The 288,358-nt window shown below is 47.2% G+C and overlaps 1 protein-coding gene across 1 annotated transcript; it reads right to left on the minus strand.

Annotated features, from left to right (window-relative positions):
* Nucleotides 1-17,851: 17,851 nt before the first annotated feature.
* Nucleotides 17,852-237,051, minus strand: LOC146201264 (uncharacterized). The gene is made up of 4 exons (XM_084595736.1): nt 236,866-237,051; nt 150,359-151,641; nt 39,743-39,890; nt 17,852-25,500 (listed from the first exon to the last, which is right to left on the minus strand). Exons 2-4 carry the CDS (start codon nt 150,519-150,521, stop codon nt 25,041-25,043), a joined length of 771 nt encoding a protein of 256 aa, XP_084451862.1. The 5' UTR covers nt 150,522-151,641; nt 236,866-237,051; the 3' UTR covers nt 17,852-25,040.
* Between the last annotated feature and the right edge of the window lie 51,307 nt (nt 237,052-288,358).

A 288,358-nucleotide genomic window follows, 5' to 3' on the forward strand; every position in this document is an offset into this window, starting at 1 on the left:
GGTTCACAAAGACTTGATGGGCAGATGAGCGAGGCGGCACTGGGCGCATATGCTGAAGACAGTCTTGTAGGCGATAAAGGTATTATAGGGGCTGGGTTGAGGGCGCCGAAGGGCGTGGCGTGGTCTTTGTCAAAAACAGCTGTCACACTACACCGGACCGTTTGTTGTGTTAGAACGCATCAATGGCCTGAATTACGTCATAGCACGCATAACGGCGAATGGTCGACGGTTACGTCAGTCGCAGGTGGTGCAAGTAGCCCGCCTCAAGCAATTTCATTCCAGAGGATATCTGCAACTCGCCCGACGGGCTTCGTCTGCGAGGAGAGAAATGTCACGCGCCTTCGTAGAACGTCGACGGAAGATGAAAAAGAGCGGTCGGGTAGATCGGTGAAGAAGAAAGAAGAGCAAGGGCAGAGGAACGTTTGTACGCTTCGCCGCAGTCCTGTTTGTACCGATCCCTGTAAATAAACCCCCGTGCGTACAAAACACGTAACATAATATATATATATTGTAACAGTACAGAAGAAGATGAAGTTTAGAAGACAAGTGAAGGAGAAAGACGTTGGAAAAAGACTCGTGCCGGACGCGCTGCCGTTGACCAGCTGAGCTCCCTACCCTATCGTCTTGTTGTTCAGCGCTCCGACGTCTTACCCCCTTCGTAACAATATATATATATATACCGGGTGTCCCAGCTAACTTGAACCAAGGGTTACAAAATAATATATTTGAGGTAGGTCAGTGAAACCAGTTGAATACAACTACCACCCTGCTTGCGCACTACAGGCAATTTTTTGTTTTGCAATTAGTTAATTGGCTAATTATGTTAATTTTTCTAATTTAATAAATATTCACCTTAGACCAAAAATGTGAATTGGAAAGTTGTAGAGCACCTTCAGAAACCCCCATTCCATTTATTGCGATGAAGAAAGTCTCACGTGCATCTTTTTTTCCGGGCTCAAACGAAAGCCCGCGAAATACAAATAATATCACGTGACTAGCGCATTTGAGCGCAGCGATCGTGGTGCTCTCAGTCGTGGTTTGAGTGAACGAAATCAGCTGCGGCCCTGACCCCATGGTCCCGTTGCAGTGGCAGGCAGAAATGTTGGCGATGGTTGGAGCGAGCTCGAGCTCGCCCGTCGTCACCGCGATCTTGGCCAGGCCTGTGCACCGCAGCATCCTATCACGACAGGCGGATGACGATAAAGAACCGGCAAATGAAGGTGCAGCGCTAATTTTAGTAGAGTCACATGTCATCTCGCTCCTTTACCTAAGCCTGTATGCGCAGATTCAGTGGCTGATACCTTATCGCTCATCCGTTGGCCGTAAAATTCGCTGATGGGAGAGAAGGAGGGTTTGTTAGAATCCCGGTGGTGTCGGATCGCTGCTCTCGGTGCTACTTGCACCATCACGTGAGCCGGCTGTCGGACGCGGGCGAAGAAACCATCGCAGGCATATCGGCCTGCCGCTTTAACGGGGCAAAGGAGACGGCCGCAGCTAGTTTTGTTCGCTCAAACCACGACTGAGAGCACCACAATCGCGGCGCACAAATGCACTAGTCACGTGGTATTATTTGTATTTCGCGGGCTTTCTTTTGAGCCCTGAAAAAAAGATACACGTGAGATTTTCTTTATCGCAATTAATGGAATGGGCTTTTCTGAAGATGCTCTACAAGTTTCCAAATCACATGTTTGGTCTAAAGTCGATATTTATTCAATTAGAAAAATTAACATAATTAGCTAATGAAGTAATTGCAAAACAAAAAATCGCCTGTAGTGCGCAAGGAGGCTGGCAGTTGAATGCAATTGGTTTCACTGACCTACCTCAAAGGTATTATTTTGTATCCATTGGTTCAAGTTAGTTGGGACACCCGGTATATATATATATATATATATATATATATATATATATATATATATATATATATATATATATATATATATATATTGTAATTCCGTAGTGAAAAGCGACTCGCACGTGGAGTCGAGCTGGCGGTCGACCCCCCCACGCGCCGAGGCCAAGGAGCGAGCGCTGTTGTTGTTTTTTTCTCCTTTTCTCCTCTTTTCTTGGGCGCGCGGGAGGCTTGGTTTGTTTTGCCCCTTCGCCCCGAGGCGTCGCCAAGAAGCGAACGGCAGACGCATCCTTATCAGCCGGGAACAATAGCGGCACGCTTCTGCGAACCACTTTACGGCCAGCTCGTCCAGCGATGTCCCGCCGTGGCGCCAAGCATGGGTGCAGGGAGACGCCGTTAATGAAGGTTTTTGCACTGCCACAAGCGCTCACTAAATGTCCTGCAGAAGCCGACAATAGGCGCGACCCTTGGCCCTCCCAAGTAGGCAATCAGCCCAGCGGCCTCCCGCTGTGTCGCGAGACATTGGGTCCGAGAAACGGCGACTGTACACTGCTCTGGGACAGTGCCCCCCCCCCCCCCTTTTCCTCGAACGGGACGGCTGGGTGGCCTAGTCTCCAGATCCCCCGCGGCGTTTCTTTCACAAAGGCGCCAGCTGCAAGGTCGCGTCGCAAACACGCTGAGGAGGGGATGCAAAGACAGGCGCCGTGTGAGAGGGTTTGGGGACCAGCGAGTGGAGAGGGTGTGTGTTTTGAATGTTGTATTTTTATTTGGCGTAATTAAGGACCTGGGTCCAAGAATATTCCCAACCCACGGGGGTTGTAGCATGTTTTTAAATAATTTGATTGGCTGCTTCATTTTCGGGGGCGGATCACCTAAGGTGACCGCCCTTGGGTCTTTGTTGATGTCTGGTATCAAAAAGCGGTCCTCAGACCATGTTCGACAGTCAAGATTGAGGCTCCGTGCTTAACAAGTATTTACACCCCCTAGGTTTTAACCGAAACGCTCGGTAGGAAAGTAAGGGCCTGTAAAGTGACTTCTTCGTGTGAGAGTTTTCATTTTCTTTTAAGTTACAGTTGTCTGTCTGACTTGTTGCTGTAACTTTGCCTATGTATACTATTTTGCTTCTGTAAATATATATCTCCTCCTGACCATCATCAGATCATCGTCTTCTGCTTCTTCACTGCCGAATGACCACGTTTGGAGAGGCTTCAGCCCCTCCGAAGATTGGCAAAGAACGAGCTAAACATCACTGGCGCAGCACGACAGGGTTCGGCAACCAGCGACCACTATCATCACCCAGAGCACCCAGGCCCTGGGAACCCACTAGGCAACAAGCGTCCGCACGTCCAGCCAGAAGCAGCAAGGTGATCCAGGCCCCGAACCAGAGGCAGCGTTCTGGGGAAGGACTCCGACGAGGCTGCGGCACCAAGGGACGGAGGCCCCAACTGGCGACACCAGCATGGGTAAGCGGGATTTCTTGCGCTTTGTTGAAGTGGCTATGGCTCAAGTGTAAAGTGGCGTATGGTTTTAACACGTAGCATGATGGCGAGCGTAGGCGAGAGAGAGACAGGGGGAGATATAACAGATGACAGCGAGCAGTTGCAGCAAGCGACAGCTCAGCCTGTAGCAGGAGCGCTACGTGAAGTAGCGGAGATGTCGGTATCCGATGCGGTTGCAATTCGCCGTATGGAACTAGATTTTGAGCTGGAAAAATTGAAAATTCTTTCACAGGAACGCCTAGAGTTACAGAAACTTGGGCTAGATCCAGCGGTTGCAATGGCGATAGCGGGAAGCGGGCAGACGTCTGTAAGGTCAGACATTGACGATCAGCGTCGAATGGGGCCCGATCCAGTCTCCCAATGCGCTAAAGTCCTTAAGGGACTGAAGCTGCCGTGTGACGCGGACGTGCCGTTATGGTTCGAGGAAGTCGAGAGAATTTTCACGACGTACAAGGTGCCAAACGAAAGCCGCGTTCACTTAATCATGCCAGCACTAGCTGAGCGTATCAGGTACCTTCTCCGTAACCTCGGGGACGATGAGTGTGGAAGCTACGAGTCGGTAAAAACAGCCGTTTTAAAGGAGCTGAAGCTTAACCCCTCAGAATGCCTCGAACGCTTTGAGCGCGTGACGAAACGCCGCGGTGAAACTTGGGCGCAGTTCACCTCGCGCACTAAGACGTACTTTCAGTACTACCTTCGGTCACGGGACGTAGAAACCAAAGACGACCTGGTATCGTTGATCATCGCAGATCGCATAAAGGGTAGCTTGAGCCCTGAGGGCTTAGAGTATGTGCGTCTTCGTGAGGATGAGAGGTGGCTAAAACCGGATGAAATATCCGACGTTCTCCAAACGTTCGAACAGGCTAAGGGCAAGGGGCGCGCAGCGAAACAAATTGTTGTGTATGCGGAAAAACCGAAGGGACCCCCGCAAGCGGCGAACAATGATAGCAAACGGCCAATTCAGTGTTATGAGTGCCGCGCATCTGGCCACCGAGCCAAGGAATGCCCTCGCGCTTCACAAAACGTGCAGAAGGAGAAACGCGCTCGAGCCCAAAAAGTAGCTGTAGCCAACGTAGAGGCATGCGAAACACCGGCGTCAGTAACCTCCCAGACAACCCTAGTAGCAGAGATGAAAACGCCCCAGTCATTCGACGAGGCACGCAAATCGAAGCTACAGCAGGTGGATATTGAGTGCGCAGGGATACCGGCGACAGCTATAATTGATACCGGTAGCGAGATAACCGTGGTTAGGGAAGGCCTCGTGCCAAGTATATGTCGGGAGCCATCCGGCTCGATAAAGCTAGTTTCGGCTTTTGGGGAGACGGTTAACGCAAAACTGGTCACTCTTGCGGTAAGCATCAGGCGGCCCACCGCACACATAGCAGGGCCCGAGGCAGCAGACATTGTATGCGCGCTTTCTGATAAACTGGCGGAGGGAGTGGATTGTTTGCTCTCCGGGGAGGATTGGGAACTGCTTTCGGAGATAGACAGTCTTTACGAGGCACTTGTTATGAATAAGGCCTGCCCTCTGTCTGAAGCAGTTAACGCGTCTGTCACCATGGCGGAGCAGAGCGCAAAGCTGAGCTCTACATCACACGAGTGGCAAGCGGCGGGGCCTGAGGCATACAAACTAATGAGTGGTGAGCAGGGTGTGGCGACGGAACAGCCCTGTGAAGTAGATCTGGAAGAAAGCGAGAAGGAAGATGTAATCTCGATCCAGGATGACGCGGACGCAGCCCTAAAACAGCGCCAGGTATTCAGATCCGACCAAGTATCAGACGAAACCCTAAAAAAAGCGTGGGCTGACGCAAAGGCAGGGAAGGCAGGCATGTTTGTTTCAGACTGCTTGTTGTATCACTGGGACTCGATCTCCGGTAGCAAAGTGAAGCAGCTTGTGCTCCCCCTTAGCAGGCTTGAAGAGGTACTCTGCCTTGCGCATGAGTCCCTTTGGGGAGGCCATTTGGGGCCACGGAAGACAAAGACCAGAATTAAGTACAGCTTTTTCTGGCCAGGCTTAGAAGGGGACGTAACGCGACACTGCAGGACATGTCACGGCTGTCAAGTCCGCTCAGACAGGCGAATTAAAGATAGGGTTCCCATCACACCTCTCACCAGACCCGACCATCCGTTTCAGTTCGTAAATATCGATATAATCGGGCCGCTCGATGTTCCGTCGAGCAGGGGTCATAGGTACGCTCTCTGCGTCGTTGACTTGTGCAGGCGGTGGCCGGAGGTAGTCTGTTTGCGATCCCTAACCGCTAGGGCAACATGTGACGCCTTGCTTGCGATTTTCAGCCGCACAGGCATACCTGAGGTAGTCTGTTCAGATCAGGGAACGAACTTCACGGCGCAGCTGACGCGTGAGATGTTAGCAAGACTGGGATGCGCACCGCGTTTTTCGACTCCTGAGCATCCGGAGAGCAACGGGACAGTGGAAAGGTGGAACCGCGTTTTGAAGAACATGTTGTTCCATGTTATTGAGAAAGGTCCCAAGAACTGGGATAGACTGGTCCCGTTCGTTCTCTGGGCGTACAGGGAAGTCCCCCATGACACTACAGGCGTGGCGCCGTTCCGGCTCTTATTCGGTAGAAACCCTATCGGACCGCTGGCAATTCTGCAGCGAACATGGACAGGCCAGCAACCCCTCCCGAACACACTCAGGGAAGAACCCGCGAAGTATTTGCGACAGCTACGCGAGCAGCTAGAAGTAGCAGCAGAAGTAGCGGGTTTGACGTCGAGCGCACGTCAGGGAAGTTACGCGCAGGCGTATAACAGGCGCGCACGGAGCAAGACGTTTGTCGTCGGAGACCAGGTATTGCTCTTTGACACAGACCCTGGCAGTAAAATGGCCCCCAAATGGCTCGGTCCATTCGTCGTAACCGCGCAAGAGAGGCAGAACTCGTACAGAATCGACAAGGGAAAAAAGGCTACAGCGATAGTGTATGCGAACAGGCTGCGACCCTACTACGCACGTGTCAGCCATGTCGGAGAAGTTTTCGAGGAAGACGAGGAGTTTGGGGAAATCGAGTACACCCCTCGGTCTGTGCCTGAGAGATGTGGTGGTTGTCTGATAGATGCGGAGGACCTCGCACACCTACCTACTCAGGACCGCCTCGAGACCTCGGAGGTGTTGGCCGCTTACGCTGATTTGTTCAGCGAAACGCCGGGAGTCGCACGAGTTTGGGCACATAAGATAGAGCTGCACGAAGGCCACCAGCTCAAACGCACTTTCCCATATTGCGTGCCGGAGTTATTAAGGAGTGAGGTGAGCCGCCAGGTAAACAAGTTGCTAGACCTCGGGCTGGTGTATCCGGTGGAAAGCGAGTGCGCCCAACCCGTTGTATGCGTGGGTAAGAAGGATGGATCGGTGCGCATGTGTGCTGACTATCGCGCTTTAAACGCAGCGACGCGCACGGATGCCTTTCCAATGTCACCTTCTAAAGAGCTCATCATGAGGGTGGGCCGCGCTAGGTATATCACTCTTATCGACTTGCGACGCGGATACTGGCAGGTGCCGGTAGCTCCGGAGAGCCAACATCTGACCGCTTTCGTAACTCACGAGGGACAATATGCTTGGCGTGTCATGCCGTTCGGGCTAAAGAACGCCGCGGCCACCTTTAGGCGGATAATGAACACCCTCCTCTCGGAACATCAGGCTTATGCGGCCGCATACCTCGATGACATCGCCATTTTCTCTTCCTCGTGGACTGAACACTTGCGGCCCTTAGAAATAATTTTTGATTTGTTGCGCGACGCCAAGCTTAAAGTGAGCCGGGAAAAGTGTCAGGTCGCACAGGCCCACATTAAGTACCTAGGACACATAGTGGGAGGTGGAACCCATGGGCCCGACCCAGAAAAGATATCGGCCATTCGTGTTAACACGGGTTAACGCCGACGCGTTAACCCGTGTCCCCAATGTGACTTGGGGCGTGGAGCAAGCACACGCGTGAGCCATGGCCTTTCGGCGACGCGTGAATGTTCCCGCGTACCCGGTGCAATGTGTGATGTGAACGGTGGAGTGCGCGTGAACTTGGCGTGAGGACATCCACTTACTCGCGCGCGGGACTTTCACGAACACTGTCCGGTCCGCCGATGCGAATGTGTGATTTGTTTTGTGTTATACCCATCTTGTGTCGAGGGATCATTTGGTGTTCCATTCAGGTGCGAAGTGTCTTACATCTTTTGTTTTCTTCGGCTGAAATGACCGTATTCCAAGCTCATTTACCCTCTTAGGAGGGACGTGTAAGGCCGCATTGAAAAGCGACTCGCACGTGGAGTCGAGCTGGCGGTCGAACCCCCCACGCGCCGAGGCCAAGGAGCTAGCGCTGATGTTTTTTTTTCTCCTTTTCTCCCCTCTTCTTGGGCGCGGGCGCGCGGTAGGCTTGGTTTGTTTCACCCCTTCGCCCCGAGGCGTCGCCAAGAAGCGAACGGCAACGCATCCTTATCAGCCGGGAACAACAGCAGCACGCTTCTGCGAACCACTTTACGGCCGGCTCGTCCAGCGATCTCCCGCCGTGGCGCCAAGCATGGGTGCAGGGAGACGCCGTTAATGAAGCTTTTTGCACTGCCACAAGCGCTCACTAAATGGCCTGCAGAAGGCGACAATAGGCGCGACCCTTGGTCCTCCCAAGTAGGCAATCAGCCCAGCGTACTCCCGCTGTGTCGCGAGACATTGGGTCCGAGAAACGGCGACTGTACACTTATCTGGGACAGTGCCCTCCCCCCCCCCTTTTCCTCGAACGGGATGGCGGGGTGGCCTAGTCTCCAGATCCCCCGCGGCGTTTCCTTCACAAAGGCGCCAGCGGCAAGGTCGCGTCGCAAACACGCTGAGGAGAGGAGGCAAGGACAGGCGCCGTGTGAGAGGGTTTGGGGACCGGCGAGTGGAAAGAGTGTGTGTTTTGAATGTTGTATTTTTATTAGACGTAATTAAGGACCTGGGTACGAGATTATTCCCAACCCACTGGGGTTGTGGCATGTTTTTAAATAATTTGATTGGCTGCTTCATTTTCGGGGCGGATCATCTAAGGTGACCGCCCTTGGGTCTTTGTTGATGTCTGGTATCAAAAAGCTGTCCTCGGACCATGTTCGACAGTCAAGATTGAGGCTCCGTGCTTAGCACGTATTTACACCCCCTAGGCTTTAACCGAAACGCCCGGTAGGAAAGTAAGGGCCTGTAAAGTGACTTCTCTGTGTGAGAGTCTTCATTTTCTTTTAAGTTACAGTTGTCTGTGTGACTTGTTGCTGTAACTTTGCCTATGTATACTATTTTGCTTCTGTAAATATATATCTCCTCCTGACCATCATCAGATCATCGTCTTCTGCTTCTTACCTGCCGAAGATAGCTAAACATCACTGGGACGAAACGCTAATTTTTAGGGAGTAAGTGGACAGTTATTGTATCGGGTTGGCTATGCAGCGTTGAAATTTCTTTGGGGGACACAGTATTTTCGGCGGAGTTTGCAGTACTGCCCCGATCTACACGTGACCTAGTCTTGGGAACTGACTTCCTGCGTATGTGCGGCGCATACAGTTGATTGTCGAACGGGAGTACTCAGTGTTAGGGGTACTCTTCCCTGTGAGCTTTTGGAAGAGACGTCAAATTATGAAAGCGTTTGTGTGTGTACGATGAAGTCGTCGTACCGCCATATTCTGCAGTTTGCGTCCAGGTGTCCTGCTCCCGTGCTATTAGCGAGTCTTTTGAGGCTTTATATTGTGGCGCCTCTCATTTACAGTGCGTAAAAAAAATGTTAGTGCCGCACTATTTGGTTTGCGAGAAAGAGGGCCATACCGGACTGTAGACTAATATTGCTCACCGGAGCCGATTGTTTTTTCAGCGGGCTCTAAACTAGTTTTATGTATAGCGCAGCTTTCCCAAATGATGTGACTCTCGTTACTCTTTCCCTTGATAACCCCGATACTAACTCATCTGCTGACCCGAAGCTTCTTGCGATGTTCAGCGCATCTTTGAACACCTCACAACGACTGATATTGAAGAACCTCTTGTCCCAGCACATGCCCGTCTTTGATTTCGCGCAGTCCTAAGGCTCGCAAGGTTTTCCGCTGTCGCGCGCACGCCACAGGATTGACACGTGATCTGCCCATCCGATCCGCCAAGAGCCGGACTGCGTGCCGCTGTCAGAGTGCAAGGTGATCACCGAGCAAGTAAAAGACATGTTGAACGGGGGCGTAATTCAGGAGTCATCCGGTCCCTGGGCTGCTCCCATGCATGACATTGGTAAAAAAAAGGACGGAAAATGTAGGTTCTGTACCGACTACCGTCGCCTGAACTCCATCAATAAAAAAGGATGTGCATCCTCTCCCGCGCATCGACGATACCTTAGATTGCCTTTTCTCTGCGTTTTATTTCTCTTCGGGTGATGTTCGATCGGGGCATTCGCAGATTCCGAAAGACACTGCTGACAAGGAAAAACTGCATTTGTTACGCCGGATGGCATATTTGAATTTAATGTGATGCCCTTCGGCCTATGTAATGCGCTCACCACATTTGAAAGATTTATGGACACAATACTGCGTGGCGTGACCTCAAGTCAGAAATCTGCATGCGCTATTTAGATCCTTGAAGACATAGCGCAAAAAAGAGACGGGGACAACACAGATGTAGACAGGACAGGCGCTAACTGACAACTTTATTTTCGAGGAAAACCGCAGCACAATTTATGTCAAAACTCACGTGACAATCAAGGGGCCTTATACTATGACCAAATACAGTTTGACAAAGGGCGGCCGACAGTCTTGACCCCCTTGATTGTCACGTGAGTTTTGACATAAATTGTGCTGCGGTTTTCCTCGAAAATAAAGTTGTCAGTTAGCGCCTGTCCTGTCTACATCTGTGTTGTCCCCGTCTCTTTTTTGCGCTATGTCTTCAAGAAACTGCTACCAACTAGCCCAAACCAAACATCTGTTGCATGCTATTTAGATGATGTTATTTTTGGCCGGACTTTTACTGAACAAAACACGCATTCGCTATTGTTTGAGATTGTCTGCAGAAGGCTGGTCTCGTCCTGAATTCAAGAAGTGCCGTTTTGGAGAGCGTCAAGCGCTGGTACTCGGACATCTCGTCGACCGCGATTGAGCTCGTCCAGATCCACAAAAGACTGCAGCAGTTGCAGCATTGCAACAACACCAGACTCAAAAGGAGCTCCGCAGTTTTCTGGAGCTGTGGTCTTAATTTCGACGATTCATCCCAATATTTGCCGACGTCGCTTACCCTCTAACGTCCCTTCTACAAATGGACGTCCCTTTCGACTGGACCTCAGATTGTGACGCATTTTTCTACCAACTAAAGTTTCTGCCTACATCACATCCAATACTATGGCACTTCAACCCCTCTTCACCGACGGAAGTCCACACAGATTCAAGTGGTATTGGTGTTGGCGCTGTGCTTGTGCAACGTTCACCAACCGCCTAGCATTGCTTTGCATATGCAAGCCGGTCCCTCAACAATTATGAGCGTAACTACACTGTCACGGAGCTGGAGTGCCTCGCTGTATTTTTCGCTGTTCAGCGGTTTCGGTACTACTTATATGGATGGCATTTCACGGTTTTGAAGGACCATCATTCCCTTTTGCTGGTATCGTCAACCTTCGTGATCCGTCTGGTCGTCTGGCAATCTGGGCCCTTCGTCTGCAGGAGTAGGAGTTGATTGTTTCGTACAATAGCGGCCGCAAGCACGCCGATGCAGACAGTCTTTCACGTCTTAGCCTTCCTACGACCGAATGTGACTCTGCTGACTTCGATCACTACGTCACCTCCGTCGTGCCTGAGTTTCCCGATGCCTCGGGTCTGCGGTCTGCACAAAAGACCGACATAAGCCTCGAGACACTGCTTGCGGTGGCGCGGGAGTTCACAGCTCCCAGCCCACTTTGTCTACGCGATGGCCTTCTGTACAAAGGGCTTACTGAAGCACCGGCACGAATTTTCTAATTGGGGTTCCCGACAGCTACCGCTCGTGCATCCTGCGCGCCATGCACAGCACCCCACATCCGATCACCTGGGCTCTGCACGAACCCTCCACCGTGCCCGCGACCGGTTTTATTGGCCGAAGATGCGCCAGGCGACTGAGCGATATGTGGTGAGCTGCGCTGAGTGCGCTGAGTGAGTTCTACTTAAGTTGAGGACAACCCAGAGGGCTATGGAACGAAAAATGGTAGGGGTAACATTAAGAGATAGAAAGCGTGCAGAGTGGGTCAGAGAAATAACTCAAGTTAACGACATTCTAGTGGAAATTAAGAAGAAGAAATGGACATGGCAGGACATGTAGTGCGAAGAGAGGATAACCGATGGTCGCTGAGGGTAACAAACTGGATTCCAAGGGAAGGAAAGCGTAGCAGGGGGCGGCAGAAAGTTAGGTGGGCGGATGAGATTAAGAAGTTCGCAGGGGTCAAGTGGATGCAGCTAGCACAGAACCGGGTTAAGTGGAGAGATATGGGAGAGGCCTTCGCCCTGCAGTGGGTATAATCAGGCTGATGATGATGATGATGATGATGATGCGCTGAGTGCCAAAAGCACAAACGTCCTACGCCCACTCCACAGGGCCTGCTGCATCCTGTGACTACTCCACCACGTGGTGCATTCGAGAAAGTCGGCATGGACCTTAGAGTCCCTTCCAGAAGTCTTCCGAAGGAAATCGCTCGATCGTGGTTTGTGCCGACTACCAGACCGTTGTGTTACTGCCAGACCGCCGCTTCTTCCTTTAGCCATCGCTCATCACGTGTCCGTGTTCTGGCTTCGTTCCGTCATCATGCGTCATGGACCTGCGCGATCATCAGTGACCGTGGTCGACAATTTACGGCAGATGTTGTGTAAGAGCTTCTCTGTTTGTGCTCGTCACATTTTCGACACTCCACACCATACCACCCTCAAACCAACGGTTTGACGGAGCGCACCAGCTGCACATTCGTCAACATGCTCTCTACGTACATTGCTTCAGACCACAAGAACAGGGATATCGTATTGCCGTTTATAAGGTTTTCCTTCAACACTGCTACACATGAGACGACAGGCCACAGCCAGGTTTTTCTTCTTTATGCCCGTGATCCTCGGTATTTACTCGACACCGTTCTTCCCTATTCTGTCCATGACGAACCTTTGCATCGCCGAAACTCATTGTCTGGCCGAAGGAGCTCGCCGTCTACCCGTTTGTAGATTCTGGCTTGACAAGAGCATTCCAAAGCTTGGTACGACAGACAGCATCGCCATGTGTCTTATACACCAGAAGACAGTGTAGCTTTGGCGACCTCTCTGGAAATGTGGTTTGGCCAGGAAACTTGGCGCATTACGCTGTCTCCTGTCCTAGACCACGTTAGTGGCCTGAACTACAAACTCGCGCGCATGGCCGCAACTGGTCGTCGCTCAGCTACTACGAAAGTCACTCATGTCGCTCGGATAAAGCCGTACCACTCCCGTGCAAACGACTACCCCCTAGCCCAGGGGGGCTTCGGCTGTCCCGGGGGAAATGTAGCAATCCTGAAGAAAAGGCACAATATAGATGACAGGTTAAACGACGTTGAGAAAGACGTGGAGACTCTCGTGCCCGTGCTGGGCTCGCAGCCACACTCCTGCTGAATTCTCTGCCTCCTGGACCAGTGCAGCGCTCCGACGCCAAACCCCCGTCGGGACAAATTCTATATACTGACTTCAGTACAAGTATTGTTTATTTCTTCAAATGTTTCATCGTGCGCAGAGACGAACGTTTGGAAAAGTGGCGCCTATAGACAATGATATTGTTGCAAAGAAGATTGGAAATGGCGCGAGTGGAGCCCTCGCACTAGGCCAGCCATTAAATCATCCTTCACCATGCCAATATGCTGTGCCGTCCTCTTGCTTGTCTCCACGTAACATTTTGGTTGGAGGTGGGGCGTACATCATCTTCGTCCTCGCCTTGGAACATCAACGTCATCCTTACGCCGGGACCATCGACCGAGAGCCCTGGGATAACGCCGCGCAGTTTTTCTCCAGCCCTTCCTGCCCAGACCCGACCAACCACCGCCGCTCAGTGCCCAACCCCCCGCCCGGATTTGATGAAAAGGCGCACACATGAACAGACCAGAGACCAGATCAGAGCAATGACCTGACGGACCTGAGGATACGAAAGACAAGAACACACAACCCTCGCCCCGCGACCTCGAGCCATCGGTCCCATGGATGCTTCGGTGGCGTATGGTTGAAGAGCTCCCAAGCATTCACGTAGTCACCGTCATCTTGGTGGCAAGCGCATCATTTCCTTCTATCTTTTCATGAATATCTAGGCCGTCATGTCACCATCGAGTTCAACGAACCGTTTGGGACGATCGCTCGGTGGCCTCGGGAAATGTCGAGAAGAAGATCGGCAGTGGTGCGAGGGAAGCCCTATCGCTAGGTCAGACATTAAATCCTCCTTCACCATATCATCATGTTGTGCCATCCTCTTGCTTGTCGCCAAGTAACAATATCATCATCGAAGTCGCAAAAAAATGACGCTTTATTTGTACACCTAAACATACTGTCACGTAGTGGTGTCAAGGCCCTTGACACCAAAAGAAGACACAGGCTTGATGGTACTGAATAGAACTCTTTATTGGGCTGACTTGCGCCCGTAAGAACTAAGGAACTCTGCGGCGGCGATAGCAACAAACGTGCTCGTCGATCGTCGAACAAAGAGTGCCCGTCACACTCGTCAACACTCAATTTAAAGGCTGCCCAGAACAATCTAGATAACGCCGCAAACTGCTACTAGCACAACCTGGAACATTGTAGAAACATACGAAAGGGATCGGAATCTTCGAGACAGATCTCGGCGCATCGTTCGCGACAAAGAAAATGATAACGCGTCGTATCGCGACAACGAGCAAGAGCAAACACGGGATACAGGATTGATACGCGTGCCAGAATCACAGTGATTAGGCCGCATGCCAGCGACTGTCAAACAGGATAAAATAAATATTTAAACAGTTCACGGCAATATATTAATACTAACTTACAGCTTATACTGATTTCCCTCCTTATAATATGAGCAACAGATTGCAGGGGGCCGACGATAACGAAGATGAGCGATAGCGCGAGCCGAATACGGACCAGGACGATGTCGAAGATCTGTGTTTTAGAAGTTGTTCGTAGCTTATGGGATCTCCTCTTCTGTAATATATATTATTTCCCGCAGCGTTTCATTTTCTTAATTTGAAGTACACCTAGAGGTCAGAGGTCCTCTTGGGAGGGTATTACATAGGGGAGCGGGTGCACACGAACACATGCAAACGAAATGCAAACGATCAACTGAAATTCACGCATCACAATTCGTAACCAAAATATAAAAAACTACAAAACATTACAACAGGTAATATAAAATCAGCTATCACACTGCGTTCTATTGTAAAATATTGTGAAAATGATCTCAAGTTATCTTCAGTAGCGATGTGTGATGGCATGTTATTCTAGTCTATTATTGTGCACAACAGCGCACACTGACGAGCGAGTTGGATACGACATTCTAGGAAAAGACAGCACACCAGCACAAACACGGGGTGTGACTTGTCTCTTCCTCTCGTATTTGTGCTGATGCTCTGCCTTTTCCTAGAATGTAATGTTATTATGCGTGGAATAAAGTATTTTGCGTAAATATACGAGCAGACATTTATGCGTTTCACTTTGTTGTTGTGATCACAGCGTGGGAATAGTGCAGGGGGCTCCAAAAAGAAGCCATTTTGGAGCATGGAATGATGACAGGCTTTGTGAAATGGGCTTAAGTGAGCAAATTGGCGCAGATTTGATAGTCTTTCCGACTCATAACGCAGTGAGACTACTGAATTGTGAGTAATTGGAAATAGGTGAAGCAAACAGTATTTTTCTGCAGGTATTCGATGTTGTTCATGAGGTATGTTTGCTCAGGATCCCATTTGGCTGAAGCGTATTCAATTTTGAGGTAAATAAGTGTAATATAAGAAAGTGTTTTCTTTTTTAAAAGTGAGGCCACATGCTTGAAGGTACGTGTAAGAAGACCAAGGGTGCTGTTAGCTGATGCTAAGATAGTGATTATTGGGTAATTGCATGTCAAATCAGATTGAAAATGAACTCCAGGGTGCTTGTAGGTTGTCGTCAGTTCTACGCTAGCGTTATTAAGCAAGAAGGCTGTAGTAATTCGTGTGAAACTGTTGGTAAACGACATTAGTTATGTTTTAGATGCGTTTAGCGACTTTATCCAGGAGGAATACCAACAGTGACCTCAATAAATAAGTTGGTAGCGTATGTCGGTCAGTGTCATTTGTAACATTAAAATATGTTAAAACACAGTAATCTGCGAATAGCCCAATCTGATGCTTGTCATACTTGGGCAAATAATTAGCAAAAATTAAAATGTGTTTGGTGAAGGTGCGGATATGCCCTACGCGTAACGACGGCGAAGCTCCGCAGTGGACGCCAGCTATTCTCCCTATGTCTCAAGATGGCCACAGGCGCACCGGCCAGGCCTTCGATCGTACTTTCCCATCTTGTCACCCTGGGGCGGAGGTTTTCCGGCATCGACACGTCGAAGCAGAACATTGGCTCTAAACGAGGTTGGCGACTTGACGAGTTGGTATTGGTTCATCTTAAAACCAGCCAAAAGACACATCACAAAGAAGATGATTTTAAAAAGATTGGCTCTATGTACGACCGAGTGAGCCCGTACAGCAGATGGGATCAGACCTTCATGTTCGCAAATGTCATCTTATACCTGAAAGGCCCAGCTCACGTTTGGTAAGAGAATCTTGAAGACTATTTGACCAGGTGGGATGCCTGTAAAGGAAATCTTCTCGAACTCTTTGGAAAACAGCTCGGTCGGCAACTTGCCGCCAAGAAAGATCATCAAAGAACAGAATACTGTATATCACACATAGACGTGCTGCCCCTGCGCCAGACTTGATGAACACATGCCTGAATCTGCAAAAATTGGCTGCGTGCTGAAAGGAATCGTAGACGACGCCTTAAACGTATTTGTTTACAAACCCAGCACCACTATGCGTGCATCATTGAGGAATGTTGACGATTGTAGGAAGCCAAAAGGAGGAGTATTAGTCAGCCGTACACCCACCTCCCCAAAAAGGCTTCGACCTCCTCATGTCAAGATCCGCTGTCCCGGAAAACCTCAGCCACATCTGAAAATGTTACCCACATCATACGACGCCAAATCGAAGTTAGCGTCCCGGCCTTCTGTACCAACGTGATGGCGACAATCAGTTGCAACAATTTCTCTCATGTAAGGCGTTGTGCGTTCTTACAAATCTCGGGCACAAGACTGTCAGTACCATGCGTCCTCCATCAGATCCCGAAATTTCTGCGAACATTCATGGACTCCGTACGTATTTCACCCCGCGTCGACGTAACCTTAACGACTGGCGAACAATCGACGACAGGCCCAAGTGTTTCCGTTGCCGCCGCATTAGCAACGCCACCCGCCACTATCGCAGCTGTTGGTCCCGTCCTAACATGCACCGTGGTCCAAGCTATCACCTCACTAATGAACGACCCGTTCATTTTCCGCCTTATGCAGACCAGCGCAGCACTACCGCGGCGTCCTCTTTGCATTTGTTAATTAGTTAGACATTGTGCCAAAATTGGCTTTCAGGTTTGGCGCATTGTAGTACGCATTATTCTATAGCTACTGATGAGCACCTGATATTTACATCCTTGCCTAATGATTGGTAAATCATGCCACGACCCCGCCGGGGTGGCGCAGTGGTTACGGCACTCGACTACTGTTCCCAAGGATGTGGGATTGAATCCCAGCCTCGGCGGCTGCTGTTCGTTGGAGGAGACAATCAAGGCGCACATGTGCGGTGCGATGTCAGTACACGCTAAAGAATCGCAGGTGGTCGAAATTTCCGGAGCCGTTCATTACGGCGTCTCTCATAGCCTGAGTCGCTTTGAGACGTTAAACCCCAGAAACAAACAAATAAATAATGCAACGTTTATGCAGCCATTGAACTATTTCGAACTAGTTTATCGAACTAGTTTATCGAGTTTATTGAGCTCGATAAGCTAGGCTTAACGTTGTTGAACCCCATCCTGTTTCATGTTTTTTTTTTCCTGGTCGGGACACCATAGATTCCCAGTTTAGCTAAAGCCATCTCCAAAAAAACATTCTTAAATTATATGCCTTAATGAGTTTCTCTCCCTCCCCCGTTTTTCGTCTTCGGAAGAAAAAAACCTGTATATAAGGTATACAAACCCGGTCAGCGGTGACCATGCTGTCCAGATGAAGAGAAGACCCGGTGTAGAATCCTTGGCTGGAGGTCTGAGACACCCCCCACTGAACTGTTGTTTTGTTTTCTTTGAATGTTTTAGACAACTTCTCCTCGTTCTACACTGTTTACGATGGAACGCTTCTAAGCGTATGTTTATTAGAGTAGCAGACTGCAAACTTATTACATCCTCATCATATTCTGCATATCGCGTAGAAAAAGCCAAAGCGAGCGATTTCAGTTCCAAAATTAAGTGCGCAGTCCGGAAGCTTCATACACTGCAAGGTTCATGCGCAGGAGAAGAAATAGCGCACCACACAACCGCTGCGCAAATAACGCTTTTATTTCAATACCATCAGTGTTATAAAGCGGGTGACTATGTAAGGCAACATCTCATAAACAGTACAAACGTATATCCAAGTGAGGCCCACGTGTATAAAAAAAGCGTGGGTGGAAACACTGCGCAGGATCAGTCACGCCCTACAAGGACCACTCGGGAAGGCAGGCGTTGTCAAAGGCCCGGGCTAGGAGTTCACGAATTGTTATGCACAGGTAATGCCTCTCGCAGAACAGGAAAACACGCAAAGAGGAGGGATCTCGTACAATAGTAAGTCGTAGTTGCCGGCACTAGTGGAAGGTAATTTCTATAGCCACTGTTTCCCACCTTGTGAAAGCGATGATTTAGTGCCATGAATCTCTCTTTAGTTTGCTAGATAACAAAAGCTGCGCTTACCAAGAAGCACGTATAGCGTTTTCCAAGTGTCAAGATAAGGTCATTAACGAGAAGGAAATTGTTTAATGTCAAGGCTTCCTCTTGAAAGATTGCGGTCATAACACACATATAATGAGAAAACAATGCTCTCGGGTTCTTCTGAAATATATTTCAGGTTTATTCCTGTAATAATATGGAATATCATAGACCATATGGCGAACTGTTGCCATCTGTATGGGCATGAAAGGACGTCATTTTGCAGGTTCGCGCTTGCAGTGATTAGTGTGCAATACACTCAAAAATACAGTGCGTATTACAGCTGCTCAAACTGCAACTCAGTCAATGACCCAGAATCCAACATGGCTAAACCTGGTAGCATTAGGCTTTTTGCAGAACGTGCCCGGTTTTTGCTTCATTGTACTCAGCTTGAAATTCTTGACCACTACTGCAGTTCAATACATTCTGGCTCAAATGTACGATTTTGCATCACTTCATTGGATTAAACTTCCATCCATTTCGTCATGGACACGTGCCTAGGAGAGCGAGTAATATACCCGGATAACTCGCATTAAGGCATTAGCACTGCAAAAAAAAAGCCATGTCTTCCAACATAAATGGGTTTAAAATGCAGGTGATTGTGTGTCCGGACTCACGCGCCTGTCCCGTCCGTCTTTCTGTGTGGTTCGTCTAAAACTTGGCGCTGTATTTCCTTTGGTTTAACGCAAAGTCACGCGCACGAGCTTGTGTATAAGCCTAATCGGCGGGATTGCAGCACAATAAATACCAATTAAAGCGAACGGTCCTAATGTCGCGAAAAACTCCCTGCCGGTGAAAAACGAGCCCTCGCTCGGATGGCGGAGGCCGATAGAGGGGGGTGGCCTCCCACTTGCTTGGTTTCTGCATCTAGCAACGCCAACTCTCTGTTCGAACAAAGGCGCGTGTGAGTTGTGAGGAATTACAACAGGAGGCAAAAATTCTTCTGTATCTGAAAACGATATAGACCTGGCATCTACAAGGGCATCACTGGCACCAACGGCAGATTACACCTACGATAAACTGCGCCCCCGCGCTGTGTTTTCCTGAGGAATTTCTGTCTTTCTTGAAGGCATTACGCTCCTACACCACATGTCCGTAGCTTCCCTCAATGTGCCTTTCTTTATTAACCTCTATGAAAAAAGGCAGAAATGCGCAGACTGAAAGTATTAGTAGCACTAAATGTATTTCACAAAAATGAATATGGTATCGAATAGTTACATTCTTAACACCATTCGTTCAAACGGCATACAGTGCTTGATGGCAAACAAAAAAGCCTGCAGAAATGCAAAACTACTTTCAAATACGTTTTATTATTACAGAGCACTAATGTAAACTAATGAACACGATATGTCCATGTAGCTATTCCTACGCTCCCCTGACGCGCTAACAGAGCGTCATCTCGAGTGGTAACCTAGGTACAGGGGCATAATTGCTGGTGTCAAATGAAACGTTACGCTTACTCGATAACACAAAATTACGGGCCGCTCAAGCTTCTTCTTTAGGTGACAGCCATAATGACTCCCGTCTTCCACCTCCTGTTACCGTGCACATCTCGCCTCCATTACCTAGAACATATACTCATCCGTCGTGAGCTACGATATCATGTGCATGATGGCCCCGCCAGGAGGGGGGGGGGGCGCCGTGGTTACGGCGCTCGACTACTGTGTCCAAGGAAGCGGAATCGAATCCCGGCCTCGGCGGCTGCTTTTCAATGGAGGCGAAACGGAGTGGCGTCCGTGTGCTGCGCGATGTCAGTGCACGTTACAGAACACCAGGTGGTTGAAATTTCCGGAGTCCTCCCCTACGGCGTCCCTCATAGCCTGAGTCGCTTTGGGACGTTAAATACCAGAAACCAAACCAAATTATGAGCATGAAGCACATCGTGGGCGTAGATGGGGGGAGACGGGAGAAGGGCGTGTTTCGATGTCAAAACACCCCCGAAAATGTCTGCGCTCTGCATCTTCCCTCCCCTGCATTCCCCCTTTTTAATTTATAGTTTGTTACCACCAGTGTATAACAATCTGCGCAAATTATCTCCGGCTACGCCACTGACACACATATACCTAGCCGCACGAACGTGCCAGTGTGAATTTGGTAGCAGACGTCTGATCTAACACTGCCATCTCAAAAACGAAACCCGAGCTGCCAGCGCCTGCAAAATAAACCATGATACGCTGCCTCGTGACGTCATACAACCAGACGACCAGTCAATGCACGGCCATGAAAACTGCCACCCGCAGGGTGAATGTCTTTCTCTCACAATGCCGCCAGCGCCGATGACGAGTTTTCTGGAGAATGGTGGCTTTAACGCCATCTCGTTAAAGAGACGTGGCTGTGTACTAATTCATTAGCAGTAGAGACCCCAACGAAGACAAAGCAGATGTCGGAGTTATGCCACGCTGTGACTCGCCACCTTTCACGGTTAGTACACAGAAGAGCCACTTGCCAGCTCCATACTCATCAAGGTGGGGCAAGGAAGATATGAAGTATGAGTAATGAAAGGCATGGATGAGACATAATTTTAAATAACTTTCGTCGCAAACGATAACTGGAGATGATAATTACGGAGCCCCGCCACCGACTCAAATGTTTTTTTTTTTTTTTAATCTTGATTGCTGATAGTGAAGTATGCACCGTGCACTGTAGCTTCCTACAAACTTCAGAAATGTTCTTAACCAATGACGGATATATGCTTTGCTACTCCTTTTGAAGTTATTTGCTGCCATTAATTGGATCACTTTTATCGACAATAATTTTTTTCATTGCGCAAATGGAATAGCAGCACAAGATTCCAGTCTCTGCTTCTAGCATGCCCAAGAAACAGTGATGGTGACCACTGCATTCGGTCTTCCTTCCGCAAGGTATATTAACTACATTTAACTAAATAGGAAAGGTTGTACTCGAGGTAAGGCCCTTTGGACAAAATACTTTATCAGCATAATGAGGGTAGCTTTATTTGTATCACAAAACTCGCTCAGATTGTTTGCAACTAGTGACTGGTAATTTCAGCAAAAATGTGTACACGCTTGGCTTGAGCTCTCTAAAGCGCAATGTGCACAACCAAATCTTTCTATGCGTCCATCATATGCAGTGACCAATCGCAATTGGCTGGAGAATGCGTTCAGGTGTCTGCGAGCGTTAAACCTACATGAGTGTGCGTGTTGTGCTGCACATGTCCCGGCTTCTCTCGTAGTTATTTGCTTGAGGAGTTTCACACGCACATTTTGGTGAGCCATTTCTTGTTCCGATAATTGGTCCTGCAGCGCGGAAAACAGCATTGCGCTTTTCGTCGAAGGCTCCGCTTGGCTCTGCTAACCCCATATTAGCATGCACTTAAGTTTTGTTGTCGTGTTTCGGAGAGGGCAACCGGGAACTTGAAAGGGAAGGCACAATCACTGCGTACACGTCAGCTCCTGGCACCGACTGACATTCGGATTACAATGTGATGGTCGCAGGAAAACGTTATTCGACATAATCAACTCGGCATTGGTCTGCCGTTTCACACGGATGACAATATGAGAGTTTCCAATAAGGACTCAGAACAGGTATGTACACTGCGCACAAGACATTGTTAGAAATTGATGGTTGTTCTTTTTTGCAGCGCACATTTCACCTTCTTGTGACACAGTTCAGACCTGAAACAAAGCCTGAAAACAACTATCTAAAATTGTACTTGCGCATCAATAGATATGTAACAGCAATAGTGAAAATTCATGATAAACGAGTGAACAAACAGTTTGGAGTTAAATATTGATTCATTTGTACAGTGACGCTCTCGGAAAGTGCCGAGACATCTGTTTTCATTTCTTCTGCTAATGGCGTTATTTTTGCGCTTTCGTTCCACGTTTAGATTGTCGTAATCATCTTTAATTTAAAACTGATAGCACAAAGCCGCAAGCATCGCAAAACACCTCTTCATTTTTGCTTACAGCTAATTCATGAAAATGTCGATACTGTTCTCGTATCTTTAGCACTGATATATAATGTTCGAAGCGTATCAAAAGCACACCACTAAAATTGAATTATTCACTCAACTTTGCATATGTAGTAGCGCGGCAGTCGACAAGTGATACTGACAAGATGTGCAACATGACACTTGAGACGAACAACATTGGTGAACACACCTCGAGGGATGACGCTAAGGAAAGGAGAAGCGCCGCTCTCTTTGCAAACAAATGTGTGGAGGCGCACTCAGTTCGTTCGGCAAGGAGATATGCCAGTCCAGTTGTCATGAAAGCATGAACAATGGCTCGGCATTTAACAAAAGGGGGCTTTAATTCGCCCTAGTGTCGACTTAATTAGAAACCAAATAGCGGCTACACAAAAAAAAAAAAGAAATAAAACATACACCGCAATGCCGACGAACTGGAAAATTGGAAATTTGTGCTTTAGACAGTTGTTTGAGCTAACGGTACAAAATCGCTGATCCAAGTTTTATTTTGCATAAAAATCGGCTCAATGAATCTCTGCGGTTATGCTGACGTTTTGCTGGCAGCAAACATTGGACTTGTTGAAAAAAAAAAAAAGATTGAAGTTCGAGATATTTTTTTTTCTACTGATTGTTAACTACGAGTGAAACCGTGGCTTACATTTCGAATTCAATGCATCGGATATCTGCCCCTGCTGACGAAAAATAAATCTTGTGTAATAGATATGCATTCGCTGTTTGGTCCTTTTTACTCAGAGAGGTGATTAGAATGTGGAAATATAGCATAAAGGCATTTGCTCGGTGTATCTTGAACACGTTACGCTTTTTTGCTGCAATGTTCGACACCGGAAATATCCAGCGACCGCTTATAGGGCCGACGGTAAAAAATGGGTTTATTATGCACCTCCAACCAGCCAATTTTCAGGCATTGCAAAATTCTTACCTAACGTAGAGAACAATTCTCCTGCAGCTTAATAGTGCTTTGAAATTACATTCCAAATGTTTCCTAACCCCACTTTGCTATCAGTAAAGCTGACGTCGAAACAGCCATAGCCACCTATCGCTTTGAAATTACATTCCAAATGTTTCCTAACCCCACTTTGCTATCAGTAAAGCTGACGTCGAAACAGCCGTTGGCCTCTTTCAGCCTAGCCTTAAAGTGTCAATCAAGGACATGTGTCAGTTTTGTATCGCGTTCATTTCGCTCATCATGCATTCTATTACGTTCTTAGCATCTCTAAGGTGTTTGCCGAATTGTCAAAGGTGCGGCACTCCCTTTTCTTTTACACACGAAGAACCGAGTGATGAGTGTTTCAGCAGGGAAGACTAGGAGCGTCAAGTCCAAGTTTTGGAGGCCGCAGTGATCAAAGTTGCCCCAGTTTCTCACGCGATGATGATCAAGGGCTTTTTTTAGCACGCAACTCATGTCGGAGAAATGAGTTAGGTGCGGCTATTGAGAACCTAATTTCTATGCAAGGCTGAAAACTACGAGGCCAGCAACCGCAGGTGTTAGTTGTCTAAAGTGACGCTAAATACCTCATCGTTCACCCATTGGTACGACGTCTGCTCAACGCAAAACACGGTGTTGCGTTTGGTCAAAGCGAAGATCGCTGCGTCTAAGAACGCGTCGGTGTTCGTAAGAATATATAAACGAGCACACACGTTGGCCGTGGCCGCACAGTAGAGGATGCGGTGTGTATGAAAGCAGCAGTGCTTCTACAGCGGAGATTCTAACGAGGTGATTGGTGTAGCACGCGTAGGGCGCCGTCTCTATCATCGTACCCACTGCTGTAAAAGGGAAAGGACTAGGCGGAAAAACGCACCGAACCGAAAAATGGCGGCATCGACAATTAAAGAAACTCACCAAGCGCCCAAGCTTTTCCGTGGAGTGGTAGCCTTCTGCCCCGCTTAATTTAGGCTGTCAAAATACGCGAGGCCAATCGTTCGAGCGCCCGCAAAGGGTATTTTTCACAAAAAGCAAGCTTACTGATTAAACACGGAGCGAACAATGTCCCCACTCGGGGTGGCCTACTTATGTTGTGCCTCTTTTATTACCACACTGATGGTCACGCTTAAAGCTGCTGTCAAACTGCTTAGGCGTAAATGACTCGCGGAAAGCGGTATCGATGTTTTGAGGGATAGTCAGAGTCAATGGCAAATTTGACCGCCTTGCTAGTTTGTTCTTGGCGCTGCTTTTACTCCGTGCTTGCACCACTTTGCTCAGCAGAACCAGGTAGTGACTCGCGATTATTGCAGGGCCCGCACCTGGATCTATGTGCTCGAAGTATTTGAACGTGTGAACCTTACAGCTCAGCTCAACCACCATGGATTTTAAGGGTGCAGGTTTTACTACGTAATGAAATGGGATAGGTGCGCATGGTTTACTTTTATGTCTGGTGTTATATTGCTTGGAAATATTTTTCCTTGTCTATTTGCTGCGAGGCCGGTATTTTAGGAAGGCTTGGGGAAATGGGGTTTGGATAGTGCCCTTGAAAAATGCAAAACCATAAAATCAATTAGCAAACCCAAATAAAAAAGAGGCTTTGTTAGTACATATAGCAGGTATGTCATTCACACGAGGTTCGCTTCGTGTACTGCACCATGCCACTGAATTGTTTAGCTTCTGTTACTTCCTTTCGCAGAGTAGTCGATCATATACTCCGTCAGTGCGAGACGGCGCCCAGTGCTTTTAGAGCAGTGTCTCCAGCATGCCGGCGCCAGAGGTGAGGGTAGCGCCGAGCCGGGACCCTGAGCGTGGCAGCACCACGAAGCAGGCGGCGGCCGAGTCGCCGCCTTGCCGCGGCTACCTGGGGTCCAGGCCACAGTCGGCGGCCTCAAGGTCGTCCTCGTCGTCCGCGTCGTCATCGTAGTCATTCACCACGTCCTGGATGAAGCTGGGCTCGGCGAAGAAGCTCACCGAGCCCGAGCGCGGATACGGGGAGCGTGGAGACGACGACCGGGGCGAGCCCGAGCGCGGGCTGGGCACACCGGGCACCTGAAGAATGGCAGCTGCCGTGCCAAACGTCACGCGGCTACTACGGCGCGATCCCGCCAGGGACTTCCTCTTGCCCCTGGTGAACTCCTCCTCGTCGTCCGCGGACGAGGAAGACGAAGATGAGGCGGCAGGGCCCGTCGTGCGCGGGTCTTCCTCGATGTTGTTGGGCGGCCGCGAGCTCGTGTCGCCGGACGACGAGTCCCGAGAGAAGAAGGAAGGCCGCTCGCCACCACTGCGGCCCGGGATCTCGAGACGAGCAGCGCGCATCCTGCAAACACAGGTTTTAGAATCTGCTGAGAGCGCGCACACTGCCACCATCATTGCGGCGGGTATCAGATACTCGGGCGCGCCTGCGCATATTCATTCAAGACCACAAAGTATTCAAGCGGCTCATCAAAACCACTTTATTGTGATTTTTGTTATACTTGTTTGCCCTGTAACGCCAGCTCCCTTATCTAATGTCTCACAGGAGACCTTTGAGGAATGAAGAAATAAAAATTAATGAACAAAAAAGCGATAGCTCACTAGTGCGATGTGCTGCCGGAATGAACCACACTTCCTCCTGCAGCCACCACGTGAACGACAGCGCGATGTCCTTCGCCCAATTTTTGTTTCTTTGACGGCACCGTCTACACTCATCCTGTTTATCTGACGGCATCCACTAGTGAAGGCATACGGTTGGAGGTACTCAGTGGTCCGTTCGAATTCCCGTCACAAACTAGCCTGTAAATTGAGTGCAAAATACTTGCTAAACGGTAAATGGGACGCCACACCCGGAGCTCTGTCTGAACAATGGTTGCATCAGAAGTTTAATACGAAAGATGAGAAACATGGAACCACATCTAGTGATGCCGTACGAGAGCAATTGGCGTGACAGAGGCATGGGCCATGGGGGCACCTACTATGAGTGCATGCCCACTCGCCGCTTCGACAACAGCTGTTGTTGCGCCGTGGATATCGCCGAAAGTTTATATCAATGCCAGAATAATGCTTGCTCCGTAGCATCCGTATAAGTAGCATCATATATTTAAGATGAAACTTCTGTGGAAATAACCGGGAATGTAAGTACAACGAAAAAAGCAAGGATACCGGAATATGTTAACAAAATGCGATCAGTAAAACATCAAACCACGAGAACTGCACTGAAAAGTGCGAAGAGAGGATATAAAGGACAACTACGTTATGTTCCGTCAGTGTAAGCGCTTATTAAGGCTTTGCTATGTAGGCTTTCATAGCAGTCGTCCATGATATGATATTCAGTTCTCTTATTGGGCCGCTATGAAAGAAAGTGCGTAGTGGGATGAGTGACAGCTACGGCATTTGATAGAAATAGATTGTGAGACACGATAAAATGATCAAAACGTGGTTAATGAAAACATTTGACCATTGAGGCAGAAATAGTGATATGTGCTATGCAAAGGCAATAGACGGGACCGGAGCTGTCCGCCCAACCTCGGTACACTCTATGACATATCCGCAAATTCTAGCAGTACTGCTAGGCTGGCATTGGGAGGCAAGGATCCAGATCTAAACATTGCGAGGTTCGCATTTAAGCGACGACCTCTCTGGAGCCGTAACACATTTCACTGAATCACAGCTCTGACTGTCTTCGTCAATTTGCACTGAAGCCTCTAGGGGCTGAGGGCAAGGTTCATCGTTATGGCCAGAACAGCGCTTATGAGGTAGTACACTGTCATCTGTAGTCAGTGAGAAACGACCGCTACGAGGTCTGGTTATGCAATTTGGTCGACACGCTGGTCGTTGTTCGTATCCAGTGGGAAATGACGCGGAACCAGGATTCGAGTCACGGGTGTCATGCATGGGGTTGATCTACATCTACGACACTGATGCGTAGTGCAAACAAGACGGCCTGAAACAACAAGGGAAGAGAAGCTTTCGTGTAATAGAAAATTATTAGCGATGAAACAGGGGCTTTGTTGCACAGCTCCTTGGGTTTCGCCGCCGGCCAACAATGTCTGCCGGCCTGCGTCAGAGGCGGGGCCCCTGCCATCCATCCCAAGCGACGGAGGACCCGAGCGCCTTCATCCGCTGCTGTAAATAAAATGTTCTACTCTCTCTCTCTTTAGACAGTCATGATAGGAATTTTTCAAGACAGCATCAAGGTTCAAGTTACCGGTTCACAGTATCGGCCATTTCGATTTTGTCCTTTCGTGCCAATGTGCCTCATCTCCTTTGTCCGCAGAGCTGGCACCGTGCAATTGTGTAACCTTGTTTGTGCGCATGCCACAGGCCAGAGTGAAATGAAATGACTTACCGAAGAATATTAGCCGGACGCGGGTTTTGCTAGACTGTATGTTTTAGGTCTAGAGCGGAAGTTATCTATTAGCGAACACGAAACCAGAGCATATAGAGAAGCTCATTGGGTAAAAGAAATATTGCACTTGAAAAGTGTTTTCCACGAGACCGAAAAATGTTTCTTAGCAGCCTAGATTCTGTACAAGACTTTATTGCTCACACTTCATTCTGTAGTGTTGCTTTTGAGAGATCGGCTCCAGTAGATCGTTCACGGAGGCCTGTTGCTTCATTTTCAAAAAAAAAAAAAAAAGAACAAAGAAATGAAAAATGACGGACAGTTCAGCGTGGTTAGACCAATTGCGATTTATGTCCGTAAGCAAGCATGTCGGGTTTCACCTCTGTTTTGCTTAGAGGGTCGGCCTCAATGTCAAGTGGGCTTCACAGATATGCTGGCGAAACCGGTTAGCGAGGACCTTAGCGGTAGTTAACCGCAACATTTTAGGGACAGCTAGCCCACCTGTGTGGGCTGGGTACTATTTGCACTCATGAAAATTGATCATGACGACGACATATGCATTGGGCTTTGACACGCGGAGTGATCGTGCAGGGGCCAGCTAAGCTGACTATTCGCGCCGCCGCGGGATCGAAACCCTCTTGAGGCCACGAAGCGTTTCCTTGAAGCGAATGCCTCACTACCTCACCCCGAGCCAAGGACACCGACGGCTCACGTTTGACCTTCAATGAGTCAGAGGACTAATGATGGCTATAAGTAGACCCATATGGTGTCCCACCACACCCACCGGAAAATGGGTACGAGCGTTCCCCGGCCAGGCGCCCGGCTCCCTCAGAGGTGTGCGTTTGGAAGAGGCTCTGCTAAGCCTGCTGTGCTCCTTCGAGGACCTAAAGTTTCGAAAAAACTAATGACCTGCAAAGGTCAGTGGCTCTAATAAATACCATACTGACACGTAAAGAAAAAAAATTAGAAGGGTTCAACCACGCTGAACCGAATATTGAGCGAAAGCATTAGCAGCAGGTGGCCGAGAGTTCTTCTTCCCCAGCCCACATATAAAGCCCCGTTTTAACCAAGCCGCATGAACGTGCCTTAGTGGCCTATAGGGGTAACGTGATTACCAGGGTCCTAGCAGGCTGATTCTGACATACCCGTGCCATGTAAAACGAGAGACCAAAGTTGGCAGCTCCTGCCAGGAGACCACGGACACGTACACGGACATGACACACAGTGACGAGCGGTTAGGCCTGGCGTACCGCCTCCGTTCAAGATGAAGAGGATTTGCTCGGTTATTCAAAGGGAAAGAGAATCGAAGAAGCAAGAATGTGGGGTGAAACATAGATACGCATTTGTTAGAGGCAAGGCTGGTGTTGTGTACAGGTTTCCACTCTCTTGTGGAGCCTGGTATATAGGACAAACAGGACGTTGCAATAACAAGAGACTACTGGAACACCGGAACAACTTGGAAAGTGGCAAGGACAAAACATTCTTGTCTCACATTGCCATTCCTGTGAAACAATGAAGAAGGAAAAGAAGTGCACTCCCATGTTTGACCAGGTTAGGATATTGTATCGCCACAAAGAAAATTTGACGAGAGAGATAGTTGAAGCATATTTTATTTCAAGGGGCAATACGTGTGTCAGCAAGAATTCTCTTGCTCTTTCAAGCAGAGATATTTCTTTTTTGAGCGCCTTTTGTGTAGCAGGTGAACCCAGGGGTTGTTTCAGGTGATTGCTTCGTTTTCGTCATATTTGTTTTTATCTGGGCCTTGGAGTAAAGACTTAGGCTGAGTTGTGAGTCAGCGCTTGTTCTGTGGCTTCCTTTTATTTTGTCCTGTGTCTTCCTGTTCGCGCTGTTTAAATTAACAACGAAGATAAACGCACGTTCATTTCTCGATGCATCCCAGAGGGCTACAGTATACGCTATTGAGACATATGCTTAAGCTGAAGTACCCCTCAAATTTTTGCTTTCCATTGCACCTTCGCACGATGCCGACTATAGCCGGCACCACGATATATTTATTCAATTGTTTTATTTTACTAGGGCGTTCATAAAGTTTGTATGTCATGAAAACGCACAGATGCACAAACGAGACTAGAATAGGGGTTTCATCTTTGTCTACGTGTCTTCTGCCGAGAACTATGCACTTCTGCTATTGATGGTGGAGCTGGCGCGGACCCTCGCTCCGCACAACCACATTATGAAAGTTCATGAGAAGCGTTCACCTCAGCAATCACTTCATACTCGTCCTGGAATGTTCTTCGCGGAGGGACGAGAAAGAGACAGCCTTCCGTCCCAGGAAAGCAGCATGAAGAAGCCTTTCTTATAACAAGAGCCCAGTAATTTGGATAAACTACAAATGTTATTCGCCTTCATTTCAGAGTCATAGCTCAGTCAAAGGCCGAGTACAGCGAAAATTTAAATACTTGTTTGTCAAACCCAAAACACAGGAAGGTTTTGTATTGTTTTATGGAAGAAAATAGGAACTCACACGTTTCTCAGTTATTACGTTCGGTAGTGTTGTCTCCACAGGACGCAAAAGATGAGTTGGACCACATTGCACAAGGGCGAGCATTACGTTTCCAAGAGCAGTGCAGAGTTCCTTTGCCCGCCCCCATTCCTTTCTCCGACTGTGTTGAGGTTGAAAGGTCACAACTCCTAACTGTGACTTCTTCCATGCAATCCTGGGCTCCAGGTTTGGAGGGGTACGGTTGGTATGGTCAAAGGCTTAGCACACCAGTTCACTCAGAATCTCCTGGGTCTGGTTAAAGTGGCTAGAATAGGGGAAGTGTGCGGATCGCGCTGCTGACTCTGAAGCCCTTCCGCGATGCTCCGGAGCGGGAGATCCAGGGGGCGCTGACCCCCGCTTACACTAAAGCCCCTTGATACTTTGACTTTACTTACACGTCCGCTCACTGCGTGTCGTTGCTCGCCGCGCGGTTAATCAGCCGCGTTTGAGACATCCTCTCAAGATCCGGTGCATACTTTTTGCTCTTACTGCGACCTCCAATTTTACACGGCATCTTTATTTACTTGTTAACTATCTAAGTTATGCCGATGTAATTTTATTATTCTATGCAGCGGCCATTTTTAAGCGGAAGAATTACAACCAGCATCCTAAGCGGGATTTCACAGGGGTGGCTTTGAAACCTCCTTTGAGCAATCACTTCAAGAAAAACTTGCCGCCAGTAAGTGCCACCAGACACGGGCCGAGGTAAAAAGATTAACTTTGCTTGTCACAGTGCTAGATAGACCACTCCGCAATTTCGGTACCGTTTTTTTTTTTTTTCACGTATTAAGCTGCCAGTCTTTCAAACTGCGCTTTGATCGAAGGCCATTGGCTTCATCCTATATGACACAGTGGTACTAAAGACGTTAATTAGGCCTCCTTAAGCCTAATGAAAACCCAAAGAACTATTTAAGTACTTAGCTAAACGTGGCAAGGTATGATATAACAGAGCTACAGGAAGCAATACTTTTCTAAACATGAGCTGTAAACATTGCATGTATATCCGTGCTAGTAAACCACCGCTGAATTTTTTTTTTCACCGTGAATTTTGTTGTTTTCAGAATAGATAGGTGAGCAGCTGAAGAATCACTTAGGGATAGTGGTAAGTTTGTTTTCACAGTTACTGTCTTGCGTCGCTACTGATTTTGCCTGGGGTGTTTAATTTGGCTGTTTTTCTTCTGTGAGACAAGAAGAAACACCTCTGCTGCACAACGAAATTTTATTCTATAATTGATAAGCATGCACTGAAGCATTGGGAAAATTTCTAAATTACTGCCATTTGTTTGTTTTTTTATTTTGTTTCAGTTCTTCAGCGGCATTATTTAATTAACTGGCAGTTATCATTTTCGTATCAACAGCTCTGAACTTCGCGACCGTATTGGGTAGAAGACTTTAGCAACCTGAAGAAATATCCGCAGGCTGAAGTTCTTGTACAGCATTTACCATGATTGTATCGGTATTAATAAAAACACTTATCTAAAGCAGCCATATTGCATTTCGGAGAGACTAGACAACACGAAAAAGATTAAGAGTTATCAATGCGCATTAATGTATTGAAGTACTGGTTTTTCGCTAAAACAATTCTGGATTGGAATAAGTTTCCGAATGATGTAGTTTGTGCACCTGACTTCCAAAGTGCTGTTGAAATAATGTTGTGATACATTTCTTCCAGACCTCGTGCGTTTACCAGCGCTGTGTTTGATGTGTTATGCTATCACTTATACTACTTGTGAATTCATTTAGTGTTCTATTAGTGTGTTGTGTTACCTTGCTAACAAGTTTCCCGAACTCTTCTTTGCATGTGCTATTGTATGTAGTTGTATCCCCCCTACAATAATGCCTCATGGGCGCTGTAGGTACTTACAATAAATAAATAAGGAAAACACCGGGAGCCGAGATGTTTGCAGGCTATGCTTAAATGAAATTCTATAGCAGTGCTCATTTTGTTTTCACGTTCGATGCTGTCAAGCTAGATATCATCAGATATATCAAGCTAGATTTCAACAAAACATCTGCCCCTGAACGCAGGTATATATATATATATATATATTACCTACTTCAGAATTATTACCCACTTCAATTGTTTAAATTCGACCTGCCGAAAGCAGTGTCGAGCTGTTACATAGCGAACAACACGTACGTTCCTCGATCGGCGCCCAGGGGTTCCAGATCAGCGGTTAGGCGCACACTGCACGCTACATCCAGTGACACGCCACTGATCTCACGAACCTTTATGAAGTGACAGAAAAGTCCATGCGTGCATTATGTTCAGAACTGGCCGTCAGGTCATCAGGCTCCTCACATGGCAGTGGCCGCTGCCCCTTAATCGTTGTATGTCGTCGCCTTTATGGCAGTGCTGGAACGATGGGCACATCCTCACCTTATGATTATTTTCCTTGAAACGGTTTTTGACACATGTAATCACGGCACAATCAGAAAATGGTCCGGAACACGCCGTACAAAGGGACTACCCACTATCGTTCTATCAATTAACATTAGCAGTTGTGTCATAAATAACGTGCCAAAGCTGACGTAACAGTAATTATTTTCCAAAGCAGCTCGCAAACAGCAGCGTTGCGCCTTCCAATAATTTCGCACCATTTGTACCCGCTTTTGTAACGAGGTACAACAAAACAATGACTTTGTTGCCGGCTCATCATACACCGTCAGGCAGAATTTGCACCAGAAAACAACGCAAAGCGCCCACATCCCATGCACATTCCAGGGTTCAAGCATGCGTTTCATGCGCCGACCTGACGTGTAAGCGAGAAGGCGCGCCATCTAGCGGAAGCGTCACCAGATGGCTTCAACGCTCCCCATAGGCGCCGCTTGGCGGTAATCACACTTCAGTATTCTAGCCACTGTAGTCTGGTCAACGAATCATCAGATTCGACAAGGCTACCGCACGTCTGGAAAGTGGCGAAAATATATTACTGTTGAAAGACCCTAGGAAAGGATTTCATGGTGAAAACATTGGGCCGATAGCTTTGATTTCAAATCTGCTAAATGATTAGAAAGAATTGTGCATGGCCGCCTCTCAAAGCATATTTCTGAGGTTAATGCTTTGAGTTCTACTCAAATTGGTTTCCACCATGGATACTCAATGAGGTATACACATGTAGATTTATAAAGCAGAATTCGCCTTGCTATGTGCAACAGTGAGGTATCAGTGTTAGTGACGCTCGATATTGCCAAGGCCTACGACAGCACTGAGCATTCCATTCTACTAAACAAGTTATCGCCATTACGTGCCCGGCTCTACATTTTTGTGTAGATCAGTGAACTTTTGAAAGGACGAGAATTTTTTTGCACTAATGGCTCATTTATTCCAGATACCTGGTCAAATATTTAGGGGAATCCCCCAAGGTGGAGTAGATTTGTAATAAGGGAGTAATTACTCATTGCATCCACCCAAGCGCAGCCCTTATTACAAATCTACTCCACCTTGGGGGATTCCCCTAAATATTTGACCAACACCATTCCCACTTCGAGTTATAGATCAATTCGCTCTCGCCCTACCATCTGATCTGCTGACCGTCCTGGTTAGCTCAGTCGGTAGAGCGACTGCCCCGGAAAGGCGGCGGTGCCGGGTTCGATTCCTGGATCAGGACGAATTTTTCTTTAACTACGAAGTTTCTGAGAAAGCTGTGTAGCTTTCCTTTGCAGCCGTTTGGCTGCGCTTGGGCGGATGAAATGAGTAATTACTCCATTATTCCAGATACATATGCACATACAAGAGGGGTGCCTCAGGGCTCTGCGCTCTCGCCACTTCTTTTTAATATATTAATGAGCGATGTTCCAGTACTTCCTTATGTCACTGTATATGTATATGCAGATGACATAGCATTCTTCGCATCTGCAAAAGATATTCATGCGCTCTATCGCTCACTACAGGCTTACCTAAATGCACTGAGGTCTGGTTGGACAAAATTAAGTTTGTTTTCAATGTGTGCAAAAGTAGTGTGCTAGTATTTAAAACCAAAACCCCCTTATATGTTTCGTTAAACTACCGCTCAGACGTCATACCACAAGTGGAAGCTGTGCGGTATTAAGGCATTACTTATTATATCGGAGGCCTACATCAAGTGTAATGTGAACGTGCACTTGGTGAGCTCATACGGATAAGTAACAGGAAATTTAGCCAACAGTCGGCGAGGCCAAGGTTAGCATTGGGAATTTTATTTTCTATTTTTTTTTAATTTTTACTTCGTTAATCACATAAATTAGTAATGTAATCTTTAAGGGAAAGATAATTAAACTCAAAGTATAAGGAAAAACGCGTGCCGATTGTGGGGACCAATTCCATGACCTCCGAATATCGCGTCCGGTGCTCTTACAACTGAGCTACGTCGGCCGCTGTCCCACCTGCTACTTTCTTGGGTATTAATGTTGTCTGTATACACACCTTGAGAGTGTTCACCAGAGCCACCCTCAACCATAGCGGTGGACGTGGAACGTCCTGTGTTTCCGACAGCGCCAAGTAGAACGCGATCAAGAGCGAGGGCGAAAGCTGTGCTAGAATCCTCTTACGCTACCTATGGCTACAAAACTGCCAGAACCGAGACCCACGTAAGCTACAATCAGATAAATGAAGGGGAAATGAGGGTGCTCGTTATAATACATGAAGAAAAGTAGCCAGCAGTCGACGAGGCCAAAGTTACCATTGGGGATTTTACTTTGTCTTTTTTTAAATTTTTATTTCGTTAATCACATAAATTAGTAATGTAGTCTGTTTAGAGGAAAGGTAAGTAAACTCAAAGTAGAAGGAAAAACAACGTGCTGGTGGTGGGGACCGAACCCACGACCTGCGAATATCGCGTCCGGTGCTCTTCCAACTGGGCTATATCGGCCGCCGTCCAACCTGCTACTTTCTTGGGTATTAATGTTGTCTGTATACGAACCTTGAGAGAGTTCACCAGCGCCACCTTCAACCATAGCGGTGGACGTGGAACGTCCTGTGTTTCCGCCAGCGTCACGTAGAACGTGATCAGGAGCGAGGGCGAAAGCTGTGCTAGAACCCTTTTGCGCTACTCATGGCTTCAAGACTGCCAGAACCTTAACTGCCAGGACCTTAACTCCCGTTTCCGCCTTCTAACTGACACATCATTCTTGTGGACATTTGGGCCTGCTCCCGTGTGACTATACCTATTTATGTGTCAAACCCGAGCACCGGATGCGATATTCGGAGGTCGTGGGTTCGGTCTCCACCATCGGCACGTTGTTTTTCCTTCTACTTTGAGTTTATCTTTCCCCTAAACAGATTACATTACTAATTTATGTGATTAATGAAGTAAACAAAAAAGGCAAACTAAAATCCCAATGCTAACCTTAGCCTCGCCGACTGTTGGCTACTTTTCTTCATGTATTATAACGAGCACCCTCATTTCCCCTTAATTTATCTGCTTGTAACAGGAAATTTGGAATGCGTCGAGATACCCTTCTAATTCTGTGCAAAGTCTATGTGAGACCGATTCTGGAATTTGGCTACATGCTTTTGTTCTGGTTGTCCAAAATATAAGCTGCATCCTTTGCTGCTTTTGGAGCGACGTGCGCTGCGCCTCTGCCTAGGTCTTCCACAGTCAGTGTCCACCACTGTTCTGTAGTAGGAGGCCCGCATTCCGGACCTCAACTCCCGTTTCCGCCTTATAACTGACACATCAATCTTGTGAACATTTGAGCCTGCTCCCGGTGTGACTATACCTATTTTTGTGTCAAACCCGGCCCTCTTTCTTACTCACCAGTGGCCACGGTTCTGCATGCCCCAGGTTGTTTTCACGCATATCATTTTAGAAAACATTGGTGTGGATCTGGGTTCTATAAGTCCTATTGATTACACAACGTCCATAGTGGATATCATTTTTGATTCTACATTCTAGTGTGAAGCTTACCTTCAAGTCTAATGTCCAGTCTCGTAACTGATCACCTTGAAAAGTTCCCTGATCACACTGTAATCACCACTGATGCGTCTGTGACTGGCAGAAAGCAGCGATTGGAATTTTTTCTGTCTCTTTCCTGGAGTTGTTCGGGCCGAGTCCCGGACTACACACCGATCTTTTTAGCAGAATTTTGGCAATTTGGCTTGCACTTATAAAAGTTCAATGCAATCAGTCAAAAATGTTATTTATATCAGACTCTCTTTCTGTTTTATTGTCACAGGAGTCCGCACGGGATACTCTTTTGAGCCGCTCAATAAAGTGTTTCATACCAGGATGGCTGAATGAAATACGCTTCACCTGGGTCCCCGGTCACTGCGTATTTTCCAGAACGAAGCGGAAGACTTCTTGGCTAAATCAACGCTTGATGCACCTTTTCCATCTACCATCCCTAATATCATTTTTGGAATGTCCCGTTTTCAGCGTTATCAATACATAGCAGCCTCATGCTATAAGCCCTTGCTAGCCACAGCAAAATAGCAACGTCTCATATACTAACGGAAAGTTCGTTCATGTCAATCAGGGCAGTTTGAGGCAACGCTGACTCTCATATGATCCAGGATCTCCTGCCTAAATCTTTACTTTTGTAGATGCGGGTTCAGCCGCACAAACCTTGCGGTGAGATTGAAAATATTGGACATTTTCTTCTCGCTTGCCGAAGGTTTTCACATCAGAGCAGGGTACATTTAGAAATTCCAGTAGAACAATTGGGATTTACCTTCCCCAGTGCAGAGTACCAGGCCAGATTTTAATCATTCCGGCCAACCTCTCTGCCTTTCCTTCCAATAAATCCATCTATCTATCTACGTTGTCGGTTCTGCTTCTACTCTCTTCGCCTGCCGACGGGCACAGCGTCACATACGACGGTACCTGAATAAGCTTAGTCGGCAGAGATGGCGTGACTTTTGTTCTACGCTGAATGTGGGCCAACCAGTAGCCAAAATTTGGCGGATAGTTCGCGGTATGCGCTCGCCCCTCCAACAGTTTCATCCTTTCACAGCACTATCTCTGCATGACCAAAAATCCATAAAAGAAGTCTCAGAAACATAGTCCAGACTACTATTAACGGGGTCAGGGCCTTCCGCATAATCCACAGATGGTCTGTCAGACATCCCCCAGACGGCAGTACCAGCGATGAACCTACCTGTCACATTTGAAAAGCTATCCTCAGCTATCGCGGATTTCAACAGACGGACGTCTCCGGGTCATGACGAAGTGACGCATGACGCAATCGCAAAGCTGCCTCGCTATTCCCGCCTTCTACTTCTGGAATATTACTATTCTTCCTGGATGTCTGGTGAGGTCCCCACGGAATTGAATTTGGCGAAAATTGTGCCTGTTTTGAAATCTTCTAAATAACCAACCAGTTACGCATCCTTCCAACCCATCGCCCTACTGAGCTTATGGAGCGAATGATCTGCGAACGCGTCACCTGGTTCCTCGAGAGCTAAAAAGATTATCCTCAAGGAACGAACGAGTTTCGCCAAAATAGATCTGTTACTGATAATGTCATCACACTTCTCTCATCATTGAAGAATACCTTCACGCTGGGTATAACCCAACAGCCGTTTTCCTTGACATCAAAGCCGCTTCTGACTCTGTGTTTCATCATGATATTCTCTCAGCCTTGGCCAGCCTCGGCCTCGGTGGAAAGCTTTACCCGTGGATTCGACGCTATTTACAAGAGCGACAAAGTTTTATGACCACTCCACATGGTCTAACTCTCTTTCACGTAGTGAAGAGGGGCGTACCTCAGGGAGCTGTGCTCAGCCCACTCCTGTTCAATATTGCCCTTATGCATATAACAAGAACCCTTATACGAGAAGTACGCATAACAATTTTCGCAGATGATATTTGCAACTGGAGTGCATCACGTTCGTGCTACACTACGCAGCAACGAACTAAGAGAGCGTTACTGCACATCTCAATGTACTTGGCTTCCCGTGGTCTTCGTCTCTTTTCAGAAAATTGTGGCTATGGCTTTCACGAGAAAAAGAATGACTCGATACCCAATCTTTTTAGGTGGACGGTCACTATCGTATGAACGATCACACCGATTCCTAGGTGTCATGATTGAGAGTAACCTCTCTTGGGCACCTCAGATTAAAAACCTCCGTGAGAGAATTACTGTAGCGACACAGGCTTTCAGTTTCATGGCGGGAACACGATGAGGCAGCAACTGCCGGTCGATGGCACTGCTTGAAAATGCCTACCTTGAAGGAGCGTTGCGCTATTATTTACCGATGCTTCAGAGATTACGTCCAACAAGCCAGAAGATTCTTGAAGCCGTGCGGAAGAACTGTTTGCGAATATGCCTTGGCCTCCCAAAGGGATCCTCTAAATCAGGAACACTTGCAAAATCAGGATGTCTCCTGATTGATTTGATTGCCGCCCAAGACACTATGCGCACCCGTCTCCAAAATGTCCTTCAAGGGAACAAGCACTTCTTAAGCCCTGTCCCCATATATCAATGTAACTCTGGCTTCGGTCAAGCTGTACAGCTTCTGCCCCTCCCTACTATTACTCAGCCACAAAATCTACTACCACTCACCTTTTCCCCATGGACATTATCGTCTCTAAAAGGTGAATATGTATGTTCCTGGCGTGGATGCGAAGAGCCGCATGCCACAGGCAGCACTTCTGCAAGCCTCTCTCGCCTGCTTAGCCAATGAGTATACACAGTACACCCACATATTCACCGACGGTTCAACTATTCAAGACACTTTTTCCTGTGGCCTTTATGTGCCCACAAAAAATCATGCGCTCTCTTACCGGCTGCAGCGGAAGACATCATCTACGACAGCTGAGCTGAGTATATGCCATTTATCAAGGTAGAAGAAGAAGAAGAGAAAGAAGTCGCTCGGAGTGCGTTGGAGTCAATATGAAGGATGGTGCAATATTTCGCCGCGTAAGAAAGCCGCATGTGTCACTGTCACCTTTGCCGAGTGAACTCGGATGTTGTGATGAAGTAGAAAGATTTCCGCCTGCGCGGGGCAGCCTTGGTCATGCGCAGGTTACTGTGAAGAACATGTGCAGTGAGCGTGCATTCATGTTAGCCTGTTTCACTATTTCGCCGATATTTATTCATTGGTCAGCGAGCACCAGAACTTTCCATCTTGCCGCAACCATCGAGCGACTGCCGGCCACTCCGGCCTGTTTGACCGAGATAAAATCACCTGCGTCATTCGACCACATTCTTAGAGACTGCGGTATCATCGCTATGCACCACCAATAGCTCGGCATCAACTTTGAATGGCGCCCATGGAAATGCGGATCACACGCTGCGCTTCAATGTTTTCGATGGCAGCCGTCATTGTTGGTTTAGTGCTCTGGGCGATATTTTATGGTGCTGTATACATCCTAGTTTACATATTCCGCTAAGAGAAGAGGGATGTGAGTTGATTTTGACGCCTCTCTCATGCCTTTATTTGTAAATTTACTGTACTGATAATACGAAGTTTATGAACGCCCCACGTAATTCAAGGTGAAGGAGGAGCAGTTCTGTCCTCGTTTCGCCCCGCCGTGGTGGCTCAGGTGTGAAGACGCACTACTGCTGCATACGCATGACGAATTCTTAAGGCGAAAACCAAGGCGCACGTGTACTAGGCAATGACAGTGCAAGTTAAAGAACCCCAGGGGGCGAGAACTTCCGGAGCCCTCCATAACCTGAGTAACTTTGGGATGTTAAACCCAATAAAAGTCATACTACAAAATATTTTTGTTTCTGTCTCCTGTCCTTGTCAGATTGGCACCTTCACACCCACTATAGGTTCTCCCTACTGGGCGCAACGTGCTTACGTACCCTCCTCCACGTAGCCTGCGCAGGTGCTCCTTTCGGCGCAGCCTCAGCGCGCGGTAGCGAAGCGCGCAGATGACGGCCAGCGCCACGATGGGGAAGCAGATGACCGACGACAGAATGGGGATGAGCACGGGCCGAGGGTCGAGAGACACTGCGGAAGGAACAAGAAGACAGTGTCAGTGACACATTGAAGCGAGCAAAAGAAAGGAAACATGTAGAGTGTTCCAGTTGGGGCTACCCCACGAGCTAATGGTCTTGTAGACTCCATTTGGACTGAAATTTACCCTGGATTTTAAATGCGCAGTGTACGTACCTCGCTCCTTGAAAATGCTGTGGACTTCTTTTTTGTACTCTGAACTAAGCCTAATTATAACATTGAATATGGGGCTCATTTACGAAACAATTATGGTAAACTCCATTTAGAATTCACTTAAAATCGGTTTTTAATTCACCCCCCCCCCCCCCCCGCTCGTTAACAGCGTTGTGGATATCGTTTTCTTGCGCATACTGTGGTTATGAGAAGCGCACAAAGCGATGCGGGGCGAGCTGCCCCACAAGATAATAATCACATAAAAACGAGCTTGTAGTTCGTCATGGTTTTTATTGCGCTCTTCTGCTTCTCTCTGATTAGCGGAGCTGTGGGAAACTTAGTGCGAAAGCGATTCTCGCCTAGCAGATTTCGCCGATTTGCGGATTCTGTTCGCCTGATCGTCACTGTGGAAACAACCAAGCCAAGTTTTGATGTACATGGTTATACAATGACTGTGAATGATTATTACTAAATACCGTCAATAACATGACTATCACCAAGAGCAAGGTTAGCGCTAATTAGGCCTAATTAACACTAAATATTTGTTAGGCAGAGGCTAGAAAATGAATTCTGAAAGTGTCTGAAGACAGCTTGGCGTAATTACATCTTCATGAGCCAAATTAATGCGCTAGATGTAGTTAAGCCTAATAGGCCTAAGTAACAAATTCTTGTGCTCACGTTATAGTAGCACTTTCCTGTGTGAGCCTATCTTAGGCAAGAAAAACATCTTCCTATGTTTAGGTAAGCTTTATCAGTCTCAGATACACCAAATAGGCCCTAATATCTATTTATTACAATGTACTTCTAGCTTGTGCGCGTTAAACGAGCCCTTGGCTTCGGCTAAACCATTGATCTTTTTTCTTTTAAATACAAGGAGCGCACAAAGTGATCTTGCGGGAGGCAGCTCCTCCATGCAAATAATATCGCAAACCGGTTCTATGAGCTACGCAACAATCTGCACTTTATCGACCTTTCCTCAATTACTGCTGAGCAAAAAGAAGATAGGCTACACCTCGTGAGACCAATAGTCAATAGCTTTCAAAGTGCTTGCCGATCACTGCCACGCAGAAAAGAATATTCAATAGATGAGAAGATGATACCGTTCTCGTGAAGGTGCCCATTTAGAGAATATCTGCCTTCAAAGCCAAATCCACTTGGCATGAAGAATATTGTTCTAGCCTCCTCCGATGGCCTGGTGCTCGACTTTTTGATATACACTGGGAAAGATACAGTGCCTTGCGGTGATATGAAGTCCTATAGCCTGGGTGGTGGTGTAGAGTCTTGCCACGACCATAACCGAGAAGAAGGCGCATCTGTTCACGGACAGGTACTTCACAGGCCTGTCAATTATGGACTACCTTATAGAAAAGGAAATGTCCCTGACAGGCACAGTGAATGCGAACCGCACTCAAGGGGCAGTCGCAAACCTGCCAAACGACAAATCGATGAACCGGGGTGACGCTACTTGCCTCGTACGTGACGACGGAGATGTCTGCCTCGTGAAATAGAAGGACAATAAGGGGGTTCTTTTACTGTCGAGTGCCGTTGGGTGCGATCCAATGCGTACATTCAAGCTTTGGTCAAAGGAGGATAAAATGGATGATGCAGACTTGGCTGACAGGTACGTGTCCTACTACAGGATCAAAATAAGAACGAGGAAATGGACGGTACGGTTCTTTACCCATTTTCTCGACCTCGCTGTGTGCAATGCTTGGATTGAGTATCGGCGCGACTGCCAAGCCATGGATGTTCCTAAAAAAGAACAGCTTCCCCTCCTCGAGTTCAAGCAAGACATCGCAGAAACGTTGATTAAGGGGAACCCAGCAAAGCACTCTAGGACTCTGAGAGAAAGCAACGGCCCCGCAACCAACGAATCAAGGCCTGTACAACTCCCAAACAAAGACACCCGTAGTGACCGCTTCCCAGAATACTGCCAGCTGAACAATGCGAAACGTTGCAGAAACAACTGCAAGGCAAAAAGAAGAGTGAGATGCACGAAATGCAATGTTTTCCTGTGTCTTCAAAAACAGAACTGCTTCGCAGAATTTAACGCTGACAACTAATGTCCACGTTTGGGGACAACCTGTTCACGATGTTGACAACTAAGGTCCACATTTGTGGACACACCTGTTTCAGCTAAACTAACATTTCCTGATAGATCTTTTCATATGCACTATTAAAAAGATGGGTAATAAACACATTTAAAAAGATTAACTTTTTCGACTCCTCCTTATGCTGGTAGTGAAGAGGTTAAGGATCAATCCTGTGGTTTTCAATTATTTGCGCTGCACTCGTTAGCACTGCTGTGGACACCTTGTTAATGCGTAAGCATTATATGGCTATATTTGCGGATTCGTGTCATTACGAGCTTGTCCGCACGCTTACGTTCGAACGAATGAGTTTATAACAAAAAGAGTGGCTGCATCAGATGAAGCATCAAAAATCTCGTATGATAAATTGGGAGGTGCCTGTGGGTTAATTAGAGAATTAATTAGAGCCAATTAAATCAATCAGATGTCAAAATATCCGGGAGGGATAATGTCGATCCAAAAGGGTGACCTGGTACTCGACTTCCGGTGACGTATGCACTTTTATTTACTTTTATTAAGGAGTCTTCTTGAGTAATGGAAAGAATTGAGTTCCTTATCGGCCCTAAAGCTGTTATTCTTCGACACCTCTCGTGTATTGTGGCCATGTTTGTTTATTGATCCTTTTTTCCCTCGAGTACATGTACTTCTCATTATCATGTACTTCATTGCTTCCTAGACATACTGGGCAGGCTACAGTTTTTTCTTTACATAGGGACTTCACAAGTGAAGTGTTTTAGGTGGACATGTCTTCCTGCATATTTGTGGTAGTTGTTTGCTAGTGTGTGACTATGTGGTAGATTTTGTGACTGTCCTGCTTGGAAGATGGTTGTGTTACACTGGGACGATTGTGGTATTAGCTGCTGGGCAAAGAAGAGGTGTGTGGAGATGTACTTCAGGGTAGAATTGGTGACTGTCATACTTGAACGATGTTTATGTTCTGCGGGGAATAAAGTGCTACTATTTCCTTGGCAAAGAAGAGGTGTGTGAAGAAGATGTACTAGGGTGTAGAAGAGGATGAGTGGTGAAGAGGAAGTGTGTGTTCAGATCCATATTACAGTTGGTAGTGTGCGCCTGTGTTGTGTTTCTTTTCATGTGATTGTGTTTGTTGCGCCACATTTCTGGATACTCTGCAGCACCAACTTGCCCCTCAAGCTGTTATTTTGAGCCAGAATTTTGTTGAACGCATCAAAGTTCACCGGAGGTCTATATTTGGCTTACAAGAAAAGAAAGGCGCTGTGTCTGTCACTCACTGAATCCCTCTGACACATCTCGCGGACAGAACAACAAGGGGAAGAACGGTGGCAGTTCCTGGCCCTACACGGCTGGGATTAGTAGGTAAACGCCGCTTGCGGCGGGGGCTACCCCGCCACCGAATTTTCAACTGTTGTAGGCCGTCATTGCACTCGCCCCCGCTTGGTGGTGGACGACGGTTATTGCGACGCGCATCTTTCTCTCCCTCTTTTTCTTTCTTGTCTATTTTCTCTTCTCTCTGCACGAGGCAGAGGAGGTGTCTCAGCTACAGAGCCAGTAAGCAGGCCTGTGCATTTTCTTTTCCTTCTTTCTACAGTCGCAACAACAGCAGCACAACAACGCTCAGGCGTGCGCATTTCTTCAGTGTAGAGTCTGCAGTGATCTCGGAAAATCTTGTCATTTTTTCCTTGTGAACACTAGGCGTGCATCTGCGATAGGCGGAGTTTATCTGAGAAGGTGTGTTATGCAATAATTTCGTTTCCTATCTCTAAATTGCACGAAGGGATAATTATTTCAAGAAAAATTGAATATTTAAAAATTCTATTTTTAATTTGAATCGAGGGAAGCGGATGCCATTCGAAGTCCAAAGGAATAACTCGATCGTAGGCAGTAAATTGCAGGCAATACTGTTTTCTGCCTGAAAACAAAGAAAGGATTGCTTGTGTGCATCGCACTTTGTGAACGTTGATCAATCGCGTTGGTATTTATTACTTTCAAGCTTAAAAAGGTGCCCTCAAGAAAAATTTTTAGCTCGTCTGTTATTGGCGGGAAAATGTACGCTCTCCGAGAATTCTCATACTCATCGAGCTTTTTTCAATGTCAATTTGTTTATTTCCAATGTATGCATGGAGTGGATCGAAGGAAAAAAAGCCAGATATTGTGGCTTGACATGCCCCTCGGCCCCTACATTGCAGGGCAGCAGGCAACATTCAAATGTCTTTAACAAGCAGCGTCGAGGAATGCAAACACGTTTATATATATATATATATATATATATATATATATATATATATATATATATATATATATATATATATATATATATTGATACAAACTATAGTCGACGACGAAGCGGAGACAATCAGTGGTTAGTTGGCGTAGACGATGAAGTGGTTGCTGGTTGGCGTAGACGACAAAGTTGGTTGCCTGGCACCGCGCTCAAACCGCTGCTCGGACCGCCCTTGGACTTCGACAGTCTTCTAGGCTCAGGACATTGCCTGGACGTTGGCGCAATACCTGTTACAGTCTGGTGGAGTGCGCTGGGTACGCTTTCCCACGTTTACACGCTTCACGACGGATCTGACTCCGGTCCACCAGCGACTCAGTCGCCGCCTCCGAGGACAGTCGCCTGAGGTTGGCCCCTTTCCACCCCTATGAGGATCACGCAGCCGCAACTCTCGAGCCACCTCGACACGGCCACTGATTCCAGGCTCTCGGCTCCGATTCTCTGCCACCCGCCGCGAACACCACCATCTTTTCACGGCGACGTCTTCGAAGACGCTGAGGATTGGCTGGCGACCTTCGAGCGAGTGGCTCGGTACAACGGCTGGAGTGACGAGCGAAAGCTCAATAATGTTTGCTTCGGCCTATAAGTGTCTGCGCGTACGTGGTTCGAAAACCACGAGAGCGCCCTTATCACCTGGAAAACATTTTGCCGTGAACTTCTAACCACCTTCCTCAACGCCGACCGCCGCGAGAAAGCTGAAGCTGCACTTCAGTCCAGAAACCAGCGGCCAAATGAAAGTGTGCGCATGTTCTGTGAAGACATGCCCCGTCTTTTCCAGCGCGCAGACCCCAATATGAAAGAGAAGAAGCTTCGCCACCTCATGCGTGGAGTTAAGCAAGAGCTGTTTGCGGGCCTCGTTCGCAGTCCACCGCGTACCGTTTCTGAATTCCTCGCGGAGGCAACGACCATGGAGACGACGCTCCAACAACGGGCCCGGCAGTACAACCGAGATTTCAACAGCCTGGCCCCAGATGTTTTTTCGTCGTGCCATGGAGGCGGTGCGGACGCCTTACGTGACCTCATTCGGTCGGTTATTCGAGAGGAACTCCAACGTTTCCGTCTGCCTCAGAGTGCGCCAGTGGCATCACTGACCGAAGTCGTCAGAGATGAAGTACGCCAGGCTGCTCGTGAATTCCCTATCACCAACGTACTGCAGCGCGTTGATGAAATTCCCACGCACACATCCGTTGCTCGTCAGGCAGCTGCCTACGATCCTGTCGCTACCATGCCTCCACGGGTCGACGACAAACGAACGTACGCGTTCGTTGCACGTCAAGCAGCTGCCTGTGGTCCTATTGACCCGACACCGGTGGTGAGCCACATCAGTCCGTATGACGCATCAGCTCAAGCTGTGGTGCCTGTTCCACGCCCTCGCAAGTCGGACGTGTGGCGTACGCGGGACCGCAGGCCAGGCCAATCTGCTACCACTGCGGGGAGGCCGGTCACCTTTACCGTGCATGCCCGTATCGCCGAGTGGGACTTCGCGGCTTCGAATCCGATGCGCCCTGCCCACGGAACGGTGAACGGCCGCTCGAAATTGAAGCTCATCTGTCGGCCCGTCAGAGGCCTGGGAGATACAGGCGCTATGATTCAGGATCGTCATCTCCGCTGGGGTACCGTTCCCCAAGCCCTCGCAGAGACGCCAACAATACTGAGCGGCGTTCTCCCAGTTCACACCGGGAAAACTAATTCCAGCGGTCTCCGGAGGCAGGGCCGCTGCTGTCGGAAAAATTGAAGATCCTCCGCCGCCGATACACCGATACGCTGATTTCTCACAGGGGCAGGGTAGCGACAGCATCCGACGCGCTACTTCTGATTTGGGCTTGACACTTGACGGAACTGACACGATCGCTTTACTTGACACCGGTGCAGACTATTCAGTGATAAGCCACGCCTTCGCCCAGGAATTGAGCAAAGTTGTGACGCCATGGTTGGGCCATAGTATTCGCACGGCTGGAGGTCACCTCATTAGCCCGGCCGGAAGGTGCACAGCCCGAATTGGCATCCGCGGTTTCGTCTACGTCGGGGAATTCGTTGTCTTGCGCGAATGTTCGACAGATTTGATTCTGGGGCTTGACTTTCTGCAGGCAAGCGGTGCTGTGATCGACCTACACGAGGCACGAGTCACATTCTCGACTAAACGGGCAGTGGCACGCTTCGACACCCGCGATCCCTGTAGCCATGCTCTGGGTATTGTGGAGGATGATGTCACGGTGCCACCACGGTGCAGTGTCGTAATGCGCGTGCACAATGACCTATTTCATGACTTTGAGGGCATGGCGGAGGGTCATATCCCGCTGCTGCTTGAGAGGGGTCTCATTGTTGCCCGAGGTCTCGTCCACCTACGGGATGGCTGCACTACTGTTCTGCTCACCAACTTTTCGAACGAATTTCAGCACCTCGTCAAAGGCACGGTGATCTCCTTCCTCCAAGACGTCGCGGAGTGTACACATTTGTGCACCGTGGAAGAAGTCCTTCAAGATGACAGTGGACCTCGCCACGTTTTGCCACCTGTCGAAATAAACACCGCGTTATCGGCGGCTCAGAAGGATCTGCTTTCGGCTGTCTTGGCAGATTTTGCAGACTGCTTCGCAACGTCTTCCAAAGCGGGCCGAACTCCGGTCGCCAAGCACTGTATAGTAACAGACGAGACCACGCGCCCCGTATGCCAACGCCCATACCGCGTTTCTCCAATGGAACGAGCAGCGATTCAGAGACAGGTCACCGAAATTCTTTCCGACGATCTCATTCAGCCGTATACAAGCCCGTGGGCTTCGCCGGTCGTTCTCGTCAGAAAGAAGGACAATACTCTGCGGTTCTATGTCGATTACAGAAAGCTTAATCTCGTCACTAAAAATGACGTTTACCCACTTCCCCGCATAAACGACGCACTCGATCGACTGCGAGATGCCCGATACTTCTCGTCGCTAGACCTAACAAGTGGATACTGGCAAATAGAAGTGGATGAGAGAGACCGGGAGAAGACGGCTTTCGTGACACCCGATGGCTAGCGGTGGCTTGTATGAGTTTAAGGTGCTACCGTTCGGCCTATTTTCGGCACCGGCCACGTTCCAACGCATGATGGACACCGTTCTGTCCGGTTTGAAGTGGCAGTCGTGCTTGGTTTACCTGGACGATGTCGTCATATTTTCGGACGGGTATTGCGCCAACTTCTAGTCAATGTCCTGAGCCTAGAAGACAGTCGAAGTCCGAGGGCGGTCCGAGCAGCGGTCTGAGCGCGGTTCCAGGCAACCAACTTCGTCGTCTACGCCAACCAGCAACCACTTCATCGTCTACGCCAACTAGCCACTGATTGTCTCCGCTTCGTCGTCGACTATAGCTTGTATCAATATATATATATCTTCATTAAAATGCCGAATGTGGCTTGAATAAAATTGGATTAAGCGTTCTCACCCTTTACTTTTTTTCTCAGTCACCTCAGATGGTAGGAGAGGCGAGCGAGAAAGTCATGTTTTGAGGTGGTGGTGGTGAACTCTTTTATTGCGCCCAAAAACAGGGGACCAGTCCAAGGGCCGGTTGCGCTGACTTAGAGGAGGTCGGCGGGGATCCTTTGGGATGCCGCGGCCTCCACCGCGCGCTGGATAAGCCAGCGTTGGTCTGCTGGCTCGGAAGTACACAGGAGAGACTCCCACGTCTCTGGGGTGTTTGTGTTATCTGTGTTGTAATGTGTACAAGTCCACACCATGTGTATGAGTGTGGCCGGAGTTGAGCAGTGTTTACACATGGGGGCTATCTGATCAGGAAAGATCCTGCTGTATAAGAGGGGGTGTGGGAAGCTGCCAGTTTGTAATTTGCGCCATTGGACGGCCTCGCGTCTTGTTAGATCGCGGTGTGCGGGAGGATATGTGCACCTTTGGAGTCGGTAGTGCTGGAGTATGTCCGCGTAAATGGTGAGTAGAGAAGCGCGTGATATATTAGCGTCAGCGGAGGCAACCCCTGCTTTGCCATCGGGAGAGTAATGAGTGAAGGGATCTTATGAATATACTCCGCTCGCTTTGGACTCGTTGGTTCCATGGCACATTATTTTGACTGCAAATATGTAGTGGCTGAACAAATATTACTTGCGTCATGACCGAAACCTTAATAAACAAGTAGATTCAGTGTATTCACGGATAATAACCCAGAGTGGTCAGTCTTAGCCTCACGAAAACAATGGTTGCAAGCGTGTTTTCACGGCCATAGGCTCAAATTACAACTACGTTGCCTGCTACTAAAGCTATGTATCCACTGAAACTCGGGAAATAAAATAAAAGCCGAAACTAAATTTTCCAGAACATTTTAGCACACCTTAAATTGTAACGTATTTGGTATGTTAGAAGATAAACATTGGGGAGGGTGATTGAGGCAGATCACCTGTATTGTTAGTGCAAATTTAGTTTCTTGCTTGTTAAGAAATGAGAGAAGCTCCCGCGGCCCTAGATAGTCTTGACGGGCAGTGAACAGAGAACAGCGCTACAGCTGCATGGCTCAAAGCTTCCAGCCACAGTCCACCTAAGGCAGTTCAGTGTCCAACGCAGTTGTGTTGGAACAGGCAATTCTGGGTAACTCTCGGCTTCTACCAGAACCATTGGGCGCCAATAAAGCGACATGAATGGACTGTAGCATCTCGCAGTCAGTGAAGCGCCAACTTGAGGTGAGCAAAATCGCCCTCTAGTGGCGGCTCCGCAGGGCGCTATGGCGGCACCGTTTCGTACAAAGTGAGAGTGTTGTGCTGTGACCGATGCCTGCGCTACAGCAGCAGGTTTCAGAACTACGTCCTGAAAGAGAGAGAAACAAAACCACATGTATAAGCATCGTTAGTAATCATCATTTCATGTGACTGTCTTGTAGTTTTCTGCAGATATTTCTTTTTTCGCGCATTGCTCTGAAGGTGCAACGCGAAGCTGCATACTTCCTGGAATTTTCTGGAATATACAGTGGTTCCTTCCCAGACGGTGAGAGGATGCAGAGCAAAGGGAACGAGTGATATTAAAGCGTTGCCAAAGCGGCCGGGGTCACAGAGAAAATTGTAATGTATTCCTAGCATTCGTAGCAGAGCCTATCACTTGTTTTGCGCAACTGGATAAAGGCGTTGCGGAGTTCGGCCTCGTACCAGCTGATAGCAGAAATGGCCCTGCGTGCATCTGAAAGGGAATGTGGCACAGCGGATGCAAATGAAGCAGGACACCAAATACGTTCACTATCAAATCATGAGCAACGTTAAATTTGACAGCGAGTTTGTTACGGAATGGTTCAGCAATAACTTAATAAGTGTTAACAATAAAAAGACATAATTAGTGTTTTTTTCACAATTATTCAAAGGAAATTCCTAATGGCGTGTCATTTCGTTTGCACAAACAAACCTAAATGTGTTCATTGCAAGTGTCCGTCAATTATGTCTGCGTCCCCAGTCAAATACTTAGGAGTATTCTTTGATTCCGATATGTCTTGGAATACTCATTTGTCTTTTGTATGTTCTCAGCTCCGGAAAGTTGCGTGTTTGCTGTACTCTGTCAAGTTCCTTTGTCCTATGACTGTACGCAAGCAAATAGTATACGCCTTAGCCTACAGTGTGTTACGCTATAGTAATTGCTGTCTTCATTTCTGTTCTGCCTTTTGGCGAAAGAAAGTGAACGGGTTACTGAAATGTGCCCTTAAATCAGTATTACATGGTAGGTCACGTGATGAACACAGTAACGCTTTCGAACTTTTACGTATGCCTAACGTTTTTCATCGATTTTCTGAAACAATAGTTTTTAAACACATTAGGACAAATGATTCGTGAAATATCTGCGAAGTCGCGATCGTTTTCTCGTGCCTGAGCGTCTTCGAAAACATTATGTTCCCTCTGTTCTTAACCGGTTACCCAAAGAAATATTTTGTGCTAAGTGTAAAAGGATAGTGAAGGATTGTGTTGTGAAATTAAGATGCTAGTTCCAGTACACAGCTTTGTTACTTATGTTTTTACATGTTTTCTTAACTGACGTGTGTACATTTTTGCGTCGTTCTTTTGAATCCATTTACTGCTATCATTGTTTTTACATGTCTGCTCGGTACATGGCTTACATGCTGTCTACTGCGGGGCACTGCCATTCAAGCCCCCGGAGGCTTTGGCAGGCCTGCATTTGTACTGGAAGAAGGAAATAATAAATGTTATTATTATTTATTTAAGGGCTGAACGCACTTAAAATGTTCAAGTGAGCAAAAACCCAAGGCAATGAACAAGGGAAGAAACAGACACCATCCCCCAAGCGCTATTCTTCCCTCCTCTGTTGTCTTTATTTTGCTCTTTGTTTTCCATCAGGGATCTCTACTGACTTACCCAAATTGCTACACGTGAAATACATACGCGAGCGTGAAAGTATGAGATGCCGCTGAGCAACACTGCCAATTCATTTTTGAGCCCTATTTTTCAGTGAGAAATAACGTAAGAGATCGTGTATGACGAAATGAATCCCAGGTGCGAATACGATCTAGTAAATCCAGTCCAGGATTAGGGCAAATATGACAACTTTCATAAGCTGGGGCGTGTGATGCCTTAATCGTTGACTCTGTCATGGTACGTATTCGAAAACTGCGACGCCCATGGGCACATAGCTGAGTTTAGTGCGTAACTCTGAAGCGGCCTCTATACGTCAACGTTTGAGAGCGGCAGACTTCAGGCTCGCAGTATGATCAGGAGATGCTGATGCTCGCAATCACAGTGCAGAATAGTCATTATACATGCTGTAATTATTGGAGTTGGACCTGTTAGAAAACATCGAATTCGTGTTAATATCAGAGGATCGCGGCACAAGCATGCAAGGCTAGCTACTTCAATAAAGCTTGACATGGGTTAGTTGGCGACTAATTCTTGTAATGAAGGCAGCGCAAAAAAAGACGATCACAGAGTAGAGGACAAGGACACAAATAAAACTACTGACAACTGGTTTATGTTGCCTCGAAGCTACAATAGTAAAAGCAGTCACATCACTCGCGCACACTAAGGCAGCACCAGCTGTCTTTCAAAGACAAATAAATTCTCGTCGTTCTTCGCCTCCACCTCAGGGACAATACGAGGCGCGGCCGATGGAGGTGAGGTTCGTCGATGACGTCCATACCTCTACCTGTGTTTACGCTAAATAACAAATTGGAAGTGCTTATTGATAGTGTGAGAACAATGGCTCTTGTGGACACTAGAGCTACAGTATCTGCTATGAATTAGAGTTTTAAGAACCGTTTAGGTAGGAAAGTAATGTTTAATGGTGACCGTGCAGTGTTATTCAGTGGTGTCGGTAGTGAACCGTTCGTTCCACTTGGTGTGTGTGTGCTTCAGATGTTGATATTCGTGGTCTAAAGTTAAGAACAGAGTTCGCAGTGCTGCCTCGGTCAACACATGATCTGATTCTGGGGATTGATTGTCTACAAGAGCGTGGTGCAAGTTTAGACTGTCGTAAATCATCATCATCATCATCAGCCTGACTATACCCACTGTAGGGCGAAGGCCTCTCCCATATTTCTCCATTAGCCCGGTTCTGTGCTAGCTGCATCCACTTGACCCCTGCCAACTTAACCTCACCCGCAGACCGAAATTTCTGCCGTCCCCTGCTACGCTTTCCTTCCCTTGGAATCCAGTTTGTTACCCTCAGCGACCATCGGTTATCCTCTCTTCGCACTACATGTCCCATGCCCATTTCTTCTTGATTTCAACTAGAATGTCGGTAACTTGAGTTATTTCTCTGACCCACTCTGCACGCTTTCTATCTCTTAATGTTACCCCTACCATTTTTCGTTCCATAGCCCTCTGGGTTGTCCTCAACTTAAGTAGAACTCTCTTGGTTAGCCTCCACGTTTCAGCCCCATAGGTGAGTACAGGCAAGATGCAACTGTTGTATACTTTCCTCTTTAGCGATACCGGTAAGCTGCAAGTCGTAATCTGCGAGTGCTTGCCAAATGCGCTCCATCCCAATCTTATTCCTCTTGTTATTTCCGTTTCATGGTCCGGATCTGCGGTTACTACCTGTCCTAAGTAGACATATTCCCCTACTATTTCCAGTAGTTCGCTACCTAACGTAAACGGCTGTTCCTTCTCGAAGCTGTTGAACATTACCTTAGTCTTCTGCATACTGATTTTCAAGCCTACCTTTCTACCTTTCCTGTCTAGGCCACCAATCATTCTTTGCAGTTCATCTCCTGAACTACTTAGCAAGGCACTTCCATCAGCAAATCGCAGATTACTGAGGTATTCTCCATCTACGTTTATCCCTAATTTCTTCCATTCAAAGTCTCTGAATACTTCCTCGAAGCAAGCTGTGAATAGTACAGGGGAGATCATGTGTCCTTGCCTAACACCTTTCTTTATGGGAATTTTGTTACTTTCTCTATGCTGAACTACGGTTCCTGTGCAGCCACTATATATACCTTCCAGCTCTTTCACGTACGGCTCATCTACCCCCTGATTTCGCAATGCATGTATCACCGCCGAGGTTTCTACTGAGTCAAATGGTTTTTCGTAATCAATAAATGCTATGTATAACGGCTGGTTATATTCCGAGCATTTTTCTATCATCTAGTTGATGGTGTGGATATGATTGATAGTAGGGTACTTTTTCCGAAAACCTGCTTGATCCTTTGCTTGACTGCAGTCTAAGATTGTCCTGATTCTATTAGCGATAACCTTGGTAAATACCTTATACGTAACAGACAGTTAGCCTATTAGTCTGTAATTTTTTAGGTCCTTAGCTTCCCCTTTCCTATGAATGAGGATAATGTTTGCGCTCTTCCACGGTACCGGTATTTTCGATGACACCAGGTACTGCGTATACAGGGTGGTCAGTTTTTCTAGTGCGATATCCCCCCCATCCTTCAACAAATCTATAGTTATCTGATCCTCTCCAGCTGCTTTCCCCCTTTTCATAGTTTCTATTGATTTCTTAATCTCGTCCTTCGTCACTGTTGGAACCTCTGACTGTTTTTCGCTACCGCCAATCTCATTACGGTTCTTACTACTTTCGCTACTGTAGGGATCAGTATAGAACTCCTCGGCTACTTTGATTATCTTGTCCATATTCGTAGTGACGTTGCCCATCTTGTCCCTTAGCGCATACATCTGATTTTTGCCTATGCCCAATCTCTTCACCGCTTTAAGGCTCCCCCCGTTCTTTACAGCATGCTCAATTTTCTCCATATTATACTTCCTTACATCGGTCACTTTGCGCTTATTGATGAGTTTTTGATATATCTGCCAATTCTATCTGGTCTGCTGGATTAGAAGCTTTTATACTCTGGCGTTTCCTAATCAAATCTTTCGTCTCCTTAGATAGCTTACCGATATCTTCTCTAACTATCCTGCCGCCTACTTCTATAGCGCACTCAGTAATGATATCTCTGAAATTCTGAAATTATTGTTTATTGTTTCTAGGGTAATGTCGCCGACTGTCATACGGGACAGACTAATTTGAATTCTTCACTACTTTCGGCTCTTGTGGATAATATTCGACACCTGGTTTTGGAGCATTTGCGGTGGAAGAAGGCACAATTGTACCAGCTTTATCAGCAGAATTCGTGCGGGTTTTCTCTATTCTCAATAAGCGCGAAACTTTTGAAGCTGTAGTAGAACGAACGCTCAGTTGGCAATGTAATTGCGCGAAGGCTATAACATTTTCGTGACTGCCTTCGCGCTTTTTCAGTCGGCATCAAAGACGCATACTTTTCACTGCCTCATGATCAGCTACTTAAATGTGTTGAAGAATGCATTGACCAGTTTGGATACGTGGCTTTTCAAAACTCATCAGGTATTAACGCTAGCAGTTTTTTAGAACTTTTATCATTTTATCTGAGCTCCACCTTTATCTTGTGAAATTATAAGCCTCATCTTCAAAAAGAAGGAATTTGTATCGGCTCCAGCATTGCGACCATCTTAAGTGACCTCTTTTTAGCCAAACTTTAAAAGTCCGTTATGGACAGACTAGACAACATGCAGGTGGCCAACGTTTTTAGATGTTTTAACAATTTTTTTATTTTATTTGACAGTAATCACGATTCATTTGAATCCCAGGTATTTAACACACTAACTATGCTCATACAAAGTTTTAAACCACTTGTTTTAACTTTTGAACTGCCTTCTAATGACAAGCTGAGATTTCTTGGCAGTAGCATCACCTTTAACCCAGGTGCATACCTGCTGGGCATACGAACCTATCAATAACAAGCTTCTCCAGCCCTTCAATTCTGCCCACTCTAAACTGGTCAAAAAGCGAAAGCAATCCTTCGCCTTCAAAATTCTTTTTGTAACTCTTATCCGCATTTGATGTATCGAAGTCGGGAACAACCGTGCAGAAGGCTATCGCATGCAAGCTATTCTGATCACCTTCTGATTTCAGAAGCCGAAAGTTTGCTCAAAATGCTGAACACTGAGCCGCATTCCCGTGCGCGAGTGCTTTTGAGACGAAAAAAAAAAAAAACATCTGTCAGTAATTTCTTATGTGCATACCATTTCTCACAATGTAAAGCGCATTGCAAAACGAATAGATGTGTCAGTGGTTTTTTCCGCCCCTGAAATGTTAAACAGCCTATGCAAGATAAATAAAGGTGTTCATCCTATCTCCAATCAATGTACTAAAAACCATCAAACTCCGTTTGTTGAATTCAAGGTAAGTGTGTACCAGATTCCGCTTTCATGAGGACGTCAGTATGGAGGACAAACAGGTCCCTGCCTTAATGACAGCCTCCGGGAGCATAATTGCAATGTCATTAATAAAAACGACCAAGACGGTGAACCTGTGAAACATTGCAACGCATGTACGAATTGCAGGCCATTACTCGACAAGTGTGTTTTAGTGGCAAAAGTAAGGACCCGCGCACCCGTGAAAAAGATAGCCAGATTAGGAAATGGTTGTGTAAGCACTCCTTCTGTCAGACTCTCGAAAAAAAAGAGATTGCCTCCTACAATCCTGGTGATTATCGCTTTTGGTTGACACGACAATGATGCCTGTCTAAATTGTTGTGCATTTGTTTCCAATAAAGTTGTTGGAAGTTAGCGCTGCGTGTGTTTACTTGATCTTTGTCCCTTGTCTTTTTCGCTTTTGCTCTAAAGTACGAACCAACAAGCCCAAATTTCAACTTTGCTCGAATCTCGGTCTTCTGATTGAATCACGCGAGTATTCCAAACAAACTTGATATTATAAAATACTCATAGCTGTAAAAACTTGGAGCTCTAAGAACTCAATGGTTTAGTTGGGAGAAGCATAATGCGGGCGGCATATTATTGCGCAAGGCGCTGTGCACAAAAGTCTGATGTCACTGTAGAAATGTACATAGCCACGATAAAAAAAGCAGCCAGAATATTTGTTGTTCCAACAGAAAAGGTTTGGTAGCGCAAAAGTCTCCCACCACCTCGGAATGAGCGGCTCACAAAGTGACAGTATTTTTGGGCTACTTTATTCGCATGTCACCATACGACATTCGTCGAGCCGAAACCTTCTCACACCGAGGATTTTACGGCGAGGTCATAAAACTTGCAGGCGCTGATACCGTGCTTACCGCCAAATGAAGGTAGTGCACCTGCGCCTGAGGCGTGGGTCAGGCAGTAAAACCCGACCGGGAGAGACTGATGCTTGTTTCGTTGCTTCCGCGAAGGCGTTAATTTTAATGCGGGCAAACACTGCGCACAGGAAACAAAATTGCACATACTGTGTTTCTTGTTCTTCGGAGAGGCGGAGATCTCTACGTGTTTAATAATACCATGGCAGAGTGGATCAGACTTTCGCATGCAGGACAGCAGATACGAAACGGAGGAGTGCACGCACACAACGTTTGCCAGTAGCATCGTCGTCTGCTCAAACCACACCATGCGAGCCGTAAATCCCATCCGGAAAGATGGATAGCTGTACTTCTTCATACACTGCGAGATTCAAACACATTTTGTTTTAGGGTGGGCGAAGCAATTATTGTTTGATAGAAAACGGCTCGAAAGGACGAGGAACATGAAAATCATGAGGACGAGCGAGCGCATCTAGTATTCTGAAGGACGGCTATTTCTTTGCTGCCCACCAATAACGATGGCGGACGAAGACATTCATCATGTCTTTTTTGAATATGACGAGCTTCCATTAACTCTTTTGTCTTATTTTCATGACGAAATAAAATTCGCGTGGGCGCGATAATATTCTGTAAACGTTTTCGTTTTCGTTAATTTAATCTTGGCAGGATTATTCTTTATGGACATAGTCTGGGAAATTTTGAAGTAAAACCGGATGGAAAGCACTGTTCCGACAGTACTTCGCCATTCCTGGTCGATTTATTTGCGAAGTCAATAAAGAAAAATACCCAGTGCAAGAAAAATGGCGTATGTAACTCTTGCTTCAAGGATGCTTCTCGTAGTCGTGGTAAGCAATTATAGACCGGCGCTTTTAATCTGTTTGTTCCCAAAACTAAAACAAAAAAGCCATGTTATCAGTTCTGGTCTTATTAAGCATTTGCAAGGGCGGTGTTTACAATCTTACAAGCATGGATGTCGTTCCGGATAATCCTGTGCCACTCAACTTGCCAAATTCTTCAATGACGATGCACATGCTTTTGATGCAGTCTCACAGCAGTTCACTTTGATACAAACTCTCATTTTTCGGTTTGCCTGATTCACTTTAGACCTATCTTAAATATTGTCTGCACGAACGACGGCAAAAAAATAATGCTGAGTGATTTCCAACTGGAGGTGTCTTGCCAGGGGTGTAGCATGAATCCGTCCATAGGCCACTGCTGTTCTTTGATTTGGCCAACAATTTAACGCAATGGCTCATTTCTACCTGCAACTTGTATGCACACGATAGCAGTGTGTGGGGCCACGCATCATTTCCTGGAGGCGAGGAATGTGAAAAGGAAGATATATTTGAATGTAGCAAAAGCTATCGTGCACGATTTACGACAAAAATGCAACAGTTATCTACTTCCCACCCATTATAATATTACTGTAGCCTAATGCGCTGAAGAATTGAAATACCAGGGTATAACATACTAGCAACTTTAGATTGGGCATTCCACACTGAGATAACATGCGCTAAAGCGTGTCGCCTTGCACACTTCTTTCGGATTTTCACCCAGGGCTTTCAAGGCTACTTTGCATATCCCTAGTCATAGGCCGGTGTTGAATTACGCATGCGTAGCGTGGGACACATTATCAAGTGTTCGTGGTGAAACATTACAGCGCATCAAAAAAATAAATAAAAAGGGAGTTGGAAGATTCGTCACGGGAACCTTCGCAAGTCAGGGAAGCTCTATGGTGGAAGTTTTTATCCGCGCGCACCAAAATACTCAAAGGTAACGTTTTTGCAGAACATTCACACAAATTAGTTTGGACAGCTAAAAAGGAAAGCAAACTAAACATTATACAACCTAAAACCAAGATACTTTGTTGGGCGAGTTGGTACTTATTCATTATTAATTTAAACAGCGCGAACACAAAGACAAAGGACAAGATAAAAGAAAGCCACAGTACAAGCGCTGACTCACAACTATGCCTAAGCCCTTTACTCTAAGGCCCAGAAAAAACAAATATGAAGAAAACGAAACAATCACGTGAAACAATCCCTGGGTTCACCTGCTGCACAAAAAGTCACTTAAAAAAGACACCTCTTTGCTTGAAGGAGCAAGAGACACACATATTGTCCGTTAAAATAAAATATGATTCCACTATCTCTGTCGTCATCTTCTCACAGCAGTTCACTTTGATACAAACTCTACAACGCCAAAGATCCAAGGTTCGCAGCGTAAATATAAGAATAGAAAAAAAAAGCATTAAAACAACCTCATTATTAGCGCAGGAGATGAGAGAATTCGAAAAAAGCCACGCCATACCAAACTCGCATAACAGTATATAAGTTTTCTATTTTCTCGCAAAGGACACAGGAACGAAATTTACTTCCTGGTAAAATAGGGCCTGAGTCCAGTTTTGCATCTACCATGGGCAGTTTCAGACGGTATTTTTAATTATACTCCCGTTGTATTGTTTTATGAATTGCGAAAGAAATTTTGCAGTTGGATTCCGCGTGGAATCGTTGTGTTGCCCTTTAGTCATGATGACAGTTCTGAAATGATGCGTTCGCTTGAATTCCGGTCTCGTCTTTGTGTTCTTAAAAAATCCCTCGACTTACTTTAGAGGAGCATAGCCCTACGACTGCTGTCAGTATTTGCAATAAGGAGATAATAAAACAAATGAACACATAAATAACAGAGTACTCACCACTTACGAGCTGCATAAAAATCCTTAATAAGCAACTCAATATCCTCCAGCAAAGCCAGCGACTGTCTTAGAGATGCACCCTCCGTGGTCTGTAGACGTTCAAAACTACTTGATCCCTCCAGCGCTCACCACATCCATTAGCCTGCTTGTCGCCCGAGCGTAAGGGTCGTTGCAAGGTTGGTCAACGAATGGAGGCCACATGTTTTGCAAATAGGTAAGGCATCGCAATTCCTGCATTCAGTCAATGGTAACATCGATCAAACATTGCTTACAGTTTTGAATGCAGTATGTGCTAGCAGCAATACATAGGAAAGACAAGACGCTCAATTCTGCGATTGGTTCAACAGTCACTACCCTCATACCAATTCAATTTCATGTCTTCCGTTATCCAAATATCCTAGAGAAAAATTTATATGACTCACTAAAGTAAGCATGCTCCAAGGAGGCTTCATACGCGAATGTGAGCAAAGCGAATGCTATTTCATTCATTAATGTAATGCCATTTAACATGGTCTTAACTAGGAACCAGCAACTATTTTCTTTATCCTCACTCCCCACACCTAATAATATCAAGAATACATACCCCTTTTCAACATGAACCATCGCGTATGCGATTCACATAAATATGCTTGCCAATCATGTGTTATTCGCCCATAATGACATGTGTTTCATGACAATCAATTCAGTTGATGTCCAGCGTTAGTTTAGTGGAGTATTTTTTTCTCATTATTCGTCTAAGCCGTTCACGTTAAAAACCACGTATTCTAAATTTAAACACCAAGCCCAGCTTTCTGCTTTAATTACTTATAACATCTAACCTCTCTTGAAAACGTTTCTACTTTGTAGAACATTTATTGAATTTAACTGCCAGCCTCGTGAAATTCAGACTCGTGATATATAGATTAACAATGTTTTGATTAAAAATTAACAAGATTAGTTTAAATGCCTTTGTGGCTGGTTCACGCTGCTGTCTTTATTTTCTTTTCTCCATAGAAAATAAAGGAGAGGAGGCGGGGGGGGGGGGGGCTTGAAAGCCTTGCACACAATTCCTTCAGGCGCCGCCACCAGCAATGTTTTCTCCCTGCTCAAGGCAAGCCATGAAGTTGCACGAGCGCACGATTCTGTGAGACATATTCACTTGAACGCACTGCGGTCGGCTTTTTCAACCAAGCTTTTTCCCACTGGAAGATAGTACAACCACCGCCGCCTCAGACAGCGGATGACAGTGCAAACAGCGTGATTTTGTTAACCTTTCGGTGTGCCCATACAGAGAGCGAGCGGCGGCTTTTTCTTTTGCAGGTCTGACGCTGTCTATGCCGTTTGCTCAATGGCCTCACACTGACCGCGAAATTCGTTTTTCGATTTAAAGTTTTGCCTCCTTTTGCCTGTTTTTATGTCTCCCACAGTCTTTCGCCACACCTTCCTCCCGATCACTCCCCCTTTTTTGCCTTCTTTGTTTCCTCTGTAGTTTCGACCGCTTGCTCTTGAAGGTACGCCTGCTTTCTTCATCTATAGTATACTGCACAAACAGGGATTTGGTTGCAAATTCGCGAAAGTCGGGACTAGACGCCAGTCTTACATAGAGGTGACGGTTGCTATGCGCGGACACTTCCTACACTTTCTGGCTCTAACCTTGCGCAAGATGGCATTCAATTGGGTAAGTTGGTAGAGGTGGGTGCCAGGGCAGGTCACTGGGTCCTGAGGGTCACTCGAAGGTGCTCCCTTCCACGTGCCACTCAACAAAGGTGTCCAAGGTGAACTTCATCGTACAATGGCTCTTGCCGCAAGAAAATGATGATATTTCCCTATACCGACTTTGGGCCTAAGAGGATAAAGTAATTGAACGACAAACATGCTAAAAAGCATGTTTGTCTTCTCTTCACGGGACATAGGAAGAGACTACTTGAATGAAACTTCAAGGGTTAGCGGGCAAATTTTAGTCGCCAGTCAACTGCTGAAGCTGCTAGGCCAGTGTGTTTTCGAGGTGCTTCTTAGCCGCCCCTTGTCAACAGCAGTTACTTCGCGTTTAATCTGAGGAGGTTTATTATTGCGATGATATTTAAGTTGTCATCGAGAAAGAAGTCTCGCGTTTAGTGTCACGAAATTTCGTGATATTTCTCGGAGCGTCCAGAGTATGCTGGCTAGAAGGAGGAGGTGGCGTAACCGCATTCCGTCGCTTGAAAAAAAAAAATAAAAAAAATAAACAGCGTACCTTCAGTTTATGTCACTACCATCGGTGGCTGCCGTGGCGCTGCTGAGCGCTTTTTAATGCATTCCCCCCCGGTACACGCAGGCGTGTTCTGTCCTGCTTGCTTGTAAATGATGCTTGAGCTGTTCAGTTAATTTTCGCTCCGCTTTGCCCTGGCTATGTTGCTCATTTTTCTCGCTGATGTGCACGAGCAAATATATATGTGTGTGTATATTTCTGTTTCCCTCGTGTTTAGCTTTTTTTTTTTTTTTGCAAATGAACTGCAGTGTGAAAGTAAGAAGGCCATACCAACTCATTTCTTCGCCCCTGGCTGCTTGTCTGTGTATGTGTCGTCAAGGAAGCATGAGCGGCGTGTGTTAATGTTTGCTGTTACTAGACACCCAAAGCGCTTCAAAGCTTGAGTCGTGTACTAACTCGTTCTGACGAAACTCTATGCTCACTATATTTTTGTATGCTAACGAGTGCTAGGCTAACTATATTTTCACCAGTAGCACGTAAGACGTGATTTTACGTATGCGATTAGTGTACAAACAGTGAACAACCACATTATCAGGCTCTGTTGACGGCAAATACGGCCCCTACCTAATATCCTAATGCCCGGTCTATCTCTCAAGAAAGAGCCACAGAAAAGAAAATCAAAGGCTAACACCTCCCGCACTGAGAGCCGTCTCTGTCTGAACGAAGAAGGAATTGAGGCCTAAGCGGGTCAAAACGATGACAACAATATTGTGTATCTGCCTAACCTTATGAAATGTTAGTTGCCGAACTGTTACACGGCAGGGCAATAAATCCCCGGTGCTGAAAATAGTGCAGGATTTAGCGTGCCTTCCGCCATTAGAAAGTGTTTTTTTTTTTTGAAAAGGTGGTTTTGTGCACACCAGATGATAATAATATAATAATACTCTTTAATCTCCTCCTACGTTACCCAGGTGACATAGATGGAAAGAAGAGAAGCAAGGACGCACTATCCACACTGCAGTGTTTGTACAAGCCATTGGAGTAAACAATGGAGTGCGATGATTGAAGATGTACCTCATGAAGTTAATTCTCTGAGTTTTGGTGAAAATTGTGAGTTCAAAACAAGTATTAAACACCGGAGGAATACTTCTCTTTGGAAGAGTTTTGGTGCTTCTCGCCCAGGAGAAGGGATACAATGACTACTATGTCAGTAATTGAGCAAACGGCTTCTCGATAAAGCTTCACACAAGGGGGGAACTGAAAAAGGTCTGGCAAAAACAGCTTCATGCAAGGTGAAGCTGAGGGCGAAAGAAATAAAAGATCAAACGGCCTGCATCCTGAAAACAATCCGCGAAATGCAAACTCTGCTAAGGAAAAATTCGTATATTGATTCTGCAGCGTTTTAAGGAAAGGATTGCTCATCAAGCAGCTGCAAGATCTTGACATGCTCACAGCTTCGAAGAGATCAAGCACATGTGGCCTAAACGTGGCGCTTGTTGTTGTTTGGAGCTGTGAGGACAATGGGCCAGGCGACGAGCTTCCTAAGCACCACATGATAGACAGAAGGGTCGTCGCGAGGAGGGAACATGGTGTCTAAAAACGTGCGAAGCATTGTGACGTAGAGCAGATATAAAACGGGGAATATTCGGTGATTTCATGCTTCGCGTGTTATATGCGTATGTCACGAATGGCAACACGGTGTCCAGTTCCGGTAGTCCGATGCGATATACATGGACAACATGTTGATGAGGGTGCGGTGTGTACGCTCAGTCACACTATTGGTTTGTGGATGGTAAGGGGTGTAGTGGCGGTAGTTGTAGCTGCAACACCGAAGTCAATCTACGATGTGAGCAGTTAACTGTCGTCCGCGGTCGCTGATGATGAATGAGGTATTAGAGCCTGTGGCTGTGCGTGTGTGCTATAATAGACATCATAAGCCCACGTCCTTTAAGCACATCAGAAAAATCATCATCATCATCATCATCACCATCATCATCATCATCATCAGCCTGATTATACCCACTGTAGGGCGAAGGCCTCTCCCATATTTTTCCACTTAACCCGGTTCTGTGCTAGCTGCATCCACTTGACCCCTGCGAACTTCTTAATCTCATCCGCCCACCTAACTTTCTGCCGCCCCCTGCTAAGCTTTCCTTCCCTTGGAATCCAGTTTGTTACCCTCAGCGACCATCGGTTAACCTCTCTTCGCACTACATGTCCTGCCCATGTCCATTTCTTCTTCTTAATTTCTACTAGAATGTCGGTAACTTGAGTTATTTCTCTGACCCACTCTGCACGCTTTCTATCTCTTAATGTTACACCTACCATTTTTCGTTCCATAGCCCTCTAGGTTGTCCTCAACTTAAGTAGAACTCTATTGGTTAGCCTCCACATTTCAGCCCCATAGGTGAGTACAGGCAAGATGCAACTGTTGTATACTTTCCTCTTGAGCGATACCGGTAAGCTGCTAGTCATAATTTGCGAGTGCTTGCCAAATGCGCTCCATCCCAATCGTATTCTTCTTGTTATTTCCTTTTCGTGGTCCGGATCTGCGGTTACTACCTGTCCTAAGTAGACATATTCGCCTACTACTTCCAGTATTTCGCTACCTAATGTAAACTGCTGTTCCTTCCCGAGGCTGTTGAACATTACCGCAGTCTTCTGCATATTGATTTTCAAGCCTACCTTTCTACCTTTTCTGTCTAGGTCATCAATCATTATTTGCAGTTCATCCCCCGAGTTGCTTAGCAAGGCAATGTCATCAGCAAATCGCAGATTACTGAGGTAATCTCCATCTACCCTTATCCATAACTGCTCCCATTCCAAGTCTCTGAATACTTCCTCTAAACAAGTTGTGAATAGTACTGGGGAGATTGTGTCTCCTTGCCTAAAACCTTTCTTTATGGGAATTCTGTTACTTTCTTTCAGAAAAAACAAGAATAGGACTATGTAATCTCGACCTTGGTTGCTTAGGTGCCTGGAGTGCTACAAGAAAGGATTTGGTTTGAGTGAGAAAGTATTTGCAGCTGTTACATGAAACTCAAAAGAAATCATCAGGATGGTGGTCTTTTCATTGATGAGCTGAAGCTGCTGGAGCATTTAAAGCTTGCACCTCACAGCAACATAAAGGGTGCGTCAACCTTGGCAAGCTGACACCATTCAATCAGAAAACGCTCGCATGCGATCGTGGCTTGTGTGTCATGTTCAAACCTTTTCAGGACACTGGCACGAAATCCTCGGATTATTTGCTTATTTGCTTCCCATAGTAATGTCAAGCTTGTTATAAAAATAATAATAATAATCAATCAATCAATCGTTATTTAATGTGCGCAGGAACAACCATGTGGTCGTCGTGCTGCAGCACAAATAAAAAAATAAAGAAGCAAAAATGAAATTCACAAACAAGTTTACACACACAGAGAGAACGCAAAAGAAGAAACAAATTAACACATGAAATGAGACTGACACGAAAGGTATCAGGGAAAGAAAACAATCTATGAGTAGCATCACTTATATACATAGCGAGAGAATCAGTGAGCACATCACGAAAGGAACAAAAAGAAAGAACGGTAGATGGAGAGAAAAAAACAACAGCAACAAATAACCGACATTGATTACAGTAATATAGAAATATACTTAAAATAAGCAACCATTCCAGGCGCAAAACGTGCGTGGTACTTAAAACGCAGGATAGAAATACAGAATAATACAATAAAGAAATAGAATTGAACACGGAACAGTAAGGTTTGGTTTGGTTTGTGGTGTTTAACGTCCCAAAGCGACTCAGGCTATGAGAGTCGCCGTAGTGGAGGACTCCGGAAATTTCGACCACCTGGGGTTCTTTAACGTGCACTGATATCGCACAGCACACGGGCGCCTTGCTTTTCGCCTCCATCGAAAAGCGGCCGCCGAGGCCGGGATTCGATCCCGCGTCCTTGGGAACAGTAGCCGAGCGCCGTAACCACTGCGCCACCCCGGCGGGGCACGGAACAGTAAGAGTCGAATATAAAGTTTAAAGTTGAAATATAAGTAAGAAACGGATCAAAAGCAGTTCAACAATAGACAGAATTGAACACGAGAAAAAGCAAACAGTGAAGTAAATACAATATCTTAGGCTAGAAAGTGGGAGTTATATCTGATAAAGTACTATTTAGAATACAACGCTACGAACATCCAATATAAATGAACAGAGCGAGCTTTGGAAGATGTCAAGGTGAGGACAAAAAGAGTTAAATAACTACTGCATCCTGTCCAGAGGGGAGTGGGAGTGAAGAGGAGAAACTTGAAATAGTCTGAATTCCCTCATGCTCTTTCGCGGAACGCGCAGTAGGATGTACTCTAAGAGCTGAGGGCATATAATGTGGCCATGAAGGAGTTTGTCCAAAAAGAAGGGATATGCATAGGTTCATCTGTGGCACCGGTGCTTTGTGACATCTACTTGTCTGCCGTGGACCGACGAATGTGTGACTTCCTGACAGGCATGGGTGTTCTGAAAGTTCTGAGGTATGTGGATGACTACCTTATCATACTTCAAGCGACGCCTGGATGCGACTTGGATACCCTTGTCGCCAGAATTGTAGGGCTGTTCCCTGCCGAAGCAAAAGGCCTCAAGTTCACTTGGGAATTACCACATCGTCAGGAGATTCAGTTCCTTGATTTGCTTATTACCTTCAGCGATTCCGGATGCGGCCCTTGTTTCAAATACAATCCACGCAGCAAGAAAAGCTTATTGGCCTATGAAAGCGCCCACTCGAAGCTCATCAAACGTGGGATTATAGCTGGTCTTCTTCAAGCCGCACTTGCCAGAAGCTATTTACACAACCTGAAAAGCAGCGTCACCATCCAGATCAATCGTCTTGAAAAAGCAGGGTATCCCGCCAACGTTATCCACAGTGTAACAGCAAGTCTACTGCATAAAGCACAAAGGAATGACAGTAAGAAAGCCTCGACTGTGCCTCGGCCAAGACATCAGGTTCAAGTCATCCCTTATCTGCACAAAATTTCCCATAACCTGAAGAAGATTGGCAACAGGAATGATGTGACTTCTCTTTTCCGCGCCTACTAAGCTGTCAAGCGTCTGTACCGTTCTGGCCAAGAAACGTGAGCGATGTGAAAAGAAGCATGGCACCAGGTTCATTGAATGTTCCACCAATGTTGTGTACAGCCTGCCTCTCACTTGTGGGTGCCTATACATTGGACAAACGGGTAGATGTGTGAATGACCGAATCATTGAACATAAGAGGAATGTGGAAAGCTATAAAACTGGCAACCTGTATGACCATATTGTCTGCCATAAATGCAAACCTGTGTATGAGGGCACTGTAATTCTCGCACGTAGCAAAACCAAAGTGCAGAGAGAGATCATTGAGGCCTTTTTAATAACGAAAAACGGTGAAAAATGTATTAGTGCAACCTCTTTAACACTCCTAGATAAGGAGCTAGCCTTTTTAGGACATGTGTGATTTGCTGTGTTACTTGCTGTTACACTGCTTCTTGTTTGTTGTTGATTTTTATGACTAACGCGGCTTTTGCCTAGAAATCAACAATTCTTCTTGTTTGTTGTTGATTTTTATGACTGACGCGGCTTTTGCCTAGAAAATTAATTTTATTCACTTAGGTTTTCAGCCATTTGGCTGTTTTATCGGTTTTAGTTTGCGACTGCCTGTTTTACTTTGTTTTTAGGTCTGACTTGGCTTAGCCATAGATATGTGTTGTTACGATTTTACGTGTGCTTGTCTGTTTGTGTGTTTGTGTGTGTATCTCTGTGTGTGCGTGTGTGTGTGTGTTGTTTGCGCGCGCGCAGTCTTGCATGTGTGTGTATCTGTCTGCGTTTGCTAGTATACCTTGCATACATCATTCAGCCTTCTTACACAGCAAACATTTTTTTGGCCTCAGTGATAATCTGATGAGATTTAAGTCATTTTTGCCCTGCTTGGTAGATGATCTTCGCTGGTTGTGTGCTCACGTGTTTACTCTTGATCGATATGATATGATTTCACTTGTCTATATAAGTAGGTACCGTTTCCTAAATAAAACCAGTTGGAAGTTTGCGCTCTGTCTTGTTGTCACGTCTCTTTCTTCATCTACTTTTTGCGCAAGTCTTTTACCTTTTGCTCATATGAACCAACTCGCCCAGAAGAAAGTACTTATTGAAGTGTTTTACGAGTAATGGACACAACCATAGTTATGGAAGAATTGAGGGTAAGTCGATTCTTGGCACAGCAATCAGAAAAAGCAGATATGTCTGATTTCATCAACAAGCAATCTTGAAAAGAATGTATCACTTTGAATATTTTTGTATCATCACCATAAACAAGAAACGAGGAGTTCTTGATCGCCGAGGAAACATCGTTATTAAAACGGAGAAGAGAAGCGCGCCTAGTACAGAACCCTGAGGAACTCCACTGGTTGCAGGGTAAACGAAAGAGGTCTGTCCATTGACACTGACAAAGCAGAAGCGATCAAGGAGATAGTTGTGTAGGAGGGCTACGAGTGAGACTTCGACGCCAGAGAGTAGAAGCTTTTCAAGAAGTAGTGAGTGAGTAACAAAGTCGAAAGCTTTGCTCATATCACAGTACACAGTGTCGACCTGACCCCTCTGAAGGACTGCTGCAGAGGCATACGTCATAAACGTGACTAGGTTGGTAGAAGTAGAGCGATCCGACATGAAGCCATGTTGATTCGGTACTATTATGTGTTTGAGATGGAAGGAAAGTACGTTGTGCAAAGCTAATTCGAAAAGCTTAGAGGTTGCACATAGAAGAGAAATCGGACGATAATTGTAAACATCAGATTTGTTTCCAGACTTGAAGACAGGAAACACGCGTGCTAATTTCCACACGCGAGGAAAGGCAGCATTTTTAAACAGTTATTAAATATGGCAGTCAGTACTGGTACAAAGATATAACTGAAGGCTTTGATTATGGCGGCTGGAATGCCATCAGGTCCAGGAGACAAAGATGGTCTCAGACGCTTAAGACTCTCAGTTATCAACTCCTCTTCAAAGAGAACGGAATTAGATAGTGCACCAGATGGGAGGCAAACGGAGTCACAATGTGGATGTTTGTAAACGGAGGAAAAATGGGCAAAACTGTCGGCAACATCCCGAATTTCCGACCCCTGAGAGTCAACTAAGCTGATACTCAAATCTGATTTAATGGAACGCTTGCGAACGTAACGCCAGAATTGACTATAGGACGATTTCAGGCACTCCTCTCTAAAGACTCAAGATAGGAGTAGTAGTCCCACTTGTATAAGCGTTTGCTAAGAGAACGCAAGCGGCGAAACTCATCTGCCCAATTGTGAAACCCAGGGCGTTTCGCTTTACGATGGGCCCGTTCCTTGAGTTTAACGCCGTTATTAGCTCCCCTGAAAACCAGGAAGGGAACTTCCTATGCACAGGAATATGCAAAGGTATGTACCGACGCATACCATCAAGAGCTATTAATAATAATAATAATAATAATAATAATAATAATAATAATAATAATAATAATAATAATAATAATAATAATAATAATAATAATAATAATAATAATAATAATAATAATAATAATAATAATGTAAGGAAGAAGATGATGCAGCGCCGACACTAACGACGATGAAGACGCCGATCAGCTGGCGCGTGCACTGTGAGCCAACTTGGGCCAACTTCAAGGCAAAGCTCACGGACGTTTCCGGTCGTCCCACACTTCGGAAACTACGTGCTGAAGAAGCCCTGCGCGTACACGTTCAGCATGAAGGGGAAAGCTTCACAAGCTACATTGAAGACGTCGTTAATTTATGCAAGCGTGTCGACCCGTCTATGGATGAGGCCGCCAGATAAATTACATAATGAAGGGCATTGATGCCGATGCATTTCACATGCTGCGGGCAAAAAGCCCAACCACGGTGGCATCAGTATACAACCTTTGCCAAAGTTCCGACGAAATGCTCAAGCAACGCCTCGGCACTCGTCGCTCTCCCGCACCTGCTGCGTCCGTATCTGACCTGGCTGTGAGCAGCGACCCTTTGGCTGACATCAAAGACTTCGCTCGGGATCAGGTCTCCCGACTGCTTGGGCTTTTGTCTGGCCCACGCCCGTCATCTACAGCCCAGCTACTTAACCCTTCTATTCGACACACCATCACGCAGGAAGTTGCTGATGCCATTCCCAGTTTTGACCAGCCAGCGCCTGTCACACCTCATGCCGACCCTGTTCCACTGCAGCCCACACCTCTTGCTGCACCAATAAGTTACAGCCCCCCTGTTGTCGTGCCGCCTCCAACAGTGCAAGTACAGATGCCTCCCACGTATGCACAAGTTACCGCCCGCCCACCGCCGCCACAGTCCTTTGCGTACGTGCCGAGTATGGCGCCATCTGTCGCCCCACGGTTCCAATCTACGACGCCTTTCCACAATCCTTGGCGCACGAATGACGACCGGCCTATTTGCTATGCCTGCGGTATTCCCGGCCCCGTCGCCCGCCTGTGCCGTCGCACTCTGCGCTCTGCCCCTGCACGCACTATGGATGACTGCAATTATCAATGCGACACCTTGCGCCCACCTTCGGTTACATCTCCACGGCAGCCGCACAACTCGTCGGGCCGCCAGCACATTCCATTGTACCACTCGGCGTCCCCTCGCCGTCGGTTCGTGTCTGCAATGCGGCGTCGCAGTGTGGCACAAGACTCGGAAAACTAGTGGCAGCAGTTCCTGGGGCACGAACTGCGCACATTTCGCCTACCACAAGTCCTCGTCTGTCTCCGCCGAACGTTCTAGAAGTTTTTGTTGATGGTGTTCGTACCCTTGCACTCGTCGATACAGGGGCCACTCCCTCCGTCATTAGCGAAAGTTTTTGTCGCTCGCTTCATAAAGCCACCTTCTGGACTCTCTCTTCGCACCGCCAGAGCCGATTCCGTTCGTCCGTCTGCTGCTTGCACAGCGCGTGTCGTTATCGCGGACGTCTTATACATCGTCGAGTTTTTAGGGTTTGCGTCATGCTCGCATGACTTAATTCTTGGCTGGGATTTCCTGTCCCGCCACAATGCTGTTATTGACTGCGCCCGCGCCCACGTCGCCTTCTCTGCGCTCTGTGATGCGGTTCTTGACGATGCGCCGTCTATTTCTTGCGTCAAATTTGTTGTCGCCGACGACACCGACATTCCGCCCAATTGTGCTGTGATTGTTCTCGTGTGTGTGTACCCTTTTCCTTAAATGCGACTGTTCTTTTTGCGCCTTCTCCCATGTTCGCTTCTCGCCATAAACTCCTCCTTCCCTTTGCTATCTTCGATATTAACCGCGGCGCTGCTGACATTGTTGTTGCGAATGCCTCAACCGCTGTGGTCCCGCTACTTCGTGACGAATGCCTTGGCCATATTGAAGTTGCTGACCTCATCTCGCTGTTTGATGTTGACGGGTATTTAGCACAGAGTGCCCACGTAGCCTCCCTACGACGATTACTGCGTCTTTCGATATACCGAGTTGGGACCTTTTTCAATCATCTGTGGCCAGTGACCTCGACCCGACTCACCGTGAGCAACTGTTTGTTCTCCTCAACCAGTTCCGGTCTTCGTTTGATGTGCAGACGACTTCCTTGGGCCGTGCGACCGAGGTTGTTCACCACATCGACACCGGCAGTCATGCCCCTCTTCGCCAGCGTCCTTACAGCGTTTCGCCCACGGAGCGTCGTGTTATTGCTGAGCAGGTCGACGACGTGCTACAACGTGGTGTAATTCAGCCTTCATCTAGTCCGTGGTCGTCTCCAGTGGTACTGGTGAAAAAGAAAGATGGCTCCATAAGATTTTGCGTTGACTACCGCCGTCTTAACAAAATTACACGTAAAGACGTATACCCATTACCCCGCTTTGACGACGCCATCGATTGTTTACAAGGAGCCCAGTTCTTTTCGTCCCTGGACCTGCGCTCTGGTTATTGGCAAGTCCCTATGGCTGAGTCTGACCTCCCCAAGACAGCCTTTGTTACCCCTGATAGACTATATGAGTTCACTGTGATGCCGTTTGGTCTTTGCAACGCTCCTGCTACGTTTGAGCGAATGATGGAAAACATCTTACGCAGCCTCAAGTGGAACATTTGCCTTTGTTATTTGGATGATATCGTCGTTTTCTCTCCCGATTTTCCGACGCACCTCGTGCGCTTGCACCAAATCCTGAGCTGTCTCACTGGCGCATGTCTTCAACTTAACCTGAAAAAGTGTCGTTTCGGCGCCCGCAAGCTGACAATACTGGGTCATGTTGTGTCCAAAGATGGTGTCCTGCCCGATCCGGACAAACTACGTGCGGTCACTGAATTTCCGAAACCGACTTCTGTTAAAGAGCTGCGCAGCTTCGTCGGCCTATGCTCATATTTTCGCCGTTTTGTCCGCAATCTCGCTACCATCATTGCACCGCTTACAAAGTTGCTAAATGGTCCCGCCGACTTGTCTACATGGACCCCACTCTACGATGATTCTTTCACTACGCTCCGACGTCTACTAACTTCGCCGCCCATTCTCCGCCATTACGACCCATCCGCTCCTACAGAGGTGCACTCTGACGCCAGCGGCATCGGCCTCGGTGCTGTCCTCGCTCAACGCAAACCCGGCTTTGCTGAATATGTACTTGCTTACGCTAGCCGAGCGCTAACGAAAGCTGAATCTAACTACACCGTCACGGAAAAGGAGTGTCTTGCAATCGTGTGGGCCTTAACAAAGTTTCGCCCCTACTTATATGGCCGCCGCTTCAACGTTATTCACCGACCACCATGCCCTCTGCTGGTTGGCTTCCCCGAAAGACCCTTCAAGACTCCTCGGCCGCTCGGCTCTTCGCCTTCAAGATTTTGACTTTGGTGTGGTATATCGATCGGGACGCAAACACTCCGACGCTGACGCCTTGTCGCGCTCGCCGCTGCCTTCTCCTGCATCCTCGAACTCGATATCCGAACCCTCCGTTGCAGCCCTTACTTCCGATGATCTTCCTTTTGAATAACGCCGGGATCCCTTGATATCTTCACTCCTAGACGTCCTCACCGCGTCCTCAACATCTTCATTCCCGCGAGCCCTTCGTCGCCAAGCTTCCCGTTTTATGGTCCGGGGTGGTCTGCTGTATCGCAAAAGCTATCGCCCGGATGGTGGCAAATGGCTCTTGATCATACCTCGCCATCTTCGCACATAAATTTGTGCCCATCACCATGCCTACCCGCAAAGCGCACATGCTGGCCTGTTGAAGACATACGATCGTCTTCGCCAGCGGTACTACTGGCGGGGGATGTACAACTTTGTCCGCCGCATAGTCGCTTCTGCACTGCTTGTCAGCAGCGGAAGTTACTCAGCGCCCCTCCGCTGGCCCATTACAGACATTGCCTTGTCCAGCGCGACCCTTCGATCGTGTCGGAATCGACCTATATAGCCCTCTTCCAGCTTCGACATCAGGCAACCACTGGATAATAGTCGCCGTGGATCATCTCACTCGCTACGCGGAGACTGCAGCCCTGCCTACGGCTAGTGCTCGTAACGTCGCCTCCTTTATCATACGTCACTTCGGTCTACGTCACGGGGCTCCTCGTGAACTTCTCAGTGACCGCGGCCGCGTCTTCCTATCACAAGTGGTCCACGAGCTGTTGGAAGCTTGCATAATAATACATCGAACCACCACAGCTTACCATCCTCAAACCAATGGCCTCACAGAAAGGTTTCACCGAACTCTTGGTGACATGCTGGCCATGTACGTTTCTTCTGACGCGTCTAATTGTGATCAGGTGCTTCCTTACGTCACCTATGCCTATAACACAGCGTCTCAGGCAACGACTGGATTTTCCCCATTCTTTCTCCTCTACGGTCGTGAGCCTTCATGTCTACTGGACACCATACTTCCTTATCACCCCGACAGCTCAGAGTACACTTCTCTTTCTGCTGTGGCCCGTAATGCTGAGCAGTGCCGTCAGCTGGCTCGTTCATTCACGCCGGACAATCAAGATCTTCGCCGACATGAGAGCGATCACGGCAAGCCCGCTGCTGACTTTCATATCAACACCCTCGTTTGGCTCTGCGTTCCGGCTGATTCCAAATTCGTTTCGAAGTATAATGGCCCTTATCGTGTATTAGAGCGTACATCACCAGTTAACTACGTCGTGGAGCCGGCAACGCCTTCTTCGGACCACCGTCGCCGCGGCCGAGAAGTTGTTCACGTCAGTCGACTTAAGCCATACTACGATCGCATTTTAGGAAAGGTAGCGCAAAGAAGACAAGGACAAAAAAGAAGGAAACACACACGAGCGCTCGTGTGTGTTTCCTTCTTTTTTGTCCTTGTCTTCTCTGCGCTACGTTTCCTAAAATGCGAATGCACCAACTCGCCCAATTTAGCATTCTTGTGCATACTACGATCCCCTTGTCATACCCTCGGCTTAAGTCGCCAGGATGGCTCCCTCTTTCCGCCAGTAAGGAAGAAGATGATACAGCGCCGACACTAACGACGACGAAGACGCCGATCAGCTGGCGCGCGCACTGTGAGCTCGGACTGTCTTTTTTTTTTAAATCGATATTTATTATTGCCTCAGGGCATCAGTAGGGTATGAGATGAAGGATGAATAAATGATTAAATGAATGGAAAAAGGCTGGATGATTTTATGAAGTCCAGAAGTGAGCGATGATGACGTCCCTGCGTTCAAGTGACGTAGGAAGCAGGATTGTTCGGACGAGATTGTGCTTCGCTCTACGATCGTCTTGTGTCATCGGTCGCCGTCTCCAGTCCTTCAATAACCCCCAATAAACCCCTCTTCAATAATAATAATAATAATAATAATAATATTAATAATAATAATAATAATAATAATAATAATAATAATAATAATAATAATAATAATAATAATAATAATAATAATATTATTATTATTATTATTATTATTATTATTATTATTATTATTATTATTATTATTATTATTATTATTATTATTATTATTATTATTATTATTATTATTATTATTATTATTCAGCACGAAGACCACATGGTTGTTCCTGCGCACATTAAATAAAGATTGATTGATTGATTGATTGATTATTATTAATATTATGGCGCCCAGTAAGGACGCATGTGCGCTGTGCTCTCGCCCGTTTTTTGGCAAGCATCAGATTTTACGTTGTGCCGACTATGCGAAACGTGTTCACACGAGTACGTCACTTGGACGGATGATGCGCTGCAACTTTTGAAGTCCGGCTCTCGGCCATTCGTGTGCAATTTGTGTGCGTCGTCGTCATGTGACGGTGTTAGGCATAGCGACGGTGGTGCGCCGGCGGCTAAGTTCCTTTCTCCCGTCGCCCCGCTCCTGCCCAGCCACCCGACCGGTTTTCCCCTTTCAACCGCGACCGGCGAACATGGCGGTGAGTTTGCCTCGCTACGGGCTCTCCTCCTCGACGCGCTTGAGAGAATCTCTTTTCTGAGCAATCAGGTTGCTCAGCCACGGGAGGAGAACGACCGCCTTCGTGGAGAGAACTCGCGAGCTTTCGTACAAGCCGAGGTCATTGCCTCTCTACGTGCCGATGTTCGTGGCCTACGCCAGGAGCTTGTGCGGTGCGCTGCTTCACAGTGTGAGCGTCCTCTCGTCGTTTCCGTGGGCAATCCTACCCGTGAGGAGCAGCCGTCTGGGGACTACGGCGCTCTTCATCAAGGGATGACTCCCGGCTATATTACCTGTTCATCTTCTGTCTCTGCTCCTCCCCGTGCGGTTAACCCACCTAGTGCGATGAAGAAGCACTGAAGTCGAGCCATCACTGGCGCATCTAGCTCATCTTTCCTGAACGTTGCTATTTAACAAAAGAAGCGTCCGAAGACTATTTTCGTCTCTAAGCTCAGTCCCGAAACAACATCGGTAGACCTTACTAACCATCTAAAATCATTGAATATTACCCCCATTTCCTGCCGGCAGCTGAAAACAAGGTACGACTCCTACTCGTCCTTCCATATTGAAGTTGATGAAGAAGCCTACAGTAAGCTTGTTGAGCCTTCGATGTGGCCGATGGGTTGCATATACAAGGACTTTCGTGGGAAGTTTTACGACGATATGCTGCATTCCTCAGAACTGACGCAAAATTGCAGTGGCCCCTAATTTGGACATCTATTATCAAAACGCCCGAGGTCTTCGGACTAAGGGATCTGATTTTTTTTTTCTAGCGTTTTGTCCTGTTGCTATACCCCAAAACCTGGCTTTCAAGTGATATTCCTTCCAATGATTTCTTTAAAAATAATTACTCTGTTTTTCGTAGCGACCGCCCTGAAACTGGACCCAAACAAAGAGGAGGTGGAGTGCTCATTGCTATTGACAGTTCTGTGAAGTGTGTTCGACGTTCCAATCTGGAAACTGTTGAAGAATGTGTGTGGCTTGAGCTCACTTTAAACCGACATGAAAAACTTTTACTTGCAGCTTTCTACATTCCTCCGAATCTTCCTCCTCCAGCCTATGATGATGTTCTGCTCTCAATCGAATATGTTATAACCCGTCATAGCAAACACAAACTTATTATTTTAGGCGATTTTAATACTCCAGGTGTCAACTGAAACTCATTTATTTATTCTCACAACAATCATTACATATTAAGTAAGTGTAACACTCTACTTGATTTTATAGCCTTTAACTCTTTGCAGCAACAAAATTTCATTGAAAACTGCTATGGTAATATTTTTTTTTACCCCACACCTCCACCAGATGTCACGTAGTGGTGACAAGGTCGACGACACAAATGAAGAGTCGATGATTGCACTAAAGAAACTGTTTATTTGGGCTGACATGCGCCCGCAAAAGAACTAAGCAACTCGGCGGCGGCGATAGAAACAAACGTGCTCGTCGATCGTCGAACAAAGAATGCTCGTCACACTCGTCAACGCTCAATTTAAAGGCTGCATAGAACAATCTAGATAACGTCGAAAACAGCTACCAGCATGGACTGGAATATTGTGGAAAGACACCCGAGTGGCCGGAAAGACACCCGAGTGGCCGGAACCTTCGAGACAGATCTCGGTGCATCTTGCGCTACAATAAAACTGATAAAGGTGTGACTCGCGACATCGAGCATTAACAAACAAAGATTACGGAACTGATACGCGGTCCAGAATCAGAGTGATAAGCCGGTATGCCGGCGGCTGTTAAAAAACAACAAATACTGTTTTGAAGGTTTCGCGGCAATATTCTTGACATCTGTCTATCGAATTTTGAAAGTGTTCGAGTCTCGAGTTCAGACATACCGCTGACTCGCTGTGACAAATTTCACCCTCCACTTCTAGTTACTACTGCTGTCTCTGCCTCACCTTCCCACTAATTCAGGTCGGGTGAGGAATTCGCCCCGTTTCGCGTATGCACGTGGGGATTATGCCGGTCTTTTCAATTTTTTCTCTTCCGCCGACTGGTCCCTTTTAAATGACATTAATGATTCAGACGGACAAGTCAGTCGCTTCACTACAATAGTTCTTGATGGTATGCGTCGGTACATACCTTTACATACTCCTACGCGTAGGAAGTTCCCTTCCTGGTTTTCAAGGGAACTAATAACGGCGTTAAAACTCAAGGAACGGGCCCATCGTAAAGCGAAACGCCCTGGGTTTCACAATTGGGCAGATGAGTTTCGCCGTGTGCGTTTTCTTTGCAAACGCTTATACAAGCGAGACTACGACTCCTATCTTGAGTCTTTAGAGAGGAGTGCCTCAAATCGTCCTAGTCAGTTCTAGCGTTACGTTCGCAAGCGTTTCAAGATTTGAGTATCAGCTTAGTTGACTCTCAGGGTTCGGAAATTCGGGATGTTGCCGACAGTTTTGCCCAACATTTTTCCTCCGTTTACAAACATCCACATTGTGATTCCGTTTGCCTCCCATCTGCTGCACTATCTAATTCCGTTTTCTTTGACGAGGAGTTGATAACTCAGAGTCTTAAGTGTCTGAAACCATCTTTGTCTCCTGGACCTGATGGCATTCCAGCCGACATAATAAAAGGCTATAGTGATATCTTTGTACCAGTACTGACTGCCATATTTAACAACTGTTTAAAAAATGCTGCCTTTCCTCGCGTGTGGAAAATGGCACGCATGTTTCCTGTCCTCAAGTCTGGAAACAAATCTGATGCTTCCAATTATCGTCCGATTTCTCTTCTATGTGTAACCTCTAAGCTTTTCGAATTAGCTTTGCACAACGTACTTTCCTTCCATCTCAAACACATAATAGTACCGAATCAACATGGCTTCATGTCGGATCGCTCTACTTCTACCAACCTAGTCACGTTTATGACGTATGCCTCTGCAGCAGTCCTTCAGAGGGGTCAGGTCGACACTGTGTACTGTGATATGAGCAAAGCTTTCGACATTGTTACTCACTCACTACTTCTTGAAAACCTTGTACTATCTGGCGTTGAAGTCTCACTCGTAGCCCTCCTACGCAACTATCTCCTTGATCACTTCTGCTTTGTCAGTGTCAATTGACAGATGTCTTTCTTTTACCCTGCAACGAGTGGAGTTCCTCAAAGTTCAGTACTAGGCCCGCTTCTCTTCTCCGTTTTTATTAATGATGTTTCCTCGGCGATAAAGAACTCCTCGTTTCTTCTTTATGCTGATGATATAAAAATATTCAAGGTAATACATTGTTTTCAAGATTGCTTGTTGTTGCAATCGGACATATCTGCTTTTTCTGATTGTTGTGCGAACAATCGACTTACCCTCAATTCTTCCAAAACTAGGGTTGTATCCTTTACTCGTAAAACACATAGATTTCTCTACCATTATTCTGTGAATTCTGTGCTGTTGGACAGGGTGGATGAAATTAATGACCTTGGTGTACTTTTTGACCGCACCCTCAGCTTCTCCTCTCACACTAAACGCATTGATCAGCGGGCTATGCGCACACTCGGATTCGTTTGCAGACTTTCGAGAGAGTTCCATACTCCACTTCCGTTCCTAAAACTGCACCTGTCCATATTCTTGCCGCTCTTGGAGTACGCGTCGGTTGTTTGGAATGGCACTTGCAAATCGAACTTGGACAAGGTTGACAGAGTACAAAAAAAAAAAATTACGGATAGTTCATTATCGCTTTCCTTGCGCAACCTCCCCCTCTAGCTCCACCAGGAGCGCCCAACTGAATCTTCCTTCTCTTCACTGCTGTCGTATCAGACTTGATATCATTTTTCTGTACAAACTCCTTCATGGCCATATTATGTGCCCTCAGCTCTTAGAGTACATCCTACTGCGCGTTCCGCGAAAGAGCATGAGGGCATTCAGACCATTTCAAGTTTCTCCTCTTCATTCCCACTCCCCTCTGGACAGGATGCAGTGGTTATTTAACTCTTTTTGTCCTCACCTTGACATCTTCCAAAACTCTCTCTGTTCATTTACATTGGATGTTCGTATCGTTGTATTCTAAATAGTACATTATCAGATATAACTCCCACTTTCTAGCCTTAATATTGTATTTACTTCACTTTTTGCTTTTTCTCCTGTTCAATGCTGTCTGTACCTTGAAGTGCTTTTTATCCGTTTCTTACTTATATTTCAACTTTAAACTTTATATTTGAATCTTACTGTCCCATGTTCAATTCTATTTCTTTATTATATTATTCGGGATTTCTAGCCTGTGTTTTAAGTACCATGCACTTGTTGCGCCTGGAATGGTTGTTTATTTTATGTATATTTCTATATTTCTATATTACTATAATCAATGTCAGTTATTTGTTTGTTTTTTTCTCTTATATCTACCGCTCTTTTTTTTTTCTTTACTGGCGTGCTCAAAAATTCTCTCACTGTGTATATAAGTGATGCTACTCATTGTTTGCTTACTTTCCGTGATACTTTTCGTCTCAGTTTCATTTCATGTATTATTTATTTATTTTTTTTGTGTTCTCTCTGTGTGTGTAAACATGTTTGCGCTTTTTCATTTTTGTTTCTTTTTTTTATTTGTTCTGCAGCCCAAAGACTACATGGTTGTTCCTGCGCACATTAATTAAAGATTTATTTATTATTATTATTATTATTATTATTAATATAATAATAATAATAATAATAATAATAATAATAATAATAATAATAATAATAATAATAATAATAATAATAATAATAATAATAATAATAATAATAATATTATAATTAATAATAATAATAATAATAATAATAATAATATTATAATAATATTAATATTATAATTAATAATAATAATAATAATATTATTATTATTATTATTATTATTATTATTATTATTATTATTATTATTATTATTATTATTATTATTATTATTATTATTATTATTTACATTTCACAGGACCTGAATGGACTCAGCCTGCTACATCGACCTCAACGGACAGTGCAAGATGCCCAGGAATACAAGCTACTAGCTGCCGCCAATTCTGGATTCAGCCCATACCACCTCAAGAAACACTGAATCAGCGTTTCAATATAAAAGGAACCGCCTTCCCGGACCCTTCTGCAGTCGGCGGCGATGCGCTGGGCACATCACTGATACCTTGTACATTTCACAGGTAGTTCGTCTGTTCACTTTTGTCATTTCTTTTTTTTTCCTTCATTTTGCCGCTGACTGCTCACTTGTGTTTTTTTTTTTTTTTTGCCATACAGTGTTATACATGATGAATAATTGCATAGCCTGTCAAAAATACCTACCAACAGATGGGCGTATAATGACGTGTTCTGATTGCTACCGCTCATATCACCAGGGCAGGGCTGCTCGGGAATAGCACCCAATACTTTTACCACAATGGGCCAGGCCAAACGCGATGCATGGATATGTAAAACTTGCAGGACTGGAAAACAGCGTGGTGGTAATTCATCGCAGCTTGATACGGAAGGCGCAAACGAAAGCGCGGAAGCATTATCATTCTTGGCAGATGAGATTAAGGAAATAAAAAGAAATGTTGAAGCGCTGCCAGCACTAGTGGTTAAGGTAGACTCTTTGCTACTCCTGAAGCAGAAATCCTTAACTTAGTGAAAACTGTAGGAGACCTGAAAGAATCGGCTGCTTTCTTGTCGAAAGAATACGAAACATTGAAAGAGCAGTTAAAAACTAGCCAGGAATCAGAATGCGCTCGGGACAAAGAAATGCAGGCCTTGCGGGAGATTGTAGACGAACGGAGTGCACAGTATGCTCAAGGAACAAAATGATGCAGCCGAAAAGCTAATTTTGAGATATATGGAATGCCAGTCACTCCAAATGAAAATCTGCTTGACAAGCTACAAAACGTGGCGGAAAAACTGGAGCTGGAAAACTGCTCAACTGACGACATTGTCGCAGTGCACTGCCTTTCTGCCAAGAAAGACTGCATTCCAAACATCTTGGTACGCTTCCCTAGCTTAGCAACTAGAGAGAGGTGGTTTAGCGCTCGAAGCAAGCTCCGAGAACTGCATGAAGCGGATTTGCTGCCAAAGATTTATTTTAATGACAACTTAACAAAAATGAACCGTGACTTGTTCTGGAAGGCCAGGAAGGCAGGAAAAGAAAAAACAATTTAAATTTGTTTGGGTGAGAGGAGGCAAATTCTTTGCCAGGAAAGAGGAAAAGGCTCCTCTTATCCGTGTGACGTGTGAATCAGACTTATCACAGATAAAATGAATAGCGCTCCATCAGCTAAACTAAGTTTTCCGGATTTCGAATCGTTCAAAAAGAGCTTTGGGACAGACTCGGACATGGAATTTACTCTGATTAATGTCAATATCCGTAGTTTGCGTAAATACTGGGACGAGTTCAGAACAATTTCAGAAGGTGCCATTGGTGTTGTAGATATATTTGTGTTAACAGAAATCAATGTTCCAGATTCTTGCCTAGATTTGTTTACGCTGAACGATTATCGACCAACGTTGGTAACTCGCTCTTCACGCAGAGGAGGTGGAATTGCTGTTTTTGCTCGAGACACGTTTGATGTATCTAGGATAGATATATCATTTGCACATGCAGAATGCTTAGCGTTGGAACTTTGCTCCAAGCTAACGTCATTAACGTTGTTGGTAATTTACCGACCACCATCAAACAGTATCAGCCGTTTCCTACCTGAATTGGAAAATATCTTACTGGACAATAGTACAATAGATCAATTTTGCATAGCAGGTGACTTGAACATTGATACATTATGTCCCACAAAAACGGTAGTGGTAGATTACCTAGCCATTCTTTCAGCTTGCGGCATCGAAAATGTTATCATCGAACCGTCTCGCGAGGAAGTGCTTGGCGGTAGATTAGTTCAGTCTTGTCTAGATCACATAGACATACGTGCTCCAAACTGCAATCTTTCTTCAGCGGTCATTACTCAACGTCTAGCCGATCATTACTTTACCATTTCCCGATTCCTTGACCGTACTAATTGCAAGACTCTAGGGCCGTCACCTTCTAACACCGCTCTAAATGACTTGAGCGTGAATGAGTTGATCAACGCCATGAACCAACTAGCCCAAAGCAAAGTACTTCTTAGACAATCTAATTGGGAACTCTGACTGGTCAGCATTATGTAGGTCTAATCCCCCTGATTTAGTTTATTCTTTATTATGCCAACAATTAAAAATGTTTGAACAAGCCTCGAAGCGGGACATCCGCAAAACCCAAAGACTTAATCATAGCTGGTTTAACGCAGCAATTATGAAGGCAATTTTGTACAGGGATTGATTATGGAAGCGGTGTAAACGCGCCCCTAAAAATCGTGAACAGCGCATCGACTACAGAGTCGCAAGAAATAGAGCTGTTGCACTTATTCGTTCCGCTAAACGGCAGTATTACCGTGAGCAATTTAAACTAGCCGCCAAAAACCCCGCCAAAACCTAGTCACTGATTAACAATTTAAGGGGCGTTAACAGAAATCAGTCATCTGTTAGAGAAATGTTTTCAGGTAGTCCCCAAAAAACAGCTGAATTGTTCAACAAGCGCTTCGCGTGTGTACCTCAGCCCAATTCATCCTTGCCACAAGGTAGGTGTTCATTGACACGTTTTATATCTGCGTCCGCTACCGAAACTGTCGGCAGTGGACCTGGCGCGCATAATCTTTAGCTTCAAACGTAACAAACCACCTGATCTTGTTGGCACTGCAGCGTCTATAATTCAGAGAAATTATGGAAATCTTGAGAATATCCTTTTTTTTATCCTTAACGGATTCTTAGAGACTGCCGCAATACCCAACATGTTAAAAACAGCAATTGTGAGACCAATACACAATATGGCAAGAGAGAGAACCTTGAGCATTATAGACCAATATCCGTTTTGCCTATACTGTCCCAGATTTTAGAAAAATTTATTCTAGAGTGCGTGACATCATTTGTGAAAAAGTTTTTTGTTCTATCTGACCGACAGTTCGGTTTCATCGAAGGTCGTGGAATGCTTTCACTTCTCGAAGAATTTGCAGATGAACTCTGTACAACTTTCGATAACAATCTATTTGCATGTGGCTTGTTACTAGATATTGCCAAGGCATTTGACAGAGTAAATCATAAAATTTTGTTGCAAAAGTTATACCTGCTTGGATTTAGGCGACCATTTCATGACCTATTGAGAAGTTATTTAGAAGATCGCTCTCAAGTCGTAGCCCTTGATTCCACCACAGCCGTTAGCAGTCGTCAGATGTTGGGGGCTGGGGTTCCTCAAAGGTCTATCCTATCACCATTGCTTTTCAATTTATTTATCAATGACTTCGCGTCAGCAGTAACAAATGCCTTGGTCTTTCAGTACGCCGACGATACAGTTTTGCTTACGAAGCATATTTCCTACAAAAGTGCTGTTGCTTTACTACAAGAAAATATCTGTATCGCAATGAACTGGTTTTCCATGAATGTTCTTTTGGTAAACCAACAAAAAACAAAATTGTTCTGTTTTAGAAACCCATTGATGACAACTGTACTGAGTGAATGTTTTTTTGCACTCGCATAATGACAAAGCTTGTCATTGTACTCCAGTTGAAAATGTTGATTGTATAAAATATCTAGGGATTTACTTTGATAGCGATATCTCATGGCATAGCCACATGGCTTACGTTTGCGGCAGATTACGTAGAATGGCATGGTTACTGTTTACAGTTAAATCTTTCCTTCCTTTATCGGTAAAAAAGACAACCATGCAAGCACTTGCATACAGCGTTATAAGATATGGCAGCACAGTGTTTGCGCACTCTTCGCAAAGATGGCATGATCGGGTAGACGCTCTTCTAAAATATATGTTGAAAAGTACCGCCTGTGAACATTCCTTTCCGTCTCAAGTAAACTTGTTTCATTTTCTTGGTCTTCCGTCCTTTGAGAGTTTATATATAAACAAAGTGTTATTCTTCGGCACTTTTGGAATCCTGCTTTCAAGACGAGAACAGTTTCTGCCAGAACACTACCGAATTGTCAACGCTACACTGTCGCCAGATACGCGACCAGATACGGCAAATCAAGACGATGTGTGTATGTCCCTACAATATTCAGTATGCTTCTTGGTCAGGTGTTGTCCGCTACTTCTAAAACCACTGTAAAACAAATGCTCAAATCTGTGAAGTTTTAAATCTGTACGACCCAGGAAACTTGCAAGTTTCAATTTTTTTACTTTTATTTTTTCTTCTCTTTTATATAATGTATCTTTCTTAGTATTTGTATTTCAGTGTGTGCGTGTGTACTTACCCTGATATTTTATTGCCTTTACTTTTCGCCGCCGATTTTGCCGGGCCTATTCCTGCAAGCCTCCTCTTGGCTTTGACAGGCCCGAGTCTTTATGTATCCCAATGTGTTGTGGCAATGAATTATTATTATTATTATTATTATTGGCTCACAGGAAAGGAAAGGCGCAGTATCGTCACACTTCTTGCTATGGACACCTGACCTCACCATAATGGAAGGGGTGAGTTTGGAGTGACTGCAAGAGGGGTTATGGTGGTTGTCGAAAACTTTATTTCGCGGAGCCGCGAAATATTTGTTACAAGGGCTGGGCCGGTTCCTGATCACCGGTGGTGGCCGGCAGGCCGTGCCTGACGGCGGCCGCTTCAGTCCAGTGACAGCTGTCGCACCTGCGGAGATGTGGAGGTTTCCGAACGTCTCAAGCTAGCGCTCTTCCACGTTTCTGTATTTTTAATCTCTATACGATTTTTGTGATCTCTTCATCCTTGAGGATGGCGGGCGCATGAGCACTGCGCCCACCCGCGGACGTAGAGCTTCCAGATTCGGCGGATGAATCTACAGCGACTGAGATGGACTCCGACAGCAGCTACACGCCTGTTCTGTAGCGCTGTCTGAAAAGGAAGCTGCGTAGAACATCACGTATGCGTGAGTCATCAAAGAAGAATGCTGACACGCAAGGGATCTTTTCCGTGGCCTGCGTACCCACAACGGTGACGGCTAATTTTAATGCTATAAACAAACAGAACCTTACGTTGTTTTTCGATCCGCTGGTTCACGATGAAATTGACGCGGTCAGAATTAATCCCTTGAAGAATGTCCGCGCCGTGCATGTCAAATGCCAGGCTGCAGTGGACAAGCTGAAAGGAATTAGTGTTCTAGGCAACATGCCAGTCCGTTCCTTTCAGATAAGTGAAAACAATCTCTGCGCGCTGATTAAATCTACGGCACGCATTGTGGATGTTCATAGTTTCGGCCGCTCGAAGTGTGTTAAATCAGTCCTTCATACTGAATTCCTCCCATCCCATGTTAAAGTGGGCTATTTTAGACATGCCGTTCGGATGTATATTCTAAGGCCTGTTCAGTGCCACAAAAGCAATAAATATGCCGTTTGTTTAAATGAGGTATCCTGCTGTCGATGCAGAGGTACGCACCCTCATGACACATGCCAGACGGAGAATGTAAAGTTTATTAACTGCTCGGGTGCGCATGAATCGACGGCTAAGGACTGCCTGAAAATCCGGAACGAAAGACGTATACTAAAGAAGATAGTGGGAGACAACTCAACTCATCAAGAAGCGGCTGCGTCTATTCGTCGCCGCAAGCACCGTTCGCGCAACGACACAAGGAATCAGGAAGTAAGCCTAGCCTGGATAATTCAACCCTACAGTTAACGCCAGCTCAGGTGTCAGAGCAGCTTGAGCCTCATCCCGCTTAGAATACTCTATTGCACTGTCACAGGCTAACGCAAAGGATCAGTCAGAAGCTGTTGTATTACCTGCCTCCACTGATGTTGAGTGGCCTCTCTACCATTGCCATGCCTCATCCCAGTTTGGTTGCCACATGTGCTGACAATACCGAAATTCCCGATAGCCAGCAGGTGAAAGAAATGCTCAAACAACTTTTTTGTTCAATGCGGGTGCTGCTCTCTAGCTTGTCAATATAAACTACGGCTCATCGACGTTTCTACATGGAACAATCTACAGCAGCTGATTGGATGTGGCATTTGTTTCCAGAAGCCTCCATCCCTCTGTTTCTTGGTGCAGTCATGTGGAAACACATTGGAGCGGTCACATACCAAAATACATATGCATCAAGGGGTTCGCACCTCCCACTTCGTCTCGTGTGCAGTACACAGATAGGCCCGCTTTTAGAGCATTTGTGGAGGCAACCTGCATGCACCTCCAGTCAGCATCTCAAATAGATGACCTGTTACGTCCCCTCTCAGTGAGCACTCTCGCTATGTTTGTGTGCTTGCGTCAGTGCGTCTGAACATTTCAGAGCGGAATACCGGTTTTACACTAGCATCCACATGGAATTCGAGAGGCTTCGCGCTGTCGTCCTTCTGACGACTTGGGAAATGGGCCGAGCAAGTCGAAGCTTTTTCAAAAAGCGCGGATGGTGTCCACACCGGTTGGAGAAGACCTGCAGGCGGAGTGGTGCGAGACTTGAGGCGCTGACATTGGTAACAGCTGGAGACGTATTGTTTAGTGGTCTTGTACACTTTCAGCGAGTAAAAGCACAGGCGAAGTCTATGCAATGTACGGGAAACCAAACGTGACCCGATGCGATGTCCTCATGCATTGAGTGTAGCACATAATTGCGCTTATTTTCCGGAACAACCAAAAGCACGGTTGCACCATCAGCTGAGTAATTCTTTTTGTATAGGAATCCATCTTGCAAGATGAACAGCGTGGAACGTGCTCCTGTTTTGGCCGCAGCAGCATAAGGTTGCAACGTGAGGTCATTTTGCTGCGCTTGACGGAAGGTCTCTGTGCTTGGAAATGGCATGGAGAGTGAGGCCGAACATCCCTCGAAGTCTGTCTCTTCGGTCGTTGTTGGCTACGGATGGCACGACGAGCAGTGAGCATCACTGTGGCGACGACAACTTAGTAAGTGACAGAAAAGTCACATCCCTGCAAGCGTAATGCCCAACGCGCCAGAAGATCGCATAGACATATGGGTCAGCATAAGGAAGGATGATCGGTCACGGTCGTAAACGAACGTCCATATAGGTTGTGGGGCCCTGCGCCACATATCTTTAGGGCCCATGGCGCGCCGCGCATTCAAAGGCCGCGCCACTTCCCAATACTCCCTGCGCGCTGCCGGTTTCCCTCTCCCTGCTCGTTCAGGGATAACCGGTCCCGCGCGAGGGGGCTATAAAAGAAGGCACGCGCCGCCGTCTCGCTCTCTTCGTTCCTGCTCTTCGCTCCTGGCTCTGCGCGAGGCATATCGCGACGCTCAAGGGCAAGAGGATCCAGTGAGCCTTGAGCGTCGGAATATGCCTCGCGCTTATCCCGACGCTCAAGGCTCACTGGATCCTCTTGCCCTTTGCCTTCCTTCCTTGCCACCATCCCAGTCATCCTCCCTCCCCTTTACCCCCTCCCCCTTAACTCGGCGCAACGGCGGTGATCTCTCATACCTGAGGAGACAGTTGAACGCGCCGATCCCCCTTTTCATCCTCCACATAAGAACCACTTCTCTTCATTACCGAGACGATCCGCGGTTCGCTGCCTGCCCTCCCGGTCGACAACCCCGCACGACCCCTGCCGACGTGAGATAAAAGATGTCTGTTACACGGCCCGCTGTGTATTTGTCTTGCGCATCCCTCGGGCAGAGGAAGCGCCCACAACTGGCACCCAACTGGGGCTGAATTAGCACCCATGTGGACGATTTCTCTGCCGACGTGGCAGCGCACGGCAACACGACGGGCTGGTTCTTTGTATGATAGGCGCGACGCCATTTTGAGTTTAGGGTTAGCGTGTGTGCAGCGTTTTAATTTTGTTTTGGGTTATGTGTGTGTGTGCTTTTTAGTGTCGGGCGGTTTGTGTTTAAATTTTTTTTGTGCATATGTTAGTTTTATGAAGTGTTTAGCCTTTGTGAATAGCCTAATGACGCGTGCTAGGTGATAGTTGTGCGCGTGCAGCAGTTCTGCGGCTCCCGGCCGGCCTTAGTTATTGAGTGCAATGCCTCCGAGGAAAGACGTGCCAGATAGGGCCGCCGCTTCGGACGCCAGTGCGTGCAGAAGTGAGGTGAGGGACGCGGTAGAGTCTGCGCAGGTTACCGATGCGGCCGCCCTTATGAGGCAGATGAACGAAATGTTGTCTGTGTTCATCCGTCAGCTGGGTTCGGTGGCTAGCGTCAACCAAGCCACAGCTGCGGCGACAGTCTCGCGTCCGCGGATAAATGTAGAGGTTCCCTCCTTTTCCGGCTACACGGACGTGAAGTCAGTCCACGACGTCTTGCAAGAACTCGAGGATTATCAGACGGCACTAGGTTCCCCAGACGACGTGGTGCTAGCGCAGGTAATTCCCGTGGCACTTGTCGAGAGCGCGGCGCGATGGAGACGCTACCAGCCGGCCTTCCAGTCGATGGCAGACTTCGCAGATCGCTTCCGTGCCGACGTCTTGCCGCCCGCTTACGAGCGCCGGATTCTTGAGAAGCTAGCGTTGCGCACACAGCACCCAGAGGAGAGCCTCCTTGAGTATGTACGCGCAATACAGGAGCTCTACAAGAGGGCAGATCCCACGGCAACCGATCTTGAACAGGTCGCGCGCGTGGTCAGGCAATGCCATCCGCGCTTCAAGCCGTATTTGCGGGGACGTGGTTTTGCAAACCTCGAGGCCCTAGCACAGGAAGCGAAGGTAGTGCAGTCGGATTTACTCGCTGAATTGCGCTACCAGCCACCCCCCAGGCCAGCCGAATCGCTAGAGCCGCGATGCGCCTGGGCCGGAGGCCAAGACTCCGTGCCGCGCGCCAGAGGCGCAGACGTAATGACGGTAGGGCAGGAAAGGCCAGCGGAAGGCTCCGCGATTCCTCGCGCTCTTGACCCGTACGCGTTCAAGCAGCGGCGTAGAGCTGGGCTCGCCAGCGACGTCCGCATAGTCGCGGAGAGAGGTGAAAGACGTCCTCAACCACTTCGTGGAACGCGGCATCCCTTGACCGCGCGGCAGGGGAACGATGGGCTTTGCTGGAATTGCAACCAGCCGGGCCACGTGGCACGAGAGTGTCAAGCAAGGCATATGCAGGGAAACGCGGACCGCCGGCGGCGATAATTGGTACCAGCCTCTCGCCGTCGGCGGGAGAATTTCGTGGTAGCCACAGCGGAAAATGGGAAATGTACTCCCACGCCGCGTCACCGGGCGACCGCACCGGCGGCGCAGAGGCTTTTGTCCCCCCCCCCCCCCCCCCCCGCCTGTAAAGCGCAAGGAATGTTGTCGCGCTCGAGCCCTTTTATGCTAGTGCGGTTAGCTGGTCAAAGCTTCTTGGCACTCGTTGACAGCGGTGCGTCTGGTCCTGCGTTTTGACGGCAGAAAGCGGAGGCATCGCTTCGTCTATCTGCCCGGCTTAGCCATACCAGTTATTCTGGTAAGAGATTTTCTTTCGAGCGAAGGCATTGTGCTCGACATGGGGGAGAACTGCTATCGCTACAGCCCCTTCACCCCCCTCACTCCCTTTCTAAGCGCACCTAAACAGGACTGCGTCGCCCAACAGGCGAGTGTCCACGCTTGTGTGGCAGACGGCTCCCCCACGACGCTGAATGGTAGCCCATTAGAAGCAATTATCGCGTCCTTCTCAGGAATCGGTAGTCAGCGCCGAAGGCTTGTGGAAACTTTACTCCCGTTTTCGGATTGCTTCACAGAGAAACCGGGTAGAACCGACTTGCTTCAGCACGAGATCGAAACGGGCGATGCGCGCCCCTTCAGATGTAACCCGCGGCCGTTAAGCGCGCATAAGAGACAGCTTCTCGACAGCGCCCTTGACGAGATGATTGATACTGGAGCGGTGAGACCCTCACAATGTCCCTGGGCATCCCCAGTGGTTCTAGCGCCAAAGAAAGATGGTTCGGTCAGGCTGTGTGTTTAATATCGAAAGCTCAACTCACTGACGCCTACGGATGCGTACCCTTTCCAGTCGATCGAGGCTGTGATGTACGCGTTAGGGAACGCAAAGTTCTTCACAGTCCTGGATGCAAGCAGAGGGTGCCTGCAGGTTGAGGTGGCGGAAGGTGGCATTCAGAAAACCGCATTCACCTGTCACCGCGGGCTCTTCGAATTTACTCGACTCCCGTTTGGTTTGTCTAATGCACCGAGCACGTTCATGCGATTGATGGACATCGTGCTGGGGGATGCAAGGTTCAACTACGCGATGGCGTACCTCGATGACGTCGTCATATTCTCACAGTCGTTCGAAGAGCACCTCATTCACCTGAATTCCGTTCTTGAAAGATTGAGACGTGCGGGTATAACGATCAACCCAAAGAAAGTGCAGTTGGCATCAAAGAGAGTGAACCTCTTGGGATTTGTCGTTGATGATGGCACTTTGAGACCAAACGATGACAAACTGCCGGCAATTCTGAACTACCCCTGCCCGACGGACGTGAAAAGCTGGCAGAGGTTTTTGGGAATGGTTGCTTTCTACAGACAATTCGGCCCTTGTTGTTCAGAGCTCGCTAGGCCGTTGAACTAGCTTTTGCGTAAAGGCTCGAAGTGGGTCTGGGGCAAGGAACAGAACGACGCTTTTGTTGCCTTGGCTCGCGCGATAGCGAATACCGCTAGTTTGCGTCTCCCCGACCTGAACAAGCAGTTTGTCTGGCAGACAGATGCTAGTGATGCCGGTGTAGGAGCTGTTTTGTTGCAGGAACACGAGGGCAAGCTGCGCCCTGTCGCGTTCGCTAGCTGCACGCTCACATCGGCGGAGCGGAATTACTGCGTGACCGAAAAGGAATGCCTGGCGATAATGTTCGCATTGTCAAAGTTCGACATGTACATACATACCTAGACGGAGCGGTTTTCACCGTGCAGACAGATCACCAGGCACTTTCGTGGTTAAAGAGGCTGAAAAACCCCGCAGGCAGACTCGCGAGATGGGCGCTGACGTTGCAACGTTACGCGTACGCCATTGAGTACCGCCGGGGCACCTGAATAAGGTGGCCGATGCTTTATCGCGCGCACCGTTGAAGGCTGCCAGAAGCGCAGAAGAGGCGCAGACCAGCATTGCTGAAAGCGGCGTCGCCGCTAGTGGAGAGGAGGAGAGGACTGCGTAGTTAAAGAGATAAAGGTGGCGGACAGAGTTGCCGCGCTGTGCTGCGAGAGAGAGAAGACGCAGCAGCTGGTGGCGGCGACTACTCGCCTGCCAAGAAGCGAGGCAGAGAGAAATCTATCTTGGGGAGTAGCGGTCAGTAGGGAAGATTTAATTGAGGCCCAGAAAGCAGACAGTCTATGCCAGCGGGTGCTGACAGAGCTTGCGAATAGTGCAGCTTGCACCGGGAACGCTGAGGGCAAGTACGACGCGTATCTGCTGGGCGATGATGGCTTACAGCTCCGCTACATCCCCCAGCTTGACGTGGAAGAGGCGATTGCATCCCCTTTCCGAGTCGTGGTCCCGAGGAAGTTGCGGAAACGATTTCTCCGGTACTTTCATGACTCAGCGCTGGCAGGCCATGGCAGCGGCAGTACGACTTACGACAAGTTATGCCGTGTCGCGACCTGGCCAGGTATGAGAAAGGATGTGCTGGGTTACGCCCGTACATGTCCTATTTGCCAGGTAGCCAAGCCTCGGGCGGGGAAACCCGCTTGCATTGAAGCCGGTAGTTAGCAACTATCTGTGGCAAGTGGTCGCGTGCGATATCATGGGACCCCTCCCGCGCTCCGCGTGCGGACACCAATATATCCTGGTAATAGCGGACCACTATTCCAAGTGGGTTGAGGTTTTCCCCCTTAGGAAGCTTGTGTCAGAACGGATTTGTGAGAAACTGTTGGAGACATTCACTCGTTTCGGTTTCCCTTCCTACCTGATTACAGACAATGCTTCGTATTTCACAAGCAAAGTCTTTGTTGATTCCTGTCGGGCGCTTCAAATCCGCCACATGAAAACAAGTCCCTGCCGCACTCAGAGCAACATAACCGAGAGAGTGAATCGAAATGTTAAGAGTATGCTGGTCGCGACGATCGAGCAGCACAGAGATTGGGACGCACGGCTGTCCGAACTGGCGTTCGCCACTAGAACAACTGTGAACAGGTCGGTGGGTATGACACCTGCTTACTTGAATTTTGGGAAAGAGATCGCTTTTCCGCTATAGAACGCCCTACTTGACGCGGCGGGGCCCGCGCCCCCTCCGCTTACGCAGTACGCGGCAAAGCTCCGCGAGCGCCTTGAGGCAGCGTAGCGCGCGGCTCGTGAAAACCTCGATGTCGCGCGCATGGAGCAAGCGGATCAGTACAACAACGGTCGTCGTCAAGTCGTTTTCAACACGGGCGACTTGGTACTGAAAAGAACGCACCCGCTTAGTAACGCAGCGCGTGGTTTCGCCGCGTTGCTAGCGCATAAGTGGGTTGGACCATTCGAAGTTACGGCACGGACTACGCCACTCACCTACCAGCTGCGGTTGTTGACGAGTGGTGCAACCGCCGGTCCGGTGCATGTCGCAGAATTGAAAGCTTATCACCTTCGCAAGGACGATAACTGCGAAGCGATGGAAGCTCAAGGCGATTAAGTGATCTCTCCCCCGGGAAGGCGATCACTTAGTGGCACGGTTTGCAACCGACGCTACAACCTGAGGACCAGGTAAAGCCCGTGCCTCTCGTCTAACCCCCCCTCTGCCCCTCACAGCATGTCAACCAGGCGGTATCCCAGCGCCCCGGTCGTGGGCGCCCGCCAGGTGCACGAGCAACAGAGGCTGCGCCAGCGGCCTGGAACGAGCGGGCGCGGTGCCCATCACTACCGGCCTACCAGCCCGGAGAAGCACTGGAGGAGCCCCCCAGTGATGTGGGACACAGAAAGCGTTCGGGGGGCCCACCCCTGGCCCTGGAGCTACAGTTCAAGCGGCAGAGGACTGTGCGGCACACCGCCACCTGGACCACGGTCACCGACAGGGCGGCGGTCTCCTACTGCGCGGGGTTCAGGTGGCGAGCCCTGGCCAGGCCTCTCCGCGGAGAGGCCCCGCAGTCGGTGCCCCTGCCGTTCCGGGGCATTACCTTAGAGGACCGAGACGACGAGCCCCCGGCCCACTATACAGAAGAGGAGCGCGCAGGCCTGTGCGGTCTCTGTGGCACCCGCTTGCGTGCCGTGCCATCCACGAGGCCGGGGCGCTGCATAGGAGCCGTGCAGAGGCGGCGCAGCGGCGGCACCGGGCAGTGGTCGCGGCGACCGCGTTGGCAGCCGGACGGCCCGTCCAGAGGGGCAGCCCGGAGGAGGCAGCCCTAAACGTCCTTCAATCGAGCCTGCCCGAGCTGCTGATTCCGGCGGCGGAGGCCGTCATCGCCCAGGCGCGGGCAGGGCCCCCAGCGCCCACTTCGGTATCCACGGACGCCAGCCCGGATCTGGACGAGTTGGATCGCCTGCTGGCGGACTCCGGGTCGGACGCTGAGGGGGGGGGGATGATGTGGGGCCCTGTGAGGCATATCTTTTAGGGCCCGTGGCGCGCCGCGCATTCAAAGGCCGCGCCAATTCCCAATACTCCCGGCGCGCTGCCGGTTTCCCTCTCCCCGCTCGTTCGGGGACAACCGGTACCACGCGAGGGGGCTATAAAGGAAGGCACGCGCCGCCGTCTCGCTCTATTCGTTCCTGCTCTTCGCTCCTGGCTCTTCACTACCGAGGGATCCGCGGTTCGCTGCCCGCCCTCCCGGAAGACGACCCCGCACGACCCCCCGCACCGCCTTGGACGACCCCCTGCTGACGTGAGATTAAAGATGTTTATTACACGGCCCGCTGTGTATTTGTCTTGCGCATCCCTCGGACAGAGGAAGCGCCCACAAGGTATGGGCGGAATATTTGGACGGCAAAGACAACAGCTAGGCATTCTAGCTCCGTTAAAGTGTAATTGCCCTCTCCTTTCTTTAAGGTGGGACTGGCATACGCAAAAACATGCTCGGCACCGCCATGAATATGTACGAGAATCGCCCCTAGACCGACGCCACTAGCATTAGTTTGAATCTCTGTAGCTAAGCAGGATCAAAGTGACGCAAAAGGTGTTGAGGTGAGAGCGCATTTCAGCTGATTGAATGGCGAATCACAATGGGGTGTCCAAACCGGGAGTCTGTGCAGAAAAGCTGTTAGCGGATGTGCAAGATGCTCGAAGCCAGAGATAAAGCGGCGGAGATACCACGACATCCAAGAAAACTCCGAAAACTTTTGACCGTACGTGGCTTCTCAGTCTCTAACTGCAGCCAGCTCCTGCGGAAGAGGTCGAATGCCGTCTTTATTCGCGAGGAAGCCTAAGACAAGAGTTTGTTGTTCTCCGAAGGGGCACGTTTTAGAATTTAAGATGAGCCCAGTTTTGCTGATACAGTCAAGGACGATTCAAAATGCATTCATTGTGCTCGTCAAATGTCTTGCCAAAGATTAAAACATCCTCCAATAGCACATACAAATATACCATTTGAGGCCACGAAGAACCATATCCATGAAACGCTCGAACATCGCAGGCGCATTACATAAGACGAATGGCATTACATCAAATTGAAACATGCCGTCATGAGTCACGAAAGCAGTACTGTCTCTGTCGCACGAGCGCATCGGCATTAGCCAATACCCTGAGTGGACATAAACGGACGAGAGGTACGACGACAAGCGCAGACAGTCCACAGCGTCATCAATCCGCGGCAGTGGGTACTCGTCCTGTTTCGTGGCAAAATGCAAGCGACGGTAATGAACGCAAAATCGCCATGAGACCGCCTTTTGCGCGACTTTTATGTGCATGCGCGGAGTCCCAGCGGCGACTGATGGAAACACATTGGACGGCGTCGACGGCATTTCTCGTCGCCGCCTGTGCACAGGGGCTGGCGGCACGGTGACCGTCGCAGGCTTGGCAAAGCGATGCCAACCACATCTGCCACGTACGGTTGCCACTTTCGAGGCGGCCGGGGTGCAAGACGCTGTTTTTCAGGTTCCCTTCGGCGAGCAGCGACCAACAACGACGTAAAGCTTGAATTAGGCTAACAAGCGTCAAGATATGAATGAGCGACCTCAGCAACCGACTGCGTACTCTCGACTGTGCGAAAAACACTTCGTTAAATGTACGTATGCATCGAAAGGAAATGGGCATGATGAAAAGTGCCTACTGGAGTTAGCACCAAGCCTGCAACCCAACAGTGATAGCCGCAATGAAGATTTGCTGGATGCGTATTTGGTTTATGAGCGATGGGGCCTGATCGTGATGTATTTTGTCGTTTGTTTTCTTTATGTGCGAAGGGACCGGGCAGCGCAAGGCGACTATGTGCACTATAATATTTAGCATGTTTTATCGCGACTGCCGCCTGACCAACAAGAAAAAAATACGGCGTTTTTCATGATGCACCGGCGTTCGCGAGCCAAGTGGTTGAGCTGGTCATGAGGCTCGCGAACGCCGCTGCATCAAACAAACCCTGTATGTTTTTCTTGTTATTCAGGCGGCAGTCACGATAAAACATGCTAAATATTACGGTCTAGCGCACACAGCCGCCTGTGATATCTGCACTATCTGGCCCTTTCGCAGGAACCAACGATGTAGAACAGCGTTGGTTCCTGACCGACATGCGCATCAGATGTGTAGGAGATGCACACGTGTCACCATGCAGTCGATGATTCCACAATCGCTGCAGAGGCAGAAAGGTTGTGGATCCTTTCACAACAGAATGACCATTCTCTGTGCATCGAGGACCTTTTCACCACTGCGACCACATCCGTTCTACAGCGCTGAATCATCCAATGCCAGAAATTTGCCGCGCGTTTCCTGCAGGTGTGCATTCCGGCCGGGACAATACCCTGTTCAGGGGGTGTGGATAAGTGCCTCTCTGTCGAGCTTCGTAGATGAAATCCTATAGCTGCACACTTGTAGATGACGCGAGGAGGAAGTGACGCCCATTGCACCATGCCGGCGCCGCGGTGACCGCATTGTGCTCGGTAACTCAAGACGCTCCGCGCATATGCGCCGCCCGTAAGTCACAGGAGACAATTCCACCTAGCTCTGCAGCATCAACAAACCTTTGGCTGCTTTGAACTTTGAAATGCAACCCTCTCTCTCTGTCTCCGGGCTCTCCTTTCGACTTTTTTTAGTCGTGAACTTGCACGCTGAGAGAGTCTCGTTCTGTCACGTCAAACACAGCCCGCGCCATGGCCATCGCTACTCGCTCTTACAATACGAAAGTAGTACATGCATGCGTTATGAGTGGCTTGTGAAAACGCTGAAACGTTGCCACCATACTACGTAGAACATGAAACTGCAATCGCTGTACTTTCCGCCCCGAAGGCAAAAAAACAATAATGGGGAGTTTTCGCCGCTTTCTATCTGTGTTGGCGTGGCCATTTCGCATGTTGCTCTTTCATTTAGTCTGCTACACTGCCGCCAAATATGTTTCCCACCGCTTCCCGCATGATGGCGCCACATTCTACCGCAAAAGGCGGATTGTCCTCCTTTCTCACAAGCATTACGGGCGCAGCCCAGGAACTGGAAGGCTCCCGAATCACTCCTTTCTGCAGCATCTCTTGGACTTCATCGTGAATAATTTTACGCTTAGCGGGAGAGATTCGATACGATTTCTGCTTGATGGGATTGGCATTCCCCGTGTCAATTGGATGTTGCATTCGAGAGTCCAGCACAGAGGAGAGATGATCCTGTGCTGTCAAAGTGAAACACAGGTCGAGACACGAGAACATCCTGCAGTGTATGTCGATATGTAGAGGATAACGACGCAACTAGTCAGAATAGTCCGGCGTCTTGGGTGAAGTTGAGGGGCAATCAGAAATGTCCGGAGTACCTTCGGCCACATAGTGTTCAAATCTTGCGAGTTTAGAATCAGCTGGAAAACGCAGAGGCTGTGCGGTAGGTTCAGGCCCTACACGTGCGTGTAACCGTCCACTGCGTCGACAACAGTAAAAGGGACCAGCACATTTTTCTTCAACAAATTTCAGGTGCCCGGCTCAATTACAAGTTGACAGTGCCCCTGACAAATTCCGGGATACTACACGGGGACAAAAGCGGCTGTCTGAGCTGGGAAGACAACATCTTAAGTGAGAAAAAGCAAATAGTCGCGACTCGAGAACGAATCTGCAACTAAGGCGGATAGCATGTGTCGCCGCACAGAATTTCGTCGGCTCAAATGTCAAGTGCTGCACTACACTCGCGCAAAAATGTCGATGCTCAGAATGACGTCATGCATAGCACGAGATAACACAACAAATTCGGCCCTGAAACTTGCGCCACCCAATTCAATGGAAGCCGAGGAAATGCAAACAGCAGTTAAAGTTTCGTCCCCAACACCGCAGAATGTACTCAGTCTGTGCCACGCAAACATACCTTTCTGGCAAAGATGATTTCTAAATGAAAGTGTCATCACAGACCTAGCGGCACCAGTGTCCACAACAGCAATTGTACTAACATTGTTCATACGCACACACACCTTGTTCCTAAGCATAACATTAGGAAGTGGTATAGGCGAAGTTGACCAGCCGGCGTCCTTACTTCCATCGGTCCACCAGCTAGTTTCCCATGGGTGGCGGACTGGAGCGGCGACGCGGCGACCGTGAACATTGCGGGCGGATAGGAGGCTGAGTCATGCTGCGCTCGGAGGCAGGAGAATAAGCGCGGTTGGTACGGGAGAAAGGGGGTTGGCGAAGATAAGCAGGCAGCTGCCATGGCACGTCATCTTGAAATCCAGATGGACGTTGTGCGGAAGTTCCCGTAGATGGACGATGCTCATGAAACCACTGCGGCCGCACCTGTAAGTCCGGCGCCTCTCGGTTACAGTAGACGTAGGAGGGACGACTCCGCGTCGAACGAGAGTATCCGGTGGGCGTGTGTTGAAGTGGTTCAGGCCGAAACTCTTCGTAATACTGATCCGGTTCATGTCGGTGTTCGTAAAATTCGGGATTCGGAATCGTGTCTATCCTGGCCTGTGCGTCGCTCGGTCTGGTACATTCAGTCCAGGGTGTAGGCTAGGCTATACGGGGCCCAAGCTACGAACATGATTGGGCGTTTTATCGTGGACGGCGACTTGTAGCCGTGAGACTAAGTCATCACGCACGATCCGCCGAACCACTTAGGCGATGTCTTCAGAAGCAGGAAGGTTAATGCTGGCGACACTTTTGATGTTAGATAGCCGACCTAATTTGGGGGAGATTCGTTGTGACTTGAGTACCTCTTTAGTGATGAGAAAGTTGTACACGACTTTGGCGATTCCTTTCAACAGGTGACCCACGTTGTTCTCTTCAGACTTCTTTCTGTTGACAAGCAGGCAAAGTCTGATCACTTCCTTAATGTATATAGTGCCCCTCTCACCTGGAAACTGAGCTCTTTAGGAAAGGGTCTGTTTGGCTCTCTTTTTCTTGGCCAAACTGTCGCCGAAGCACTTGGTGATGTCGTCCACAAACCTGGTCCAAGTGATAGGTGTGTCCTCCTTATTTTCAAACCACAGAAAAGTGGTCCGGGCGAGAAAGAAGACATTATCGAGCTCAGCAGTCGGATCCCGATGGTTGGACTTGCTGACTCGTTGATAACGGGTCAGCTAGTCTTCAACGGCGTCATCAGATTCCCGTGTAAACATGCGAGGTTTCCGATGGGGTAGCTAAGACCTGGGTTGCTCGGAAAATTTTGTCTGAGCCTCCTGAGTTGCCATAATGATGTTTCCAGCTGAAGCGGTGGCAGAGCAGCTAAGCGGCGGCTGCGACGAATGGCAAGCGGATCTAGGGTTACGTACCCAGCCGATCTGCACTAAATAATGTTACGCGTGGGATGGATTTATTCACTGATGATGGGGATGAACTCGAGGCAGAGCAGGTAGCCAGGCCAAAGTTCTTCGCACTTCGTCAGCCTCCTCTTCTAACTACAGTCACTTTCGCTTCATTCAAACCAGTCGCTGCGCAGCGCCTGACAACATAGCTAGGAGTGCGCGGCGGGAATCGACCAACTATGGAGAAGGAGGGCCCGGCCACCGCTCAACGCTTAGCCTAAGCTATCTGAAGCGTAGCCATGCAGCTGTTGCTTTCGCAACTCAATCCCCGGACAGGAAATGTGTCCGAAGTCCTGCTAAAAGTGCCGCGTATAAAATCAGTCCCGTCACGGTTCTCTGGCTCCACCTCAGGCCTCTCGAAACATGTTGCGCTGCCAGAGATGCACTACTTAGGTGAGAAATAAATATGCCGGAAGGCATGTCTTGCTCGTGCTATATAAGCTTCTGCAGTCAGCGACCAAGAGGAACAAATGCATTGTAAATGTTCATAAACTGCATGATATGATGGAGCGGCTAAAAGTGAAGCGTTCACCCAGACTGAATCATGCTCCTGAACATTGTAGATTAAAGCTCGCGACCTCTGTAATTATTTTGTAGACCTTCATATTACTGCGTCTGTTTCTCGGCAACTCAGTGAAACGTTTAGGATATTGGTAAAATGGCGAGAATTGGGCCTAGTTGGTTATTCATATTGGTTTCACAGCGCTAACACATTGAACGACAGAAAAGACAAACATCACGGAGCGCGAACTAACAACTGGTTTTAATGGATGAAACGGAAGTCATTTTATACACAAACCGTGGTCGTCATCAAACAAACATAAGCAACGAGGAAACATGAGGAAACAATCATCGCAGGTAAGAAAGGCATACAGCTAGACACACTCATCGCGATAATCTAAGCAAATCAACTTCTTTCGCAGACAACGACAGTGATACGTTGCTGATGCACATATCGGCCCCGACGGATTTTATTTCAAACGCTTCTGTGATCTCTCTTTCGGTTTTATTATCAGAATGCGAAATAACAGCGTTTTTTTCAACGTTGCACCACCAACCATGAGAGGAAACACGTCGAATGCGATACAGGCGTGGTTTATTCCATCCCCCTCTCATGCGGATTGAAGTATGTCGGCCAAACGGGTCGGTGCATAAACAAAAGGCTAAATGAGCATGCTAACAATTGCAAATCAATCGCGCATCCAGGGAAGCTGGCTACGCATTGCCAGTACTGCAAATGTAAGCCTCAATTTGAAAAAACCGCTGTTATTTCGCATTCTGATAATAAAACCGAAAGAGAGATCACAGAAGCGTTTGAAATAAAATCCGTCGGGGCCGATATGTGTATCAGCAACGTATCACTGTCGTTGTCTGCGAAAGAATTGATTTGCTTAGATTATCGCGATGAGTGTGTCTAGCTGTATGCCTTTGTTCCCTGCGATGATTGCTTCCTCATGTTTCCTCGTTGCTTATGTTTGTTTGATGACGACCACGTTTTGTGTATAAAATGACTTCCGTTTCATCCATTAAAACCAGTTGTTAGTTCGCGCTCCGTGGTGTTTGTCTTTTCTGTCGTTCAATGTGTTAGCGCGGTGAAACCAATAGGAGATTGGATTGTGCCTGACGAGGTGAGTGATATCAATATTCTTCCTGATATATTAGATAGGTTGCGGCAGATTCCAGATAACAAAGGTCCACCTAATGGTTGTACTGACCTGATATTTGAGTCAACGGGAGGGAATGCAACAACGCGGCTGATGTTGCAAATACCGAAGCGAATGAGCACAAATTTAAGTCATTGACTTCAAAGCGAAGTTATTACTGTAACTGTTATTTATGTTGTGTCTCTATGTGAATAAATTCACGCATACAAATGTATGCCGCATCACATTACCGGGATCAAAGAGTGTTTCCTCACTAAGCAGCGCTTACAGCAAGCAGTGGTCTATAAAAATAATTATTCTTTAGATAATTCCGTCAACCGACGCACACGCTTTCGACAGAGCAAGCAGCAGATTTTCTGAGTAGAAGCGTTCGAAGCAGCTCGGCGGCGTCGGCCGGCCGGCGATGACGTGGCTGACGTCATGCCACGTGACGCCTTGATGTCTAGGGGGAGTTGATAGTATACGGACGCTAGAGTCACTGGAAAATTTTTCCAGTGACTCTAAAGACGCCTCCGTTTCGCCTTCATCGAAACGCAGCCGTCCTAGTCGGGTTGAAACCCACCCCAGTTTTCGCGGTTTAGAAGTGGCAGGTTCCCAAAATTTGGAGATTAATACGCATCTGTGGATGGGCTAATGGGTGTGATTATAATAATACTTCCTACTAACAAGGAATATTTAGTTTAAGAGAATAATCGGGTGTAATTAGGTAGTTTAGAGGCTCCGATTAATCCGTCGCAATCGATATGGAAGTCGCTCGTTCGAGAAACAAGTGACTAATGCACGCCCATATGCTATAGTACCACTTCCTTCAATGACCGCCTTCTTTCCTAACCCTGTATTCCATCTTTATTTCCTAATCCCCCTACATAATGCAAAGTAGCATGTCAGCAAACATTAACGCCGGCTGAAATCTCAGTTTTCATTAAAGAGCCTGCTCTCTTTCTCTATCCTTTAAGAAAATGCTCAAGAATGGACCGAATATTCCTTCTCTTTTTTAGACCAACATTGACTGGTCAGGGAAGATCTACGCTGTAAGCATGAACATACACATGAAAATGAACAACTTATCGTACAATTCTGAACTTCAGTAAGCAGTGAAATGTGAGCAATACCTTTCATTCCAAGTATGGTTGTGCCAGAACCGGCTGTAACTGCCGCAGCGTGTGCGATGAGCTGGCTCAACCAGCGAAACAAGACTGAATAAGGTGCTCGAAAACAGAGTGCGTGTTACGACCACGCCGTATAAATACTGCATCAGTCGCGATGCGCCCGAGCTCTCACTGCCTGGCGCGCACCGTCTTGCCGGTGCCTCGCCGCAATTCGCCAAGTGCCAAGTTCTCTTCAAGTGCCGGCTCTTCCACTCGCAGTGCGTGACTTCGCAGAAAACTGGGAGCCAACAAAACTGCACAAAAGCAGAAAAAGAGAGAGTGGAAGAGAGAGTCGATCCGCGCTCAGCAAAGATTACGAAATCGAGGCGCAGCGGTAGAGACGCAGCCAGCAAGTAGACTGCCGTCTTATTCTGAGTTGTGCTAGGTACGTGCTCGGAATTCAACCGCTACTTGACGTTTAGCGCAATTCGCAAAAAAAAAAAAACTTACATCACTGCTTTCGTACCGCCTGAAAAAAGCTACGCCAAGACTTCCACGGGCCGGCAAGTATCAAATATTCAAGGCATGCCGTGAACTGGCTGAATTTGGGCTGAAATGTGAACGGTATTTAAGAAACAAACGGAGGAGGTGGAGAAGAACAGGAGGGCGGAAGGCAGGAATGTTAACCTTAAAGAATGAATTCCGGTTGGCTACCCTGCATTGGGGTAGCCAACCGGGTAACAAACTTACTTATACTCCGTTTCATACATCAGGTGCAACGCAGCGAAAGCTACGCAAGTAGACGCAAGAAAAAAAACAGGAGCCGTATCACTACGCGCTCGTTCTGTAGGCGAGTGGTTCCTGCCGAAACGGGCTCTATTCCGAGCATACACGTTTGCAATAACATGCTTCGCATGCTTAGACATCTTCACAGAGCGGATCTTATAGAAAAAAATGCGCACCAAAGAACCATTTTCTCAAAAAGGGATGCGCAGCGCGGAGGGCACAGCCAGCACCATCTGGTGGCACAACTGGCAAGGTTGCGGGGCAGCAAAACGCGGCACGAACAAAAACGACATAAAAAAAAACATACAAATTAGCCGAATCCGACCTTTTCTCCCTAAAAAAGGTGTTTTTTATGAAGTTGACGGCAAATGTAAAATGTATTAAGCTTGCAGACAAAGCAACTAATATTTTCTCTCGTCAAGAGCAGGCACTATTTTTTATCGCGGATGCGGAGAGCGCTAACAAGAGCTGTAGTTTTGGTAGTGTTGCACATGATGTATGAAACGGAGTATAGGGTAACAAACTGGATTCCAAGAGAAGGAAAGCGTAGCAGGGGGCGGCATAAAGTTAGGTGGGCGGATGAGGTTAAGAAGTTCGGGGGGTCAAGTGGGTGCAGCTAGCACAGAACCGGGTTAAGTGGAGAAATATGGGAGAGGCCTTCGCCTTGCAGTGGGTATAGTCAGGCTGATGATGATGATGACCCTGCACTGGGGAGGGGGAATGGGGGATTAAAGGAGAAAGGTAGAAGAGGAGAGGAGGTGCGAAAGTCACAGTCTGTTAATCAGGTCAGTCTCTCTTAAAAAGCGAAGAAATGGCTTGTAGGCTTTGAGCGCAGATGACGTTTGTGGCCGTGGTCCCGAGATCTTCCTTTCCGTTAAGGGGTGAGCGTCCAGACGATCCAATGCAGCACGCAGCGTAAGTCGTTCGGTTACAAAAACCGGGCAATCACAAAGCAGGTGCTCAATCGTTTCATCAACGCCACATCGTTCACAAGCAGGGCTATCAGCCATCCTGATCAGGAAGGCGTATTTGTTTGCGAAGAGCCCATTATTGTTAATAGGCCTAAATAGATGTCATGAGTCATACACGCGTGTATGTGACGTGACCGGACGGGCCCTTGTTAATACCAAGTACCTTCGATGCAGGAACGCATGACGACGACACAATGTGTTGCCAATGCCAGTTCACACATGAACCTCTTTCCAGCTCCGCTATGGCAAGTCACTGTCAAGGTCACAAATGAACTGCCAGCACAGCTGCAGAAATTGGCATTGACGACCAACCAATTGTTCTGTGCTATGTGTAAGGACAACAATAGGTGTATTGCACACCAGTTGTTTCCATTCGAGTCCCTCTGAATCAGCCGAACTCTGTCGGCATCGGCATATTATGGGTTCATCATTATACATTACTAGACCATACCCAGGCAGCACAGAATGTGGGGCCTCAGTAGGTCCGATGTAGGCAAGTGGGGCTGGGGAAACCATCATAAAACCTGCATCGGTCCCCGATTGGTCAAATGTGGGCAAGCCCCATTTGGGCTTGCCCCTGTTCCTTCTGCATGGGTCCCATAGCGGCGTTGCTCGGGCTAATGCAGAGCACATTCCTGCATCCAGACCGCAAGGGTGCTTTGTCGGATATTTAAGGGCAATCCAACCTAAATGTGGGCTTTTTTGGGAAAGCCCTCATAGATCCGAAATGAGGCCGCCCCATAAAATCTTTCTGGGACCTACATCGGCCGTAGTGAGGCAAAAAAAAAAAAAATGAACATGCCCACATGCTGCCCCAATCGGCCCCTTGTAGGTTACTTGAGGGCAGATGAAATATGAATAACCGCTCAATTTGGGCAAGCCCTCGTGAAGCCCAAATGAGGCAGCCTTAGCTAAACCGCTTTAGGCCCCACATAGGCTGTAATGGGGCTGGAAGGTGAGCGTGCCCGCATGGTACCAAAATGGGTGCTTTGTGGGAACTTTGAAGGCCCGTTCAACCGCAGGTGGGCTCTAGGTTCAAAAACAACACCCAGCCCAATTGGGGCTGCCCGCACAAAACTGCTTTATATCCCACATGGGCCGTAATGGGGCTGGAAGGCGGGCCGGCCTGCATGATACCAATATCGATGCCTTTTGGGGAATTGGAAGGCACGTGCAACAGCAAGTGGGCTTTAGGTTTAAAAACAACACCCAGCCCAACTGGGGCTGCCCGCACAAAACCGCTGTAGGTTCCACATCGGCCGCAATGGGGGCTAGAAGGTGTGCGTGCAATTGTGTAATGATTCTTTCCAACCTTCATTTGTATTAGGTGCTACCCTATATTACTATTATAGATGATTTGAATAACAGTTGTTGCCATGTTTAGTCGGTTAGAAATATTACGTGGCTTTAGTTCTCGCGCTCATGCAGATTGCGCTAAAAATACTAAAACATACTGATTGGTAACCGTTGCTCCTAATGTGGTTGCTGTGGATAGCCTGCAACACTCAGCACAAACTTACTGTTCAGAACACACATCTCCATAGCCTGAATAACATGTACACAATGTCATTTAGGCTAGATTAATGTTAAGAATTACAGTAAAATTTATTATTGTGGCTGTTTAGAAAGGGCAGACATGCACAAAATAATCACTTAGTTATGCGCATAAATAATGATTGGAAAAACTCGGACAAGGGCTTCCCATCAATTTTCTACGTCGGACCCTTATGAGAATAATGTGGGCAAGCCCAAGTGCGGCTTGCGCTATAGAGCGCGCATCGGTCATTATCTGAGGGGCTAACCGAAATAAAAAAAAATAAATGTTCATCCAGAGCGGCTGCCCGGATCTGTCTGGCCATCGTGGACCAGTAGGACCATCGTGGGAAAATGGCGGGATGTGCGCTTTTGGCAATGCGCGAAAAATGTGGGCAGCCCCGTAAGAGCTGCCTGCATCGGTCCCTAGCGGGGCCCATCGGGGCTTTGTCGACAGCCCCCTTCAGGCCTACGTCGGCCCCTCTTGCAGCACCCACGTTGAGCCCACCGGGGCTGTCCTGCATTGCCTACATCGGACCCACCAGGGACCCCCCTTCATAGCCCACTTTGTGCTACCTGGGTAGTTCAAAATTCTGGGCAAAGAAGGCACAACGGAACCGCCAGACACCAAAGACGATACGAGACAAACACATTGAAGCACTAGCAACTGACAGTTTATCTTGCTGCAAGGAGTAAATACCAATACGGCCAAGCGATATGCATCAAAGAAATCCTTATCATCACTCACAAGAACAAAAGTTCAAGATTAAGCCCATTTTTTGGAATATGCACATACGCAAAGGTACGTCCGCCCTTTCGCCCCCCAATTGAACATCTGACGCTCTGAAGTCTTGAATAGAACTTCCTTCTACGTGGTGGTGGTAAACAGTTAATTCGTTTTTTTTTTTGTCAGTGTGGCGTTTCGGCCAGGCCGTATTAGCCTGCAGGTCTTCACAAATCTAGGTGGAGCTCCTATCCCGTAGCCCCAATGGCGTCGAACGCCGTTCGCACCCCTGGCGACCAAAGTACGTTGGGACTGTAGGCCATAGCAGCTGAGCAGCGCCGCTTCCCAGGTCTCCTAGAAGGGTCGAGTTGGTATATTCTGAATCTATAAAATATAACAGCGCGAACACATGTAACACGTGAAGCCGCGTAGCTAGACACAAATGTTGACTGTGCCTATTTATTGTCGGAAGACTCGGTACTGTCGGAGATAACCACCAGCTTCAAATAACCCACCCGCGTGCCACAGTAAGACGATCAAAACATACCAAAACACAGCAAAAAGACTTTATTCTTGCCTCTTCTAAAAACCCGAGTTCAGCGGCAAAGAGCGATAAAGACGGCATGCTAATTCACCTACTGCCATGTTTCTTTAATAGCATGCTTCCAAGCTAAGCTGTCGTTACTCTTGGAAATCCTTTGCATTGACTAAAGTGCGACGCCAAATTTGCATACCTGTCCTTTAAATCTCTTAAATTGCAGGCATGACGGCATCAACGTTGATGCGACTGCATTTTGGACGGGCATAAAGCTTTCCACACACAGTCTATAAGCTCAGCCAAAAAAAAAAAAAAACAATAGAGGCCGAACGTCAGAATGTGCCTTGAGGTGTGTGAAAATACATTCCCCCAAATGGTTATTAGACCTCCAAACGGCTTCAGTGTCACAGGGCACCGCTCCTGCTATCTCTGCATACCAGAGTTGAAGAAGGGCGTCCTGCTTCTTCCAGTTGTGGACTCTACACGGCCTCCATTGCTTATGGTCTCCGGCAACATCCTCCGAGTGCTCGGGCCTTCTATATACGCGCGTCCAAGCGTCATCGACTTTGTCGCATAAGCTAAAGGCATAGAACGTTCAAACATTTCAAATTTCTTGCCACCGCAAGTTAGGCCTTCGTCATCGAAAGTCGAGTACCATGTGACCCCCGTTGGACGTGAATATTACTCCTCCCGGATATTTCGATCTCTAATTAGCTTAATTGGCTGTAATTATTTAAATAATTAACCCACGTCAACCATATTGCCACTTGAACACCGTTTCTGGACGCTCTGTTTGATGGCACCAATACTGTTTTGATATTTTGAAGCTGACATTATTAAGTAGCCCTGGTCCCGATAGCCCTTCTGCCAAGGTACTTAAAGCCACGAAAGTCCCGACCAGCGTATATTGCAGATAATATTTGCCCAGTCCCTCGCTCAAAGCGCTCTTCCGTAAGACTGGAAAATTAGAAAAGTTGGTCCGGTATTTAAAAGTGGTAACAGGTCCGATCCATCAAATTATCGGCCGATATCCTTAACATGCATCGCCTGCAAACTGATGGAGCACATCATTTATTCTCAAGTTGCCCGACACCCTGATAACAACGCATTCTTCTTCGCTAAACAACACGGTTTCCGCCCTGGATTTTCTTGTGAATCGCAGCTGTTTGAATTCACCACTGATCTTCATATAACCCTCGATTCATTTTTTTCAAACTGATGTTATATTCTTAGATTTCTCAAAGGCTTTTGATCGTTTTCCTCATTTGCGACTCACCTGTAAACTTTATTCTCTCAGCCTGGATCCATTAATCTTATCTTGGATTAAACGCTTCGTCACCGACCACTTTATGTTCACCGTCATAGGAGGACATCCTTCAGCCTCAACCAAGGTTCTTTCTGGCGTTCCACAAGGCCCAGTTCTTGGCTCACTTCTTTTTCTCACCTGTATTAACGACCTCCCCTGTGTCATTTCATCATCAATATGCCTCTTCACAGTTGAATGTGTCCTATATCACCGAGTATCATCTAATACTGACCAGACCATCTTTCAGGATGACTTAACTTAGAGGACTGCATGGTGTAATAAGTGGCTGATGCAGCTTAATATTTCAAAATGCAAGTTTATGCAAGTTTCGTGCGAACGCTCTAACATCACACACGTCTTCACTTTAATCTCAGTCAATATTTCACAAGTACTAACGTATCGTTACCTCGGTGTTTAACGCAAGCAATTTAAATTGGTCCGAGCATATAATCAAAATAGTCGCTGAGAGCTCTCAAAACACTGGGAATTATTAGAAAATCATTATCATTGCCCCCCCCCCCCCCCCGTCCGTCCGCAAACTGGCATATGAAACCTTCGTACGACCCAAACTCGAATACGCATGCGCAATCAGGTGTCCACATCAGATTTACCTCACCAATTCTTTGGAATCAGTGCAGAACCGCGCCGCTCGTTTTATATCTTCAAAGTACAACTACAAAATCAGTATCACCAGTATAAAATCGTCACTGCATCTTCCCCTATTGGTCTTCCGCCGTAAGATATCACGCCTATGCCTCTTCCACAAGATATTCTATCACTTCACGCATCTACGCCAATCTCTTCTTCACCCACGTTCATCTCGACGATTATTCAATTGCTGAAGTGTACAGTGCCTGCATGGATCAACATCTGCTTTTAATAAATCATTTTCGCCAACAGCAATACAGGAATGGAATGAATTGCCAGATCATACTGTCATGGAAAGTGACCCGGTCAAATTCAAACAATGCTTACTGTCTGGCTTTGAACATTAAATTTGTCTAAAATCTATTTTCCCACCAGTAGTTTGATTAATTCACTTGGTCTCCTTGATTGCAATTTTTGATTTTACTGATTGTATTCGTTGTACTCCTTACTCTCATTGTATGCTTATATATATATATCTGTTTTACAAAATTTTTTTGTTGTTGTTTTAACATCTTTGACTTTCCTCATGCACTGTTTTAAAATGTACGTCGCTTCCCCCCCCCTCCCCTTTTGTAATACCCTGTAAAGGGTCCTCAAGGGTTCAATAAATAATGATGATGAATGATATTCTAACAACAACCTTTTTTACAGCGCCGACAAGGTCATATCCACGCGAAACCCGCCTATATAGCCCTACAATGCTTACGTATTAATACGCTTACTTAGAGTAGCTGTCAATCTAGTATGGTCATTTGCACAGGATGGTTGAATACAGCATCTACTATAATATGACAGCAGTACGTGTCATACACTGGCCATACTTTAGAAGAAAATGAATGGTTCATCTGTTTAATGGTTTTAACGACCAGATTTTGTTGTAACTGCATCACATGTGCAATACACTGGTGACATACAGCTAAAACAACTATGTTCTGTCTTCTTTCATTTCGGTGCTGCACGCACTACAAAACCAGCGGATGACCACGCGAAACCAAGCGAAGGTCAGCCGTCGCCGCAGTCGCGAATCGAATTGTGAGCAGATCGAGCCCATTGTGAGGGCGCAGAGAGTAACTCAAGGAGAGAGAATCAATGAAGGCGATACTTAAGTTTTTAAAGGACTCGGGGTTACGTTCAAGGCTTTAACTGTACCCCCTTTCACTATAGCTCTCTGGACATGTTACAGACTCCTTTCCTTGGCGCTCCTTCTTTCCTTTTCCGCCTTTTCCCCTCCCCACGTATAGGGTAGCTTACTGGGCATGGCCTGGTTAATCTACCTGTCTTTGCATTCTATGCTCGCTCTCTCTCCTCACATTGCTCCTGCGGCGATTGAGAAGGCGATAAGGAAGAGCGCGTGCCTTCTCTCGAGACCGGCCGTGCTATCAGTTTATGGAATGGTTTCTCCTTTGAATGAGAAACTGCAGTTTTTAGTTACAACGGTGGCAGTTAAAATTTGTGATCCAATCAATTGAAGTCACCATAGACAGTGCTTGCTGGCAGAAAATTACCGGCTATCGTATTTCTTGTGAGTGGCTTGATTCGAGCAGCGTGATAGTGGTCGACTTACAACGCGCAGATCGGCAACATGGCAAGCAACGAGAAACAGCTTGATTAATCGTGAAGATGAAGCTACACTCCCACCCTCCTAACTCCCTAATTACTCAAACAGCGGCCAATAGTCATCCCTTCATTCAAATAAAGGATTCATTCATAAATAATTATATATTTCATTCATTCATGTCGAATGATGCGTTGCAGAATTATGATGCTGGGGAATGATGATTGCTTCTCAGAGCACTGCTCTCATTAATGGCGATTTTTAGCTGATACAGTTCAACGGAGCGAAATGAATACAATTCCTTACTTGGTTTGTCATAGCTAGCTGGCTCAATGTTGTACTGCCCTTGTTAGTTTAAATATTAGGAGGACGGTAAAGCGTCGCCATAAGAGTAGATTTGATAGCGCCTTTAATACGGCCTTTTATTTTCAAGAATTTCGCCATTGTGAGACCGCCGCATAGAGTTTGACATGGTGTGAAACGTCTTTAGTTGGTTTGGCTGGTTTTGTAGAAAGGAAATGGCAGCACCTGTCTCAGTTGTCGGTGGACACTTGCGCTTACAGCGAATGGCGTATAATTGAAGTACATAAGTCGTCATTTTGGAATCATTGCCACAAATCAGCCTCGCTTTTGAAAAGCTGATGGATGCTACAGATTAAACGCCAATTGGCACGACGCCATCGTGAACGCTTCGCAAAGGACGGCTGCGGTTTGATACGAAGCAACGAGCGCATTCCTTGTGACCAGTTTTTTTTTTTTTTTTTTTTTTTCATTCTTGGTCCTCCGAACGAGCTACCGCGTAAAATGTGTAGTCTATGGTTCAGAATATACGCAGCATGATAATTAATGCCGCCAAGTACCAAATTGCTTCTTCCTCGTTTAAACGGGCTTCAACGTCCCAAAGCGACTCGGGCTAAGAGAGACTCCGTAGTGGAAGATTCTGGAAATTTAGTCCTCCTGGGGTTCTTTAAATTGCACTGGAATGGCACAGAACACGGGCAGTCTGGTTTACGTCGCCATCGAAAAGCGGCCGCCACGTCTGGGATTCGATTCCGCATCCTTGGGTACAGCAGTCGAGCGCCGTGACCACTACTGCACCACCACAGCGGAACACTGAGTTTACATGCGCTTTTTAATTCAAGCAACTGCCTGTAAATTCTCCAGATGCTTGAATGACTTAACCTCTTCCGCAGCCAGGACGAAGACAAGCCTTATTTTCGAAATGTTGGCTAACGAATCGATGCTTCCCGTTCACTCTTGTTGGCTTTGAATTTTATACCTTTAAAGACAGCTTTTTTTTTTCTTTCAATCTTGGTTAGATTGGGCGTCTTGCGGCGGGAATGAAGGTGCTTTAGAACTTTTGTATAGACAAATTTTCACGCTGCAATCCGACGCGTTGGAGAGTTCTGCAGTAGGAAAGACGGTCTCAGTTTCTTTAGTGTGGTCTCTTGCGTCGTCAGCGTACATGTATATTAGAATGTGGCGCATCTGTGTAATAATAATTCATATGTTCCGTGCTCCGTTTTGCTGGGCTCTTCCTTGTCTTAGTCTTTTTGCGTGTTTGTAATATGCATTCTAACACTAATCACCAACAAACCCGCCTTTCTCTGTTATATTCGCTACACGTATGTGTCGGTGGAATGCGTGGTTAGCGGCAAATCATTTACGTATAATAAAAATATCGAAAATATCGTCAATGTCAATTTTTTCTTCAGTTTTGTAGAATGATCAATGGTATCTGATTAAGGTCAATTAAAATAAAAGCAATGAGTTTGTTTTTGCTTAGCGCGAAAGTGATGAATTATATAAGTGTGTGGGCAGCCATTGAAGCATAAAATGCTTGCCGGAATGCATGTTTCTGCGCACATATTACAAATATGTTTTCCCCATAAAATGTGGATGCGTGTCGAATCTCTTTCGTAATGCTTTTTTTATAATACAAATGCAAGGGTACCTTCAATCTCAGGTCGGTGTTCCGATCGAACGTTCAACTAGCACGTCAGTCTCTTGCGTCTTCTTCGTAGCATGCGTCTTTGTCAACGAGCGTTGGTGTGACACTACAATTATTCCCGGGAGAAAAAGGAGGCATTTTGCCGACTCATGGCGTAGACACAACAGGCGGGTCATGACAGGGCTTGAGGCGGTCAACGTGCGCTGTTTCACGCCCACGGCGACACATATTCGGTGTCGGTGCAAGCTGTTCTATAACGTAGTTCACCGGAAAGGTCTGGCAAATAACCCAATATGGACCATGGTATTTCGAAGCAAGTTTTATTGAGAGGCCGGAGGGGGTGGCAGGAACCCAGAGCCACACGAGGGAGTCTGTGCTGCATGAAGGAGCTGGGGAAGTGTTGGTGACCTTGGTTCTGGGTTGTAAATGATCGGGCCAACTGGCGACATTCTTCTGCATATGCTGCCGCTTGTGAGACTGGTCGATTCGGAGGTGTCAGGGCGCTAAGGGAGTACGGTGTTCATAGTTGAGATGGGTTCACAGCCGGTCGTGTTTTGTATGGCAGTATTATAAGTGTACATTACGAATGGGCGAATCCGGTCCCAGTTTGAGTGGTCGGACGCGACATACATGGCCAGCATGTCAGTCAAGGTGCGGTTAAAACGTTCGGTCATGCCATTTGTCTGCGGATGGTAGGCCGAGGTAGAACGGCGGACAATGCTGCACTGCTGAAGAGGGCTTCAATGGTGTCGAAAATAAAAACCCGGCCATGGTCACTGAGCAATTCTTTAGGTGAACCGTGGCGCAGAACGAGATGGTGCAGGACGAAAGACGCAACGTCTGGCGCCTATGCAGAAGGTAAAGAGGATGTTTCTGCGTAGCGGGTAAGGTGGTCAACAGCCACCATGACCCATCAGTTACCAGCTGGAGTGAGTGGTAGTGGCCCGTAAAGATCAATACCCACACGATCGAACGGCCGGCTGAGGCCGGGCAAGGGCTGCATCGAACGGTGGAGTGGTGTGGAGGGTTTTTGCGGCGTTGGCATTCCTGGCATGTGCGGACGTAATGATGCACGAAGCGGTACATACCCTGCCAGTAATAGCGGAGGCGAACACTCCGGCTTCGGCACACTGACGATCAGCGTGAAAATCGGCGCATATTTCCGAACGGAGGGGCCGAGGAATGACAAGGAGCCACTTGCGTCCGTCGGAAAGGTATTCTCGGAGGTAAAGCATGCAGTCGCGGATGGCAAAATGACGAGCTTGGTGGCGAAGCATTCGAGAAGCTGGGCGCAGAGAAGTTGTAGATAGAAATGCGAGAAGAGAAGCGATCCAAGGGTCTTGCCTTTGTTAATTGGGCATATCGGCAATTTCTAGTGAAGATGAGTCACCTAGGTTATAGCTCTCGAGTCAGTGCCGCTTTGAAGAGGTGACCTAGACAGGGCGTCGGCATCAGAATGCTTACGGCCAGGCCGGTAGGTGACCTGAATGTCGTACTCTTGTAAGCGGAGGGCCCAACGAGCAAGACGGCCGGATGGGCTTTAAGGGTGGACAACAAGCAGAGTGCGTGATGGTCCGTAACAACAGAAAAGGGACGACCGTAGAGTAATGGGCGGAACTTCCCAATGGCCCAAATGATGGCCAAGAACTCCTTTTCGGTTACAGAATAAATTTTTTCGGCCTTTTTTAAGGTGTGGCTGTCATTAGCAACAAAGTACTCTGGGTAGCCGGGCTTCCGTTGTGCAAAGACAGCGCCGAGACCTACACCGCTGGCATCAGTGTGAAGTTCGGTAGGCGCCGCAGGGTCAAAATGGCGGAGAATCGGAGGCGACACTAGAAGGCGCCGAAGCGTCGAAAAGGCTTCATCACAGTCGGACGTTCAAGACGAAAGAAGGGCGTCACCGGCAAGGAGCTCAGTCAGCGGTGAGATGATCGAAGCGAAATTGCGGACGAAGCGACGAAAATACGAGCACAGCCAATAAAACCACGCAGCTCCTTTAGGTAAGTTGGACGTGGAAACTCAGCCACTGCACTGAGTTTCGCGTGTCCCAATAAAGGAAGCTGGCGAGCCCCGAAGCAGCGCTTTTTCAAATTTAGTTGCAGGCCGGCATCAGTCAAACACTTAGCACACGCTCGAGACGATACAAATGTGACGCAAAATCTTATAAAAACACGACAACATCGTCCAGGTAACAAAGACAATGCCACTTGAGTCCGCACAGAATTGTGTCCATCATGCGTTCGAAGGTTGCCGCCGCGTTGCACAATCCAAACGGCATGGCGTTAAATTCATAGAGGCCGTCAGGTGTCACAAAAGCGGTCTTTGGTCGATCGTCAGCTGCCATGGATACCTGCCAGGTATCCCGAGCGCAGGTCCAGAGATGAAAAGAATTCGGCACCTTGAAGGCAATCGAGAGCGTCCTCAATACATGGAAGGGGGTGCAAGTCTTTTCGCGTTATCTTGATCAATCGCCTGTAATCAACGCAGAGCCGGATAGAGCCATCCTTTTTCCTAACGAGTACAACTGGAGAAGCCCAAAGGCTGTGCAAAGGCTGGATGACGCCACGCTGAAGCATGTCATTAACGTGCTCGGTGATAACTTGACGTTCTGCAGCCGATACGCGATAAGGGCGCTGGCGTACCGGGCCTTCGTACCGGTGTCGATGCAGTGAGTGAAAATGGATGTGCGCCCCAAAGATGTCTGAGGAAAGTCGAATGAGGAACGGAAGCGCTGAAGTAAGCTGACTAGCTGGTCGCGTTGATCTGTTGAAAGGCTGGCATCAAGACAGCCAGAAAAAGCTGCAGTGGAGTTGGCGTTCTGTACAGAAGCAGGCAAGTCAATAGTATTGAGCTGAAGTGGGGCTGAGTCTTCTGAGACGGCATATGTCATAACATCATCAAAGGAATCGACATGACCAAGACGTTCTCCACGAAGGAGCGTTGACGGACAAGGCAGCGGGTAAGAGACGTACATGGCGCTGTAGCCACCACAGAAGGTCAGACGGGCGAAAAGCAGGACTAAGCAATGGCGACGATTAGTGACATGAGCCGTAGTGAAAAGAACAGTCGAATCAAAAAAGCAGGCGTATGAAACGGGCACGAGGACGGTATAGCAGGCGGGGATGTCAGTATCATCGGCCTCGGTTATCTTATCGACGTGGAGTGGTGTGTCGGACGAGGTGACAGGTGAAAGCGGAGACAATTCGATGCTGGCTCGGGCACAATCAATAATTGCATGATGACTGGTGAGAAAGTCGCAACCCAGAATCAGTTCGTGAGAGCAGTGAGACAGCCCAAGACATTCGGCGACGTACAAAACACCTTGAATGACAATTCGAGCTGTGCACGCCGCAAGCGGTTGAATGCGATGTGAGCTGGCAGTTCGGAGGCGTCGCCACTTTACGAAGTCAGCGGCAAAGGTTGGCACTTATAACAGACATAGCAGCGCCAGTGTCCACAAGCGCGAGAACTGCGACGCCATCAACAAACACTTCTATAACGTTAGCCGGGCAAAATGGAGGACTTGCACAAGTAGAAGAAAACGCAGTTCTTGTCTCCGGAACTGCGGCTATTACTTTTCCTCCCGGCTAGCAGGAGAGCGACGGCGCGGCGGCGAGAGGGAACGACGGCGGGGAGACGGCGATCGGCGGGAGGAGTAGGAGGAGCGGTCAGGATAAAATGAGTCCGTAGAGATGCCAGCAGCAACAGGGATTGGGTTGGTTCATAGTTTGAACTGTAGTTGGAACTGTACAGGCAGTGGCCATTGCGGTGCGACTGCGCGCGCTGGAGACAAAGCCGGGCGACGTGGCCAGCATACCCGTCAGGGCAAGGTGGTGGTTTGGCCAGGTTTGGCGGCGATAGCGGCGTACGTTAGCGGGGCTGTCACGGGCGTAAGTTGAGAGCTTGGAGGTAAAACTTCTGCAACTTGCTTCTGGATGGTGCGTCAAACAGCTGGATCTTGCGATGGGGTGGTTGCGGTAGAAGCAGGGAGGAGCGACAGTTGGCGAGCCACTTCCTCCCATATAAAGGCCTTGATCTCGGGAAGGAGGGTAGATGGTTGAGAAGCGAGACCGCATGCTGTCGGAGGCGCGAATAACCGATCGTTCATGACAGAACGCCGAGTAGAAGCTCGTTGCCTCTTGAGGATGTCGCAGCTCCGACACGGCTGAACCACTTCGACGACGGTTTTCGGGTTCCTGGCCGTCAACATTTGAAAGGCATCGTCGGAGATTTTCTTCAGGATTTTGATGATCTTGTCAGCTTCAGTAATAGAAGGATCAGCACGTTTACAAAGATCCACAATCTCCTTTATGTAGCTGGTGAATATTTCCTCAGGATGATGAACGCGGGCTTCGAGGCGTTGTTCGGCGTGCAGTTTGCGCACAGCGGGCCGGCCGAACACCCCGGAACAGCTCGTTTTGAAGGCCGACCAGGTGGGCAGGACGAGTTCGTGGTTGCGGAACCATAGATTGGCTACATCGGTCAGGTAAAAGAGGACGTTGGCTAACTTGGTGGTATCGTCCCATTTGTTGTAGGCACTTACGCGTTCGTAGGAGGATAGCCAATCATCCACATCCGGGTCATCTGCGCCACTGAAGAAGCTGGGGCCCGCTGGCGAAGCCCACCAGAGCACAGGATGGTAGGCGGTCTGTCGAGCATGGGCAGTCGAGCATGGAATGGTGGTCTTGCTTGTGGCCTCAGGCATAGCGGATGGTGGAGCGAGTGTGCGGCTGCGAAGCTCTAGCGTGAGAGGAGGGAACGAAGAGCAGCCTCTACCAAATGTAAGGGTACGTTATTGTCAGGTCGGTGTTCCGCTCGAACATTCAACTAGCACGTCAGTCTCTTACGTCTCCTTCTTTGTCTGCCGTCTTCTTTGTAGCACGCGCCTTTCGACATACGGTCGACGTCTTTGTCACCGAGCGTTGGTGTGACACTACACAAAGGACTGATATCTCACGGTAACCTGAGGGGCCCGAGGAGGCACCCCATTTATTTATTGATGCAATCAGCTCTTGCCGTTTCAGGGAAAAATTGGATAGACAATTTATATTTGGATATTCTCCACAAGATTGAGCCTGTATGCGGTCTGAAACATATGCTCGGTTATCCTACTTAGACCAGGAGCTTTGTCATTAGATGATTTCTACTGTTTGCGTCCTTAATCGTCCAGCTGAATTTTGTAAATATATATCCAGGTCTGCAGTAGTCGGCATTAGGGCAGCGATGGCTTGCGTTAAGCAATGGTTATTCCGGTAAAAACTGAATCGAACTCTTCCGCCGTATCCTAAAACTGCTACCTGCAATGCCCTTTTTCTTTGGCAAGCTGCACCAGTCGGCCTGCTACACTCTTTTTTGTACCCCGCAGCATAACCATCAATACGTTTCGAAATACCTTACACTGCCTCAGACATGTTGGTCGTGCTCCGGTTGCTTTCATTTGCGGTACCATAGCTCCTTTCCTCTTACCGTTACAAGAAAATAATTGGCATTCAAGAATAGACTGGCATCTTGTATGAATGCGGCGATACACTAATACCGCTTTCATAAAGCGCAAGCAATCAACAATAATATACAGTTTTATGTTTACATGAATTTGCTGCATTGGTAAAAAAAATCAAGGAAAGCCTCCTCGCCGGGTTGTAGCAAACTGTTTCCGCTGCTGCTTTCACCCCGTTAGCTAAATGTGCACACAACAGCTCAACCAACAGGATGGCGGTTGCAAGCAAGCTCTCGTTCTAAATGTCTATAAGCTGCTTATGTGGATAGGTAATATCCTGTTTCATATTAAACTAAAATTTATCGTTGTTCAGCCCATCAGATTGTCTTGCTGTTCTGAAACGTCATTGAAGGAATAAAAAAGAAGCTAGGCGGTCTGAAATGGGTTCTTTGGCTATACTTATTATGGAGGCTATACTTATTGACCCTGTATCAAATATTGTTGCTAATGTGCTTCTTAAGTGAACGGGAGTAGTAATCAAGTTTCGATTGTTTAATGAGGAAGATCGACAAACATATTCTGAAAAAGTAGTGTGGTGAATATCGACAATGCGGACACCAACCATGGTGTTTGAGTCGCGCTGGTTTTCAGTAATCATAAAGAGAATTGTTTCATAGTCACCAAGGAGTAACGCGTAGGTAACATTGGGAGGATGGTAAACAATAGCTACAACAAATGAACAGCCTAGTTTAATTTTTGATGAAGAATGATGCAATACCGAGATTTCTGGACGTGACTAGTTGAAGTTTTGCAAACGCACATTCGTTTTCTACAATGTGAGCCACCCTACCAACAGGCGCGCATGAATTTTGATCCTGCGTTACGGCTACGTACTAAGGGATGACGACTTTTTCGCTCATTTCTATCTGTGGTTCCGTGACCACAGTAAATTTGAAAGGATATGCGTACGTAGTAAAGAGTGCTTAAACAAGTTGAGAGTTTTTTTTATTTGGGTATGTACTGTAAGACACTGCGTATATTGCTCCTCCCTACGTATGCTTACGCTATTCCGTCAGGGCTTCTGCAGAATAGTTGGATAAGAGTAAAACAATAAAATATAATCTAAACGTGCCCCGGAGAGAGGCACAGACCAAAATCCGCGTCAAGGCATCAAGCGGAACTGCCTGCACTAACAAATGTTGCGATCCCTGTGAGGCGAATGTGCGAACGTTTGCACGGCAAGGCGGCACCTGAAGGCAGATGGTTCTCATCCAATACAAATTTTACCCAATGATCAAATTTGAATACAAGGTCACGACAAGACAAGTTTTTTTTCTCCAACATAGTATACGTTGATGAATGTGTTAAAAACGATCTGAGTGAGGTTTTCGTTGGGACATGCTGTCTGTGACGTCATGCATGAGCAGCCATCCAAAATCTGAGAGACCTCCTTCGGTCCTCTAAGGTTAGGAGCGCTACACTTCGCTGGAAGTTGAGGTTTTGAAAATTTGAAACAAGTGTTATCAAATACAGTGAGAAATATACTCGTACTGTTTGCTCAAAGAAAGCAGCAAGAAATACGACTCGATCGTGCCATGAACAGCGGCGGAAAGCGTGCCGAGGAAGAGAGCTTGCTTAAATAGTGCTGATTGAAGCACTGAAACGAACCGGTGGTATATTGCAGAAAACAGCACTCGCCGAGTAATAGGGAAATAAAAACAAAGAAAACGTGAAAATAATTTTTTTTATAATTTTTGATGTTTTATATGTTTGTGTCTAAGCATAATTATATTTATGTTTCACATGTTTTTCTTTTTCTCTGTCATCCCGCGAGTGCTGTTGTTTTTTCAATATGACGAATGTCGTCGTCGGACGGATTTCCGGCGAATCTTCAAGTAAGCCGGCCAGTACACTCCTACATCTACGGCCTTCTCAGCACAGATAAAAAGCAATCCGTCGAGTCCGATTAACAGCTCGTCTTTGTTCGAGCAGCCACTGACAGCAGATGTAGGACTACCCAAGTGCGGCGCCGCTCGATCCAGTACGCGGAGGAAAGGGCTGGGTGACGGCGCTAATTAGGATGAGTGCTGGCGGCCGTAATTAGTGGCTAGCCTGCCCGCCTACACCGGTTGTCTGCGGCCGCCCCGAGCGACAAAGCCAGTTTCCGGAAGCGTTCCGCTTACGATCTGCCCGAAGGCGTGTATCGTGTAAGCAACCATGTAGAAAGTGAGGGCGCATTTCGAGCGTTTTCCGAGTCTTTCCTACGCCCTCATTTTGCAGTTTGGTGCAAAAGATGGCCCGTTTGTTGTTGAAGACAGTGATTGCAGCGTTGCACGAGCAAGATAATGTGCACGAAAAGGAAGGCAATGCTAATGCCACCCGTAGAGCTTGATTGCGGCACGCAAGCTTGAGTGTGTTTTGTGAGGAATATTAAGTGTGTCCAAGAGCAAGTCATGCAGTATAAAGCTGCATCATGCACAGTCAACAAGAATTGCTCATCCAACCATCCTGAACAACACCGACATGACCTCGCCTCTCGCTGCAGACGAATCTAAAACGAACTTGTGTTTCGTGGCTGCTTGACATGTAATAATAGAATTACAATTTTAGATGTCTAAGAGAAAGCAGTCCACATCTCAGCCCCCATTGCTCAGATGTTACGCGCCCAGGATAGCATTCGTGTTACGTAACGAGGGTTACCATGCCCTGAAAAATAAAAAAAATGCTAAACGTTTGCCAGCTGGCATTGAAGTACGCAGAGCGTCGCCGAAACTACCGTTTAAAATCGAATTTAATAATAATGAGCTAAACAATCTTTCAAACGCGAAGCGCTTCGGATTAGCAATATCAAAGACAGGGATAAAATACTATAAAGAATCAGAATAAGAATGGTTATTTAACATCATAAAAATGCTAGGTGTGCCGAAAAAAAAGTCAGTAGGAACGCTTGACGATACTGATGCACCCTTCAAAGCTTTGTCATTGGTACACATGAGAATTTGTAGAAAAACATAATAGCGCATTCAGAAAAAAACTTGCAAGAATCGCAATTAAGGAACATGATAAAAGTGACACTGCTAGCTATACATTGATTGGGGCTAATTATTTAACAAATTCGGTAGAGCGTAACATTTGACAGCCGTAAGTTGTGCGCGTCTTTGGTACAAACCATATAGGCCTAACTCTCCCTCGTGTAGTGCGTTTAGTCTCTTTGCATTTCAGTCCTGATAACTGCAGCCTGAGATGATTATTTTCAATAATACTTGCTTCATTACGTAAGGGAAGGGAGGAAGGTGGGAGTGAAAGTGGAAAGAGAGAAAGAGAAGCCGTAGTGGAGGGCTACGGAGTAATTTCGACCACCTGGAGATCTTTAACGTGCGCTGACATCGCACAGTACACGGACGCCTCTTCGTTTCGCCTCCATCGAAACGCAGCCGCCGAGGTCGGGTTAGAGCCCGGGTACTCCGGCACAGCAGTCGAGCGTTTTACCACTGCACCACCCCGGCGTTGCCCACCTTAGTTTTGATTGATTTATAGGAAGGGAAGAGAGAGAGAGAAATAAAGGCGCGGTAACTGTCTCACCTGTTGTGTGTGGACACCTCAACCGCGCCGTAAAGGAAGGGAGGAAGGTGGGAGAGAAAGTGGAAAGAGAGAAAGAGGAGCCGTAGTGAAGGGCTACGGAGTAATTTCGATCACCAGGGGATCTTTAACGTGCGCTGACATCGCACAGCACACGGACGCCTCTTCGTTTCGCCTCCATCGAAACGCAGCCGCCGAGGTCGGGTTCGAACCCAGGTACTCCGGCACAGCTAGTAGTCGGGCGTCTTACCACTGCACCACCTCGGCGGGGCCTCGTGCGGACAGAAGAAAGTAGAGAAGAAAGAAAAAGAAGAGGGAGAGAAAGACGCGCGCCGCAACAGCCATCGTCCAATACCTAAGCGGTGGCGGGTGCAATGACGGCCTACAACAGAAAAACATTCGGTGGCTGGTTAGCCTCCGCCGCAAGCGGCGTTGACCTGGCCAGCTCAGACCCGGTCGTCCAGACCAGGGCCGTGGAGTGGGCCACCCAGGTCGCCGTCAGCCATGGGTTGATGGCCATCTAACACGGAACCATCCATACATGCTCTCTGACGAAAATAAAGTTTTTCCATCCATCCATACCGTCCCAGCACCGTAGGGCCAGGAACAGCCACCTTTCCCAGGGTTGTTGTTGTTGTGGCTGTAGGAAGAAGGAAAAGAAAATGCACGGGCCTGCTACTGGCTCTGTACCTGAGCCACCTCCACTGCCTCGTGCGGATTGAAGAGAAAATAGAGAAGAAAGAAAGAGGGAGAGAAAGACGCGCGCCGCAACAACAGCCGTCGTCCGCCACCTAAGCGGTGGCAGATGCATCGACGGCCTAAAACAGGTACAAATTTGGAGGACGCTTAAGCTTCGCCTTCAAGAGTGGAACGCGATAGCGTTATTGCACCTCGTTCGCACCGCCCACTCGTTCGCTCGGTATGCTCTTGAGTCACACAGTGTTCGGCGCGGCAACGAAACGTGCGCCTGAGCAAGCGGAACGAACCAAAGAACTCGGTGTCTCGGAGGGAGAAAGCCGGGCAACGACGCGCCATGAAGGAGGACGCGATCATGGGGCTGGCGCCTTGATGGGATCGTCCTCTATCTTGCTTGGGAGCACCACGCAGAAGCATGGTTCCTCGGAAGCAGCTCGGCACACATCGCAGGGGACGCTTTCACAGCAGAAGCGCTACGGCGCAGCGATCACGTCAGAGGCGTCCGGCATCAGACGCTGCACCTAGCAATCGCGCTGTGAGCGGAAAGAGGAGCCGCGTCGCCTAAACACCACTGCTCGATTGACGCACGCTGGATGTTGGAAGGGGAGAGAGCGAGAAAACTTATTAATTGCCAGGGTATTGGGGCATCCTCGCGCCGTTACCCGCGCGGCCCGAAGGGGAGAAGCGGTAGAGTGAAGATAGTGATCTAAAGAAAGAAAAGACGCTTGATTTTACAACCCGTGAGGGTGCACGGCGAAACGTCAGGGGCGAGTGGCGCGCCACGTGTCGGGGCAGCGCCGCACATTGCGAGGAGGGGTTCTTCTGCGTTTGCCGTTTATGAAGTGCATGCCGGGATTTATCGCTCACGGCCAACGCCGCCGACGACACCGGCTTTTCTGCGACACGAGCTCCTTAACGCTACCGCGTTAAAATTCGGTGGCAGGCTAGCCCCCGCCGCAAGCGGCGTTAACCTAGCGTCCCAGCCCCGTAGGGCCCCTTCCCAGGGTGGCTGTTCCTGTCCCTACGAGGCTGGGACGGTAGGTCAACGCCGCCTGCGGCGGAGGCTAGCCAGCCATCGAATGTTTATCTGTTGTAGGCAGTCATTGCGCCCGCCATCGCTGATGTGGTGGTGACGGCTGTTGTGGCGCGCGTCGTTCTCTCACTCTTCTTTTTCTTTCTTCTGTATTTCCCTCCTGTCCGTACGAGGCAGCGGAGGTGGCTCAACTACAGAGCCAGTAGCAGGCCCGTGCATTTTTTTTCCTTCTTCCTATAGCCACAACCCCCTTCATGGATCACTGCCTCGTCGTGGCGGAGGGGCTTGCGAAATTCGATGAAGTCGTGAGCTCTGCTGTGGAATGCCGCCCAAGATAGACAGGTCACGGCAGAAAGTTCTGAAAAAATGTGATTCACTGGAGAAGGTAATGGCAACCCACTCCAGTATTTCCTGCCCAAGAAAACCCTATGACCAGTCACAATAGCATGAATGATATTGCGCAGGAAGATGAGCCCCCCAGATTAGAAGGCGTCCAACATGTTACTGGGGATGAACAAAGGGCAATTACTAGTAGCTCCAGGACGAATGAAGCGGCTGGACTAAAGCCAAAAGGACGCTCAGTTGTGGATGTGTCGGGAAGCGACCGGAAAGTCCGATGTTCCAAGGAAATATATCACATAGCAACATGGACTGTAAGATATATGACGCAAGGTAAACTGGATGTCGTCAAGCGAGAAATATGGTAGATTGAACATTGATATGTTGGGTATCAGCGAGCTCAAGTGGAGCGGAATGGGGGAATTTAAATCCGGCGACCATTATGTCTTTTATTGTGGGCACGAATCCAGGAGAAGGAATGCAGTCGCTCTCATAGTAAACAGAAGAATGGGCGAAGCAGTGCTAGGGTACGACCCCAAAAGCGACCGAATGATTTCACTTCGGATCCAAGGTCACCCTTTCAACATAACAGTTATCCAAGTCTAAGCACCGACCACTACTGCTGAAGAATCTGACGAGACATTTTATGCTGACTTGCAATGCCTTTTAGACCGCACTCCATCATCAGACGTCCTTTTTCTCATAGGAGACTGGAATGCTAAGGTGGGGAGTGAGGAAATATCCGGAATTACCGGCAAGTTCGGTCTTGGTGAGCCAAATGAAGCTGGGCAAGTAGAGTTTTGTCAAGAAAAGAACCTGGCCATAGCGAATAGAAATTAAGAAAAAGAAATGGACATGGGCTGCACATGTAGTGCGAAGAGAGGATAACCGATGGTCGCTGAGGGTAACAAACTGGATTCCAAGGGAAGGAAAGCGTAGCAGGGGGCGGCAGAAAGTTAGGTGGGCGGATAAGATTAAGAAGTTCGCAGGGGTCAAGTGGATGCAGCTAGCACAGAACCGGGTTAAGCGGAGAAATATGGGAGAGGCCTTCGCCCTGCAGTGGGAATAATCAGGCTGATGATGATGATGATAGCGAATACTCATTTTCAACCGCACAGGAGGCGTCTGTACACATGGACTTCACCGGACGGTCTGTAGAGGAATCAGAATGCTTATATTCTTTGCCGGCAGAGATGGAGAAGCGCTATACAAGCAGTAAAAACAATGCCTAGGGCCGATTGTCGCACCGATCATCAGCTTCTTGTGGCCAAGTTTAAGCTTCGATTGCGGAAAACGCAGAAAACTAGAAGGCCTTTCACCACCTGCGCCACGGCGGAGACCGGCACAGAACGGCAGCTGCCTAGCGCGTGTGCCCAGGCAGCAGTGGACCCCACCAACCTGGTGCCTTGGACAATCAAGACAACCAAGGCCCAGCGGCGCCGTCAGGCGGCCCTCCGTAGGGCTGCGTCGGCTGTGGTGGCCCCCACCGCGCTGCCACACAAGACGGTGCTTTTCCGCCCTGCAGTCCGAGGTACTGGGTTCACCAGAGAACAAGGCTGGGACCTGGCGGAGGAGCTTCATCCACGTTCTGGCGTGCTAGCAGTGCGCGTGAACACGCGTCGCAACGTAGTGGCCGTGGACGTGGCCGACGAGGGCAATTTCAATGCCCTCTTGGCCACAACGGTCATCCGCGGCCTGCCCGTGCGGGCCAAGGAACCAGCCCCGCTCAACGAGTGCAGCGGGCTGGTATTTGGTGTCGACACCCGCCGCACGGCCGAACAGCTCCTTGCAGCGGTGGACTCTGCTGTGACAGTGAAAGCGGCCTCATTGGACGGCAGCACCCTGAGGCTCAGGTTCGCCGCTACTGCCCCGCCGCCACATATATCCATCCACGGCCGGGTCTTGCCGGTCCGACCATGTCGTCCTCGCCCACTACAGTGTGCTCGGTGTTTTAGCCTGGCCCACGCAACCGAAGCCTGTCTCGCCATGGAGCGTTGTGCCCGTTGCGGCAGGCCACATCCAAGTGCGGAATGTGCCAGAGCCAAGCCACGGTGCTCAAACTGTGGAGGCCGCCATGCTGCCACGAATCCAGTCTGCCCTGCGTGGCAGAGAGAGAGGCACGTGGCCACTATCCTCGCGACGTCAGAAGTGCCCCTCTCCCGGCGGGCCGTTCGCGCGGTTGTCTGTGAGGGAACTACTCCTTCGGGTGGCCAGAAGCACCAGCGTGCTCCCAGCTATGCGCAAATGGCCTCCCGTGGCGTGCACCAGCGCCCGCCCCAGCAGCCCCGACAGGACCAGGGACCGCGCCAGCAGCAGGGGCGTCAGCAGCGGCCATGCCAGCAGCAACGCCAGCAGCACCCCGGGGGCTCCCAGACCACAGCTCGCACCGCACAACCCATTTTCGGTGCGGGCAACATCCACACCACCTCTCCGGACGAGCGAGATAAAAAGATCGAGCAGCTGATGGCTGCAATTCGCGTCCTCGCCCGGTACATCCCGGAGGACTCTCCCGACAGGCGCGTCTGCTTAGAAGCAGCAGGCGCCTCCTTACAGGATGTCCAACATCATGGCTAGTCGCCGGACACCTCCCCGAATTCCTTCCATCCTGCAGTGGAACGTACGTTCTCTTGCCGCGCGCTATTCAGAGCTGCGCTTACGAGTGTCTAACGAGTCTCCTGAGGTTGTAGCGCTGCAGGAGACGTACGTTCGTGCACAAGAGGGGGACCCTCAAATGCGGCTGCCCGGCTACGTCGGATACCACTCCCCGACAACCTGTGAGGAGGTTACGTGTGCTGCAGTGCCGTGCAGTGATCCCCAGCACAAACCAGGGAAATCTCGGTGCGCGGTTTATGTGCGGCGCGATGTCCAACATGTCCTCGTTGACTCGGCGGCGGCGACGAGTGATGTGCAGGAGTGTGTTGTTGTTACAGTCCGCATACGTGGTGTGGACACGTCTGTGGCTAGTGTTTACGTGCGTCCAGCTGTGCAGTGGAATGCCCAGTGGTTCAGTGCAGTCTCTTCGTGTTGTGCCACCCGACAAATCATCCTCGGAGATTTCAATGCCCATCATTGTGCGTGGGGAAGTGCCCGAAACACCGCGCGAGGAGACGACCTACACGCCATGGTAACACAGCTGGGACTCACACCGCTGAACACCGGCGAGCCCACCTTCCGGCGACGCGGCACACCCGGCTCCTGCATAGACGTCGCGTTCGCGTCCAGCGGCATCGAGGCGACCTGGAATCGCGCACCATCACTTTGGGGCTCTGATCACTTCTCTATCCTCATTGAGCCCACTGCCAAGGAAGCTCGCGCCACGCGCACTTACTCCATTGTCAACTGGAACCGCTTCCGCAGCGAAGTAGAAGCCGCAGCTACGTCCGGCGCGGATTTCTTCTCCAGTCTCGTCCGTAGCGCGTTCGCAGCCACTCGCCGCGTAGAGGTTCGGGCAGGGCAACCAACGCCCGACAACAAGCTGCTCGACCTGAGACAAAAACGCGACAAAGCTGAGCGACGAGCACGGCGGACGGACCGACCAACTGACTGGACAGTATACAATCGGCTGGACGCAGCATCGAGGCGGCATTCCAACAAACTCTACCGCCGGCAGTGGGCATCGCTCTGCAGGAAGATGGAGGAGGACTGTAGCTCGCGGCGGCTCTTTACCACCCTGCGACGCATCACAACGCCACAAGCGAGCCCGCAGCCGCTGGCCGCTCTCGCCATCTCTAGCGGCCTTAGCTACGAGGAGCTAGCTGAGCGGTTCGCGGACCGCTTTGCGCCGCAAAGCCCCGTGAACGCAGGCAGCCAAACTTCACCTCTGAGTCCCGGAGACAGAGCCAGCGCTCCTACCCCTGGTGACCCTTGTGATGCCCTCTTCACAGTGACAGAGCTCAACAATGCGCTACAGCGCTGCCACCGTCGCTCGGCGCCAGGGCCGGATGGGGTGACCTACCAGATGCTGCGCAACCTGGACGCAGATCAACGGCTGGTTCTCCTGCAGCAGATCAACCTAGTGTGGGAACGCGGGACCCTCCCGGAGGACTGGCGCACGGCAGTCGTCTGCCCCATCCTCAAGCCAGGACGCCCACCAACCCAGCTCGCGGGATACCGTCCAGTGGCGCTAACATCTGCGGCTGGTAAGCTCATGGAACACATGGCTTTACATCGCCTTAACGAGCAGGCTGCGGCGGCGGATTTGTTTGATGAGCGGCAGACGGGCTTTCGCGGAATGCGGTGCACTGCGGATTCCATCTCCGATGTTGTCAGCGCGCTCGAGCACGCGAAGGCAGTGAGGCAGGTTGCGTTGCTTCTACTGCTGGACGTGTCGGGCGCGTTTGATAACGTCTGCCGCGCTCCCATTCTCGCGACGCTTGAGAGGGCTGGCGTGGGCGGACGCTTGCTACAATACATTCGGAGCTTTTTCCAGGCGCGCTCCATGCGCGTTCGCGTGGGGGGTGCTCTCTCGGCGCCTCGCCCGGTCGGGCTAGGCGTGCCGCAGGGCTCTGTCCTGTCACCTTTTCTGTTCAATGTGGCGATGTCGGTGGTGCCGGGCTGCCTGCCTGCAGGCTGCCGGCATCATGTGTACATCTCCATATACGCAGATGACATTGCTCTGTGGTGCCTGGGACCGCCGGGCGAGACAGCACGGGTGCGCGCGTGCCTGCAGGCAGCTCTGACGGCGGTGAGCGACTGTTTGCGCGGCCTAGGTCTCTCGCTCAGCGCGGACAAATCCGTCGCAATGGCCTGTGTTCCGAGCTCGCGCAAACGACCACCGCCGCTCACACTGGACGGGACCCTCTTGCCGTGGCGACGTTCGGTGCGGTACCTGGGGTTGGACATAGACCAGCGCCTTTCCTTCCGACCCGCGGCGATCAAGGCCTGCCTGCAGATGAAGAGAACCACCGCCGCCGTACACAGGCTCACTGCTCGAGGCCAGGGCATCTCCCAGCAAGCAGCGTTACGGCTGTACAACTCCGCGGCTCTGGGGGCAATACTCTACGCGCTACCGCTCGTCACACTTCGCAAACCATGCTGGAAGAAGCTAGAGGTCGAGCATCGCAAGGCGCTCCGCATTTGCCTCGGCCTTCCTCAGAACTCTCAATGCGCAGCTACTTTGGCCGAGGCAGGTGCGTGGCCTTTACAACTTCAGGCCACGCGGCGGGCGCTCCGACACATCGATCGCCTACAGCGCGCAAAGGACGGCGGCCCGCTATTACATCGGTTGCGACATCATCGCCACTCACGCATGGGAGCGGCGCTGCTCGAGTACGAGCAGCTCACCAATGCAACGCCCCCCTACGACCTCTTCTCGCCCTGGCCCGCTGCTACGGAGGTTCAGCGAGAGATTGTGGGAATCGCGGGGAAACGCACCACACCGCCCTGTGCAGTGCAGCAGCTGACCAGAGCCGTCATCTACGAGGAACTCCAACACCACCTCCTCGTTTACACCGACGGCTCCGTGGCCAGAGACAGTTGCTCGCTAGCAGCGGCGGCTACCATCCCCGCCCTGCAACTGCACAGACAGCTGCACCTGTCATACCTGGGTTCTTCCACCACGGCGGAGCTGCTGGGCCTACGCCTAGGCCTGGATCTACTGCTTGAACTGACTCCGCCGCCACCCAGGTGTGCCGTGCTATGTGACTCCCGCGCTGCCCTCAGCCGCCTTCGAACCACCGGCCGGGGAACTCCGCTGCTGTGCCAGATTCGCGCACGTCTCAAGCACTTGGCGGAGCGTGGCTGCGCTATACGGGCACAGTGTATCCCCGGGCACTGCGGCATAGAGGGAAACGAACGTGCCGACGAGCTCGCGACAGCAGCACATGAACTCCCTCCTAGCGACGAGCAACTCGCTTTGGAGGATGTGCGTGCGGTAATCGACGATCACCTCCGGACGCAGCACCCCGACCCACGCATCGCAAGAGGTGAGCGCATTCACAGTGTCAGCGGCCGCTCGCTGACTCGGCTGCAACGCGCGATGATCCTCCGTGCACGCATTGGATGTGTGTGGCCTGGGGAACGACGGATGCGCCACGGACTTGCCAATAGTGACGTGTGTGACGGCTGTGGCGAGGTAGAAACTCTCGAACATCTTCTACTGCGCTGCACCGCGCTAGCCGAACCACGACGTGAGTTGCTGGCGGCTTACAGAGCGCAGGGGGTAATCCCGGACAGCGTAGCTGTGCTCCTGTGGCCGCCGGGCTGTGCGCGCGCCCGCGAGCGAGCTCACGTGAGCTTGTGTGAGTACATCGAACAGGCGGGCTTGATGACCCGCCTATTTCACCTCGCCAGATAGTGCGCGCTGGAACTGAACGCTCCACGTGTGCTATTTCCCACAATAACGGCTGATCGCCCACGACAGCCGTCAGTGTTTTGTACAGTGTGCAAGTGCGTGCGTAGTGAACAGTTGCCTGGACGTGGAGCTATTGCGGAGGCCCGCCCGACGTGCCGAGTACTCAGTGACCTAAGACATTTGCGGGTGGGCCTCATGCAAACTACTGTATACTGTACCATAGTGTATATATTTCTTTTATTTTCACCTACTCTTTTCTTTCTCCCTATCACTCACCTCTTTGATTTCCTCTACCTTCTCCTCGCTATCCCTTTATTTCCGCCGCCCCAGTTCAGGTGCTTCAGATATAAGATAGCAGATACCGGGGCTGGCAAACATCTTTTCTTTCCTTTTGTACATACAATAAATAACCACTACAACAGAAGGCCTTTCAGGTATGATCTGGATCAAATTCCATCAGAATATGCTGTGGAAGTGAGGAATTGATTTCAAGAATTAGATCTAGAAGACAGAGAGCCTGAAGAGATGTGGACTGATGTTCGTGATATAATACAAGAAGTTGCTACTAAATTAGTTCCAATGCAAAATAAATGCAAGAAAGCAACCTGGTTATCTGAAGAGGCTTTGCGAATAGCTGAGGAAAGGGGGATGGCAAATGTTATGAGGGAAAGAGAAAGATACAAGGTTCTCAATGCGGATTTTCAGAAAATAGCACGAAGAGATAAGAATGCCTTCCTGAACATACAGTGCCAAGCAAATGAGGACAACAGCCAATTGAGGAACGCAAGAGCTGTGCATAAGACAATCAAAGATATCAAAGGAAGCTTCTGTGCTAAGATGGGCGTGATAAAGGACAAAAAAGGCAGGGGACTCACTCTAGCCTCAGAGATAAAGAAGAGGTGGCAGGATACACAGAACTGTACAAGAAGGACCCGGATGTCCAAACCCAACAAAAGACGGTTGTGATTACTGATCTCGAGCCGGGCATCCTGAAGAGTGAAGTTGAATGGGCCTTAGCCAACCTTGCAAAAAAGCAAAGCTAGCGGAATTCATGGCATGCCAGCTGAGTAGCTTCAAAATCTCAACCATGACGACTCTGTTAACGTTCTGTATACATTATGTCAGAAAATTTGAACAACCCTGCAGTGGCCACAGGATTGGAGGAGGTCAGTTTACATCCCCATCCCAAAGAAAGGCAGTGCCAAAGATTGTTCCAACTACCGCACGATTGCGCTTATTTCGCATGCTGGCAAGGTGATGTTGAAAATCCTCCAATGTAGGCTGCAGCAGTATGTGGATCGGGAGCTTCCGGACGTGCAAGCTGGGTTTCGCAAGGGCAGATGAACTAGAGACCAGATTGCCAACCTTCGCTTGATCATAGAAAAAGCAAGACAGTTCCAGAAACCCATCTACTTCTGCTTTATTGATTAGGCGAAAGCGTTTGACTGCGTAGATGACACCAGATTGTGGCAGGCTCTCCAAGAGATGGGAGTTACAATTCCCCTCATCTGTCTCCTCAGGAACCTGTATGAAGGGCAAGAGGCCACAGTCAGAACTGGGCATGGTCTTACTGATTGGTTTCCGATAGAGAAAGGAGGGAGACAAGGCTGCATAATGTCGCCCAGCCTATTTAACCTATATGCTGAGTGCATCATGAGGAAGGCCGGTCTGGACGAGTCTTCAGCTGGAGTGAAGACTGCTGGAAAACGTATCAACAACCTTAGATATGCGGATGATACCACTTTATTGGCAGAATGTGAAGTGGAACTCAAGAGACTTCTGATGCGCGTACAATAAGAGCGTGATAATTTCGGGCTTAAACTGAAAATTAATAAGACAGAGATGTGTCTTGCTCTATCAAGTCCGGGAGCATCAAGGGACAAGAATGGAAGCTGTGGACAGGTTTTCTCTTCTTGGGCTCCAAGATTACCCCGGGAGGTACTGGGCATGAGAGATGCTTGCAGAGAAATAAACAGCACGGGCAGCATACCGAAAGAAACAAGAGAGATCATTAAGGTCAACCCGATTCCGAAAAACATGCATCCGAAAATACACAAGGCCAGAAGAGAGGCAAGATCCGAGGCACACGAAAGAAGCCTCGCAGGGAAAAAAAACATATTGTACGTCGACGCGACCACATACAAAGAACAACGCGGAGCGGTAGCCAGTGTGGTTGATCACCAGCTTGAAGAAGTCAACGGCGCCTCGATCAAGAGCAACAACATTCTCGAGGCTGAGGAAGCGGCAATCGCTCTCGCTATCACCCACCAGGGTGAGGAGGCTGCCACAAAATAATTACGGACTCGCAAGAAGCATGCAGAAGGTATAGCAGCGGACGCATATCCACTGTGGCCATCCGCATACTGAAGGCAAGAAAAATCAGCTTTTCGAGATGCTTCATAACGTGGACACCAGGCCATGAGACTGTCAAAGGTAACCAACGTGCCGACGCCAATGCCCGAGCATACGCCAACCGGGGGCGTACAACGACGGGGAACCGGACGCAGTCACTAGACGCTATGGAGCCATCCTTGAACATCAAAGAGCCTTAAGGAGCATCTATCCACCTCCCCACGAAGACCTCAATGGAGAGCAGTCGGTTGCCTGGAGACAGCTACAGACTAACACATACCGCAATCTGAGTCTACTCAGTGAAATCCACCCCACTACATATGAAAATAAATGCCCACTATGCGGAAAACCCCCTACACTCTACCATGTTACATGGGCCTGTCAAGAAACACAGGTAGCACCAATAAACACCACACCAACACTGGAGCAGTGGGAGGCTGCGCTGTCCTGCTCGACGCCTGACGACCAGCTCAAGCTGATTGACAGAGCGCGCAAGACGGCAAAGGCCACTGGGGCCCTGGACTGAGGGCCCCACCAACGCCGGGAGAATTCCCTTTGTGTAAATAAAGTTTTTCATTCATTCATTCAAGTGCAATGAGGCGAAAGATCGTATCCCTCCACTACGACACCTCTATATCCCTCCCTTCTTTCACTCCCATCTTTCACGGCATGGTACATATGTCCGCGGAGAGTTGTGACAGATACTGCGCCTTTTATATCCCGTAAACCAATTTCAAACGCCGCTGATGCCTGCTGTACTAATGCCTGCTAGAAATCTGGGTCTGCTACTGTTTGCTGTGTGGTGCGGCGTTCGAGGAAGCGCCAAATGAAAGGCGCCGCACGGACGCCTGGATCGGACGTCCGTTGTTGTTGTTGTTGTTGTGGCTGTAGGAAGAAGGAAAAGAATATGCACGGGCCTGCTATTGGCTCTGTAGCTGAGCCATCTTCGCTGCCTCGTGCAAACAGAAGAGAAAATAGATAAAAAAGAAAGGTAAGAGGGAGACAAAGACGCGCACCGCAACAACAGCCGGGGCCAGCTTCGTATATGTTGTTGTTGTTGTTGAAAACTTTTATTGTCCAACAGAGAAGGACCACACCGCCTGGGCCGCTCTGTCTCACCCCCCTGTAAGGGGGAGGGGACTTAGCGGCCCAGCCGCACGGGATGGTCGCATTAGATGCTGGCCGGTTTGGTTTCGCCGGCGGCCTCTGCTGCCAGTTGGACGGCGGTGAGTTGGAGCGCAGGGTCCGAGCTTCGCAATAAGGTTTCCCAGGCTTCCCTACTGCTAACGTTTTGCACCCTGCCTGGGGAGTAAGCGCACTCCCAAATTATATGGTCGAGGGTTCCTCTCGCCCCACACTTTTTACATTTATCGTCCTCGCAGTCCGATCGGATATGTTTATTTAGTACTGGGTTTGGGTATACTCCAGTCTGCAGGCGTCTCCACGCCATTGCCTGACCTCTATTTAACGCCGTGTTTGGTGGGGGGAAACGCCTCCGGCATTGCCTGTAGTGTTCTGTAATGTCTTGATACGAAATTAATCGCCCTTCTCTATTATGTTCTGCCTGAGCCGAGCCATCCTGTACAGCTCGGAGGTAGAGATCTCGAGCTGCACTGTGGGCTGCCTCGTTACCGCTGACAGATTCATGCGCCGGGGTCCAGATGATGTTGATCGTCCTATCAATCACTCCTTGTGTTAAAATTTTGGTGGTGAGGGGGTTTACCCTCCCGCTACTGAAATTTTGGATTGCAGTTTTACTGTCGCTAATAATATATCTAGCTTTGGTGCCAACGCAAGCGATCGCTATCGCAGCTTCCTCCGCTATCTCGGTTTCTTTCCCTAGTATGGTAGCCACCGTGATGAGGGTGCCTCCCCCATCTACCGCCGCTATGGTCATGCATCGACTGTGTCTGTTTCCTGCCGCATCTACGTAGGCAACTTCATTTGGGGGTTTGCTCCGATATATTGTTTCTATCGCTTCCGCTCTTTCTGTCGCTTTTCCCTATTAAACTCAGGGTGCATGTTTTTGGGTAGGGGAGGGATTCTTAGGTGCGCCCTGATTTTCCTGTGAATATCAACCCTTTCCTTTTGCCCCCTGTCTGTGGCTATTCCAAGGTTACTTAGCGTAGCTCTTCCCACTCGCGTCGTGCTGAGTCTTTCAAGTTGCGAGGTTTTAACCGCTTCCGTGATTTCTGAAATCGTATTGTGCAGTCCTAGGGCCAGTAGCTGCTCCGTCGATGTACATGTTGGGAGGCCTAGGGCCTTTTTAACGCATTTTCTGATGAGCGCGTCTATCTTTCTCCTCTCATCTGCCTTTAGGTTCAGATATGGCGTGGCGTAGCCCACTCTGCTAATGATGAAGGCTTGTACCAATCTCAGGAGGTTTTTTTCCTTGAGGCCACCTCCGTTACGTGAGACCCTCCTGATGAGGTTTAATGTCTGGGCCGCGTGGTTTTCTAACTTTTTAATGGTGATCGTGTTCCTTCCGTGTGTTTGTAAGTGGAGTCCCAATATTCGTATTGTCTCTACTTTGGTATCTCCCTTCCTTCCACGTATACCTGTGGGTCAGAGGGAGGTTTGTTCCTGAGTGCCTTGTCATCATACACGAAGATTTCTGATTTTTCAGGCGAACATTTAAGTCCTCTGTCCGCCGCGTACTTAGAGATGACATCTGCTGCCGCCTGCAGCGTTTCATTGATCTCTGCGTCGCTCCCTCTGTTGATCCAGAGATTGATGTCGTCCGCGTACAGGCTGTAATTCAAGTTGTAATTCCCAATTTTCCGCAATTCCTTCGGGAGCCCTCTCATGGCCATGTTGAAAAGGGTGGGTGACAGTACCGATCCCTGAGGTGTCCCCCTGTTACCTAGCCTGAATGAATCGCCTGGTGACGTCATGGCCTGTCGTGACGGTATACATCGCGCGCCCCTTTTAGAACTCAACCAGCATTTCATTGAACGCATGAACGTTCACCGGCGTGCTATTATTCGTTTACAGGAACAGAAAGGCGCAGTATTTGTTACTCTGAGAGTCCCGCTATCCTCACGGTAGACAAGGGGAATTAAGAGGAGCGCTTCATGACCCAGGGTTTTGCGCAGTTGGTAAAGCGCTGGCCTGGGGATATAAAGGATGGAGGTTCGATTCCCGGTAGAAACAAGGTATATTATTTTTATTTTTTACTCTCACTCATTTTCTGTCACTCACGGAATCCCGCTATAATCCTGATGTTAGACAGTGGGAATTATGAAGACCGTTTCATAATCCGGGGAGAGACGCTTAAAAAATTATTGGAAGAAGAACGTGATAGGCGAGCATCACTGAGGGTCATTGTGTAGAACAGCGCGAAAAACACGACAGGGACGAACGAAGACAACAAGACGAGCGCTGACTTTCAACTGACACGTTTATTGCATGCCGCTCGTCTTGTTGTCTTCGTTCGCCCCTGTCGTGTTTTTCGCGCTGTTCTACACAATGAATTACCAACATGCCCAAGCTTCTGTTTTAACATCACTGAGGGCAAGGGCAGAGGACACAGCCATAGGCGAAGCGCCGTCAAATTGAGCACTAGGGCTGGAGCAAGTTCTGAAAGAAACCAGATCAACAAAATAGAATGGTGCGGGATCTTGTCAACGATCGCATCCAAGCGGCTTACAAGGAACATTAACAGCCGCTTTTCGCGTCGCATGTAGTATACACTAGCACATTTAAATATACGTTTCTGGAGCTGATACCATGCCTCGAAGATGAACTAAAAGATAGATTTGAACTAGAGATAAGTGAGACAGAAGTCGATAATGCAATTGACAGGTTAAACCCCGGTAAATCACCGGGAACAGATGGGTTTAGCGCGGGTTGTTACAAACACTTAAAGCATTAAATTACCCCTATCTTGACCTTGATGTTTAACAATACCTTAAGTGTTAATTCACTGCCTCCATCACATGCGTCATCACACACGATCCTCATCCCTAAAACGAATCAGATAAATTACGACTGGTTACAGTCTACAGATCAATAGCACTTATAGTCGTTGAATACAAAATTATTATGAAGGTATTAGCTCGAAGGTTGCAGACCGGGATTAAGGACCTCGTTGGTCCCTACCAGACGTGTGGTATAGAAGGACGCTCGATTCTTTCCAATATTCATATGGCGCGAAGTGTTCTTGAGTGTTCCGATGGACTAGCATTGTTGCGTAGCCATGCTCCAGATAGTGAAACATCGGGTGAAAGAAATGTACTAGCCGCTTCCTTGAGACAAGAGACCTTTGTAGGAGGAACTGCTGCTGGGCGCTTGGCTGGACAAGGGGAAGGGTGTCCTGGCAGTGCGGGCTCTTTGCCGTTTTTTTGTGAGCCACCGGACTAGATTCGCGCTTGTAAAGCAAGCTGCCGTGCCTCTATATATATTTCATATGCCTTCTCCCATATCGTCACCCATCATGATCTTCTTTGTTTGTCCCCTTCCCCAATGCAAAATAGCAGTCCAGATTTTAATCATTCCGGCCAACCTCTCTGCCTTTCCTTTCAATAAATCCTCTATCTATCCAGATCGACTACGAAAAAGCATTTGACTGTGTTGGTCACGAAAGTTTGCAGTCCGTTTTGGATCGTGTGAACGTTGGTTCCGTTATCTGCACGTGGCGTACCAAAACTGGAAAACAAGATTGATCGTAAACGAAAGTCTGGGGGGACCCAGTAGCGAAGCGTTCGGTGCGGCAGTGCTGCCCCATCAGCCCTCTTTTGGTTTTTGTATGCAGTGAGACCTTTTATATGAAAATAATGAAAAATGACACAATTAATGGGTTTAAGTTACAAGCAGCCTAGGTGAAGTTGTTGGCGTACGCGGCCGATGTAGCTAATTTTACGGCTGACCAGGAAAGCGTACTAGAGGCTGTCAAATGTGTCCAGGCGTTTTCCCATGTTACCGGTAGTGGGGGGGAATGGGCCAAGTGCCATGGTCTATGGCATGGGCAGTGGCCATTGAAGCCTGACCACTTTGCCAATGTGACGTGGGCGAAGACCCCTACCAAATAGGTATCGAGCTGGATAGTTACCGCCAAAGCGAGCAGTATTGGAAAGGGAAGACGCAAGAACTACGGGAGAAAGCAGAGAAGTGGAAAGGCGCCAACATATCAATTTTCGCCTGAGCTACAGTATGTAACATGTTTTTACCATCAGCAAGCTATGGTACGTGTTGCAAGTGTTGCATTGCTCGCGTGTAAACTTGCAAAAGCTTCACAGGATATTATCAGTTTTCATTTGGGCGGCGGAATGGGAACGCATGCTGCAGGACGAATCTGTTCCGGGGGCGTATTTGGGTTTGCTCGGTAAGGTGGCTCCGCAAGAGAAAAAATGACAGAAGAGATGAAGAAAGTGCGGCTGTTCCGACTAGCATCTACAGCCCCCACCAGGAAGCAGCCCAAGCGGTTGAGAAGTCCAGAGAAACAAGTGTGACAGATACAGCGTCTTCCCTTCCTGTAAACCAATTGATAATATTAATATTATTATTATTAATAATAATACTATGATAATAATAATTATTATTATTACCATTATTAATAGGCTCTCTCAAACCAGTGCCGCGTCCAAAATGACGCCCATTGAAAAATCATGCGCCTCGAATCGCTAGGCTGCTCGGCTCCTGGGGGCTATAGATGCTAGCCGGAACAGCCCCGCTTTCTTACTCCCTTCTGTCGTTTTCTCTCTTGCGGAGCTACCGTACCAAGCAAACCCAAATACGCGATATTAAAGGGAGGTCATTGATAGTGTTAGATTTCTTTCAGGACATAACAAGTGAAGCAGCGCAACGGCACAAGGCCAGAGGAAGAAATGTACAATGGACATCAGAGCTGTGTTTGTCCATTTCTTCCTCTGGCCTTGTGCGGTTGCGCTGATTCACTAGTTATGTCAGACTAACTCGCCCACCAGTTCTTATTGTTCTTTCAGGAGATGGGAGGAGGTGGTGCAGGGTGGCTGCAATGAACCAACTCGCCCGCAAAATATTCTACTGGCTCTTCCTGGCCCTACGGGGCTGGGACGGTAGGTGAACGCCGCTTGCGGCGGGGACTAGCCAGCCACTGAATGTTTATCTATTGTAGGCCGTCATTGTACCTGCCACCGCTTAGGTTGTGGACGACGGCTGTTGCGGCGCGCATCTTTCTCTCCCTCTTCTTTCTCTTTCTCCTCTACTTTCTCTCTTCTGTCCGCGCGAGATGGTGGTGTGGTGGTAACAAACGTTTATTGATTTAAAAGGAGTGGAGGTATGCATGAGGCCGGATCTTTGAAGATCCAGCCCTTACAAATATTAGGTGGGGTCCCTAGTACGGGACCCCAGTGGCGTCGGCCGCTGCCCGGGCGCGCTCGACCGAGGCCTTTTGGGCCTGCAGGTCTGCTATGCAGGCCAAAGACTGCATAGCAGCCGAGCAGGGTTGCTTCTCAGTCCTCCCGAGTGGGGTAGGGGTGAGGATGAATAGCTGGGTTTGATGAGCAAGCCCACAATGTCCAGACTTCTACGCACAGTGCGGACAACTGCCCGTGAAGGAAGGATTAAAATGTTTTAGTGCTGCCGGGCACAGCAGAGTGTTGGAGTGTTGGTATACGGACGGAGTAGAAGCCGCTCCTCCGTCTTAGATAGACCTATATTGGAGGTGGCTTAGCTACAGAGCCAGTAGCTGGCCCGTGCATTTTCTTTTCCTTCTTCCTACAGCCACAACATTTCATTCAGCGTGTTTCTGAGTGGAATATTTGTTTGGTGTAAGTGGCAGTTCCTGGCCCTAGGGGCTGGGACAGTAGGTCAACGCCCTTTGCGGCGGGGGCTAGCCAGCCACCGAATATTATGCTGTTGGCCGTCATTGCACCCGCCACTGCTTCGGTGGACGACGACTGCTGTTGCGGCGCGCGTCTTTCTCTCCTTCTCTTTTCCCTTCTCTATTTTTTCTTCTGTCCGCACGAGGCAGCGGAGGTGGCTCAGCTGCAGAGCCAGTACGTGCATTTTCTTTACGGGAACAACAAAATTCAGCACACTTTTCTGAAGTTGTTCGTATCTTTGGCGTGCATGACTCGGAGCTGCAGCCACCTTGGCTGCAGCTCAAGCCGGCGCGGAGCGGAAGCAAGTGCTGCCATCGCACTGTGGTCGCGCCCAAGAGCGGCCGTTCGCCCCTCTGCCGGTGAATATACCTGGCCCGGCTTGATCGGCGGCGAACGGCCGCCGGCGTCTCCGAAGAACTGTTTAGGCAGTGCTGTAGGGCGAAAGAAAATGTTTCGAAAGCGAAAGCTACATCTGTTGCTAACTTTAAATTCGTCCAGTAGCGATTAGAAACTTTATAAGCAAATTGTTCCTTATTAACCACGGTCCAATAAAATACTTTTTTTGCTGCTGGATAAGCTCGAATGAAGACGAAAGAAAATGGGGTAGTGGTCCGTTATGCCAACCTCGAGGATCCCGCAGTCTTGTGGAGAAATAAAGTTCGAAAAAATGTGGTCGGTGAGCGTGCTCGGCCCTCCAGGGCCACGCAGCATAATTGCAGGCTCGTATCTGAAACAGAGTAAGCAGTTCGAGTACTTGACACTGACAGGATTGCTTTCTTCTAAAATAATAATATTAATGTCGCCCATTATGATCGCATTTTTTCTCTCTGATGATAAACACAACCTCGGGAAGTGAAGAGGAAACGTCACTCAGTGGTGACGATGGGGAACGATATAAAAATCCAAGAACAAACCTATGCTGACCAGTGGACCGGGAATTTTCGGTTACGTCTCGCCGCATAGATTCACAGTCGCAATGAGAATGTCAAGATCTGACCTTCTTTAGTAGTTTACATTTGGAGATATGAAAATAGCAGCATCACCATGCGGCTTCTGAGAGCGATAACAGTATTCTGAAGAGTAACCATGGAGGCTAAAGTTTTTGTCGGCGGGTTATAGATGAACTAGAAGTGTTGTTCAATAGAAGATTGTAGCGCATAAATATCATGGCAATGCTTTCTTAGGCTTCTGGAATTGACATGTATACTAGATAAGTAAGAACCACCAAGAAATTGGGCAGGAGTAACTTGACATGCTAGTAGGAAACAAAAAGAAGCTGGCTGTACGCTTTTACACCAGTCTAGCGAAAAACAGCCAAATCAGCCTCGGAGCAGATACGAAAAGCGGTTCCTTCGGGCGTTTGTCGAGCTTTAATTACGCAGTTATCCACCCACAAGAACTTCCAGATTTTTTCCTTCTTCAATTTCAAAGCCCTGCCAAGCAACATTTTATTTTCTGCGGTCAAATGGTCGTTGACAAACACTGCAGGTTTGGGTTTATCCCTGAAAACCAATGTCAACTGTGTGCCTTGCTCATAAATTCCTGGCTTTTTATCTGTGTGCAGAAGCTGGCTATTATATTGTTACGTGGCAACAAGTAAGAAGACGGCACAACATGGCGACATGATGAACGATCAGTTTACAGGCTGCCCTAGCGCGAGGGCTCCTCTGGCGCCACTGCCGATCTTCTTCGTGACAATATATTTGGTGTTACTGTCAGCTATTGGCCGCCATATTGTGTCAGTTAGTAGTTTCTCATTTCTAACTCTTATTCGAAAGTGGAATTCGTTAGTGACCATAATCAGGGTGGTTGTCATAGTATTCGGTGCAGATGATGATTTATATTATACCCTACTTCCTTGGGACCGCCTGAAGTGCGTCATCACCCAAGATAATGGTGAGGTTGATTTCATAGCAGGACATGGTGTGCAGTTGATACGCTTTTAGAAATCCTGTTGTTTTATTTGAGTTCTATGGTTGTGCGGTGCAATAGCCAGACATCAAAAACGTTTAGCAACATAATAGGGTCATGGGTGACACCCGTGCTTTGTAGTAGATGTTTTAGCTACGTATATGACGATAATGCCGTGAAACCTTCAAAACTGTATTTGTAGTTTTTTAACAGCCGCCGGCATGCGGCCTTATCACTGTGATTCTGGCACGCGTATCAATTCTGTATCCCGTGTTTGCTCATGCTCGTTGTCGCAGTACGACGCGTTATCATTTTTTTTGTCGCGAAAGATGCGCCGAGATCTGTATCGAAGATTCCGATCACTTGCGTATGTTTCCACAATGTTCCGGGGTGTACTAGTAGAAGTTTGCGACGTTATCAAGGTTGTTCTGAGCAGCCTCTAAATTTAGCGTTGACGAGTGTGACGGGTATTCTTTGTTCGACGATCGACGAGCACGTTTGTTGCTATCGCCGCCGCCGAGTTGCTTAGTTCTTTTGCGGGCGCAAGTCAGCCCAATAAAGAGTTAATTTCAGTATAATCAAGCCTGTGCCTTCTTTTGGTGTCAACGGCCTTGTCACCCCTACGTGACATCTGGTGGAGGTGCTGCCTTTGATCCTTCAAGCGAAGACCCCAGCCTTGTTCCTGTTACCCTGGAGGAACAGTCCACCGGCCACCGAACCAGTCGCCGGCTTCAAGGGCTCCAACCTGAACACGGTCTGCTGCCAGACCCCATTGGATCTCGGAAGGCATCAACGCTGACAATGGCCCAGCCTACAGCACCGGTTGTTTTCGTTCAGCCCCATGAACCCCCTTGCCTCCATGGATGACCGGACGAAGATGCAGAATACTGGATGGACCTTTTCGACCGTGTGGCAGAATTCAACGGCTGGAACGACGCCGCGAAACTCAGGCAAGTCTACTTTGTTCTTCAAGGACATGCCCAAGTTTGTTTCGAAAATCATGAGGCAGCTTGAAAGATTGAGACATTTTCAAGGAAGCGTTTTTGACTGCCTATTCAATCGTCGTCCAAAAGGAAAGAACCCAGGCCATCCTTCAGTCAAGACTTCAACTTCCTAACGAGCCTGTCCTGACGTATGTTGAGAAGAAGCGCCTCTTTCGACGCGCCGACCCTAACATGACCGAAGGTGAGAGAGTCAAATTTTGTATGCGAGGCGTTAAAGAATCGCTTTTTGCAAGTCTTGTCCGAAATCCGCCAAAAACCGTGGCGGAATTTGAAACGGAAGTGTCTACCATCGAGAAGACGTTGGAAACCCGGATGCGCCAGTACGAGCAACCACTTTAGCCTGACTACTCAAGCCACTACCCCAGGGCATCTGCAAGTGGAGAGAACCATCGGGACCTCATCCGGGAGATCGTGCGAGAGGAGCTCCGCCCGATTGATGCCATCATCGCAACAACCCCAGATGGCGACGCTCGCGGACGTCGTCCGTGAAGAAGTCCAGCAGGCGCTGGGCGTTCTTCAAGCGACGGCTGCGACTGTTCCAGCAAAAGAGGCAACAGCGATGAGCTACGCTGCTACACTACGTCGCCCTGCGCCCCGACATGATGACTTTCCGAGCCCTCGCCGCTACCATCCCGTTCCTGAAAACCGCCTCTTGGCCCCCGTCCGCCAAGCCTACCAACAACCCCAAGCCCCAGGAAGTGCGACGCCCGAAGGAATGCAAACAACCGGCCATTATGCTTCCACTGCGGTGAGGCCGGTCACATTCTGCGCCACTGGCCGTAACTACAAGTCGGTCTCCGCGGATTTGCAGTCGACGCTCCACGAACACGCCCAGGTGAACGACCGCAAGAAATCGACAACTATCTGCGAGCGGTGAGATTGCGCCACAAAGCCGTCGGTTCAGGTCTTCACCGCCGTACAGGGCCCGCTTTACATCTCCAGGCCGTAACTATGATGAAAGTGTGCGCGGAAGGTCTCCAAGCCCACGCAGGGGAAACTAAATAGAGCAACCTTTGGAGGTGAGGTTGCTCAATGGCGAAAAGACATCCTCCGCCGCCGACGACCGCTAATGACGACACAGTCATTTCACCGCCGCTCCACACGACGACATCGACGACAACACGACCAGAGTGCAAGCTGGCACCGCCGCCCAGCGATGTAACAACGGTAAGGCCCGGCCATGACCTGAAGAAACGACGGAGCCGAGATCGAACACCAAGGCCCACGTGCAATGCGAGGACGCGAACAAGTGACCTTTAAGTTGATGTTGCCGGTCGCAGAGTCACTGCCCTAGTAGACACCGGAGATGACTATTCAGTCATCAGTGTACCGTTAGCCTCTGATCTCAGGAAAGTTACAACCGCTTGTGATGGCCCGCTGATTCACACCGCAGGTGGCAACCTGATTACTCCATCGGGACGACGCACTGCAAAAATAACCGTAAATGGGCGTACTTAGCCCACCAGCTTTGTGGTCTTGCAGCCGTGCTCCCGCGACGTGAGTTTAGGCATGGACTTCCTAAATGAACATAGTACGATCATCGACCTGCGATCCAAGCTCATCAAGCTCTCTGCATTCAAAGCCATTCCTGCAATGCCGACTTCGACGCAACACATCGCTCTAAAGGTCCTCGATGGCGAATTGACCGTGCCGCCCCGATCAAGCGTCGCAGTCTGCGTAGGTAGCGCAAACATCGAAACCGCTGAAGGCATCGTCGAAGGAAATATCCAATTGCTCTTAGAGCGAGGTGTCCGCATCGAAAGAGGCATCGCGAACTTCCGGAGAGGTCAAGCTCAGGTGCTGGTAACAAACTTCACCGAAGAATACCGGCATCTCAGCAAGGGCCCGACGATCGCTTTTCTCGACGAATTAGTGGACCTCGAAGATGTATTCTCCCTCCACGACTAAACGCTGGAAGACGCACCGGACCAATTCCGTCAGCCCACATTTGACATCAACCCGGCATAGACCCACAGCAGAAAAGAACAGATTCTCAGTCTTCTTCGAAGCTACGGGGAGTGCTTCTTGTCATTCATCATCGAAGGTAGGACAAACACCACTGGCCAAGCACCGCATTATAACGGACGAACACGCCCGACCTCTGCGCAAAAAGCCCCTATCGTGTATCGCCGCGAGAACGCCAGACCATACGCGATCAAGTTGAGGAAATGCTGCGTGATGACGTAATCCAGTCATCGAACAGCTCCTAGGTGGCACCAGTCGTTTTGGGGAAGAACAAAGACGGCACACTTCGCTTCTGCGTTGATTACCGCCGCTTGAATAGCATTACTAAGAAGGATGTCTACCCGCTTCCCCGCATCGACGATACACTCGACCGGCTCTGCAAGCAAGGTACTTCTCATCGATGGACCTGAAGAGCGGATATTGGCAAATTGAGGTCGACGAAAGAGATCGCGAGAAGACCGCATTCATCACACCGGACAGTCTTATTGAGTTCAAGGTGATGCCATTTGGCCTCTGCTCCGCACCAGACACATTTCAAAGAGCAATGGACACAGTCCTGGCAGGCTTGAAGTGGCAAATTCTTTTGGTATATTTGGACGACGTTGTTGTCTTCTCGTCAAACTTTGAAGACACCTGAAACAGCTGCAGACAGTGTTGGAAGCCATCAAATTATCGGGAGTAACGTTAAAACCAGAGAAGTGCCACTTCGCCTACGAGGAACTGCGGTTCCTAGGTGACATCGTTAGCAAGGATGGTGTTCGGCCAGACCCGGAGAAAACAGCTGCAATCGCACAATTTCCACCGTCTGCAGACAAGAAAGCTGTACGCCGATTCCTTGGGCTGTGCGCTTATTATCGATGATCTGTCAGAAACGTTTCGCGCATCGCCGAACCGTTGACGCAGCTTACAAAGGCTTACGTACCTTTTAAATGGGGAGCGCCACAAGGAGAAGCCTTTGACGAACTCAAGCGCCGCCTGCAGTGCCCTCCTGTACTTGGACACTTTGATGAAAACGCCGAGACGGAAATTCACACCGACGCGAGCAGTGTGGGCCTAGCAGCCGTTCTCGTCCAGAAGAGTGCCGGACAGGAGAATGTAATGGCCTATTCTAGCAGGTCCCTCACAAAAACCGAAGTCAATTCTCGACGACCGAGAAGGAGTGTCTCGCGATCGTCTGGGCCACTTCTAAGTTTCGTCCATACCTATACGGCCGACCATTCAAGGTGGTAAGCGACCATCTCGCGCTATGCTGGCTGGATAATTTGAAAGATCCCTCCGGCAGCCTTGCCAGATGGAGCCTACGACTTGAAGAATTCGACTTGACTGTAGTCTATGAGGCGGGCCGGAAGCATTCCGACGCAGACTGCTTATCACGCGCTCCCGTCAATGCTCCCCTGAAGGCCGATGACGACGACGCCTTTTTGAAACCGGTAAGCGGCAGCAATTCGGCAGAACAACAGCAATCAGACCCTGAGCTGAAAGCGCTAGCCGATTACTTAGAAGGAAAGACCGCTTCCCCTCCTGGTGTGTTCAGGCGACATTTATCATCGTTCGCGTTAAGCAATAGCCTCCTCGTGAAGTACTTCGCACCCAACAGGACCGCGCAACTTCTTGTAGTGTTTTCTCCGGAAGGAAATTCTGCGAGCGTTGCATGATGAGCCCGCAGCCGGTTATTTCGGATTTGCACGCACGTTGCGCCGAATCCAGGAGAAGTACTACTGGCCGCGACTGCCTACCGAAGTTGCCCACTACGTGAAGACATGTCGCGAGTGCCAACAACGCAATACGCTGCCTATCAGACCAGCAGGACTACTAAATCTGATTCCGCCCACATACTTGCCCTTTCAACAAATTGGGATGGATCTGCTCGGCCCCTTTCCAGCTTCGTCTATGGGTAACAAGTGGATCATCGTGGCCGCTGACTACCTTACCCGTTACGCCGAAGCAAAGGCACTGCCCAATGGTACCGTGGAGAAGTTGCCAATTTCTTTTGCCGAACAAATTATCTTGCGACACGGCGCCTCAGAAGTGCTCATCACGGACAGGGGAACGGCGTTTACAGCGGAGTTGACGCAAGCCATCCTCGAATACAGTCATACAAGCCATCGACGAACAACAGGGTACCATCTCCAGGCCAATGGCCTTACGGAGCGTCTGAACAAAACGATCGCGGACATGATCGCCATGTACGTCGACGCTGAACACAAGACCTGGGACGCCATCTTGCCGCAACACGGCAGTCCAGGAGACGACCAGAGCGACCCCGTTCAAGCTTGTGTACGGCAGGGAGCTCACGACGATTCTCGACGCAATGCGTCGCCGCCTACCTGCAGCGTGCAGAGGAAGCCCGACGACTCGCACGTCTGCGTATTAAAGACCGACAGCCGACGATACAACGTACGACGACACCACGCAGAGTACAACCCAGAAGACCAAGTGTGGATTTGGACACCAATTCGCCGTCGCGGCTAAGTGAAAAGTTGTTGCGTCGATACTTTGGGCCGTACAAAATCATTCGCCGCGTCAGACCACTGGACTAAGAAGTCATTCCCGAGTTAACGTCAGCATCACAACGGCGACGCGCACGCCAGAAATTGTACAGTCGAGCGCGATTTGAAGGTTTTCGCGCGAGCGTCGACCGGAAACATGAACAGCGCCATGGCCCAGAATTATCTGCCGAGGCGAGGGAGGTAAAAGGCCAGCTTCCCTCACTCTTTTTGCTGTTCCTTCAGCAGCCGTCACTCCCTGCTGGGACATCACTTTCTTTTCTTTTCCTTTCGGTTCTGCGAACAGGCAGTGACCGTTGTGCGCACGACGTATTCTTCGGTATTATCTGAAATTGGACTCTTTATCGCAACAAATGGAAAGCTTAGAATAGAGAGAAAGGGCGGCGAGTTTGTCGCGGGGGTGATGGTCGTTGTATGGAACAGCGAACGAGGGAGAGAAGAGTGCGAAATGATAATTTTTATTCTTCTTTTTTCTTTATTCAATGATTACCCCGCTTAGCCCGAGGGCGCTACAGCAGGGCGGCCGCCAGTTGCCTGGAGTGCTAGGCTGGTCGACGCTCGCGCGATAACCTTCAAATCACGCTCGACTGTACATGTTGTACGACTGCAGCCATATTACGCGCGTTAAAGAATCTGTGTTGTTTAAACTTTCCATTGTTTATGTTTCAGATGCTTTGTTTTGGAACATCGAGGCGATGTTTTTCTAAGCGGGGAGTAATGCCGCGAAACCTTCAAATCTCTATTTGTTGTTTTTTAACAGCCGCCGGCATGCTTGCCTTATCACTGTGATTCTGGCACGCGTATCAATTCTGTATCCCGTGTTTATTCATGCTCGTTATCGCGATACGACGCGTTATCATTTTCATTGTCGCGAAAGATGCGCCGAGATCTGTCTCGAAGATTCGGATCACTTGCGTAGTTTCCACAATGTTCCAGGGTGTACTAGTAGCAGTTTGGGACGTTATCTAGATTGTTCTGAGCAGCCTTTAAATTGAGTGCTGACAAGTGTAACGGGCATTCTTTGTTCGACGATCGACGAGCACGTTTGCTGCTACCGCCGCCGCCGAGTTGCTTAGTTCTTTTGCGGGCGCAAGTCAGCACAATAAAGAGTTAATTTCAGTACCATCAAGCCTGTGTCTTCTTTTGGTGTCAACGGCATTGCCACCACTACGTGACAATATTAATTAGAATTCTCTTGGCATTTTTCAAAATATTGTTCGCTATGTAGACGATTACCTTCGATGTTTTAACCATGGATTCAGGCTAAATGGGATGGACTTGAAATTCTCTACTGAAATTACCGATGATGGCAGATTACAATTCCTGGATCTATATCTGTACGCTCATAGAGATCATTAATGTTGGCAGTATAAACCCAGAACTGTGAGAGCTCTACTTGACTAGAGGTCAAGACTAGACTAGAAAAGGACTAGATAGATAGTAGTGGAATACATTCGTTCAGCGGTATATAAGTGATGTGCCCACAAGATTAATGCTAATTTGTAGGAGCAAACGACTGAAATAAAAGAGAGCGCTAACTCCACAACAACCTCATAATTAGAGCATATGAAGAAGTAAAGAGGATGGTAAAAAAAAGGGCATACGTATGCGGAATAGTCGCAGGGATTTGAAGAAAGCAGCAGTTGTGCCATATGTCCACAAATTGTCACATATAGTCAAAAGAACATATAGGTTACGGCGTATGCTGTATACGCTGTTTTCTTTGAATTTATCAAACTAAGTAGTATTTGTACAGAGCAGCAGAGAAGATTTTGGTTAGTTCACGAGGTAAATGTGGTGGGTGCCAGGTTATGCATCGTCATTCTAAGTTCATGCTGTGCAAAGTTTGCGTTGCTTTAGGATGCCGCTATCTTTTGGTGGCGTGTATATTGGGCGAACAAGGCAGTGGATCAACAAAAGATTCTACTTTTTATGACAATGACTTTTCTATTTCATCTATTGTCCTTGTCAAGCATCGTCGTTCGCGTGGTTTGAACCATGTTTTTTTCGCGTACGGTAATTCTTTTTAGTCATTAATATAGCCCAGCACAAGAAATTACGAAAGCTGTATACCTAGAGAGTCGCTGTAATAGATGCCTCAGCATTTCGTCTTAAGTGGTGTCAAAGAAGGAATTTGATTTTTTAGACAGTGCTTATATCGGCTGATAGCACGAAGATGTGGGCTCAGTGCGTTTCTGCTGTGCAGAGAGTTTGGTGTGGTGGACACTTGAGTGTTTTTGCGCTGTGCAGAGAGTTTGGTGTGGTGGACACTTGAGTGTTTTTGCTTTGGATAGGTGGGGGGGGGGGGGCGGAGGGTTAGTTCGTGCTGCGTATAAGAGGTTTTGTTTTTGGGTTTATATATATCAAACCTAGGTATTTATTCTTGCTTTTATTTTTTATTGGAGTGTTTTCATTGTGCTTTTCTGGTTTTTACATATTTTGTTTTTCTATGTGTACTTTCTTTCCTGGCGTTAAGAATAACTTGAGGTGAGCGCCTGTAGTGTTCTCTCGCGTTCTCTTTATTCTATCTGTTGCCCGTGTTTCTGCGCTATTGTTAGCTCTGTATATTCCCACCAACGTGGCCAGATATCTGCGTTGAACAATCACCTAGTAATATTGGTTCTGTGGCACCAAGCGTGCGCACCCTCTCAGACCACCCTAGATCTGCATCTTTGCCTGAGTGCCCTGAAGTCGATTTTAGATACCTTATGTTTAGTTTCAGAAAAGTCGATGTACATTTGTAAAAACTTCGGGCATTTAATAGCGGGGTTACTGTTGGGGATTCTCCCGAGGTGAAGAAAGCGAGTTATTTCGAGAGTGGAATCAGCCGCGGCAATTAGTACATCATGACACGAACAAAATCTGCAAAATACGGGACTTCAACGATACACAGAAAGAAGAATATTCACGTCTCTTTCGCTTGTTTTGGGCTGCTAATTTCGTTTGACATTGCATTCCGTTTTACAAAATTGCACAAAAAAACATTGAAAATTGCAGCGGCTTCTCATTTCTTCCAACCATAGCGTAAATCTCGGACAAACGTGTATGTTACGTGACGTCGAGTTTTCTCAAAGCTAAAATTGTATTACCATGTAAACAGTTCTCGTTCATAACTGGACGTGCCACTCAGAAGTCGTTGAATGAATTCTGTGAGCTTTTAAACAACACTTCCAAGTGGTGTGTATTGCTTGTGCTCTTCTTATCAATGACTCATAGGTAGTGTATGACTGCGGATTTATTGACAATTTTCTTTCTATGATATGTTCCGCCTCTTTCTCATTTTGTGTTTTAGGTTACATTTTTTCTTATGGTAATGTTATGGTTTCTCTTGTGTTGTGGTTTAGAACTTCACTCAGATGGCAGGCGCCTGCAAAATTTGCAAATTCGCAATGGTGATTGTCCAACAGTGCCTCAAGGCGCTGTTTTTCGGCAACCTTTATTTAGATAGCATTTAATGACATTAACATTTAGTGCACTTGTTCTTTGCAGCATTTTCAGTACGCAGATGAAACGCATCTGATACCCGGACTGGAAAATTATGATTAGGCACACCTTAACCTTCTACAAATTGAGAGTAATTATGGACTGGTACCAGAGAAACAAGAATAATGTTATGTGGCGGTGTCAACCCGGTGACAAGGTAAGCGCTTCTTGAATGTAGGTGACATAGCTTTCATTGGAGGGCTGCGCACGTGACTCAATGTGTGTTTGAAGTCAAGAGTGTGACGGAAGCCCGTCTGGTCGGGATGGGACATGACGGAAAATAAACGGCACCGACCAAAAGAAAAATGATGAAATGACGTTTCGGCTCCCACACAAGAGCCTTGTTCACAATTGTGAACAAGGCTCCCGTGTGGGAGCCGAAACGTCATTCCATCATTTTTCTTTTGTTCGGTGTCGTTTATTTTTCGTAATGTGTGTTTGGCGGTAAGCTTCAAAGGATCTGGCGGTTAGAAGAGAGCGCGAAGGATTTCTTTGAAGATGTTCCAACTCGTTAATTCGTGCTCGTGGGTGTCATACCATTGCCTCATTGTACCTGACAAATAGAAAATGACGTTTTTCAGCGTTACGGTTGGTTCCCACTTCTTATGGGTTCTGACACGTTCGTACATCGATACCCATTTGTCGACGTCATCACTTTAGGCACCGAAAAAGATGTCAGGGTCACGGGGTTGAGCCCTGACCATGAATGTAGTTGCTGTGGTCTTCGCAAGTCGCCGGTTGAGTCATTGTAGCCGTTCCGGTGTAGCGACCGTTGCTAAGCTCCGTGGTGCAATAGGCCAGGACGCGGGGGATGGAAAAGTCCGCACCTCGAACAAGATGCTTCGTGGCAGTAGGCGTTCGCACCCCGTAAAACACACTCACACCGAACGCAACACAGGGGCGCACCGGACGTCAAAGCACAGACTGCTGTCAAGGATTCGGGTCCCGAGCACGCGCCATCCGCAAGCCCACTTCGCCTGCCTTCGATGAGTCGACCTGTAGCATTATTAGTAACTGAAAACCTAGACTTGCCTCCTTCTACAATCCGGTGAAACTAATCTCCGGCGTCAGACCACAAGGGTCTCAGGAAACTTAAGTAATTGGGAAGAAAGTGAAGAGGGGTTAAATTCGTATGTCTGTGACGGTAGTTGAACATCTGTAGCTATGTTGGGCAGTCATCATGCAAAACAATATAGCTCAAAATGTCTTCAGAAGACAAGACGTGTGCATACTTCCTAAGGAGATGCGAAAGCAAACCAACGTGTCAGAACATTTTTCTACGCATGTTGTTTGTTCCAATTTTAGCGGCTCTGCTGTTCAATATATACCTCCCGTAAAATATCTGGAAAGTTTTCTGCATGATATGTCGTATTAAGCATCAGGCTCGCACTCAACTACGAAGAGCCGCCTGTTTACTGCACTAAACCAAATCCTTACTCTAACTCTAAGGTCAGAAACATATGCCTCATGATATACCGTGGTGCGAGTCAGCATACGTTGCTTCTTCTATGGTAGTGTTTGGCGCCAAAATCTATTTTAAAGAATACTTGTATTCTGTGTGGTATACAGCGACTAGGGCCCGCTTTACGGATGTGTTCAAGCATCTGCAAATGCCTATTTTTTAGTTATTCAGAGCTACAGTGGTTAGAAGTATATCTATACGCAATAACTTGGCATTGAGCAAACTCCACTCCGATTATGTAAACCATTTATGATGCTTCGCGCGCTCGCTAGATATGAAAAGCGAATTCGGGCACATAACCTTAATTTAGTCTTCAACACATTGCTTGCGGGAGTGTATTGCCGAAAACGTATAGAAAATTTTGAACGCTTCTGGATCGTCCACATATTTGTTCAAATCATGACATCCTTGACTCGAGCTGCGCACTTTCGATAAGTTGCTGTCGACTTCCGGACTCTGCAATTCAAATCGTTGATTTGTTTCGGCAGGTATTGCATTTTTCCTATGCGTACAACTTTATCAGATATCTAATGCCTTGAACCTACACCTCTCTACGACCTGCGCCCATACTGATGGTTGGGGATGTTCGGAAGCTGAACCCGAGGACGCGAGGTGGAATCTCGGCTGCAGCGGCCATGGTTTAACGGAGTGGAGTGCTGTGCTCATAAAGAGCACAAGGTACTCCAAGCTGATCCGTCACATCGGCCTTTCTTTTTTACTACCGCTGTGGGTCTGGAGCCCACCGATTAGAGGGCCCTTCGCTAGATTTTAATGAAGGTGATTTGTACTCAGTGGTTGAGAGTGCTAAAATGGTGCCCATGTTAAAGTTTTATAAGGTGGCCGAAGTTTCTTGGAGCAAGGTACCTGTCTCGGTTCACTCCCTTCTCTCGTGGTGAAGTGAGGCTACAAAAACAAGCCTGAAAAAAAAAGCAGTTAATTTGATAAAGTGCCACTCACCCGTGGGCCTGGGCGGCCGTAGAGCGTGCCCCAGCAACGGCGGGGTCGCCATCGTGGTTGGGGACGGCCAAGCGGTGCTCGTAATCATGGCGGTGCTGCTGCCGACGCTGGTCGTCTCGTCGCCGCCGATGTCGTTGATGCTGCGGTTGCGTGCGGCTCGCATGGCGAACGCGTGGCGCTCATGCGGACCGCCATGCCTCCATCACGGCTTCGGCGGTGCGCTGAGCCAACGCCGGTGCACAGCTCCCCCGCGCGTACGGCGCATCTTCTCCCGGACGTTAAGGCTCGGAGCAAAGAGCGGCGCTGCAGGAGTGCTCACTCCCACGCAATGTCCCCGAAGTTCTTTCACCACTGCTGCTTACTCACTGTCCTGGAAACGACCTATTTCCCTCCTGATGGAGATTTACATCAGCACTTGGGGTTGGCTCAGCCTCGAAGATAGTTCCAGTCGAGTTGCTGACGTCCCCGACAGATTGTGTCGCCAAAACACGCCTTAGCAACGCTGCCGTAGGACCCCGCTTTGAGCTTTGAAATTCGAATCTACTCTTCGGGATGCTCCCAAGCTGCACTTGATTCGCGCTGCTCCTGGGCCTTGCGTAGGTCTACCTGAATACTAAGGTAAGAGAGAGACTAATGCAATGGTGGAATTTCTGCCCTGGCGCTGCAGCTCGACAACCGAAAGCTCTGCCCTACGCGTGCACTATTGAGGCCCTCGCTCCTCCGCCCTCTTCTTCCTTTTTCGGGGCGAAAATCACGAACAGCGCGTCGGTCCTAAAAAGCTTTACTTGGCGCAAGGAAACTGTCTTCGTAAGTGCTTCGCGGAAGCTTCTTCACCTCTGCACAAACGCCATCAGAAATTCAATCCCGAGCGCACGCGGAGCCTAAGCCTAAGTTTATTCGTAGTAAACCTGCTTTATTTGTCACCTAAAAGAGCCTTTTAAAAGCTAAGTCTATGAATTGGGCCGTGCTTATTTTCTCTTCAAACGGCGAGCGATTTGAGTGCCTTAAGCGGATTATTTTAAAGTGCCAGAGGACAAGCAGCCACTAAGCCTCACCAAAGGCGCGCCAATAGTTTTACGAGAAGAGCAAGGTGACCTTCGTAACTTTCTCTGACTTTTGTAGCTTTTTCAGTCCCACGGTTGTTAAAAAAATGCGCATCTGCTCTGTAGGGATGCGATGTTTTCTCGCATTTTCGGAGAATGGCTGAGTACTTCACGCATCAGAGGGTTCTCGTCGAAAGCACGTCTCCTTGTGCGTCATGTTGAACACCCGCTTGGCTTGACCTGTAAATAGAGAAACAAGAGATTGTGAGGTCAACGAAGCAAATGAAGGAGTTAGAGCCGAACTGTGAATACAATGACAGTGATCCGAAGGATCTCACAGCCCACCCGCTATATTTGCCTTACTGTCACTTCAGACCACATATCGAGAAACTTGGGGGTATATTTCAGTTCACCTTCTACGTAGTTCACATACAAACGCAACGTAGTGAATATGTTATTTCTCCTTCGCTTGCACAAATTTCACGCACACACATTATATCGCCATCATCTTTTATTGGGCGCACGCTCGACCTCGGTCAGGTCAATTTCACACTGTGAAGATAAGTGCTTTTCAAGAGATTCTTATATTCACCTTCTGGCCAGCAATTGTTTTTCTTCAAGAAGAATTATTTTCTGAAGTCATGGCTATGTCCCTCTCAACCAATGAGGCTCTTTTGTGATAGGCAACGCCGGCGCCATTTTAGTCACAACGGGGCCGAACTATCTACGTCAAAAATATTACGCACTTTAGTTTGGCCCGCCTCCGTGCAATACCGGCGTCGCTCAGACGAAACAGCAGTCTGTGGAATTTCGTGGTGGTGCATTCTGGATAGTTAATGGAGCTCCTCAGGTTTTGCTCGTGCGTCGTCAAAAAACGTTGTAATCGGATCCATCGCACAGCGCATAGTTTAGGTAATGAGGTCATAATCTCAATCGTATGTTAACCGCAGAACATGGTTTAGCGCAAACGACGGTCATCTTCAGTCATGCTGCTTTGTTTAGTCTATGACTTGGAGAAGGTTGCCAATCTAACATACTCGAGATCAAGTAGATGTAGGCATGAAATAACTGCGGGCAGAGGACCATAACACCAGCTTTGGGAACGGCGCGGAAGCCGCGGAAGCGAGCCCTTCTCAAAGGCTTCTGACTACCAACAAATAATAAATCCTATGGTGTCACGTACACCTGCATTTTGTACGGCGTTATTTGAAATTAGAGATAAACATTCTGCCTATTTTAAATGCACATAATCGAAGATTGAGAAGATATAGAAAAAAACTATTCTAGTAATATGTTTGTGCAGCACATCGCGTTTGAATTATGCCGGTTATCTACGAGGGTTCAGAAAACGGAGAACTTGTCTCTTCATATAGTTCTGTCTTGTTCCATGTTCGGATGAGGCTCTCGTTTTTGGCTCAACGTTAACTTAAGGTCGCCCACATCCAGAGCTAGAGATTTCACGCTTAAGAGAAGTTGTGGAGGTTACTGCTGCTGGTTTCGGCTTCCTCTACGAATCTTCAAAGTCAACACACATACACGCACACACACAAACTTGCACACACACACACACACACACACACACACACACACACACACACACACACACACACACACACACACACACACACACACACACACACACACACACACACACACACACACACACACACACACACACACACACACACACACACACACACACACACACACACACACACACACACACACACACACACACACACACACACACACACACACACACACACACACACACACACACACACACACACACACACACACACACACACACACACACACACACACACACACACACACACACACACACACACACACACACACACACACACACACACACACACACACACACACACACACACACACACACACATACACGCACATACAAACGCACACATACACGACGCGTGCGGCGCTTTTCGTGTGCTGTCGCCTCCTAAGCCATTCCTCTTTCCTCAGTGTTGCGTCCCTGCCTACGCCGTCCACAACGCAGACCGGGAGCGTGAACGGCTTGCCTGGAAAGATTAACAGCGCATCAGGACGTTGCAGGGTCATTAGCGACCAAGCGTGCTTCCGTAAAACATTGGTGCGTTGACACCACAGCTAATGCTCAAAGGTTTACGTGAACTAACCCGCAACCGTATCGTGTGTATTTTCTGCGAGGAGAGGTACAACGTTCGCTCGAATAACTGCCTTTTTATTAGCACCGCAGCAGCTGGCGAATCGAAATATCGTATGCAAAAAGTGTCACTCCATTATTAAAAAAAGCATAATGTTAATAGGCACTTTCTTCTCTTGATTGCACTCTATATTGTTGATGCGGCATTTAATATTGCGTGAATTGCTTTTAACTTTTGCACACAATTGCTCTGTCGTGGTCTGCATCCAAAAAACCATGTACTGGTTTCGAAATAACTTAGCCCATTTTGTTGTGTTTAGAGCGCAATGAATACGCTTACATAATTCACTAAAGTAAGTAGCCCCAGTCTATCCACTGGTTTTGAATTGCCAGACAGTGTGCCCTAGTCTTGTAGGTCACTACAATTTTCAGCCGTAGTAAGCTAGCCAGGCTTGCGTCACTGCAACTTTTGTTGGAAAGGTGCCGTTCTTTACTGTTCGAAGGAAGCTCGCATATATCGTGTCTGCAATATAAGACACTACATGTCCTTATCGGTAAGAAAGATAGTCACTCTCGCTTTGGGCAACAGTGCATTGTCATATAGAAGGAAGATATATAGGCGCTGCGTAGTTCCCTGGAAGAAGAGCTAAATTGCTTAAAAGCGCATTGTGCATTGCCGCGAACCTTTACTAGTTCTTTGCAACAGCGAACAGACCGATCTTGCGCTCTTGGTTCATGCTGGGTATCGCAAAACGCGCCTTTTAAGGCGGAAGCCTGGAATGCGTCATCGGCGTCAGCAGGAGCTGTCGGCAGAGCCCGTTGGCAGAAACTGTTAGTATGTTGGCGTCCATCGGCAGACAGTATGTTTAAGTCCATAGACAGACTCCTCCCGTGCCACATATGTATAACGGGTAGAGAAAATTCCGCAGTCGGAGATATAAATGAACAGGTCCAAGCAGACAAGTGTTTTTGATTGCAAGGTATTAAATGAAATGGGGAAAGCTACTATAGCGATCCACAGCCGTGGAAGCGGGCCCGGGGAGACCCCACGTACGTATCTCTCCGGGGAAGTAGCGGCAGGGATGGATTGTAGGGTAAAGGGAAGTAGGAATAAGGATAGGGTTATGGGAGGTTGGAGGGGAATGTGGGAAGCGTAGGATTTTGACTAACAGAATTCGAGTCGAGCTCCCATGTGGGCAATGCGGGCCTCCGTAGAGGGCGAGCACTCGCTATTAGCCGAATATGCATCCCTCGGCCCTTGAATCGTTGCACCACCGCAATGCTTTTGCCGCGTCTCCGGCAGTCACACTTCCGAGGGAGACAGTTAAAAATAGATAAATAAACATTGTGTCCACTGGGAATCAAACCTCCATCCCTTGGATCCCCAGCCGAGCGCTTTACCAATTGCGCCACGCGCCAGATCATTAAACGTTCATCATAATTCCCCTTGTCTACCGTGAGGATAGCGGGATTCAGCGAGCGACGGATACTGCACCTTTAATTTCCTGAAAATGAATTACAGAACGCTGGTGTACATTCATGCATTCAATGGAGTGCCATTTGTGTTCGACATGGGGCGCGCCATGCACCATCACGACTGGTCATCCGCGCGGCACCTATCATTTGGGGCTTCCTCGAACGCTGCACCGCACAGCAAACAGAAGCAGATCCGGATGTCTAGGAGGCATTAGTAGGGAGAGGCCGAGGTGGTGAAGGGTGGCTGTTCCTGGCCCTAAGGGGCTGGGACGGTATGTCAACGCCACTTGCGGCGTGGGCTAGCCAGCCACCCAATTTGTATCTGTTGTAGGCCGTCATTGCACCCGCCACCGCTTCGGTGGTAGACGACGGCTGTTGCGGCGCTGGTCTTTCTCTCCCTCTTCTTTTTCTTTCTTCTCTATTTTCTCCTGTCCACCCCGCCGGGGTGGTGCAGTCGTAAGACGCCCGACTGCTGTGCCGGAGCACCCGGGTTCGAACCCGACCTCGGCGGCTGCGTTTCGATAGAGGCGAAATGAAGAGGCGTACTTGTGCTGTGCGATGTCAGCGCACGTTAAAGATCCTCAGGTGGTGAAATTACTCCGTAGCCCTCTACTACGGCTCCTCTTTCTCTCTTTCCACTTTCACTCCCACCTTCCTTTACGGCGCGTTTGAGGTGTCTACAGAAAACGAGCGAGACAGTTACCGCGCCTTTCCCTTCCTATAAATCAATCTCTCTTCTGTCCACAAGAGGCAGCGGAAGTGGTTCAGCTACAGAACCAGTAGCAAGCCCGTGTATTTTGGTTTTCTTCTTTCTACATCCACAAGAACAACGAGGCATTAGTAGAGCAGGCATCAGTGGCATTTAAAATTGGTTTACAGGATTGAGAAGGCGCAGTACCGTCACAATTCTCCGCGGTCACATGTACCCCGCCGTAACGCTGATTGATTGATGTATAGAAATAGAAAAGCGCGGTGTCTCACTTATTTTCTGTGGACACCTCAACCGCGCCGTAAGGGAAGGGAGGAAGGTGGGAGTGAAAGCGGCAAGAGAGAAAGAGGAGTCGAATGGGAGGGCTATGGAGTAATTCGACCACTTTTTTCATTTCATTTTATTACCCTCAAGCGCATACGCATTACAGAGGGGAGTGGTACATCATATATGATAGAAAGCATAGAGCACTAAATGAACAAAACATAACAAAGGCTAAACGAACAAGGGAATACAGAACAACGAAAACAATCTTACAATAAAGAAAGTTATACAAGTGGAATAAATTGAAAACAATCATAAGCGGTGAGAAAACAGCATTGTACAACGAAAAGAACAACAGCACTGGGATCAAACAAGCATGAAAAACCAAAAACGGAAATAAGATAATATTCAGGAAAAAAAAGTGTCACGGATCAGCTTCAAGATATTCCATCAGTAATGAGCGAAATGAATCGTGATCTTGGATTAATGCGATATCGGGCGGAAGGCGATTCCACTCTACTGACGTACAAGGTAGTAAGGAAGGAAAAAGGGCATTAGTATTGCAAGTTATGACATTCACTTTGTAAGCATGATCGACGCGGAAGGAGCGATACGATGGCTGCGAAATGAAAGTATGCCTCAATTCGTTATGATGATAAATTTTGTGAAAAAGGCTAAGACGGGAAAGTTTCCTTCTAAGATCGAGAGATGGCAAAGATAGCGTTAGTTCCATGGAAGTTATGCTGCTAGTGCGTCTGTAATTGGAAAGAATGAAACGCGCCGAATTATTTTGAACCATCTCGAGTGAGGATTTCAAGTTCATGAAACCGGGATCCCAGATTGCAGAAGCATATTCAATCTTTGAACGTACCAATGCTTTGTAAATAGTCATTTTAGTCGAAACAGGTGCCTTTGAAAAGTTACGGCGCATATACCCAAGCATGCGGTTACTGTTGTTAATAATGTAATCAATATGTTGCTTCCAGCTGAGGTCTTTAGTGATATGCACACCCAAATATTTGTACGAAGTAACAGTATCTAAAGGAGTGCTATTCAATACATAGCAAGCAGGGGTGAGATTAGTTCGCGACACTCGCATAGCTTTACATTTTTTAACATTTAGGTCCATACACCATTGTAAAGCAGAAACATCGGCGGGTTCAGCAATCTCGCGATAAATAACACAGTCATCGGCAAACAAGTGAATAGGGGAAGTGACACAGTTAGGAAGGTCAATAATATAAACTAAAAAAAGAAGGGGGCCCAAAACGGACCCTCGTGGTACACCTGACGTAACAGGTGTTGACGGTGAATTATTGTTGTTAGCAAAGACATGCTGTGATCGACCGATGAGGAAAAATTCGACCCAAGTAAGAAGATGTCCGTCAATGTTAAGGAAGTTGAGTTTAAGTAGTAAAAGACGATGGTTTATTTTGTCAAATGCCTTAGAAAAATCCAAGCAGATACAATCAGCCAAGGAACGGTTGTCAACAAGGGTTAGCATGGAAGTTTGTAAAACAAAGTAGCTGTGTCTTTACCGTGCGCTGTCATTGCACAGCACACGGACGCCTCTTCGTTTCGCCTTCATCGAAAAGCAGCCGCCGAGGTCGGGTTCGAACCCGGTACCCGGCCGTAAAGGAAGGGAGTAAGGTGGGAGTGAATGAAGAGGGAGATGGAGATGGCGTAGAGGATGGCTACGATCCACCGCGCTATAATGGCTTTTTTTTACTTCATCGCACATTAGTGGTCCAAAGTGCCCTTTGAATATTTCTACTTTCTGTGTAGTGCGGGATGAGACCAAACTAGTCTGAAATAATCGCAGGCGAGCTCAACTATTTCTGTATTACTCGAGACTTTTCCAGTACCCCTTGGCTGGTTTACAGATGTTGCTGCGTCAGTTTCAGATTGGGTACTGCCGATTGCAAAGGGGATAGGTACTTCGACACCGTCGAGAGCGTTTCGTGCTATCGCCGCCGCCTTGTTGCTTACGTCTTTTGCGGACGCAAGTCAGCCCAAAAAAGAAATGACTCGAGTGTAATACTCTTTTTGCCTCATTTTGGTGTTTTCAGCATTATCACCACCATGTGACATCTGGCGGAGGTGCTGGCCCACCGAGCCAGCCGCCGACTTCAAAGGCTAAAACCTGAACACGGTGTACTACCAGACTCCACCCTCACCAGAAGGAGGCTCCTACAGTGATGATGGTTCAGCGCGCAGTGCCGAGTCGGGTTATGATACAGCAGCCCGATAACCCCCCTCCCCCTTTTCAACGGCACCTCGGGTAATCGAGTGTTGGCTCGAATACTACGGACGAGTTGCTGCATTTAACCAGTGGGACGATGCTCTGAAGCTCCAGATCGTCTTTTTTTTTGCACCGATTGGGGCAGGTCATACTTGGTATGAGAACCTTGCGTCTTTTTCAGGACGTGGGAAGAGTTTAGGAAGGAGCGCCAGAACGTGTTCAAGAGCATTATGAGAAATGAGAGAGCGGAAATGCTCCTCCAGATCAAGCTCCAGCTTCTAAATAACTTCATCCTAGAGAATGCCGAAGACATGAAGCGCCTATTTCGAAGCGCTGACCCTGCAATGACACTAAATGTAGTAACCTTTGGAGGTGAGGTTGCATCATGGCGAACTAAAATCATCTGACGCCGACTACGAATGACGATGCCGCAACTTTTACATCACCGCTGCAGACGGTGAAAATGCCGATGACGACGCGACCAGACCTCTAACTGAAACGCCAAGCAACGAAGTGATGGCGTGCTCCGGCCGCGAACACGGTACGCGACGAAGCCGAGGCTGGATATTGAATCTAAAGTGCATTGTGAGGACGTAAGCAAGTGTCGTTGAAGTTGCTCTCGACGATCGCGCGGTTACCGCTTTTGTGGATACAGGAGCCGATTACTAAGTCATCAGTGGACCATTTGCCGCCAAACTCAAGAAAGTGACGGCCACTTGGGATGGCCCGCTGATCCGCACCGCATTCTGCAATCTTACTCCGTAGGGGCGATGCACTGCAAGAGTGACAGCAAACGGATGTACTTACAATACCAGCTTTGTGGTACTGCGGAATGGCTCGCGGGATGTGATTTTTGGTGTAGATTTTCTCACCGGACATCAGGCGATAATCTACCTTTGATCTAATCTCATCCAGCTCTCGATAGACAGTGTTATACCTAAAACGACGAACAATTTCGACACTTTACGCCGCTCTAAACGTCGTCGATGGAACATAGCCCCGTTCAAGCACCGTCGTCAGCGTGAGTACCAGAGACATCACAGAAGGTGTCGTGGACCCAATTGCTCTTGGATCGTAGACTGGCCATTGGAAAGGATATCGCCCATATCCGCAATGGGCAAGCTTACGCGCTGGTCGCGAACTTTACCGAGAATACCGGCATCTGAACAAGGGCACGAATATTGCTTTTCTCGACGACCTAGCAAGCCTCCGAGAGGTCTACGCTCTCCCGAACAAACCGAAGATGATGCACCTAACCAAGGCTACCAGCCCACGTTCGACGTCAATCTATCGTCAAACGCGACTGATCGAGCGCCGCATTGTCACCGACGAACACATCCGATCTCTGCTCCAAAGCCCCTACCGCGTATCGCCAGCCCATCCGCGATCAAGTTAAGGAAATTCTTAGCGATGACGTCGTCCAGCCATCGAAGAGCCCCTGGCAGCCAGTTGTTCTAGTAAAAAAGAAAGACTTCGGTTCTGCTTTGATTACCGCCGCTTGAATAGCGTAATGAAGACAGATATGTCTACCTGCTCCCCTGCCTCGACGACACACGGGATCGGCTTTGCAACGCTAAGTACTTTACGTCGATAGACCTAAAGAGTGGGTACTGGGAAATTAAAATTGATGGAAGAGACCATGAGGAGACCGCGTTCATCACACCAGACGGCCTTTTCGAATTCAAGGTAATGCCATTCGGCCTCTGTTTTGTACCAGTGATGTTCCAGCGAGCAATGAATACCATACTGGCTGGCTTGAAGTGGCAGATTTGTCTCGTATACTTAGACGACGTCGTTGTCTTCTCTTCCAACTTACAAGATTATCTGAAAAGGCTTCGGACAGTGCTCGACGGAATCAAGTCGCGAAGGCTAACACTGAAATACTGGAAATGCCACTTCGCCAATGTGGAACTGCGGTTTCTAGATCACATCGTTAGCAAGGATGGCGTTCGCACAGACCCCGAGAAAACAGCTGCTATGGCACTGTTACAACGCCCGCAGACAAGAAAGGTATACGCAGATTCCTTGGGTTGTGCGCTTACTATCGACGATTTCTCAAGATCTTTTCTCGTATCACCGAACCGTTGACGCAGCTTACAAAGAATTATGTATTTTTTAAATGGGAAGCGCCGCAAGCAGAAGCCTTCAGCGACCTTAAGAGTCGCCTGCAGTGTTCTGCTGTCCTGGGCCACTTTGATGAGAACGTCTAGACGGAAATCCACATTGATGCAAGCAGTGTGGGCCTAGGTGCCATTCTCGTTCAGGAACCTAGCGGACAAGATACCGTCTACGTCTCTCTGTTGAAATTCGAGGCCAACTAATCGAGCCATGAATTGAGCCATGTCAAAATTCGGCTTGGACGGATGACCATTGAAGGTGTTTATGCGATCACCACGCTCTGTGCTCAGTACATGAGAGATTCATCCGGCCGCCTTGCTCGGTGGAGCCTGCGCCTTCAAGAATTTTACGTTAATGTGCTCTACAAGTCTTACCGGAGACTGCTTATCATGAACCCCTGTCGAGGCGCCTACGAAAGAAGACGACGACGATACTGCCTTTGCGATACCGATAAGCACGAACTTTTTTGCACAGCAGCGCTCGAAACCCGAGTTGTAAAATCTAGCGGATTACACAGAAGGAAAGACCGCTTCCCGTCCTACTGTGTTTAGGCCTCAGTTGTCTTTCGCCTTACACAAAGTTGTCCTCGTGAAGAACTTCTCACCAAACAGGACCACATACATTCTTGTCGTGCCTACGGAACTCAGGAAGGAAATTTTGCTGGCTTTCCACGATGAGCCAACAACAGGGAGTATCGGGATGGCCCGCATATCATATCAATTACAAGAAAAGTATTATGGGCCACTGTTACCTGCCGACATTGCAGATTACCTAAAAACAAGCTGTGAGTGTTAGTGACGCAGAAAGCCTCCAAACAGACCTTATGCGTTACTGGACTCTCTACCACACCCCGCCAAGCCCATTAAACAAATTAGATTGGATCTCCTCGGCCCCTTTCCGAGTTCTTCTACTGGTAACAAGTTTAATTTGGTCAGTGCATGGGGTTTAACGTCGCAAAGCGACTAAGGCTGTGAGAGACGCCGTAGTGGAAATCTCCGGAAATTTTGACCACCTGGGGCTCTTTAATTTGCACTGACGTTGCACAGCACACGGGAACCTTGCTTTCCGCCTCCATAGAAAAGCGGCCGCCAAGGACGGGATTTGATCCCGCATCTTTGGGCACAGTAGTCGAGTGCCCTAACCACTGCGCCCGTGTGTGTGTCTTTCCTCGTGTGTCCTGTTAATTGCGTTGCTCGTATACAGATAATTTATCACCTAGAGCTTGTTCATATAAGCTAAATACAAGTTGGGAAAGCGCTGTGGAGGCATGCCCGTTGATAAAATGGCATTCTTTGGCATTACCTTCGGCAAGTATTGATTGTTTTCTGGCTTGTGTGACCGCTCTGTAGCATGAAAACTGATAAACATGTCTATTGTTTGTGTAACCGTCTTGTTGTCATGTTTCTATGTGATTCTGTGTTTATTATGTGGCATTAAAAAGAATAAAAGGAGGGCTTGATATGCCGTGCATAAATATAACGATTGTTTATTTTTCTTTTAACAATGGAGTTGAATGTGCAATTCTTCTATGTACCGTGCAAGAGCCTGCCAGGCTCTTAGTACGTGGTGGACACTTATACGCTGACTACTTGGTTCCAGTTTCTTAGATTAGCTATTTATTAAAGAACGCAATATATGCTTTCATCATCATCATCGTCGTTAATTGTTGCTGCTCTAAAGATCCCACCAGAAAAATGGCGGGGAGCGAGACAACGGCAGAAGTAATCATACAGAAACTTTTAAACTGAAAAAGGAGCTCGACCACCGCAAGCGCACGATTAAGAGCATTAGATCGAGTTTACAAAGTTTTACCCTAGGTGCTCAGTTCTGACACCCCCGTGCACATCACAAAAGAATGATTCGTTTGATAACACATGCACCTCTCTACGACCTCTGGTCGAACCCTATCACGTTTTCTAGAAAAAAAGGTCGTCGGTGCAAATCATCCGCCTATGTTGCGATTCAGCCCGAAAGACATTTCGGTGCACCATACGTCGCCGTTTCGTTTGACACCACTAAGAAGCCTGTATCCCTGATGGGTGATTTCGCTATCAATGGTGATTAAAAGTGGCGACACACACACAGCCACATATTCTCATGTGAAGCATATAAGGCCGGTCGATAGTATATGATCACGCTATGATAGCTATGATCACATAACTTGGTGGCCATGTTGAATCTGAGAGCGACGGAGAAACGGACGATAAACGGGCAAATGTAAGTATTAAAAGCTTAAGCTCTTAAAAGTAACATAAATGAATAAGATTAGCCAATTCGATAGAAAACGACTGGTAATCAAAGCAATGAAAACTAAATTTGGCAATGCACGTAGCAATATATGAAAAAAACGCTGTGTGGTAAAATCAACTGGTGTAAGCAAAAGTGTAAATAATGAAGAAATACAGAAAAAGGTGCAAGAACATGCAAACCAATCGCATTTGCAGGGAGAGGACCGGGAGGAAAAGTGGTTATTGCAGGTTCAGATAGTCAGTTAGCAGCTGCCTAAATTTGCAGGGACTTGTTTCTATAGCGAGGCTTTCGGGAAAACTGTTCAAGTATTCAATGCCAGTAGAGAAGAAAGATTTGCGCAGGCGTTCGAAGAACCATGCAGACGCTGTAGAATAAAGGAATTAAATAAACTGCGACATCTACGGAAAGAAGCGCGCAAAAATGTTTCCCGCAGTGCAGGAAGGCTACAGTATAATTTGTGGAGAAAACAAAGCATTCCAAGCTTCCGACAAAGCACTAAGGGTTCAAGATGAAGAGACGATTTTTGGTTAGTAAGGGTCATAAAGACTGTTAGGAGGGCTGCTACAAGGTTATTTTCCCTTCATCGAATTTCTTGAGCCAGCTCAGGCGCCTGGAACAACACTGAAAAGATGTGAAACCACAGAACGTCAGTTAATTGAGCAACCAACCTTTCCTCAGTGCCACTCAGAAATTATATCGAGAGCTATGGTGGCTGCGTTACTGCATTGCTGTTCTTGCTTAGTCGAAGAAACTCCAGTCAGTGCCAGCAGCACGCCAATGTGCGTGGACATGTGTGGCAAGCCACTACTGTGTGGCAAAAGAAGGCTAGTTGTCAAACGTGAGCATTCACATTCAAGGGGTTTGGAAGCAAAGGGGCAGCTTGTACGCGCTGTTGGAGAGTTGAGCTGCAGTTGTTGCGCTGTGTGCCGTAAGCACGTCGGAGGATGGGCTGTCTTGAACGGCGGAGACAAAAACGAAATCTTCACGGGTGATTAGCGCAGTTCATGGAGAGAAGCGGGAATTCCCATGAAAGCACCGATATGCACTGGGTGCTTTGTGATGGACTGGTACATTCACAACTACGAGAATGTATGTTTCTTACGTGATGTCCCTTATAGATGCATCAGTGTCGTGATCTCGGGCGTACTTTATTCAGCTACACGGGATACAGAGCATTATAGCAGGTACCTATATTGAAAATATCAATAATGTAAAAGCACAGCTTCAACTGTTAGTAACTGAAAGAAATGAGAGGTCTGTCATCAGTTCTTAATACCATAATTTTTCTGTATAAGCATCTATATTTGCGGGCCCTGACTGATGGAAGGTGCACTGTTCCTGAAGAAATGTTAAAACTTCAATCAGGTGGTCACATTTATAGTTATGTGCTGGGCAATCTTAATGCTTCCTTTGACTATTATTTGAATCCATGAGTGGGGTTGTGCGGTGCAGATCATCACTTACTTATTCGAAGCCCTTGCTTCACTCGGCGATGAGCTGGGGGCCGCAGCGGAGATACAACTTTGAATGAAATTAAATCTGCCAATTTCTAACATGCAGAGTTAGGATTCCCATGACTCGGATTGTATTCGGAATAGGCTCCATAAGAAAATATAACCTTTTTCGGGGCAGTGTTCCAAGTATCTTATAATGTAGGATTCTCGTCTCCCCCCTTTTTTTTTCGGGTATAATGCACAAATATAATAATGCTCAAGGGCTCTGACATTAATCGGTTGAAAACAGCTGACGAATACTGTCTCATTTGTCCCTGCAGTGTAGTTTACAAACTTTCCATTAAAGTTCTTTATTATAACCGGCAGGATCGCATCATGACAGCGGTATCAGAGGCCCTCAGCATTTTCGCGCATAATGCACATCGAGTACTGGAGATACATTTCGAGGTACTTAGGAGCGCCTCCGTGTACGAAGCTGCAAGCCCACCCGTGCAGCGACGCCCGATTCGTCGGGTGGTGTAGTGAGTGAGATTAGGGCAACAATTGGAAGCAAATAAGTCAGTTCGAACCCCTATCGCTTAGCTAGACTAGACGATACGTGGTAATTAGGCAGCGAAGTGGTGTAGCACGTCCTGAACACTGCACGAAGAACGTTTGCATCTCAATTTTCTTAAGAAAGATGACCAGTCTAGCACCACGTAAATGTCCGTTAGAGCAAATGACGTGCCACCAAATGGATCGCTATAAGCGATAAGGGGGATGTGCCCTGTCGTGGGATTATTTATTGTGCCGTTGTCATACTCGCTGCTTCGGTAGCTCGACGACGACTGCTATCACAAAGTTGCTATCCAGCGAGTGACTCGAACCCACGACCTTTTCTGGGACGTGAACCCTCATGCACGTCAAGGGATAGTGTTAACGAACACCGCTTGAGTGTACACACACATCGCCGTCAATATCTAACAAGCACCGTCATTATCACACTAAGTGAGGCGACACGTTGGCGGATAAGTCTCTTAAATTGATGCTAACAAAAATCCCTCGATTGGATTGCGTATTGTTTATGATTCGTTTCCCAAGAGTCACCGCTGGAACATCTCAGTGTCCATCTTTCGCGCTGCAGCGTGCCACCCTTTCTTCCGGTTATCGCTCCCTCTCCCTTCCCTCTTCCACCCCAGAAGAGGTTCTTTTTCCTCGTGGGCCCATCTCTCAGAAGCCCTTTGATCTCCTTCTCGCCTTCCTGGCAGAAACCGGCTTGGCCGACCTCCTATAGATGCCTTGAGGCGCACGGCACCTTGAAAACGGCGGCGTAGCGCACGCGATCCTTTCTCTAATCTTTCCTTCCCTTTCGATCTGCACGCTGGCAGTGGCGATGTCACCTCCGTCGGCAGTCAACCGACCCGTGCGCTCCCCCTTCTACTTCAAAAACAATCACAAAGAAATAAGAAGAATGGTCACAACTTTGATTCCATCGCGTAATTTCCGAATTGCACTTTAACATTAAATAATTTACATAGTGTATACATAATACTTTATATACGGACCATGTAAGAGGAATAGCAAGGAGAATAAGATTGGAATGCAGCATATCTGGAAAGTAAACATAGATTATCGCTAGCAGCCTACCAGTATCGCTCGAGCGGAAAGTATATAACCGTTGTATCTAATCTGTTATGAGGCTAAAACGTGGAGGGTAACGTGGAGGCTTCTACTTCATTTGAGAAGAACGCTAAGAACTATGAAACGGAAAATGGTAAGTGTAACATTAAGAGATAGAAAGCGTGCATAGTGGGTCAGAGCAGTACTCGTGTTGATGACATTCTGGTGGAAATCAAGATGAGATGCGCATGGGCAGGGTATGTAGTACAGAGAGAGGATACCCGATGGACAAAAATGGTAACAAATTGAATACCAATGGATGGAAAACGTAGCAGAGGGGGCGGCAGAAAGTTAGGTGGGCGGATGAGATTAAGAAGATCGCAGGGGTAGATTGGATGTAGCTAGAACACGACCAGGTTAATAGAAGAAATATGCGAGAAGTCTTCGCTCTGCAGTTGGTATAATCCGGCCAATGACGATGATGAATTTATGTTGTAGCACAATATACCAATATTAAGTTAAGTTTTTCGTCCCAGTGTTGTATCTATGTATTGTTTTAATGACTCATAGTCCCACAGTGGCGCCAAGTTACATTCAGGCAATCAAACTCGATAAAGCGCCGATGCTGGATTTTCCGCCTAACAGCACATTCAGCGCTCTCACGCTGTTATTTTAAAATGATATTAGTCGAGTATTTGTTGCAAAGTCGGTTGATAAATTCAGACCAATCAATGTATTGTGGCATCGGGAGTCTTATACAAGGCTAATATTTACCGAGCAGCTAGTTATACCTCCATCGCTGTGTTGCCTTTATTGCTCGGTGCATGGTTTGAACCCATTTGCCTCAGTACTATTGACTGTCTATATTTTGAAGCTGCAATATGAAATAATGTTTCCAAGACAAAACGTTTTGTTTGGAATCCGTAAATGTTTTATGAGATGACAATATACATCGCAGAGATTGAGTTGGCTTCAATCTTTGGTCGTACCATACATACATCAGAATGCCAATAAAGGTTTTAGTATAGCAGATTTAGTTCATCCTGTGCAAACGGAGATGCAACGATAACATTAACCTAGTGGGCTTAAAAGTGGATTTTCGAATTGGAACTGTTTTTAAATAAATCGTGGTTCTTTTTAGGCATAAGAAAAGCGAATACTTCATTGAACTCCAGCATTAAATCAAAGGTATCGCCCAGACGTTTGAGTGTACGCAATATGAGACGAAGCGAAGGCCTGATGCCTCATTTGTGAAGACTAGGTGGCACAGCTAAGCGCAGCAACAATGAAGAATTCACTCTGAAGCCAACAGCATGAAGCGCATCGCCATGCTGGAAACGTTATTACCTAGAAGACACACAATTCTTCCCCTCACAATGGTAACCCACCTGTTGCTTCAGAAAGGGCATGCCTCCATTAGACCTATCCGTGATTCTCGATCACATATTCTAGGGGCATACCTGACACAAACTGACGCACTGATCGACGCGCGGAAAGCATTCAATAAGAGAGCTTTAGTGTAGCGGGCTTTTCGTTGTGCGCGTTCCAAACAGTCAACCTTCCTCCATTTTGGCCCAACAACCCTCGTGCCTGGCTACTCCAGGTTGAGGCGCATTTCCAATTACGGCGTATCACTAGCCAGGAGACCAAAGTCCTCTATCGTGTATCCTGCCTAAAGTCGCTGAGGAATTAGCGGACATGATCGCTTTACCGGACCTAGCACGTCCTTTCGACACCTTGAAGGTCACCATCTCATTTCAGCAGCTAAAATCACCTGCTGCCTTCTTTATCCTAAGGCCGTTTGTGGCTCTCAAAACGACAAACGCCTCTGTAGTGCTTTCAACAGGAGCAACCTGTTAAAGATGAAAAGACAAGCCATGCGTCTATGTGAGTACCTCAAAGTGGATAACTTAGTTTGCAGGATTGAGGCCGCAAGTGGTCTCAGTGGATATGTGTATTTTGCTGCTAAAACCCATAAGCCTGAAATACCGTTCCGTGTAATCGCTTCTGAAAAAGAATAATGGCTGAATTGCTTACAACGTTTCTTAGAGACAAATTAAAATTGCTAAACGTTCATGACCCCTTTATGATCCACATATCAGAAAAGATTATGCAATTTTAAGCACTCAACATGATTGTGATTTAAGAGCTTTCTCGGTGGATGTCAAGGATATTTATTATTATTTACCGCACAGAGAAGTACTGACCGGCATTCACGAAGCTGTTGATACCTTCGGAGCAGTAGGTTTCCAGAACGAGGTTGGCATTTCGGTTAACGACGTTTTACGACTTGTCAGGTTTTACCTGATCTCCTCCTTACACAAGGCGTTTATATAGGCTCTTGCGTAGTGCCTATTATAAGCGAATTCGTTTTCTTGCCAAATATAATAGAATCTTGAACGATAGGATGCCTGAGGAGACCATTTTAAGGATCTCGTTATGTGGATGACTACCTCGTCTTCTTGAATTGCAGCGACGGGTATGCGACATTTTTCCATGTTCGGCCAGTGTATCCTAACCTTGACACATGAACTGCGCATGACCACTCACTTAGATTCCTAGACTCGCGATTATACTTTTCTACAACCACACCTGCTGGTCATATGAACCCAGGGGTAAGAAGCCACTCCTACCTTCCACGTCGGCTCACGCAACAGTCAAGCGAAGAATAGTTAAACTATGCTTTCTATATGCGCTACAAACATTCCGCGAGCATCTTTTCCAGGTCAATTTAAGCGGTCAGGTTCAGCGCCTGAACTTCCTAGTTTCCGTGGCTGCTTCTGTCCTTAAAACAAATTGGTGGTGGCTTAGCTTGTTTAAGCCTGGATATCAGAAGCGAAAAGGTTCGGCGATGCCATGGTTTAGCTCATAGTTTCTTGGCGTAGTTGGCCACACTTTAAACTGGATTGTCTGAGAAGCGAGGCTGAAACTAACGCGTAGCATAGCCAAGTTCACTCACCTGAATTACAAGGTCCACTTTTCGTAAACGGTTAACCTCATCGTCACATTCAGTGTTCTTCTTAGCAGTAAAACGCGCCCATCTTGCTGCGTCACTCATATGTCTATTTTCCAGCAGCTCGGCACCTGTTCCTCACTTTCTTCAGCCCGCTGCCTCCTCTTGTTTTCATTCCGCCGTGCAGCAGTAGCCTGAGCAGCAGCACCCGACACCCCGTCTCCCTTCATTCTTCTTCTCTTTCCCGGCATACGGTGTCAGGGCTTGAAAACCAAGCGCATTGAATTTGGATTGGTTGCGAGGCTTCCCTCTTTTACCAGGTGGACCAGACAGGTACTAGCCAAGTCAATTTCCTACTGTGAAAGAGTCTGTCCCGCCCTGGCGCAACGCCACCAACACTATTTATCTAGTATGCCTTATCCAGCTCTCAAGGCGTCGTTTGGTTGTTTCCACAGCCACAGCCCTCTCATGCCGCTGTGTCACATCGCTGTCCACCGCAGCGTCTCCTTGCGGCTGTCGAGACGTGAACCCCAGCACCTGCGGCAAAGTTGACCCGCTAGGCTGACATGGCATGAGCACTTGGCAAGTCAACACAATATGTTCGATCCTCTCTGTCTCCCGCCCGCACACCGCACACAAGACATCCGCGTTGTCCTTGCCCTCGATCCGCGCGTGGCATTTTTTCGTGCGCAGCACCCCCGCACCTTCTTCTTCTTCTTCTCCTGTGACGTCACGTGGTTCGCGCATGCGCAGCTGTGGCTTTTTCTAACGACGGAGCACACGCGAGACGGAGCACGCGAGTTGACTAGCCTAGTGAAGCCTTTCGCTTCAAAACAAAGACGATATGTTGCGCGGATTGCTACCAGCAGCGAGGGCAGAAGAGCTGCCGTAATGCCCTACATCCCTGACAGCAGCCACCGCCTCAAAAACGTGGCTATGCGTTTCGGGGTGGACGTTGTTCGTTCAGCGCAAACAAACTTTCAGCCCTCTGCTCAAAGGTAAATGACCCTCGGATCACTCGTGGGTCCAAGCAGAAAGATTCCGAACAGCACGTACCTTGTGACATGAATGTCATCTACTCTCTGCCTGTGTCATGTGGTAAGAGATACATTGGCCAAAAAGGCAGGTGCATTAACACCAGGCTTAAAGGGCACAAAAATAACGTTAGTAGCATTGCTGTTTCCGGGCATACTACCAAGCATTGCAGGAAATGTAAAAGTATGAACAGCAATCCTGAAGAAAAATGTATATAACAATTTAACAGCTGCACAATTAAAGACAGAGGATGGGAGATTTTGTCCAGGGAATTACCGAGACATTCGAAATTCACCATGCAAATAACGAATGTGTAAGCAGACCTTCCTTGTGTTTGTCTGAAAAAGAGCTAAAATTTCTTAGAATCCAGTAATTATATAGGCTTTCCCAAGTACTCCTTGCCGCATTTTCAATAGCCTTAAGCCGCAAATCTCCTTCTGGTTTCCCACCGCCATTTTGATCGCTTTTGCTTCCCGTTATGGCTGGTACCCTTCCTTTTAAAGGTTGTATTCTAGTTTTTGTCTCGACCCTTTACACCGTGTTCTTATCTCTTTTAGATTTTTTTTATTTTTTATCTTTTTACTTCTGAGGTGACCACACTGTTGCCGGTGATCTCGCAGCATCGTCCTGGCTCCACCCTTTTATGCATGCTTGTATGTACATGTAGCGCTCCGAAATAAAATTTCAATTTTTAGTCGGCGCCTGTGTCCGTCTTTTCTCCTGTCTACAATAACGCCGTCCAGGCGATTGACACGTAGCGAATAAAACAGACCAAATAAATAGACTCGCATATCTATAATGTCAAAGGGCCACATGACCCAACTTCCCAGAACACTACTTAATATTCCCGCTGTCTGTTTGAATGTCCATCAACCATACAATCAGCACATTACCCATATCGACCTCCCAAGTTCATGGAGCGCTGGACTTGCTCGCACTATCAGTAAGACCAGCTGGCCCTCATGCGGCAATCCCACTGTCAACTCCAGAGTCTGAAAAAAATATGCCACTAAAGTCTTTTATTTCTCTCTCTCAGTGTACGAATGAGGCACTCACGGTAATTTAGGGAAACAGCGTGCGTAGAGCCCTTTCCGGCTTTGGGAACTGCGGATGCGAATTTCTTAGTCTTGTTAAATTAAGACAGCCTGCAATGTACTGTCGCAAATTATATGTCGAAAATTATAATGACAACCACAGTTCTTTCACATTTTCTTTCATCGTGCGAGGAACGTCGCATCTGCGCTCCACAAGTCGACGTGGGAAGCAGCAACATAGCTACGACGACTCACGGTTTGGGTGGGATGGCAGAGGATGCTAATCGTCACCCTGCATACACTCCGTCTCTCGCTTCGTGTGATACAGCACGAGCTGAATGAAGGCCGGCGTTTAAGTGACGGAACTCTAGTCGGAAACGTTCGAGCTCATACAATACCATACACATGTCATACATTATCATGAAATAACATACATGGCGTGTTAAAATGTTTCACATTTATAGGCTATTTGTACGACATTGAATGATGCAGCCTATATGAGGCTACTGCATCATTCATTTTTGCTGGAAAGAAACAAGGTTGCCGAAAACCGGCCTCGCTTTCTTCGCCATTTCGGTCGAAGGAGAGCTTCGCCTTCTTCAGCGGGGCTTTACTGTTCATGCGGAACGAGCGGACACCTTCCGGCACGGATAACTGTGGACAAGCTAACACGCGGATTGCCGCCTTGACCTTTCAGGCTTGTGTGTAACATAACTGTCTGCCGGAATTCTCCCTTTTCTAGATGCTGTACATTCGCCACTCGTTTTTTGTCATTCGACCATTGTTTTGGCAACACGCTGCAGCCCGCTCAGAGCGCACTGAATGTGCTACTTGGTCGCTCAGATTTGGGCCGCAATATATCGGAGTGTTCTCTTTTTTGAATTCATAAGAACAAGGCGACAAATGTGGGAGCTGCACTTGTCTCAAAGATTTATAGATTTACGATTGTTTGGCGGTCAGACAGGATGGCGTGTTTCGACGCAAGGTACTGGATACCCTCCATAAAAGACACTTAACGGAGTTGCCGCTTATTCATTTACTTTGAAGAGTGCAGAATGAGCCAAGAAGAGAGCAGAAAAGCGTTTTAACGCGCTCCATGTGAAATCCTCTGCGAGTCTGACAATTCTTCTGGGGGGGCGCGACTTAACCGGAACCATGCCAGGGTTCTTCTACTCCGGGTTGACAAGGAAATTATATCAACGTTATTTACGTTTAAATTAATCTCATTCCTCGATTTCCAGCGACGCATTGCGGGTCATCAGGCGAAAAAGCCGCCGTTTGCAACTTCAGGATGATGGTGCATGTAAAAGGCAGAAGTTACAGAAAGTTCAAAATGCTGAACACATTTGCATGCAGGTATCCTTTCACGCAAGTTGTTTTCGAAACATAATGTCGACAAATGTAGACAAGGAGGCATACACTTCAGAATAAAGAAATAGGAATGAAAAAAACATAACGACATCCCTTGGACAAAAACTTGGATGACAAAATACTCACCCGTCTGTTGCGTTTGTTGTAAACGCGTGCATAATTTACAATTTTCAGGGAGCAATACCTACAGTAGGAATGAAGATTACTGCATGCGTGCAAAATATAATTTGCGCGTCTGCGCCACCCATGTGACAGGCCGATGGGTACGATAATCAGTTTTCTGTTTTTCAACTGTAATGAAATTTTTTAAGCGGATATTCACGTCGTCATTGGAAAGCAGTTACAAATACCGAAAACTGCGCTCGAATGTATTCCACATGTATTATATTATATCCCGTGAGGAGTGGTGCAGATGAAGTAGGGCACCTTTGCAATACAACAAAGTGCTTCCTTTTAAAAAAAGAGGAGGGTTTCAATATTTTGCTTTTATGGTCGTGAACCAAAGCACTGAACAGGTTTTTATGTGAGAGGAAATTAATGGGTACTATATTTCAATTTTTGTTCCCGTGGAGGAAACCGATGGCACTGTGCTAGCGCGGCAACCGTTCAAGAAAGTGTCTTTTCAAATTATTTGTAGTGAGGATCCCAACACATGTCAGCAGCGAAGGTTACACAAGGAACCTTTCTTCTAATTGCACCTGTTTGCTCTAGTCATAAACGAACGATATGGTCTTGGATTTACACTTTTTTGGCGAATCCCAAATTGTTAAAAGCTGTATAAGGATTCTTTTACTACTTCGTTTACATTTCTAGAAAAGAGAATTTTGCTTTTGTTTTTGGCTTAGAGCGCAAATCATGCATTGCTTCCCTTCTGCATGATAGTGCTGACATAAGAAGTGAACAGAATGAGCCCCAAAATACTCCCTTCGGGCACAGCAGAAGTCTGTTAGCAAAAAGGTAAAAGACTTGCGCAAAAAGTAGATGAAGAAAGAGACGTGACAACAAGACAGAGCGCAAACTGGTTTTATTTAGGAAACGGTACCTACTTATATAGACAAGTGAAATCATGTCATATCGATCAAGAGTAAACACGTGAGCACACAACCAGCGAAGATCATCTACCAAGCAGGGCAAAAAAGACAAATCTCATCAGATTATCACTGAGGCCAAAAAAATGTTTGCTGTGTAGGAAGGCTGAATGATGTAAGCAAGGTATACCACTAAACGCAGACAGATACACAACATGCAAGACTGCGCGCGCGCACACAACACACACACACGCATACACAGAGAAATACACACAAACAGACAAGCACACGTAAAATCGTAAAAACACATTTCTATGGCTAAGCCAAGTCAGACCTAAAAAACAAGTAAAACAGGCAGTCGCAAACTAAAACCGATAAAACAGCCAAATGGCTGAAAACTTAAGTGAATAAAAACAATTTTCTAGGCAAAAGCCGCGTCTGTCATAAAAATCAACAACAAACAACAAGAAATTGTTGATTTCTAGGCAAAAGCCGCGTCAGTCATAAAAATCAACAACAAACAAGAAGCAGTGTAACAGCAAGTAACACAGCAAATCACACATGTCCTAAAAAGGCTAGCTCCTTATCTAGGAGTGTTAAAGAGGTTGAACTAATACATTTTTCACCGTTTTTCGTTATTAAAAAGGCCTCAATGATCTCTCTCTGCACTTTGGTTTTGCTACGTGCGAGAATTACAGTGCCCTCATACACAGGTTTGCATTTATAGCAGACAATATGGTCATACAGGTTGCCAGTTTTATAGCTTTCCACATTCCTCTTATGTTCAATGATTCGGTCATTCACACATCTACCCGTTTGTCCAATGTATAGGCACCCACAAGTGAGAGGCAGGCTGTAGACAACATTGGCGGAACATTGAATGAACCTGGTGCCATGCTTCTTTTCACATCGCTCACGTTTCTTGGCCAGAACAGTACAGACGCTTGACAGCTTAGTAGGCGCGGAAAAGAGAACAGTCACATCATTCCTGTTGCCAATCTTCTTCAGGTTATGGGAAATTTTGTGCAGATAAGGGATGACTTGAGCCTGATGTCTTAGCCGAGGCACAGTCGAGGATTTCTTACTGTCATTCCTTTGTGCTTTATGTAGATGTGTAGATGTGTGAATGACCGAATCATTGAACATAAGAGGAATGTGGAAAGCTATAAAACTGGCAACCTGTATGACCATATTGTCTGCCATAAATGCAAACCTGTGTATGAGGGCACTGTAATTCTCGCGTGTAGCAAAACCAAAGTGCAGAGAGAGATCATTGAGGCCTTTTTAATAACGAAAAACGGTGAAAAATATATTAGTTCAACCTCTTTAACACTCCTAGATAAGGAGCTAGCCTTTTTAGGACATGTGTGATTTGCTGTGTTACTTGCTGTTACACTGCTTCTTGTTTGTTGTTGATTTTTATGACTGACGCGGCTTTTGCCTAGAAATCAACAATTTCTTGTTGTTTGTTGTTGATTTTTATGACAGACGAGGCTTTTGCCTAGAAAATTGTTTTTATTCACTTAGGTTTTCAGCCATTTGGCTGTTTTATCGGTTTTAGTTTGCGACTGCCTGTTTTACTTGTTTTTTAGGTCTGACTTGGCTTAGCCTTAGAAATGTGTTTTTACGATTTTACGTGTGCTTGTCTGTTTGTGTGTTTGTGTGTATTTCTCTGTGTATGCGTGTGTGTGTGTTGTGTGCGCGCGCGCAGTCTTGCATGTTGTGTATCTGTCTGCGTTTAGTGGTATACCTTGCTTACATCATTCAGCCTTCTTACACAGCAAACATTTTTTTGGCCTCAGTGATAATCTTATGAGATTTAAGTCTTTTTTGCCCTGCTTGGTAGATGATCTTCGCTGGTTGTGTGCTCACGTGTTTACTCTTGATCGATATGACATGATTTCACTTGTCTATATAAGTAGGTACAGTTTCCTAAATAAAACCAGTTGGAAGTTTGCGCTCTGTCTTGCTGTCACGTCTCTTTCTTCATCTACTTTTTGCGCAAGTCTTTTACCTTTTTGCTAATATGAACCAACTCGCCCAGAAAAAAGTACTTACAGAAGTCTGTGCTCTGTATTATGAGTTATCACTGATGAAAACACGGTGCTGGCGATTCATCTGGATAATTTCGCTAGGTTAATATGCAAAGAGATTCAGATGGTGCGGAAAGCCGTGCAGTAAAGATACAGAGACCAACCAGGCGGCCGTGAGGCTCCAGGCGCCGATGTACGCGCACTTATCTGGTACGGATTGGCGTTACATCGGAGTACAGGGGACCAAGAGGTTCGAAAACGTTGTACATGATAGCATATGTTCGCTTAACCCGAATGAGGAAGGCTATCATGCAATTCTGAGGGCATTTAACGGACGGAAGATAGGCAGCATGAGCAGCGATTCATAACGTTTTTGTTTCAGAATCGGTTGAAAGACAAGATTAGAACTTAGCCCTTCGGCTTAGTTCCTGACAATTTATCAACCAGACTTCACCGTCATTTTGAAACGCCCAAGTGAGGCGACACAGAACGGAACGCAAGCCATACATCTGTCATATTTTTTTCATTGCCATATCCGAAACCCGCCTTGCGTTGCGAGCGATTTAGGCCTTAAAGTTGTTCGCTTATTCCTTTCTTATTGCCGATATTGCATGATCATGTCGAGAGACTTGATTTGATTAAGCTTATTCAAGTTAAAATGCAAAATATTCTATGCCCGAGGAGCTCAGTGCAAGCCTCAAGTATGGCAACGGAGCTCACCTTGTTGGCAGCCGTAATTTGGTTTCATTGCCGATGCCGACTTGGCTCGCAGGTACAACATAGTAGCTTTCCTCTTATTACACCAGTGCGTGGCCTGTGAGGGCGTCTTTTGTGCCACTTTCAGAATGCAACGCCAGAGAGGTCTGGTTCGGACGCACCTATGCCCTGTTTTTAAACAGTTTTTCACACATGGTATTCGTGTGTAAACGTTAATAATGACCCTGTTGCTGAACAGGCCCTTTATTTTTCAGGAATACACATGAATCCACCCCGTTCCGTATTAAATTCAGCACGTACATTCCAGGAAGCATAAAACCATTGCTAAATTTTTAGTGCTGGTCTTGCAATGTCTGGCCCTATATACCAACGATGAATTGACAAGACAGTAGCAATAGTGGCCCAGTGGTTGGTGCTGCCTCTGTAATTATACTGCGCATAGGGTTACATCCCGTGATGCAGGCAAATGCACTCACGCCACCACCACTGTTTTTCCACTGCCTTTGCCACTGTTGTTGTGCTGCGGAGTCCGCTCACAATAGGGAGACAGCAGTTGTTTTCGTGATGATGAGGATAACGTGAGCGGAGAACTGGGTAGGGCAGACACTCCCTCTCCCTTTACTTTCAGTCTTGGCCGAAATCCTTTCCCTTCCTGCCCGTTAAAGATCCCCAGGTGGTCGAAATTACTCCGTAGCCCTCCACTATGGCTTCTCTTTCTCTCTTTCCACTTTCATTCCCACCTTCCTCGCTTCCCTTACGGGGCGGTTGCGGTGTCCACAGAAAACAAGTGAGACAGTTACCTCGCCTTTCCCTTCCTATAAATACATCAGTTTTTTTTTAAATCAATCTTTCCCTTCCTATAACGAAATCAGTATAAAGAAATCAGTATCTTTTCTTCTCTGAACTGGAGTTCGTTCACCAACACCTCGAGACGAGAAGGCTTCTCTTGCGTTTTTTTCGTGCCCGCGCACGGTCTTCGTTTATTTCGTTTATCTATCTGAAGCGACCAACCACCGTGGCTCTTTGCATCCATCAAGGAATAGGAGGGTGCCACTAAGCGTTCCTGTGGTGGACCCGTATAGACACGATGAAGGCTTCCTAGCTGCGGCGCTTCTTCGAGTAGAGAGCTCGTGTTCTCCGTTCTTGGATTGTCTCTGCCTGCCAGAGCTGCTAGATTGGTGCAAAAGGCGATAAACTCGTCTACTACGCCGAAAGAAATGCCCAGAGTACTTTTATATCGACAGCTGTGCAAGTAACAATTCCATTTTTTTTTGTTGCAGTGTTGGCATTGCGTGTGATCTGAAAAGTGAATTGCTCATTAATTATTATTCACTAGAAGGGATAGAAGTGCTCAACACATCAAGGCAAGGCACCGCACTGCACCGCTAATATTGAGTGCGGTGCTCAATATTCAGATTGTTATGGCTTCATTGCCAGGCATACTCGAAGAAACAAAAGGTTCCCAACGCGCAGACAGGAATTTGGTAAAAAACAATTCGCTCTTACATTTTCTTTGACTGAACATCGAAAGCAGGAAAAAAGCGCCGGGGAAAACACGTTAGTCCACACAGCAATCCTGATGATGAAACTTACCTACCAGCCTGAGAATTCGCAAAGGCGATTAAGCAGCAGAGCCGTGATGAGCTGTGCCTAGTTTTTATCGGAGCGTAACAGAGGGTCACGAAAACAAATAACGTTGGAAACGCACAAGCTTATGTCTCCGCAGAGCGTCATTTAGGCACGCCCGAACCCTCGCCATAAATCAAATCAAAGCGGTCCTCTGGAAGCGGGATCTCGGGGATTTTAGCGCGACTCGGTCAACTTTAATCTCGTTAGTAGGCTGCTTCCAGGGGGCAAATCAGAAAACTGCATGTACTCTCAGGCTGGAAAGACGCAACTCGTCCATTTTCTCTTCCGGTAAGCCCCATCGCACGCTCCTCGTGAAGAGAGCAGGAGGCCGCCTTTGTAGCTACACAATGCGGGGCGTTCGGCTGCTCTCCAGTTTAAGTAATAAATTCTTCTTTGAGGGCGCTTGGAAAGGAAACGTGCCTTAGGAGCAAGAAGCTAGTGAGGCAGCTATTGCCCTGAGAACACTTTGATCCATTTTAGTATTTTCCACAAGCCACGAACTTATGAAGGTATTAACGATATACTGTTCCCAGAGCCATATATGTGTAGTGCTTATTTCTGCCCAAGGGTGGTGGTGGTGGTGGTGAAAAACTTTATATTTGGGAGCCTTAAGGGATTACATTCTAATGACGGGGGTCGGCTCTTGGCTGCGTGTTGTGGCCGAAAGCTGGTGCTTCACAGTGACACCCAAAGCCCAGTCTGTCAGCCGCTTTTGAACGGCCGGGTCAGAGCTGGACACCGCAGCCTCCCATCGCTCGAGGTCGGAGAGTTGCCAAGTGGCTGTAGGGTGGAATTCCGAGCATTTGATCATAATATGCTCAAAATCAGCTTTAGGTGCCCCACACAGGGTGCACTGCGGCGAGAACAGTCCTGGATGGATCAAAGATAAGAAAGCGGGGGATGGGAATGTACGGGACTGAAGCTGGCGCCACGTCACCTGTTGTAGCTTAGTCATAGATTTATGAGGAGGAGGGTAGATGGTTCGTTGATCACGGTAATGGAGAGAGATTTCGTGATAGGATACCATGCGCTCGCGAGCATCTCCCCAGGCAGTGGCAGTCCCTGCTCGGCTGACGTATCCTCGAGCAAAAGAGTGAGCTGCTTCGTTGCCTGGGTGACCCGTGTGAGCGGGCACCCATATTAGTTGAATAGGGTGTTCGGGTGGGGAGAGGGAGGCGAGGAACCGGAAGGCTGGGGTAGAGATCCGACCGCGGGCGAAGTTCCGTACGGCGGATTTAGAATCGCTAAAGATGGTTGTGGCTCGGGTGGTAGCTATGGCGAGGGCAACCGCCGCCTCCTCCGCCTCCAGGGAAGTGGAGGCAAAAGTTGTACCGGCCGCGACCAGTTGCAAAGCGTTGGAAACAGCGCTGAGGGCGAACGCTGGGCGGGAGGGGTATGAGGCAGCGTCTACGTAAACGGTCTCTTGCTGGAAGCCATAGTTTTTGTGAAGAGCTTCTGCGCGTGCCTTGCGGCGATCGACATGGTGCTCTGGGTGCATATTCTTTGGCAGGGGATGCACCTTAAGAACGCGGTGTATCGCAGGGGGAAGTGTATGTTGTGTAGAGCAGTGACCGGGAGGTGAGAGATGGATGCGAGCAAGTATGTTCCGGCCGGTGAGGGTAGATGATAATCGCTCCAACTGGGCTGAGCGGTGGGCTTCTGTGAGCTCGGCTAGGGAGTTATGGATGCCCATGTGAAGAAGGCGTTCATTGGAAGTGTAGCGGGGTAAGTTGAGGGCGGCCTGTACGCCTGTCGGATAAGGGCGTTAACCTTGTCTTCCTCCACCCGCGTGAGGAAAAGGTAGGGGAGCGAGTACACAACACGGCTCAGGACAAATGCCTGTACCAGGCGTCTGAGGTCATGCTCGCGCATGCCGCGATGGCGATTGGCTATGCGGCGAATGAGGCGGATTGTTTGATGAACCATCACCGTCAGCTTAGTGATGGTTGCGGTATTCTTGCCATTGTTTTGTATCAGAATACCAAGAATCCTGATATTGTCCACTTCTGGTATCCGGGTGTTGTCAATTGTCAAGAAGATGGGGGGAGGAGTGCCCAAGGGAGAATCTACGTAAATATTTGGGCGAGCAGCCGGCGCTGCACCCAATGTGGTCGCTAGCTCACACAGGACACATTCAAGAAATAGATGACGTCATATGGCCGAAAAGGTATGTGTGTCATACTATACGCTCCCATGAGGCTTGAACGTCGAATTGGTATTTTTTTTTTTTCATTTCTTGTATATATTGAGATGGTTCGAGCATTTTAGTTCCTCTTGACACTACCGACGTTTGAAACTTATCCCGAGGACTTATGTTAGGTTCATCCCCGACTGTATTGTAAGGCACACCCATCTCACGATGAGCCTCCGGTACGACGCAGCTACGCGCGCGCAGGGGCTTTCAAGAAAGCAGACGTAAAAGAAACTTTCTTGCGCTCGGCTGCCTGAAGCGGCCAAAGAAGAAAAGCTTCGTTTTGTCAGGACCAGTCGCTAGCAGCAGTAGGCGCTTTTGAGCACCAGTTGCACAGTCTACTTCAGCCCTCCATCTCGCGTTCTTTTTTTCTCTGTTTTTGTGGCAGTGGGGACTCGTCAATTATTCGAGCAGAGCTGGAATGAGGAAAGCGCGTGAAAACGGGATAAAGCGAAGATGACGGCCGTTGCGCGGGATTTAGAATGTGGCGCGAAGGAATATCTCTTAAGATCCTGCGATAGAATGGCTCACTTTCATCAGGAAGGATGCACTCGTGGAGTGCAGTGCACTTCCTGCCACCACTTCTTATCAAGAAGGATACATCTGCCCGCATTAGTGGGAAGCTCCACTAATGAGGTTGGCATACGCATCACTGCGAAAAAGAGCCATCATCAAGTAACGTGCAACTTTTCCCGCTAAACCTAGCGAGTGACATGTAACTGTGCCAGAATTATTTACTGAGAGCAAAGTAAAGACAAATGCGGTTTTGTCTCAGTCGAGTTAGGGTATTTTCTAGTTGGCTGTACCAGATGCCACGAATCAGTTGCACGGGATGAAGGAGGGATCTGACCCGCTTACTTTCTCTCTTTTTTTTTTTTGCTTTATACTCTGGCCAGAACCGAGTTTTAAACGGGTCTCTCGCCCCCAGGGTACGTATGAATGGTAACTGAAGTTGAACTCAGGGTGGCGTATGGTCAGTGTCCCATGGTTAAAAAATAGCGCCAGATTCTACGAATGGACACTGCTCTACATTTGTTGTGGATGCTACACCTCTTTGGGTTTAAGGGGCTCTCCTGCGGGAACAAGCGAGGCACTAGGGTTTATTGAAGTTCCGCCTCAAGTTACATAATTAAATATACACAAAAAGAAGACCCAAGATAACCTGTCAGGGGGACCTCCTGTCAAATATACATAATAATATAACATAATTTAAGCAGCGAAGGAACAACGCGGGAATTGAAAGTAACAGGTTTACATAAGGTTTATTTTTACACACTTTTAATGAATAAAAGCTTAAAGCATAACTGTGATAAGACACGATAATCTATTTCGTCAAGAAAAATTAAAAGGGCATCGAAAGCTATGTTAATAAAAAGAACAGCAACAAAATGGTAATTAAGATGAGCAGAAATGATAAAAAATACACAATTGTGGATATATCCAAGTGCTATTATGCATATATACGAGTGCAGTGGGTACTAAGGCAATGAAGTCCCCATAAGAATCGCGGGCGCAAGCTGTCAATTTCGGCGCATGCGCGACGGTATAGTGCACCGCCTTCCGGTTCTCGCCTTCAGGCTCGAAACAATCAATGACGGAAGCCTAAAGCGGAGCAACGGACTTGGCGAGTTTTATTGTGCTTTTATCTGTTCGGAAAAGTACTCTGGTATTTTTGCGTATTCGTAGAACAAAACATTTGGACTCTTAAGCTTTTCCTTAAGAGTTCAACACCACATGTTCATTCGATAATTTTGGGTATTGGGTGTCTGGCATGCAGTTTCGCAAACGAACGCCTCTATCTTAACAGCTCAAAAGACGGGACAAGAAAAAGACAAGCAGCAGTAGTAGGGCTGTATTTCAAAACGCGGAAATATATAGGCGAAGGTTTGAGAACACAAAAGCAAAAACGTGACTCCTTAGAGGAAGGCCTTTAGTTGGTTTTGTGCTTGAGAGATAAGGCACGGTATCTCTCGATTCTTCCACGCTTAAAATAAACAGGATAAAGTGGAAGCATATATGTCGTTATTGGAATCCCTACTCAATCTATAGATGCCGAAGGGGCACCTCAGTGCTATGACGTCACTCTGCACAAGCAACGTCAGAGTTTCGATCCGAAATCACATCCATATCTTTTACGACACGTTGCTCTGCTTTACGCCGATGGAAGCACCTTTTCCATCGGACGAGCTGTGCGCGCCATTCAGTAAAATATGTGCGCGGGCAAATGTCTGGCAGTGAATTAACCCTGCAGTAGCCAATCAGGCAGCACGCGATGGCCACATAATAAATAAACCTTAAAGAATAGCATATAATCTCGATTATGATTTGAATCCATGGCGAAGAGTTCAGGTTAGCTTCCCTGGCCGGTGCATTAGTGACCTAAGCCATTACCATCTTTTAAATTTTTATTACCACTAAACCATCACCGCAGAATGAGAACGCAAGTGTTAAGCAGCCCTTCTCTGGAGGTGTACACCGCTGTTGATACTCAAGTTCCACTCGTGAGCCAGTCAGTCCCAAAGCGAGACAACAGGTGCAAGGCAATATTTGAACGAATGAAGTGGTCCGCCATGCCACACGCACAAACAACTTTACGTTATTGCTGTGGGAAAGAGCATGGAGCAGAGACGACCGCTTGCGCTCCCGGTCACGTGTTCGCAGCCAGTACAACCAGAGAGAGCAAGCACCAAGGGCACGATTCGAACACCATCAAGTTCGAAAAAGGCACAAGAGTGCTACCACCAAATGAGAACCAAAGGACACTACATTGCAGAAATAGGGTCTATTACGCGAAGCATAATACAGCTAAGGAATTTTTAAAGTGCTATGCTAAATGGATTGCGAATCATCCTTTTATTACCTTTCACGCGTTTTTATAACGGTGAAATTTGCCTAACGATTGGCAGGGGAAGGTCTGGCCCTTATCTGTAAATCTGGGAGAAAACAATGTGTTGAAAATTATACACCAGCTCCAATAACTTCCAGTTGCTTCAAACGACTGGAGCACATCTTTACAGAAAGCACTTTTCGTTGCTTCAAAAACTTTCAACCCAAATCACTTCAGACAATGCTTGCCAAGGGTGACATAGCTGAGTGAAACAGTTTACGATTGCCATTGAAAGCCAGCTTGACGCGACATGCGTCGAAGGTTTTGACCGGGTTGCGCATTTTGAGCTGCTAACAAAGCAAGAAATTGGTTACACGGAATGTAGAAAAAATCTTACCTAACAGGCAGAAGGCAGTTTCTTGAAGTACGAGGCACAAAATCTGAAATGTTGTCAGTAACTTCAGGTGTTCTTCAGGGCTCCGTACTGGGTACAGTTCTCTCTTTAAATTACGTTCATGAGATTGTTTGTAGTCTCAACGCCAAAATTGCGTTTCGTCTACTTGCAGATGTTTTCAATTTTATTCTTTAGCTTCAAGCAAGAATGTAAGATCTCGCTGAATATGGGCTTTAACGCTATTCCAGATGAAAAATGAACAGCGCTAAAACAGTTTTTGGAACGATTACTAGGAGCAGTAAAACTATTTTACGTCTGGATTATGGATTAGATAGAAAACCTATAGCATACGTAAGGCATTTCAATTTCAAATATTTATGTGTGACTGTATGTGACAATCTGAATTGGAAACTGCATATTTGGTGCGTTAACTGAGCGAAAACAGATATTTGAAACGTAAACCTGGACTTTCACTCATGTGACTAGTAGAGAGCTCCACTTTTGAGTATGCAAGTGTTGTGTGAGAACCTTACAGAAAAAACCCAAATGGACAAAATTGAGAAGGTTCAAAGGTGTGCCGAAAAATTTATATATTAATGTACAGATCGACCGACTCGGTCGCAAGACTTCTTGCTGAATTGAGCTTACCGTGAATAGAACTTAGAAACCGAATTGCCAGATTAAAATATATTTCGGTAATGAGCGAATGGCAATTCAATTTGTACATAGAAAGGTATCTGCAGAAATAACCATCGCGTACAGTACGCGGAAGTCACCGTGGACAATTTCGTTTTGTACGGGTAAGATTGAATGCGTTCAAATTTTCCTTTTTGCCTAGAACAATTGAAAACTGGAACTCTCTACTGCACGACATAACAGACATCCATTCGCTGGGTCAGGTCGAGCCACCCATTTTTCACTACTGCATCATCATTTTCAATATCAGCCGAATTATCCACTGCAGGGCGAATATCTCTTCCATATTCTTCCAATTAACCTGGTCCTGTGCTAGCTGCATCCACTTGACCCCTGCGAACTTCTCTAATCCGCCCATGTAACTTTCTGCCGCCACCTGCTACGCTTTCGTTTCCTGGAAATCCAATTCGTTACCCTTAGCGACCATCGGTTATCCTCTCTTCGCATTACCCATGCCAATAAAGAAATACATTTCATTACAATACTCTAATCTGAGAGGAGTGCATTTCTTCTTTTGTTTTGCATCTCTGTGAAGTGCGTTGTAATCTGAATTGCGGTATTGTCGGTAACACGATGACCCTTCTTTTTTTTTTTTTTTATTGTTGTGTAGAATGTGCGTTGGCGATAACTACTGTTGAAGTAAACCGTATTTATCCAGTCTGGTAGTTAGCTTGCATTCTGAAGTAGTACTTTTTTTAGGTTGCGTTTGTGCTGGGGGGGGGGGGGGGGGCTGCCAACATATTTAACTCCCACCCTATACTGACACAAAGAATGGGCTAACAGTATATATAAATAAATAAATAGATAAATAAATGAATACATGAATGAATGAATGAATGAATGAATAAATAAATAAATAAATAAATAAATAAATAAATAAATAAATAAATAAATAAATAAATAAATAAATAAATAAATCAATAAATTGTAAGATGGGGGTTTATTGAGCAGATCAGAAGGACTCGACCAGCAGGACTGGGCAGATTTGCGGCGAACACAGCGGCAGCGAACACAGTCAGGTGCAACACGCGCAGCGATCACGATGCCACTGCCTGGAATGTTTCTCGTGCACTACTGCCTCTTCACAATGACCCGCGGTACGAAGAGGAGACATCATGACGACTTACGGCGTGAGCAAAATGGCACGGTCATAATACGGTTTGAGGCGCTGGACGTGAACGATCTCGTCCGCGCCGGCGTAGATCATGAGACGGCATAAGAGGTTCCACCACATAATTAATCGGGGAGTTGCGCTCCAGAACTCGGTATGGGCCATGGTATTTAGCAAGAAATTTTGAAGACAGTCCAAGAGCATTGGAAGGTATCCACAGCCACACAAGAGCGCCAGACGAGAAGTCCGGTGTCGAGTGTTGGTTGTCATGGTTGGATTTATGGCGGTATTGGGTGTTAGCCGTGAATGCGCGGGCAATTTGTCGACAGTCTTCCGCATGCTGGGCTGCTTGAGACGCAGTAGTATACTCTGATATGTCTGGCTGATACGGGAGTATGGTGTCGATTGTAGCAGAGGGGTGACGGCCGTAGAGGAGAAAAAAAAGAGAGAAGCCAGTAGTAGACTGCGTTGCGGTATTGTAAACCTAACTGACATACGGAAGGACGAGGTGCCAATTTGAGTGGTTGGAAGTGACGTACATAGCGAGCATGTCGCCAAGGGTACGATTGAAACGCTCAGTGAGGACATTAGTCTGGGGTGATAGGCGGAGATGGTTCTATGAATAATGTTGCACTTGGTGAGCAAGGTTCTCACAACGTCACTCTAGAAAACGCGTCCTCTGTCGCTGAGCAGCTCTTGAGGTGTGGCGTGGCGAAGAACAAATCGCTGCACAATGAAGGAAGCTACTTCTGACGCTGTGGCAGATGGAAGTGCGGCGGTTTCTGCATACCTCGTCAAATGATCAACGGCTACGATAGCCCAGCGGTTGCCGGCTGCAGTGTAGGGAAGCGGCCCGTACAAATCAATGCCGACGCGGTCGAAAGGGCGTGATGGGCTGAGTATAGGCAGCAACTCTCCAGCAGAACGTTGAGGAGATGGCTTGCGACGTTGACAGGTGAGGCATGAGCGAACGTACTTGAGTACGAAGGTGTACATGCCCCGCCAGTAGTAACGCAGCCGGAGACGAATGTATGTCTTGAAGACACCCGCGTGACCGGATTGTGGGTCAGCATGGAAAGAGTCACAGATTTGCGAACGTAGCGGCCGGGGAATAACTAGCAACCACTTGCGGTCATCTGCGCAGTAGTTGCGGCGGTAGAGGAGGTTATCACGAATTGCGAAGTGGGAAACATGGCGGCGGAGAGCACGTGATGGAGAAGCAACTGTAGGATTGGTGATAAAATTGAGGAGAGAATTTACCCAAGGACGTTGCCGTTGCGCTGACGGCATGTCATTGATGTGAAACGATGGCGGGGAATCATCGGAAGAGGAAAGGTTCGCGACTTCAGCTGTAAGGGGGCAGCGGGAAAGTGCATCGGCGTCGTGATGCTTGCGACCGGAGCGTTAAACAACGCGGACATCATATTCCTGAAGGCGAAGAGCCCATCTTGCCAGTCTGCCGGACGGGTCTTTCAGTGAGGAAAGCCAGCAAAGCGCATGATGGTCCGTCACTACGTCAAAAGGGCGGCCATAGAGATAAGGGCGGAATTTAGTAAGAGCCCAAATAATCGCTAAGCACTCTTGTTCAGTGACAGAGTAATTGGATTCAGCATTCGTGAGCGTACGGCTAGCATAGGCGACCACGTATTCAGTATAACCTGAGTTGCGCTGAGCGAGCACAGCGCCGAGACCAATACCACTGGCGTCCGTGTGGACTTCAGTAGGCGCTGTGGGGTCGAAGTGACGTAGGACAGGCGGTGCTGTCAGGATGCGGCGTAAAGCATTGAAGGCATCGCAGCACGTTGGCGACCACAACGAAAGGTCGTAACTGCCGGACAGAAGGTCTGTCAAGAGAGCAGCAATTCAAGCAAAATTTCTAATAAAGCGGCGAAAGTAAGAGCACAGCCCGAGGAAGCTACGTAGATCTTTGATGGAAGTCGTTTTGGGAAAGGCTGCTACGGCACGAAGTTTGGCAGGATCTGGAGATGCACCTTCTTTGGAGACAACGTGGCCGAGAATGGTGAGCTGGCGGGCGGCAAAACGACAATTTTTCAAATTCAGCTGCAGTCCGGCATCAGATAGGCAGGTCAAAACGTGCTTCAGACGGTAGAGGTGTGTGTCAAAGTCAGGAAAAAAGACAATGTCGTCGAAGTAGCAGAGGCATGTCTTCTACTTTAGGCCACGCAAAATGGTGTCCATCATCCGCTCAAATGTTGCCGGAGCATTACAATGGCCAAACGGCATAACTGTAAATTCGTACAAGCCGTCGGGAGTCACAAAGGCAGTTTTGGGGCGATAAACCGCTTCCAGGGGAACTTGCCAGTACCCGGAACGTAAATCTAGGGAAGAAAAGAGCTCGGCGCCTTGCAAACAATCGAGAGCATCGTCGATGCGTGGGAGAGGGTAGACGTCCTTTCGCGTAATCTTATTAAGGCGGCGATAATCGACACAGAAGCGGATCGAACCATCTTTCTTTTTTACGAGGACAACGGGTGACGCCCAAGGGCTGCTTGAGGGCTGAATCACACCATTCTGAATCATTAGGTCGACTTGCTCTTCAATAGCCTGGCGTTCGGTTGCAGACACATGATAGGGGTGCTGTCGCAGCAGTGCGTGGGTGCCGGTGTTGATGCGATGAGTGACTGTAGAAGTTTAACCCAAATAACTTGTATGAGAGTCGAAGGAGGAGCGAAAGTGATGTAGTAGGTGCAAAAGCTGAGTGCGCTGCGCTGGAGGAAAAATGGGCGTCGTTGGAACGGAGAAACAAGTCTGTAGAGGGGGGAGCTAAGGCTCCTCCATTTCTTTAAAGGTAGGATGGATGGATGGATGTATGGATGGATGGATGGATGGATGGATGGATGGATGGATGGATGGATGGATGGATGGATGGATGGATGGATGGATGGATGGATGGATGGATGGATGGATGGATGGATGGATGGATGGATGGATGGATGGATGGATGGATGGGTGGGTGGGTGGGTGGATTGATGGATGGATGGATGGATGGATGGATGGATGGATGGATGGATGGATGGATGGATGGATGGATGGATGGATGGATGGATGGATGGATGGATAGATGGATGAATGGATGGATGGATGGATGGAATATAGCAGCGTCCCCTTTGAAACGGGGTGGTAGCAGTAGCTATCATGCTCATTTTTCTCCATATATCTTAATTATTGATTTAGAATGGTTAACTAAACCATCATTCTATTTATAAATTTTTGTTCCTACATTATTACATTATGTTACTTCTCTGCTTTTAAGCCACCAAACTTCCAGTCGTTTTTTGCTAGTTTCCACCGCCGGTTTATTCACCCGGCCATTAGTATCTCTAAACCCCAGAGCTTCAGGAACAGTGATTGCGTCTGCATCAACTTCCGGATGGATACCATTACATTCGAGTATAATATGGTCAATTGTTTCACTGAAGTTTCCACATATAGCACGTGCGTCATCTCCATTGTTAAATTTCTTTCTGTAGCTGCGTGTTTTAAGGCACCCTGAAATAGCTTCAAAAAGTAGGGCACTGCCTCTTCAGTTATCAAAAAAATCTTCCTTCCTGATCTGCATTTTCCACTTACGGTATAATTCCACACTCTGTTTCTTTCCCATCGAATTTATTCAATTTTCACCTTCTGTGTTTTTCACCTGTTGCTTAATGCTCTTTATTTCTCCGTCCTTGTGACTAGCATACTTTCTAGTTAGTTTCCTAGTTTTTTTCTCCATTGTGAGTCCACGCTTTTTAAGTACAGGTATTTAAATACTTTAGCAGCCCATCGGTTACTGTTCAATTTCCTGAGGCGTTCCTCATATAATATTTTACTCTGAGCTTCCAGTACTTCGAAAGATGCCCAGCCCATATCGCCCTGTACCGCCTCATTTGTTGTTTGGCCGTGGGCACCTAGTGCTAATCGTCCAACGGATCTCTGATTTATTTCTAATGTCGACTGTACCTCTGATTTTCGGCACAAAACCACATTTCCGAAAGTAAGTCCGGGCACCATAATTTCTTTCCAAATACCCCTCAAAACCTCATACCTATTGTATCCCCACAATGCCTTATGCTTCATTATCCCGGCATTCCTTCTCCCTTTGGCCTTAAGTGATTGCTCATGCTTTCCAATGTATGCCAATCCTTCGTTTACCCATACCCCCAGATATTTATATACAGCTACTCTAGGTATTTCATGGCCGTGTATTTTAAGACCCTGATCAGTTGAGCCATTGAAAATCATCAGCTCCGACTTAACTGCGCTTAAACTGAAGCCTACAGCGTCCCCTTCGTCTCCGCAATACTTAACTAGAGTTTGCAATTCTTCCAGGCTCTCAGCTAGCAGCACAATATCGTCTGCATACATCAAACCGGGGAGGCGCTGCTCTACCGCCTTTCCAACTAATCTATATGACAGGTTAAAACCTAGGTTACTGTCTTGTATCCTTCGTTCCAGGTTTATCATATAAAGCATGAACAGCCCCGCTGATAGAGGACAGCCTTGTCTTAATCCTTTGCATACTTTGACATCCTCCGTACTTCTTATCGCTTCACACGTAATTTATACTTTGTTATCCCGGTATATTTCCTGTAGGAACTCTATTATCTCATAATCGATACCTTCTTCGTTCAATATGTTCCACAGGAGTTCCCTGCTTACGTTGTCGTACGCCCCGTTTATGTCCAGGGAGGCCAAATACAAAGGTCTATTTTCCACTCTAGATATTTCGATGCATTGGGTAAGCCCGAACATGCTATCATCGAAGCGCCTACCATTTCTAAAGCCGTTCTGAAGTTCTTCGAGTATCTTCTTACTTTCTACTAATGCTTGCACATTTAATTTCCCCGCCTGCATGGCTAACCTGTACATAACAGATGTTATGGGAATCGGCCTGTAGGAGTTTATGTGCATCCTGTCTCCTTTCCTTTGTAAATCAAATTCATTTTACTCTGCCGCCAGCTGTCCGGAATTTGCTTATTCGTTATGGCTGTTTCCAGAGCTTTTAACAACGTTTCCTTACTTTTTGGACCGAGTTCAGTAATCAGCTTGATCAGAATTCCACCTATTCCTGTAGATGTGTTTTTAGGAATATTTTTTTCTGCCTTTTTCCAGTTTAAATTGGTCAATTCTAAGATGCTTTGTATTCTGCTACCTTGTGTTGCTTCCTGATTTGTGGAGATTATCTTATCGTCGCTCTTAAATGACTCGGCTATAACTGATGTAATGTAGTTCACTGCGTTGTCTCCCTTTAAACAATTTCCCTCGTTATCTTGAATCCGATCCTGCTTTCTTTGATTCTTCTTCCCTAGCCAGCTTATATGGTTTCAGAATTTTCTTGCTCCGCCTCTAGAGGCATCGTGTATGTCAGCCATCCAGCGATCGGTGGACTTCTTTATTTTACTTTGGACGAGGGCCTGCACTTGAAGTTTCTTTTGTCGATATGATTCCCATTTTTGGTAGATTTCCTCCTGAGATACCTGTGCTTTCTTTACCACTCGGTGCTCCCTTGAAGCAGCCCGTAGCGACAACTACTCGAGCGCCCTCTCGAGGGGTCCAAAGGACAGCGCTAGCAGACGACGCGCCACACTCTTTCGTGCATACTTCGTACTCATGAAGCTGCACTCGGTGCACACATAAACAGGTTAATTCAACAGATTTGTGTCCTATCCTGCTCAAGAGGCTTCAAAAGACAGGAATAATAACCTAAATATGCGTGTGTGGCATAAGCGCAAAAAAAAAAAAACGCGGGCGTTAAACGAGCCAGCCCATTCTACTGAACCATTCGCATCAGTACAGCGGTTAGAAAACTGTTCATTATTATGCTTTGAAATTAGTAGCGAACTTGAAGTAGAAACAATATTTGTGTAAACTTATTGGGCTCGTTTCCTTACTAAAAATAAATAGACTGCGAGTTTTCTGCAACTTTTGGGAACTTCGTTGCGCTCATAGCTCTAATGTAATATGGACGTCAATGCGTTTGTAACCGTTTGGGTATAATCAGGTTTAAACATTATTTTGGCTCCAGTTTATTTTGTTTACACAGTATTCCAACAGATTTATTTTGGAGAAAAAGTCAGTTTCTCTGCAGCTGTACATTACCAACGCTTGTATATCTTCCAACAAGTAAAAAACAGCGGGTATGATGCGATACAAAGCTCAGGGATAACATTTTCTCACTTTTATATTCTTAATTTGCTTTATGTTGTTTTCCTTAGCCTGCCGGGCAATAATGTCACCAGTAAGCTTGGATGCGCCTCTTGAAACTTGACGAGTCCCTGTGCGCGTTCAGGGTAACTTCGATGCAAAGCCGCGAAACTCCTCCGTTTAAACAATGGCTCAATAGCGTTTCACACACACACGGTTGATTCTACACTTTTTATGGAACAAATCTTTGTTTTTGTTTTTTAATTTTTATACACCTATATTTAGCATAGGCAAATATTGACTTTTTATTTCGATAATTTTGACACATTTTCCCTCCTGTTTTTCTAATGTTTCATTTTTTATTTATATTATTCAGCTGATCAATGCATGGTCTAAATTTTCGTAACAAGCATTACCAAGCATTGCATTTTCACTCTGAGCATTTTGACACCATTGATTCCACGCGTTATATTGCAGTCCTGATCTGTTCGGGGAAAGTAAGGGGGCGCGACACGGCAGTGACTTTTCACTAGGCATCCACAGTACAAGTAATGGCTACATAGCCATAGCGTTCTTGATATTTTGCTCATGAAACAGCATATGCCCAAACAAAGGCCATCCCGTGAAAGCGAACGGCTTTTTAATCAGACAGAAATCACTTCGCATAGTCGGGTGTTTTCCGTGGCCATAAAAATCTTACGCCCGATATCATGAGGCCATAGCTTCCTTCTTTTGCTATAATCATCACCGCGAAGAATGGAAAATGACTTTTTCGCGTCTTCCGCACGGTTCCGGCAGACGAAAGCACGGCAGCTCGGCGCAGCCGCATGTCACGCGTGTGCTTCAAAATTTACGTTCAGAGATGTAACTATTGCGTCCGCTTAAGCACTAAGATACTGCGCATACACTCCTAAAAATGCAATAGAGGCTTGTGAAGTACTTTTTTCTTAACTAATCGGCCAATATCTCGCTGGCAAGCGCAGATCTCCGTGCATTTCACCGGCGCAGCGAACACCGCTGGACCCTTTGGACGGAGCTTGGCGGCGAAGAGGTCACGTGCAGCCAACCGGCCTATCGAAGGGAGCGGCGGCTGGATCAAGACCTGTAGCTACCTTTAAAAAATGTAGGAGCCTAAGGGGGAGCGGGTGCAGGTGAAGGGGGGCCGAGCGCGGTCACGGCAGAGTGCGGCGCATTGTCAGGTTCCTCAGAGATCAGAAGAGATGCGATTAGCTGGATACTGCCGAGGCATTCACCATGGCGCAAAGCAGTAGGGGTTAAATGGGTTAGGGACCCATAACATTGAAAGGCCAGCGGAAATAGCGAGCACAGCGTAGGGCAACGGAAGGCACTTGCGGCGCAGGAAAGTATGGGCTGGTGTGAAGAGAACGCTGTCATCGCTAACACAGGCACAAGCGACACGAACAAGCACAGAAGAGCAGGGAGGAAGGTCGATATCTTCAACGACGAGGGCTTTAGCACAGGAATATGGTGAATCAGCGTCTGGTAAGGCATCGGGAAAAGTCGAGAACTCCACTTCAGCTCGAGCACACTCGATAATAGCAGCGTGACGCGATAGGAATTCCCAGCATAAAATTACAGCGTGTGAGTAACTTGGCAGCACGACGAACTTAATCGTATAAAGGCAATTCTGGATAACTACTCGAGCGGTGCACGTTGCCAAAGGCTTGATATGTTGAGCGCTGGCCGTTGGCAACGAAAGCCCCGCAATTGGCGTCTTCACTTTCTTTAAAGAGCTACATAGTTTTGCGTCCATAACCGAAATCGCAGCAACAGTGTCAATTAGAGCCATGACAGCAACACCCTCGACGAAAACTTCAATAAGGTTTGCCGGTGACAGATGAGGACTTCGGAAGTTCGACGGGGTCGCAGTTCTCGCCTCAGGAACTGCGGCCTCTAGTTTTCCTCACGTGAAGCGTTCTGTCGACGTCGCATCGGAGAGATAGACTGGCGTCGCGGCGACGGTGAACGGCGGTCGAACATGGCTGAGCGGTCTGGGGAGAAATGACGGCTGGCTGGAGGCTCCGTAGGCGCGGAATACTGAGGCGTCGAAGACCAGTATCCAGAGCCATGAGTAGGTGGTGCCGACACTGGGAGACAGTTTCGGCAATAACGAGAAATATGTCCAGCCAGCCCGCAAGAGTAACAAATTGGCCGCTTATCTGTCATGCGCCAGGGATTGCGTGATCTTGGAGCTGGTCGAATAAACTGCCCAGGTTCTCGAGCAGGACTAGGAGGCGGCTGAACGTAGGTAGGTTGCGGTGGAGCATATGTAGGTGGCGGTCGGGCAGCAACAGCCGAATATCTCAACGGGGCTGCGACAGGCATGGATTGAGGGGGTGGAGGAAGGGATTCAGCTACCTATTGTTGAATGATCTGGCGCAAACTGGGAGCGAGGTGTGCAGAAGGTCCTTCATGGCAGGACATAAGGGCGAGCTGTCGAGCAACTTCCCGAATGAAGCTCTTGATTTGTGGCAGGAGCGCAGAATGTTCAGCTACATCTGTCAGGCCAGCAAGAGACTCAGAGTGCATGGTATTCGCGCGAGTTATGGCCTTTTGTTTGCGCAGTTCATCATAACTTTGACACAGTGTGACCACTTCAGCGATGGTGCGGATATCTCGCGGAGTCAGCATCTGAAAGGCGTCGTCATCGATGCCTTGCAGAATGTGCGTGATTTTGTCGGCCTCTGACATCTGAGCATTCACGCGGTTGCACAAGTCGACGAAGTCCTCGATATAACTCGTGAAATTCTCTGCAACCTGCTGAGACCGCGCACGCAAGCGCTGTTCAGCGCGGAGTTTCCTCACAGCCGGACGGCCGAAAACTTCAGAGTACCTGGCTTTGAACACGGGCCATGATGGAATGTCCGCTTCATGGTACCGAAACCGTAGATTGGCTACGCCGGTGAGATAGAAAATCACGTTGCTTAACTTCATTTCCGCGTCCCATTCGTTGTAAGCGCTCACTCGCTCATAGGATGTGAGCCAGTCCTCGACGTCATGGTCGTCAGTGCCGCTGAAGATGGCGGGGTCTCGCTGGCGGAGGGAGCCAGAACAAATGATGGCCGAGCCAACTTGTACGCCTTGGTGGGTAACGTTCCAGGCATCGCAGGAGGTGGTAATGTGCGGCTGCGGAGTTCCAGAACGAGAGGATAGATCTTAGCCGGCACCTCCACCAAATGTAAGATGGGGGTTTATTGAGCAGATCAGCTGGACTCGATCAGCAGGACTGGGCAGATCAGCGGCGAACACAGCGACAGCGAACAGTCAGATGCAACACGCGCAGCGATCACGATGCCACTGCCTGGAATGTTTCTCGTGCACTACTTCCTCTTCACAAAATAAATAAATAAACTTGGTCGAAAAGCCGTCGCCGTACCCGAGTTTCGTTTCGGGTGTTCCCGAGAGTTGCCAGAAGTATTCGGAAAGCGGCAGGAAAAATGGATGCCTGTAGCTGACCAATAAATACTTGGTAATGGAAGAGAAGTGCGATGGTTTATTTTTGTATAATGCTAAAGTTAGAATCGATAAAATAATTGTTGGTAAATAAATATAGCGAATAAAATAGGTATGTATAAGTAAGACCAAAAAGAAATAACTAAATATAAAAGTAGTAAAAACTAAGGATCGCTGATTGCGCCGTAGACTTAGCTGATAAAGTATGTGAAGCAAACGCACATATCGAGCGCACTCATTTTGTGAGACGAAGCTTAGGCGTACTCCTAAATTTTAGTCGAAGCGCACTGGTTTTGTGTCGCTGAAAAGCGTCGCCATAGCCCGGCTTGAGATGGAGCTTTCAAGGACAAAGGAAAACCGTACCAGCGAAAACATTTAGGCGGCACTGGCCACCGGAACTGATACGTCTCTGCTAACATGGATGGCGCCACCTGGTTGTAGTACGAACTGCGCATCTGCTTCAAGAACGAGACGAAAAATGTACCAAAAAAATGGTGGACGCCAGTTAGAAAGTGTATATGATTTACGTAGTGTTGGGCGATATATAGAGGTTTTTGATAGTGAGATAGACTGGTTAATGAGGAGTCATTGGTGATTAGGGATTAAACATGTAGGCGAATAATCTCGTGTCTGTGTCGGTGAGTTTGAACGCGTGTTATGAAACCAGTGGCTAGTAGCAGTGCGACAATGTTCGGGATTGTACTATAGCGGGGGGGGGGGGGGCTGTTATGCCCGGGGCCCTAAATAGTCCCGGAGGGTCCCCGCATTCGGAGAGCGCCGCTAGAAGGCCAGATGTGGTTTTTCCTTGCGACAGCGGGCCGAGGCGTGTTGACGGCGTACGTCAGTACATAGGAGCACGGATCCTCATCTTCCCGACAGGCTAATTGAAGTCAAGCGCTTTTGTCGGCAACCGGAACGAGCGTCTTTTGATCTTCGGCACCCCTCCTCTGAACAATGGACCACGGCCCGGGGCGAACCAGGAGCCGCGGCACGCCATCGTGTTGTGACCCAGCATTGGGAGATGGCTACTGTTGACTCAAAGATGCTGCTGCACGTGCCGCTCGATGGCCATTAAGACCAGGCATTGTGCTGCTGAGGAGGAGTGCACCATTGCCTGACCGGCGCCATTGAAGATGGCTGAAACCAGATGAGACATCGCCGCTTCAGAAAGAACAACGGGGACGCCTGGCTGTTGTGCAGTGGTATACCGTATTCCCTGTACAAGTGCGAGGAGGTGTGTGCATGTGTGCGTGTTTGTGCGTGCGGTGCTGTGGAACAGTTGGGCGGAGACAAAGAAGCCATGGGGGGAGCCAAAAGAAGCGGCTCAGCGCCTACTGGACGTTTGGGAAGCTGCAGGTTCCACAGTGGGACTGAAAGGTGATTTGAGCAGCCTACGAGGGCTGCTTCAGTGTGACTCGCCTGTGCTCTCAGTTGATTAAGAGCCACCTCGCTCCTTTCACGTGCTTGCACGTTTTTGTTTGTAAATATGTAAAAAAAATCTTCAGTTTGCTCTTCTCCTAAAAACTCCTGCCGTCTTCTGCCTTCCTCAACGCCTTGCGGTGAAGTCCTATAGCTCCCGGTCCTGCGATCATAGCAGGGCTTTGTTTGAGGATGCGTCTTCCCGTGATGGTCGTACTAGACTACCAAGGATACTTAGTAAGCATGCCAAGAAGGCTAGAAACGGAGAAGGCTGGATGCTGAAGCACAATTATTTGAAATGAGGCAGCCAGTGCGTTCGACATATCACGTCTACTTTAGGGCGAAGCTTAATCCTCCGCCTATGTCTGTAATTATGGCCTTTAAACGCAAATTATAGCATTTGCAATGAACTTTAATCCTCAAGCAAATGAACACAGAAATACGCCATACTAAAGAAAAAGGTTTGGGGTCCGTCGTATTCAGCTGCACTACGTGAACTAGTTCTTGTGGGGCTGCACTTCGCCATTCATATCAGCGGTGCAAAGTGACGCTTTCTGCAGGATGCCATTCGTTTAAAAATGTTCACACGTCGTGCAGGCCCAGTTCACGAAAAGTTCAGGAAAACTGTGCACCTTCTGAGCGGGGCGTATGGAAATGGGCCAGCTGCTGCCGTCGCATCGAAGCAGACGACGGCTTGTGCGTCGAGGGCCTGCGTGTTGTGATAAAAGTCGAGAGACCCGAGTTATTAGGTCCGATGTCCGAAATCGCGATGGAAACGGCAAAACATACTACACACCACGTCTGTAAAAAAATAGGCATGCACGTACATGCAGTATATGATTATATGCAGTAAAATATGTGTACTTTTCGCACCAGCTGTCGCAAGTGCGCATGCACCGAGAGGCTTGGTTCATAGCAATACTTCATTGCAATATGCTATTTTAAAATTCATCCCCTTATTCGGGATGCTGGCACCGGTTGATGCGAGCGGTATACAAAGGTAGCCGACCGCACATGAATGATTCGTTCTGCATACAAATGATCCTGCGCCGCATTCGTGAATGAATAAATGCTGTGTATGCTGCTCACATCCGCCGGTGCCAAAATCCCCGAACAACATTAATTTAGGCAGCTGGTGCGATACGCACATATGATCGTGCATCACAATTACACGCGTTTGCGTTTTAGATGTGTTAATTGTGAAGTATGCCTAGCCGTTTCCTTGACGAACATGGGTACTGTTCTGGTGTCTATTCATCATTTATTGATTACAACGCTCGCCATTTGTATTGAGGCTGGCTGGTGCAAGACGTCTTTTCCATATGCTATTGGAAAGTTAGTCGCATTATTCGGGATGTTGACGCCAGTTGATGCGAGCGGCACACAGATGACTGCAGCTTGTTGGCGACGCCAAGGGCCAAGTTTAGCCATTCATATAGGAAGCATTCATATAGGTGGCGGAACTGGCGCTGCATGCTTCTGGCTCCGCCGCAGAACTTTACGGAACTGGTGTAGCGAGTGCAGCCGAAACGCACGGACGTCTCTTGAATAAAAGAAGCACCTAAAGGCTTCGACCTAAAGAACAAGCTGAAATAGAAAAATAGCACCAACAGTGCGATTCGCCACTTGAAAACGGTTTATTGTCCTAATGCTTCTGCAAAGTTTATGGCGTTTGCATAAAAGTCTGGTTATTGATCACGCTGCAAAAGCGGGAATATGACGGCCTTCGTTCTGTCGCATTTCCCTAGACATGCCGAACTTACTGCTATGGAGCTGCTGCTGCTAAAGTATATTTCTGTTTTTTCCCGCGCTTTCAGTAATTCTAAATCACATGGTGGGATATGTAGTGTGCAACGAGGCTTATCAGCTAGCTATTCTGCATTTATGCAAATTAGACAAAAACAACTTTCAAACCTGATTCTGCAGAGATCTGTCCCCAAAAGGGATAGAAGGGTATTGTTAAAAAATAGCTATTTCCGACGCGAAACATAACTGCTGCTCGTAATAGTTTTACAGGTGCGAAATGAGCTCATGTGCTTCATATTAAGCGTAACTGCGCGGAATCAAGGGGGAAAAAAAAAGAAAACAAATTTTCTTAGTTATGCTCTTCTGTGACTCACAAATACTGAAAAAGCCCTGCTTCGAATTATGACAACTTTTGCTCACAGTAATCGCCAAGGATTATCGACTGAATCGCATTTTTGTTATCAAGATGTATTCCAAGAGGAGGCGTTAGGATTATTTTTGTGCTAACAAACGGCGAGGACTGAGATGATGAATATCAGCTGTACATAGTCCGAAGGCGCTGCTCTCGCAGAATCCACGAGACGCAGGCCAGCACTGATATGAGTCTGTTTTAATTATTTATTTTTCTTGGGGATTTTTCGAATTCCAATATGTTTGCTATTTCATGCCCGCAAGAATACTGTGGATTGGAACTATGGCGTTTAACATAAAAATAGTATGTCTCTAATGCTTGATACACGAAGTTTTTTTTCGAGAGAAATAATTCAGCGACCCTAATTTGCGCCCCATATCACCATTTTTCTCCCGCAAAATTGCATATAGCAAAATATATTGGTGTATGTTAAGTTACATACATGCAGTTTGTGTAGCTATAATGAAAATAGAAAAATGCATTAAAACAAATCAAAATTAGCAAGAAAGAAACGCTGCAATACAAAATGGTGTGTGTTTTAGTGGGAATTTCATATCGAGACTTTCATTCTGTCCCCTAGAATACGCGAATGCTTCTAGGCCAGTGACGTTTATTGAAAAGCCTGAGCAGTGCAACAAATGGCGAGGTACCTTAAGCCGAGGACCATTGCTGGTATAAGTCTAATCTATTCGTACCTCTACTGAAAGACGGCCTTCAGTGGTTCTTATCACTAGACAAAGGGGAAAAAGTTCTATCTGCGTATGCGGCCTCTGCAATAACTGGGAGCACCGGCAGCTGGTACATGCTGTTGGTTGTATTGATGAGTGCTTCTCATCGATAGTTTAATCGTGCAGCTCTGTTCCTTTCATTCGACATCCTTGTTAGATATTATCCCGCAGTAGGCCGACATCGATGCCTTGTTTTCTTGTCCCATCAGCTTTTCAAATCGACTGTCTTTCTCTGTGCAGTGTGCTATCGCGCATGCGCAGTGATTGTTTTTTTTAAATCCAGGTTATTTTTCACATTCGTACTGGTAACTTTTTATTTTTTTGCACTGCTTTAGGGCTTTCATTACTCACAAATTCTGGATGGGCTTAATTATTCTTTTCTTCTTTCGCTTCTATACCTTGGCCTTCCTTGTCTCCCTCGCTTTTCATTCCTCCTACCGTTAAGATGTCACCTTCGCGGTCGTCTGAGTTCAGAGCTTGTTGAAGGAACAGCGCAAGGGACACAAGGCGCTTCCTTGTGCTTCCTCGTGTCCATTGAGTTCTTCCATACAAAACCGACTAGCCCGCTAACTCGCTCTTTAGAGCCTGTCCTACAACCACGAGCTGATTGGTCACGCAAACTTGAAGACGGTTCCGCCGTGCGATGTGCTCGAGTCCTCTTTACTAGCAAGGATCAGCCGTGTAAAATGGTTCGTAGTAGGGAATCCACCAGTCACTTAAGCGATAGAGAGTGTAAACATTATACATGCATACATGATGTATCACGCATAATAAGCAAGCATATACCATTTCTACAACATCGCCTGAAAGATAAAAACGGAAAACAGCTACCTGATATGCTAAAAATTTTCTTAAGAAGACGCTGTCTCTAAAGAGAAGAAAGCGTTTTCTCTGTTTAGATGATTTCCGCAAGAAATACACCTAAAATGCATACAGCTATATTTCAAAAGCAAACTATTCAAATAGTTACCACGAACTGTCAATTAGTGTTTGGCTCCTAGACAGGGAACATTGTGATAACAAATTACGAAACATGATTCCTTTTCGTCATGACAATTTACTAGTGAAATCCATTGCATGGTACTCTGTGCAGCAAAGTGCGCAAGCTGCAAACTTTTCTAACTTTTTAACCCACCGTGGTAGGGCAGTGGTTACGGCGCTGGGCTACTGTTCCCAAGGGCTTCCATCGCTTCGCACTTTTCTCTTCGCCTGCCTGTCCATGCGGTGAAGCTAAGAGTGACGTGATTCATTACCTACGCCCTGTCCACTCACCGCGGATATAGCAAAGATGCTGCCCGGGTATCCGAACTTTTTTCCTGTCAAGACTTCCCTTCTTTATTATCCTCCGCTCGTTCTCGTGCGCTGCTTATGCGCATTGCCGTTCGTGTCTCTTCTTTTCTTCCTCCTTTAAATCGCGTTCATTCTCGCCCCGATGGTTCGTAGCCCTACCCTTGATTACATAGTCTTTAACATGTCTTGTGTGGTCGGGGGCGCCATATGGCCGATTTTGGTGGGCTGTGGCCCTGCCCCTGCCATGTGGACATGTGGCTTACCTATTTGATTGCCCTGAGTGTCCTCGTTTATTTTATCTGTATTAATACATAGATTTTTCCTGTAATCACTGTTAGGTGAACTCCTTTGCTTGCTTTCTTTTTTTCACTAGTTGCGCATGAGTTCAGTTGTTCCTACCTGTTTCTGCTCCTTGTTTTCGTTTCTCTCTACAACTTTTTTTTTTTGTTGTTGTTCTTGGGACCTGCATTTTTTGGGACCTGAGGAGTGTTACAGCTGAACAGCAAGAATGGCAATGGAATATTCCTTGTGGCTTTTGCGGAGAATCGGAGGTTCAAGTGGCATTGTTCATCATAAGCACCAATGACCGTTCACGTTCATTTATCAGCGGCATTTGAATGCAGAAACTAGACGCTTAAGGACCTCGTCGTAAGCAGAAGGAATTGGCAGATTCGCGAAGTAGCTCCAGCTCTGGCGAAGAGATGCCCGCGCAGCAGGCATGGTCGATGTCCGTGGACAACGCTCGCTGTCGCAAAGTATCAGTTAGTGTTAGCTACTGCCTGTGCTGCGCACCTTTTCTGAACAGCGTTATGGCCACTATTGTCCGGTCAGCAAATCTGCGTAAGTTTCTAAGATCTTGTGTCGGCTGAAGTTGTGTAGAGCGCGGAAAGCAGCTCAGAGAGAATGTGCGCGTGTTTTCCGCACGCACGCACGCACGCACGCACACACACACACACACACACACACACACACACACGCGCGCACGCGCACGCACGCACACACACACACACACACACACACACACACACACACACACACACACACACACACACACACACACACACACACACACACACACACACACACACACACACACACACACACACACACACACACACACACACACACACACACACACACACACACACACACACACACAAACGCGCGCGCGCGCGCGTTACCGACTACGTGAAGAGCACACGCTAGGCCTCACACTCAGTGAGCTAAGTGTTCATGCCCTGGCGCGCGAAAGGCTCCTGCGAAACGCGCAAGATGTCTGAGAGAGCGAGACCGAGAAACAAAAGGGGGGAATTGCAGAAAGGTTAACTAGGCGATGGCCAGTAGGCTACTGCACACATGCAGAGGAGGATAAATGGAGAAAAAAGGAAAGAAAGCGAAAGATGACTGAGGAAATTGTGGCACGAAGGTAGGGCGATGCAGCGTACGGGTATCCATTACTCTTAAAACGGTAAAATGCAAAACAATAAAGGGAGATAATTCTCTGGCTGTATTAAAAAAGCAATGAACACAAATAATATTAACAACATCGAATACTTAGAGCGTGTCGTCAAGATATGCTTTGTTTTCTCAAAAATAAGCAAATGGTGAGCGTGCATGAACCCTTGAGCAAAACTTTATTTGCGGAGGAAAGTATACAACAGTTGTCTCTTACCTGTACTCACCTATGGGACTGAACCGTGGAGGATAACCAAGAGGGTTCTACTTAATCTGAGAAACGCAGAGGGCTATGGAAAGAAAAATGGCAGATAGGATGCGTGCAGAGTGGGTCAGAGAAATAACTCAAGTCACTGACATTCTAGTGGAAAGCAAGAAGAAGAAATGGGCATAGCCGGGACATGTAGTGGGAAGAAAGGATAACCGATGGTCTCTTAGGGTAACAAACTGCATTCCAAAGGAAGGAAAGCGTAGCAGGGAGCGGCAGAAAGTTAGGTGGGGGAATGAGGTTAAGATGTTCGCAGTGGCCAGGTGGATGCACCTATCACAGCACTGGGACAATTGGAGGAATATGGGAGAGGCCTTCGCCCTGCAGTTGGTATAGTCAAGCTGATGATGATGATGACACGTTGCAAGCAAGCATATGTCATGTACATGGCACATACATTCACTTGTCAGGACTTGTGTAGTGTTTTCTCCTTCACCTGTCCCCTTGTTTAGCAAGTAGCGCATAAATCCCCATTATGATCAACCAACTGGCCCCTGCATTGCTATTTAATCAGCAGCCTCAGACCTGATATTGTGCATGTAGTAACGACAACTAAACGCGCCATGACATGCTTTTGGGCGGTGCAGATAAATGACATTTGACATTTTGTCATTTTTATCCGGTCTACGATGCCACACTTCAGTATTATGCAGTTATAGACGAGCTTGACATTCGTGTACCAGCGATGCTCGAAAGTTCCGGGAGGGGTACATCGAGAATTTCACGTTCCCGCACGTCTGTCGGATTTCCAGTTCAACGACGTGGCGCTGTGGTTCTCTCGTGCCGGCAATCTTTCTTCAAGGTACTCTCTATTCTGTTTGCTCGCTGTTAAAGAGAAAAACAGATCGTGGACGGCAGATGTAAAGTAGAAAGGGGTAAATGGCGCTGCGAGTGGCAAACAGAATTCAGATGCGGTCGGGCGCCTCATGCCCCCAAGCCCCTATTTTAAAGATTTTGCATGTGCACATCTTAAGCGCGGCCTTGAGCCCAGCAAATAAGGTGCCCCTGGGCTCGTTTTCTTTATTGGAAATATTTCTATAAGCGAGAAATATTCCTTTGGGATGGTCGGCTGGTTCCAGTTAACGTATTAGACTGCGTCATCTCCTCTTTGCCTTCGCTCCCTTGTTCGAAAGTTGATCATAATTTAATAGCATCCTCCGAAGGGGCTCATCACAAGTGCGGTTAAGCGCTAGATAGAACCTTCGCTTTCAGGTCTTGCGGCGGCTCGCTACGGCGAACCGTCCGTCATATATTTTTCGACGTCGTTTTGCAACATTGGAGGTATATGTCACTTATGCCTAAGGAGCTCTTATAATTGACGAAATTCACTGGCGTGCGTGCTTACGTTCTGTTTATATTTCGTAGTTGGGCGTTAATCGCCTCTGAAATGCTGCTAGGTCAAAACAATACGGCATACAAAACACAAGTAACAAATAACAAAATCCGCAAATTATTTGGATAGTTGTGCAAAACAAAAGGAAGAAACAAAAACTCAATCTTTGAAAAGCAAGAACTGGTATATTTACAACGATCACTAGATAAATTACCGGAGCGTTGTAACTACACGCAAAAAGTGGAAACGAATGGAAATCTAACAAAGAAACAGGGCAGGAGCGGAAGCGTCACGCACGCTCAACAACACACACACACACACACACACACACACACACACACACACACACACACACACACACACACACACACACACACACACACACACACACACACACACACACACACACACACACACACACACACACACACACACACACACACACACACACACACACACACACACACACACACACACACACACACACACACACACACACACACACACACACACACACACACACACACACACACACACACACACACACACACACACACACACACACACACACACACACACACACACACACACACACAGCGGCCGTTTCTAGAGCGGATCGTTCGTTGTAATCATAGTGACTGCAGTCGCTGCGAGTGCGTCAGGTGCGTGCATGTAAGTGGGACGACTAAGGCATCTTTGCACTGAATTCCATTTTGGGAACGGCGTAGCCGATAGCCAGTGAACGCAACCAAAAGTAGCTCGGGCAGTTTGCGACAGTGAACTTATATCCCCCGCTTCCGTACACCGCGGCCCGGCGCTGCACGCGGTCCGTAAACAGCAACTACGATGCTGTCGTAACAGTGGCGCCCGAACAAGATGGCCTCCCGACCGAAAAAATCGCGTGATTTCCGCCTCAATTTTTTTTCGAAGGCGTGCTTCTTATTAGATGCTTGTAGCTCTACTACAGATGCAAAGCCGCTCGCGATGTGGCTTTTCACCGACTGCGCTGAAACTCCTCCTTCAGATAACAACAATTGCAGTGTCATGGCTAAAGGAAAATAACAAAAAAATCGCATAGACATGGAAAAGCTGGCCGACTGTCCGCGAGGTACCTTGAAAATGTTCTTCGCTTCACTTTGGACGTTTTTTCATCATTCGGTAGCGTCGGCAGCCCCGGAACGCCACGATGATCGCCTATATATACTACTACCTGTATGCACTTTTTGCTTATATTCGCACCAGTTCTGAATCTGCTATCTAAGTGCCTGTTTTCTTATACTGCTCATCACTGTGGTTACGCGTGGGTATGAATGGAGACAGCTTCTCATATATTCCTGGTTCCCGCTATATTCGAAGGTTGAGTGTCCGCAAGAACTTTAAATGGTAGAAGAGAAGCACAAAAAAAAAAAAAGGCATGGACGCGGGATTTTTGCAAACTTTGATGCGCCATGCATGAGTGCCGCCGCTCGGACCACTAAATTTCAGCTCAAACTTATGCTGGTCTGAATAAAGAATTGATTTTACTTCTCTGCCTGACAGGCACAGTTCTGGCATTGAAATCAGGGTTGAATTCTTCTCTGGTGACCCTGACCTATTCAGTATATCCTTCGCAATAAAGAATGACTACAGCTGAAAGCATAACTTCCTACACAATTTATAGCAACAGTTTACGTATTAAGCTAGAGAGCTTTTTTTACGTAAATCTAGCTTAAAACCTGATAGGAGACAACTTACTGATTGTATTTCTCTAGACTTCAGGAAACCGTTTGACAATTTAACACACTATTCTTATTTTCAAACTAGGTAGCCGTTGACTTAATGAATGCGCCACTATGTGCTTAGCCGAATACTTTCGCCAAAGGTTGTGTTTGTTAATCCTACTTGCTTTTATATTCTTGCGACTATAGGGCTGCCACAAGATCTATTGTTGGGAGTCGTTTCCTTTTCACGTGACATCAGTGATATTTCTGCGCACATTTCGCCATTGTTTAGAATGTTTGCTCATGACTGCATGGCTTTCAATGTGATTTTATGTGATCTGAAGCCATTGTAGAAGGATTTGAAAAAGTAATAAAATGGTGCTCCAAGTAAAAAAAAACAACATTTACGCGTTAATGTTACAAGGAAGTGCTCATATCAGGCAGAAACTTATTCGATACACAGCACAGCTTTAAAATTGTGTCAAATATCCTTACGATTATTGTTGCTAGGTGAGGTTTTATGGTACATCACCACCTAAGACTACAAAGCGCCACAAACAATGTTTGTTTTTACTTTTCGATAGGGCTATGGGAATGTTGCGCTTTAAAAGCCGAAAATGCGGGGAATCTTGGCTAGTGCAATTCTCTCTCAAAAAGAGGATGGGATGGAAGAGGCCCATTTGGTTGTAAAAATGTATAAAACATGTCTTTTTTTAGTTCCCTTGTTCATTGCAATAAATTAAAAGGTTTGTGTATTCTGATTACTTGATACCCTTCACGTAACTGTATGTCATGCCTCACCAGATTTAAAACGTGGGTCAGATGTGCGTGTCCTATTCGAAGACGGCATAAAATTACTTCAACGAAGTGGTTTTGATGACTGCTTGATTTCCTCCCCTCGATGATCGGTTTCACAATTTTCTTTCTATTGCATTGTTGCACGAAACCAGCCATTTCAACGTACTTCTCTAAATCAAATTTAATCAAAATTGTTTATGCGGTATATCTGCTTGCTGCATTTGAGCATCACGGGCTGTTTCGGCACATGCATCAACTTTCTGGTTGCCATCGATTCCAACGTGGCTTTGCACAACTTAAATGCTATTGTTCGAGGAGGCTCGAAGCCATAGGGGACCCAAGCACCGCCAAGTGGCGCTGCAGGCGCCAGTGAACACTGAAAAAACTGTAAGGGGCAATAACCTCACATTTTCTCGCACAATCTCACTCAATTCACATAAGAAATCACGTAGAAGTCGCATATAATTGCATAAGTTCTCATAGTTTCTTGTACATTATCATAAATTATGTACGATATTTTATGATAATGATTTGCACCGTATGAGACTCTATGCGATTAAATGAGATTTTATGAGGTTATTGCCCCGTAGAACTTTTGGTTTTTCAGTAGGCCTCTCCGACTAACGCCATGCAATTGGTCGGGCAGAGTGAACAGCTCGCCTGTAGGCTTTCATGTTTTTGCGGCTTCTGCCCGAGGAAGCAACTCGCTTTGCGCGCGCTTGCGTTCTTTGTCGATCCCATTGTTGAAAGCTGCTCGCGCGCGCGCACCCTAACCGCAGTCTACTCGCTTTGCGCGTGCTTTTGGCGCGTTTGGATTTTCGTGCTGAAAGAAAGCTGTCTAGCGCGCGCGCGCGCTCCTGCTTCTACTTTTCAAACTCGCGCTTGGACGAAGTGGTGTTTGAAGCGAGTGTGCAGCAGTCTACACGCTTTGATGTGGTTTTAAGAAAATAGCCGACATCGGTGGCTATTTTCGCAGCGCAAATGTCAAAAAGTCAGTAAAAAAAAAGTTAGTCAGCCATGGGCATTCTGTTGAGCAGACTGTAGAAGACAAACGCTGTTATCGTGAAGGCTAAGTGTGTGTTGCAGATTAGCGAACACATCGTGTACGACGTGGGATTTGAGGCAAGTATTTCATTTCCATTATACCCATTTTATTAAGGCCCATGATTTGTAAGGCGCATGCAACCATTCGATGCGCTTGCAGAGATAATCTGAAGAGCTTGCAGATGTCATCTAGTTGGTGCCTATGAACTTTATAAAGATACATAGGTTCGTTCGCATCCTAGGCGCGCTTTTCGGTATATGTCAATTTGTTAATTTTGATGCCGATTTTATGTGTACATTTTATACGTAGCTTCCACCTGAATAGAATGTGCATTCACATGTATAAGAAGGAACATCAACCGTTCTGCTGCAAACGAAATATTTTCACGTTTTAATGTTCGTGAATCGCATTCAGCTTCTAATAACTGGTCCCGCAATTGATCGAGTAATTTCAATTGCACAGAGTAAATGAGACAGTTCTGGACAAAATCTAGGAAAACAAATTTTCGCTGCGTGGTTATTACTTCATTGTTCCTATAGCTTCTATATTGGTATATAACTGTTTTATTCAACCACTCACCCCACCGAGGTGGCTCACGCGTTAAGGACTGCTGGACATGGCGACGCGGGTTTGACTCCGGCCACCACTCGCTGGAGGCGAACTGCAAGGAGGTCATTAGAAATATAAGTGCCCGTTAAATAACCACGGAAAGGAGGAGGGGGCGGGGGTGAAATTGTTACAGGTCTCCAATACAGCGCCCCTCGTAGCCTTGTCGCGCTGAGGTGTACTTCAAACACTACAAAACTAAACAAACATGTTCACTCCATTGTATCCTTGCCCACAGGTCGTTTTATACATCCTGCCTTTGAGCTTCAGTGTCTGCTTTCTGAAGAAGAAACAATCTGCATCTGAGCATGAGTTGCGAGGCAGCATCCTAGTTCTCTTTTTGTTAGTTTTGCTCCGTACGTGGTTGGTTCGAAATGAACCAAACGGCCCGTTCTGTTCTGTAACATGTTTCTTTGCAGCTAGCATGGACAGGCCCTAAAGAGCGCCAGCTTGCGATTTCCCGTGCAAAGTGTACCTGCAAGGTACGAATTCAGGGGCTCTGCAAGCATGTTGCTGCTGTGTGCTGTTTCATAAACTCCCACGAAGATGAGTCCTGCTCAAGAGAGGCACAACAATGGGGCAAACCCAGCGGCAAAACTCGGAAGCCCTATTTAGAGAGCATCTGGGTCTTAATGAAATGGGTAAAATAAAAATGAAATATTTGCCTCAAATCCCACGTCCTACACGACGTGGTCGCTGACCTGCGACACACACTTAGCATTCATGATAACAGCGTTGTCTTCTGCAATCTGCTCAACAGAATGTACATTGCTGAATAACAGCTCTGCCTTCTTGACACATAGAAGCGTGTACATTGCTGCTCCCTCACTTCAAACACCACTTCGTCCGAGCGCAAGTTTGAAAAGTAGAAGCAGGAACGCGCAAGTCAGCTTTCTTTCAGCACGCAATTTAAGCGCGTGCAAAGCGAGTAGACTGCGGTCAGGCCGCGTGCGCGCGCAATTAGCTTTCAACAACGCGAGCGACAAAGAACGAGCGCAAAGCGAGTTACTTCCGCGTGCAGAAGCCGCAAAAACACGAAAGTCTACAGGCGAGCTGTTGTGACAAAACAACAATACATTTCCCCACATTTCGAGCATCGCGGAACCACTCCAGCCATGTTTTAAACTCAGCTGCCTACGAGCCACGACAGTGGGCTGGCGCGAGCACTCACAAAGAGAGTTAACGCGAGCAGCACACGAAGGCGCCAAAACACGTTTAGTCAAGCGCTGCCCCCGACGAATGCTTCAAAATTTTGCCGCTCGCGGAGGAGCACGCGCTGCAGTTTCCGCAGCCAAACTTGAGGTTGGGTTCCCTATTCGCCGCGAGATCGACCTAGAGGTTGCGCCACCGTCGCTCCGATAGTGGGGATTGGCAGCCGGCTCGCATAAACGCACGCGGCGTATGTCTGCTTCCGAGTTTACGGCGGGTTTGTTGGCCAGGAAAACGTGCCTTATGCAATGTATTAGCCATTTACTGTTTAGAGTGTTCCAATATTCTAGAAAAAGATGCGTGAATTTCGCCAATGCAGAAAAAAAAGAAAAAAAAAGATTCGTGGATTTTAGGACAATGCGGCACGCAACCACCCGTCTTTTAGATTTACTGGCATCGCTTTGCACGCTTTTCCTGTTGTACAGCGCTCACAGGCTGAACATGAGGCTTGGGCCTGAACATGACGTATCTATAGCCTTTTCAACAGAGTGCGCGTGTCTTATACGAGTGAGACAGGCAAATTTATTGTTAAGCCCACAAAAATATAAGGTTCGTGCTCTGACCTGCAGTACCTTAGAATGAATCGAGGTAGCCTGGTTCAATATATCGTACTTGACTCGATGATTAACCAGGTTAAATGTAGCACTGAGAGCGTACTGCCCGGCGGGTTGCCGTAGACTGAGTGGACATCAGCCCGTATGAAGCTATTTTACTCTCCTTGTCAGAAACAACCAGTTTGCTTTGAAAGACAGCACAGACTAAAAGGGTTCTAATGATTCTAATGGGCTACCAATCAGTGTACATTGATCTATGTGTATTATGTAATATTTAGTGTAGCAGGTGCTGGGAAGATTTGTTTCTCAAACTTTCGAGCATTTCTCTAAAGCGAAATGTGCTCATTACCACTGGTATGGATGCGCAGAAGCGTTCAGCGGAAAAGAAAAGCACGAAAAGAAATGCATATATGGGTTTAACGCGCCATGCGACATCGGGTATATGACGGATGATGTAGGGTCGAGCCTCGGTGTCGGAGACCACGTGGAATTGTTTAAAGTGCACTTAAATCCCACAGTCGAGGAGCGCCTTTCGAAATGGGCGGTATCGAACCCCCAGTTCTCGAAATCAGTAGTTGAGTGCCCTATCACTGAGACACCGCGATAGAGGTTTATAGAAAAAAAAAAGAAAAGGAAAAGGAAAGAAAAAAAAAATACTCGGAAAACTCTATTGTGGATACAGAAGGCACAGAGTGGCTTGTTAAAGCTGGATTTTGCTATGCAGCAGTCTCCGGTCGCATGTTTCAGTAGTTGCGGCATTCCAAACAGAAACGGGAATATGCGATCTTTGATCGTTTAAGTTGTATTGACGGCAGCAACAAATTTTGCTTTAGAACGGCGCCTAACAACAGCAGCGTTTCGTTTGAGACACCGCTTGTCAAAGAATCTCAAGTGCCGCAGACCGCGATCGATGATGTCCTTCTCAGAGTGACATACTAGATATGGACAAGTATTTCTTTTTTTAAAGGAGCGTGGGGTAATAACCTGTTCATATCTTTTTTGCAAGAGGCAGACAGGTAAACAAAAGCGCACAGGAACCGCGCAACAAACAAAAATCACTCTTGTACACGCCGCACGCGCGCACGTAAGCCCCAGCGGGCTGGCACGCGACGCGAACAAGCATCCACACTGGGTAGTCTTTGCCGCTATGCCGCTAGGTGGCGACTCTGCTCGATCTCGAGGCCAATAGCGATGGCCTTGCGGCTCGGGGTCCAGCGGTATTCATCAGCAGTTACGGCCAATGACGAATCGTCGACTAACAAGAACCTCATTTATTTCTGCGTCCCGTAGGAACGGCCACAGAAGCAGGCCCGAAGAGAAAACTGACACGCTCACAAAGTGGGTGTCTCGGAGTCGTCTCTCCTTGTGGCTGCGGCTACGTCGGCAGTCGCACATGACGGTGGCGTATCGTAACACTATGTATGAGGCCTGAAGTTAAAATCTCTATTGCACTTCCAGGATGCTGCGTTGTGGTTACGCTGAGGGAATCAGTAGAAATAGTGGCGTTTTCAGTATTTTGTTGTTGTATATTTTGTACCGCCATGGAAATGTCTTAGCATACAGCTGTGAAAGCTGAGAAGCACTCCAACAACCTTATTATTTTCTTTCATTTCCTTGCATTACAGCACTTCCAACGAAGGTGCTGTTTTAGAATGAGCTGTACTGAGTGCTGTATAATCTCACTACATTTCGTTCAGTGACAAGAACTCTGGTGTGTACTTATTAAGAAAGCGTGGTAATGTGAAGTCACACACAGAGTGGAAACAGTGTGGTAGTGGGTCGTGTCTGAGAGGAATATTCAAAAGTGTATCCAATATGTATAATTCTTGACATTTTTTTTTCAAAACGGGTGATTAGTCTGCTTGCTTGGGGATTGTAGCTGATATATGTTCCAGATGGGCACTTTGTGACTATAGGCAACAGAGATGACATCGAAGGAATCTTATTTGCCGTGTGCATTGCTCAGGTAGGATTTGTTCTCCTATCTACGAGAGATGTTTATTTATTTTGATCTGAGAACAGTTTCAGGTGATCTGCAGTATGATTTTCTCGCTGACCCGTGCAATATGCTTCCGTAACCTGAGCTACAGAGCACTGTATTATGCTTCACCTTATATAACGAAAAACGTGTAAGAAATATGTCCAAACGGACACACAGCGTTTTCGTGAGAGTACTTCGAGCTTGCTCAACAGTTGGGTCGCTTTCATTTTGCGGAAGTTTATTTGAGGTAGAAATGTTCGCGGTTTGTCAAATGTAATATGCACTAGAAATTTGTCTTGGTTATGACAGATAGTATGGTTTTGTTGAGTGTAGGAAAGGGGTCAGTATGCAAGCTTTGTTTGGGCGAGAACAGGACAGCCACTGATTACTGTTGGGAAACTGAAACGCATTTTCGTCTGCCCATATTTCTCGTTAATTTGTTGTTGCCTATATGTGTTGCTTGCACGATGATACGTTGGGAAACCTGCATGCATCCTGAATTATCAATATAAAGAAACATATAGTGGATTGGAAATTATTCTGGCAATAGAATGCATTTCTAGTAAAAGGTAGTGCCTAAATTGCACTTTTCAGGCAACCGGCTCTCTTGAATGAGGATGCACGAGAACGTAGTTTCTATAGTGTGTTAATTTTGAAGAACTAAATAAACTTTAATCAGCGCACATTAATGGACGGTTACATAAGAAGTCGTTCAGGCAGTACAATATTCTAGGTCCTGGAGAATACCGAACCTCCACGTTGTTTCGTAACACTTCACTGCTCCTCCCTCTGGAAAACGTATGGTCTATCTAATCCTCGTTCAACTAAAATTAGAGAAGGCATGCGCTATTAATGATCTGCACCAATCATACCTTAATAATGCTCTCGAATCAGTACAAAATCGAGCTTACCGCTTTGTTTTCTCTAACTAAAGCTACTTCTCTACAATTTGTCGTTTCTCGAAGTAAAACTTCTCTGTTTGGTGCTTTACATAAATTTCACCATTCGCGACAATCCAACTCCGTAATCCTGTCCTCTCACCGGACTTGGCAACGAGTCAGCCACAACAAAGTGTTTACTTGCCGGTAAACCATATTACTGTGCAACGTTTTCCCTTTTTAGTTCAGTATGCCAACGACTGGAAAGATCTTCCCCTGCTGCCGTGCTCCACTTCAATTCGCAATACTTGAGATTCATGGAAACTGAATCTTGGAAACTGACCCTGGCAACGTTTAATGCTAGAACCCTAGCTAGTGAAGCTAGTTTAGTAGTGCTTTTACAGGAACTAGAGGGTATGAAATGGGATGTCATAGGGCTTAGTGAGGTTAGGAGGCCGAATGAGGCATATACTGTACTGAAGGATGGGCATGTACTGTGTTATCGAAGTTTACCAGAGAGGCGAGAACTAGGAGAAGGTTTCCTTGTCAATAAGTATATAGCGGGTAATATAGATGAATTCTATAGTATTAATGAGAGGGTGGCAGGCATCGTAATTAGACTTAATAAGCGGTATAAATTGAAGATTGTACAGGTCTATGCACCTACATGTAGTTATGATGACCAGGCAGTTCAAAGCTTCTACGAAGATGTAGAATCGGCAATGCGAAAAGTAAAGACGCAGTATACTGTACTAATGGGCGACTTCAATGCCAAGGTAGGGAAAAAGCAGGCAGGAGACAAGGCCGTAGGTGACTATGGCATTGGTGCTAGGAATAGCAGGGGGAAGTTACTAGTTGAGTTTGCAGAGTGCAATAACTTACGAATCATGAATACCTTCTTCAGCAAACGGAAGAACCGGAAATGGACATGGAAAAGGCCGAACGGGGAGACTAAAAATGAAATCGACTTCATAATGTGTTCAACCCCCGCCATTATGCAAGATGTAGAGGTAATCGGGAAAGTGCGATGCAGTGACCACAGGATGGTGAGGTCCCAAATTAGCCTAACTCGCAAGAAGGAACGCAACAGATTAGTAAGAAAGAAACCCATCAACGAATTAGCGGTGAGGGGGAGGGCAGACGAGTTCAGGATCTCGCTACAGAATAGGTATTCAGCTCTAACCGAGGATGGCGACATTACCCTAGAAGCAAGAAACAATAATTTCAGAGATATCATTACTGAGTGCGCGGTAGAAGAAGGCGGTAGGATAGTGAGAGAGGATACCGGCAAGCTGTCTAAGGAGACGAAAGATTTGATTAAGGAACGCCAGAGTATGAAAGCTTCCAATCCAACAGACCAGATCGAATTGGCCGAGATATCAAAGCTAATCAATAAGCGCAAAGTGGCCGATATAAGGAAGTATAACATGGAGAAAATTGAGCATGCTGTAAAGAACGGGGGAAGCATTAAAGCGGTAAAAAAAAATTGGGAATAGGCAAAAACCAGATGTATGCGATAAGGGACAAGGCGGGCAACGTCATCACGAATATGGATAACATAGTCAAAGTAGCCGAGGAGTTCTATACAGATCTCTACAATAGCCAGCGTAGTCAGGACCGTGACGAGATGGGCGGTAGGGAAAAACAGTCAGACGTTCCACCAGTAACGAAGGACGAGGTCAAGAAAGCATTAGAAACTATGAAAAGGGGGAACTCAGCTGGAGAAGATCAGATAACTACAGATTTGCTGAAGGACGGGGGGATATCGTGCTAGAAAAACTGGCCACCCTGTATACTCAGTGCCTGGTATCATCGACGGTACCGGAACCATGGAAGAATGCAAATATTATCCTCATTCACAAGAAAGGGGACTCTAAGGACCTTAAAAATTACAGACCAATAAGCTTACTGTCTGTTACGTATAAGGTGTTTACTAAGGTAATCGCTAATAGAATCAGGACAACCTTAGACTTCAATCAAGCAAAGGATCAAGCAGGGTTTCGGAAACGGTACTCTACTTTCGATCATATCCATACCATCAATCAGGTGATAGAAAAATGCTCGGAATATAACCAGCCCTTATACATAGCATTCATTGATTACGAAAAAGCATTTGACTCAGTTGAAACCTCGGCGGTCATGCAGGCATTGCGAAATCAGGGGGTAGACGAGCCGTACGTGAAAGTGCTGGAAGATATATATAGTGCGTGCACAGCAATCATAGTTCTGCATAAAGAAAGTAACAAAATTCCCATAAAGAAAGGTGTTAGACAAGGAGACACAATCTCCCCAGTACTATTCACAGCTTGCTTAGAGGAAGTATTCAGATACTTGGAATGGGAGCCGTTAGGGATAAGGGTAGATGGATAATACCTCAGTAATCTGCGATTTGCTGATGACATTACCTTGCTAAGCAACTCGGGGGATGAACTGCAATTAATGATTGATGACCTAGGCAGGAAAAGTAGAAAGGTAGGCTTGAAAATCAATATGCAGAAGACTAAAGTAATGTTCAACAGCCTCGGGAAGGAACAGCAGTTTACATTATGTAGCGAAGTACTGGAAGTAGTAGGCGAATATTTCTACTTAGGACAGGTAGTAACCGCAGATCCGGACCATGGAAAAGAAATAACAAGAAGAATAAGATTGGGATGGAGTGCATTTGGCAAGCACTCGCATATTATGACTAGCAGCTTACCGGTATCGCTAAAGGGGAACGTATATAACAGTAGCATCTTACCTGTACTCACCTATGGCGCTGAAACGTGGAGGCTAACCAGGAGAGTTCTACTTAAGCTGAGGACAACCCAGAGGGCTAAGGAACGAAAAATGGTAGGGGTATACCATTAGAGATAGGAAGCGTGCAGAGTGGGTCAGAGAAATAACTCAATTTACCGACATTCTAGTGGAAATTAAGAAGAAATGGGCATGGGCAGGACATGTAGTGTGAAGAGACGGTAACCGATGGTCGCTTAGAGTAACAAACTGGATTCCAAGGGAAGGAACGTGTAGCAGGGGGCGGCAGAAAGTTAGGTGGGCTGATGAGATTAAGAAGTTCGGAGGGGTGAAGTGGATGCAGCTAGCACTGAACCGGGTTAAGTGGAGAAATATGGGAGAGGCCTTCGCCCTGCAGTGGGTATAGTCAGTCTGATGATGATGATGATGATAATGAAGATTCATGGAGACAGTAATTGAGGTTACTGCTACTTTGTTATTGCCACGTGCCTAGCGCCGCTCGGCCGCCCTGCTTGGTGCCGACGACGATGAAGCGGTTGTTGGCTCGAGAGGCGCGCTGGTCCTGGACTCTGTTATCGGAGCTAGAAGTCGACCTTATTCTCGGGTCCTCGTCTACGTGTACCTTCACGGCTTCCTGTGGCTTGAGTCGTGGCAATATTAAAGTGCTTTAATGCTATAATACTACTTTGATATTAGCACTTTTATATAAATACTCCGTTGATGCTATCCTATTACTTTGATATTAGTCATTTGATGTTATACAGCTATCTCTGATGTATTACCTCACCTGGGGCTGTTGAGGAGTATTCTAAATTAAAAAAAAGTATGCTTTCTCCGCTTCGAAGAAGACGACAAGATAGTGCTGTTTGTGTATACTTGCTTCTCCGACAGTAGTTTCAAGCCGAAGAAGGTGGTTGGTCTGTTTTTGGGCATATTTTTTTAAATCACACTGATTAATGTAGAGAGAGAGAGAGAGAGAGAGACTTTATAAATAAAAAAAGCATTACAGAGCTCTCGTGGTTGGGTACCCATTCCATGACTCCCGCGGTCTTTGCTGCCCGGCTGGCCCGTTCAACAAGTCAAAGCTGTTCTTTTGAGCCCCTGGTGGACAGCGCAGCCTCCCTCTGCTCTGGCGTGGAGTTGGGGATTATTGGCACTGCATGTATTTTCTGACAGGCCCATGTTGTGCGGTAAAGTGCGGGCTTCTCCCCGTACCAGGGACATGTGTCTCTGTATATGGTAGGGTGGATCTTATTGTATATCGAAAAAGATTGATATGAGTTTGTTTTTAGCTACCACCATGAGACCTACTCCTCCCTGTTTAACATCTTGTGAGGTGGGGGATATCGGCTTATGGCCCCCTGGAAGTGCGCCAGAATGTCTCCTTAGGTACGGGTCATCGTCTCGCTCTTTCGGCCTCGGACCTTACTCGGCTTGCATAGCCTTGAACTATGAGATAGGCCTAGAGGTTCCTGGCAATGTCGTCGTGCCCCGCTGCCCAAATTATGTAGTGTTTTTCAGCCCTTTGCACGCAAGTCTTCAATATAGCAGCCGCTTTTTGGCCTATCCTACCGTTGGTGTCGAGACATTTTCACACTTCCAGGATAAATGATAACGTAATGTTCGGAATACTTTAATAGAGATTTGGCGCGACAGCTTGCAAGAACCATAGGCACAGAGTAACTACTGCAAGTTAGTGTCCATTCCGGGTTTCTGAAATAAACCGTAACGGCTGTTTTACAAGCCTCGCGTACTTTCCTAGCAACAATATTCTGTAAAAATCTAAAAATGCCTATAAAGCAGGCTCGAAAAGATTGGTCTACATTTAGAATTGTATATCATTTTGCTCCTGAGCAGTTTGCTGGCTGACAGTACTCATCTGATATCAGGAAGAGTAATTCAGCTGTTGTATATGGTACGCTCACCTTGCCACTTACCGGCAGCCTGCGTTTTTCGGCTAAGTTTTTGTATTTTAAAGACGACTCTGCACAGACGGAAGAACTGAAGACTGCCCCAAACGGTTCATCCAATATCTTTGTTTGTTCTGCTAGAGTTTGTGTACCAGCGGCTGTGAGAACAGGAATTGTGAACGATGACAAGCTGCCATTTACGTTCCAAATCTGTTCCTGCATTCTTTATATGGCTGGGATTTTTATAGCTGAAAAACATGGTGTTTGTGCGGCATTGCGCCAGATGTATCGTGCGTTTGCTGTTGTGTTTTTGAAGTTTCCAAGTTCTCAAATTCAGGTGCAACAAATAATTAGCAGGACTTTATTTTCTTTTGTTTTTGTTTTGCTTCGCTGCATTGTTTAGAAGTGAAACCTTATTGTAACGCGAAATTCCTGGGAACTGGGGGAATTCATGACTTTTCGTCTAGTTAATCAACGCTCATATTGGCTGAAAATGTGTCGTGCAAACTGAATTTTTCCTTAAAAACTTTCTTATCAAATAAATCTAGCTTACATTTCAATGGATTGTTTGGAATGACTGCAGGTGGGCATGACAAGCTCATGAAGTCTAGAAGGTGACTATCCGTACGCAATGACCGCAGTGTCTAGTGTAAAACTGCTAAAAACACATGTTGACCTAATAAAGGAAGCAAAATCGCTTTATTTTTATTTTTTCAGAGGACGGGGAGCAATACGTAGCTTTACCGGAGCTCGGCAAGACAAAAATATTAAAAAGCTTAAAAGCCTCCAAAATGTCACGTCTGTCTATTCTCTTTTTTTTTTTTGCACTTCACAAAATCAAGAAAATGTATCAAACACCTAGCTAGCATGGACGGTTCTCATAGCTGATTAGAAAGGAGCTCCAAACCTTTAGGGTTAATTCAAGAATGGGTCTAGATATAGGGAGAAATCATAATGATCACATATAAAAGTACAGCGGTTGCTACGGCTGCAAGTAGGTTTTAGTTTGATTTCACGAGCTGCGATACCGCTTTGCATTGTGATAGCTACCATAGCAGTAAGCCTACCTCCCTACTCTGAGTCGCGACGTAACACTTTATATATTTTTAGTACATTGGTATGCTTGGAGCCTAGTTTCTTCCCTGCAAGCAGAGAGCTACTGAGGTGAATGACGGTAAGATCTTTTTCTATTAATACGTATTTAGAATTCTCTAGCAATTAAATGAATTAGGAATGCCAGATTTTTGGGTGCAAAACTGAAAAACTATGTTGTTTCTTGCCCCATGATTTGGCCCTTGGCTCTTTTCGGATGATTGAAAGAGACGTGCGGTCAGTGCAACAGCAGAAAGCTACCTTGGATCGTGTCCACTGCGTCATCAGAGCCGTTGGACGAGCGTGCAAATGATGTTTAACACAGACCTTGCCTTATATGGTAGCAGCCACTGACTATAGGGGCCGCGTGGTCGGCTTTGGAGGTTGTTAATCTGATGTGAGCCACTTCCGAGGGAGGAGAGGATGACTCTGCCAAAGCCGTCATGTGTACTGAAAGGCGACGTGATGCAACGGCGTTTCTTATTCTTTTTTAGAGCGCAGCTCTTTGGCGCCCGTTCCTGGGCTTCGCGGCGTTCCTGGGCTTCGGCGTCGTCGGCCTCGTAACCAGTTCCGCACCCCTTTCAGCCCCCCATTTTGAGCCGGCGCTTCGGCAACCGGAACCTAGCAAGAAGAGGGGAGGGCGGTACACTCAGCGGCGAATGATGGGGGCCGGAGCGCGCGCAGCAACCGGAGCACACAAGAAAAGGAGGGGGGGGGGGGGGGGGGTCGCCGGAGGCAGCGCTAGCAGCGACTGACTGATGCCGCTGACGCCGCCAGCGAGTCAAAACAACGCGCTGCGTAGAACACCGTAGCCGCCATGCAGAAAGAGGAGGAGCCCCCCCTCCCCCCCCCTCTTCCTGAGTGGCGGCGAGGGTGGTTGCCGAAGCGCCGGCTCGCTAAGCGGATCACGGTGCGTGCATCCTGTTCTGACTCACTTCACTCGCTAGCGGCGTCAGCGGCATCAGTCAGTAGCTACTATCTGTTCGTCGCGTAGCGTTCCTAAGGACCCACGCGCTGCCTCCCGCAACCTCCCGATAACTCAATTGCTCTCTTCATTTCTCGGACCACAAAGCTTCTTTCATGACAGCCAAGAACTCTTAGTGGAGTGTTTCTTGAAGGAACACGTGAAAAAAAAAAAGTCTGTAATTGTACATACTTGTCTTGCTCGAAATCTGTGCCTAGATCTATCGAAAAGGTGAGACAGATGATGAGCTGCGCTCACATTTCGCATTAGGAAGTAACGTAATCGCGGGGAATTTTTTTAAAAATAAAACTTTAAGATAAATCTCCGCCAGTGTTTTTTTGTTTCATTTTTTTTTTTTGTCGTCTGCGTACGCTCTTGAGAATGAGTCGAAAGGGGCATGCAGAGGACTAACCACGCAGCGAGATCACCTTTGCGCAGACGGAACGGCACACAGCAAGACATACGTGTGAGGAGCGCACACTGTGCACTGCTTCTTTTTTTATATGCGGATGGTAGGGTGAAGTGTTTCTTCGTTGGATGTAATTCAGGGTACGACAAAGGAAACGAAAAAGTCCCCTTGTTTCGGTTGCCAACTGATTCAAAGCTTTTCGAGCAGTGGAAGCAGAACATTCCCCAGATTGGCCAGGAATTAACTCAAAAGCACAGGGTGTGTGCGCGGCATTTCAAGGATGAATTTGTTTATCTAAAATACTACAGCAGCTATAAAGGAAACGTAAAGGAAGCGTCAGCGGCATCACTCATTCGGTGCTATCTGTTCGCCGCGCAAAGTTCCTATGGGCCCACGCGCTGCCTCCCGCAGCCTCCCGATTACTCAATTGCTCTCTTCATTTCTATGACCACAAAGCTTCTTTCATGACAGCCAAGAACTGTTAGTGGAGTGTTTCTTGAAGGAATACGTGTGAAAAATTAAAAATAAGTTGTCTGTAATTATACATACGTGTCTTGCTCGAAATCTTTGCCTCCATTTGTCGAAAAGGTGAAACAGCTGATGACCTGCGCTCAAATTTCGCATTACGAAGTAACGTAATTGTGGGCAATTTTTTTACATGACGGGCAATATAGGGAGTAGACCGGCTGCTTCCGCTTCGGAGTTAGTGCAGCATGGTGCTGCTGTACGCTCGCCTGAGATGTGGTCCTTGGAAGAGCATTGCATGCAGGTTTGATGGCTTCGGCAACTCTGGGATACGTGGACACATATACAGCAACGACATTTAAAACATCCGTGGGGTTGCATGGACGGACTGCAAATGCGTCTTTTTGTTTCGTTTCGTTTGTTTTGCTATTTCGGAAAGAAAGCCTATTTTGAATGCTAGCTGGGTGTTCAGTGATTGTGGCCATTTTGGCATATGGCCACGTCAATCGTATTGATCATGCACCCTTTGGCTGGAGCCCATGGGGCGAAGAGGACATGTCACAACACGCCAATTAACACAAGGCTGCAGAAACTGGGGTCGCTGCAGCACGGCTGTCATCAACGCAGTTGAAATTGCCGCAAAAGGCATCACCCGCACAGCCACCCCTGTTGCTTTCAGTCTCAGCTTCGTGGTTATTTGCGAATTTTGTTGAGCTAGTGTTGCCGACGGTGTTACCTGAGAACAGCTGATGAAACGGCATCGAGTAGGTGCACACGCTCTTCACTGCTCCTTATGAATGCCAAATTACCACTGTTATTTCAAAAACATAATGACCAATCATTCCCTGCAAGGAATTTGAAAAGCTACAAATATGATCTCTAAATGCTACACAAAGAGCCGCTAAACGTCATTTTGTCAACGTCAAAGTATGGATGATGTTCAAGGGCCCAGATAAAAAGTTGAATCAGCCCTAATGACGAGCTACCCGGTATGGAGCAAGGACCTCAAAACAATTGGTTTCTATTTCATCATTTTTTTAGTTAATGTTGGCGAAGTATGACGAATTCAAGGCGAGCGTATTATAAAATTATCAAACGGAAACAATGTGTACATAGACTATTCTTGTCAAAGCGCTGTTAGTCATCGATGGACGGTGGCTGAACGAAAATAAAAGAAAGCCGTCTAAACAGGAACAAACATTCCTCGAAGAGCCAAGGAAGTTCCTTGCACTATTCCCTTTGTTGGGACATGAAGTGTTTCCTGCGGGTGATATCTCATGCTCGTTGCTACACTATGCTCATATCATAGTTGTTTAAGCACGGTCATTGAATTCTATCCAGCGGAGAAAGCGGCTCAAAAGAGTGGAAGAACGAGCGAGTCAACAGCGCGTGCACACGAGGTGAAGCGGACAGCGCGTTTCTTTGTCCGGCTGGTTTCGAAATGAAAGCGGGCGAGTGGATCTCTCGCGTGCCCTATTCACCGGGATTCAATCGCTGCGCCATAATGACCTCCTTTTCTTCGGCGGAAGAGCGCCCCCGGGAGGGTGAGTGCAGAGAGTCTGCTTATCGGGGCCATGCAAACAGAAGCGGGCAGATCGTTGAAATGCGCCGCCACGTCCGCCCGACAAAGGAGGCATTTTGCGAGCGCTTTCCGCGGGCGAGGGAAGCGAAGCAACATGTTTTTCTTCGACGGCAGTTACCCACTCGACAGAGTCCGCATCACTCGAAAGTGGCCAGCGACAAATCACGTCTGAGAGCTCCTTCGTGTGCTCGAGTTGTTCCTCGAAAGTTTTGAATGGTGAGAAGACCAGCCTGTGCCGAGCTCACCGAAACGTCGCTGGCGTAAATTCCGCAAAACGCCAGCCATACTGCAGCTCCGGCACAGGTACTGCTATAAACTGCAATGAAGCTGTGAGCGCAATACGAGTGCGGAGAGGCGGCAGACTCCCCTCGCTCGCTCTGTGCCAATGGCGAGACACGCTATAGCGTAATGCGTAGGATGCACTGGTGCGAATTGGGCCCTTGTCTAAGTGATACTAATAGATAATAATAACGCTAGTAACGATAAGATAACGCATACAGTTTCCCGTATTTCCCGCGAAATGTGCGGGACTGGAACTCTTTAGATCAGGCGGTGGTTTCACAGTTCACAATAGACAAGTTTGTTGAACTTGCCGGAAAATGTGTATTGTCATCCACGAGGAAGTGATGACATCAGTAATGTGTTTGTTTTGCTTTCTATGTATAATGTGAACCTGTGATAATGTCAACCTCTGAATGACTGTATATTTCGTTTTAATATTCCATATGCTTGCTTCTTTTTATTCTATTGTAAGAGTTTTCGATTATACCCTTCTGTACATACATCTGTGAATGCCTGTATAAGGAAATATCTAAGGGCCCTTGTACCCCACGCCTGTAAAAATCCCTACATGGGATCGACAAAATCTTAAAATGAAAATAATGAATAAATATACTTCCTTAACTTGCCATTTCGGTATAATTAGAAGAAAAAACACAAGCCGCGCTCATTGGGAAGAGTATGGTTCATGCTATACCCGAACAGGCCCTGTTTTGTATTCAGTGTCGGTGGTTGCAGTTGTCGGAACAGTTCAAAGAGAGGAAGTAAACAGAGGCTCAATAACAGGACCAAGGCTGTGTACCTTGTTGCATGGTGCGTAAGTAGTAATATCATAGTCTGTCTTCTGTTAAATTAGAAAATTGAACAGAAGCAGCACAGATCGGTTTAAACAAGTCGCAACGCAAAAGGAACGAGACAAGGACGGCGATAAATCATCCGATTGACCACATTAATCTCCTTGATTATATTCAGTTTAAAAGCCGGCATTGTCGACATCATCATTAATATAGTGAAAATAATCGTATCGGAATATATCTGGAATCTACGTGGTTCATTTCGAATGTTCGCATCTACGTCCGAAGTTAGGAGCTCTTATAAAAGGTGATATTTTAAAGTTGGTCTTCAACACTATCTATGAATGGGTTTAAACGTATAAATATATATTTAAATCAGCGCGAAGGACGTGGACGGAGACAGAAGATAACCAATACAGCGCTGCATTTGTCTTCTGTTGCCTGCGACCACATCAATTCCGCTGATTTATTGCAAGCATGGACAACCAACTAACCCACATCTCAATATTTAAAACTTTATTCAACGCTTCCTTGTGCGCGGCTTTATCTGAAGATATGAACAACCGGTACGAACGAGAATTGTGAGACTATCCCCCAACCTAGCCCCCCACCCTCCCCCCGTCCCCCTTACGAATAAGAAGGGTGAGGCCATTTTCCCCCAACCATACACCCCCTACAAATGAGACGGGGGAGATCATGCTGCAATCAACACCCACCTACGAATGAGAAATGAGAGGCCATCCCCTAGCCTACACCCCACACCCCTTCCTACAGAAAGACAAAGCTGGTTATGCACCTCACAGACATAACTGCAACTGGCACTCCCGGCGCTGACGGCGCTCTATTTTAAGGCTGTTGGGGTCGAAAAAGCCACTTCGATATTCAAGGAAGCTCCAGAGGGCACAAATAAAAGAAGGAAAGCCTCAGAACGACGTTAGAATCTGGAGTTCTGTGTCCTACTCTTTTTCTAGCATACGTCAATGACATTTACACTTGCGTACCTGCTGGAGTCGTTTGCGGATGACCTTGTGATATATACTACTGTACGTTTTCATCATGATCAATTAAGGATTAATACATCACTAGTTTATATCGGCCGCAGATGTGATGATTTGATAATGAAGTTAAATACTCCAAAGACAGCGTATATGAGTATAACTCGCAAAAAGGGAACCTCTGCATTACACGTACAGTACCAGAGAATTAACATCAGCAAGGTAGACGCAGTCAAATATTTAGAGCTAAAATAGGACGTACATATCAATACCACGTGTACAAAGGTTGACAGGGTTTTTTTGTGCAGAAAACTTTAATCGGCACGATCTAACGATAAACGCACAGCTTACAAAACCCTCATAGGACCAATCCTGGAATATGCAAGTCCCGTTCAGAATCCTACCAAGCATATCTAACTGATAAATTAGAAAAAATACAGCAGATGGCTGTTCGTTTCATCTGCACTCAAATTACTCAATGCATGACAGTGACATGCACATTCGAGCTGGCATCTCATCACTTTCTAACCGCCGTCGTGTTTCTCAAAACAACATATTGAGCGAGTTGGTCTCGGACAGTCATAATAATAGCGCAATTGACGGCACAAACGAGAAGAGAAAAGGACACAACAGCGCTGACTGTCAACTAAATTCTATTAGGAAGCCAGCAGGTTTTATACCCGCCGGTAACCAGGAAGGAAAATACACTAAAAGCAGCAGCAGTTTTCAAATGTTCTTTCATTATTCTTGGAGTGCCTTGAGCAGTTAGTTTTAACTCGTGAAACCCCAATTAATGACTCCCTTATGTACTTGAATCTGTCGTTGCACTCCACGCCACCCCGTGTGACGAGCCCAGGGCACATAAACCCATCCTGCCCTATCAATCAGCTCAACTTGACAAAAGATCCGTCGTTCGTTCAGCTTTTAATAAAGGCTCAAAGAAGTGTGGTGGTGATGATAGTATAGAACGAAGCTTGGTAAAGGAAGTCGGTCGTCTTATGAAAGCTGGTTACTCGTCTGAAGTTCTGACTTCAGTGGCTGTAAAGCCGAAAAACTGCCCAAAATCTCAGGAGGACACTAGCAATTCCGATAAGCAAGCAGAAAAGGGGAAGGTTGTCATGCCATATCTTTGTCAGGTGTCGCGCATCCTCATAAAACTTGGAAGCCCAGCGTGTGTTGACGTTGTCTTCTCAGGGCTTAGAAAACTTGCTAGCATGTGCAAGAAAGTCAATAGAGAGAACTGCGAAATGCGCAGGTGTTCCATTGGGCATGGGGATTATTTTGTTACATGCCTGGAAGGCGTAATCTATTTCTTGCCCGTGTCTTGCGGAAAGAAGTACATCAGTCAAACTGACAGCGGTCTTAATCACAGACTAAAGGAGCACTGTGATAATGTCGAGCGTGTTGCTACTACTGGCCATGTAGCCAAACATTGCAGGTACTGCAAACGAGACGTTAATGACAGCGTAACTTGAGAACCTATGTACTCTGAATGCACAGTCATCGGAAAAAACCGTGACGCCCTAACGATGGAGATAATAAGGGCTCATAATAAGGGCATGGTTGCAGGAGGATTGCGTTAGCGCACTTCAGTGGCGTTATCCCAGAAAGCAATCAAGTACCTCGAGTGTGAAATCTGACACGTGCTGCTGGCGATTGACCTTTTCCATATATGCTTTTCGATTTTGTGTATTCTGCTTTGTGGTTACCAGCGGATATCCTAATACCCTTATAAAGTTATGTTGACAGTCGGCGCTGTTGTGTCCTCTCCTGTGCTTGTTTGTGACGTCAAGGGCGCTGCTATCATGGATGTCGTGTTTCTGCTGAAATTTATTTTATTTATTTATCACAGTCGCAATAAAGTAAATAAAACATTATACCTGAAACCAACTTATCATCACTAATCACGAGAACTGTATCAGGTGCCCCGCTGTGATACATTCAAATATTCATATCTTTCATTAACCATCGAATAGTGGAACAGGTGGCCGTTGGAATGCATCGATGTGGGTACGTCTGAACTGCTTGTAAAAAAAACAAAAAACAAAACATGATAGTCTGTTATTCGATGAAACCCCTTGAAATATTTCTCTCTTAAATTTTTTTGCGGTGCACTATTCCCTTATGTATAGTCCATATTCATTTATTGTCAGTTATTGTGACTGTACACTTCACGTCGCTCCACCAGGCACTGCATGCTAGAACAAAGCTGTTCAACCCACTCCTGCATGAGCCTGAAAATCAAGCTTACAGTATAGCAAAAAAAAAATAAACAAATAAGAGGCGTTACACACAAAAATGGCCATGTAAAACGATTTGGCGCAAATAATACAAGGGAAACGTTTTCTGATGACATTTTACACAATAAATAGATCATCAGCAAAACTAGAGCACTTGATATATGGTATTTAAACTAGTGTAAAGAAGGATTTTTGATTACGCGGACACATGGCTGAGAAAGAGGGCTCTAAACCTGGTCAGGTGCAAGTACGCACCTTTTGTTCGGGGCCCTTTAGTTTCTGTATAAGGAAACTAAGAATAAACTTCAAACTTTTGCGGACTAGCTGTCTACCACTCCGGTCCTGCTCGCTACCAGTGCCTGGATCCCCGCCTAACACTTGGTGAAGGTCGCGGGATTTATCTTCCATTTCCTCGCCCTGGAGCTCCGCAGCCGCCGAATTCCAACCTCAGTGACTGACTCCATCTCCAAAACTACTGGCCTTGTTCCCTCGGCCTCTTCTATTCCATGCTCCGGGGTGCTTCGCCAGCGGGCCCGTCGGTATTCAGCGGTATACCGATGATCAGGACGTGCAGAACTGGCTTTCATCGTAAGAACGAGTAAGCGCCAACAATAAGCGGGATGACGTCTTGAAACTGAAAAACGTGATCTTCTACCTCACACAAGTAGCAAAATTTTGGTACGCAAATCACAAGGCGGACATTCCAACTTTGGCCTCGTTCAAATCTCGCTTCTTGTATTTGTGTTCGGTTGCCCTGCGGTCTGCAAGCTTCGCGCCGAGCACGGTTTGCGCGAGCGGATGCAGCAGAGAGGGAAAACTTTCAGTAACTACATCGAAGATGTTTTAGGTTTGGGCCATCGTGTAAAATACATCGATGCCTGAAGCCGACTAGAATCACCACATAATGAGGGGCATCCACGAACGGGCATTCAAAACATCCCCTCGTCCTGAATCGTGCCTGGATCCTCGGGTTACATTAGTTTTAGTAACATTTATATTAACAAGAAAAAATAAACCGGAAAAGTCCCAAATATGGAGCCTTATTCTGTAGGAACTTATTCTGTAGCCTGTTTCTTCTCGGTTCTAGAATAGGCGAACTCGTAATTTCCATTCCGCGAATTGCTTGAGACGTAGAACGCCAAACACAAAAAGAGCCTTATTTATACGCTACATCTAAACAGCAGCAGGGCTTTATAATAATACGAACGTTTAAATATTTCTTTTTTAGTGCAGTCCCAAGCTATATTCCGGGCAAAACATTGCACGCACCTCATGAAGAGCTGTTTTAGGTGCGCAGACTTTTTCGTTTGTTAGTAAAAATGTACGTGAGCGCAAAAAAACTCTTCGAGGAACGGTGGGTGCACAAAACTGATCGAATTTCTGATAGGATATCAGCGTTTCCGTGGAAACTTCCTCCCATTGCATTAATGCGGTATGACAGAAGAAACGCGGCCGACGTACGCGGAAACAAGCTGCAGCGTTAGGTGGCGAAGTGTCTGGCATTATACGCGCCGAATTGAGGAGGGCAGAGTTTTGTTACTGAATCAATTATTGCTGCGCGCCACGGAAGCGCCAGGCGCGGCTTTCTGGGAGCGAGAGCCTGTGTCGCTTTGTTTCTCTCATCTAAGGCAGTCTCGGAGATCCACTGAAAAGTGCAATTAAGGAAGAAACAACAATTGGCAATCATCCAAATACGTTGGCTTGGGAAGAAGACATACGTAGCTTACTGTCGAAAATACGCCTGACTGCGTTCAGGAAAGAAAAGTTGTGGAAAGAAGGAGAGAAAAAAAAAAAGAAAGCACGTATAGCCCGAAAAAGATGTCGTCGCGGAGGGGGAGCTTGGTAACGTAATTATGCACATGCTTTTATCGTAGACAACTCCTATACGTCTAATTAGCACTTGTAATATATCGTTAATTTGAATCACCATTTTCAAACTGACAAGAAGTTATGCCTGTTTCGAAGCGCGATATGCGGACAGACACTGCATTCCAATATTGCATGCTCAGTGACGATGGTCAAAAACGGATGAAATTCCGGCTGTGTCCCATCGATTATTGTTAACCGAAATCACTGTGAGCAGCGCTCCCAAATTGTCACTAGTTTTTGACCGTGGTCAGTGAGAAGCGAATCTTATGCACCATAACTGCTGATCACGCCGCGTGCATTCAAAAGTAGACTAGACCACAATATATTAAAGATTAGTGAAATATCCATCGACAGTAAAAGTGCTGGAGACCAGTATTTCGCAAGTAAATCAAACAATGTCATCACTTAAGGAGAGAACAACAAATGAAGGAACAAGAATAACAATACCGTCTGCTTGGCAAGACATCTGTAGTAACCAGTGGTAGCGAAACAGCTAAGTTAGGAACATGTATACTAACAAAAGTTTCACATTTCTGCCTGCATGCCGCCTTTGTCGTACAAGTATGCATCGTCATGTATCGATAAGTGCTCAGGACCATATCCACAGGTCTTTATTGTGAATATTTCAGAGTGGCACCTTACAGTTCTGCTGTGAGATTTCGCTTTTTCGGAAAACGTCATAGGATAGCTGGCGGCACTTTAGGGCGAACACTCTCATCTGTTTTGATAGTCAAGACTGCTCATTGATAATGCATTGCTTCCGCCTTGCTTTCGTAGCGCTGATAACAATAAAAGCTTTGAGCTTTGCAATGGTTGCTAGAGGAGCATGTTTTTCAGATGAACGCATGGGATGCATCCCTTTGGCGCAATCTGTAATTCATGCTGTAAATTTCAATCCCTAAAATTTCTGTACAATGTTGTTTCCTTTGCGATTGGGGTATGAAAACCTTGAAGGCCTCAACAGCACACAGTTCAACACCTGATGAATATTTAAAGCTAGTAGACGGTTTTTGCCTCATTTCATCATCATCATCATCATCATCCGGACTATACCCACTGCAGCGCGAAGGCCTCTTCTATTTTCCTCCAATAACCTGGTCCTGTGCTAGCTGCATCCACCGACCTCTGCGAACTTCTCAACCTCATCGGCCAACCTAATTTCATTCCGTCTCCTGTTACGCTTACCTTCCCTTGGAATTCAATTGGTTACATTTAGAGACCATCAGTTCTACTCTCTTGGAACTACATGCCCGGCCCATGCCCATTTCTTCTTTTTATATGCGACTAGAATCTCAGTAACTCGAGGTTATTCTCTGATCCACTCTGCACGCTTCCTAGCTCTTAACGTTGCGCCTACCATTTTCCGTTCTATGGCCATCTACGCTGTCCTCAACTTAGGTAGAACCCTCTTCGTTACCCTCAACGATTCAGCCCCATAGGTCAGCACCGGTAGGATGCAACTGTTATACACTTGCCTCTTCAGTGACACCGATAAGCTGCTTGTCATAATGTGTGAGTACGTGCCAAACGTGCTCCATCGTAATCTCAATCTCCTAGTTATTTCCCTTTCATTGTCCGGGTCTGCGATCACTACCTGTCCCTAAGCAGACATATTCGCCTACCACTTCTGACGCTTCGCTACCTATTTTAAACTGCTGTTCCTTTCCCAGGCTGTTCAGCATTACCTTAGTCTTCTGCATATTAATCTTTAAGCCTACCTTTCTGCTTCTCCTGTCTAGATCATTTACCATTAGTTGCAGTTGGTTCCATGAGTCACTAAACAAGGCAGTGTCATCAGCGAATTGCATATTGCTGAGATATTCTCCATCAGCCCTGATGCCTAGCTGCTCCCATTCTATGTCTTTTAATACACTTTCTAAGCAAGCTCTAAATAGCTCTGAGAAGATCGCGTCTCCTTGCCTAACAGTTTTATTAATCGGAATATTATCACTTCCTTTATGCGGAGCTATGTTTGCTGTGCAGCCACTATATATATTTTCCAGCATTTTCACATATGACTCACCTACACCCTGATTTCGCAATGCCTGCATGACCGGTGAGGTTTCGGCCGAGTGAAATGCTTTTTCGTAGTCAGTGAATGCTATGTATATGGGCTGGTTATATTCCGAGCACGTTTCTACCATCTGGTTTATAGTGTGAATATGATCGATGGTAGAGTACCGTTTCCAAAATCCTACTTGATCCTTTGGTTGAGTAAAGTTTATGGATGTCCTGATCCTATTAGAAATTACCTTGGTAAATACTTAGTACGTAACTGATAATAACCTGACTGCTCTGCAAATTTTCAAGTCCTTAGCGTCCCCTTTCTTATTATTTAAGATAATGGCAGCTTTCTTCCATGATTCCACTACCTTTGATGTCATCAAGCATTGCGTATACAGGATGGCCCGTTTTTCTAGCACGATATCCCCTCCGTCCTTGAACAAATCTGTACTTACCTAAACCTCCCAGCAGCTTTCCCCCTTTGCATATAGCTTTTTGGACTTTCTTAATCTCGTCTTTCGTTACTGACGGAACGTCTGATTTCTCTTCAATAAAGCCATTTTCATTATTGTCTTGACTACTATGGGTACTGTATAGAGGTCCGTATAAAACTCCTCGGCTACCTTGATTATCTAGTCCATGTTAGTTACGACATTTCCCGCCTTGAACCTCAGTGCATACATTTCATTTTTGCTTATGCCTAATTTCCTCTTTACCGCTTTCAAACTACGACCGTTCTTTAGAGCATGCTCATTTTTCTACACGTTACCCTTCGTTTTGTCGACAATCTTGCGCCTATTGATTTGCTTTGATACCTCTGCCAGTTCTATCCGCTCTGTTTGTATGGAGGCTTTCGTACTTTTTCGTTTCTTAATGAAATCTTTCGTCTCCTTAGATATTTTACCAGTATCCTCTCTAACGATTCTACCGCCTACTTCTACCGCGTACTCAGTAATGATATCTCTGAAATTATTGTTCATTGCTTCTAGGCTAAGATTGGCTGTCTAGGTTAGCTCTGGGGATCTATTTTGCAGCAAGAGCTTGAATTATTCTACGTTTCTCGTTACCGCTAATTCGTTGATGGACTTCTTCCTCCCTAATTTGTTCCGCTCCCTCTTCAAATCCAAATTAATGCGAGGATTTACTACATGCAGGTGCGTATGCTTGTATAACCTTACGCTTATATAGCTTATTTAGCTTAATTACCAGGCCGGCTACCCTCTCATTAATACTATAGAATTCATCTATATTACCAGCTATATCCTCATTGATAAGGAAAACTACCCCTACGTCTAGTCGTTCCGGTAAACCTCGATAACACAGTACGTGCCCATCCTTCAGTACAGTATATGCCTCATTCGGCCTCCTGACCGCAATAAGCTCTATGATATCCCATTGCATACCCTCTAGTTCCTCTATCAGCACTGCTAAAATAGCCTGACTAGCTAGGGTTCTAGAGTTAAACGTTCCCAGAGTCAGTTTTCCAATTACGGCCTGTCCTCGGAGCCAGAAATTCTTAGCTCTCCTCGCTGCGTCACAGGTCTGACCGCCGCCGTGGTCAGTTACTCCGCAGCCGCTGATCACTGAAGGCCGAGGTTTTGTAGGACTAATCGTGGAAGGTTGTTGCCGATTACTGCACCAGGGTGACCAACTCTTGTTCTGGTGAGGTAATGCGTTGCCGGAGGTGTTCACCGGCATCAAGTCGCACCTCAAACCTATAATATTGCGATAGCAATACTGCGCCAGGTTTCAGCCCGTCGCGTCGTCCCGGGGAGGGCTACGTTTGACCTTGAACAGCCGCGAAGAAGATGAAGAAGAAAACGCACGGTCAGCGGCCGCTAATGCTTTCCGTCCACATTCGGTTCAGCAGCATTGAACTCTCCTCATTTATATGTGGGCTGGTAGCTTACGCTCTCGCGTCATGTGACGTAGCAGCCACTCGTGTGGTTTACAAGATTCCGCTGATTTGTGAAAAAGTTTACATCGGCCGAACAAGCCGGTGTATCTATGAAAGGCTGTGCCAACAATGAAAGGTTGCGAACGAGAATGGAAGAAAACAATTGGCAACGCAAAGAGTCACCCTAAAGATTGGAAATCAGGCATTGGAAGAGGTGGACGAGTTGAGAGTTCTTGGCCTAGAAATTCACAAATCCGGCAAAGGAACACGATGGCTTCATAAGGTGAAAAAAGTAGCTGCGACTTCCTTAAACTTGATAAAACGCATTTCACCTAGGGGAGGAGGAGATCGAGCGGACATGGCAAGACGTCTTCTACAATCGGTGTTACAGCCGAGGATATTATATCAGGCCCAATTCCAGAGACTCACGAGGCGGCAGTGGGCGAAATTGGAAACAATAAATAGAAACAAAATGCGCACTATCACGGCCTTACCAAAACTTACCCCTACCCCTATTCTCCAAGAGTTTGCACAGATAAATACGTTGACAGAATTAATTGAACTACGAGAGGCAACAAGGGATATGAAGCGAAAGTACGTTACGCCCATAGCATCCTTGTACAACGAAGTGGCCGTTCAAACACCACCAATGGCTGACCCCCCTCCGTGGGAATTCACGAATATTACGAAAAACAAGACCACTTGGCTTCGTCGCAAAGAAAAGCTGGCATCTCGACCGCTGGTTGACGCACTTCCAGGTACCTGCATTGCATATACGGACGCATCAATTATAGAAAATGGCGGTAGAACAGCAGCAACAACAGTCCAACACACAGCGAACTAAAGGTACATAAACAATATGTTTCAGAATACCCGGACCCGCTTGTGATGGAACTCTATGCAATCCGCGATGTTATGGAGGCCATAAATAAAATACATTCCATAACAGAGGCCCAAATCTATAAAGACTCCTTAGCCGCCATAAAACAACTGAAGAAAGTGACGAAGACGCTATGTGTTACCCAGGAAATCCACGCACTCAATAAAAAAAACAAAGATAAGCATCCAGATACATTGGACACAAGACGATGCTGAGAACGCTGAACAGAGAAAAGTTGGCCACCTCACACACGAAGTTCCAAACACTAATGCGCCCCCCACCAGGCTCCCTTTCGATGCCCGCTCCGCTGTTCCCTTCTCAGCATCCTCTTTAAGGAAAAGTACACGTGCCCTTATTCCCCCGTGTACATTCCCACTCCCTCGTAACTTAACGAGATTGGAGGAGGTTTCCCTTAGAAGGATAAGAGCTGGGGCGGCCCTTACCCCGTCGGTAAAATGCCGATGGGAATCACAAGCAGACATCGGACCAACCACATGCCCGAAGTGTTCCACACCAGCTGCAGAAGTGGATGTTCGCCACCTGCTATTGACTTGTGCAGGGACAAGGGCATCAAGGACACAGATTATGCGCGAAGTGGGACTAACCACAACAAGGGAAGAGGACTTTCTAAATGGCTCACCGAGAACGCTAAGAGCGGGAGCCTGCTCCGATTCCTCACGGAAAACTATTTTCATGAGTTTCGATAATATGCCTTATGGCAAGCTTGCGTACGAAAAAAAAAAGAGTACCACAAATCTGTGATCCCCACTGACGGAGCAAACCTGCTTCGCCATTGTCGGGAATGTGGCTGCTACCCGCTGATTTCCAATGGTAGTATTGTTGGTATAGGCAAGGGAAAGGTGGAGCGCGAAATTATTGAATCGTATCTCATAACTATGAAAGCCGATAAATGTATCAGCACAGCTTCCATCTTCTTGTTGCAGAAGGAACTTTGCTTCCTTTCGCAGCGGTAGATTACTGGCTTATCTCCAGAACTTGGGTGTGCTTGCTTTGGAGGATGAGCGGCGCATGCCCTGTTGCCTTTCTTGGGAGACTGATCGGTTTTAAATAAACCATAGTTGTTAGTCCAGTCGATGTGTGTGTCTCGCCTTTCTCTTTGTCCTTCGTCTTTTGACTGGTCTCTTTCAAGAACCGTATCAGTTGTTGGCATGCAGTCGTCTATACGTCCGACAGTGCGCCAACAATTTTCATCCTTGGGAACCAAAGCAATTTATTCCGAACCTGGCGTGAATGAAAAGACGGAAACATCGAAGGTGACATTTATCTCGAGTTCAATGACAAGGTAGGGAAACATCAGGCAGGAGACGAGGCAGTGGGTGACTATGGCATTGGTTCAAGGAATAGTCAACTTTGAGAGCGCAATAACTTAAGAATCATGAATACCTTCTTCAGTAAACGGAAGAACCGGAAATGGACATGGAAAATGTCCCAACGGAGAGACTAAAAATAAAATTGACTTCATACTATGTTCAACCCTCGCCATTATGCAAGTAGTAGAGGTAATGGCAAAACTGCGATGCAGTGACCATAGGATGGCGAGGTCCCGAATTAGTCTAAATCTAAGGAAGGAACGCAACAGATTAGTAAGAAAGCAGTCCATCAACGAATTAGCGATGACGAGGAGGGCAGTAGAGTTCAGGATCTCGCTACAGAAAAGATATTCAGCTCTAACCGAGGATGGCGACATTACCCTAGAAGCAATAAACAATACTTTCAGAGATATCATTACTTAGTGCGCTGTAAAGAAGGCGGCAGAATAGTGCGACAGGATACCCGTAAGCTGTCTAAGGAAACGAAATATTTGATTAAGAAACGCCAGAGTATGAAAGTTTCCAACCCAACAGACCAGATAGAATTAGCAGAGATATCAAAGCTAATCAATAAGCGCGAAGTTGCCGATATAAGGAAGTATAATAGGGAGAAAATTGAGCATGCTGTAAAGAACGCGGGAAGCCTAAAAGCGGTGAATGAGAAATTGGGCATAAGCTAAAATCAGATGTATCCGCTAAGGGACAAGGCGGGCGACGTCATAACGAATATGGACAAGATAGTTAAAGTGGCCGAGGAGTTCTATGCTGATCTCTGCAGTAGGCAAAGTACTCAAGACCGTAATGAGATTGGCGGTAAGGTAAAACAGTCAGACGTTCCAGCAGTGACGAAGGACGAGGTCAAAGAGCAATAGAAAATATGAAAAGAGGGAAGCTGCTAGAGAAGATCAGATAACTATAGATTTGTTGAAGGATGGGGGGGATATCGTGCTAGAAAAACTGGCCACCCTATATACGCAGTGCCTGGTGCCATCGACGCTACCGGAACCATGGAAGAACGCAAACATTATCCTCATTCATAAGAAAGGGGACGCTAAGGACCTTACAAATTACAGACCAATCAGCTTACTGTTTGTTATGTATAAGGTATTTACTAAGGTAATCACTAATATAATCAGGACAATCATAGATTGAATCAAGCAAAGGATCAAGCAGGTTTTCGGAAAAGGTACTCTACTATCGATCATATCCATTCCATCAGCCAGATGATAGAAAAATTCTCGGATTATAACCAGCCCTTATACATACCTATAAATGATCACGAACAAGCATTTGACTTAGTTAAAACCTCGGCGGTGATGCAGGCATTGCGAAATCAGGGGGTAGATGAGCCGTACGTGAAAGTGCTTGAAGATATATATAGTGGCTGCACAGCAACCATAGTTCTGCATAAAGAAAGTAACAAAATTCCCATTAAGAAAGGTTTTAGACAGGGAGACACGATCTTCCCAATACTATTCACAGCTTGCTTAGAGGAAGTATTCAGAGACTTGGAATGGGAGCAGTTAGTAATAAGGGTAGACGGAGAATACCTCAGTAATCTGCGATTTACTGATGACATTGCCTGGCTGAGTAACTCACGAGATGACCTGCAAAGAATGATTGGTGACCTAGGCAGGAAAAGTAGAAAAGTAGGATTGAAAATGAATATGAAAAAGACTAAGGTGATGTTCAACAGCCTCGGGAAGGAACAGCGGTTTACGTTATGTAGCGAAGCACTGGAAGTAGTAGGCGAATATGTCTACTTAGGACAGGTAGTAACCGCAGATCCTGACCATGAAAAGAAAATAACAAGAATAAGATTGGCATGGAGCGCATTTGGCAAGCACTCGCAGATTATGACTCATCTTACCGGTATCGCTAAAGAGGAAAGTATATAACAGTTGCATCTCACCTGTACTCACCTATGGGGCTGAAACGTGGAGGCTAACAAAGAGGGTTCTACTTAAGTTGAGGACAACGCAGAGGGCTATGGAAAGAAAAATGGTAGGGATAACGTAAAGAGATAGGAAACGTGCAGAGTGGGTCAATGAAATAACTCAAATCACTGACGTTCTAGTGGAAATCAAGAAGAAATGAGCATGGGCAGGACATCTAGCTTGAATAAAGAATAACCGATGGTCGCTTAGGGCAAGAAGCTGGATTCCAAGGGAAGGAGAGCGTAGCAAAGGGGGGCAGAAAATTAGGTGGGCTGTCGATATTAAGAAATTCGCAGGGGTCAAGTGGATGCAGCTCACTCAGGGCCGGGTTAATTGGAGAAATATTGGAGAGGCCTTTGCCCTGCAGAGGGTGTAGTCAAGCTGATGATGATAGTGATAATCATGATGATTATGATTATGAAATTAAAAAGACGTGCCCCTCTTTGCTTCTTTAACGAGGGCCTTCGTAAGTGCCAGATCATAGCAGTCTGAAAGGGGGTTTAATACCTTTTCTATCGTTTCTTCTGACAAAATGTCGGGTTACCCAAAGAACCACATACTTTTATTTGTTGCCTATCGTCCAAATCAGCCTGCCAAATCAGCAACTTGTCATTTTCCCTGACAAGAATATCAGAGCTTAGACAAGTTCCGCTGGTTTTGCTGAGTCGTGTTACCGGCCAAAGGCTACACTCTTAGTCTCGATCGTTCCACATAAGTTCCAGTTATAAGTGGAACTTTCTTAAAAGTTCCACTTATAAGCGGAACGTATGTGGAACTAGATTAAGAGTGTAAGGGACATGGTTCGCTTAAAAAAAAGCAGATAAAATTATGGGAATTGTCAATGCACATTATACTACCTGTCTATCGAACTGTTCAAAAGCTGTGGACGCTCCTTCGATCATGCTTACGAAAAGTGAAGTATTGCCGTATTTTATAACACGCAGTCGCGTGGAGATTTCCCTGCGTTGCAGAAGCAACCATCCCAAAAAAAATTACATGAATGCGCAGAGTTCCTCATCAAGGCCTTTATAGTTCTCAGTGTATTAAAACTAACTTGGCACTACCTGACACAAATGTCCGAAGTAATTGCGAGATCTAAAGAGTGGGGACTTCAAAAAATTATATGCAGGGTGGAGAAATTGTGCTATTTTGATAATATTCCTTCGTCAGAAATTCAGGGCAGCCATTTCGAAACGAAATATTGATCATCAGAAAGCGGCTTATCCTCGCCGGTTATCGACTAGCACGCAGTCGTGCTGCAGGTTCCTTGATCATGCAGTTCTATTAGGTGGAGTTGGGACGCTTTTGTAATCAGGCTCGTGAGCTGTTCAAAAAAAAAAAAAACTCCTAAACGGTATTGCACAGCGCCGATTACATCCAGGGGGCAACAATGATAACCCGCTCGCGCCAATGCTCCACGCCACGCTGTCGCACGCATTAATGCCTCTCGGAGACATATTGTTCGCAGCCCAAGCCCTGCACTGTTCACGCATTGGAGGGTGTTCGCGGCGCACAACTGCACACCATCCTGAAACCTCCGGGTGGCATTAGTCGTCGTGGCCTTTGGGCCGTGCATGCAGCTTTCGACCAGTTTCCGGTTGAGTGCCGGCAAATTGCGTTTATAGCGCAGGCGCGCTGATAGGAGTCTTACACGAGAAGTACGCGGACCTGGAAAACGTCAGCAGCACGCCTACCCGTATGGAATACTAAAGCCCGATGAAACTACATGAATCTCAAATAGAGCACAGTACCTTCAGTGCAGCCCGATCTGCAGACGGCGCAAAGTTCCCCGGCGTCCCCTGGAGAATGCAGCAGCAGATATGCGGAGCAGGAAGAACGTGCTAGCAGTGCACAGCTATCAGCCGACAAGGACGTTGCCGAGCGTTCTTCGCTGCAGACGCAGCGGGAGTCAGAGGAACCCGTCGCGTCCAGCACGCCCGCTACGCCATTGCAATTCGCGGCTCACGTGCGCGACCGGCTCCGCCGCCCTATGGCAACTTGCCAAGATCGCTGCGACGGCGGTCGTCGCAGCAGCTATCGAGGGCGCCCCATTGGAAGAGGGTTCCTCTGGCTTCTTCGTCAAAGAAGAAAACGTCAAGATGCAAAACAAAACAAAGCTCGCCTGGATAATACCTACAATAAAATACTTTGGAGGACGCTTGATCTTTGCATTAGTAGATGTGATAACGCTCGTTCGTTTGGTTTATCTTCTCTTTAGCTACGACAGACTGCGATGCAATGACTACGCACTTTTATTTTATTTGGTAACTATTTTGCATTACTTCTGGTGCCAATAATCGAACAATAAATTATGACTTTATATTAACTACAGTTACCATCAATGCTGGCACTTATAGGTAAACTAAAGGCCTCCATTTTTCTTTGCCACGTTCCGTACACTTCCAACAACTCCAGACAGTACTGCAGCGAGCCGAAGCGGGAGTAAGGCAACATCTTTTCGAAAGAACGGGCTGTATGCGTTTCGCGTAAATAATGAAAATACGTCTCGCCTCAGTATGTCTGATTCTCGTTCAATATTATCGTGCTAATAAGTTTTTACAAAATATACTGTGGGTTAACTACGGTCACGCCTAATAGTGCAGTGAAAGCTACAGCCCCTGCTACGCGAAGGTTCAGCTTAAAGTGAAGCGCAGAGGTTAGGCAAGGGCTTAAACTTTATTTATCGCAATGAAGACACTCCGATGATCAGTAAAGTAGTGAGACTGGGTTTCCACCCATTCAATTCCATGGTTTGAATCTGCAGTGCTTCGCTGGCTGGTAGCTGCTGGCTGAACTGCAGTAGAAACCACTGTTGCAGCCCCCTCGATGAATGCAGGATCACGCTCGGGGTTTTTGTTAAAGTCTCTCGTAAGGAGAACCAGCTCCCGGTCGGCACTTCGGCACGCTGTTCTGTCTCCTCAGACCGCCGTTTTCATAAGGTTTCATTTCGGCGGTGTAACTTGGCTGCTCTGCCAGTATCTCTGCTGTCTAGCCGTGTATTATATACCTCCTCGCATCACGTGCTTACCGAATGGCGCGACGCGGTGCAAAGCATACGGCCGACGTTCCACGCTGATGGCACGAACTCCCGGTTTATATAACGTGATAATTGCTAGGCGACGGCGCGACGCGCCGCGGAGCATACGAAATACGGCACACGGTGCCACGTTGACGGCTTGAAAACCTAGCGCAGTGTATGTATATTTCGCTACAAAAGCCGAGGCTTGAATTCTATTGGAGGAGTGCGAGCTCCTGCTACTTAGTCTACCTGCCTCAACTGGACGTGTTATTAATGTATTTGTTGGCTCATGAGTGACATTGGCAGGATGTGTGGAAAGCATGGGTTACTATTAAATGTGTACATGAGAAAGCGACGATATTTTCCTATGAAATAAATCGTAACCTGATGAAGTCTCTGATTCGAGCACGCACGTCTTACATCGATGACACCCTGTGGGAAAAAGGTTAACCCAACAGTGTCTAAACACTAAGAGATAGTATTAATTCCCAAATTATAGGCAAACTGCCTGGCCGAGGGTCCTGAGACCGATTTCTGTCACCATAGGTATGGGGAAACTCCGCGAACTAGTATTTCAAACTCGCCTCCAAAATTTCACAGAAAATAACGGCATATTCCCCCCTACATTGATCGGTTTCCGGAAAGACATCTGCTCTCAAGGCGCCTTTTCCCTCCTCAAAGAAGTTTTGCGGAACATTTAACGAGGCGGGGAACACTGCATCATAGCCATTCATCAAACGGCGTCTTCTACAATATCTCCCACGATGCCATGCTCAGGAAGCTGAGAACCACTGCATACAGCAGGAAGACTCTAAACTACATTAAGACCTTTCTCGCTGTCTGCACGGCAAGAATTGGCATGGGAGAAATTCGTTTCGACGGAACAGATGTTCAACAAAAACACCCCCCAGGATCTCCCCACTACTTTTCAATATCACCATGATCAGTATGACCAAAACTCTGGGGGAATCCCAGATACTGAATACACGATCAGTACGGATGACATCAAACTTGGGTGACTAAAGGTTTTCTTGGCAACAAAGAAGGAAGACTGCAGGCAGCAGCCACATACATGGAATCTCAAGCCACCAAATGCATTCTCCGTGGATCGCCGCAGAAGTTACACAGAATCAGCATACGGAGGCATGTCTATGAATCCACGGGAACAATCGCGGCCGTACTCGTGGGTGCATAAATCAATGATGTCACTCATTCATATATTGGTACTACGGATCCAAAGTGATACAAAGACAAAGCTGCAATGCATTCACACCTTATAAAATTGCTCACATGAGCAGGCGGTTTGCTCGTAACCGCAAACGTATGCGGGACACCATCCGCCTATTAGAGACCCGCTAAATTGCTCAAAGAAGACATGACCGAAGCAAGTACTATTATATACCCACGGCTTATAATCACGCACTGGGCTTACCCACGTACACGTCAAACGACAGCCCTAGCACCTCGGGCTGACCAACCCCTGCGCGGAAGTGACATGCGGTCCTAACATCATAGATGGAAAGACTCCGCACTTCCAGGGCCGGGAGGACCACCCTGAAACGAATCGGCACTGAAATGAACCTCCGAAAAGTGCAGGACACTCAAGATAACTTTCTTACACTTCGATCTCACTGACACGTGCCCCCTTTGCCAAAGAACATGCAAAAAGGAAGCACGCCTCGGCCGGAGAAAGGCGCGAGTACACTGCCAGCGCAGAACTCTCTGATAGGCAAGAAATACAGTCCACCTTGACGCTGCAACGTAGCCAAAATCATCTGAAACCATGGCGGTGGTCAAGGACGACAACCTCAGGAAAATCACCAGCGCCTCCTCCTCAACAATACACCAACTACAGCCGAAACAGCTGAAACAGCGCTGGCTCTTCGGGTCAGGACCTAAATATAAAAAACACAGCGAAAACAAGGACGTGACAACAGAATACATAACAGAATCAGTCGATCTGCCGGCACTTTGTTCATGAATAATCCCGAATCCCATAGTGGCCATGCTTGATACTGAGTACACTCGAAATTGCATAAGCAGGCACTAAATCACTCTGACAACGGCTGGGTAACAAAGCTACGGATGGACTAGCTAGAGAATATACGAACTGAGCAGGCAACCTCTCCAACCTGACCCTTCTCCCTACTGCCTGTGGAGAAAGATAACTTTCGCTCCGAATACAGAGTACCCTCCCCCCCTCACCACCAACTAACCGAGGGAGAGACCAGTGGTTAGCGAACATTTCACACCAACCCTCTCCCTAACCTGCATAATCTAAAATATTATATTCCAGTATCAATATGATGCTGTCTGCTCTTGGTGTGGCGAGACCGCGACTCATACCACGTCACTTTGGAAACTCCAGCCCTGGCTTAGACATATGCGATTCTGAGGAACAATGGCAGACCATCCTGCTCAGCTCTGATGTGCAGATCCAGATAAAAATGGTGCACCAGGCCAAAACTACAGAGGTGGCCACTGTTATTGTAAAATATGGATTCCGCCTACCATGCTTCACCTATTTTTCTGACACATAGATGTTTTAATAACTACGATAACTAACGATAAGCAGGCAATTAAAAAAGGGACACTAATAATAATTATATAAATCATGACAACGTTGCGTACAGTTACTAGTTAGAGTTGTGCTGGGTCAAGAAGAATGAATAAGACTGATAACGTAACTCGATGGAAATTTAGGGCAACATCAACGCTATAATCTTGTGACGTCATCAAATTAGATTGCGACGGATAAGATTACCGAGAAGATACTCGTATTGATAGTGGTAATGATAGTGATAGTTGGTTATAGTTCGGTATTGCGATAGTGCGGTGCGGTATTGAGATAAGAATATTACATAATGCTAAAAAAAGTAAAGTAGTATGCAAATCACAAGTAAAGTAGACATTGGAAGAGTAACTAAACGCAGAAAGGAGCTCATAACAAAAGTTGCAATGCGTTCGCATTTCCTCACGTAAGGAGACTCAAGTGCTACCTGTAATGCGTGTGATTACTCGAACCGAGTTGCGTCAATTTTAATATATGAGCGCCTCATTACTGCTAGAGTGTGCAATAGCTCTTATGGGTTCTGAAACTGACAAGGGTGTACATTGTTCACCTCCTTGCGTGGCAGTGACCTGTGGTGCGATCAAGCAGCTGTTCCACGCCTGCAGTTGTGTCTTGAGTGGCACGCGCAATATTCCTCTTGCTGGATTAATGAGGGCGAAGGATGAGGAGGAAGATAGAAAACACACACAGAGCAGCATCCTCGACGCTTGTAGTGTTCCTCTTTTCGGAAGCCAGTCGAAGCACACACTTGTGGTGCTTTTCTTTCACTACCATCGTTCAACAGTTAAATCCACGAGCAAGAAATGAAGCTCAGAGGGGCAAACCGAATAATTGAGCTGCTCAAGAGATAAAATACAAAATTAGAATGGAATATGTTTACGCTTCTCTCATTTTCTCCTTGTCGGCGAGGGCCGACAATAGGTTATTGCTCTATAATAATGTGTGGGCTAGCAGGGGTGAAAGGCTTCCCCGTTACCATGCCGGCTCTTCTGAGTCTACGCTTGTTCTTTAACTATCTCCCGTTCATTTTGATTCGATCATATGTTATATCACTTGTGTTCATTGCTCTTAAGCACACGTTCTCGAGCACCGCGACGCTTATAGACATTTTCCTGAGAAAATAAAGTACAATAACTGTCAGTGACCACTGCTACACTTATTTAAAGAAAAATAGGGCTAGGTCATGAACCGATACCTTCCACTTTGCCTACGCCCGCTCTTTAGCTGACAACGAAACGAATTTAGGCTAAATATTTGACCAACGAACTTGACATTGTCTGTGGACAGGGCGAACCAAATAACATTTGGAATTTTTGATACCGATGTATGAAGAGTATTTTCATCACAAGAAGACTGAAGAAGGGACGTACACATAAAAAGTGGATGACGCCACTCTTGTCGAAAGCACAGCTACTTTGCTAACACATTTAGCTGTGTCAAGAATATTAAATATTTACGCCAGAAGCTTTCTTCCATTTTCGAGTAATTCACTTGAAACAATTCGCGGTGCAGTTGGAGCAGGCAGTTAGCCGAATGCGGACGTCGTCATGGCTGCTCTGCACGCAGTCCCTGGATCCTATGGTGGAAGTCTGCACCCAAGTTGTAAACGGCACAGAACTGGCTTGAGGGCCGCAGAGAAGGCTTGCTCGCGTGGGCGACTGCGTATCCAATAGTTCCACCACAACATTGTGAAATTCTCACCATACAGGAAATGCATATTTACTCAGGAAGGCAGGTCCAAAAACTTGTGTTACCAAAAGATTTGCTAGAGACGGTTTTACGCTTAGGACCCGACACCATCATGGCCGGACACCAGGGGGTTCAGAAGACGTACCCATCATTAGTGCTATAAAACCCCGGCCCTCAGTCACCAGCGGCTGCGGAACAACTGACCACGGCGGTAGTCAGACCTGTGAGGCAGCAGCGGGCGCTAATAATTCCTGGCTCCGCTAAAGAGGCCGCCATTGGAAACTGACCCTGGCAATGTTTAACGCTAGACCCCTAGATAGTGAAGCTAGTTTAGCAGCGCTGCTAGAGGAACTAGAGGGTATGAAATGGGATGTCATAGGGCTTAGTGAGGTTAGGAGGCCGAATGACGCATATACTGTACTCAAGTATGGGCACGTACTGTGTTATTGAGGTTTACCGGAGAGGCGAGAACTATGAGTAGGTTTCCTTGTCAATAAGTATATTTCTGGTCATATAGATGAATTTTATAGCAATAATGAGAGGGTGGCAGACATCGCAATTAGCCTTCATTTTGTTGTGGCACCACAGGAACGCGGACAGATACGGAGAAAGACAGACCAAGTGCTCTCTTAATAAGCGATATAAACTGAAGGTTGTACAGGCCTATGCACCTACATGTAGTTATGATGACCAGGCAGTTGAAAGCTTCTATGAAGATGTAGAATCGGCAATGCGAAAAGTAAAGACGCAGTATACTATACTAACGGGCGACTTCAATGCGAAGGTAGGGAAACAGTAGGCAGGAGACCAGGCAGTGGGTGACTATGGCATTGGTTCTAGGGAGAGCAGGGGCAGAGCGCAATAACTTAAGAATCATGAATACTTTCTTCAGCAAACGGAAGAACCGGCAATGGACATGGAAAATGTCCCAACGGGGAGACTAAAAATAAAATTGAGTTCATACTGTGTTCAACCCCCGCTATTATGGAAAATGTAGAGATAATCGGGAAACTGCGATGCAGTGAACATAGGATGGTGAGCTCCTGAAGTAGTCGAAACCTGAAGAAGGACTGCAACAGATTAGTAAGAAAGCAGTCCATCAACAAATGAGCGGTGACGGGGAGGGCAGTAGAGTTCATGATCGCGCTACAGAAAAGGTATTCAGCTCTAACCGCGAATGGCGACATTACTCTAGAAGCAATAAACAATAATTTCAGATATATCATTACTGAGTGCGCTGTAGATGTAGGCGGTAGAATAGTTAGAGAGAGTACCGGTAAGCTGTCTAAGGAAACGAAAGATTTGATAACAAATGCCAGAGTCCGAAAGCTTCCAATCCAACAGACCAGATCGAATTGGCCGAGATATCAAAGGTAATCAATAAGCCCGAAATTGCTGATATAAGGAAGTATAATATGTAGAAAATTGAGTATGCTGTAAAAAACTGTTGAAGCCTAAAAGCGGTGAAGGAGATTTTGGGCATAGGCAAAAATCAGATGTATGCGCTAAGGGAAAAGGCGGCCAAAGTCATCACGAATATGGACAAGATAGTTAAAGTATGCGTAAAGTAAAGTTAAAGTATACTGAGCTCTACAGTAGCCATAGTAGTCAGGACCGTAATGAGATTGGCGGTAGGGAAAACCAGTCAGACGTTCCAGCAGTGACGAAGGACGAGGTCAAAAAAGCAATAAAAACTGTGAAAAGAGGGAAAGCAGCTAGAGATGATCAGATACCTATAGATTTATTGAAGGATGGGGGGGGGCGATATCGTGCTAGAAAAACTGGCCACCCTGTATATGTAGTGCCTGGTGCCATCGATGGTACCGGAACCATGGAAGGACGCAAACATTATCCTCATTCATAAGAAAGGGGATGCTAAGGACCTTAAAAATTACAGACCAATCAGCTTACTGTCTGCTTTTTATTTAGTATTTAGTAAGGTAATCGCTAATAGAATAAGGACAACCTTAGACTGCCATCAAGCAAAACATCAAGCTGGTTTTCGGAAACGGTACTCTACTATCAATCATATCTGTAGGGCCGCGCCCAAGGATAATCGCTTGCAGGTGCGCGTCTCTGCACGGCGCCGCCACCCGCCTGTCTTCTGGTATTGTAGAAGCGGTCCCCCTTCTACAAGCGTGCCGCGGGTGGGGAGAGCCGACCGGACCGTCGGCGCCGGATTTGCGGGACCGTTTTAGCCCGAAGGTCATTTATGGGAACATGCTTAGCGGAACGTGCTGCCGGGTGCTCGCATGTATGGCACCCCTCGTACTGGCCTGTAGCCAGCACCCAAATGACCCTTCGGCCTTTTTTTTTTACACTGCGACTTTGAGCAGTGCGAAAGGAAGTTTATCCTGTCTGCAGATGCGACAAAAGAGCGCCCGAAGAAGCATTCAGGAGTTGACTCGGGTATTGTGCTCAGAGCGGGCAAGCCAGAAGCTCCCCTTTAATCCGGCGCCAGGCCTGCAGAATGGCGGCTGGTTGATCTTTCCCTTTCCATGTCGTTGCTCGTAGTGGTAAACACGGGTGGCGCGGGGCAGTGCACTGTGGAAAGGATTCAGCCAGCAGCGGCAGCGTGGATGAGGCGACGGTGTGCGGGAGACAAGTGGGAAGAACATCTCCGGAGAGGAGAGGGTTTGACACCCTCACAGGGGAAAGAGTTTCGCTGTGCTTTGTTTGTTGTAATTTGTATTGCTAGTGGGGCCCTAGGTAAGAGGCTAAGGCCAACCCATGGGGGTTTCACCGCGCTAACACATTGAACGACAGAAAAGACAAACACCACGGAGCGCGAACTAACAACAGACCTGTCGTGATTGATGAATGTGTTGGGGTAGTCAAGCGATACTCCCAGCCTCGCGAAGGTGGGCGCCTTTTCAAGGAAACAATTCATTTTTTCAAAGACAATAACCTCACGCTTCACCTTTCGGACAAGACGGGACAGTTCGTCATTTTAACAAAACAACAGTTCATGCACAAGGCACAGGAGGCAATTTTAAAGAACTTTGAAAGGATCTCATCCGGGACAAAAAAGGTGAAAAGCAGGAAAAAAGAAGCGGTTAGCCTTTGTGAAAAATCTGGCCTGGAGAGCTTAGCAAGGGAACTGAAATCAAAAGGGAACCTTTGTCTTCGACGATTCTACACAGTAAAGACACATAAAGATGGCAACCCCTTGCGGATGATTGTGGAAGACAAAGAAACCTGGCAAAGGAGCGTGGCACGATACCTGCAACAGCATCTCTGTACTTTGGAAGTAGATGACCCGTACAGAATACAGGGATCTGAAAAAGTCGTGGACTTCCTAAAAGAAGGCCGCAACGTTAGTTGCCTCTTCATCGATGTTCAGGACATGTACTACAACATCCCAAAACCTGATGCCGTGACCACCGTCGAGGAGGCTGTGGAGTACTTTGTACCCACAAAATTCCAGAATCAATGCGGTACTAGTGTTCGTGCTTTTTTAGACTTGCTTCAGTTGTACTTGGGATCTCTGTTTGTCGAATTCGAAGGGAACCTTTTCGAGCAGCGCACTGGGATCTGCATCGGCTCCTGCTTGGCGCCGATTTTGTCTGACCTGTACATGGCAAAAGGAAATAGGGCATTGAAGCACCAGCTCGAATCCCTCGGAGTGCTTGCATGTTTCCGTTATGTTGATGATTTTTGGTGTGTTTTCCTGGTGATGCAAGCAGTACTGTAAACCCCAACTTGGTTATTAATTTGTTTGAAACGGCGTTCAAGGGACTGAAATTCTCGTTTGAACTGCCGGAACAATCGGTGATTAGGTTTCTGGACCTCGAAATTCATAAGGGCCTAGAGCACACGTGTTGGCTTTACAAGACAAAAGGAGAGAAGGCAATTTTAAGGTATGATTCCGGACACTCAAAATTAATCAAACGGTCCATCGCTAATACATGTATAATTCAGAGCATCAGGAAGTCATGCGTGCATAAGGTAGATCAAGGAATTATCCAACAGGTTGCAAGGTTAAAAGATAGCGGGTACCCTGATATTCTCCTGGCCTCGATTTCAGAAAAAATCCTAAAAACATTGACCGCAAAAAATAAAGAAAAAAATGACCCTGAAGGTTCCAAGAAGATCACGCGTCCGATTGTCATCCCGTATGTGCACGGAGTATCGCACGGTCTAAAAAAGATTGCAGGCAGGCACGAAGTTCCTGTGGTGTTCACGGCACCCAAAAAGCTATCGGGGTTGTGCGCAAAAATAAACACACTCGATGAAACACCCAAACTACGTTGCACCACCAACCCTGAGAGGAAACACGTCGAATGCGATACAGGCGTGGTTTATTCCATCCCCCTCTCATGCGGATTGAAGTATGTCGGCCAAACGGGTCGGTGCATAAACAAAAGGCTAAATGAGCATGCTAACAATTGCAAATCAATCGCGCATCCAGGGAAGCTGGCTACGCATTGCCAGCACTGCAAATGTAAGCCTCAATTTGAAAAAACCGCTGTTATTTCGCATTCTGATAATAAAACCGAAAGAGAGATCACAGAAGCGTTTGAAATAAAATCCGTCGGTGCCGATATGTGTATCAGCAACGTATCACTGTCGTTGTCTGCGAAAGAAGTTGATTTGCTTAGACTATCGCGATGAGTGTGTCTAGCTGTATGCCTTTGTTCCCTGCGATGATTGTTTCCTCATGTTTCCTCGTTGCTTATGTTTGTTTGATGACGATTACGTTTTGTGTATAAAATCACTTCCGTTTCATCCATTAAAACCAGTTGTTAGTTCGCGCTCCGTGGTGTTTGTCTTTTCTGTCGTTCAATGTGTTAGCGCGGTGAAACCAACATGAATAACCAACTAGGCCGAATTCTCGCCATTTCAACCCATGGGGTTGTGCCAATCTAGCATATTTCCTTATTGGACAGTTGATATGTGGGGCTGGCCTCTGAAAATGACCGCCCCTATTTCTTTGTTTTGTGAATGTTTATAATGAGACGTGATCCAAGAAAGTTCAGTCCAGTCTGAGCGGGGGCTCCATGCGTAGGCATGTAACGCGGTTGTTCTGCTTAGGCTCTAACTAGTTAGGTCGAAGAGTAAAGTAGCGCAGTGTTGGTTTTTTGTAAATTCATTTCAACTTCCAGTTTTACTCTCTGTATATATATATGTCATGCTGTAAATATATGCTCTACCATCATCACCTTTAAGTACGCCTCCTGGTCTTCTCTACGCCGAACTACATAACAGGAAGGGTTTAAAGAACCTTCCGAAAAGGAACGAACGACATAAATTCTACTGGCGCAGTTCGACAGGGTTCGGCATGTCTCACCTACAAGGTCAAGCATCGCACCGGCAACCACAGGCCATTCGGCACGGAGCAGCGAGGAACCGTCAACAGACGACTCTCCCTCGGCTGCCGCCGACGCTGTTGGAGCGGACGCATCACCCGGGCTCTGGGCGGCAGACAGCAAAAGATCTGCGCCGGGTGAGAGGGATTTCTTGCGTTTGTTGAAGTTGGCATGGTGGTTGGTTTGTGGCACTTATGGTTTAGACGGGGGGATTGCTAGCCGCTAAAGAAAGCAAATCTAATTCTGAGAGTGAATCGAGGTCAAATCCTCAACAGGAGCAGCAATCGCTAGAGGGCGGAGTAGCAATGGTTACTGATCACAGTGAGGTAGTGACTACGAAGGGTGATTACAATGTGGAGAGCAGGTTACAGGCCGGCGACCAGAGACCAACATTGTCACTAGACGCGACAGGAGCCGAGACAGAGAGGATGGCTATTCGCCGTATGGAGTTAAAGATGGAAATGGAGCTACGAATGCGTGAAATTGAATCTCGGGAGCGACTAGCCTTAAAGCAGATGGAGCTTGGGCTGTCGATTGGTCGACTGTCACCGCTTGGGTCGGGACGGAGTGATGAGCGAAGTATAGGCCCAGATTCAATAACGCTGTGTGCGAAAGTCCTTAAGGGCTACAAAATGCCATGTGATGCTGATGTGCCACTGTGGTTTGAGGAGATGGAGAAGCTGTTCGCTACATTCAGTGTACCGTACAGTAGCCGAGTGCATTTAATTATGCCGGCACTGACAGTGCGAGTCCGGTTCTTGCTTCATGTACGGACTATGAGGCCGTAAAAGCAGCGGTTCTAAGTGAACTAAAACTAACCCCGACTGAGTACCTGGAAAGATTTGAGAGATTTGTGAAAATGAAGGAGGAGACATGGGCTCAGTTTGTATCGCGCGTGAAAACGTCCCTAGCATACTACATCCAGGCTAGTGAGGTGGACTCAAAAGAGGCGCTGACCGATCTAATGGTGTCCGATCGCATTAGGGCAGGTCTCAGCACGGAGGGCATTGCATATGTGCGCCTTCGCGAAGGAGAGTGTTGGCTGAAGCCTAAAGAGCTATCAAAGGCTCTACAAATCTTTGAGAAGGCAAAAGGTAAAGGCCGGGCTATAAAGCAGGTTACGGTGCCAGCACAGCAAGTGAGCCAAAAACAGATTAATGCTGAAAAGCGCACAGTAAAATGCCACCTATGCCATGGGCAGGGGCACATTGCTAGGAATTGCCCGCAAGCAACGGGAAATGAATCGCGCCAAAAACAAGAAAATGGGCACGGGCAGAGGGTGCAGAAGGTCGCGCTGGTCGATCAGACAGAGGTAAAAGAACCAGTGGTTAACCAAATTACGGGTTTAACTGCTAGAGGTGAGGTGCCGATGCAAAGTTCGAAGGCAGCCTCATCAAAACTTCAGGTTGTAGACTTGGTGTGTGGAGACGTTCGCACAGAGGCAGTTCTTGATACGGGTAGGGAAATAACCGTAATACGAGAGAGCATACTACCACAGGAGCTGACGCAACAGTCAGGGACAGTGAAGCTAATGTCGGCTTTCGGTAGCTCAATTCAGGCGAAGTTGGCGACGATTCCTTTCAAAATATCTAAGCCAAGAACAGTTGCAAATAAAAAAATAGGCATAGTGCGTGCCCTCACTGATGAGCTGACCGATGGGGTGAACTGTTTGCTGTCGTTAGAGGACTGGCAACTGCTAAATGAGACCAGTGAGGCGGCGTGCACAAATACCCGTACTGAAGTCGGTGGTCCGCTAGTTGCAGAAGTTGCAAACGCAAAAAATGAGAATTCTGAGGCACTGGTACGCGAACTAAGCGAGGCACTGAACGTTGACTATCCACGAGAGGAAGCTGATTAAAGTGAGAGAGAAGATGCAGTTTCGTTGTCTAGCCAGCTTGAAATGTTTCGAACAGTGCGGGTCGGCAAAGACAGCTTGAGAAATGCATGGGAGAATGTACCTGAGCATATTGGAATAGCTGGCCCACTAACAGCGCTGACAGAGCGAGGAGTCTCCAACGTGTTCCAGTGGTCGGATTATGCGCAGTGCGCATTAGAACAGCCGAAGGACTCGCTCTGTAGAACAGTGGCGTTGAGCACTCCGCAACCTCCCGAGCCATACTGGCTTCTCACTGATGCATCAGCAACGGCTGCTGGGACTTGTTTGGCACAGGCGACGGAAAATTGCGATGAGAGGCCTATAGCATTCGTAAGTCATCGCTTCGGCGCGACTCAGGCGAGGTGGTCGACCAGAGAGAGTGAGGCGTTCGCTATTATTTGCGCTCTAAAGAAACTCGATCATGGGCTCTTTGGCGCTGAGGCCAAAATCGTCTCTGACAACCGCCTAATGACGTGCACTCCACACGGGGCTAAATTAGATACGTGGGCGCTGGCACTCCAGCGTGGCAACATAACGGTGAAACAAAGAAAAGGCATCGGGAATGGAAATGCAGGTGCGCTATTCATGGCTCCTCAGATTGACCTGAGACTAAGAACTAGCGATACCACCTAGACAAGCGTGATGCCAACCTAGACAAGCGTGACCGTTCCTACTCAGCCGACGCTGGGTGGGGTGGGCTGTGTATGTGATATATCGGACACTTGGAAGAGAGTTCTCGCTGATATTCAGCTGGTGTCGTCAATGTTGTGTGCGCGGACTTGCGAGCCGCGACGAACAATATGACTTTTTGTGTACGCCTGTGTACATGAATGTGGACTCCCTGCAGAGTGATATTGCTGACTGCTTAGCAGACCTGGACAACAGCATACACCAATGTTGTGTTTTCTGATTTGCTTACTTCGGTGTATATGTTTTTTCTCTGAGTGTCGCGGTGACGTATAGACATTGGCGCCCCAGCAGGAATGACATTGCTGCAGTGAAGGTAGTGCGGCCCTTGTGAAGAGTTAGTATGAACGAGCTGATAGCAAGCTCGGTTATACTCTTAGAAGGGGCGTGTAGGGCCGCGCCCAAGGATAATCACTTGCAGGTGCGCGTCTCTGCACGGCGCCGCCACCCGCCTGTCCGCTTCTGGTATTGTAGAAGTGGTCCCCCTTCTACAAGCGTGCCGCGGGTGGGGAGAGCCGACCGAACCGCCGGCGCCAGATTTGCGGGACCGTTTTAGCCCAGAGGTCATTTATGGAAACATGCGTAGCGGAACGTGCTGCCGGGTGCTCGCATGTATGGCACCCTTCGTACTGGCCGGTAGCCAGCACCCAAATGACCCTTCGGCCTTTTTTTTTTACACTGCGACTTTGAGCAGTGCGAAAGGAAGTTTATCCTGTCTGCAGATGCGACTAAAGAGCGCCCGAAGAAGCATTCAGGAGATGACTCGGGTATTGTGCTCAGAGCGGGCAAGCCAGAAGCTCCCCTTTAATACGGCGCCAGGCCTGCAGAATGGCGGTTGGTTGATCTTTCCCTTTCTATGTCGTTGCTCGTAGTGGTAAATACGGGTGGCGCGGGGCGGTGCACTGTGGAAAGGATTCAGCCAGCAGCGGCAGCGCGGATGAGGCGACGGTGTGCGGGAGACAAGTGGGAAGAACATCTCCCGAGAGGAGAGGGTTTGACACCCTCACAGGGGAAAGAGTTTCGCTGTGCTTTGTTTGTTGTAATTTGTATTGCTAGTGGGGCCCTAGGTTAGAGGCTAAGGCCAACCCATGGGGTTGTGCCCATCTAGCATATTTCCTTATTGGACAGTTGATGCGTGGGGCTGGCCTCTGAAAATGACCACCCCTATTTCTTTGTTTTGTGAAGGTGTAAAATGAGACGTGATCCAAGAGAGCTCAGTCCAGTCTGAGCTGGAGCTCCATGCGTAGGCATGTAACGCGGTTGTTCTGCTTAGGCTCTAACTAGTTAGGTCGAATAGTAAAGTAACGCAGTGTTGGTTTTTTGTAAATTCATTTCAACTTCCAGTTGTACTCTCTGTATATAGATATGTCATGCTGTAAATATATGCTCTACCATCATCACCTTCAAGTACACCTCCTTGTCTTCTCTACGCCGAACTACATAACAGGAAGGGTTTAAAGAACCTTCCGAAAAGGAACGAACGACATAAATTCTACTATATCTATACCATCAGCCAGATGAAAGAAAAATGCTCGGATTATAACCAGCCCTTATACATACCATTAATTGATCACGAAAAAGCATTTGACTCAGTTGAAACCTCGACGGTGATGCAGGCATTGCGAAATCAGTTGGTAGATGAGCCGTACGTGAAAGTGCACGAATATATATATAGTGGCTGCTCAGCAATCATAGTTCTGCATAAAGAAAGTAACAAAATTCCCATAAAGAAAGGTTTTAGGCACGGAGACACGATCTCCCCAGTACTATTCACAGCTTGCTTAGAGGAAGTATTCAGAGACTTGGAATGGGAGAAGTTAGGGATAAGGGTAGATGGAGAATACCTCAGTAATCTGCAATTTGCTGATGGCATTGCCTTGCTAAGTGACTCACGAGATGACCCGCAAAGAATGATTGGTGACCTAGACAGTAAAAGTAGAAAGGTAGGCTTGAAAATCAATATGCAGAAGACTAAGGTAATGTTCAACAGCCTTGGGAAGGAACAGCGGTTTACGTTAGGTAGCGAAGCACTGGAAGTAGTAGGCGAATATGTCTACTTAGGACAGGTAGTAACCGCAGATCCGGACCAGGAAAAGAAAATAGCAAGAAGAATAAGATTGGGATGGAGCGCATTTGGGAAGCACTCGCAGATTATGACTAGCAGCTTACCGGTATCGCTAAAGAGGAAAGTATATAACAGTTGCATCTTACCTGTACTAACCTGAGGAGACTAACCAAGAGGGTTCTACCTAAGTTGAGGACAACGCAGAGGGCTATGGAACGAAAAATGGCAGGGGTAAGATTAAGAGATAGGAAGCGTGCAGAGTGGGTCAGATAAATAACTCAAGTTACTGACATTCCAGTGAAAATCAAGAAGAATAAATGGGCATGGGATGGACCTGTTGTGCGAAGAGAGGATAACCAATGGTCGCTTAGGGTAACAAACTGGATTCCAAGGGAAGGAAGGCGTAGCAGGGGGCGGCAGAAATTTAGGTGGGCGGAAGAGGTAAGAAGTTCGCAGGGGGCAAGTGGATTCAGACAGCACAGAACCGGGTTAATTGGAGAAATATGGGAGAGGCCTTCATCCTGCAGTGGGTATAGTCAGTCTGATGATGATTATTATGATGATCTTTAAATTGGTAATACCGGGATCTTAGCAGGAAAGCCCAGGCCTTTGAATGAAGGACTTTTTTTTCGCTACAAAGGGATGGGTCGCAGACGGCAATCTACAACCTGTAGTTCAAGGCATCCGTAACTCAGTACAAAAGAAACATAGATAACAAAGTGACATATACTAATAATATACAATGAAACATGTAACAGAAAGTCTATGGAGTTCCAAACACATGAACATAAAAAAAAATCAACACTTGAAGCTACTTAGTTCTGGTAACAAAATGTAACTTTAAAGCCCTCAGAGATAAGGTAAATAGATTTTCCTTGGAGGCATATTTGTTGAACAAATGAGGCAGTGAAAACTGTAGCGCTTCTCTTCCGTAATTCGTTCATGCGTGTGACAGAACCGATTTATCAGCACGACGACAAATTTCTATTCTGGTTTCATTCGAGCGACGGGCATAAGAAAAGCAGCTCTTGTTAGAGAAGAGAACCCGAGATAATATTGCCACACCGCTGTACACCTTCTGGCGCCACCAAGTGGCCGAATGTCTTGGCACGTAGCTGAGCGTCGTCCTCGTCTCTTTCGAGCTTTGCTTGTTTAAAAGGGCCAGCTCGGTTGTTCTGCTAATTGCAACGTGTGTTGTTGACATTTGGTGGATTGTGCAGGATAATATCCCATATACGTTGCCCCCGAAGACGTCAGTGACGCTGCTAATCCACGCGTGGAGGCGACTCCCGTCCATAAAGCAAGCCGTCGCCTCTGAAGCCTACAACCTGAGTTCAAACCAGTGACCACCCCGCTAACGAACCATGACATCCACGACGAGCAGCCAGACAAGTCATCCTTCCAGCGACGCCACTCCGTTCGTCCTTCTCGCACCTCGATCCCCACCACCATTTCACGGTGACCGTTTGCAGGATGGGCAAGACTGGTTGGCCAGTTTTGACCGCGTGGCCGCTTTTAACCAATGGGACGACGAGCGGAAGCTAATGAATGTGCACTTCGCGCTGCAAGACTCGGCTAAGACGTGGTTTGAGAACCACGAGGCGTCCTTTGTCATCTGGACAGCCGTTCGCCGTGAGTTGCTTACAACATTCAGCTCGAGTGCGCGCAACGAAACCGCAGAAATTTCAGTTCGTTAGAGGTCTCAATAGTCAAATGAGAGCGTGGCCATGTTTGTCGAGAACATGAGGCGGCTTTTCTATATGGCCGACACTACCATGCCCGAAGCAATGTAAGTATGGCACCTCATGCGCAGGGCGAAGGAAGAGTTCTGGCCTCATTCGCGACACTCCAAGAACTGTCTCAGATTTCGCGAGAGAAGCTACCAGCATGGAACGTTCACTGCAAGAACGGTGTACTCAATACGGCCGTCAGGCAAGCGCAGCGGCCACACCCTATTGCGCGTCCGTGCCAGCAACTAGGGACTAGGCATTGCGGGAGCTTGTGAGAAGCATCGTCCTCGAAGAGCTGCAGAACCTCCACTTGGACGCACCACCTGAAATGAATACTTATACCGGGGGCGTCATTCGTGATGAAATCCGGCGAGCTGTGCAGCCACCACCAGCACCACCACTAGAGCCATGCATTATGACGTATAGTGATGTCCTCCGTCAACCTGCCCCCGAGCTACATTCATTCCGCCCCGTTGTCGGACCACCGCCTCGCTACATGCGCCCCGTAGAGCAGCAACAAGGTCTGCGCCTCGGCGAGCCGCAGCAAGACCAGCGTCCCGCTATCGGCAAGGCGCACTTGTGGCGCACGCCCAACAGACGGTCTCGCTGTCATCACTGCGGCGAACCAGGCCACATTCTTCGCAATTGCCCATACCGGAAAATAGGTTTAAGAGCATTTCCACCAAACGCGCCTCGACCCCGCTATGACGAAAGACCACAGGAGTTTGAGGAATACCTGGCTGCTAACGAGATGCACCCGACGTCACCGCAACGGCAGTCGTGACCGTCATCCCTGAGGCGTTTTGCTTCGCCTATTCGGTACTCCTCCTCTAGGCAATTCAGAGGCACGTCCCCTCGCCGGGAAAACTAAACACGGCGGCCTCCGGGGGTGAGGCCGCCGCTACGTCTCAGATTCAACAGCCTCCACCCGACGATTTGACGCGACGGCCCGAGCGGCGACGACCCGATCCGATGAACTTACCGACTTGCTGCGAACGCATTGTCTCCGGGGAAATTTTTGTAACCGCTGACAGTTGTGATCTGACCGCACTTGTGGATACCGGCGCCGATTTTTCCGTCATGAGCAGCCAGCTAGCCACGGCACTCCTTAAGGTTCTGACGCCTTGGTCTGGGCCAATGATGCGTACCTCCGGTGGTCATGTGATGACGCCGATTGGCATGTGCACGTGCCGCATAGAGATCTGCGGTTTTACTTTCCCTGGCACATTTGCCCTATACAAGAGTGCTGCAAAGATCTGATTCTCGGCATGGATTTTCTTCAAGAGTATGGTGCTGTTATACACCTTCGAGAGCAGCTCATGGTATCGTTTTCAACCAAGCGAGCCGTTGGTAACAACATGGACTTCCGGAAAACGATGCTGCGCGTCTGTGACGACCACATAACGATCCCTGTGCGAGCAAGTTCGTCACAGTCAAATGTGATCGCAGCACAGGCACGCGTGGCATTGCTGAAGCTAACATGTCACTGCTTCTAACTCGACAAGTTTGTGTAGCTCGGGGCCTTGTCGAACTTGTCCGTGGCCAAGCCGAAGTGCTAGTGACAAACTTCACTTGTGAACCCCAACATTTGACGGCGAACATGACGGTCGCTTATTTTGAAGAGCTTGGAGAATGTACAGGCCAGTACGCTTTATCCAACACGTCAGACCTCGACAATGCGACGCCTACAGCCATTCAGACTGATGTGAACCCGCACCTCTTGCCCAGTCAGAAACGCTGCATAGAGAATCTTGTCAATTCGTTCCGCGATTGTTTTGCATCAACCTCCAAGGTCCGGCAGACGCCACTAACGAAGCACCGAATTATAGTTGCCGACGACCAACGTCCACTATGTCAGCGTCCTTACCGGGTGTCTACAGAAGAACGTGGTGTCATCCGCTGCCAAGTAACAGAAATGCTCCAGGACGACGTTATTCAGCCGTCGACGAGCCCCTGATCTTCGCCTGTTGTCCTGGTCGCGAAGAAGGATGGAACCTTGAGGTTCTGCGTGGATTGCAGACGCCTCTACAACGTCACGAAAAAGGGTGTGTACCCCCTGCCGCGCATCGACGATTCCCTCGATCGCCTTCACCATGCCACTTACTTTTCGTCACTTGACCTCCGCAGTGGATATTGGCAAATAGAACTTGATGAGCGAGATCGGGAGAAGACCGCTTTTATTACACTGGACGGTTTGTATGAGTTTAAAGGGCTCCTGTTTGGCCTGTGTTCGGCCCCTGCCACATTTCAACGAATGATGGAAAATGTACTCTCTGGTCTGAAGTGGCAGTCATGCCTCGTATATCTCGACGATGTTGTGATTTTCTCGAACACGTTCGACGAGCACCTGAAATGTTTGCGCGCTGTCTTCGAGGCCATCCGATCTGCCGGTCTCTCTCTAAAACCCCTAAAAGTTCAATTTGTCTTTATTGAGCGAAACTTCTCGGCCAAATTGTCAGCGCTCGAGGTGTTAGCCCAGACCCAGAAAAGACTGCCGCTGTCGCTTCGTTCCCCAAACTAGCGGATAAACAAAGCTTGCGTCGATTTCTCGGCCTCTGCGAGTACTATCGCTGCTTTGTTAACAATTTTTCCAAGATCGCTGAGCCGCTGACCTGCCTGACAAAAAACGCCGAGCCGTTCTTTTGGGCCCACGATCAGGAAAAAGCTTTCACGGAACTCAAGTGCCGTCTCCAACGTACGCCTATACTTGGCTATTTCGACGAAGCCTATACTTGGCTATTTCGACACGGAACTGCACACGGATGCCAGTAACGTTGGCCTTGGTGCGGTCCTTTTTCATTGGCAGGGCTGTGCAGAACGCGTCATTGCTTACGCCAGTCGCACTTTGTCCCGTTCCGAAGTTAATTATTCAACTACGGAAAAAGGAGTGCCTCGCTGTTGTGTGGGCAATCATGAAATTTCGTCCGTACATGTGCCGTCGTCCGTTACGGTCGTCCGTTTCGTGTCGTGAGCGACCATCACTCTCTGTGTTGGCTGACAAACCTGAAAGATCCATCGAGTCGGCTTGCTCCATGGAGCCTTCGTTTGCAAGAATTTGACGTTACTATCCTGTACACGTCTGGCAAGAAACACAGTGATGCTCACTGTCTGTCCCGCGCCTCTACTCCCTGCCACATGGACGGCTCCGACGACGATTCCGCTTTCCTCGGTGTTATCACGACGTCCATCTTATTCCGAAAGCAGCGGGCTGACTCTGAACTTTTGTCCCTCATCGAATACCTCGAAGGAACAGTGGCATCTCCTCCTCAGCTCTTCAGGCGCGGACTGTCATCACTTTGCCTGCGCGATGGTGTCCTCTACAAGAAGAACTACGGTTCAACAGAAACTGCTTATCTGCTTGGAGTACCCACAACGCTTCATGCTGAAGTTCTTCGTGCGTGCCACGATGATCTTTCTTCCGACCATCTCTGTTTTTCTAGTACATTGGCAAGGATACACCGAAAGTAGTACTGGCCCAGGCTAGCTGCCGTTGTGCACCGCTACGCCAGTACCTGCCGTGAGTGCCAGCAGCGGAACAGACCACTCATTAAACCAGCTAGGCTTCAGCAGCCTAATCGATCGCCCGAAATTCCCATTTCAACAAGTCGGCATGGACTTATTGGGCCCATTCCCGAAGTCCTCCATGGGTAACAGGTATGTAACGGTTGCCACTGACTACCTCAGCCGCTGCCGTTACAGTGAGACCAAGGCGATTCTCCGTGGTACCGCAGAGGAAGTTGCGCAATTCTTTATTCACAACATTGTACTCCGTCATGGTGCCCCAACAGTCGTCTTAACTGACAGGGGAACCTCGTTCACGTCGGCACTCACGAGCGAGGTACTTCGACTCAGTGGCACGACCCACGGCAAGACAACAGCCTATCATCCTCAAACTAATGGACTGACTGAGCGGCTTAACAAGACAATAGCCGATATGATTTCTATGTACGTAGACAACGATTATGGTAACTGGAACAGCATTCTGCCGTACATCACGTTCGCATACAACACTGCGCTCCAGGAAACTACACGCTTCACTCCATTTCATTTGGTTCATGGACGCGAACCCTTGATTATGCTGGATGCCATGCTTCTTCCGGATTGTTCTCCCTCCACTGTCGTGGAGGCTGACCAATTTATTCGTGACGCACAAGCTGCACGACAGCGAATTCGGCACCAACAAGTACACAACGCCTAGCGCTACAACCTACGACACCGAGAGGTGACTTACACGCCCAGCGACCAAGTCTGGGTATGGAGCCCAATTCGGTTGCGAGGGCGCCCTGAAAAGCTTCTGCTGCGTTACTTTGGACCTTACGAGGTGCTCCGCCGCCTCAGCGCGATTAACTACGAGGTGCTACCACAAGGCACTGTCCGCTCCTCTCGGCAGCCGAAGTCTGAAATAGTTCACGTTGTCAGAATGAAGCCATATTACAATCGTTAAACCGTTTTAGGGTCCAAACTAGAGCCAGAGACTCTCCCGTATAACTTGCCCCACTTTTCTTTTAGTCCCCTACGCTCGCGGTATCGGGTAGATGCCCCTTGGAAGGGGGGCAATGCCACACCGCTGTCCATCTTTTGACGCCACCAAGTGGCCGAATGTCTTACACGTGGCTGAGCGTCGTCCTCGTCTCTCTCGAGCTTTGCTTGTTTAAAAGGGCCAGCTCGGTTGTTCTGCTTGCTACGTGTGTTGGTGACAACATATTAGCCGGTATTTAAAGAGGACATTATTACGAATAATCTTGTGCCCAAGAAAACCAACACCTGTACGGGCTGTTTAACAGGTCCCGGCAATTAATGTAACCGTTTTCTTCTCAAACATTAGTAATTTTTAGAAGTTCGTGCTTGATGTGGTGGCCCAGACCGAATTGCAATAGTTAAGATTAAAATATTGAGTTGTAGGTGGTGTTTTAGATTAATTTCTATTTAGAATTCTTAGAAGATTTATTATTGTTTAGAAATTTAGATTGAGAAATATTGCGTTTAGATTTGGAGGAAATTCAGAGCGATATCTGCAAAGGCACCAAAAGACTTTGACACTGTTTGAAATATATGCTATTTTTTCAGTCCATAAGATGTTCATCAAGAGGAAGCACAAACGTTTAAAGCTATGGATAATTTATATTGTTGATAACGCCTTCCCTGTCGCTTTCTGTGTGCCGCCTGCTTTTCTTTTTGTGCTTTATCACTCATGAATTTCTACTGGGGGATTATTAAACAAAAGCGGCTCAGAGAAAGTTACTTTCAGGTTGAAAGGTCGAAAGAAAAGGCCTTTAGATTTCATAGAATTGACAATCCGTTTGACCTGGACCATCTGAATAAAGACTGAAGAATAATATTTCGTGCTTTTTTAGATTATCTGTCTATGAGTCGGCAAGAAAAAAACTTGCATCACCGTCATACAAAATATATCTAACGGCGGAAGCAATTTTTACTACATCTATAATATAAGAATTAAAAATAAACGGACCAAGAAGGCTGCTCCTGAAACTCCATATTGTATGGCTTTTAAATCAGACAGGTTACCATCTATAGAGACAGCCCATATTCATGACTTAAATACGACCTAAACAGTATGAGAGAAGAACCACGGATACCGTATCGTTTAAGTTTATGTAGCAATACGTTATGATTTCATGAGATCAAACGCTTTACTGAAGTCTACAAGTATACATATAGTGTTTTCATCTTACAATTATTATAAAGTAAATTAATATTTGCAACAGTAGAGGAGATTCACTGGTCAGCCCTTTACGAAAACGAAAGTATCAGTCATTACTGATACTTTGGGTACAAGCGTCCCCCGGCCTGGCGCTCGGCTTTTCCAGGGGTGTGCGTTTGGGAGAAGCTCCGTAAACCCCGCTGCGCGCCCCTCCTCCGCAGTGGGCCCAAACCCAGTTTGGAACCTCGCAGCCTGCAAAGGTGGTTCTGTTTGTCTTTCAAAGGTACTCCCTTTGACCCTCACCTGAAGTGCTCCACTAGAGCCTCAGCTGCAGCAGTCCTAAAAAAAAGGGCCACATAATGGGCTGTTGCCGCGCAAGGCGGACTTATTGTTGTCCGATGGCGGAACGAATCACTGCCACATCGGCGCAACTATTTGGGCCGTGACCCCTTTTCCCAAGCATTTCACCCCAGAAGAGCCGAGCACCGCCGGGGTGGCGCAGTGGTTACGGCGCGACTACTGTTCCCAAAGAAGCGGGATCGAATCCCGGCCTCGGCGGCCGCTTTTCGATGGAGGCAAAAAGCAAGGCGCCCGTGTGCCGTGGGATGTCAGTGCACGTTAAAGAACCCCAGGTGGTCTAAATTTCCGGAGTCCTCCACTACGGCGTCTCTCATAGCCTGAGTCGCGACGTTAAACCCAACTAACCAAACCAAACCAGTAATCAAAGACTGTTTCTTGAACACGTTCTCAGTTTTCGTAACTAACTTTTTCTAGAGCTTTTGAAAAAAAAACAGCAAAACATTATGGGTCGATAGTTAGATATTTAGTTGTTATCTCCTTGCTTAAAGATAAGTGAAACACTGGAATTTTTTGAAATGAAGAGAGCAAGGCGAGAGGAAGCGGTAAACGGCGGCACATAAATGATGGCACGAGCGCGACGTCTTTGTCTCTCAGGTGAGGTGCATGCGCCACTTGGAAATTGTAGGTGGCACTACGAGGTTAAATAGAGACGAGTACACGCAGAAAAAAGGCACGTGCAACTTTTATTTTCCTTGACAGCAGCTCATTTACTGCGACAAATTCCCGGGAATAACTCTTATTTACAAAAATGTGATAACGTTAAGGACCCTGTGTCGCAGAAAAGACGGCGTTCGGCGTTATGCTGCGTGGTTGTAATGTGAAAATCATCACGAAATAAATAAAAGTCTTCCCCACCCATGGAATTGAACTCGTTCCTGCAGGTCGCCAGGCAAGCACGCAACCACTCAGCCAAAGCAGTGAAACGTTCTCTTGGAATAAAGATAAGGACGTTTTTAAGAAGTACTGCCGATTTGTTGAGAGTTGAGCGATGTTTTCTTTTCGAAATTAGGATTGATGATGAAGTGTCATTTTTTGTTTGATTTACATTAAAAAATGGCTTCGCAGTGTACCACAGAGTGGGAAGCCATCACATCCAACAATAGGCCACTACAACATGACCATGCTCCTGCAAATTGGTGCAAACTATTCTCGTCAAGTAAGGATTTCGTGTAAACTCTTTGGGATAGAAGATTTATGTGAAATATGAGTTTGATAATTGTTATCGTTAGTACTTGCAGAATACGCACAATTTAAAATTTATGGCCATGGAGTAGCGGCGAAGTAACGTGCAGTACTTTTTTTGGTAATGGAGATGCGTTACCTTTTTGTCGGCGACTTAGGGCGGTAACGCTTTCCTTTTTCTTTAGCTTAAAGAGCAACGTATTTAATTACTTTCCTTCGGTAACGCCTACAACACTGCTATCCGTTCGCACTCCCGCCCGCCCGTTCGCTCGCTCGTCCGTCCGTCCCTCCCTCCCTCCCTCCCTCGCTCCCTCCCTCCCTCCCTCCATCCATCCATCTATCCATCCATCCATCCACCGATCCATCCATCCATCCATCCATCCATCCATCCATCCATCCATCCATCCATCCATCCATCCATCCATCCATCCATCCATCCATCCATCCGTCCATCCGTCCATCCGTCCGTCGGCCCGTCCGTCCGTCCGTCCGTCCGTCCATCCATCCATCCATCCATCCATCCATCCATCCATCCATCCATCCATCCATCCATCCATCCATCCATCCATCCATCCATCCATCCATCCATCCATCCGTCCGTCCGTCCGTCCGTCCGTCCGTCCGTCCGTCCGTCCGTCCGTCCGTCCGTCCGTCCATCCATCCATCCATCCATCCATCCATCCATCCATCCATCCATCCATCCATCCATCCATCCATCCATCCATCCATCCATCCATCCATCCTCCGTCCGTCCGTCCACCTGCTACCTTCTGCATGTCTACCGGAATCAGCGAGGAGTTGGTACGCATTCTGTGCACATTTAGTGTTCACATTGCCCACACGTTAGGACCTGAAACCTGTGGCATGTTTTGTTGTTCAAAGTAAAGACATTGTTCCCCCCAAAAAATATATCCCGGCATGGTTTACAGCATTCTCTGCTCCGACTGCGACTATGTCTACATTGGCGAAACTGATAGTTTTTAAAGGCGCCTAAACGGCCATAAAGATGACGTTAGAAAAAAAAAAGATGGCTCCAGTGTTATCGCCGTGAACTCCATATTGAAATAGCACATTATCGACTAGTACAAGGCACACGTTCCTGTAACTCCAAAAAAAAAAAAAAACTCACCTTCATCTGGAACTTTTGACGATACAAACGACCAGTCACACCTTGAAACAAAACAGTGAAAATCTTATAACTGCTTATGCACGCTCCCTGCGCCTCCTTTTCAAGCATACATACTCTTGAAAATGATGATCTGAATCTGAGCTAGTTAGTGCATATTAATGTGGAACTACAGCCTAATATGAAAACAGGCACAAGGAAGACAACACGACGCCTCGTGTCGTGTTGTCTCCCTTGTGCTTGTTTTCATTTTAGGCGGTAGTTCTAAATTGACAATCATCCGTGTCTGCAGACTGCCAGCCTGCCCTAATGAAGTTCCAAGCAAGAACGGCAGCTACGTGAGAAAGCCTTTCTTTTTTTTTTAAACTGCTTGAAGAGTGCGGTCATGCTGTTCTCGACACCACCAAAGGAAATCTTAAAATGCTTTGAAGTTTCCTAAAAAGAGAAAGAAAGAGAGATAAAGAACTCTGTTATCTCTGAGGGATTATACGTGGGTGGTTCGCCTATAGGTCCTAGAACTAGATGTCGAATACGGTCTTCCGCACTTCGCCAATTCTAAAACTAAGCAAGCACGCAGCCGAAGTTCAGAGAATCGCGACCGGCGGGCTTTTGCACCATCCTTTGCGCACATCGTTTTCGTTACTCGAAATCAACGGACGACAGTTCTCGTTCTTCTTACGAATAATGCCAAACTCTGAATCCTCAATGCTGGCGTTATAATGAGATTCACGCGCATATGCTTACTTGGGGGCGCCCCTATCTGCATGGCGAGCCATTAACTTCGCAAAGCAGATTTGCTTGCGAAAGCCGCACATTCCTTCGCCGTCGCGGTGGAGTGGAGTTCCTGTACCATTGGAACGTGTGCCAATATCGCTTTCCAAAGAGGCCAAGAAAGAGAGGCATCGGTGAAAAACAACCACCTCGGACATCGAGGCGGAGCTCCAATTTCCCAGCACTCGATAAATAACGGCGCTGTTCTGCTCCGAGATCGAGTTTCCAGTCTGGCGCTTCGCCAGCAGTTTCCCATTTTCTGCGGTGGGATTAGCACAGTACGGTCGAAGCACTGGCGCTTCGGGTTCGCCAAAAGAAAATGAGGGGACCCAGAAGGCGCAGTGAATCATGAAAGCTGCCTTCACAACGAAGAACCAAAGAATGGCCACAGTACGCGGCTCTGATTTGCATCCGAGAAGGACATCATTCCCCCGGCAACGCCACTCCTGCTTCACCAACTACTACTACACCTTTCAGCATCCAATTTTGTGCCCGTATTCACAGGGATAGCAGGAGCGTGACGTCACTGCAGGTGGCGATGTGATCTCGGAATCATCAGTCTCACGGCACTAGTCACGCGAGCTCGGCACATGACCTCGCCACTGCTAGCGTAGCGCTAGCGACGTGACCCTCCGCTATTACGTAAATGCTGAGAGACGACGATCATAGATTCCCAGAATGGCCAAAAACATATTCAGAAGACAAGACGAAAGCATTCGAAAGAGCTGGCTCAATCACGGCACCAGACGAATTCCTGGAGTCCTGAGATGATATAGGCGGGCAGAGAGGCCCCTTACACCGACCAGCCTCCGCATCCGCCCGCCACTTGCCATAATTAATGAGGCCACTTGAGTGATGCACATTTTCTTTCGTACGGGCGAACCCTCAGAGTAGAAAACCAGAGTGCCCTCTGCAGCACAAACGAATATAGGCGCCCATGAAAACTATTAAAGAGCAGCACCACTGAGCTGTGCTGCGCCCAGAGCTGCACACCCAGTTGTGACGCGAGAGGGCGGACTAGAGTTGGGTTCCTTGCGCAGTTCGTTTCTTCATGAAGGTAATCGGACCCTTCCAAACCTGTAGGTCGGCGTGAATGAGTATTACATGAGGCCTTTTACTAGCAGAAACCAACAAGAGGAAATTGCATATATATATATATATATATATAGGCTAGTTTACTGAAGGCAGTGAATAAACCGGAAATCGACATGAAAAAGTTCTAACGGGGAGACTAAAAATGAAATTGACTTCATACTGTGTTCAACCCTCGCCATTATGCAAGATGTAGAGGTAATCGGGAAAGTACGATGCAGTGACCACAGGTTGGTGATGTCTCGAATTAGTGTAATTCCGAAGAAGGAACACAACAGATTAGTAAGAAAGAGGTCTATAAGCAAATTAGGGGTGAGAGGGAGGGCAGAAGAGTTCAGGATCTCGCTACAGAATAGATGTTCAGCTCTACCTGAGGATGGCGACATTACCCTAGAAGAGATGGACAATACCTTCAGAGATATCATTACTGAGCGCGCTATAGATTAGGCGGTCGGAGAGTTAGAGATGATACCGGTAAGCTGTCTAGGGAGACGAAGATTTGATTAAGAAACGCGAGAGTATGAAGGCTTTCAATCAACAGACCAGATAGAATTGGCAGAGATATCAAAGCTAATCAATAAGCGCGAAGTGGCCGATATAAGGAAGTATAACATGGAGAAAATTGAGCATGCTGTAAAATGCGGGGGAAGCCTTAAAGCGGTGAAGGAGAAATTGGGCATAGGCAAAAATCACATGTATGCGCTACGGCAAAAGGTGGGCAACGTCCCCACGAATATGGACAAGATAGTCAAAGTAACCCAGGAGTTCTATAGAGATCTCTACAGCAGCCAAAGTAATGAGGACCGTAATGAGATTGGCGGTACGGAGAAACAGTCAGACGTTCCACTAGTGACCAAGGACGAGGCTAAGAAAGCAATAGAAACTATGAAAAGAGGGAAAGCAGCTGGTTTGGTTTGGTTTGGTTTGCGCGGTTTAACGTCCCAAAGCGACTCAGGCTATGAGAGACGCCGTAGTGGAGGACTCCGGAAATTTCGACCACCTGGGGTTCTTTAACGTGCACTGACATCGCACAGCACACGGGCACCTTGCTTTTCGCCTCCATCGAAAAGCGGCCACCGAGGTCGGGATTCGATCCCGCATCCTTGGGAACAATAGTCGAGCGCCGTAACCACTGCGCCACCCCGGCGGGGCGGAAAGCAGCTGGATAGGTTCAGATAACTATAGATTTGTTCGAAGACGAGGGGGATATCGTGCTATAAAAACGGCCCACCCTGTATCCGCAGTGTCTGTTGTCATCGACAGTACCGGAACCAAGAAAGAAGGCAAACATTATCCTCATTCATCAGAAAGGGGACGTTAAGGACCTTAAAAATTACAGACCAATAAGCTTAATATCTGTTACGTATAAGGTACTTACTATGATAATCGCTAATAGAATCAGGACAACCTTAGACTGCAATCAAGCAAAGCATTAAGCAAGTTTTTGAAAACGGTACTCTACTATCGATCATATCCATACCATCAACCAGGTGATAGAAAAATGCTCGGAATATAACCAGCCCTTATACATAGCATTCATTGATTAGGAAAAAGCTTTTGACTCAGTAGAAACCTCAGCGGTGATGCAGGCATTGTGAAATCACGGGGTAGACGAGCCGTACGTGAGAGTCCTGGAAGATATATATACTGGCTGTACAGCAACCGTAGTTCTGCATAAAGAAAGTAACAAAATTCCCATAAAGAAACGTTTTAGATAAGGAGACACTATCTCCCCAGTACTATTCACAGCTTGCTTAGAGGAAGTATTCAGAGACTTGGAATGGGGACTGTTAGAGATAAGGGTAGACAGATAAACCCTCAGTAATCTGCGATTTCCTGATGACATTGCCTTGCTAAGTAACTCAGGAGATGAACTGCACAGAATGATTGGTGACCTAGACAGGAAAAGTAGAAAGGTAGGCTTGAGAATTAATATGCAGAAGACTATGGTAATTTTCAACAGCCTCGGGGAGGAACAGCAGTTTATGTTAGGTAACGAAGCACTGGAAGTAGTAGGCGAATATGTCTATTTAGGACAGGTAGTAACCGCAGATACGGACCATGAAAAAGGAACAAGAAGAAGAACAAAATTGGGATGGAGCGCATTTGGCAAGCACTCGCAGATTAAGACTAGCAGCTTACCGGTATCGCTCAAGAGGAAAGTATACAACAGTTGCATCTTACCTGTACTCACCAATGGGACTGAAACGTGCAGGCTAACCAAGAGGGTTCTACTTCAGTTGAGGAGAACGCAGAGGGCTATGGAACGAAAAATGTTAGGGGTATGATTAAGAGATAGGAAGCGTGCAGAGTGAGTCAGAGAAATAACTCTAGTTACTGACATTCTAGTGAAAATCAAGAAGAAGAAATGGGCGTGGGCAGGACGTGTAGTTGGAAGAGAAGATAACCGATGGTCGCTTAGGGTAACAAACTGGATTCCAAGGGAAGGAAAGCGTAGCAGGGGGCGGCAGAAAGTTAGGTGGGAGGATGAGGTAAAGAAGTTCGCAGGGGTCAAGTGGATGCTGCTAGCACAGAACCGGGTTAGTTTGAGAAATATGGGAGAGGCCTTCGCCTTGCAGGGGTATATTCAGGCTGATGAAGATGATGACTGAAGACAGCAGCTTGTTACGACACACGTGACCATTCGTTTGCATGGTATTCCCTTCGTCAGTGCAGCTTTACAATAATCCAGTTTTGTGGTCATCGGCTCTAAGAAAAACACGAGGAGGTGTGACCTCGCCACCGCAGCTCAGTGGAAAGAGTACGCGCCTCACAGCTTGAGTGAGCTGCGGAAGTGAGGTCACACCTCCTTGTGTATTTGTTAGAGCTGGTGATCCCGAAACTCGATTATTGTGAAGCTACCCGGACGAAGCGAATACCATTCCCGAAACTGGCGGCGAAATATTCATTGAAAACAAACATTCGCGTTAGTCGTAACGTTCTACTCTCTCACTCTCTCTATATATATGTATATATACATATATCAGCAAAAAGATCGGAGCTGCAGAAACTAACAGTGGAGGCTTTACCGAACAAGCTTTCTACATAATTGAGAGACTAAGCGTTGCCGTATTACATGTTAACAACCATACAGTCTTTTTCAGACTGCCCAATTCTGGTCTAGACTGTTGCGAGGACTCGGACCAGGACTGCCTTTTCATGGTGGTAGGCAGATTTTATGCAGGCAAATGAACAAAGGTAATGGTGGTCATTTTGAGAGACCAGTAAAGGTAATCAATTAGCCAGACCGAGCAAAGGCATTATATGCGCAATATACTGCGCAAACACAGGTTTGGTCCATAAATACTAAAAACAACTGCCCCAACACTGTCTACTGTGAGAACTTCGAAGACATCACTCGACGGAAGCTTTTCTCTCGCTTCCACAGCCGTCAGCGCCTCGAAATGAATGCAACGGTGGGAAAGGACGACAAGTGATGAGAGAGAGAGAGAGAGAAAACTTTATTTGTCAGCGATTGGTATTTCCCTCGGTCTACATTCAGCTGCTCCAGGTGGCCGGCAGTCCAAGTCTGTCAGCGACCTATTGCGCTCTTGCCGAGGCCCGGGACTGGACGTCTGGGTCCCGGCTGGCGAGAACAGCTTCCCAGTGTTCCAGCGAGGGAGATGGTACTAGATCTGCCGGGGGCGGATCCTCCGCGCAGTCCCAGATTATATGGTCTAAGGTGATGAAGCCACTACGCGAAGGGGGGCAAGGAAAAGTTAAGAGTTTGGACGTAGATAAAGTATGGAAAGTCCGATAGCTTTCGCGCTCAAATGAATTTGGCGGAGACAATGACGTGCAATCTGCAGCGCGAGAGTGTGTGGATACGCGAGGTGATCGGCTGCGGTAATAGTTACGACGTTCTGTAATTGCTGCTCGTATGCGAAATTCCTTGGCGCGAACCTTCTCCGCTGCGATTACTTTTTTTTCGCCCGAGCTCAGCAAATGCAAGCCACACCATCCCATCTTATCAAGCGGTCGTAAAGACTGCTTTTTTCAGACCGCCCTCAGTTTCTTTGTAAAGAAAACAGGAAACAAAACGATTGATTGATTGATCTCTGTGTTTGATGTTGTGAAAGTAATTCTTTCGCGCTAAGAAGGATTAAGTAAAAGGTACAGGTGGTTATGCTGAACTCTGAATTACCCGCGCAAGGACACGTGGAGTGGGGTGTAAAGCTCTAGTGGGACGGTCAGGAGCCAGGCACAAGGTTCAAAATCCTTGCTGAGGTCTGCAGTCCGTGTGAGTGTTTTAGCACTCACGGTGCAAAGAATAAAGGCATTCCAGACTCGAAGATCCGAGCATGTATAGATGCAGTGGTGCAAGTCGTGAGACACACGCACTCTTAGAACCGCGCAGGAAGCCGCATTTGCCGGTTTCAGCGACATTCCAGAAATAATAGTCGAAGTAGTTTGGACAAGCCCGCTGATGCCGCCAAGGGTGAAGCGGCATCCGTGCACTCTATGCATGTCTGTAGCGTTTGTTAGATATGCAGATAACGCATGGAAGAGTACATGTCCCGCTTGGTCATGAACTCTGTCAGCCTGTCAATCATCGTGCGCGAATCCATCGACTTATCGAAGTACGTCACCACAGCTGCGACGTCTCACAAATACGTAAAATACGTATTTGTTAAGGCCTCGGCTTAACAAACACATACGGAGGGCACAGGGAAGCGCAATTTGTATCTCAGAAGACGAAGCTACAGCCCCCTACAATAGCACGGACTCTCTTTTGGAGACATGGCTGTCGTTATAACGTAACGGAAATTGAATGGACGATAGAAATACCGGACGGGATCCCATCAACGTTTGCAGTAGCACCATCTTCCAAAAACATGCATTCTGGCGTTCATTAGGTCAGGCGTAGGGCCAGGGCGGAAGTTTTAACCAAGGCCCTCCAGAAAAGGAAGAATGTCGACCATGTAGATGCGGCAATGTATTTAAACGGAAAAGAGGCGGTGGTGACGGTGACCGTTCCCAGCGAAATGAGAAGATCCTTACCTCGTTACGGAACTGCACCGTGTCTGACACCGAGGAGGTCATTGTTGATCTTGCGATTTCCGAGGGCAACAGGTCCGGTCGTTTTCTAGTAATTCTCACCAATTCACAAGACGCTTGCCGTGAGTTCGCCAAAAGTAGGATAGGCAAAAAAGAGGTCCCCCTCGTGAAGACTGGCAGGGAAAGCTATGAAAAACACTACATACTTTGGGCTTCGGGGCATGACAGCATTGCTGGGAACCTCCAAGCCAATCTCATAGCTCGATGTTACACAACCCAAGCGGGGTAAGAGGCCGAATGAATCGAGGCGGGGACCTCGCGCAGACATTTTGGCGCACTTCCGGGGGACAAGAAGCCGGTATCACTTGCCCCACAAGATGCTAAAGAGAGAAGGTCGGTCTTATAACGGCAGGTATAGAACAAGTTCATGTTCATGTCTTTCTCTAGACAATATACAGGTGACCACCCGGGACATATGTTCCTGGCGCGGAGAGAAAGTCACATTTTACCACACTACATGGGCCTGTAAAAAATAGATAAGTGCCTATAATTCGCACCGTCACGCCGAAACATTAGCAGACTGCGCTATCCAGCTGGGAATCATAAGACCAGCTTTGGCTTACTGAACGAGCCAGTCAGGCAGCAAGGGCAGCGGGAGTCCTGGAATGAGGACCCAACCACGGGAGCTGTACAAAAAGTTCCGAAGAATATGAAGTTTCTCTCTCTCTTTTTATCCCTCGCAAACGCCTCGGACCACTTTCATTAAGACATTTGGCGTCTACTGTCAGCCCACCGGGAGTGACTGTTGTAATAAATAAAGCCATCAGAGCCCCGGAATGCGCGGCCGGTTTACAACAGGCAGACGAGCAGGGAACTTCAAAGCGGTTGCGCTGTCCGAGGCGAAGGCAAAATGCAAGCGGCGCTAAAGTACTATTCCTAAGTATACGCAACCGTTCGAACTGTTTAACCCATAAGTTTTTGCCATGCGACATATCGTTTTCTCTGCAAAAGACGACAGCGTTGAAAATATGGTGGTAGGATAAGGACATTTGTTGTAGCAGGTATCTTAGTGGAGTTTTAAGCAAATTTTCATGCTGAGAAAGCTTTTAACTTAGCATTCAATCATCTTCATAGCTCCTTAATATAAAAAGAACGAATTAAAAACAGTTTTCGAGGGATTACTTCGAGCCACCAAGACGTCCCTTTCACAGCGGGCATTGTCAGCAGCACGTAAAGTAAAACACTTGAAATTCAATCCGAAGGGTTGGAGTGGAAGAGCACTTTGATACCTCAAATCATCAACCAGAACACGCCCAATGTAGGGCAAATGCCTCTTCTATACCGCTAGTTAACCCTCCCCTGTGAAAATTGCATACATTTGACATTCGCCAACACCCTTACCTCATCCACCCACCGAAAGTTCTGTCTCCCATTGCGATGCTTGCGACACTTGCCTCCGACTCCACTCGCTCGCCCTTAGCGACCATCGGGCATCTTCAAGAGCATTCGCATTAGATGCCCTGCTCATGTCATTGTTTTCTTCGATTTTTTATATAGTATCAATAACTTGCGTTTTCTCCGTGACCCACTTTGCACGCCAGCTGTTTTTAACGTTACACCTGTCATCTCCGTTTCCATAGTTCTCTGCGGTCTCATTGATTTAAACAGAACCGTTTTTGTCAGATTCCCCTCTTATGCCCCATAGGTGGCGGTTTAAACATACACCTGTTTAAACATTCTTCTGGAGGGAGGCTGCCATTCGAAATCCGAGGGTACAAGCTCAATGCGCTTGTTCCCAGTCTTTTTTAGTGACACCTACGCTGGGCTAGCTGCGGCACGTTTCGCGTATGCCGCACTTTGACCTTCAGCTGACTGGACACCAGAGCATGCCTCCTCTCCTGACAACAAGGTGGAACACGAGCTAGCCCGAGGTCTCTACTTTCGGACTGGCTCAGGGCCTCTCGTTAAAGCGAGCGCTGAAGTCATGATTAAATTTCGCGATCTGACTCAGCATTACATACTCGAGCGTAGGAGGATGCCTCTACCAGATGCATCACTTAACAACAGACAAACAATCGCTTGGAGAGGACTCCAGACGTATACTTTCCCGAACTCAGTTCTAGTTAACGCCTGTAAATAACACATACGATCAGGTCAGTTTGATTACTGTGGAGCAAGTGGGTCCCTCATGTACATAATATGAAAATGCCCTTCTCACCTGGGAGTGTCGTAAATGTAGATAACGAAAGAACCTGGCAGACCCTTGGAACCCGAGACTCAGCAGGCAGCAATCCAACTGGCCGAGGAGGCCGCCGAGGAACAACGCATCCGCGCCAGCATCCGAGGAGGAGAGTTAAACGCACCTCAGGCACACTGCTGCGGGCTGGAGGAACTGTGCATCATTTTTGTTGGAAATGACAGTTTATTCCTCCTCCTCAGCCGACCTTCAGCCACGTGCCGTGAGCGCGATCCTTCTTCGCATGTGTGGTGCACGGAGCCGGAGGCGCTCCTTTCTTCTTAGCTGCTGCTTCGCTTCTTGTACATTGCACACCTGCACCTTCTTCCTCACCTACCTAGCAAACTTTATTCTTCCCGGTGCGCATCGCCGGTCTCCGCGGATGCATGAATGTAAACAACTTTGATTGTAGCCTATTTAAGATGCTCGTGTGCCGATCGCTTGTGTGCCGTGGTCAATCCTTGGTCCAGAATGCCGATCTGCACTGCTGCCATTGTGGCTCGGCTTATGTGCGCTTCCTCGTCCTCGCTGCGCAGCAAGTTCTCTTTCTGTGTCACACCCGGGTTGTCTAGGATGAAGCGCCGCGTGTGACGTCAACATTTAGTTATGCGTTTCACTGCGCATGTGCGGTGCTTATCAGCTGCTGTGCAGCAGCGAGGGATATAAGCCGTACGTCAACTGTTCGCATCCTTGCTATACGCTCACCAACATAACCAAATCTACTCATCCTGTTGGCATCGGTCGCTGCGAAGAAGCGGCACGTGGGAAGAAAAATGAAGCTGTCAGAGAAGAACGAACGATGAAAACTCCCGAAGAGCGAGAAGAAAGACTTGCAAAAACATATCTACTGAGCTCGCCCTTCTCGCTCAAAAAGAGTATATATATTAAATAATTTTGAAGAAAAGAAGTTCGTCTTAGGCATATTTTTAGATTGCTCGAAAGCTTTCTATAGTATCAACCACAAACCTTTACTCAATAAACTAGACAGGCATGGCATACGAGGCATAGCCTATTCTTTAATATTGTTACGTGATGACATGACAAGCGATGGAATACGGGGACACAACAGAAACATAACGACGTGAGGACATGACGATGAAATATGCTTTTTTTTGGCCAGCGGGCCTAGCGTGAGCGCTCCGCCCCGCGCCACTGCCCGCTTCGTCATCTTCGTAGCATTACCCGGGGCCACCGAGTGATCGTCCCGATCGATCGCTAGAAATCCAATGCATGGCGTGACGATGAACACAGACACAGAATTGGGACATGAAACGCTGGACACCAGAATGAATGCGAAGATGGGAAGAATGCTTGCACCAGAGCACCAAGTCCAATCTTCAGCGTTTGCCGAAGGCCAAGGCTCATGGAGACGCCGAACGGCTTGGGCGGTGGTGTTGTCTTCGCTCGAGTGGTCGTGAGGTCGCTTCGTCGTGGGGTTGGTAGGGTCGGCTTTGGGCTCTTCCTGGTCGTCGTGTGTTGTGGTCAGGGCTGGGGACGAGGCTGGGGACAGCGGCTGGTCGGGTGTGAACAAAAAGGGCTGGGGCAGAGCTCGGCGGCGATCTCCTCGGGCTTTCGGCAGATGGACCCGGAGTACGGTTGGCTTCGGCGGTGCAAGGTGAGGATGGGGATGACCCAGCACCTCCAAATGTTACGTGATGGCATGACAAGCGATGGTACACGGCGACACCACAGAAACAGAACGACGTGATGACATGACGATGAAATATGCTTTTTTGGCCAGCGGGCCTGGCGCGAGCGCTCCGCCCCACGCCACTGCCCGCTTCGTCATATCCGTAGCAATATCTTCCTACATAGCCAATAGGACACACTATGTTGAAATAAACGATTCCTCCTCTACAGTCAAGCCAGTCATCTCGGGTGTTCCACAAGGCAGTCTTTTAGGCCCCCTTCTTTTTATTCTTTACATTATTGATATTGTTTCCATAAATTCATCTGCAAAACACATTATTTATGCTTATGATACAAACCTGTTTTTCTCTGGTCACTCAGGCATAGAGCTTTCCAGTTGGGCTAAGAGAACCTTGGAAAACAATTTGGAGGACGCTTAAGCTTCGCCTTTAAGAATGGAACGCGATAGCGTTATTGCGCCCCGTTCGCAGCGTCAACTCATTTGCTTGTCGCGCTTTTGGGTGACACAAAGACGTAGTTAACATGATACACCACTCGTTAACTTGTCCAAAGCATGACTGTTTGGTAATTACTTGTTCTGAAGCGTGCGAGTAGTAGAAACGTTTCACTACAGTTCGCGCGCACAAGAGAAACCGTAGTGCGCCCGGCTCTGGTAGACGCAACCGTTTTCATTACGTGTCTCTCATGTTCCGACGCTTCATGCCCTAGCGGTGACGTCGTCGCTTCCCCTAGCGGCTTCTGCGGGAGAACCTTTCGGCTCCAGTTCGCGCGTACAAGCGTTCGTTCGCTTACATGCGGCTGAGGCGTGCACTGAGAAGGAAGGCTCTGTTTCGAATTCCTACATAGAGCAACTTGCTATACTCATTTTTATTTATTAATCCTTCCGGGGCGTAGAAGCGCTTCCAGCCACCTTGCTGAAACGCGCGGGCCTCAAGTTGCAGTCATTGTTCGTCGGCAACATCGTTGCCGATCCGAGCCGGCGCGATGAAGATCTCGGAGGCCATGCTCTGTCTATCTTATTCCGTGCACCACACGCATGATGGCGCTACGTGCACGCCAAGCGAAGAGGAAGTACAGCGGAAAAGTAATTTGCTACTCGCTTAACTGCGTGTTCTGTAATTCTGTAATTTACATGCTCATAATTATTATTATACGCCACAATACACTTCTCTAAGGGACATTTCTGAGACAACACCGCAATCAATAGACGCGCCTTTGTCCATTTCAAACCATCTAGCTTGCGTGGCGGATTGGTTAGGGTGCTTGTCTCGCACCCCGGTGGCCCACATTCGATTCCTCACGTCGGCGATGTTTCCTACTCGTTTTTATTATTAATGCTTCTGGGATTTTTCGCTCACGGCCAACGCCGGACGACGTGGGACGGCGGCCGCCGATGACGACACCGACTTTTCTGCGACACGGGGCCCTTAACGCTGTCGCGTTAAAGTTGAACACTGGGCGTGTCAAAACAGTCTAAAACTCAATGTCAGTAAAACAAAAGACGTTCTCTGCCATCCCAGTAATAAAGCATTCGAGCTGCCTTCTCTTGTACTCAGTGGCACGAAAATAGAAATTGCTCACTCTGTGAAAACGTTAGGCGCGTACTTCTTAGAGCACATGACATAGGACGTTCACAGAGAATATTTAGTCAAAAAACTATCACGCACAATAGGTTCTCTACGCCGACAAGTATTTCCACTTACCATTAACATTATGCTTTACAATTCATTCTTTTCATTTATGCTGAACTACTCCTTGCTAGTATGGGCAAAAACAACAGCAGAAAACATTACAAAGTTACTCCTTCAAAAACGTGCAATAAGAAATATTACGAAAGCTTCTTGCCTCGAACATACAGGACCAATATTTAAGCAGCTAAAAATAGTTAAAGTAACATCTTTGTATAGCTACAGGCTATTGCGATTATACAATAAAGGCATCAGTAAAAAAGGACAACACACTAAAAGTCATAGCAGCGCTTCAAGACAACATAAACACATACAACACCCGTAACCCGGAGCATTGGCACGTTACAGCGTGCCGTACGAACTATGGCATACAGATGCTTCGCTTCAGGCTTCCTACCATATTAAATCGATACTTTCCTAATAGTGGTCAAGATTTCTCTCTTCCTCCCATTCAATTAATCCGCGAAATGTTTCTATAAATACATATTTCATATTAGGTGTTCTGTCTTGCGGCGTGTCTGTGTTATTTTCATGTATATTTCCCGATTTACCTAGTGCATTTTTGTAGTCTAATTATTTGTCCATTTATTGTTTATTCTCTGTCTGGGCGTTACTTCTCTGCTGTGAAATGCCGTCATATACAGGGGCAGCCGCCCCGTCAAGCTGCTCTTCGAAGCAGCTTTTTAGCGGCTGCTCCTTTCCTTTCCTTGTAGTAAAGAAAAAATAAAGTATTATTATTATTATTATTATTATTATTATTATTACTATTATTATAAAATTGCGATTGCGTCCGGGAATTACTGATCTTTGTTTCTGGTTCTTGATAAGATAGTTCTTTTCTTTTGCGTCAGCGATGTAAATAAACCCAGTCTTTTTCGTCCTCCAACTCTGTACCCCTTCAATCGTCAGCATCACTCTCCAGGATGTAACGGGTGTCGTCTTGGCCAAGGAACTGTCACTTGCGGCCCCAGAACCCTATATCTAACAGGATTTAGTTTTTGCTTTTGGCCACACTAAACATGTAGTTTTTGGTAATGATCCATCAGGAGGCAGCCCCACATTTTATATAGACCACTGTCACCGTGAAATAAAAAAATTATGGGCGATTTGCATAGTTAATCAAATGCGAAGTAGGGGCGTAACACACTGTTCCTCTATGTTTATTGTCTTGAGCTGTTTCCTGAAGACGCTCGGAACGTTTCCTCATTCTTTGTGCTTATAGAATCTTGCACCGTTTAGCTGCAATATCAGAATCAGTAGACGCGCATTCTCGCTGCCTTTATAACCGTTGTACTTCAGCACGTCGAGCACGGCGAACCTGGGCCAGACGGCCCGGCTTTATCTATTGCGACGCGAAGCAAACGAACGGCACAGCTGCGTCCTCAGCTTTTCTTACACCATCTTCAGAAATGAACTAAAACAGGCACAATGTACCTCTTTACAATGCACTGCTATACGGCTGATAGGTCTTGAGTGGGGTCATATGGGGAGAGAAAGTGAGAAAAGAGAGGGAAACGTACTTTAAGGCGAGTACCAGTTATGGCGCGGAGGTAAGCACAGGCAGCTTCACGACGTGGTGAGTGGCTAGGAGCCGAGTTCCAGGAAGCACCGCGCGTACACGTCTGCTGTCCGTGAAGGCTGAGAAGTGAATGATGCAAGGGGAGAGATGCCTAAGTTGAAGACGCGCGAGCGACCCACAACTGATCACTCCTAAGTAACACACCTTTGTGCAACGCCGCCCAGTGACGGCCGCCACGTCCGCAACTGACACGTTCCTCTCTCACTGGGTGCATCTATGCGGCCGCTCCGCCCTCAGTGTTAAGTCGCGTGACGTGGGCGTCGCCACTTTCCCTTCCTTCTCATGATGTTCACGGAGAGATGGATGGAGAGAAAGAGAGAGCGGTTTCTGCAGCAGCTGTGCTCCTGTCCCGCCTCCCCAATGCTAAGCCGCGCGACGCGCGGATCGCCACCTTCTCTTTCTCCACTTCAAGTTCACGAAGAGGGAGAGAGAGTGAGCGGCTTCGGACAGACATTGGCGAAATCCATGATTGCGGCTAGTAGTGCTACTCACTAAAAATGATGGGTTCAAGTCCTGACAATGAGGTGCTGACGAGAACCAATTCAGGGCCTGGTAATCAGTGGTCAAGCTGCCTGTATTTTTAACCACTATACTGCACTGCCGTAGACGCCACTAGGTAGGAGAAACGCAATTTTGTTGTTGCTGTACGTACATATTATAGATTACAACGTTGCTCAGCACAACTTAGTAAAAGTGCTCACCCTATTGCAAAAACCAGTGCCGCTGAGTCCCAGCACCCCAGTACCATACCTGATTATAGGTCCAGTATGACGCTGGAGAATGGGCATACTTTGACGCGGCGTTCTGGCACGCGCCGCACTGGTAGTACTGGTCGCCTGGAGAAAGAGCAACGCCTCGGATAAAATGTGAAATCTAAAAGTAACGAAGCACCTAAACTACATTAAAAAGCTAAAAAATCAAATCAAAACTAGGCAAAAAAAAAAAAAAACTGCAGCACTAGGCCGCTTCGAGCTCGGTACCGTTTACTCCGTAGCGTTCTACGCTAACCACTCGGCCACGCTGAGTTCTTTTTTCTTTATTGCCGGTCAATAAAGCACATACAGACATATAAATCACTAGCCTACCTTTGACTTAAGCAATGTCTTAAAAGTTTATCATTATTAAAACTTTTTCATTGTGATCACTGCGTCAATCACACTCATCCATTGAGGCTGCTCAGGCTGACTGCGGAGAACATCTCTGAGACATGTTACACTTCCAATGAAGTTGTCCCTGACCGATCGTACACTTTCTTCGGTGTTTCTAAATGCTATCCGCGGTTTCCAAATGATGTGGAGGCCCAGCACCATAACCATGTCGTATGGGACCTCCCCACTTTGTACGGGTAGAAACCGGAAGCCGTAGGATTAACGGGTTCTTTTTTTTAAGTTCTTTGTAATATATCGCAGCGAAAAACGGGATCCCAGCAGTCTATAATAATATGATCGATGATTTCTTATTTTTTACATATATTGCAGTTGAGGGTCCAGGGTACAAATATACCTTTATCATTATGCCTCGTTTTTAGGGGAAGGGTACCAGAGTGAAGATTGAAGAAAAACGATTTTACGGTTGGGTTTACTGGCATGTTCCTAATTTTTTTTTTTAGGGCATCTTCTCATGGGTCTCCACAATGTATGGATCGGTATAGAGGCACGGGTACAAACAGTTTGAGCAAGTCCTGATAAATTTTTTTCCTGAATACAGCACTAAGATACTCAACCGAAAAATGGGCATGCAAAATTTGTAACGCAAAAACAACTTCTCTTAAATATCCAGTGACAGCGCGATTTCTGGCCGGATAACTAGGCACAACAAAGTCCGGTATGACGTTACCTAAGCGCATCTACATCATTTTACGCAACAAAGGGCCTGTTTGATCGCAATCGTGATAGAACTTGTCTTAGAAACAAGTTTGAAAGACGAAGGCCACCCCTTTTCATGGGAAGAAAGAAATTAGTGCGGCTAGTTCACTCCCAATTTGAGCTCCAAATAAAAACTGCAAATATTTTATACAGTTTCTGCAAATTCAAGCTTGTCATGCATAATAATTGCTGCAAATATCAATTTTTGGTAATCAAAAACAAATTGCAGACACTTGCACGTGGGAACACTGAGAAGTCGCGCCGTTTCCACAAATCCGCGAACACTGAGAGGTCGCGCCCTTTCCACAAAGGCCTCGGCCACGCCGAGAACATGGGACCTTTGAAACACTTTTGCATGTTATGTCATGATCGCATTCATAAGGTTGGGACTTCATGTTTCGAAGTGTAGAGGCCATTGCTGCCGCTCTAACAATTACAACTTCTTGACCATTGGAGCTTGCTGCCTGCTCTCACGACTCGCAACTAATGTTCTGGATGCCTGTGCGCACTATTTTGTGCACTGGAATAATTTTAACATGTCGAGTTTGGCATCGGTGGCAAATTTACCAGCTCCGACTCTTCGGTGGTGCTCTGCTACCGTGGCAGTAATTTTCGCTGAACACGGAGCTATAGCACAAACCTTCAAGGAAAAACGTCGACAGAGCTTCAGTACCGGCAAGCGCAGCAGCGAGGAAACTATTTTGCTGGTAACTAAATCTTATTTGTATGTAAACATTTCGGGAAGCGATGCGATGACCGAGGGCTCTGCTAATTTATACACAGAACAAGAAGGAGCTCAAAAGCTTGAGAAACACGCAAAATATCATGCATTACAAGCGCTGTATGTTGTTGTTTTTTCCCTCATGGGCCCATCGCTCGGTAAACTACTCTCTTCCTTGTTTTATTTTTTTCTTTCTCCTGTTTATACTGGGCCGCGGTGCAGGCTACGCTCGCTAATGCGTAGGCCCTGTTTGGAGCCCGCATTGAACATTTTGGCAGTAATCATTTTGTTAGAATGCCCTCAAGATCAGCTGTGAAGTTTGATACGCATGGTAGCGCACATTGTTCAATTCCAGTATTAGTTGTAGGAAATTATTAGTGTGTCATGAGATATCAGAAGCGCGGCGATCGTGGTCTCTTTCGAAACACTCGAAACGACCTATCGAAACATGAAAACTCTAGAAAAAAGATACGGCTTTTGTTATCTTAAATGTGCGCAACGACTTCGCAGCAAAAAGCGCTTACTTGAATCATATTTTTCATATGCGCCCCGATGGTCGATTGCGAGTACGCTGTTGCCATGTTGGGCCCTGAGGGATGTTAACCGAGACCACTGCGACCTCAACGCACATTCAGCGCTTCTCCCAGTGCATCGCGGATGCCAGCGACACACCCAGCGTCAAAAAGCTAATCCCAGTGTTTTTCTCCCATCGTACCAGTGGAACAATGTTACTGCTCCAGTAAACATCACAGACCTCCAGCGTCCCCAGCAGATCCAGCAGAAACCAGCGCGAGAAACTTACTGGTATCGCATTGCAAGACGCTGGGAGACGCTGGTTTTTGCAATAGGGCAGTGTATAAAAACAAGGGGAGGCAGCAACCAGTGACACACCTTCCAGCTGGCCACAAGAAAAGAGGAGCACTGCGCAGACAGACATGTTCACCCTCATGAAGCAGCATGGAAAAACAGGAGCCACAACAACAGCCGAGGTAGAACCGAAGTTACTGGAGGACAGACACAACAGTGACCTTTATCGGCTTCAGATTATTACCCTGCCGTATCATCCGGGGTGAATTCAGAGATCGTAGACTTGCCACATAGTTTCAGGTGTACAAAACGGTGTTATCGTGTGTTTTTGACACTTCACCTTTCCTGCTTCCAGAGAACAATTTCTGACGTGGAGAAAGCCAGACATCTTCAGTATTACCACTCGCACAACTTCCTATAGGGTTAATGTATAAAAAAATTGCTTTCCAAATTGTTCAAAAATGGGTTCTTTACGGATAGTGGCAGTGCCCGAGGTCATTAATGTAAACTTTGTCCAAGTTGACAATTTTGAGATAGTTGACAAATACGAAATTATATGGAAATAAATAAGTTTACAGGGTTAAGTAAGGATAATTCCGAAACATAACAGCAGTAGAGATATCATTATCATCAGCCTGACTATACCCACTGCAGGGCGAAGGCCTCTTCCATATTTCTCCACTTAACCCGGTTCTGTGCTAGCTGCATCCACTTGACCCCTGCGAACTTCCTAACCTCATCCGCCCACCTAACTTTCTGCCGCCCCCTGCTACGCTTTCCTTCCCTTGGAATCCAGTTTGTTACCCTAAGCGACCATCGGTTATCCTCTCTTCGCACTACATGTCCTGCCCATGTCCCGCCCATGTCCATTTCTTCTACTTAATTTCCGCTAGAATGTCGGTAACTTGAGTTATTTCTCTGATCCACTCTGCACACTTCCTATCTCTTAATGGTATCCCTACCAATTTTCCTTCCATAGCCCTCTGAGTTGTCCTCAACTTAAGTAGAACCCTCTTGGTTAGCCTCCACGTTTCAGTATCCCTAACAATTTTCCTTCCATATCCCTCTGAGTTGTCCTCAACTTAAGTAGAACCCTCTTGGTTAGCCTCCACGTTTCAGCCCCATAGGTGAGTACAGGTAAGATGCAACTGTTATATACTTTTCTCTTGAGCTATACCGGTAAGCTGCTAGTCATAATCTGCTAGTGCTTGCCAAATGCGCTCCATCCCAATCTTATTCTTCTTGTTGTTCCCTTTTCATGGTCCGGATCTGCGGTTACTACCTGTCCTAAGTAGACATATTCGCCTACTACTTCCAGTACTTCGCTACCTAATGTAAACTGCTGTTCCTTCCCGAGGCTGTTGAACATTACCTTAGTCTTCTGCATATTGATTTTCAAGCCTACCTTTCTACTTTTCCTGTCTAGGTCATCAATCATTATTTGCATTTCATCCCCCGAGTTGCTTAGCAAGGATATGTCATCATCAAATCGCAGATTACTGAGGTATTCTCCATCTACCCTTATCCCTAACTGCTTCCATTCCAAGTCTCTGAATACTTCCTCTAAGCAAGCTGTGAATAGTACTGGGGAGATTGTGTCTCCTTGCCTAACTCCTTTCTCAAAACAAAAACGCAAAACAAAAACAAAAACACTTTTCAGAATGCAATGACAATTAAGGAAGCAGATTTTCTTGGTCACTTTCAAGTGGCGCTACAAAGCATCGCAAATATAGGTAGAATGCTACAATAAAGTAATCTGCGTTTTAGTTTGTGACAGAGATAAGGCGGAAGGGTGGTATAGAGCAGCGCCTTCCCAGTTTAATGTGTGCGGATGATATTGTACTTCAGCAAACTTGGTTGGTTTGGTTTGTAAGGTTTAACATCCCAAAGTGACTCAGGCTATGAGAGACGCCGTAGCGGTGGACTCCGGAAATTTAGACCACCTGGGGTGCTTTAACGTGCACTGACATCGAACAGCACAGGGACGCCACCCCGTTTCGCCTCTATCGAAACGCAGCCGCCGAGGCCGGCGTTCGATCCCGCTTCCTTGGGAACAGTAGTCGAGTGCCGTATAACCACTGCGCCACCCCAGCGGGTTACTTCAGCAAACTGACAGGAATACGTGACAGGAGACGGAGACATTCTAGGTTTGAGTTTTAGCGCAATTACGTCGGATCTGATGCTTGTCAATGGTTGAACCGATCAAGGCAAAAAAGTATTATTAGTTGCAGATTATAAATATCTCGGGGTATGGGTAAGCGAAGGACTGGCCTACAAGGAGGAGCATGAAAAGTATGTGATCGCAAACGTTTAAAAAGATGCTAGGATAATGAAGTATAGAGCATTGTGGGAATACAACAGGTATGAGGAGCTGAGGGGTATTCCCAATGAATTCGAGGTGCCAGAGCTTAATTTTCGGGAATGTGGTTATCGGCCTAAAAGGCGGAGCTATAGTCGATATTAGGAATAAATCAGACAGCTGTTGGACAATTAGCACTATAGGTGCCGACGGCAAAACCACATACAAGGCGGTACGGTGTGATAAGGGGTGGGCATCTTTTGAAGCGCCTGAAGCTTAAAGTAAAGTTGCCACGGGGAAGTATTTATTGAGACTTCTTCTTCTTCCTTGTTATAATGGCACATACCCACAGTGGGGGATTGGCCAGAATTTGTTGTAAGTGACATAATATAATTTATAATGTCGATTTGACTGTATGATAGATAACCTAATAAATAGGAGTTAGTGTTGCTGAAATAATTTGAAATTTTGAGGCGATGGTAATAGAAAGCAATGACAAAAGGAATAAAATTGTAAGATATTAAAGACAATAATAAAAAAAGTACAATTCAGACAGATCAGCGCTAACACATAAATCTTCTAGTAGCAATATTATAATTATGAAGTAAGTCACACACCGGTTTTAGGGCATACCCTTTGACGGTTGCACCAAAGGAGAGGAGGACAGGAACTGTAAATAGCAATCCTAGGCGAGCAAGAGGTATTTCAAAATAATTTCTTCTCTGAGTAGCATACCTGCGGCAGGAGAGGATGTTGGGTTCAATTGTTTCCACGTCATTACATGACGCACTAAGATTCGACGGCGTGAATCCAGAGGGACATAATTAAAGATTGAGGGAAGGAATTCTACAACGCATGAGCATCATGGAGACCTCACATTGCCTCAAGGTACAACATCGGACATTCCAATGGAAATTTAAATGGTTAAAATCCGTATTCGCAAGGAGTGGCTCATGGCTCAAGGAGTTTAACGTTTGAAACCGTTCTAAACGGGACATATTTAGCAAAATAATATTGGGTACAACATCGGCAACAGGCCCATTGAGAGCCGAATTTGCTAAATAACCCGCCATTGTATTAGAAGCGATGCCGCAGTTTCCCGGAACCCAATGAAAACGTACTTCCTGTAAATGTATCGGAAGGAAAAACATCAGGGTTTGCTTCAAGAGACGCATTTTTGGGCTTTCTAATGCTGCTAAGACTGACAGGCAGTCAGAGAGTATGATTACGTGAGTAACATTACCGGAAACATTTTGAAGGGCCAAACCAATTGCAAGCAATTCAGCATTAACTATTGGTGTGTAATCAGGGATCCGTACAGAAAAACTCCAATCAAGTTCTTGGGAGTAAATGCCTATTGCTGCTTTTTCATTCCGTTGAGAGGCATCTGTGAGAATAGCTACGTGTCGTGGATACTGTGATAGATAATCTTCATGGTGCCCATTTATTACAGTGGAAGTCAAGTTTTTGCATTAGATGGCAACGACTGGTCAAAGCACAGTGTGGAAGAAGCTTGAACATTGCCAACACGTCTTACTGACATAAGCGAAACTGCAATTTTGGACAGCAAGGACTGAGTAAATACAAATTGTGGTTGCTTATATTGCGGCCAATGATAGTCTAGAAACTGAGCTTGGTGTGTAATAAAAATGGGAGAAGCCACTCCAGACAGAGATTCCAGTGCTCGTAAAAAGGTTCGCACATTGAGCAGCTCAAATCGAGAGTTCAAGTCACGTACACGGGCCTAAAAATGAGGATTGCATTTGAAACTGATTTTGGCAACCCCAAACATAGTGGTAAAGCGCGCCTCTCCAGTAGCAACAAAGGATGTAGTTTGTATTTAGGACTGCCCGAGAAAAGAACACAGCCGAACTCCAGAATTGGTCTCAAATAAGTTTTATAGAGAAACAAAAGAGTATCTCTACGCATACCGAATTTGTTATGGCTAATTCGAATCAGGCGACCAAGGGCTCGCTCACCTTTCAGGCAATTACTTTTTATATGAGGCCGCCAGTCTAATTGGGAGTGGTAAAATACACCCAAGTACTTTAAGGATTCAACCTGTGGGATTTTTGAACCGCAATACGCAAGGGTGATATAAAGAGGGTGTGCCGGTGGGAAAACGAACTGAGGACTTCTTCACGTTAAGAAATAAATTTACTTTACCGAGCCAAACTTCAAGCGCATTCAAGTAGGCTTGCAATAGCTGGTATGAAGAATGAACATCTCGTGCAGAAGAGAAAAAGGCAATATCATCCGCATACACGTACACTTTTAAATTTGGATGAACAGGAATATCGCTCATTAATATATTAAATAGCAATGGAGATAGCACCGATCCCTGAGGCACGCCTCTAATTTGGTAATAAGTTTTAGAAGTTAGAGAACCTCTCGTGCAGAAAAATTTCCTATTGCTTAGGAATTCTTTTAGCCACGCAAAAATGTAAAAAGGTGGCCTAATTTCGTTTATCCTATTCAACAGTATAGAGTGTTCTACACTATCATATGCTTTGGCAATATCCAAAGGGACCAATGCCAACACTTCTTTCTTCTTCATTGCTAACCTAATTCTACTCTCCAAATCTGTATGAGCCGTCCAAATGGAGCACCCTTGACTAAACCCAATTTGTGCATCACTAGATGCATTCAGGGTCATCACATGGTTTGTGAGGCGCAGGTGAGCTATGCGTTCAATAAGTTTCACTAGATTTGAAGTTAGAGAAATCAGCCGAATATTATCCAAATCAAAGCCTTTTTTCGGATCTTTGAGGATTAGTATAATTTTTACAACTTTCCAGTCTTCAGATAACCAAGCAGTTTCCAGAGAAAAATTTACAATACTCAACACTTCCGAGTTGTGGTCTTGCACTAAAGCTTTCAGCATAGCGACTGTAATACCGTCACACCCAGGAGCTGCAGGTTTTAGAGCAGCCGCTATACAATGCAATTCCGATGGCTCAACTGCAATGAAATCAGCACGTGGCGTAGGTCGAAGTAACGGAACCACCGTTTTCGCTTGCAAGCGAATAGCAAGACCGTTCGCAATTTGTTCAAGTTTATCTTTTGCGTCATTGGGTGATAACACCTCTGACTCCGTTACATGGGGTGAAGGAGAACTTTGGGTGCGTTCCATGAACCTATACAATGCCTTCCGATTAATTGGATTAGAGAGATAAATATTCATATTATTATTATACTCATCCTTTGCTATACGAATAGTTTTTTTTTAATGAAGCCGCATAAAATTTATAATTTATCAAATTTTGAGGACACTGGTTATGGGAAAGGCTATTCCATGCAGCTTTTCTACGACGGAATGCTTTTTCACATTCTTCGTTCCACCATCGGCACGACATTTTGTTAGGGAAAGACGATTTCACAGTGAACACTGAACGCTCAGTGGCAACTAACAGTGAAGAGAGTGCTTGTTGAGCACGTTCAGAATGCTGAGATGATGCTATGGATGAAAAGGAGGAATTCACAACCTTTTTAAAGAGTTCATGGTTGACAATTTTTTTGTTCAGAAGTAGTTACTCTTAGGGGAGCAGATTCTATATTAAATGTAACTGGGAAGTGGTCGCTAGATTTACCGCAATCCACCGTAGCCCATCATGAGACCCTTAATCCACTTGCTGCTAACGTTAAATCAATTACTGACCTAGAAGCTGCTCGCATGTAGGTTATGCCTGGACTATTACAGCAATGCACGTCATTTACAGACATCCAGTTCCAAAGCCGCTGCCCACATATATCTGATCGGTAACCCCAAATAACATGGTATGAATTAAAATCGCCAGCAATAATCAGTCTGTTGGTTGAACTCAATAGATCACTTAAACAATCTGTTGTACGGACACCTGTTGGGAAATAGACATTTGCAATAGTGAGAGGAGCACACTGTGAAATTACGATATCAACTGCAAGCAGTTCGCAGTCTTGTCGTAAAATTTTGTGTGACACCTTCGCCCGATGAAATGTTTTTGACGAAATTAATGTTAGCAAGATGCCACCCCGGCCGCTAGTGCGATCTGATCTAAAAGTTCTAAAATATTTTAGAGAAAATGGCCGATTTGGCAAAAGCCAAGTTTCTTGTATTAAATTATATCTGGGTTCAAATTTGAGATAAGATTCTGTAAATCGTGAAACGAAGATGCAATTGAACGACAATTCCACTGTAGTCGATTTAACACCGCCATGCGTATTGTCGAATCCGGGAGGCTGTAACAGCCTCCTTTAAGATATCAGTGTTATGCTGAAGATTAGGGGAACCGTTTTTACTTTTAGTGTTAGAATGGGCGGATTTTGAGGGAGAGGAAGAAGCGCGGCGCTTCTGGGATGAACATGTCATCTCTACATCCAATGGGTAAACGATGGACACGTGGGTATCCACAGGATCCTGACCCTGTACTTTCATTAAAAAAAAAGGAGTAGGCGTCATCTGGGTAGAATCTCCCTAGCAACCATAGGAGCATGGCATTCAGCTATACCCGAGTTGCCAACTTGCAAAGCTGCAATTTCGGTTGAACCAATCTTTGTAGCTATGACCTGTGACACAGCTTCTGTAAACGTGCTTAACATACGCTCGAAGAAACCCTCAAGTGATTTATCTACAGCTGAGACAACCGACTTTTTCATGCCTGTTTCCACATCCGAAGCTAGTGTTTTTGCACAAGCTGCATACGAATTCCTCTTATGGTCGAGCTGTGCATTGCCATCTGCTCTAGAACACTTTTTATGCTGGATAATGTTGAGAACAGTTTGCTCATCTGCGCCTTTTGGGCATGTATTATCATCAGCAGGGGGATCTGCGTGACAGAGTGCGCAAATTACCACAGCAGAGGTGCACATGTCAGATGAATGGTTGTCTCCGCACAGTCTGCAGCGTGTTGCGGATTTGCACGCCTTGCTGCTGTGTCTGAATCGCCAGCAGTTTGTGAACTGCAAAGGGCGAGGCTGCAGGGGATCTACACGGTACACAATGGGCCATACCTTAATCTCTGTTGGACAGTTAGCCCCGGCAAACGTCGCTATCATCGATTCTGTCAGCACCCTAGAGCCACCAGGTCCCTGCTGCAACGGAATAGTGATAAGATGCCAATGCCAGCCTCATTACATTTCTCGATCATTTCTTGCGGAGAAGCCGATGAATCCACGCCGCCTGTAATAACTTTTGCACATGCCAGCTGTTAAGGTATAAAAGGCTTTACTGGCAGTGATGCAAACGAAGTGCATCGAAGCAAGTCCGACACACAGTGTATACTCGAGGACTTAGAGGATACCTCTCCTGCCAAACGGACGCCCCTCAGACATTTCTAGGTAGTGGGTGTGACAGCCTTTAGCTGCTCCTGGATTATTTTTGGATTTTTCGACATCAGGAATCCATCCCCAATTGGTACAAATGCCACCGGTATTATACTTATTTCACTTCTTCCGAAAAATTCTAAGTCCAAGCTTTGGGCCGGCAGACATTATAGGCCTAATTGTACATGAACCCTAGTGTCGGTTTAAAACAACTGCTGGCGAATCCCCCGACGTGAAATGGCCGCACCGGAGAGAACGGTCAGGCTCGCAGACAGGACAGGATCCAGCAGTCAGGAGAAGACAGCAGACTTGCGCGATGATGGGCGGAACACGGCGCAGATATTTCAAGGACGGTGTAGCATCCACACTGTCAGCGTTCTCTTCGAGAACAACACCACTTCGTTGTCCATGCGCTCCCCGGTAGCAATATTGTATGAGGAAACCTGAGAAAAATGGACAGTAAAAGGTGGACAGCTAGGCTATTTAAATACCTGTACCTAAAAAGCGTTGATTCAAAATAAAAGAAAAGTACTAGGGTACTAACCAGCAGCTGTTAGTACCCCTGCTGGTTAGTACTAACCAGCGACCGCGAAGAAGTAAAGAGCGTCAAACGGCAGGTAAAAACACTGTAGGTAAAAATTCGGTAGATTTTATGGAAAGGGTGAATATCTTTTGGAAGCTAGATCTTAGAACACGAAGCTATTTGAAATTTAGTCAAGATGACGACACATGTGGTAAATCGGCAGAACCAATTGAACATCTTATAACCGTATGATGGTATCTATCCGGACGTCCATACAGAAGCCGTCAGCCTGCCTGAGGCCCTGTGGTTTAGAGACACCAATAGTCGAATAAAAAACTCTGCGGTGCAAGTTAGAAAAAGCGATTGGAAGATTTGTGGCTTAAAAACCGTAAGATGACATAAGATTAGAAGCGTGGAAATAGAATTTAAGTACCCGA

Source organism: Amblyomma maculatum, chromosome 2, assembly GCF_055883805.1.
Source record: "Amblyomma maculatum isolate TAMU_Amacu chromosome 2, ASM5588380v1, whole genome shotgun sequence".
NCBI classification, from domain to species: domain Eukaryota; kingdom Metazoa; phylum Arthropoda; class Arachnida; order Ixodida; family Ixodidae; genus Amblyomma; species Amblyomma maculatum.

Bases quoted from the DNA above. Each gene is read 5' to 3' on its own strand.
- LOC146201264 (XM_084595736.1), bottom strand. From the start codon at position 150,521: ATGCGAGCCGCACGCAACCGCAGCATCAACGACATCGGCGGCGACGAG. The intron at 39,891-150,358 runs GTGAGTGGCACT...TTCCTTCCGCAG, and splicing joins ACGGCCGCCCAGGCCCACGG to TGTCTCTCGACCCTCGGCCC. The intron at 25,501-39,742 runs GTACGTAAGCAC...CTGTGTTTGCAG, and splicing joins CGCAGGCTACGTGGAGGAGG to GATGCGCGCTGCTCGTCTCG.